This window comes from Amblyomma americanum, chromosome 5 (assembly GCF_052857255.1).
Source record: "Amblyomma americanum isolate KBUSLIRL-KWMA chromosome 5, ASM5285725v1, whole genome shotgun sequence".
Classification (NCBI taxonomy): Eukaryota; Metazoa; Arthropoda; class Arachnida; order Ixodida; family Ixodidae; genus Amblyomma; species Amblyomma americanum.
The window spans coordinates 86,289,825-86,578,182 of record NC_135501.1 but is presented as its reverse complement, the minus strand read 5'-3'; the positions used below and the strand labels follow the sequence as shown (position 1 = coordinate 86,578,182).

Here is a 288,358-nt window from a genome sequence, read left to right as displayed (position 1 = left end):
GCGCATTCGACAACGTCAAACATGCAGTAATCCTGGACCACCTCAGTAACACCAACTGTGGCCACAAAACATTCCATTACATAAGTCAATTTCTTACAGACCGTCAAGCCTATATACGCATACAAGATGCGGAACTCGGGCCATACACCATCGGCTCGAGGGGAACACCTCAAGGCGCGGTCCTGTCTCCCCTGCTCTTCAATTTGGCAATGCTTCGCCTTCCCTCCAAATTGTCTTCTCTGCCCGGGATACATCACGATACATGACATTACAATCTGGGCCACGCAAGGCAACATGGGCCACATGCAGTCCTGCCTGCAAGCAGCAGCGACCCTAGTCGACGACTACGCGGCCTACTGCGGACTCCAGTGCGCCCCAGCTAAATCAGAATTTGTGCACTTACGTCCCTCCCCCCTGGACACAACTCCGCTTCGCATCGGTCTCCCCTCGGGACCGATCCGGGAGGCCAAGGAGATCCGCGTCCTTGGCCTCTTCATACACCACCAACGCAGAGTCGACACCACCATAGCCAAACTTCGCACGGTGGGTGACCAGGTGGGCCCAATGGTCCGCCGGGTCTCAAACAAGCGGGGCGGATTACGAAGCAAGGATGCACTGCGGCTTGCCCATGCTTTCGTAACGAGTAGAATCCTCTACTCAACTCCCTACTTGCACCTGCGCAAACATGATGATGAACAACTGGAGGTCATCCTGCGGAAAGTCATCAAGCGGGCTCTCGATCTTCCGATCACCACGTCCAACCAGAGGCTTCTGGCCTTGGGCGTGGTGAACACATTTCGGGAGCTTCGAGAGGCCCACTTATGCAACCAATACACGCGTCTTGCACAGACCACGTCCGGTCGCCGCCTCTTGTACCGGCTACACATCAAACACGACTACCAAATTGAGGAAAGGGAGAGAGTGCCAGAACCCTGGAGACGCGCCCTTCGGGTCCGACCCCTTCCCCGCAACATGTCCAGTGAAGACCATAGCGGTCGTCGCCAGGCGCGCGCGGAAGCGTTGGCGCGATACTATGGTAACCAAGAACATGTGTATTACGTAGACGTTGCCGGCCCACACCACGGGGGGTGGTACACGGCCGCAGTCGTACACAAACACAAACACAGTTAACGGGCTCACTTTCAAAGCCTACAGCGCAACACACGCGGAGGAGATTGCCATTGCTCTGGCTCTCACGAATCCCAAGTCAAAACACATCATCACCGACTCGCGAGGGGCCTGTCGGAACTACGAGTTGGGCTGGGCTCCCCCGCTTGCCTGGCGCATACTGGAATATAGCTGTCGATCTGAAGATCCAACTCCACGCAACCTGATTCGGGCCCCCGGTCACCAGGGCCTCCAGGGAAACGAACAGGCCGATCAGGCCGCCCGCGCACTCCCTCCCCGGGCTATCTCCCTGTCCTTGGAAGGGTACTTCCAATCAGACAATCTGGCCATTACATTCAAACAAATCACCGATTACTACAAGGAGGAGCACCGGCGCTACCCGGCCCCTTGTAAGGGTCTGGATCGCGCGGACGAGCGCCTCCTCATCAAAATTCTCACTAACACTGTACTGTGCCCGGCGGTGCTTAACCACTTCAATACATCCTTTGATGGCACGTGCCAGTTCTGCGGGGAGGTGTCTGACACCTTCCACATGGTTTGGGCGTGTCAATCTAACCCATCTATCCCCCCCAACCCCAACCCCACCAGAGAGGACTGGGAGGCGGCCCTGCTCGGCTGTCAAGACCTGAAGAGCCAAAAGGCCTTGGTTCAACGGACGCGGGCGGCGTTGCTTGCCAATGGGGCCCCGGAATAGGGGCTCCACCTAGTACTGTGAGGGGAAAGGGCCAATAGGGTCCTACCCCAATCACCTTTCTGTAAAAATTTAATTGCTTATAAATGTTTTTCACCACCATCTCTTCGCTTGCCAGAAAGGACTTCGAACTTTGCTCTGCTCTGAAGTTACCAGCTGCGGGTGGCGACAAATGATGCATTCTGCTAGCGTGAGAGCGCAATTATTGCCGCAGAAACGGGAGCCGGCTTTCTTTTATCTGCTTCCCGAACCCACTGGCGCTTATGGTGGAACCAACCACAACGCTAAGCTCTGTCGTGTGCACCACGAAAGGCGCGAAGCGAGCGATGTTTTTTACCATGCACGAATGAGGGCGCTGTAGCAGTGGCACGTTCGGGTGTGCGGAGTGCGCTGTCACGTGGTATGTTTAAAACTCCGGGGCTTGCGTTTTTCCCGAATTAAAACGGCCACGCTAAATCTGTCCCATTGGAAATGTCCGGGTCGAACAATATTCGTGGAGATTCACAAATTTACTACTGAGGCCTGAACGTTGTAAGCTATTTTTCAAAAATTCATTTATCTCGACGAATTATTCAAGTAGAGGCGATCAAGAAAATGATAATGCCACTTGAAAAAAAAAGATGGAGATAAACCTTAACGCCACCAACGCGATTTCAGTTCTGAAGAACGCAGTTTTTTTTTTGAAGTTTTGGTCCAAGTTAGCTGGGGCACCCAGCATATATGTAATTGGTTTCTGGAGAAGGGAAATGGCGCACTATCTGTCTCATATATATGCGGACACCAAAACCGCGCCATAAAGGAAGAGATAAAGAAGGGAGTGAAAGATGAAAGGAAGAAAGGGGTGCCGTAGTAGAGGGCTCCGGAATAATTTTGACCACCTGAGGATCTTAACGTGCACTGACACTACCTGCAAGTTGGGCTCTCGCTTCATACGCGGCTGCCATGAGCAGTCTGTACTCGCCGCCGGAGACGCAGCGCATTTGTGCGACATGAGACGCGTGATAAGAAGGAAACGCTCGGCCGTTTCTGATCCAAGTGGCGTTGGCGGAGCTCTTCGTTTAGAAGTCGTTCGTAAGTGGGTATGATCTCCGCGCTGCAATGTCTACGCTGTCACCTTCTGATGCTGCGGACGTTGCTCAGGCGAGTGGTGCGCGCCTGACTCGCTTTGCTCCGCGATGTTTCTTGCTTGTCATGCATGAAATGTGTGCCGAGAATAATGTTTGCAAGTGAGCAGCGGGTCAGTTCGTATCGAGCCTAGCGCTGCAGTACCAATCTAGCAGCCGCTGCAATGGCGGGCACGTGGAATAATTAGGAATAATGTGCGCTCCCATGCGGCGCCTTCCTATTACTGTATTGCGCCGCAGGTTCTGCGCACACCGACCAGCTGAAGTTGGTGGGATGAAATCGGGCGCATACGGTGGCTGCGTTGCTTCACGCTAGAATTAATTCCGATGTGTCTTTGCTTTGTGGTCGAAGTCACAGAAAGGAATCGCCTCTAGGCGGGGGGGGGGGGGGGGGGGGGAACTTAGTCACTAACTGCATGTGACAACGCGGTATCATAGTCGCTCCCAACAGACACCCATGCTATAAGACACTCATAGTGAGACCCGTTTTCATAGACACTCTTCCTTGTGTTTGTTCATTGTTCGACTTCTTACCGATGGCTGGCGCAAGTTTCCAATAGGAACTCTGTGTTTGGCCTCTCGCACATTCGATTGTCTTTAGGGTACTAGTGTGATCAATAGCGGCCCACATTCTCAGCCCCTGAATCCCCAAACCCCTAACCGAGTGTGACAGCGGCACATCGCCGGGAAAACTCCTAAACCTGCTCGCTTCGCTATCGTATAATAATAAAACTGGTCCCTACGAATGAATAGAAGCAGTAATCATCTCGATTCTCGGTGCGCACCTCAGTTTCGATCTGAGAGAAGGGATTAATGTAGAATGTGAAAGGAGCAAGAGAGAAAAGGCTCCGGATTGTAGGGCCCCGTGTTAGTTTCGACCATGGTAACGTACACTGACATCGCGCAACGCACTGATCTGTTATCCGCTTCGCTTCCATGGAAATGAAGCCGCCGTTAATAATAATAATAATAATAATAATATAATAATAATAATAATAATAATAATAATAATAATAATAATAATAATAATAATAATAATAATAATAATAATAATAATAGGTTTTGGGGAAGGAAATGGCGCAGTTTCTGTCTCATATATCGTTGGACACCTGAACCGCGCCGTAAGGGAAGGGATAAAGGAGGGTGTGAAAGAAGAAAGGAAGAAAGAGGTGCCGTACTGGAGGGCTCCGAAATAATTTCGACCACCTGGAGATCTTTAACGTGCACTGACATCGCACAGTACACAGGCGTCTTAGCGATTCTCATCCATAAAAACGCAGCCGCCGCGGTCGGGTTCGAAGAAGCCGCCGTTGCCGGGGTGGTAACCGGCCTCCTCGTGCCTACGCTCTCAGTGCCCACTCTCCAAGGCACTCATACGCTGCTTGTGGCGTACACGGGCATCCTCCAACATTACCGGCTCGAGCGTTGTCCATACCCTCCAGAACAGCGGGAGACGCCGTCAACTGGCGCCGAATGCAAACAGGAACCTTCCTGAACCCATGGCTAGCACAGACTTTTCACCAATCTTACTGCACCTGCGTGCGAACACTGCTCACAACCGGTCATATTCTGTCACATGTTGTAGACGAATGTGCGCAAAAGAACGCTGAATATTCAACTACTGAAGAAGCGTGGGAGTCCCTCCTGGACACCACTGATCTGGCCCAACAGCTCCAGATAATTTCCAACGCATTGAAGGCCGCAGAGACCTAAGAGATTCACACCGACCGCCTTTACTGCAGCGCAACCCGACCTCGGGCTGGTCTCCCTATTTTTGTGAGTAAATAAGATCTATATCAGCATTATCAGCCGCCGCCGGTTTTTAATGCGAAAGCGTTACTGGGGCTTCGTCGGCAGCTAATGTGTCCACATAAAGTGGATGCAAATTGTGAAACCAAAATTGGTCGCACATTATGACGTCATCAGCTAGTATATAGTAGCCATTATTAGATGTGTATTACAATTGGTATATTGTGTCATATAATTGTCATGGTCATGTGAGTCATTGTAATTGAGTCGAGATTCCGTTGTCATAATGTGGTCATGGCCGGAGTCATTGTATGAGGAAGGAATTGAGTCGTGGTTATCAAAGTCAGGATCATAAGTCATGGACAACGATGGGTCATGAAAAGCGCCGAGTCATGGGTCAAACAAAGCGTAAGGTGGGGTTGAGGTGTCCACCAAGATGTACAGAGCTGCTGTAAGTATTCCTTTACTCAAAAATGTTTCCTTTCCTCAAAACACATGCTATTCCTCCGCATAAGCAGACCTAAGTGCACTCAGAATTTTCTGGCCCACAGAACTCGGGATGCACGTTTTTTCTGTTGGCCAAAATGCATCCCGAGCACAATCCAGTTATGAGAGAAGCCCGAGCTAGAGCTGCAGATAAGTATAATAGCAGAAAAATGGCACGTATTATCTAGACGCGGCGAGCCTTACGCAAGGGGGCATCTGCACCGTCGCGTTGATACACGAGGAAAAGCAGGTGGATGGACACTTGGTGAAAACTGGTAAAGTTACGCTAGCCGAGGGAGTAGCGATAGCGCTGGCAGCCACTCACTCCCATGCCACGAGCATTATTTCTGATTCTCAACACGCCTGTCGAAATTATATAATGGGAATAGCGCCATTTGACAGAAAAAATTTTAGCAAACGCGCAAGACAGCTCAATGCAGAGAATAAAACAATTGGCATGGGTGCCAGGACACCAGGGAATAGAAGGAAACGAGGCTCCTCACACAGCCGCCCGAGCGTCTCTCCCCGGGAGTTCCACTGAATTCCCACACCCTGTCGGGACTCCTGTACTGAATCCGCTTACGACGTATGCCGACATTACAGCATATTTGCGCCTCAGTAGGCAGACGTTCCCACAGCCAGCCAAGGGCCTGGATAGAACTGAGGAACAACACCTCAGAAGACTGCTAACGGAGTCTTTTGTAAGCCCTGCGATTCTAAAACATATGACCGAACTTTTTCAGGGGTACTGTAAATTTTGTGAGAAGTGGGCAGACGCATATCATATGGTATTGGCCTACCAGAAAAATTTGCAAATAAAGAGAGTAAATCAGCTAACGAGGAAGGACTGGGAGGCGACCTTGTCCAGCAGCTTGGACCTGGGGTCCCAGAAGGCTGTGGTCCAGAGAGCGCGGACAGCGGCTACCGCCAGTGATTTCCCGGAATGAGGGCTGCCACCCAAGCAAGCGAGCGGTGAAATCCTCCACTCTCTTCTAAAACCCGCCCCAGTGCATCCAATAAAGGTTTACTACCACTACCACCACCAACAGAAAGAACACACGCGAACCACCTAAGTTCAACATATACGTGATGCTCCGCTCGCTGCGTTGAACTTTTCAACCTACGGGGCACGTTATACGTGCCAAGACAAATGGTCAAGCCCGCTGAAACACAATCATCACTCGTGCGCACCCGAAAGCGGCTTTTGGTCGTACGCACGGCGTTCACTTCTAGGCGTTCAGCCAGTCAAGCTGTTGACAAGCTAATAGCGCTTTCTAACGGCAGCGTGGGCTTAGATTGGCGGACGCAGGCTGACGCCTACGCGCTTTAATTTGCTGTCGCTGGGGTGACGGGAAGTGTGTACGGCTCTATTGGTTGGCGTCAGTTTTCTCTCAACTAACTCAAGAACAGAACCAGATGGACTTGCTCCGGAGATGTTTTCTTTACGCCTCGACTTCGTCCACCTGACAGCACAGTTGGCCGAACGCTTTGTCACCTGCTCCCGCACTATGACTATTTACAAGACCCACCTGACTTTAGTGGACTGCGCCACGTGCTAAGAAAGGGAGAGCGAAGGCAGCAACCCGCTGCTGCAGGCCCACTTTAGTCACCCCTGAAGAAGGGACCGATTTGGTCCGGAAGCGTTGGCTAAAGCTAAAAATATGGGTTGGCGTCAGTTCTCTCTCAACTATCTGTCACTTGTAGAGATGCCGCATAATGCACTGAGCACGCTAGATTTTGATAACTGTTAGAGCTTCACTTTTATCGCACTCATACGAAGGAAGCGTATACCTAATAAAAAATAGCTGGGGTTCAATTAGTGCTGAAGCTGGTTAGAGAGCGAAAGCTGTGGTGTATCGAGCAATTAGACGCGGCTTGGCGTCTGAGTGCATGCTTTCCGCACGCGGTATATGCAGCGCGCTCAACCTGCCGCCCTGGCAGGTGGCAGTGATTGGTCGCGAAAGGTTACTCACCCAATGAACGCTACGACCCGGCCTATTGCTGCAGTGCCGCGTGCGTGCCACAATGTTGTCAGCACTAATTTATGCAGTCCACATCTCTTACCACCGCCACGTATCTCAAAGCGCGATTGAAGCCTCCACTGACCCACGGAGCCAGTTATGCGTGCTTCCTTTCATCAAAATGGTCGAACAATTGATAGCTCACTCGTTGCGATGTTAATTCCTGCTCTTGCTCCTCGTCTGTTCTAGATAGTTTTTTTTCGCCTGTGTACCAACTGGCCCAGATTTAATCCTTTCTGGAGTTTAGAACGTAGTCAACGCCAACGCCATTGAACACAAAGAACGCCGACGGCCTATATAGAAACAGCCGAGCGCTCGGTTTAGGCAGCTGCGGCAGTGGTGGCGGCGGGTGAGTGACGTCATAGCTGTCACGTTGTCTTTCCTTGGTTCAAGTTCAAACTCGCGCACACGGAAAGAATCTGCAGAAGAGTAGTAAAGCTTTCGCTTTGAAAAAACACGTGGACATTAACGTGCGCTGCACTTCATCCGTGCATTCAAACGTGGAATTGCTGAAATAGCCGCTATTAACCGAGTCATATACGGCGCTGAAAAGCTCTAAAGGTGATGACAGAGACGCGCGCACGAGAGGGAGAAGGGATAACTCTATTTGCCACTTGAGGGTTGGGAGTTAGGGTAGGTGGGCTGAGTGTGGCCCCCAGGTGGGGGCGACGTCTTGAGCGCACGAGATGAGTGCAAGTTGTGCCTTCTTGTCTAGTCTTGCAGGAAGTGGGATCCAACCCTCCAAGGAGGGAACTGGCAGCAAAGTTTGTGGGGGCGGGTTACCCTCGCATCACCAGAGGATGTGTGCCTGAGTGGCAAACACTCCGTAGTCGCAATTAGGAATGACAGGGTCATATTCCCGTCAGAGATGAGATATAGGCGAGAATGACCGAGAATCGAACTGGTCTGCACTCTGCGAAGCACGGTGGCTTGCGCTCGATCGAGGTCGGGATGGGGAGGCGGACACACGCGTCTTGCCTCCTTGTAAAAGTTGGTGATTTCCGCATAGGATGGGGGGCCTCGACGACAGCATCCGGACTCGAGGGGCCCGCTGCCCGGTTGGTTAGGCCTGGGGCGAAATGGTCGACCCCTTCGTCCCCAGAGTTCCTAGCGTGCGTGGGTACCAACACTAAGCTTACAGTACGGTCGAGAGTGCAGTCGCGGAGGATGTGTGCGGCAGGTAGACAAATTGTTTCTGTCGAGAGATTTTGAATTTCTCGTTTAGAGTCACTGAGAATCGTGCGTGTTCGGGGATCTGCGACGTCCAGCGCGTTCGCGAACTCCGGCAGCGGTGGGGTAGTGTGTGCGCACTGTGGTAGCGTTGATGAGGGTCGTGGTTGGCGTGGCTACGCAGGCCACGTATGTTTTGGAGACACATTTCGCCGCGTCCACGCACATGGCGTGTTCGTCGGTAGAGTACGTGTCGTCCAGAGCCTGGGCCTTCGAGTTCGGCGACGCATATCGTGGCGGCCGGGCAACACGTTCTTGGCCATGGGTTTGACGATCAGCCGACTATAGACTCCAGTTGTAAGGGGAAGAGTGGGGTGGATATCACCTGCAGGGTTGATGTTAAAACGGTCGAGATTGTAACGAATGTGTGTGGTGCGAGAAAGGCGGTGTATCTGGCCAGTGTTGTGTGCTTCGATAAGTTCTGTGAGGGTGTTGTATACCCCGAGCTGGAGCAGACGCTGTGTGCTGGCGAACTGGGGCAGTCACACTGCCGCCTCGTACGCCGAGCGGATGGCACTGTTTACCACCTCTTTATCTTTGCGGCGCAGGTGGTAATAAGGAAATGAGTAAACAGCCCCACTAAGAAGGAAGGCTTGTGTGAGGGGGAAGAGGTCGGTCTCCCGCATGCTTCTGCGGCGAGTGGCGATGCGGCAGATTAGGCCGTTGATCTGGTGTGCGGTGGTACGGAGGCGTTGAATGGCTTCAGAATACTGCGTGTTGTTCTGCAACAGCATGCCTAACCCGCTGATGGTTTGCACGGGAGGTATGAGGTGGGTGTCGATGTGGAGTGTGATTGGCACTTGAAGTCGGGGATGGGTCGGCGAACCGGCCTATACCGGATGACTAACAGTTCAGATTGGGTGGGAGAGCAAACGAGTCTATTTGCCTGCAGGAAAGCGTGGAAGGTGTCGATTGCCTATTGAGTGAATCCTGTATCGCAGTTGGGCAAAAGGGTACTATCGTCGGCGTAGAATGAGTTTTTAATATAGGGTATGGTATCCAAAAGTGGGGGGAGGCCTCGCATAGTGATGTCAAAAAGGACCGGGGACAACACTGCTCCCTTTGGTGTCCCCCGTGTGCCCTTGGTGATTTTGGCTGTGGAGAGGCCTCCAATGTCGAGTTATGCAGTACGGTTGTGGTGAAAGTTGGCAAGATAGTTGTAGGTGAGGATGCCTACAATCATCTGGGAGAGGTTGGCCAGTATAGATACTTTCGACACGTTGTCGAACGGCTTACTGACGTCGAGGCTGAGAATGGCACGTGTGGCCCTGATAGAACCCGGGTCGAGTATGCCGTGTTGTATCTGCTACATGATGTGCTGGGTGGATATTCCAGCCCGGAAACGAATCATGGTGGGTGGAGGAGGTCCTCCTTACCTACGTCGGCGTGAAGTCAGTGAAGAATCATGTGCTTCATAATCTTCGCCAGGCAAGATGTGAAGGAGATGGGCCGCATGTTGCCTAGCTCGAGTCGTTTGCCTGGTATGAGTATGAAGATTGCCTTGGCATGCTTCCAGGAGTCTGGAAGGCGACCTTCGTGCCAGTGGTGGTTGAAAAAGTCCGCAAGTGTTTCGACTGAATGGTCGTCGAGGTTGCGTAGCACCTTATTGGTGATGCGGTTGTCGCCGGCGGCTGCGGTAGTCGATGTGGTTGAGGGCGGCGCGGGCTTCGGACGCCATGATTTCTCTGTCCATGTTTGGGTGCTTAGATCCCGTGTATTCCGAGGGGATGGGTTTGTCTGTTGAGATGTTGATGCATTTGTCTTTCAAGGTGACGAGGAGTTCCTCGTTCGTGCCTTGAAACGCATGCATGAAGCTGTTCAGATTCTTGTGAAATGCAGAATTGGTATGTGTCGCATCAAGCAAGTGCTTCAGCAGAAACCCCGTGTTCTTGCATCCCAACTGCCCGCTGAGGCGGTCGCAAGTCTGGTGCCATTGTTCTTGACTGACTTTGCAGAGTAGGCTTCAATCTCTGAGTACGAGGCGAGTGAGGCGAAACTTGAGAGGGCGGTTGTGTTTGCGTCGGAGGCAGCAAGCGTGGAGGCTGCGCTGGGCCTCCCACATGTGCATGAGTTTGGCGTCGGGGGTGGAGCCATCCTCCTTATGGGTGGCCATGGAGGTGGCGTTGGCGGCGTCGCGGAGCAATGTCTCTCTCCATGTGTCGAGGTCGTTTATGGGGCTCTGCGGAAACTGAGCTCACACGTACCGGAAAGCGTCCCAGTTGGTGTGTGCGATAGTGGGACGGGGGGCCTTGCTGTGTGTGGCAGTAAAGGTAGTGCTCAGAACATAGCGATCGCTACCTATGTTCATACTGAGATTTTCCCAGCGCGCGTATGGGATATTGCGAGTGAAAGTGAGGTCCGGAGAGATATCTTGCTTGACGCTTTTGCCTAAACAGGTGGGTCGTCCGGAGTCTAGGAGTAGCAGAGACCCAGTGTCCGGGCTGTTTCCCATACCTTGGCGCATTTACGACCACAGGCTTTGGGGGGGTAGCCCCACGGGGCCTGTGGTGCGTTAAAGGCGCCCACTATAAGTAGCATTTCGTCCCGCTCGGCTAGACAAGCCTTGCACAGGATAGTGGCTATCTTAGTGCTGTTGTCACTTGGGGGCCTATGTACATTTAAGATGTTGAGCGGGGATTAGGTTTGGCTGTTGAGAAGGACCTGCAACGAAAGTGTGCGGGACTTCGACGTAGTCAAGATCGAGCTGATTGGCTGTGAGGTTGCAGAGTACACGGATGGCGGTACTCGGGCGGAGATCCGGCGCCACCTTTTGGTTGTAGGCGGCATAGCCGGTGAGTTTGGTGTCAGTGTATGTTTCTTTGAGCGCGATAATTCATTTCATTCATTCATTTTTTTATTTGTTCTTCACAACATGACGTACACATTGTGAAAGGGGCCAAGAAGAAAAGCCGTTCCTTTACGGCTTGAAAAAAAATCTTGGTCCCCCCTGGCATTGACGGCAACGAAGCAACACAGTCCAGAAACAAATGTACAGAAAAAAAATATACAGAAATATACAGAGACAAACAAAATTATAACTTGGCATTTTTATGAAAGGTATGGCGACAAGCTCATGGAACGGTCGGGAAATGAAGACATGCAATCATAATGAAACAGTGGCTAAATATCTGTACAAGGTGTTTTGTTTATGAAATGTGTGGTGTGTATTAGGGACATGCAAATTAATAAAACAACGCCTTCAGGTTCCGGAAATTGAGTCCTAAAATATCTGTTCCCGCTTTAATATGTTCATTTAGTAATCTAGGCAGGTTATTCCTAAGACTCTGAAACCCATAGTTCGTACGGCATTTTGGCACTTTCCAACGGTCTGTTGTCCTCGTATTGTAGGCCGCGTTGCCTATTAATTCTAAGTTCGATATGTCCAAAAACAGCCTTTGATTTTCCTTGATGCTGAGTTTATATTCGCGTAGGAGTTTATAATGATACATTTTAGTTATTGGAATGACCTTAAGATTTCTGAAGATAAATTTACTTGAGTAAAACTTAGGCAAATTATTAATGATCCGTAAAATCTTTTTTTTGCATCCTTAAAAGACTACTAAGGTTTTTGTCGGTCGTTGTGCCCCAGACTAAATGAGAATAGTTCATGTAAGAAGAAAATAAGGCATAATAAATGGCTAGTTTTGCAGACATTGGAAAGACATAACGATTTCGACTGAGTATACCTGTTATGGAACTTAATTTCTGCAAAATATGGTTTACGTGGTCATCCCATTGCAACGTCTTGGAAAAGAAAACGCCCAATACCTTTATTATTTCGACGACCTCAGTCCTTATACCTCTAAACAGAAGATCGTAATCGGTAGATAGCTGCTTACCCTTAGGGTGAAAAATTACTGCTTTTGTTTTTTTTGTATTAATATTCAGTTGATTACTGTCTGTCCATGCTTCCAACTTTTTTAAGGCTATGTTTCCTTTAACGAACGCGTCAGCACAAGAGGATGAAGGCACAAATATACTAGTGTCGTCTGCATATATAACAAACTTCAGGTCAGATGATATACATACTATATCATTAATGTATAAATTAAAGAGTAAGGGACCAAGAATACTTCCTTGAGGTACGCCTGCGACTATTGCTTTTTGATTAGATATTAAATGGCTTACTTGAACAAATTGTTTTCTGTGAGAAAGATAACTAATTAACATATTAAGTGCATGTCCTCTGATACCGTAGTGATGTAATTTATCAAAAAGAATAGAGTGATTAATGTTGTCAAAAGCCTGCGTAAAGTCAACAAAAATCCCCAGAACGTAGTTTTTATCCTCGAAGTTTTGCAAAATGTATTCTTTTTGATCAAGAAGTGCCAGTTCTGTGGACCGATGTTTTTGGAAGCCATACTGCGATTTTGTGATTATATCATATTTGTGGCAGAAACGTGAAAGTTGTTTGAATAGGATTTTTTCCAGACCTTTAGAAAACACAGGAAATATTGATATGGGGCGGTAGTTCGAAACATCTCGGTTATCACCCTTTTTTTTGTATAGCGGAATCACTCGAGCCACTTGCATTTTTGTTGGATAAACTGCAGTTGAAAGGCAAAGATTATATATGTAGGTTAGTATGGGACTTATAACGTCAAGGACATATTTCACTGGACTAATTTGCACATCGTCAGCGTCGCAGCTACGCGAATTTTTCAAATTTGCAAACACAGAGCAAACTTCTTGAATGTCGGTTGGTTCTAAGAAAAAAGTATTGGTGTTAGCTGTACTTTGCATTGTGTTGTTTCCTGAAGGGCGTGCAGTCACATTCCTGTTAACAAAGAACTCGTTAATAGCATTAACCATTGCGTCCCCTCTCAGCGTTTTTCCGTCATGTATAATCTCTACTACGGAATCTTTTTCCTGCCCACGTCCCATAAGAGCATTCATTTTACTCCATAATTCACTCATTCGACCTGAACACATAGAAAAGTAACGAAAGTAGTAGGCGTCCCTGCACTTTTTCAGTTCTTTATTTAAAACATTACGGAAACGTTTAAAAGCTAGAAGGTCCGCCTCATTACGAGAATTCATAAATTTTTTGAAAAGTCGATCTTTTTTATGGATTTTTTTATGAAGTTCACGGGTCATCCAAGGTTTTTATAATTTTTGTTTTTTACACGTTCCTTACGAATGAAATGCTTTTTATAGATACATAAGAAACGACCCATAAACGCTTCATATGCAGCATTTGCATCAGCAATGTTCCGGATGTAGTCCCAGCTTGTAGTTTCTAACTCTGTACGGAAAGAGTCTAGTGTTTTCTGTGAAATCAACTGAGAAAACATCGCAGGGCTCTCTGTTGTATTAAACGGATTAGTGTCAACCTTACAACATATTGCCATATGGTCACTAATGGAACAGGGAAGAATAGCTGTAGTGATGGACCCTATATCATAATTAGCTAGGAACAAATCTATAGTAGTTTCTGAAGTAGGTGTCAACCGAGTAGCCATATTTATAAGGTTAGAGCAGGCATTGCTACTAAGCAGATTTTCAAATTCAACTTTTCTGGAGGTATTACATGACATGTCAATATTAAAGTCACCGCCAATAATGACATTATAATGATTTTCATTTACAAATGTTAACATATTGTCTAGGAACTCAAAAAAATCACACACATTGCCATCTGGAGGACGGTAGCATGCTGCAATAACGATATCTTTTGCCTGCACACGCACAATTTCATAACTATCTGTAACAGCAGAGAAGTCTGCCAATAAACGGGCTTGTAAGGAGTTTTCTACAAGAAGAGATACGCCCCCACCACGGCGCTTGGTTCTATGAACATAAAATGTTTTCATGGTAGGAAGGTAAAACGCATCCGTTTCATGAGCTTGCGAGGTCTCGGTAAACATAAGTACATTGAAGCAATTCTGTATTCTATTATATAAGCACTCAAGTTCAGCAGTTTTGTTTTGTAGAGACTGAACGTTTAAATGGAAACAACGCAGGAGAGTGTCTCTATTTCCATATTCTTTGGTTAGCTCATCCAAAGATATGTATCCCAAATGCGCCATTGAACTTGGAATTTAGACAGAACAAAGGCAACACAGCACAGACACAAGACTCAGGTGACCAGGTTTGAGAGATCACTTTCACATTTGATGACTACGGCGGAGTCCCCAGGCCTTCTGCGCACCAGGACCTTTCCGTTTGAGTGCCAGGCAAAGTCATAGTCATGCGATTTAGCCCATGCCTTGACAGCTACCAGGAGCGCTTTTGAACGCTTTGTCATGTTTTCTGTGATATACCTCTTTCCTTCGGAATCCCTCAGAGCTTTTCTTTTTTCCAACCATGCATCTCTTAGGTCCTGGCGCGCAAACCTCACGATCACGGCTTTTGTGTACCCGGGCTTCGCGGGCAGCCTATGAACAGCTAGAACGTCCTCCTTTACGAGTTGATGCATGTTCAACTCGTCCGCAAGTTCATTGACTTTAGCAAGGAGGTCTTCATCTTGAGATTCCGCTAGACCATGTATTTCAATGTTTAACCGCCTACTCCGCCACTCAAGCTCGTCAACATCCATTTGCAGTCGCGCCAGGCCCCCAATGTCTTCCTCTCTCTCAATTCGGTCAATTCGTGCCTTAATGTCTTTTATTTCCTTTCCCTGTTGCTTTAACTTTTCTTGCACTGCATCGAACTGGTTCGATAACATCTGGATCGATTGTTCAATGCCATCTACTTTGTCTGTTAGTGGGAGAAGGGATGACAATTTCCGGTTGATCTCTAATACGAGGGACTTTAGTTCAGCGTCCTCCTTTCCAAAAGCCACGGGACCGTCGTCCCGAGCGCCACTTGGCCTGCACATTGCACATTTCCAGGACTTTTTGCTTTTTTTAGAGTTGAACACTTCTTCAGTCATACCAGAACACTCAACAGCATGAAAATGAAATTTGCAGTCACAGCAAACTATTGAAGGCTCGTCATCACGAAGCGCCACGCGACAAGTACAGCACCGAGGCATGGCTCGCAGTTAAAGCACTGAACACTGTAGCAAGTTGGCAGCAACGGCAGCAAAAGCGCGTGATAACCGCGTGGTAAAGATAAGTGACGGTCACCAACCTGCATGTGCAGAAGAACGGCGTTACGGACGTGTTGCTCGAGCTGCCGTCGCTGCCAAAATGCGTGACGAAACACGCCCCCCTGTAGCAGTCCGGAACACAGATGTCTCTGCTGGTGGCGAAATGGTTGCCAGGAGCGGTCGCAGACGCGCCGCCGAATGGTCCGGAATGGTCCGGAACGTTGAGAACGGTGACTGGCAAACAAAATCACTGTCCAGTCTTCGGCAGAAAAGGCTTGCAAAAGCACGAAGGTGGGTAGGCAGCCGCAAGAATTTCCGGCTGGCACCGATCAACCTGCATGTGCAGAAGAACGGCGTTACGGACGTGTTGCTCGAGCTGCCGTCGCTGCCAAAATGCGTGACGAAACACGCCTCCCTGTAGCAGTCCGGAACACAGATGTCTCTGCTGGTGGCGAAATGGTTGCCAGGAGCGGTCGCAGACGCGCCGCCGAATGGTCCGGAATGGTCCGGAACGTTGAGAACGGTGACTGGCAAACAAAATCACTGTCCAGTCTTCGGCAGAAAAGGCTTGCAAAAGCACGAAGGTGGGTAGGCAGCCGCAAGAATTTCCGGCTGGCACCGATCAACCTGCATGTGCAGAAGAACGGCGTTACGGACGTGTTGCTCGAGCTGCCGTCGCTGCCAAAATGCGTGACGAAACACGCCCCCCTGTAGCAGTCCGGAACACAGATGTCTCTGCTGGTGGCGAAATGGTTGCCAGGAGCGGTCGCAGACGCGCCGCCGAATGGTCCGGAATGGTCCGGAACGTTGAGAACGGTGACTGGCAAACAAAATCACTGTCCAGTCTTCGGCAGAAAAGGCTTGCAAAAGCACGAAGGTGGGTAGGCAGCCGCAAGAATTTCCGGCTGGCACCGATCAACCTGCATGTGCAGAAGAACGGCGTTACGGACGTGTTGCTCGAGCTGCCGTCGCTGCCAAAATGCGGGGTGTGTATGTGGGGTGTGTATGGCTGGGCTTGCAGGGTATGCTCCAAGGCTCTCCGCTTTGCCTTGAAGCCCCTGCAGATCCACTGTCTTACCGTGCTAGCCATCGCGTTTCATGTAGGGTTCGGTGCGCTGTGGATGAGCTATGGCGGTTTTGAGAATACCACCAGGACACGCGCGTGCGGCTGCACTATCGAGTGCGGGAGTTGGACCAGGGAACTGAGTGCGCGGTGGGGTGGTGAGGACGTCCATTTCCGTGGGCCCGCAAGATGGTCGAGACGGATGGTGAGGGTGTGGATTTTAGCTGCCATGGCGGAACAGCCGTCAATGAGGCGGTCAATTGTGAGGGCCAGTCGTATCCCAAGAAAAAGAGCCCCTCTGACAAGAAACTGATCAGCTCCCTTCAAAGAGGAGCAAGTATTGTCCACAGAGCGCGGTGTCGAAAGCCACCAGCGACCGCGGTGCATCGATTGCGCCATAAACTAAAAAGACCTGCAACAATTAACAGGCGAGCAAAACAGCCGCTGTGGAAGGACCCACGACAAACAAAGTTCGAAACGCCCTGCCCATGGAATCCGCCATGAACCGCGCGCCAAACACGCCCTACCACGCAGGTGACCGTAGCTTGGCGATTAGATCCCAGAAGCGAGCAATTCGGACAGGTACTGGAGCGTAAAACACCCCACCGCTCTAGCCGATCACAAGTAGGCAGCACTGCCCAACCAAGTTAACAAACAAAGTTGTGTAGATGGCCTGGGAGAGGCGTCGACGCTATGCGCCCATTGAACGCGGCGCATCGGTGAGGGGTGAGCCGCCGGCAAAACAGGCGACAACAAAGAGCCCATAATGTCCACCACACGGTCTGCAACAATGTTGACATCAGGTGCTACTGCGCTCACATGTCTGAAAAAGACCACTGACGTAGCACAGAAAGTGGTAGGCTGCTCTGATTGAGGCCAATGATTAACAGGGGCCGAGGGATTCAATATGCGCAAAGGGCCTAAAAAGTACCACGCTAGCGTTCGCGATCGACTCCTGTTATTTTCCCCAGGAACCGCGGAACTTTTCGTGTGACCCCACCGAAACCGTCACTATCACCTCCCCAACATCGAGAGGAACCTGCTGGTCCTGGTCTTGAAAAGGTAGGCCCGAAACTGGCTGTTCTATGACAATGTTTCATCATTGCCACGCCGCGGAACGCTATGGTGACCACTACTCAACGCGGCTACGATCCCACTGCAATGGCGTGGGCTGAAGTCGACATTCAACAACCCGAAGACAGGACTCCACCCATTGAAGATGAAGGACTCTTCACGCTGATTTCCATGTGTAAGCGGACCCAGCGTTCCAAGACATCCAAGGACGGTACCACGATGGCTTCGCTCAAGCAAACACAGGCAGCTGGGCTCAACGGCAGCGATCGCGCTGCGCTGCCGCTGGATAACAAGGCTGCTTTATGGCGCCCGAAAGAGACGCCGAAAATGAGCTCAGAAGATATAATCGTGGTTCTCAAGCCAACGCAAACCATGAACCTCAATGAAATTTTCCAGCGCGGCGAGTTGGGAGCGGCTATTGCCCAGTACGTGGGAGGAGACGCTGGCGTCGCTCTTAGCATATGGCCCGTCTGGACCCAGAACCTCGTCGTTTGTGGGACCCAACACATCGAAGCAGCCAATAAGCTGACTAAAGACTTTGACCTTAATACCGGAGCGGACTCCCATCCATTTCAGCGCCACGTAAAGCTTAATGGTGAGGTGTGCCGGGGTGTGATCAGGGTTCGGGCTGATGAGACATCGGCTTCCCTCAAAATCCAAAATTTTCAGCGAAACTATTGAGGAAGAAAATCAGGATAACCCCCTCGCTACCATGAAGGGCACCAGCGCAGTGGGTGGGGTGAGCCAGCCAGCCTCTAGCCTTCATCATGGCTCAGGGCACTAAGAGGACACCTCGTAAAATAAAACAGGAACCTTTGGCCATCATACAATGGAATTGTAGAGGCTTTCGCGACCACGCGAAACGAGCACACCTACGCCTTTACCTTGAAACATTGGACTTTCATGCCGCCATTATCGCGCTTCAAGAACCTGGGGCATCGGCAAAAATTTCTGGATACAACACTTTTCAGAGGGACCCATCCACCTGTATTCTTGTACATAAGTCGTACACAGCACAGGAGGTAGACCTCGACATAGAGATAACATACTCTTACACTATGGTCACCGTGTTACCTCTGCGACGCTCTGACCCCCCTGTACACATATTGAACATATACTGTCCGCCCAAGCTCAAACATATTACTTTCTCAGATATCTTCAGCAGGGCACTGAAGATAGCCGGTCGGGACCCATTTTTGATTGTGGGAGATTTCAATGCCCCCAGCCAATTATGGGGCTACAAAAAGGGGGAGGCGCGAGGTAGAAAGCTATCGGAGCTTATCTCTACGCTAGGCATCACCCTCCAGATCGACCCAGCGCATCCCACACGAATGGGAAACTCTGTGACTCGGGACACGTGTCCTGACCTCACACTTTCCAAACACATCCAGGACGTGGAATGGAACAACACGGAAAACACACTAGGCAGTGACCACTGCATCATTAACACACTTATTCACACGCGGCCCCTCAAGAAACCCCTCACACAAGCTCGACTCCCAGACTGGCAGGCTTTCAGAAAGTCCCTGCCCTCAGTCAACCTGATTAAAGATGGATACGATCAGCGGGCCCAAACACTTATGACAACACTCAAGCAACACGAAACACAGATACAGACCACGGAAGACTGCCCGGCAGTGGACAACCATCTATTACATATCTGGGAAGCCCGCCGCAGCCTAACCAAACGTTGGAAAAGACAGAAGAATAACAGAATATTCAAGAAGCGCATCCTAGATCTCACTCACAGAGCAGCGCAGTATACCTCGCAGCTTGCTGACGCCAACTGGATAGATCGCTGTATTACGGCTGCCAGACAGATGTCCGGCAAGAACACTTGGAGGCTTTTCCGCAGCCTTATAGACCCCGCGCAGACCCGGGGCGAAACACAGCGCCAATTACAACGAGCACTCCATAATTTCAAGGGCAGCAAAACACAACTTGCAGAGACACTCAGGCACAAGTATCTCTGCTGCAAACAGGACCCTCGCGGTCAGGAGTATCTTTACGCAGGCAAAGATAATCCTGATTTGGACCATCCGTTCCAATTATTTGATCTCAAGGCAGCCGTGATCAAAATGAGGAGAGGCACTGCGCCTGGACGGGACAAGGCCACAGTTAAACTGCTGGCCAATCTCCCTGACCAGGCGTATGAGGCCCTTCTGAAATACATCAACACTATATGTTAGGGAGAGAACCCGCTCTCCCTTGATTGGAAAATAGCCCTAGTAATCTTCATCCCCAAGGCGGGAAAGGAAATCAACACAGACAACTTGAGGCCTATCTCGCCCATCTCGTGTGTCGGCAAGCTGATGGAAACCATGGTGCGGGATAGCCTCCGAATACTTGGAGCAACGAAACACATTTCCAGACACTATGTTCGGCTTTCGCCCACATAAGTCGGCACAGGACGTACTCCTCCAGCTCAACAGAGACATAATACAACCAGTCGAACACCCACACAATGACAAAGTCGTCCTGGCCTTGGACTTGAAAGGAGCCTTCGACATCAAACACAGCGTCATACTGAGACACCTCAATGAAACCAAGTGTGGTCGCAGCACTTTCAACTATATCAAAGAGTTCCTGACCGATCGAGCCGCACTAATCAGAATCCAAGAGGAAGAATTTGGTCCGTATCAAATGGGTACGCGGGGGACACCACAAGGCGCAGTGCTATCCCCCCCCTACTCTTTTATTTGGCGATGCTGCATCTCCCTGACAAGTTGAATGGTATCGAAGGCATCCGACATGCGCTTTATGCCGATGATATCACAATCTGGGCCACAGAGGGAAACTTAGGGCGCATGGAGGAATGGCTGCAAACAGCCGATCACGTAGTGGATCACTACGCAGGGCACTGTGGTCTCCAATGCGCACCCAACATGTCTGAATTTGTGCACCTTAGGGCATCCCCTAAGGACACTATCCAAATACATCTCTCCTTAACAAGTGGCCCCATACACGAGGCCAAAGAGATTCGAATACTCGGGCTCTTCATCCATAACCAAAGAAGAGTAGACAAAACATTGCACAAATTCCGCAAAGTCGGAGACCAAGTAGGCCTTATGGTCCGTCGCGTCTCCAACAAGAGAGGGGGTTTGCGAACCAGGGATGCCGTGCGGCTGGCCCATGCTTTCGTAATCAGCCGAATCCTCTATTCGGTCCCTTATCTACCCTTGCGGAAACACGACGAAGACAAAGTTGAGGTAATACTCCGCAAAATGATGAAGAGGGCACTTGACCTTCCTGTGTCCACCTCCAATGCGAGACTTCTTGCATTGGGAGTGGTGAACACTTTTCAGGAGCTCAAGGAAGCCCATCTCACAAATCAATACACGAGGCTAGCCCAAACGAAGTCGGGTCGGCACTTGCTAGCCCGCCTTCACATCCAACATGATTTTTACATTCAGGAGCGGGTCCGAGTGATAATAATTGGTTTTTGGGGGAAAGGAAATGGCGCAGTATCTGTCTCATATATCGTTGGACACCTGAACCGCGTCGCAAGGAAAGGGATAAGGAGGGAGAGAAAGAAGAAAGGAAGAATGAGGTGCCGTAGTGGAGGGTTCCGGAATAATTTCGACCACCTGGGGATCTTTAACGTGCACTGAAATCGCACAGCACACGGGCGCCTTAGCGTTTTTCCTCCATAAAAACGCAGCCGCCGCGGTCGGGTTCGAACCCGGGAACTCCGGATCAGTAGTCGAGCGCCCTAACCACTGAGCCACCGCGGCGGGGGGGTCCCAGTGCCCGAACTCTGGAAACGCGCCGTCAGAGTTCGACCCCTCCCCACTAAGACGGACAAGGAGGATAATAGTGGTCGTCGTCAGGCTAGGGCGGAAGCCTTAGCGCACCACTATGGCAACAAACATGGTTTCTTTTACGTAGATGTAGCTGGGCCTACCCACGAGGAGTGGTACACGGCCGCGGTCATACATCAAGAAATACAGGTGGATGGGCTTTCCTTTCGAGCCCCAGGCACAACACAAGCTGAAGAGGTTGCCATCGCCTTAGCTGCTTCTGATTTAAAATCCAAACACATAATAACAGACTCACGTTCGGCATCTGCAATTATGAGGCTGGCTGGATAACTCCACTAGCTGAACGTATACTAAAGAACTGCAGCCGGGATACTGATCCTACACCCCGCTGCCTGGTTTGGACTCCGGGCCATCAGGGCCTAGCAGGAAACGAAGCTGCAGACGTGGCGGCCCGAGCACTCATTCACCACCGGAGACGCGTTCCCCAGCAGAATACGCAAAATGCATTTCAAATCCAACAACAAGGACGGGATGGACAAAATTGGAAAGGCAAACCCGCCTCTCTCCCGTGGTTGTCCAAGAGCAGCACGAGCCACAAGCTCGGTCCTGCCTGACCAAAAAACGAAAAAGAACTGTAGTCTGCACCCACCTTATGAAGCACAGTGGTGGTTTAAAAATGTGGCAAAGGTACCAGAAGGCACAAAGAACGACCGAGAGAACCAGGTAGCGCCTCTCAAGCAGAGGCAGGTCAAATGTCTGCGCCCTCCGCACACGAGCTGTAATGACCTACACGACCGAAAACCACATACCATCCAATATTCCAGCACAGTCGTAGGTCACGCCTAAAATGCGGATCTGCGCACGGCACGGCAAAGGTATCACATATGTAATCCCTCCCTGAGGAGACCCCACTAAAGGTAAGGAAACTTCGAATAATTAAGAGCAGCCCCCGAGAAGAAGGCATACTCAAGAAAAACGTTTAAAGCTTTGAGCAGGCTGCGTTCATCAGCTCAGTAGAGTGTGATGTCATCTGCATAAGCAGTGACGGGTACTGCTTCACTGCCTGGCAACGCCAGACCTCTAATAAGAGAGTGGTGACTGACTGCCAGGAGGAAAGGCTCTAATGCTAAGACAAACAAAAAGGGGGAGAGCGGACAACCTTGACGGACGCCGCGGCCAACATCAAATGCGGTACTTTCCCAGCCATCGAGGAACAGAGTGCTTGAAATGTCTCTGTACATCTATTATTGTGAAGCACGAAAGAAGGTGGGAAACCGAATGCTCATGCTCTAAAAAGTCGAACGCCATCTCTTGATCGAGGCAAACAAGAAGACCCTGTGCGCGCCGCCGTAGAAGGTACTCCAGGATATCTCGCGCCACGGAAGATAAGCTATGTATTTCACGACCCGGGATGGAGGAAATCTGATGGCAGGAAATGAGGGACGGGAGTAGACACCCTAGAGAGTGAACAAATTGTTTTGGTAATACTTTATAATCTGAATTTAGTAAGGTAATAACCCACCAATCTGCCCGACATTTGAGAAAGAGGCCTCTTAAATGATTTGGGAAAGACATGCCGGTGAAATAGAGTTTTAGCACTTGCGAGAAAATGGGGCCTACAATATGCCAGACTTGTAAATAGAACTCCACAGGAAGACCACATGGTCCAGGTGTTGAGCCTCGCTTTATGAAACCTAACGCCTCCTTGATTTCACCTGGTGTTGGCGCAGCCATAAAGCCATCATGCAGTTCAGTGGCAACCTGCTGCAAGTCTGCAAAAAATGGGTGTTTGGAAACGTAATTGCGATCGACCAGGAGCGACTGAGCAATATCCGGAAATGAACAAAAAACGCACCAAAATTCCTGCCAACAGGCTGGGCCACAGCCCTGGCGGAAGATTTAAAAGCAGGGGCACCTTGAGGGCACAACAACTCCTGGCATGCAAACCGAAGCACCTTAGGATGAGCAGTTGGACAGCGTCGACAACGCAATGACGCCGCTGTCAAAAAGGATGATCGTAAAAGACGCTGAGACGCCCCGAGAGCTCCTCTTTCTATGCGCACATAAGCGGCCATGGCGACGGAGTGCGCTGAGCTACACGCAGCTTCGCCGTCGCTACACTAACCTCAGCTGAGACGCGAGCCCTAAGGCCTTGACCAGAAGCGACGCAATGGTGACGCCACTGCTCCTTCTTACGGTGCCAGTCACCAGGCACGGGCCCAACAACCGAAAAATGCAAGGCCCACGTCAGTATTTCTCTCGTGCTGGCGTTGTGAAAGATGCGCACATCCAAACGCCATGGTCTGTGAGGAGACACTGCAGCCGCCGAAACCCCGAGTGAGAAAGAAGAGGGGAGATAGGCGGCACAACTTGCATTCCATCCTGGTCTGCCCCTACAACTACCTGGGACCTGCACATCGGCGAAAGTATCGAGCACGCAGTTAAAATCGCCCAACATCACAACGTTATGTCCTCCAAGAAAATAAACATCTAGATGTTTAAAGAATGAGTTGACCAAAATATAATGCGCAAGTGCATATATGAAAATAATTGTTGCAGCACAGGACAGATGACCGCGGATGGATTAACAAACAATGCCCTATGCTACGCCTTGACTTCGCAGCCAGCGCCCAAATCTGCAGCGAATCAACTAGAAAGGCATGCTAAGCTAGTTGCAAAATATAATCGATGCTTAATACAGCTGCACGCATGACACAGAACTGAAAGAATGGCAGCTGTTTGTTAACTTTTAAATGGCAATTGCGCAGTCAACCTCAGGCAGTGGATTAGCTCAGATAATCCAGGATATACAGAGGGAAAGCAGTCGGCGTTCATTGTGTTCATTGGCGTTCGCTGTTACAACGTCCTCGACACGACACCGATGATTTTGAGGAAAGGAAGCGCGCATAACTATCTCTCTCGGTCAATGAAGGCCCCAATCGCGCTTTAAGCTATGTGGCTGTGGTTAGAGGGAAAGAGAGATGTGTCAGCGTTCATCGGGCCAGCAACCTCTAACCAACCATTAACTGCCACCTGCCAAGTTGGGCACGCTGTTAATTCAGTGTGGGGAACGCACTCTATGCTACAGACGCCATGCCATGTCGACTTTCCCGATACACCACAGCTTTCGCTCTCTAACCAGGTTCAGCACAAGTAAAACCAGATATAATTTTTACAGCGAAGCTGTAGACCTGTACCGTCCAAAGAAATTTTCGTGTCGTCGTCGTCGTCAGTGAAAAACCCCAGGGGTGGAAAAAGTGAGCTATAGTTTGTAAATCGTACATCATACTGACCATAAAGGAGTAATATAAAAATGTGAAATATAAATAAATATAAAAATTAGAAATAAATAATAAATAAATAAATAAAAATAAACAATAAAAATACAGCCCAGAAATCGTGCATCATACTTATCTTAAAGCAGCCGTGATAAAAAAGGAAAATAACTATATTCAATATGATGAAAAATTGGCAGCGGCTCAGCTCGGCTATGCCAGTATATACGAAGCGAAAGCTAAGGCATAGCATGGTTAGCCTTCGTTAATCTTGATTGCAAGTGCAGGTTAACCTGGTTCTTTAGCTATGTTGTTGTCGCATTAATGACTACAGAACTACGGTTGCGGCGCGCGCGAGCTCTCTTTTTTATACCTTCGACATATTATCAGGCTTGCGACGCAGCTGGCGAAGAGTGCGGAGGCGATTGCAACGACGAGGAACGCGGTGTGACATCATACTAAACGGCGGCGACGGCGAGCCGTGCAATGTGATGTCATGCAAGATGGCGCGGCGAGCGCAAAAAGCACAGTAACCATCTGACATATCTTGGTGGACACCGGAACCGCGCAGTAAAGGAACGGATAAAGGAGGGAGCGAAAGAATAATTGGTTTTTGGGAAAATGAAATGGCGCAGTATCTGTCTCATATATCGTTGGACACCTGAGCCGCGCCGTAAAGGAAGCGATAAAGGAGGGAGTAAAAGAAGAAAGGAAGAGAGAGGTGCCGAGCGCAGGGCTCCGGAATAATTTCAATTACTTGGGTATCATTAACGTGCACTGACATTGCACAGCGCACGGACGCCTTAGAGTTTTGCTTCCATAAAACGCAGCCGTCGCTGTCGGGTTCGAACCCGAAAACTGCGGATCAGTAGCCGAGCGTCCTAACCACTGAGCCACCGCGGCGGGTGGAAAGAAAACTGAAAATTGAAAGTTGCATTTTGAGAAACGCTCGGCGCTGTGCAGCGGCGGAGCACCCGTAAGTCGGTGCTACTAGTGGTGCATGCGCAGTTGTGACTAGGGAGCGAGAGAGAGAGAAATGAGCCGTGTGTCGTCACTTCTCCTCGCGCATGCGCAGCACGGCTCTCCAGGAACCACGCGAAACTGCTGAACCTGCGGCCAGTAAAGCCGTTGCTTTAAAATAAACAAACTTCAGCTGCCAAACCGGGAGGCGACCGCGTATTGCAGCGTTGCCAAGGGGTCCACGGAACGCCACCGCCGTTCGGCGCGATGTTTTGTTCGCTGGACAATTTAAGGAAATGACGCCTGTCGCACAAAGATTGGTGGACACTAGAACTGCGCCGTAAGGGATGGAAAAAGAAATGAACATTGATTTTAAGTTAGGAAAATTACGCTTTCTCACATATCTTGGTAGACACCCAGATGTCGCCGCAAGGGAACGAATATTTCCGACGCGCGGCGCCGACAATTACAAGGGCAAGAGAGAGAACTTTATTTGCACAGGTGTCAGCAATTAGGGCATGTAGGTCCTGTGTGGCCCCTAGGTGAGGACGACGTCCTGTCGCGATGTCCTGAGCCCACGTGCGATTGACTGCAATTTGAGTGGCCTTGTCTGGCTGGGTGAGGAGGTGGTCCCAGCTTTAAGCAGAGGGAGCTGGCAGGACGGCCTGTGAGGTGGTTTATTTTCGCATCCACGGAGGATGTGCGCCTAAGCGGTGGGTTCTCCATGCTTGCAATTTGAGCATGTCAGGTCATAGTCATCGCTCGTAATTAGTGATAACCTGGAGTGGCTGAAAATTGAGTGCGACTGCAATCTGCGCTGCAGTGTGGCTTGCGGTCTACCGAGATCCGGGTAGGAAGGTGGGAAAGTGGCGTCTCGTCTCTTTATGAAAACTGGTGATATCGGTAAAATTCTGGGGGGCTTCAGCAAGGGCTCCTGGATGCGTGGAGCCGGCCGCAAGGATTGTTAATCCTCGGGCAAGTCGGTCGGTCCCTTCGTTTCCAGAGTTTCCCGCATGGGTGGGTCTCCAGATTAGGTTAATTTTGCATTCGGGCGCGCAGCCGTCCAGGATGCGTGCGGCAGGAAGACAGATGCAGCCTGCCGAGTAATTTGGGATTTCTCGTTTCAAATCACTAAGGGCTGTTCGCGTACGGCAGTCAGCGATAGCCAGCGCTATGACTGTCTCTTCCTCTGCGATGGGGAGGGGCCGCGCACCATGGGGGCGTAGATAAGAGTAGATTGTGGTGTGGTTACACAGACCACGTAGGTTGTTGAATCTTGCCTTGCCGCGTCCACGTATGTTGAGTGTTCGTCGGCAGGATAGATATCGTCCAGTGCTCGAGCTTTGTGCTGAGGGCACTCGTCGTGTCGTACCACGGAGCATGTTCCTTGGTAGCGATTTGAAAGCGAGGCAGCTATGTAGGCCTTTAGGGAGGGGGCTGTGGGGTGGGGATCGCCGAACTGGGTTCACGTTCAGCCGGTCGAGTATAAGACGGTCGTGCTTGGTCCTGGAGAGGCGATGAATTTGGGCTCTCTTGTGTGCCTTTGGAAATTTCGTAAGAGTGTGGCAGATATCAAGTTGGAGGAAGTGTTTTGCGCTGTCGTATTGCGGACACCCTAGGACAGCTTTGTACACCGAAGGGATAATGCTGTTTACTGCCTCATCATCTTTTCGGCGAAGGTGGTAGTAAAGGTTGGGGTATACTACAAGGCAGGGCAAAGTGGGCGTCAATCATCGTCTGCTGCAGGCGCACTTTTCGCGCTGTCAAATTGACGGGCCATTGAAAAAACATTCTCAGCAGCGCTATTCTTGGCGCCCGGCTGGTGAATATAAGTGATCGTGACGGGCATAAGAATGTACAGGTGGTACGTATGACAACAAAAGCGCTCGACTTGCGAGTTTAGAGGAAATAGATGCATACTAGGAAGGAATGACCGATTCCTGAAATCTGCTTGGGTGGAACAATGGAACGATGGAACGGTGGAACAATGTCACGTGTAACACGTCACATGCACACATTTTGGAGTGAAGTTAAATTGAAGTTTCATAACTTTTACGATGTACCGTCATTGCTAATAATGGCTGCATTTTGCGGCCATAATTTCGCCCGGCCAAAGATACCCGAATTATGCAAAGGAGTGAATGCAACGCTGTTTATACGACATTATGTCGCCGCAGTTGAACAGGTATTTGTTTGAAGCCAAAACTAAGCTTATAAAGGTCTTGTTTTGTTTGCAGGATGCAATGAAACGGCGTGATAAGGGCACATGTGAAATAAGCAACGGACCAGAGCGTTATTAGCCACAGCTTAACTGTGCGGCCGCATCGGGGCGCTAACTGCTCTCCTGTTGCAAGCCCTTCGCTCGCCGTGAGAAATCATCGATCCGTGCTGTTAATGTAGCGTGGTAATGGCGGCGCCGGTGGTGGGTTTTCATGGTTTTGATGAATTTTGCTGATCGTTGAATATATAGGTCGTTTGTTAAACCCTGAAGCTGCGAGAGGGGAGCGACTTTCGATAGCACCACGAAGCTTTTGAGTTTTCTCTGACTAGACAGCTCTTCTGTGTAATCATCTGACGAGGCGTATGATGTGGTGGCTATGCAAGAATGCATTGCGGTAAGAGGAAGTGCCGAACTGTCAAGCTGTGAGGTGCGATCGCCAGCAGTGAAAGCCGCTGAACGAAAGGGCTTTGCGCTCGTGATGAGTGGAGCACTTGATAGGTGTTCGCGCGGCCCAGCAACAAACCCCTGGAATGTGTCGGGCTTCTCGACGAGACATCCATTTGCACTGGCGCACTATATAATCACAGCGGTGTCAGCAAGACAGCGTAAACGTCTGTCAGAAAAGGTACAACAAGAGGCCTCCAGCATCACTGAGTTAAAGAAAACGAAAGCTATAGCGGTGACAGCTTGTGCAGCATCATTATCATTCCTTTTGCATGCAGGCTGAGAATGACTTCAAAGCAGGCAAATGAGTATGTGCAGCACCAGTCGTAAGTGTGAAAAAAAATTGTGTGAAAGCTTAAGCGAATACTATAGCCTGGCTGAAGCATTACTAACGGAGCATATAAAGGTAATTTCGCTACTCAAGCTGATTTTTTCATAGCAATGTTACAGTATCAGTTAAATAGCAGTCACGTGGAAATGACCGCAGGAGGGCGAAAAATATTTTTGTGTAATTATTTCTGTAATTACACGCGGAAAACAAAAATATATGGGTCTTGTACATTTTTTTACAGGTGTGCTGTTGCTGCCGGCGAAGGTGCCAGAACACAAGATGTCTGTGTGGGATCCATCTATGACCCATTTGTGTAGAAAATCTCATTATGCTGTACTGCCCGCATGGAAATAATCAAACTGATGAGCACGTGATTGTGTGTTGTGGTAGGCATGAAGGGTTAATGTGTTTACTAGGAGTAAGATTGCATACAGCTAGTGATATCTGACAGCATTTATGCATAGTTTATTGAGCAAAGAAGGACAGTGTAAATAGAACTGCATATCAAAATAACGTAAAGGAATCATGGCTATGGTTTTCACATGACAGCAGAGAGCTGTGGGTGAAACACAGTACTGTTCTGTGGCTTTGTATTTCTGCTAGGGACCACAATGCCACAAAGCAGCCTCCTTTTGATCGGTGCAAAATGCAAAAGGATGCATATACTAAAAGACTGAAGGTTGTCATAAACACTTCAACTTGTGCCCTTCCCTGCAACATATTTTGTAGTGGTTTCTTTTACTAAGTATAAAAAGACTCTAATATGAATTTATCTGTGGCCATAAGTTGGATAATCTGCAACCAAATATCTGTAGTAATTATGGAAACAGTTCATTTTGCTACTAATGATTGGTTTTGCACTGAGCATATATCACAATCATACGTGAAACTAGACTGCAGCTGGACTTGCAGCTTCAACAATTTCACATATTTGGAAACGCAATGTCTAGCTTGTTCGAAGATTTCACTTTACAACATTAACTTGTAGGTGATGGTGTACGTCAAATGCAGATGTGGCGGACAACTCTCACCATGGGATCTCGTGCTCGAAAGCCGTGATGCCAGATCCATCTTCGCTCACGTTTCGGCTGGACTGGTTACCTAGCTGGGTGGCCATACCAGGCTCCTGAATGATTACATGAGCTGTCTGCAAAGATGGCAAGTGCTGCACAGCATGGTCAAGAGCTCTCTTCGAATATCAACACAACTTGCATTGTGTAATCGAAAGATTTCATGCACACTCATCTGCAGGATCATGACACCACCGGCGAGTGGTGATAATAGCAGGAGCATCAACATCTACAAGGAGGAGGACACAGCACTATTTAGTTTCTACCTGGCAGACAGGAAGTATATGATCAGTTGCGCGTGGGAATCACACTCACTGCATCGCTTTCACATGTAGCTATGCCACAAGCAATCAATGAGCATTTTTCCTCTTTTAAGTTTGACAGTATACTGCTAAGAAGCTGGTGAAGTCTTCTTCATTTTGGTTCTCTTCTATAAACGCGACTCTATTTTTGGCTTTCAATTCATTAGTGGTATACGCATGACAACATAGATTGGTTTCAAGGCGAAAGCTATTTTATGCTCATGACGCGCCAGCAGGGATATTCGCAGAAAAGTGTCACTCTATAGCTGTCGGTCAAACGTGGTATAGGTGTCCACCAAGATTTCGAGGTGTGGTCTCGGTCCTTCCCTCAAAAACCTTTCCTTTCCTCAAAACACATGCTTTCACATTCCTCCACGCAAGCAGGAAAGTGTCCGCACAGTTAAATAATGTTTAGGTAATTAGCAAAACAAGTGCTTAGTACCTGCGCTTAAGCCTACTGCGCATGCATGTTACGTCATTGAGTGGCGCCACCATCGTTCGGGATTGCGCTTCCCAGGCAATCTTGCCAGACGCCTCCTGAATGCCGATCTGGAAGGATGCCGCCTAAACGCTCTCCTGTGTCTCCAGCAATCAAGCGTGCGCGTGCTAATGGGAAGGTGCTGTGAAGCGAATAATTGTGTAGTCTTTAATTAACATCTTCACCACACATCAGCGACACAAGCAGCAACACTGTACTAAAGGTTTTCGCCTCACCTCACTTTAGGTCGCAAAGTGCCCCCCTGGGTTTTTCTCGGGGGCTGCAGTTTTTCCTTGTGTCAGGGAGTGTCCCAAGTGCCTTTCGCCTACCGTCGGCCAACTTGCTGAGTGTGTAATTCAACACACGCTTTGGTGATTTTGAAGCAATGTCGTTCCTTGTAGTGCTTCCTTACGAGTTTTGCTTGTACACAACGCATATTTTATTTGGTGCTTCTGTGAAAGACAGGAAGGCACGAAAATGTTTTCCTTCCAGCATCATAGTGCAAACTGGACGTGCTTTAACTAGTGCTTTTCTTTTTGCTTTGGTGTTTGTGGAGAGCCAGCACTTCACAACATGCTCAACATACAGCATGATCGCTGCATCTGCAGTCATTCGCACCATCTCTTCATGGCGCAACACAGCTTGTGTTGCACCGTTTGTGTAGTAATATTGCAACATGCTTTGCTTCATGGCATTTGGTTGCCTTTGTGTGCTTGCTTTCGACTGCCTCTTTCACATGCTGCATGTGCTTATCTAGCAATGACCTGTTCTTCTTGAGGAAAAAGCCAGGCCATTGGTTCATGGGGATCTTCGAGATGAAAATGCAAGGCTTGTTCAGAGTTTCGGCAGGCTACCCATTGCCATCTTCGGAGTGAAATTTGTACCCCTGACGAAAACCTACCAATTTTACATTGATGCAGTTGAACGTAACTGGAAGTGTAAATTATGCAGCTGGACGTAACTTCAATAGTAAAGCTCCAAATGGAATGTCCCAGCTGGAAGGATATAATCCAGTTCAGTAATCCAGCTGGAAATTGACAGTAATAGCAGTAGAAGTAAATTTCGTTATTGATCTTTCTGGGTTATTCGGGCGGTCTTCCGATGTCTGGGATCTTTTTCACTTTCTGGGGTTCGAGGTCCGAGATAATTTTGTGTGCTGGACTATCAAACTCCCAGACAAACTGCGTCAGATCCTATTTGCATTTACTCAGCAATTTGCACTTTGCTTCATGCAAATTGGGGATGTTGTTCGGTGGCTTTAAGAAAAATCTGAGACCTGTCTACCCTCTACGCCCTTAGTGTGACTGGACCGTCAGTGCACGTGCTTCCACTTTTTGTTTAGCAAAGGTGACAACTGGGTATTCCTCTTTGCAAATTGGGCAGCAATAATTTGCATGTACACAACTGTCGAACGTTTATGAAAGGCGGGTCTGCCCAAAAAAATTCTTATCTTTGTACACGAGGCATATTTATTTATTTATTTATTTATTTATTTATTTATTTTACAATACTGCCACTCTCAGCCGAGAGCCTTGCAGAAGGGCATAAAAATGATTTCTAGTACGCGTACAAGTATACGTGTGAGTGACACAAATCACGAAGAAACAACATATTTCATCCAAATACAAGCGACAAGGTAATAGAATTGTTCAATATGTAATGTTGCACTAGGTAATGATTCGCAATTAAGTCGCATAAAGAATTCTAGGAATCATAATGGACAGTGATGAAAATATATTATTTTGGCAACACAGGCTTACACTAACTTTTTACTGTACATATGTATGTAAAGCATAGCTTACTCAGACGAGTTGAAACACCTAAAAGGCATAGAAACTTCTCTCACTCGCCAATATAGTAGGAGGACACTTAAGCTCAGCATTTGAGGGCATTACGCGACAGTGTTAATGGCGCCCTGTGCGCCTTTAACACTGTGCGCATTCTTGTCTTTGAACTCTTGCAAACTGCAGTTTAAATACATGATGTTACTGTAACTGGTTCCTCAATGATTACTCGATCTTTAGTTTTTGCAGTAATTACATAATTAAGCTTCAACAGCACGTACACACATCACCCCCCCCCCCCCCCCTTTCTACCTCAGTTTAGTTTTGTTTACGAAGCTTTAACGTCCCAAAGCGACTCAGGCTATGAGAGCCGCCGTAATGAAGGGCTGCGGAAATTTCGACCACCGGAGGTTCTTTAACATGCACTGACGTCGCACAGTGCATGCGCCGCTAGAATTTCGCCTTCACTGAAATTCGACATCCGCGGCCGGGCCAGTAGCCGAGCGCAATAACAACGCAGCGCGTGCATTTATCTCTCTCTGCTGTAGGGATGGTCGCTGCGCTGTGGGAGGAGGGGGTGGAAGTGGGAGAGAAAGGAAGAGAAGTGCTCGCTACGCGCCGCACGCGGCGGAGAGGAGGTTAGAGTGAGTGAAGGAGCACGCTATCTGTTGGGCAGTGGCGTACATTGCGAGGAGGAAGATTTTTCGCTCACGGCCAACGCCGCCGACGCCGACACCAGCTTTTCTGCTACACGAGCCCCTTAACGTTTTCGCGTTAAAATTCCATCTCCTCCTCCTCGTAATGTGCGCCACTTCCCCAACACATACCGCGCCACGGCAGCGACTCCCGCTTGTTTCTTTCGGGCGCAATGGGGCCGTGTGGGCACGCAAGAATCACGCGGTGAGCTGCGAACAACGTAGCGTACATTCAAAACGCGTTCACCATGAAGCTTGTGGCTTGCTTCCCTGTTTGTTCTGAGCGGAAGCTATGCTGGCGTTTGTAGCTTCGGGTTTGTCGAGAACGATCTGCCGACGAACTACAACTGCAACTTGAGTCGCGGCGTTTCGGCAAGGCACTTGGCAGCGCTTCAACGTGGTTTGCCCCTCCACGCGTCCGTTTCACTGTATGCAGCAGAGCGATTTGTCTAGCGGGCAAGGCGTCGCGCCGAACGGGCGATGGCGTTCCGTGGACACCCTGGCAGTGCTGCAACACGCTGTCGCGTTCCACTCTTAAAGGCGAAGCTTAATTGTTTTCCAATGTTTTTTCGCTCCTCTCTGCGCCCGAACAAAACAAGCGGCAGGCGCTGCCTTCGCGCGCTATCTGTTGGGGCAGTGAGGTACATTGCGAAGAGGGTTTTTCGCTCACGGCCAAAGCCGCTGACCCCGTCGACGCCGTCTTTTCTGCGACGCGAGCTCCTTAACGCTGTCACGTTAATAACGCTACTCGCTAGCAAAATTTTAGCAAACGCGCTACACTGCTCAATGCAGAGATAAAAAAATTAATGTGGATTAGCTCAGCTAACCCGGATATACAAAGCGAAAGATGTCGGCGCTCACTGTTTTCATTGGTGTTGGCGTTGACAATGTTCTAAACGGCGATGACTTTGAGCTAACGAAGGGCGCCTAACTGCCTCCCTGGATATGCGGACGCCTTATTCGTGCTTTGATATATGTGGCGGTGGCGAGAGAAAGATGTGACCTGAATGCATTAGCTCTTACATCGTTGTGGCTGACATGCGGCACTACAGCAATAGCTAGGCCGCAGCGTTCGTTTCGTGATCAATCTCTCTCGAGCAACCATTAACTTCATGCCACCTGCCAGGGTGGCAGGGGGGCACGCTGCCTATCCAGTGGGCAGAACACAATAAAAGCAGGCTTTTTCAGTTGGACACCAACGCCACGTACATGAAAGCGAGATTGAGGTCTGCGTTGACCCACGGAGCCGGTTGTGCGCCTTTCCTTTTGTGAAAGTGAACGGCCTTTGCAAAGTTAACGCCAATGAACTCAATGAACGCCGTCGGCTCACTTGTTTGATTTTCCAGGATAGTAAATGGCGCAGGAAACGTCTCACTTATCTCGGTGGACACCCGAACCGCGGCGTAAAGGAAGAGATAAAGGAGGGAGCAAAAGAGGAAAGAGGTGCCGTAGTGGAGGGCTGCGGAATAATTTCGACCACCTGGTATTTTTAACGTGCACTGTAATCGCACAGCACATGGGCGCCTTAGCGCTTCGCCTTCAACGAAACGCAGCCGCCGCGGTCGGGTTCGAACCCGGGAACTCTGGATCAGTAGCCGAGCGCCCTACCCACTGAGCCATCGCGGCGTTGAAAGAGAAAACTTAAAATACAAAGTTGGATTTTGAGGAAAGGCGCGGCGCTGCGCAGCGGCGGAACAGCTGTGGCTCGCTGCTACTAGTGGCGCATGCGCAGTAGTGACTAGGGAGCGAGAGAGAGAGAGAAATATCCGTGGGGAGGCGCGCGTTGTGACGTCATGTGCCTCCCTGGTGCAGCGCTACGGAGAAATCGCAAGCTCGCGGCCAGTAAAGCTGTCATTTGAAATGAGCGGTGCACTGCATCAGAGTGAGACCACCGAAAAATCGTTTCCTGTTGAGTAGCGCTCCTGAGGGTATATTTAATTCCGGAATCAGGGCGTAGAAGAGCGCTATGTTAAAATGCTGCAAGACAAATATAGCAACTGCACAGCTACAATAGTCTTCCACAAACTCAGCAATAAAATTCCAATAAGGAAGGGCGTCAAGCAGCGAGACATGATCTCACCAATGCTGTTCGCCGCCTGCTTCCAAGAGGTACTCCGATGCCTGAATTGGGAACAGTTGAGGATATGAAATAATGAAACATGCCTAAATAATCTGGGATTCGGCTATGACATTACCTTGCTGAGTATGTCAGGAGACGAATTACGAACCATGATCAAGGATTTAGAGAGACAGAGCAAAACGGTGGGTCTAGAAATTAACATGCAGAAAACCAAATTAATGTTCAACACCTAGGAAGGAAGCAGAAGGCTACAATTGGAAGCGAGGTGCTGTAAGGGGTGAAGGAAACGCCTATTTAAGGTAGGTAGTGGCAGCTGACCCGGGTCATGAGAGGGAAATAACTCGAAAGTTTATAAGGCAGAGCGCATATGGCAGGCTCCCTCAGATCATGAATGGCAGTCTAGCAATATTACTCGAGAGAAAAGTATACAACAGCTGTATTTTACCGGCACTCACCTACAGGGCAGAAAGGTGGAGGCTAACGAAAAGGGTTCAGCTTCAGGTTAAGACAACGCGGTGAGCCACGGAAAGAAAAATGATAGGTGTAAGGTTAAGAGACCGTAAGCGGGCAGAGTGGGTGAGGGAACAAACGTGGGACAATGACGCCCTAGTCGAAATCAAGTGGAAGAATTGGGCATGGGTCGGGGATGTAATGCGAAGGCAAGATAACCGCTGGTCCTTAAGCGTAACGGAGTGGATTCCAAGAGAAGGCAAGCGTAGCAGGAGAAGGCAGAAGGTTAGGTGGACGAATGAGAATAAGATGTTTGCACGCGTAGCGTAGCCGCGGATCGCAAAGAAAAAGGTTAATTGGAGAGAAATGGGAGAAGCAATTCATCTCCTCAGAGTCTCAGCAAGACAATGCCGTCAGCAAATCGCAGATTATTTAGGTATTCTCCATCAACTCTAATCCGCACCTGTTCCCAATTCAGGGCTTCGAATACATCCTGTAAACAGACGGTGAATAGCATTGGCGAAATCGTGTCTCCTTGCTCACGCCCTTCATTATTGGAATTTTATTGCTGACTTTATGGAGGACTATGGCAGCTGTGCAGTTGCTGTACATATCTTCCAGCATTTTGACATAAGGCTATTCTACACTCTTCTCCCGCAATGCCTGTATGACCGCTGAGGTTTCCACTGAGTCGAATGCTTTCTAGTAATCAATGAAGGCTCTATATATGGGGTGAGTAATATTATGCGCTTTTCTGTATAACATGACTGATAGTGTGATATGATCTATTAGTGTCATATGATCACTGATAGTGTGATATGATGTATTGTGGAATATCCTTGAAGAAAGCCTGCCTGATCATTTGCCTAACTGAAGTCTAAGGTTGTCCTGACTGTATTAGCGATTAACTTATTAAATACCTTGTAGGCAACGCACAGTAAGCTGATCGGTCTTTCGTTACTGGCGGGATGACGCATTGCTCTGCGCTACTCGCTCTCATGAACGCTCCGATTACATTGGCTACTGTATAGATTTGTGCAGAAATTTTAGGCTACTTTAACTATCATATCGATATTAGTAATAACATTGCCCTCCTTATCGCTTAACGCCCCCATCCGGCTTTTGCCTATACCTAAAACCCTCTTCACCGCTTTCAGGCTGCCTCCATCTCTGAATCGACAGTAGTCTCGTCGGTCTGTCATCTTTCAAGTCCTCCGCATCTCTACTCTTATAAATTAAGATAATATTTGCATTCTTTCAAGCTTCTCGTACGTTCGCTGTCATAAGGCACTGCGTATAAAGAATGGCTTGGTTTTCTAGCTCAAAATCTCCTCCGTCCTTCAATACATCTGCTGTTGTCTGATCCTCACCAGCTGCTTTTTATTTGTTGTTGTTGTTGTTGACCTCACACAATGACACATACCCACAAGAGGGATTGGCCATAACCAGGCGGTGACTATTTAAATGACCAGTTGCATGTAGCAAGCATGGGATGACCTACCAAAATTTGGATCGCAGTTTCCGTAGCCGAGGTGGTTGCAGGAGTTTAGGGGGTCATACAAGCTAAAATTTAGGCAAAGAAGGGGTAGGGATTACTATAAGTGGTTGTAAAAACCGAAATACAGAAGCTGATAATTGGATGGGCAGGACGAAAGCTCATGATGGTAGACGTTTTGATTCTAGGAGATAATTTTGAACGGCAGAGCAAACATTCCCATTGGTATGGCCAAGCATAGAAGCGCCAAGAGACAGAAAAACCGCAGAAGACAGGCGCAAACTGAGATTCTGTATTGGAACTTCTAATAGTCGCCTCCTAATCGATGAGTAGCGACGGCAAAAAAGAAGAAAGTGCTCTATTGTTTCCAGCTCCGCACAATACGGACACAATGGGGAGATCGCCAGGCCAGGCCTGTAGAGGTAAAAATTTAGTTGCGGCCCCCGGCAACGAAGCCTCGTGAAGGAAACTTCAAGATTGCGCGATCGCCAGACTGAGCTTCTCCAAGAGAACAGTAGGTGCTGGAAGTCGTCCAAGGAAGTAAGCGCTAATGCGCCCAATTCTTTAATTACAGTGTACCGTCGAAAGCGTGCCGCCGTGATGTAAGCAGTTGTTGGAAGCGGGTCAACAATCGGTCCACTCAGGGCTGCCTTCGCTAAAGCATCAGCTGATTCATTTAATAGAAGACCCCTGTGCCCAAGAACCCAAAGAAATCGAATTGATGTGATGTGTGGAGGGATCAGGAATTTTAGTATCCGAAAGAGCTGCGATTCAGTGGACGCCGAGAGGGAAGTGCATAAAGATAACGAGTCTGTAATTATTATTACTGCTGATAAAGAAATTGGTACCTTGCGCAGAGCGAGAACCACTGCTAGAAATTCAGCCAGATAGATAGGAGTGAAATCTTGGAGACGGAGAGAAAAAGACCAGTCAAACGACTGGGAGTAAATACCTACACCTGCCTTTTCTGCACACACCGAGCCATCAGTCGCAATTACAACATGTGAGCTGAAGGTCGACAAATAACCCTGCAACATACCAATAACCAATAACCGCTGGACTGTGTATGCGTCATCTTCTTTCAATCTCGGTAGAGAGGTGCTAAAGCTAATGAAAGGGGTTCTAACGGACAGCAGGAAGACGCCAGCGGCTTCTCAGCACGAGCTTAATACGCACCGCAGCTGGGCGCTAAGATGAAGTCTTAGGCAAGGCTTGCCGTAACTTCAACACTGATAGGGTACAGCGGAAAGCGTAGTACGACCGCTCACATGGGGAAATTCACTACGAAGTGGGCGACCTCATGCTTCGGCTGCAAACACTGTCAGCGACGCTGGCAAATATTTTGCGTCCTCGTTGGTGCCGAAATGGATCAGGCCGTTCTGCGCGCGATAAAGACATTCCTCGCTCGTCTATAGGGTCGAAGACTTGCGGTCGAAGCCGACAGGCGGAACGGTGCACGCATGCGACATGTAAACGTACGTGCAGCCAGATCAGTGGGTAGAGGCCACAGCCCGAGCGAGTAGAGGATGAGTGGTTATTGTACACAGTCGGACAAGGAGAGCTGCGATCAGGCAGTGAGCACCGCGTTCCGCTATAACTTGCACCCTTTTACCCTTTTGTTTGTCCTCTCAGAAAAAAAAAGCGTCAATGGAAGAGAGAGAGAGCCCGGACTAGCGGGCTTAAAGCCAATACAAGAAAGGAAAGGAGCTAAACGTTAAAAAAAAGCTTAATTTAAAGGAAAAAGCAGGGAAGTAAGGAAAACAAACAAACAAAATAACGTGAAAACCAAGGTCACAGAACATTCAGAGGCACAGATAGGATGTCAAAGTACAGAACAGCAAACAGAGAAAACCACAGGCAGAGCACAGTGAAGGTCACTGTTAAAGTCAGGCAGTAAGGGCGCAGTGATTACGGCACAACGAAAAGCAGGGAAGTTAAAAAATCGGCGGTGGTTTAGCTCTGGTTAAACCTGGAGTGATGCGATAGCTACAGCTGGCCGAGTGGAACTTGCTCAGTTGAATTGCAGTCAGTCTTTCGCCGCTCCGTTTCGCTGGGCGTTCCTTCATCTTCGGCCCACTTGACACGGCGCATGCGCACAGCTGTGGCAGCTTGGTTTCGCCGGAGCGCCGTGCCGCCTCCGGTAGCAGCAGCTGCTCCGCACCACGTGGCTGGTCACGCGACCAACACGTAACGAACCACGGGATTAGCCCAGGCCCCCTCGCTGCCGGCAGCTGCTCCACACCACGTGGCATCGTGGCGGTGCCGCCACGCTGTAGGCTCGAAATGCTACCGTAAAGTAGCTATCGCTACAAAAAAAAATGAACAAGAAAAACTGCATTCACTGTCACAGTCAGGCAAGACAGAGTGTGCAGACCACAACGAGAGGCACCGAAGCCCTACAAAGGAGCACAGAGCCCTCTTGCCTGTGCAAAGGTGGTGACACAGCACAACCCACCTCACAGTCACAGTGAATCAAATAATAGTTACATGTGACAACGAGAGGCACCCATGCCGCACAGAGGAACACGGAGCCCGCCTCCCTGAGCAGAGATAAGTCACAGCACAAATAATCTCACAAGCACAGCTATTCCAAGCACACTGCCAGGCAACAGCGAGAGGCATCCATGGCACGCAAAGGAACACAGAGCGCTTATCTGTGCAGAGCTTGTGCAGGAGAAATGAGAGAGACAAAAAAAAAATCATCGGGTATATGTAGGAATTCTGCTGCTTATGAGGTGGACCTTTTAAATCAGAACAGCATAAGCAGCAAGGTTTTTCAGAAGAGAGGGGTAAGTAGATCGTGTAATGTCGGATGAGCAAAGAGACTTTAAACGGGAAGTGAAAGGAGCAGTAAGGGAACAATTCCAAAATAATGACTAATATCTTCGCACAACATACCACATGAACAAGTTGAAAATGTAAAAGTTCCTTTTTGTTTACAAAGAATAAAGGGAGTCTACCATGTCCAGTGAGTAAAGTAATAAGAGGATTCCTAGGTAGATGGATGTAGGGAATATTGAGCTTATCAGGGATCCAGTTAAATAATTCTGTGCCGCCATTATTCTCCTGCCAATACGTTCGTCATAATAGAAATTAAAAATGGCGTAAACAAGAACACACGCAACGGCGTGAAAGGGTAGAAGTGTGCAAATGGCCATATTGCCCAGCACTACCAGCAGCCTGGTCGTCTAACTCATTTCGAAAAATTCCGGAATGGCCCCGGATATGAAATAAAAGAAATGGCGCAAGAGAAGACAAATGACAGAGATATTTCTTAATGGGGAATAACTGTCGAGTGAAACGAACTCACAGAAGACAAGGAAGATAGCAGAGATAGAGAAACAGTGTAGAAATGAACGGGCATAGACGGAGGGTTATTAATAGCAGACGCAACAGCAGAATGGACTGCTACAAGCTCCGCGGCCTAAGTACTAAAGTGTGGTTCTAAGGATCTGTGATGAACGTATAAAATATTTTGTGTGGAGCTAAGCACAACCAAAGCAGCACCGGCACAGTGATGAGCCTAATGACCGTCAGTGTAAATATGCACTGCGCGTTGACAAGAAAATGCCAAGGATTCCTGATAACCAAGTTGAGGAATAGAAAATTTCAATTTATATGAGCGATGATCAGACCAGGGATTAAGTAGAGGCTGAATTTCAGATGGGTTATAAAATGTCCTACCGTATACAACGGGTTGCTGTCATGCAAAAAACATGAACTCTGCACATAATAGGTCAAGATAAATAGGCAATGGAAGAACATTGGCAAGGACGTGAAGAGAAACAGTTCTCGTAGTAATGTAGGCACCAGTAAGAGCAAGAAACGGAACGCGTTGAAACGATAAGGCACGATCTCTGAGTCTGAAAGGCGGACAATGAAACCACCCCGCTGGGGCGGCATAGGTGATTGTAGGAAGGATAGCCTGATGATACACTTGGCGCAAATGCGAAAGAGAAACACGAAAATAGTAATAGAACCAGTTAAGGAGCTTGGTCGTAGATGCAGTAATTCGCGCTTGCAAATGATTAACACGAGGAATAAAACTTTGTTAGGAGTCAGAAACAACTCCTATTAATTTAATATTGGGTTCAAACTTGAGACTAATTGTGTGGGCGTATTGTTGGCTTACGTTTGCGCTCCGCCTGGACTCCATTAAAAATAAAACATTAGAACAATGCTGAGGGTTTAAGTAAACACCGTACTTGGCACACCAGTTTTGGATTAGTGTCAAAACATCTGAACCCAATGTTGACCCCTCGCGGCTAGTCTTTCCAGGGACAAGGATGATGGTGTCATCAGCATATGCCTGAATGTGGGTAGGTGAGGGAACAGGAAGATTTAAGAGGTCATAAAGTAAAATGTTCCAAAGTAAAGGTGAAAGAGGTGAAACTTTACGGACTGCCGACAAAAGAAGGCAGTCCGGTACACGCTTGAAGACTCGGGCCGCTCATGCCGATCATTGTTACGTAAGACTGACTTGCGGTAGGACACAGCACTGTCATGAGGGTCGAACCGCTACATAGCACTCTGTGCGGGATTTGGCTAAATCTGTGTTGAAATTTTTCAGCCAGATGGAGGAGAAGCAGGGCACATCCGAACGACATCGTTCACCACTATCGACTATCAGCCACTATCCCGCTTCAGCAGTGCGCAGCGCCCAAAGCCTGACGCAACGCCCCGCCCGCGGCCTGCAGTCCCTACCTGCCAGACCGCCCCGGCTAGCTGCCACACCGCATAGGAGTTGCCCACCCACCACCTACTGGGCGCCGCCGCCTTATTTGAGCGCATCTGGTTGCTTTTCACAGACGCCGCCGCATCCCCCTACATCGAAGCAAGCTGGCCAAATCCATCCAGACAGTGCAGCCGATGCCCTATTGTCACGGCAGCCCTCGGCCCTTCCCAGCTGACCAACTATGCCAGGGCAGCCCAACCACCTCCTTGACCATAGTAATGCCGCACCATGTCAATAGAACCACTTCATCAAGTCTCTCAGGGGCGGCGTCTGTCTGTCTGTCTGTCTGTCTGTCTGTCTGTCTGTCTGTCTGTCTGTCTGTCTGTCTGTCTGTCTGTCTGTCTGTCTGTCTGTCTGTCTGTGTGTCTGTCTGTCTGTCTGTCTGTCTGTCTGTCTGTCTGTCTGTCTGTCTGTCTGTCTGTCTGTCTGTCTGTCTGTCTGTCTGTCTGTCTGTCTGTCTGTCGTTGCCAGGAAGAAAGAAAAGGAAAGTGCACAGGCCTGCTCACTGGCTCTAGCCGTGCCGCAATCGCTATCACGTGCAGATAGTAGGATAGTTGAAAGATGGGATAGAAAGACAGGATAGTAAAGACGCGCAAAAGACAAGGCCGATCCCGGAGGTTATGCAACACCGGGTCAACCGATGGCGGGAGTGAAGCATCATTCAAACTCTCCGCCACATTTCCAAAAATAAGTCCAATTGGACCCCTAACAGATACTCTACGGGAGCCGGACATTCGCCTCAGGGCGGCGCAGCCACGGAATTCCCCTTAATTTAACCGCAGCCGGCACCAAGGAGCCAGTCAGCCAAGCCTACCGGAGCGCTGCAGCTGCCCGTATTTGGGATACCGAGACCAGAACAATCCCTATCGACATTGTCGTGACGCATTCGGGAAGCTTTTGGAGCGATAGCTACATAACGGTACCATTTCGAGCCTTCAGCGTGGCGGCGCCGCCGCCCTGTGGTTGCGCACCACCCTGTGGCTGCGCCGCCACGCTGTCACGTGGTTGGTCACGTGGTGCGGAGCAGCTGCCGGCGGCGCGGCGCCGTGGCTAATCACGTGGTTCGTCACGTGGTTGGTCACGTGGACAAGTTTCACTCAGCCAGCTGTAGCTATCGCGTCACTCCAGGTTCACCCAGTGCTAAACCACAGCCAATTTTTTTAAGGACAGGAGGATGTCAGATACAAGCGTGACCTAGGGCGCATGAAGGAACGCTAAAATAACCTGAATTCTTAAGAGAGTAGACGTCACGGGCTTGCAAAATTACCAACCACTTAGGTTACTGCGGATCGCCTATAGACCTAATGCATGTTTGCAAACAAACGAGGTGGCACTGCAGTCATTAAATGGCTTGCGGTAGGCAAAAAGCCTGAGAGTGGCGTCGCGGACAGACAGACAGAAAAACTTTATTTCTGCAAGTGAGCAGAGGTGTTAAGCGCGGGTTTTCAAGGCTTGTAGACACGTTTTCAGATTTTGGGAATCACAGCAATGTTCGATGCTTTTAACTTAGTAATTTATCGAAGTACACGCGCTCGCATCAGCCACGTGGGAGTATTCAGAGAAATAGTTCGCCCCTGTGTATTGTATATATGGTTAATACCGCGTTTCTGCTGTTGATTTCAAAGCTAGACATTGAACAAAATACGTTTTTGACACAATGCACTTGCTAGAATGATTTTACATTGGGCCAGTAGTGAAGGGAAGCGCTGGCGTTGTTTCGGCGGAGCAGATTGTCAACACTTCACGCACTTCTGCGTGCGCTCCCAGACACCCTTAGAGCTTGTGGCGGTAGCGGTCTCAATCACAGTGGAGATTCCCTCGACTCAGCGTGGCAAGCTCAGCCGGAGACCAGCTACCAGATGACAAGGGCGTTGGTCGTTTGGTGCCCAGCTTTCGCCGGTCGCAAGCCAGAAAATGAGTCGCAGCCAAAGGTTCACAAAACAAAGTTTATACAGCAAACAGACGATACAGAGAAAGTTACAATCACTCGAACGAGCAGATACGAAGTGATTTACAAATACAAAGCAACTCATGCAATGTAACAATCGAGAGAGGTTACAATTTAACAGAACCTTTGCACCTAAAGTGCACTAACACATAGAGAAACAAAAAAAAAACAAAATACGATTTGTTCACCGGGCACTGCGACAGTCCGACGACATGAGGAGCTCGACGGGGTCGTCCCGCAGACTGGCGCACGTTGCCTTGCTGGTCCTTAGCTGGTCTAGTGGTGTTCTCGCGGGAGTCGAGCGGGCGCGCTTCTCGGAAGCTTAAACGGCGGCTCAGGCTAACAGACAGCGGTTGCAGGCCCTGATTTATAGGCGCAGTCTGCGTCTGTTTGTTCTTCGCGCCAAGGCAGGCGCGCACATACACGCAGCTTCAACTGCACAAACTCCTCATTCTCGCGCCGGGCGCGCGACCCGATTGGTCGAGCGAGGAGACCACCGTCCAGAAAAATCTAGGTCATTCGCGGCACGCTGAGTCATCGGCGCAGGGGCGAAGGGAAGAGGGTATCACTTTAGTGCGCACAAGGTTACCCACTTTCCGTCGACAACGAGCAGAAACGACTCCGACATTCCAGAAAAAATCGACGCCTCGCGCGGCCATGCCTCCCTCGGCGCCGCGCCGTAGAGCTGAGTGGAAAGTTACGCAACCCCCGAAGTTCTTTCCCCACTGTTTTTTTTGTTTTATTTTACCGCGCGCGGGCGCGATTGCTTGCGCGCAGCGGCGGGTTTTTCGAAGGCGCACCGAATTTTGTGACACTGCCCCTTCCTTTAAAGGGACACTGAGCAGAACCCTATCAAAATTTCTGTTAGCAATATCTGATAGTTCGGCATTTCATGGCTTTGTTGACGCTTGTCCGGGAGCGAAAGATGCATTTATTTCAAAAAAATTTGGACTCGATGTTGAAAAAGTTTTCTCGCCGCTCCGATTCAAACCCGAGAACTCTTATGGCGACACGGAGAACTCTTATGACGACACAGCACGTAGTGACGTGAAACGTGACGTAAACGGAGACTCCGTGATTTCTGGCGGCTAGCGGTGCGGTCTAGGAGCTGCCGAAATGAAAGCTACCGCCGCCGCACGTTGAAGGCATCTATAGGGGGTCGCCACCATCGCTTCGTTTACGTTTGCACCGCCGTCTTGCCAGCGTAACGATGGATCCCGTTCCCGAACCCGACTACGTAGTTCTCGCAAAAACTCTGGCCTGCATTTCAGCGACCTCAGCCCCACAGAGCGTGCGATACTTTTGAGGGAGCACGGTTAGGTTAGGCGCCGGCGGGTGGTTTCCCCCCTCCTCAGAGAGCAGCCGTTGCAAACTAAATATCATAACCCCAGTGCGAGGAGTCGCGAGGGGTGCGTTGCGCCCATCGGAGGCTGGCCGGGGCTTTGGGGCCAACGGATTGTGATTCCTTGAACGGAGCGGTTGCACGGCGCAGCAGGCAGCGTCGAGGTCTCCCACGGTTGCAAGGGCCAAGTTATTTATTTTTTGCCACAAAAAACAAATGGGTGCTCGACGGCGGTCGCGTTTAAAGTCGGCGGCTTGAAACTAAAGCCGGCGCACAACGCTTCAACGGCTTCCGCTAGATCCAACGGGCCCACCGGATCTGGCTCTCTCGCCAACTTGCATGTACCTTCAGATATGTACTGTGAACGGATTAAAATAACCGAGCTCGAAAAGAACATCTCCGCCGAACTGCCGCAGCTATTTAATATAACGCGCACCTCGCCGCGGAGCCAAATCAGTCTGGCCGGGCCGGTGGCGGCTGGCGCACTCGGCGCGAAATGATACATGCTCCGATCTCCCCGCCAATGAGGTCAGAGTGCGCCGAAGCCGCCGAACGCGTCGGCGGTCAACGCTTTGACCGACGTAACTTCGCCATGCAGGGCGCGCGCGCGAGCGCGCCTCGCCGCAGCATAAACGCGTTTTAAGAGAGCCTGCGCTTAACCGCTAACCAACATATTCAGCGGCGGCATCCATGGGAGCCACTGAAACCCCCCGCCCACTCACTAAATAAAAGAAAAGAAGTCCGGTGCCGAGGTTCGGAATCGAACCAGGGCCTTCGGCGTTTGAGGCGGAGACGCTGCCGATCCGCCACGACGGCTCAAGTTACAGCCGTCAATAAAGGCGCATCTAGTGAATGCACTCTTCTGATGCAGAAATCTCCGCGCTTTCGCTAGGTATATCCCGGCCTAACAGAGCTAGGGCATCAGCAATTTTTCTGAACTGCCTTGTACCTTGTCTACCGTCCCTAATAAACGATTTCCGTTAAGTAGTTTGAAGTTGACTGGCACAGCCAGGAATGTTTCGCCGGGCAAGCGTGCGAATACACAAGTGCTGCCTTGTACGGTCACCGACCATCGTGCCATCATAGCTTTTCATTGACCGTGGCAATCATCTGACAAGCCTTAACAGGCTCCTTCAAAGGTTAACTAGCACTTGAAGCGGCACTTTGAGTTTGTAGGCTTAACGCCTGAGGAGCGAAGGAAACGAGACCCACTGCTACGAGCCGACACCAGAACAGAACTGCCAGCCGTGGGTGCACGAGCCACGACCAGGTGCCGTCCTTATTCTCTTCGCAGGGTGGCGCGCGCTAGCCGGGTTGTCGGCGCCGCACAAGAGAGGGTGCTACAGGGCCCCCCGCCTAGACTGGAAGTCGAAACGGACGGAGGGCCGGCGATGGTACTCGAGCACTAGGGCAGGCGGCGCTGGGAGTCGTTCCAGGGCGGTCTCCATGTACGCCGGTTTAAGGCGGTCTAGACTGACGGTTTTTGGAGGATGGTGGCGGTTTTCGGTGGGCGGCGGAGAACGCGGAAAGTTCCGTCGTAAGCCGGTGTGAGTGGAGCTCGGACAGCGTCGCGGCGCACAAAAACGTGGGTCGAAGTGGCCAGGTCGGGGTGTACGAAAATGGTATGGTGGCGGGACGGACGTGGGGTAGTAGGCCGGAGGTTTTAAACGCAGTCCAGCAGGCGTTGGAGGGATTCTTGGGGCTGGGCTGGAAGCTGCTGGGATGTAAAGAAGTCGCCTGGAAGACGCAAAGCACTTCCATACACGAGCTCTGCAGCTGAGCACTGTAAGTCTTCTCGGATGACGGCCCTTAGACCAAGCAGCACAAGGGGCAAGGAGTCGACCCAGGAGGCGCAATTGAGGCGGGCAGCGAGGGCGGCCTTCAATTAGCGGTGAAGGCGTTCCACCATGCCGTCAGCACACGGGTGATATGCAGTGGTACGGAAATGCCTGGCGCCGAGAATATTATTAAGGGAAACAAACGGGGAGGACTCAAACTGGCGTCCACGGTCGGTTGTTACAGTGCCAGGACACCCAAATCGAGATACCCACGCAGAAATGAAGGCGCGCGAAACAGTCTCTGCGGTGATGTCAGGAATGGGGACTGCCTCCGGCCAGCGAGTGAATCGGTCGACTATGGTCAAGATATAGCGGTAGCCTCGAGAGATGGGTAGAGGGCCCACGATGTCGAGATGAATATGGTCGAAACGACGGCTAGGGGGTAGAAAGGCTTGGGAAGGTGTCTTGGTATGTCGACAGATCTTGGTCGACTGACAGGGTAGGCACCGGCGCGTCCAAGCACGCACATCAGCGTTGATTCCGGGCCAAACATAGGGCTGGGTGAGAAGGCGCTGAGTAGCCCGAATGCCTGGATGGCATATGTCATGGAGAGAATGGAAGATAGGGTGACGTAGTGAAGCCGGAACAAAAGGGCGAGGAAAGTCCGTTGAAACATCGCACCACAAGGGCTCAGGCGAGCAAGGATAGGGCACAAGCCGTAATCGGAGAGAACGAGGGTTCGCTCGAAAAGCGGCGAGCTCATCGTCATTCTGCTGGGCAGAAGAGAATGCGGCCCAGTCGACGGTGGGAGATAAAGCGTCTACCGCGACTATACGAGAGAGGGCGTCAGCGGCGGTGTTGGCTGCACCTTTCACATGCCGGATGTCGGTAGTAGACTCCGAGATATAAGCGAGCTGAGGGAGTTCACGTGACACGTACTTCGATGAGTTGGATGTGGGGTAGCGGATAGCTGTCGTGGACAGTGTTGGCATTCAACGCCCGATAGTCGCCGCAGGGACGCCAGTCACCGGGATCACGCTTGGACACTAGATGCAGCGGAGACGCCCACGCGCTGGACGACGGGCGTATAATGTCGAGCTGCAGCATGTGGTCAAACTCACGTTTGGCGATAACTAGGCGGTCTCCCAACAAGCGGCGCGGTCGAGCAGCTGCGGGTGGACCCCGGGTGACGATGTGGTGTGTCACAGTGTGTTTAGGCGCCTGAGTGAGGTTGCATGACATAGTGAGCTCCGGGAAATCCGCCAACACTTTTTCGAACTGAGAGGAAGGTATCAGCGTGCGAATGCCCATGAGAGCAAGGTCGGACGAGACTCCCGAGATGGAGGGATGAGTCAGACCGTCGGTAAGGCGACGATGCCGCACGCTGACGTCTAAGTCGAAGTAGGAGAGGAAGTCTGAGCCGATGATCGGGCGAACCACGTCTGCGATGACGAAGAGCCATCGAAAAGTGCGGCGTAGGCCGAAGTCGAGGGTGAGAGATCGTAGCCCATACGTGGGTATAGACGAGGCGTTGGCAGCGCGGAGCGACAGGCCTGATGGCTTGGAACGATCTGCCTTAGTCGGTGGAACCACGCTGATTTCCGCGCCCGTGTCGATAAGAAACCGGGTGCCGGAGAACTTGTCAGTGACCATGAACAGGCTGCTCGAATGACTGGGGGAACCACACACCGCCGTTAGTGATCCCGGCGGGCGTTTCCCGGCCACGAACAGGGCGGTGTACACCTCGTGGCCCGGTGGCGAAAACGCCTGTGGTACCAGCAGAGAGATGTAGGGCTGGGACTCCGAGCTTGACGTGAGCGCGAAAGAGCGTGATGATCAAGACGAGACGGACGGGTCTCCAGGGGTCGGCTCCGGAGTGCGGCGACTGAGGCGGCAAGCTCCTCGAGACGGGCCTCAAGGCGCGAAATCGCTGGGTCTCTTGGTGGCAAAACAGCAGTGACGGACGGGGAGGTGGCCTCATGAACGTTATCTGCGAGCTCAGCCAGGCGGTCGAGGGTGACGTCACCGGCCGCCGCAAGGACGAGGCGGATAGGCTGGGGAAGGAGTTGGAGGAAAAGCTCTCGAAGCAACGCTGAGTGGTTGGGGATGTCACGCTCCCCGAGAAGCTGTTGCATGCGGCGCAGAAGCTGGGAGGGGCGCCGGTCGCCAAGGTCTTCCCCGGTAACGAGCTGCTGGAGGCGGGTGCGGTCCGACGGCATAAATCTCTCCAGCACCTTGGTTTTCAGGTGCTGATATGGGGGCGGAGAGAACGTCGAAGAGCTCACCGGCAACGTCAGGAGGCAGGCTTGAGGCAACATGGTAGTAGCGCGTTGTCTCCGACGTGATGCGGGCTAGGCAAAATTGCGCCTCAGCGTGGTGGAACCAAACTTGCGGGTTCTGGGGCCAGAAAGGTGGAAGGCGAACCTGCAGCGACGAGACGTCCTGCGGACGCGAATCCTGCTGCGTGGATGTTGCGGGATCGGTCATTGCTCGTCCTTGGTCACCAATATAGGCTTAACGCCTCAGGAGCGAAGGAAACGAGACAACTGCTACGAGCCGACACCAGAACAGAACTGCCAGCCGTGGCTGCACGAGCCACGACCAGGTGCCGTCTTTATTCTCTTCGCGGGGTGGCGCGCACTAGCCGGGTTGTCGGCGCCTCCAAAGAAGGGGTGCTACAAGTTCTTCTTCTGTTCGGCGCTTGTAAATCGAAGCGCGTCAAAAACAAAACCACTGGGCACGCAAAGCTCATAGACGCGAAGCGCCATAACAAATCGAAACTCTCCTGGCCGCCTGTGGAGCCGCCAAGCATCCGTTTTCTTTGCTTCCAACATTCAGGTTGTCTTTTGCCTGCCTTGCTTGTGTGATGAAAGTGCACTATTGGTTTTAAAACAAAACGTACTTTAATATTGATCAGCGCAACCTACCTTTGTCAGCCTCAGAGATTCGCGAAACGAAGTAGGATGGAATATTCCTCCAAGGTGGCGTCTCTTGTCCTATGGCGTCACCACGCTTGTACTTGCGAGATTGGCCTGTGGTGGCGGTACCTGTATTTTGGTTCTTGCTATTTTTTACCTTACAAGAGCTTTGTTTTCAGTAAGAGCGGCGTTTTTGTGATCAGGAACTGGTATTCTATCGATACAAGCCAACTGCATTTTCTCCTCAGTGTCCCTTTAAGAATATTGTGCAACAATATTCACAAAACACAAAATTCGTGCGCACATGCTTGCGCTCACAAACTCAGTGGCGAATGCCAAAATACACACATCAATACAATGATGGCTGCACGTACATGACACTTGTCAACTGTCAAAATTTACTTCATGCCGCAACTCGGCAACACACTAGCACAACTTTACACAGGCAGCACACAAGTACAATGATATTTTAGCAGATACTTCCAAATACATTTCCTACTTGCGCTTCCGTAATGCGCACGTGAGGACCTTCACGGTTGCCTTTCGTCGCAATAAGAGTCTCTTCGACTCGCGGGTCTTTTTTCTCGGTCAACATAGGCTTCTGTTTCGCCCCACCTGAATCCTCCAGATAAATTTTCCGTCTCGGAAAAGAATTGTGCGCTTAGGTGTGCACACACTAACCAGGCAATCGATGGATTCCAGGGCACCTGCGTCAAAGCACACATGCTCACAATATTGAGTGGTGTGCATACCCTCTTGGTCACCTTCAGAAATTTTCCTGTGTGATCGAAAGGCAGCTGAAGTAATGTGCGCAACAGCACGATGAACATGTCCACAACCTGCGCTAAGCTGAACCTAGCCGGAGTTTCAGACACCTTGTCCTCTTGAGCTGTCTTTCTTTCGCGTTTCGCTGCTTCCTTGTGACCATTTTGTGGCCTTTATTTCGGCTTCGCACGGCTTTCTACTGCAGTGCTCGTCCTTTCCTGCGAAAACGTTTTTTCTTCCTCGGGGCGTTCATACGCGGGACTCTACCGTTCTTAATGCTTGATTGTCGGGTTCACTACTCCTTTGCTTGAGCTAGCTCGCTCGCGCTTCCTTCGCCACTTACTTTTCACTTGGCGATTACTGCGCCGTTCCGAAGAGCAGGATTCGGATTTCTCCGTCTCGTGGCTACTTTCTTGGCCCTTTAGAAATTTTACCCCCTTTATGTTGCCCAATACGAGGTCGTATATGGGGCACTCCGTGCACAGTGCAGTTAGTTTCCCGCTGTAGTAGGGAGTCCACACATGTACTTCAGCATCCGGCAAGCGCTGAAACGAGCCGTCCACTAACCGCACAAGGCTCTTCGTTCCAGTGAGATCATTATCTCTCACTAACCTTCGTTTTATGATTACAGCGCTGCTTCCCGTGTCCCGCAACACTGTAATTGTTTTTTCTCCTACCTTCCCATTCAGGACAGGCATTCTGTTCATTTCGGCTTCCGGCAGCGCGTTCACTACGGCGTTCACGACTGGTAGCTTCTTGCTGTTCTTTAGCTCTACAAACCCGTTTTCATCTTCTTCCTCCAGGTGGTCATCTGAGGAGGCCCGTACGCACGGTACATGGGGGATGGGCTTGCTTGGGTTCGGACAAACCGCGGCTCTGTGCCCCTTCTGGCCACACTTAAAACAAGCTGTTTGGCTACTACTGTTCGTAGGGCTGTTGCGGCAGTTAGATGCGTAATGGCCTAACTTGTTGCACAGGTAGCACTTTGGTGGAGCCTTTGGGCTATATCGGGCATCGCGGAGGTCGGTTGTTTGCGCGCTCTCCGAATTCGTGTTCTTAATTTTGCTGAGATTCGTTCCTCCTTGATCTTCCAGAAATTGGTCTGCAAGGCCTAACATTTCGGAGAGAGTCTTGGCTCTTCTTTCCTTCAGGTACAGCGACAAGCTCTGGTGACAGCTACTCAGGAACTGTTCCTTGATGAGTAGCTCACGAAGTGTACTCCATTCCTGAGCAATTTCTGAAAGTTCCATCCACCGATCAAAGTAGTGGTTTAATATTGCCGCATACTGGGTTGCCGTTTCGCCATCTGTGGGCTTCCCTGTTCTGAATTTATCTCGGAATCCCTCGGCGGTGAGTCGGAATCGCTTAAGCAAGGCGGCCTTTACCTTGATGTAGCTTGCAGCATCGTCCGGAAAAAGTCGCCCGAATACGCTTAGAGCTTCCCCGCTGAGACATGTGCTAAGAACGGTAGCACATTCAATGTCTGACCAATTCTGACTTCCCGCGATCCCTTCAAATCGCCTGAGGAACGCGTCGAGCTCATTCCTTTTTTCATCAAATCTGGGAAGTAATCTTCTGGCATCTATCCGCAGGCCCCTGCCTTCTTCTCTAGTGCTATGGACTTCCGCTGAGTGGTTCCGAGCACGTTGGAGCTCAAGCTTCATGACAAGCAGTTGTTTTTCGCGTTCGAATTCTCTCCCTCTTCCTTTCTCAGCTCTCTCTCTTTCCTCTTTTTCTCTCTGGTTCACCCATTTCCGTAGTTCAGCCCCGGACATCCTCATCCGGGTGCCAACCTCAACTAGTTCCTTCAAGCTCATATTTGGAGAAAGAACTCCTCAAGACAAATGCTACCTCTATACGGTGAACCTCAATAACCGCTTCAGCACGCACCTCACAATATTGATCTGCTGCTAAACACTCGTTTACGACCTCTTCGTAAACTCTTTACGACTCTTTCTCCTTTGTCTAAGCTCACAATGCACCACACATCCTGTCGCGTACGCCAGAATATGTCACCAGACACCCTTAGAGCGTGTGGGGGTAGCGGTCTCGGTCACAGAGGAGATGCCCTCAACTCAGCGTGGCAAGCTCAGCCGGAGACCAGCTACCAAGTGACAAGGGGGTTGGTCGTTTGGTGCCCGGCTTTCGCCGGTCGCAAGACAGAGAATGGGTCGGAGCCAAAGGTTCACAAAACAAAACAGTTTATGCAGCTACGAGACGATACAAAGGATGTCACTATCACTCGTACGAGCACATACAAAGTGATTTACAAATACAATGCAATCGTGCAAAGTAACAATAGAGAGAGATAACAATTCAACGAAATCTTTGCACCTAATCTGCACTAACACATAGAGAGATAAACAACCAAAACACGATTTGTTCACAGGGCACTGCGACAGTCCGACGACCTGAGGAGCTCGACGGGGTTGTCCCGCAGACTGGCGCACGTTGCCTCGCTGGTCCTTGGCTGGTCGAGTGGTGTTCTCGCGGGAGTCGAGCGGGCGCGCTTCTCGGAAGCTTAAACGGCGGCTCAGGCTAACAGACAGCGGTTGCAGGCCCTGATTTATAGGCGCAGTCTGCGTCTGTTTGTTCTTCGCGCCAAGGCAGGCGCGCACATACACGCAGCTTCAACTGCACAAACTCCTCATTCTCGCGCCGGGCGCGCGACCCGATTGGTCGAGCGAGGAGACCACCGTCCAGAAAAATCTAGGTCATTCGCGGCACGCTGAGTGATCGGCGCAGGGTGGAAGGGGAGAGGATATCACTTTAGTGCGCACAAGGTACCCCCATTCCGTCGACAACGAGCAGAAACTATTCCGACATTCTAGAAAAAATCGACGCCTCGCGCGGCCATGCCTCCCTCGGCGCCGCGCAAAAGAACTGAGTTGAAAGTTACTCAACCCCCAGGGTTCCTTCCCCGCTGTTTTTTTGTTTTATTTTACCGCGCGTGGGCGCCAATGCTTACGCGCAGCGCCGGGTTTTTTGAAGATGCGCAGAATTTCGGGACACGGATCGACGTGCGCTCACCGTCTGTTGACACACTTGTCGCGCTGTGCGAAAAGTGGGGACAGCGTCGCGTCCCAATCTCCTCTGTCACACTTAAGCGCTGTTTTTAGCCGCAGGATCACGCACCAGCCAGGCTGACTTCGCCCCTTGTTAAACTGATCGATTTCATGAAAAAGTTTTGTTTCTGTAATTATTTTCTTCTCTGGCCCTGGGGCTTCTGTTTGGTGACAAAAAATTACAGCATGATATTCAGTAGAAATATATAAACTATTGTTTTTAGATTTTCGGTCGTCAAAAATTATTAGGCAATTTCCTAGGTTTATTTGAGGTTTTCTTTGTTTTCCGTGCCGCATTTCTTTCATCAAAGCGAAAGCGAAGAGGCCATAAATGAGTGAAAAAATTTTAAAATTCGTTTCCTGGCCTTTCACAGTTTCTGCGATTGGCATCACTCACACTTTCGTAACGCATGAAAACAGAATGATTCTGCTTGTCGCCATACAAATTTACGCATGAAAGGGCACACAGTAATTGTCTTCAGTTGCTTGACCAGCCAGGCTGACTTCTCCCCTTGTTAAACTGATCGATTTCGTGAAAAAGTTTTGTTTCTGTAATTATTTTCTTCTCTGGCCCTGGGGCTTCTGTTTGGTGACAAAAAATTACAGCATGATATTCAGTAAAAATATATAAACTACTGTTTTTAGATGTTCGGTCGTCGAAAATTATTAGGCAATTTCCTAGGTTTATTTGAGGTTTTCTTTGATTTCAGTGCCGCATTTCTTTCACCAAAGCGAAAGCGAAGAGGCCATAAATGAGTAAATAAATTTTAAAATTCGTTTCCTGGCCTTTCACAATTTCTGCGATTGGCATCACTCACACATTCGTAACGCATGAAACGAGAATGATTCTGCTTGTCGCCACACAAATTTACGCATGAAAGGGCACACAGTAATTGTCTTCAGTTTCTTGATCTGCAACTTTCCTTCGCCTACAAGTACGTGTGTTGGATGTGTCAGCCACGATCGAAAAAGTCACTTTTGGCCAGTGATAGTTCCCACTCCAAGTTGGTTAAGCGTGGCATATTGTCCCTCTGCATAAAATCAGCCCTAGACAAATCTTGTCCGCATAAGATAGGTGAAAGTTTCCAGCGCCAGACTGGAAGAATTCTGTCAGCAGGATACCCAGCGCATTTGATTACCAGCGTGTCTGAAGGCCTTCTTCAAAAAATGAAGAAACCAGGTAACAAACGAGAGTTTCGAAAGAAACCTTTGCAAGGGGGTGCCGCCGCGGTGGCTGAGTGGTTATGGCGCTCGGCTGCTGGCCCGAAAGACGCGGGTTCGATCCCGGCCGCGGCTGTCCAATTTCGACGGAGGCGAAATTCTAGAGGCCCGTGTACTGTGAGATGTCAGTGCACGTTAAAGAACCCCAGGTGGTCGAAATTTCCGGAGCCCTTCTCTACGGCCTTTCTCATAGCCTGAGTCGCTTTGGGACGTTAAACCCCCCCTAAACCAAACCTTTGCAAGTAGTACCATACCTGTATGGTTTTTCGCACAATTTGAAAAAAGTTGCTTCCAGACACGGGGTGCAGCTGGTTATTTTAGTGCCCTGCAAGTTCGCAAAACTATGCCCTATGGTTTCCAGTAAGCGAGTTAAGAAGTCCTGTCCCATCAAGCATCAAAAAAAGTTCAGAGAGTGTACTGCCAATGTGGTTTACGAGATCGCTTTGACGTGCGGCAGAGTTTATGTGGGACAAACAAGAATATGTTTTAATCAGCGCGCCCGAAAGCACAATGTGACCTTGAATAGTAAGACGGGAGGTAACCTTCCTTACACTGTAGCCAATGTAAAGATTGCCTTTCGAAGTTCCACGAAACAAGGTTCCTAGGCAAGGCACCGGACAAGACTGAAAGAGAAATCATTGAGGCCTTTTCCATTGACCAAAGAAAAGACAAGTGCGTTAGCTCGCCTTCTATTCTTCTTTTTAGAAAGGAACCATCATTTTTAGATTGTTTCGTCTAGGTTCCTTTCTTATGTATTTAGTAGTATACTTTTTACTCTGCATTCCCCTACGTTGTTCTTTTTTACTGTTGTTAGGCGCCTTTTACACGCCGCTTTATGTGCCTTTCTAAGTTTTATCCTTTACATTTGCATCGTGCTGTTCCTTAAGTTTTATTTGCCCATGTTGCCGTACATCATATCAACCGTTATCACTTTTTGGCCACCTGTTGTTACATCCCGCCTTTTGGACTGCATGATGAGCCCTGTTACGCCACGTGTTTTATTTTGCTTTATTCGTTTGCTTCTGTTAATCATATCGTACACCCTCACAGCCCAGCAGCTATAAAAGAGCGTCTGGCATCTTTTTCCGGTTATTAAAGTTGATAGTTGCGCTTCTTTTGTCTTCTCCAAGTTTCCTGTGTTCGTCCTGTTCGCGCACGCTATTCAATTGAAAAGAGAAAGCAACAAAGCGCCTCGACGATTTCTGCGTGCCTTTCTTGTGAAATACTTGAGCAATGATTGCTACGAACACAGTTAATAACCGTATAACCTTCTCCACAAATAATTCTTTTCCAGTATCTTCGTATATGTTCATTCTTCTGCTCATACCTTTGTAGTTAGCTTGGTAACTTTCATTGTGTCCAACATACTTTTAGTAATTCTGTGCCGGCTGTCGGATGTGTTCTGTACGTCCGGAGCGAAGGCCTCAGCAGGCGACACACTTTGGCCTTACCTCGTGGGCACATTTCACATCGTGTATTGATGTCCGAAATCAATTGAAATTGAAATAGTTGTATAAGTTGATGAACAATACGATGTGGAATGCATAGCGCCAGAGTGTGTTACTGTTTAACACGAGGCGTGTTCCACTGCAGCAATGCCTCTCGCGCAGTGGCCAGCGTGCAGCGAGCAGCGAAACTGATCTGTTCGCGCCGCCGCGGGTTCGAGTCTGAGTCGCGGATATCCATTTCCTTTATTTATATTTATTCATTTCACTTGGCACAAACACACAAATGCCCCAAGACCTTGCTCCTCCGGGCTTTAGCCATCACAACAGTGCTTTCGCAGTAACACATGACTATCGTTACCATGCAGTTTACAATCAATCTTGTCGTGGTCGCTTGGCTTCAGGGGCTGACGAGTGAGGTCTTGCCGCCCACCCTATCCATTTCTCGCAGCCGGCTGATGGTAACCTGACGTATGTCTGCCACAGACATGGAGATTTCGTAGTCTCGCTCCAAGATCTGCTGCACCTCGATGCCCATTAGTGAATCCATGCCCAGTTCTCCTAGGCTCGTGTTCGGGTTTAGGTTCGACGGTTCTCTCACGCCTAGGCGGGATAACAAGAACACCATAGTTAGCGATTTCCTCCACTAAATTCTGTATAAAGTATCTAGAAAAAAAACTGAGAAAAAGAGGATGGTGGAATGTCGGAATAAATGCAGTGAGAACCCCATGAATGTTTCGTTTAGAATATTGTACAAAGCAAAGGGCGAAGCGTACGTCACGTTTTGCGTTGTATGCTGTAGCGAAGCGTTGTGTACTGACTGTAATCACAACAGGTCAGTTTGACAACAATACCTGCTCAACGCAAATAGCATTTTACGGCAATAGGCATGCCCAGCTGCGAAAGACTGGACTGCAATCTCATCCGTTTAATATAGATGACGCGTGGTTAAAACAAGATTCGTGAATGCCATCAAAGCACAGTAGCACGCCGTTCTAAAAGTCGCAATAGGTGCTTACCAAAGATGTGAGCGATAGTCTCCATAAGATCCCTATGTCCTTTCTCTGTACTCCTGGTAGAGCTATCCGCCTTCACCCAGCTTGACACAATGGGCTTCCTCTGGCTCAGGAATTGGTCCAGCAAGTTCAAGCACGAACTGATTCTTTGTGATTCGAAGCCGGCGGATTCAACGGCGCCGCCGACTGCCTTGTACATAACGCCTACATCAGCGATAGGGCCCCATTGAATCGCCAGTCCTTAAAGAAAGAGAAAGAGAGAGAGAGAGAAAAGTCAAACGGAAAAGCAGGGAGGTAAACTAGGCAACGCTCGGTATGCTATCCTAGACATGGGAAGGAGAACGGAGGGAGTGATAGAAAGAGGAGAGAGCAATGAGAGATCACATTTCCACGTGTCCGTTGGCCATTACTTGTAGGGTACACAGGACACACACTGATAGGTCACAACCTTGCACTCAGTCCTGAGTCCTTCAAGAACTTGGAAAGTACCTTCAAAGCTATCCTCTGCAATGAAGGCTTATTCCAAGGACACAGAATCTTGGCTTCTGTAAGGGGCCGCGGATCTAAGCGGCAGAGTGTTGCAGCCAGGAGGACACGCTCACGCTGAAACCGTGGGCAGTCACAAAGTAGGCGTTCTATTGTTTCGTCGCTCCCACAGTTCTCACACGCCGGAGAGTCTGCGGTTGTAATTAAGTGGGAGTAGGCATTTGTAAACGCCACCCCCAGCCACAGGCGACACGACAGCATGTATCATCGCAGCGGGAGAGGCAGGATGGAGGACTGAGTTGAAATAAGGGTTTGAGGCGGTACAGACGGCATGTCGTGTTTCTAGCAGAAGACCATGACGCTAAAGTCTCATTTCGGCCGAGCATTCACAGATGTTTTGCTTAAAGAAAGCATTTTGAACCTCAAAGTACCGCTCAAACTCTGGTTTTCCGGACGATTGCTCATCGTTTGAATGAAGCCCTTCAAGCAGCTGTAGTCAAAGCCGATATGTTTTTATTGCGAAAGCAATGCTACGCCAGGTCTACCCGCCCGTCGCGTATGCCGTGCTCCCCCCAGAGCCAGCGCTGCGCTTGGCAGGTGGTGTGACGTCAGCTCTCTCCGTTGCTATGACGACGCGTGTGTCGTCACTCCCGGCGCCGCGCCTAGCAGGTGGTCTCTCCGTTGATATGACGACCTCCTCGCCTTGCGCTCGCTCCGTGGCGGCTTCGCTGGGATATATAGCGGTGCGGTACGCGTTGGTTGATCAGTCGCCCCACGGAAGTTACCGACGAAGAGTCTATATCTGAATCTAGTTGCTCTATTGCTTCGGGACAGTTAAATTCTAAGGCGAAAGCTAAGCAAGTTTTCGCAATTTAACCAGGTTTAACCAGATCTAAACCACAGCCAATTTTTTCTTTGCTTCTTGATCTTTCCCTACACTATCAGCAGTTCTGATATGCTATAAAGTGAAAGAGGAAGAGTCGTTGCAGTGCAGACAATGTCCTTTATATTCGGTCCGTAGCATAAAATTCCCTGCATTTTTACTACCATGGCATAGTCATGCAAGTAGGCAGCTGGTGCGTCTGTATTTTGATAATGTTACGGGTGCCCGGTTAGCGCCATGGCATATGCAAGGGCTGAATAAAGGATAGAAACAGTGAGGTAAGGGCTGCTAAGAAATCATTTAGCTCTTATAATTACTCTCTAATAAAAATGAACCCTGTCTAAACGTAATTTAGCAGCCACTAGGATGATGAAGAGTACAGTGCGCAATGAAATTTCAGCGCCATAATTTCGAAAGTAATGCTTCTAGCGTTATATGGCCGTCTATATAGTATTATTCGGTGTCTCACACAGAAATGTCCAAAGTAGCAGTGCACTAGATATTAGGGTCATACTTTTTCAGCACCTTAAGAAAGAGTTGCGCAATGCTATTGAAACGATCGCAGTGGTATCAAAGCATGGGAAAAGCTTAGATGCAGCCTTTGATCCGCACAACAGCAAGAAACCTCTGCTTTGGAACAACAGCGAGCTCGACATCACCAGAATGGTGCGCTGGCTTCTACGGCCGACTAATCAACGCCTTCCTACGGATCTTCTTCCTTCATTTCCACGACGAACACTTGTGTTGGGTGATAATTCTTGAAACCCGATAGCGATGCAGCCCGACCCATTTCAGGATCCTGACTCAACCTCGGCCGTTTCGACAAAAGTGAAGGCAACTGCCCGCTTGTGCATGGTTCATTATTTAATTTCCTGCTCCTTCTGCAGTTCAATTTGAACAGAGCGCCTTCCCTTTTTACTATTTATTTATTTACATACCTACAGCGCCCTTGCGGGCATTAGTGTAGGGGGAAAAGAAACAAAAACAATATGAGTACGCAGATGATATATATACAAATTCACCAGCAAATTGAAAGGCAGGAAACAAGCAGTGAAAAATAAAACGGTACGTATACACGTAGTTGTCTTGATATTTCGTCACTTAATCACACTGTGTCATGGTAAGTCGAAAAACAGGCATAAGAAGTTAAAAGCAGTGCTAGAACCCATTAAAAAAGAATATTTTTCAGATCATGGATAGAAGACGAAGGGGTGCCGGAAACAATTTCTCCAGGCAAACCATTCTACTCATGTATCGTCTTAGGGACGAACCTGTTCTTAAATAGCTTTATCCGGCAAGCATATTCACGCACTTTTCGGGAATGGTGCATTCGTGCAGATACATATGTTGGCTTCTTTAGATATCTGTCTTTGTCGATGCCTGTTCTAGAGTAAAAGATATAAAATAGCGACAAGCGCAAGTATTTTCTTCTGGTTTCAAGCAGCGGCCACCCCAGGTTTTTGGAAAGATCGCGAGATCTTTTCGAAAAGTCATAATTACCTGACACAAAGTGAGCAACACGTTCCTGTACGCGTTCAAGTTTTGCAGTGTTGCACTTTTGAAGTAAGCATGGTACAGGTTTATGTAGAGGTAAAAGGACTGTCCAAAGCTAACATGAGGGCCTAAAGAGGTCCTGTGTTCTATCAAAAATTCTCTCTTAGTTAACTCGAGCAAAACAATAGCTGTATTTTTCAGAGCCAAAAACACGAATTGTAATCTAGAAAATGCTCTGAGATTAGGGGGTGAATGAAACACAAATAGCTAAGGCAGTAAAATTCCTGAGTGTTTCCTTTAATAAATACATGCTGCAGGATGCTCATATTGAGCATCTACAGACAAAGCTGTCTCGCAGAGTCGGAATTTTTAGAAACCTGCAATATATGTTACCTGTGAGAACTAAACTTCTTTTGGAAATCGCCCTTTTTGAATCCAATATAAGGTATTGTAAATTAGTCTGGGGGCAGCACTACAGCCACCAATAGTAACAAACTCTTAAGGCTAAAAAAAAAGCGCGCTGAAAGCAATAGCAAATGTGCCTTCTTTTTCGTATTGTTGTTTTTTGTGCTCAAGATAATTAAACTTTTCTCGTTTTATAATTTCCACCTCTTCCAACTGTACAAATCCTTGTCCGAACGTCAAATGCTGTTCATAGAAGAAACTATCAACTTGCGTGAAAATACACACGCCCATCAATCTCGCCATCATGACCTCTAGTTTGTTCCACGTCCTCGCACTAATTACGAATTTAAAACACTAAATTATGCTTTGCTTACCTTGCTTAACCGATTTGGCCGACCCATTTCTTCCATTCGTTTGCCTTCGTACGAATAGATAAAAACTTAATTTTTATAATAGCATTTTTCACCATATATGTAATATTTCTATTTGTGATCATTAATATGCCTCTGTACCCGCTAGCCTTGCATTGTGATGCCTTGATTGCTCTTTTGTGTTGGACTGTTTCTCTTTGTGTGTGTGATGTAGAATATATCAGGTTAATTATACTTGTTTCGGTTGCTCATAAGCTGTGTATTCATATTGTTCGATTATTTTTCTCTTTTGATCAAATTGTGAACTAAGTGCTCTCTATGAAGCCGCATACCTCTTCATTATGCCTGCCGCCGGTGTAGTTTAGGGAAAGGGAGGGTCGCCAAGCTGATATATTGCGGCTTTTTTCCCCTTCTCCTCAGCCATGTGATGTCTACATGCCTTAAATAAAGCTGGTTTGACCTGACATAACCTCACCGGGTAGACCATCGGCCATCCTACGCTCACAGATCCGCTCCATAGCGGAGTTGGCATAACAGTAGTTGGTCAGTCCGTGAGCTCCCCGGCCGCTCAAATTGGACGAGAAGACAACGAAGTGGTCCAGCTCTGGACACAGCTTGAGAGACAGCTCGTCCAGTCTGCGAGTGCCCTCCCCCTTGGGTTCGAAAACACGTTGGAAGGACTCGGGCGTTTGGCTTTCAATCAGGCCATCGCTGAGAACCTGCGAATATTGTAGAGAACCTTGCTTGAGGATGTGCGTTGGTGCATATTGACATAAATAAAAGATTTAGCGCAACAAGCCAGCGGTGTCCTGCGGTGTCATTATGAGTCGTTCTGCAGTGCCAAAATTATTCTACAGTGCTAGCGGTGTAAGGTAAGGCACGCCGGCTATAATTCTGACGTAATACCTCTGAGAGATGATGTCGGACGTTATTAATCGGAGATCACAGCGTTAAGGCATGCGCGGCGGGTGTCACGAGGAGCGTGACTCGGGAGCCCATCATCAGTCGGTAGCACGCCACAGTGGCACAGGTAACGCTTCCCTAGAAGAAGTACTGAAATAAACTTCGCGATCGTCACGCGAACGGGAGGAAGAGACTTCGGAAAAGCAGAGCGAAATAGTCAACAAGTAGCAGCATCTTCAAGTGCAAGCTCGAGAACCTCGGAAGATCTGCGAACGGTGCCAGAAGTCGGAAGGTGCGCAGCTGCGAGCCAGATGCCACAAAACTAATTGCCACGTGCGCTACCATGCTGCCAATCGAGTTTCTCAGCGTCAATTTAACGCCAGCTCGTTCGGTTGGGTCCTGTCGGTCTGTGACAGGTCCTCAGATTTTCTTTGGTAGCTGCATGCTTAGCTGCCTAATTCTTTGATGCCAAAACACTTTAAAATAAAAACAATGGCTCCAACGAGACTGCACGTGCCTTTTGGTAGGTTGCATTTTAAAGTTGCATATGTATACATATTCACTTCTTTTATTATTTTCAATTTTTCATTTTAAAAATTTGAGACCTACGTCGATGGGGTCATTTCAGATGGATTCTAGAGCAAGGTGGATTTTACCAACTTGCAATTAATCAACAATCTCACGATCAATAACCTAATCAAACGCGAATATTTTAATTTTGTCTTCAGGAGCAACGTTATATTCCGAAACTGATCGCCGTAAACATGGACGGTGGCGTCGCTGCTCAAGGTACAGTCACCGAAATAAAATTAACTTCTTCTCATATATAAAAACTCCTACTGCGCCTGTATTTTCTGTCCAAGAACAGCGCGAAGCACAATTTTATAAATATGCAATGCGGGAAAATAAATTCAACGAGTTTTTTAATGCGTATTTTCGACGTTCGACATTTCGAAACGCATTACTCACTAAGGAAATTTAAAAGTGGGCTCATCGCCAAACGTTGACGGCCATCAGTTTCGCGCAATAACCTTGGCCCTGAGATCAGATATAAGAAAATGTTTTACATTTTTGCAGTTAATTAACCGTTTGATTACTGATCTACATGAGGTACATATTATCCGCCTTTAAGTACAATCCACCTCAACAGGTCGAAACCACTTATCTCTCACAGCTAGTTCATAAAATAAAAATCGAACTAGACGTTACACCTATCATTTTTCTTTCCATAGTTGGCTGCGCTGTCCTTAACTTGAGCAGTACCCTTTTGGCTAGACTCTACGTTTCTGCTCCACATGTGAATAGAGTAAGATACAGCTGTTGTATACTTTCCTCTTGAGAGGAATTGGTAGACTGCCATTCGTGATCTGAGAGAACTGGCCATACGCGCTCCACCTCATTCCTATTCTTCCGGTTAGTTCCCTCTCATGATAAGGATCAACAGACACTACCTGCCCTAACTCCTAACTATAGACGTATTTCCTTACCCCTTCCAGCTCCTCGTTGCCAATTGTGAACTGCTGTTTCCTTGCGAGAGTGTTGAACATTACTTTAGTTTTCTGCATCATAATTTTTAGACCTACTGTTCTGATCTGCCTGTCGAACTCATTGATCATAATTTGCAGTCCATCTCTTGAGTTACTTAGCAAGGCAATGTCATCAGCAAGTCGCAAATTACTTAGGTAATCTCTATTAGCTGTTATCTCTAACTATTCGCTATCCAGGCCTCGCAACACCTTTTGTAAACAGGCGGTGTTTAGCCTTGGCTAAATGGTGTCTTCCTGCCTGACACACTTGCTCTTTGGAATTTTATTGCGCACTGTAAGGGATCGGTCGATGCCCGCGGCGATGTCAGGATCGTCCGTCCTTTCGTTGCTGTCCCGGCGCCCCGAAGCGGCGACCTCCTCGTTAACCCTCGTTGTTTGTGTCGGCACGAAGCGAAAAAGCAGGCAGACGTTGACCCACCAAGGCCGCGAAAGAGTTAAGGGGAAGGATGGGGGCACGTTTTCCCTGAACCGCCTGAGGTCCCGCGTGCGGGAAAGATGCGGCTGCGCGCGGAGACGCGGGTAGGATCGCACGGTTTGCTAATTGCCCTCAACGGAGTTGCTTCGTGCCAGATGCGCCAAGAGTGGTGAGGCGCTTGCCCCGCCGAAGCCGCCATAGGCAATTATGCGTGAGGTACGGTCAGTAAGGACGCGGCTAGCAGGCTCCAACGCCCGAGGACGTTGTACGTCAACGGCTCTCGGGAAAAGAGCTGGCCTAACGAAACGCAGCCGGACAAAAGGAATGCCGCCACACACAACGAGAGGGTTTTCGCCACTTCTCTGATTTCAGGGGATGCCTGTCAACAGTGGTTGTGAAGACGAGCAGCGTGGGAACGAGGTTCAGCGCTTCCGTTCGTTACTCGCGGCGGCAGAGGCTCGTTTGAGGCCGATAATTGCTCTAAAGGTGGGAGCCGCCAAGGTCACGAGTCTTCAGGAAGCCGGCGACACGTGGAACTGTTTTTGATGTATTTTTATGTGTTTTTCTTTTTGTTTCATACGGAAAAGAGTTTGGGTAATACTGCGGAATTATTGGGCGTGGAACGCAACCTAGCGGACCAATAATTTTAGGTTCCTTTCCCAGAATGCCGATTTTTTTAAAAGCAATATTGATGTTCTTTTCGCACTGTGTATTTCAGGGAGAGGGTTTTGAACCTTGTGGAGATTGGAAGGCGTGCCATGCAATTTTTAAACCAATTTCACGTTAAGTTTGCTGTGTTTTGGTGATGCAAAATGTGGGTCAGGCTCCTAGGTCATTAAAACCGGACCACGGAGCCTGGAAAATTGTTCTGAGCTAGATATAGACCCCTTGCATCTTCGGTGATGCCAAGGAAGGAAGATTTTCCCTTAGCCAGAGCTATGTTGATGTGCTCGCTGCTCAATCTGTTGTAAATATGTAAATTCCTGTACAAAGCTTCAGTACACATTTAGCCAAGACAGGTGTTGCCTGATCTCCTCTGTTATACGGTCTCGGGGAGGTGGGGAACCTTTGGCGGAGCCCGAACAACTAGCTTCGAATATTAAATCTTACTTTATGAAGAACTATGATAGCTGTGCAGTCGTTACAGATATCTTGCAGTACTTTCCAATAAGGCTTGTCTCCACCCTGATTCCACAATGTCTGCATGACTACTGAGGTTTCCGCTAAGCCAAATGATTTCTCTTAATCAATGAAGGCTATATATATAGGGGTTGGCTATATTCTGTGCGTTTCGATATGTGTGAATAAGGTCTATTATTAAGTATCATTTACAAAAGATTGCCTGATCGTTTGGTTGATTGAAGTCTAAGGTTGTCCTTATTCTATTAGTGATTACGTTACTAAATACATTTTAGGCAACGTACAGTAAGCTGATCGGTGTGTAATTTATCAAGTTCTAGACGTCGCCTATTTTATGATTTAAAATATTCTTAGCGTTCTTCTAAGCTTCTGGTACGGCCGAGGTCATAAGGCAATGCTTATACAGGGGGGCTAGTTTTTCTAGCACAACTCTCCTGCGTTCATGGACAGATCTCTGTGGCCTGATCCTTATCTGCTGCTTTCCCCTTTTGCATTGCTCCTAAGTCTTTCTTTGCATCCTATTTCTTTACTGACGAGATGACGCACTGCTGTTGGCTACTGCCTCTCCCATTAACGTTCTCATTATTTTCACTACTGTATAAGTTTGTGCAGAACTGCGATTAATCAAATACAAATTCCCCAGGTGCACTATGAATTTTTAGTTTGATCTGTGCCTGAGAGGAAGTATATTCGGCGATTCACGGTACATATTAGGTGGTCGGGTCTGTATTCGGGTGCGCATGTTGGCCGTCGCCGGCGGGTAGAGATGAGGTTACAGAGGTTGTGTCGGCGAATTAATAGCTTTAGAGATGTGTAAAGTTTTCTATGTTTCTGCAGTGAGGCGGGACATGTTAATGAGATGACGACAGCGATGTCAACTATGGGAAACTGGGAGAACCAGGCTGACGCAGCTGGCGCCATTAAACTTTTCGCACGGGCTCCCGGATCTGCAAGAGGTGTGGCTCCATGAACGAATCGTTCTCACAGCGAACAAAGCTGCGCCGAAACTTGTTTGCTATGCAGCATCTAAGCAGTGCTGAAGGCGCGGTTCTTTTTCAATGATGCTGATTAGAGTTCATGGAAATACATGTATTTTTCACTTGCCATGGCGAGGTTGAAAATTCCGCCGACTGGTCCCATGGCCAAGGCTTCTTCGAGAATCTGAAGAGCTCCATGCTCAGTCGCGACATCCGCCTTGCATACCTGGACCTCGGCACCGGCATGCTTCCATCGCCGAAGACACAGCTTCTGATATCCGTTCTGCACTCCTGAACGGGAGCCGAGGAGGAGCCTTCGGCACCCCCTGCCCACCATCCAGTCGGCCAGCTCCAGGCCGATTCCGCCCAGCCCTCCAACGATGACGTAAGACTTGTGCTCGTAGAAGTAGGTGCGTGCCACCACTTCCACAGTGAGAGGTGAAGCGGGGCACGTCTTGTGTGGGCTTTCTTCTGGCCGAAGCTGCGCACAGAATCAGTGACTAAGTTGTCATCATTGACAGGCAGTCAATTAAGCCTTGGTTAGACCAGCGGTTACAAAAAACTGAGCTAATATTCGCGTCTACATACACTGCTACATGCTGTTTCTTTAGTAAGTGCTCCAGCGAACTGCCCGCTTTCCGGATCTCAATAGAAGTACCAGTGCTACGAAGTCAATTGAACGCGAAATCACTATCAAAATCATTCAAAACAAGTTGTAGTATTAACAAAAACATAAATCACTGACCCACCACAGGTATATAGGATAGGAAGCTTCTTTTATCAGACATTGTTTATTCTGTTAAATTAATTTCATATTCAATGACAAGCTTGTGGTGGCAAATCTAAGAATAGATAGTATACTAGGTCCTTATTCAATTGCTTCGGATTCATCGTTTATTCAACAATGCGGAGCCCTAGTTTAGAATCTTTTTCGAGTGAAACAACACCTCCGTCTACTATTTAATCATGCATTACGTGCTGATCGTGTGCTTTGTACCAATCCTTGAGAATGTTCCCCAAGGCAGCATACATTCAAACTCTTCTAGAATGTTACCAATCAATGCATGTTACCATGAACCAGAGATATCGGCCTTAGCGTCGTCCAGTGCTGGGCAGCATACTTAATGCGACGTGTATTCGTAATTCTGCGTAATAACTGGTACCCACAAAGAAGGGTACGCGGGAACCTGCTTTTTATTGTTAAAAATAACGACCGTGCCTGTATTAGGCCCCTTTACACATAAAGCCTGCTACATTGGGGAGGTTACGCATGGAGTGCGCCCTCAAAGGCATGTCACTCCGCCGCGTATCACTCCTACTTCAGGAATTCTGGGCCAGGGTTTCGACGGAAACCTAGAGAGGGCAATGCGACATGCTTGATATTGCAAATCATGCACAAGACAGTGAGGTGCTCAGCTTTTAAGCCCCCTGAAGAGCGTTTTCACACATGATGAACATCGTTCTGGGTACGGATGGAGCCGGAACGAGTAGGTATGCCAGCCTTAGATGACATCGCTGCATGTGAGTATAAATTCTTAGGCAATTCTTTAAAGGGAGGTATTTCGTTATCCATGTTAACATAGGGGTGCGCTAACCTCAGTGCATAATCTACGGTATGCAAACACGTCGAACACAAGACGGGATACAGCACAGAATTTCAGCTGAATTTATTTTCCATTGCCTGCATTATAATACGCTTCTTATCAACGGGTACACAAAGCAAGAAAGCAAAAAAAAAACATGCAAGCATAAAAACCCGACGTGAATCTTCGAATCTACGCGCTCAAATAAATTTCGCTTATTTCCTGTGCAGCTAACTACTTAGGGCGAAAGGCTTACTTGCCTCATTTAGCGAAAGCGCGTCTGTGCGTATGATAACATTCGATGTTACCCATAAAAGTTGGCGTCCTGATGCAGAAAGGGTGCAGCGGCGCGGCAGAGGCGGCTTCGAACGGCCATGTAGAGGTAGGACACTGCCGTTTGCGGAGCAACGCGATTCCCTCTGCCACGTCAGTTCTACGCAAGTAGCCATAGCGGCCGGTTGTGTGTGATTTGGTGCTATGTACAGCGAACGATTGCATTGACGAAGTGAGCGGGCTGGCTTTGACCTTCTCACACGTAAGGCCCGTTTCATATGCATGCGATTTTCGCCTGCGACACTGCGAATTCAGTCAGTCTGCGACCGGGGAGGGCCGTCTGTATAGTCGCCGACTATACCGACGGCCCCCCTCAGTCGCAGACGGCTTGTGATCCAGTTCCGTCTGGTTGGCATTCAGTCGCAGCGTCTGTGTGTTCGCTCTGCGACTGACCAATGGTGAGTGCCGAGATGGCGGGCGACGCGGGGTCACGTGGGAGGAGCTTCAGCGGCGGAAGAAGAAATTTTGTTCTAATCAAAACATAAGAAATATTGCCTTCAATATAAAAAATACGCTGGTCACAACATCATCAACATATTTATTATAGCGTTTCTGTCACGTTTAATCATGGGTTGATTATGCAAGCATCAAGCAACCTTGCCTGCCCCTCCGACCGAATTCACTGGGTACGCGTTGCATGTAAAAACACTGGCCGAAAATCGTGCTGCGGCGACACCGACTAGGCCGACTATTTTCGTTCTAGTCGCAGCATGTGAAACGAGCCTAAGCAGTCTTAAGTGTCTGCACCGAATTTTTTTTTTCAGTTTATGCTACAGACCGGTCTCTTCTACCCCCCCCCCCCCCCCCACACACACACACACCTCCGCTGTCTGTAAACAAAGCCATATAAAAAGCCTCGCGCAGCTCACTTGCTCCTCCCTTCTAAATGTCTGGGTGAGGAGCAGGGCACAAGTGCAAGAGATAACAAGGCGTCCAGGAAGTTGCGACTGCCGCTACATAATTTTATAACGCCGAAAGTTGCTTGTCTGTAATTCCGACTTGCGATACTCCTTTCGGGGAGCTGACGTAGCTAGGTTTGATAGCGTTGCATGTTTAGGAAACGTAGTAGTAATCCTCTAATTAGCTTACTCGTGTATGATTGTGTAAGGTGCAACTAACGTCCCTGTCTTACGTGAGTAAAGATGTACACTTAAAAGAGTCTAAAAGTAATCTCGTAATTACTAGTGCTACTCGTTCTACTGAGTGTAAAATAATGCGCATATAATTGTGACTGATGCTGATATAGTGCTGTCAAGAATAAGCAGAATTGCGGACAGTGAAGCAGAGGCGAGCTTAAGAGAATTCAGTTTATTTCACAGCCGGGTCAGTCAGGATAGCATGTCCCGCGCCCGTGTCTGCTTTGTTTTGTTTGTGGAGCACACATGTGGCCGCGCGGGGAGAGGCATGTAGATTATTCTTCCGGGAAAAACAAATGAAACGTACTGATACTTATTAACGCAACTGAAGAGCAAAAAAGAAAAACGGCTAGCGATGGTAGAGGGATCGCTTGAAGGCGTTACCATTTTCTGTTGCTGCTGATTCTGTTGAAGTTAATGCTAATATATGCGCAACTGACATTTCTCTACGTCCATGGATCGCTGGGAGTTCTTTAGCCTTCCTGGCGCTGTACTGCATTGGTAAAGCGACGCGCCACTGCCCCGCCAAGCAGCCGTTTCAAACACAGCCACAGGTGGGGCTTGTGAGACACAGGCTGCCCCTGCCGAGCAACCTATCCCGAACAATAATTAAAATTCGCTACGCAGGTTATGATGACAATGTTCCCCTCGTCACGAGTGACGGTGGTGACCATTTCCGCTTCCATAGACCCTTCTAAAGCTAACTATAATAAGATAGGAAAGAAAAGTTAAACGGTATAAAAGTCCATGCCTGATGGAAGAGTATAAGAAAATGGCGGACACTTACGTGGTTAGGCAAAATTCGAATTGCGTTAGCATTTCGCTTTCGGTTCGAAGAAGGGTTTTAAAGGTGAAGCAGGCTTCAGACAAAGGCGAAATCGTACTGAAGCTCCGCCCTAACGGTATTATCTGAAATCATTGATAGGGTAATGCCCATGAATGCGCAATTGGTAATTCTCTACTTAACATTCATTCATCGCTGGCAGTCTCCGTACCACTTTTGACACAGTGGTGCAGTGGTTAACCGAAGCGCAACTGCACTGCGATGGCAGGTGCTGCCGTCGGTTGGACAAGTGAGACAGGTTGCTGTTCCTGAGCAACCTCGCACGACCTGTCGCTAATCGAACAGCCACCTGCCACGGCTGGGAATATGCTAACAATCCGGTGGGCAAGTTGTGCTGACGTCACAAGGCCACGTCACCTAGACTGCCCACCTGCCTACTGGACTGGCCATCTGCCACCTTGACTGGCCACCTTGGGCAGGCTGACCACAGTCCGCTGAGCAGAGGGACCTCACAAACAACGGCTAAGTGGCGAAATGTAACACCTACTGCTAACGCACTAAATCACATAAAACAAAACAAGAAAATGATAGCGAGAATAATGCCGGAGTCCAAAACACATCGGAAGAGAGTTGTGGCCATGTAAAAAGAGGCTTCTCACGTACCACATCAGCGATTTAATTGTGCGGTCGGGGCAGCCGGCTGTCACGATTATTACCGTGACATTTTCTCAACTGACTTTGCCGAGTCGACCGGGGATTTGATGTGGTAGCGAAATACCCACGCAGTAATTTCTCGCATAAGCCTTTGCACGTGATGAGAGTTCTTACCCACATATGGTGACCTCTCTAGTAGCTCAAATAATAGTGACGATGTTTATAGTGTCTGAAATCTGCGCGTGGTTGCTGCTTAATGTGCAAGAGGGCTGTCTGATGCGTTTCTTCCGCTTGGTGAATGAAGTCGCCCACAATCTATGTCACATCGACATCTCCGCCTAAGAACATCATTTCTAACACGATCCATGCTTGTCTGTTATAGTAAAAAAGAAAAGGGCATGTCGTTTCTTGCGTCGTGGTGTTGTACTCGAATATCAAGTAGAGTATTATTGCGTGCCATTTTTCATGTTCGACGTTACCTGTACTGAAAAAACGTCCGACAATGCTTTATGTTCTATTTCTGCGAGCGCATTTGTCGGTGCGGGGTGTAGTATTGCCGTTCTATGGCTACTCATCTGGAGTTCTATGAGCGAGTTTATACTGAACCATGCGTATTGTTCTGGACCTTTTGAGAAGAAAAACAATATTTCTAAGTATATGACGTTAAATAACGCGACTGCCAGGCCTTACCTCTAGTACGACTTTTCCTATGTGCTTGCCCGAGGCCATGAAACGGAATGCCTGCTCGGCTTGGTCCCACTTGAAACGGTTTACGTCCAGTGGCCGCACTACGCCAGAGGTGATCCCCTGTCGGAGGAGTTCTCCAACGCGACGTTTGTCTTTCGCAGCAGAGGGAGTGTCCTCGTGCAGTGAGTCAAGATGGATGCCATGGAAGGAGATATTCTTGAGGAACACGGACATACCCAGGGAGGAGTCGTTGCAGAGGTCAGCCTTGCCGATCTCCAGGAAGCGGCCGTGCTTCGCCAGGCAGCGTACACTGGCGTGGAGCTTCTCTTCAGAGAGGGAGTTGAGGACGACATCTACACCTGGTGCGAAAATTATTGTGCGAGGCGACTTAAGAGAGGAATATTGATTGTCTAAAGATGGCTAGAATTAGCTATAACCGTCATGAGATAGAACGCCTAAGGAGCAGTAAATGACAGGTTAATCAAATTCCAACCTGCCACTACTGTCACTTTAAGGATGCGTTGTGAACAGCTGTCTGGTTTTCTCAATAAGAAGCTATGGGCGTGTCCACAACGCGCTCTTCGCGTGATGTCGGCAAAAACACCTGACTCTGCCCCAATGATAGTTTCAACTTAGCTTCTTCAAAAATATTGTTGTTGCACTCTGAAATCGAAGTGACAGCCGATAAGGAGCCGACATGGATTCGGCCTTTGTAAGCAGCCCACTGGACTCCTATTTTGGATCCTTGAGCGCTGTGTGCGTGGCTTTTGCAAGTCGGGATATCAGATTATGCTTGTCATCGGTGTCATAGCTTGCTCTCGCCGACTATGGGGGTAGCTGTATTTTCAATATGAGCGCGTGCTTAGTGTAGATGAGTATCTATACTTAGTATCTGCTGCCATTTTGCGCTCCATCTGAACGAAGATATGCACTAGCCTGCACCGCAATGTGTTTTACGAGCACGTGCACCCGATCACTCCCTAAAAAACTGCATGATAGAAGCAATCCAAACTACGGCCTTGTATAGGTCCCCATACCGGCCAGTGACGGTAGCCTGTGCCTTATCTACTGTTGGGCGGAGACAGCCCAGCATCTCCTATGCGGGTGCCCTGCCTTTGTGCCCGCAAGGACAATCATGGAGGCGGGCTACCGTTCCTTGGGCCACCCCTGCAGCTCAATGAACCACCTTCTGTTCCCCTGCGGCCACTATCCTGCCAAGGCCTTCCGGCACCTCCTCTCCTTCCTGGAGGCCACCGGCTTCTCTGGCCGCCTCTAGGCCTGAGAGGGCAGCCCATGTCACCTGGCATGATCATTGCGGCTGCGCGCCTACCCTGTCCTTTCAACCTTTTTTCCCTCCCCCACCTCCTTCTACGACACGCAGGAAGTGGGCGTGGAGGCTAGCCCTCCAGTAGACAAGCCCGTGTCTTCCCATTTTTCATCCTTCCTACAACCACAGAAGAAAAAAGAAGAAAAAGATCTGGAAGGCCCCTTTGAGTTCTTAGAAATTAGTAGGTCGAATGTAGGCAGCACAATCCCAGGTCGGGCCTACTGCATTAGGTCACAGGTATATGAAGAAGGCATTGCACTTGTAAGCTAGTGCATTGCAGTTCGATGCTCTGAGCATTTCCAGAATGTGCTGGATATTCTGCGCGCTGCATATGACTGTACGAACGAAGCGATTTTTTTGTATGCATTGGAGTGACTTAATTATCATGCATGCACTAGAAGTTCCTGATGCGCATATCAAAGGAGATTTTTGATACTAAATAATGTCTGCGCTAAACGACGCCAGCATGCCGAATTGTTTGCCCCTTCAACGACCGATGTAGGATAAAGTGGGGATTTGCGTCTACGTACGTGCCCCAATTCAAGTTTTTCTTGCCTGCATATAGTAATATGTGAAATGAATGTGTTCCTCAACTGCCTGACGGAGACTAATGCTGACAGCAATGCAGAGTTACCTTCAGGATGGACCACGGAGCGGCGGCGTCGGCAGCATGATTTAGTCTTGCGGGGGCTTTTACTGCACACAGCCCAGTTCTGTCCTAGCTGCGGCCGCTAAAAGATATTAGGGAGCCTAGTGCAATTTGGATGCTGCAGTCCGAACCAGGATAGCCCTTTCAGAGGTGACACAAACCCATTAAGAATAGACACGTGCTCGATGTATTTTAGCTTCGGCATATACTCTCAACAGGAGGTCAAAAGTGTCATTACAGCGCTTGCCCCAGCCATGACGTAAAGAGCCTAGAAACATGTCCTGCTTAGAAATGTTGCCCCTTTCATATATCTGATTTCTACTACGAAAACATGCTCACCTCTGCCTTTGGTTTCTTCAAGCACAATTTCCTCGAAGGACAATTCCCGCGATCTTAAAATGTTCCGATCCTCCAGCTGCTGAAACCGTCGCTTGAGAAATTCGCGCTTCTTTTCAGAACCTGTTGCATTGAAGAAAAAATAACAAAAGGAGACCTGAGTATATTTCGCCTCCTCGAATGTCAGTTTTGCGTGTGACTGCACGGGAATCTAAAAAACTGTTCTAACCAACGCTTCAGCTGCTCGCTTTCCCAGGTGCAAAAGGCTTTTCCCACAGATCACATAAGTGGCGTTTTAAAACTGAGCTCCTCTAATAGCCTCCGTGACATAATAGGAGATAAATGCAGGCATTTAAGAACGGTATGGCTGTATACTCGTGACCTACACGCTGGCGGCCTTGTTTCAAATGCAGGACTGATGCTTCAGGACGTCCACAAAAAGAACGCGAAGTACGCAGCAAACTTATTAAGGCGTAAGCCTTTAAGGGCTCATACTCGCGGTGACCGTCCGTCCGGTCACGGGACCTCGCGGTGTCCGTCCGTTACATCCTGGGTGACGTGATCGTGTCCGTCCGTTACATCCTAGGTCATGTAACTCTGTCCATCCGTTACATGCTAGGTCACGTGACTTTGTCACGTGATCAGAACCTGCCAACTGCACTGTGAGCAAACAGCCTACTGTGGCGGGTGGTGTGGTCCGCCGCCAAGCAACAACTACACAGCGTGACGTCACCGCTCAAATTCAAATCAGTGCAATGAGCCACAAACGGCTTTCGCCTTCCCGTAGTTAGGAGACATCTAAGTGCCTCTTACAAATTTTTCCTTCCTTTCAGCACATTGCAGAGGAAGGACGGTGGATGCCACTCTGAAAAATTCATCATCATTATCAGCCTGACTACGCCCACTGCAGGGCAAAGGCCTCTCCCAAATCTCTGCAATTAACCCTGCCATTTGCCAGCTCTGGCAACCGTACTCCCCCCCCCCCCCCCCGCGAAACTTCTTAATCTCATCTGGCCACCTAACTTTTTGCCGTCCCCTGCCACGCTTGCCTTCTGTTGGAACCCACTCCGTTACCGTTAAGGACCAGATGATATCTTGCGTTCGCTTTACATGCCCCGCCCAAGCCCCTTTCTTCCACTTGATTTCGACCAGGATGTCACTAATCCGCGTGTGTTCCCTCATACACTCTGCCCTCTTCTGGTAGTTCAACACTACACCTAGAATTTTCCTTTCCACAGCTCACTGCGTTGTCGTTAACTTACGCTGAACCTTTTTCGTTGTCCTCCACGTTTCTGCCCCATGGATGAGTACCGGTAAGATAGAGCTGTTGCACTCGTATATTTTTCTCTTATGGAATGTTGGAAAACGCGTTCATAATCTGAGAGAATTCTGTGATATGGCCGGTTAACCGGCCACATCTGCTCCACCCAATTCCTATTCTTCTAGTTATTTCCCTCTCATGATCCGGATCAGCGGTCACTATCTGCCCTAAGTAAGAGTATAACCTTTAACACTTCCAGCGCCTCGCTGCCATGTTGTGAACTGCTCTTCCCATGCGAGACTCTTCTACATTACTTTGGTTTTATGCATGTTAATTTTCAGACCTAGCGTTCTGGTCTGCTTGTGTAACATCGATCATGCTTTGCAGTTCAACTCCTGAAAGACTTAGCAAGGCAATATCATCAGCGAATCGCAAATCGCTTAGGCATTCTCCATTAACTCTTATCACAAACTGTTGCCATTAAAGACAGCGGCATACCTCTAATTAACAGGCGGCGAATGGCAATGGCGAGGTCGTTTCTCCTTGCCTGACCCTCTTCCTTATTGGAATTTTGTTGCTGGCTTTCTGGAGGACCACCGTAGCTTGCAGACGTTATAGATATCTTTCAGTATTTTCACATAATACTCTTCTACACCCTGATTTTTCAATGCCTGCATGACTGCTGTAGTTTTCACAGAGTCAAATGCATTCTCGTAATCATTGCAGGCTATATAGAGAGGTTGGTCGTACTCTGCGCGTTTCTCTATAACCTTATTTATAGTGTGAATATGTTCTATTGTCGAGTATCGTTTACGAAAGCCGGCCTGCTCATTTGGTTGACTAAGTATAACTTTGTCCTGATTCTATTTGCGACTACTTTAGTAAATACCTTATAGGCAATAGTTGAGAGAAAACTGACGCCAACCAATATTTTCTTTTTGCCCAGCGTTTTGGAACCTACTCTGTCCCTTCTTCAGGGGCGACTAAAATGTGTGCCAGCAGCAGCGGGGGGCTGCATTTGCTCTCCCTTTGTTAGCACGTGGCGCAGTCCACTAACCTACGTGGGAGAGTGTTCCTGGAGTCCTATTTATCACCGCCTTTGTAAGCCGGATGTGCCATGACTCAACATGTCGGCTGTTGAACAGGATTGGCTCCACGGCTAAGACGCTCACCTCCCCGAAAGCTATCTCGTGGTCGGCGCGCTCGCAGTGTTCGGCGAGGGGGTTGCCTTCTGAATTTCTAATTTCATCGCGTGTTGGCACTGCGGTAGTATTCGAAGCTGTTGATGTCGGTCCCGGAAGAGAGTCGTGGGCTTGTGAGACCCAGGATGCTCATCCCGTACATCACCTGTCACAGTTTGCAGGTGGAAGCTTCACTCAAAAACCTGTTATGTGACGTCACTGCCGGACTGCTGATGTCAAGTTCCCCCCGTCAACTTGATTTCTCCGCTTTGGTATTGCTGCCACTAAAATCTCTGCCTGTCAGCCAATCAGGGTTGTTGGAGACAACGCCGGAGGCTCACTGTTGGCTTTTTGATAGAGGGGGCTTCTATCGTACCAAATAAAAATGGCTGATCGACCTATACTCGGTGTCGCTTTGTGCATTGACCACACTGTATCAGGTTTACAACCGGGGTCCCACGTTAGCCAATAATGATGATTTAGTGTAGTTCAGCGTCCGTTTCAGCTTTCACAAACTCGATACTCTCAGTGGCGAGCTTAGTATTTGGCATTTACCGACGGTGGTGAATACCGTGCATCCCATGGAAAGGGCGATGGAGATGGCTGCCTGTCCGACGCCTCCGCTGCCAGAGTGAATCAGAAGTATTTCTCCCGGTTGCATGTTGCCTCGCACCAGGAGCGCGTAGAACGCGGTCGAGTACGCTACTGGAACAGTGGATGCCTCTTCGAGGCTCCAAGCATCGGGAACCAGCCAGGTCAAGTCTGGATCGGCAGCAACTGCTGTAGCCATGCCCTCGGCGCGAACCCAGCCCATGACCCGGTGTCCGTGAGGGTCACGACCCGAGAACTCCAGGCCAAGAAGGGACTCACGGGATGCCACAAAATCTGCGTGTTGTGCGTTGAAAGAAAGCAGCCGCTAATTACTTTGCGAACTTGCTGCAGATAGGCAAAGCTCGGATACTTGGAAATGCGCAGTTGCGACAATGGCGCAAGTCTAAATTTTCAAGCGGTCTCAATATTGATTTGTAATACATTTGTGTCTAATCCATGTCTCGCGCTTTCTTCCTCTTTACTGAAATGTTTGTTGTGGGAGTAGAAAAAACATTCGAGCCCTTTCATCGCATACAAACACAATCCCCGTTATAAGTACATCTGAATTTCGTTCGAGTTAATTCCTAGACGAATAAGCATATCCTAATTTTGATTCATAGCAACGTGCGTGAGCGGCAGCGGCGAGGTCGTTAGTACTTGGCACACCCAACACAATAGCCTCGAGGTAATGTCCTTCGAGGAGTTGGAAATTCGCTGCAGCGATAGGTGTACGGGAGATGTCCTCTGGAATAACGTCGCTGTACGTGGTGCCGGCAATGACATCATCGGCACGACACGCCACCTCTCTCCCTATCTGCACAGGCCTAATCGTTTCGTTCTCAATGCCGCCCCGGGTAAACACATGGTCAATCTAGATATTGAAACCCACTTGTGCTCCATAACGACACAGCAACAAACCCAACCCTATACTACCAGGAGCATACCAGTGGCGTTATTTCGAGCGTAGTGGCACAAACGCTACCAACTTCCTCGATTGAGACTCACTAAGCACTTCGACAAGCATCAGTATTTTGAATTACCTGAACTGCAGCCGTTAATTGCATAACCATAAAACCAAACATCGGGGAATTTTTTCTCGCAGTTCTTAATTCATAATAGTTCCTGCGGTGACACGCGCCAAATAATCTCTAGCTGTTGTGCGCTCACAAATTGTATGACCATTTCTCAGAATCTGTATACCCTTGCAGCGTCGCCCTTATATGGATACGCTGTGTAGCCTGCGTAAATTTCCACCTGATCATCAATGGCTTTGTTTTGACCTTGCTCTCTTTCAACGTTGCTCATGGTGTGACATTCCTTGTGTGCTACGAGGTACATTCCTTGTGTGTGCTGCGAGGTGCATTCCTTGTGTGTGCTGCGAGGTTCCGCGTTCCACGGCGCGGCGTAGACGGAGACCCAGATGACAGCGGCATCATCAATTACCCAGCCATGCACTTTGAGTGACGACCAGAACGAAGGGACCCGCCGCCGTGACAGCGGCATCATCAATTACCCAGCCATGCTCTTTGAGTGACGACCAGAACAACCGGACCCGCCGCCGCCACCGCGGGGAAACAGGCTTTATCCTCCCCAATTTGCGTGGCCGTTCCAGGTGCGGCCCTCCCGGGCACATTCCAGGACAAGGGAGCTGTCAGCGGGCCAGAGCGCGCCGTACCACAGCCGACGCTATGCGCTACCGCGAAGACAACATTCTTTCCCTCCTTCCCCTTTCGACGTGGGCTATCGCCGGGAAGGCACCCACAGCTTCCCGCCGTGCCTCGTGAACAAAAGCGCATTCCCAGAAGGGCCGTGACGGACACCTGTCATGGCGGACAGGCAGTACTCGCCAAGAATGTGGAAAGACAGGCGCTAGTGAATTAGCTCCGAAGAGAGAGCCTGTGTATACTCTCACTTGAGAGAGAGTGGTGGCGTTTTTGTTGTTTATTTAGTTTGTATTGTTAACAGACTCTGGGTTCGAGGCTAAGCCCAACCCAAGGGGTTGTCCCCATCTCACATGTTATTTTGGATTGGAGAATTGATGCTTTGGGCGGGCCACTGGAAATGACCGCCCTTAGTCCTTTGTTAATCAAGTGCTTAAAAGCACATGTAAACGGATGCAGTCCAGTCTGAGCTGGGGCTCCATGCTTAGCATGTAATGTGATGCTACTTAGGCACTAACCTGCCCGGTCGATGAGTAAAGTAGTGCAAAGTTTGTTCTTTTGAAAATTCAGTTCTGCTTTTTCCAGTTTAACTCTCTGTATATGTATGTTGTAAAATTATGCTCTGCTGTCATCATCTACAAGCTCGCCTCCTGTTCATCTTCCAAGCCGAACGACACTAGAGGAAGGGTTTGTGAACCATCCTCGAAGAAACGGACGACTATTGAAATTCTACTGCATACACGCTCAGGACGACATCGTTCGCCAAGAGGGCCTTCAGCGCCGAAGCCCGACGGCGTGCAGCTTCTGCCAGCAACCGCTCGAGCCCAACTCCGGAGCCACTCCATCGCCCCCATGAAGTCGTCGGCACGTAAGCTCGGACGCCCCAGCCTCTGATGTATAATCTTAAACATGTGTAATTATTGAATATACCTGTTTGTTTAAACTGAGCCATACGGTGTCTCTTTGCCTCTCCGTCCCGTGTGGACCTGCGCATTATGGGGGTCATCACACTGGTGTCAGGAGTGGGGTCTCAAAAGCAAATGTCCTCTGAACGCTGTGACATTCATGACTTCAAAATTGTAATCAAAAGGGAATCACGGGACTGATTGTGGGACTTTTACCCCCATTTGAGAGGCTTGAGGCACCGGAGGGCTTGAAAAAAAAAATGTCTTTATCTGAGGGAGCTCCCACTCCACAGCCGTCGCTCGGAGCAAGCATGCTGGCATTAGGAAGCGTCATTCCGACGTTTACGGGAGATAAGACAGGGGTTCCAATCTGCGATTTCTTTTCCATGCTAGAAGAGATTGGGAAAATGGGGGGATCGTCCGATGCTCAAATGCTGGGAATGGCGAGGTGTAAAATGGCAGGAGCTGCTCATGATTTTGCATGGCGAGACGAAAAAGTAAAATCCACAAAATCATTTGCGGAATTTAAGAAGCTCGCGTTTGAGCATTTCGACACTGAACCACGTCACGTGCGGGTACAGAGGTTCCGTGACGCCGTACAGATGGTAGGGGAGGACATGCGAACGTTTGCGTCGCGGCTTCAGCGCTTAGCGCGCGATACGTTAAGCAGGGAGGAGGAAGGAGACCAGCTAAAGAAGAAATACGCGGAGGATATACTTAAAGAGGAAATGACCGGTTTGTTCGTGGCTGGTCTGCAAGACCCCGTGCGCCGGTTCGTGCTCTCGCGCAAGCCGAGCAATTTCGACCAAGCCGTGGAGGCCGCATTGGATGAGGAACGAAATGAGGCGTTAACGACAGCCGCAGCGAGAGTGCGCGTCATAGAGAGAGCGGTGCTCGACCCTCAGGTTGCTCTCTTGACAGAGCGATTAGATCGCTTAGAACAGCTGCTATCTCAGCAGGTAGAACGCCAGGTTGAAGCGCGCGCTCAACAGCGCTCATTCGCTGGAAACCGGAGACCGCCACAAAGCTACAGGCGCGGTATGCGAGATTTTGAAGAAATCGTATGCTTCGCTTGCCAGGGTCGCGGACACATCGCCAGGTTCTGCCAAAACGTGCGCCGTGGGGAGCCACAAAGAGAAGCAGGCGAGACACGCCCTAAGCAAGCCTACAGCGGGGCTCCAGATACCGAGACAAAAAACTAGTTATTCCTCCCCAGCCTGAGGAGCGTGGGGAGGGAGCAGTGGATGATGAGGTGGTGGTAGTTTGTGTGGCCGACGAGGCATGCCCTGTTGTGCGTTGCAAGTTAAATGGTTGTTGCATGGAATTGTTGATAGATACGGGGTCAAAGGTGACATTGCTTAAGGAGAGCAGTTTTAACACGCTTCGAAGCAAGGGGGACCGCGAGGTGTTGGAAGCGTCTGGTGGTATGGCAACCAAATTTGTAGGCATAACGGGGGATCCTCTTGGCATAAGTGGACTCTACCGGTTACACTTCTCTCTCGGCGGAATTGCATTGGAGCACCCCTGCTACGTATGCCCGGACACGGTGTCTCTGCCAAACGGAGTGTCAGGTATATTAGGGCAGGATTTTTTGAGAAAAGGGAAGGTAGTAGTCTCATTCTCTGAGGAAGAGGTTAATGCGGGCGGCTCAAAAGTTCCGTTTTTGAACAGGAGAGGGGCTGAGATTCGCATTACCGATATTGACACCCGTCAAACAGTGGGATCATTGGAGAAGGTATATTCGCGGGTTGCCGTCCGGCTGGTCGAGGAGGCGGTCGTCCTTCCTTGGTCGGAGCACATTTTGTACGCGTTTGTGCCTTCAGATGTAGAGAGCGGCGCCGTGGGAGTGCTTGAGCCGGTCGACTCTCTCAGCAATGGCCTGAAGGCAGCCGCGTGCCTCGTGACAGTTAATGACGCCCACAGAGTGCCCCTACGGGTGGTTAACTGTAGCCAGCAGCCACTGAGCCTTCCCAAGAACAAAACATTGGCTTTCTTCACCTCTGCGATAGAGCAACGTGAGCCCACCGATACGGTACTCGCAACTGTAGAGCATGCTAGTCCTTCGGCTGCTCCAAAGGTGTCGTTCGATCTTTCTCACGTAAAATCCAGGGAGAGGGAGGCTCTGGCTGGTTTGCTGAACGACTACTCCGAGGTATTCGCCGCGTCCAACCTGGATTTGGGCTGCTGTGGCGTTATAAAGCACAGGATAGAAACCGGCACTTCATCGCCCGTTTACCAGCGTGCGTACAGGATTCCTTACTCCCAACGTGAGGAGATGGAGCGGCAGGTGCAGGACCTGATTGATCGCGGCATTGTCGAACACTCAAAGTCACCCTGGGGAGCACCAGCATTATTGGTGGAAAAGCCAGATGGCTCGTATCGATTGGTAGTGGACTACCGCAAACTAAATGCCGTAACTCGCATCGATCCATACCCCATCCCCAATATACAGGAGACGCTTTCTCAGCTGGGCTCTGCCAGGTACTTCACGGTAGTGGACATGGCGGCGGGATTCTGGCAGATAGCAATGGATCCGGCAGATGCCGAGAAAACGGCATTCAACACACCCTCAGGGCACTATGAATGGAAAAGAATGCCGATGGGTCTGGCCAACAGCCCTGCTGTCTGGCAGAGAACCGCTGATGTTATCCTGGCAGGTCTTCTGGGGAGGCTGTGCTTCGTGTATATGGATGACATTACCATATACAGTGACAGTTTTGAGAACCATTTGCGCGATATTGAGCAGGTTTTGGTGCGACTAAGAGGAGCGGGTCTCAAGCTGAAGCCCTCTAAGTGCCAATTCCTCAAAAACGAGGTGAAATACCTCGGGCACGTTGTTTCAGCTGACGGCGTGCGACCGGACCCTGAGAAACTAAGGTGTGTCTCGGATTTTCCATCCCCGACTAGCGTCCGCCAGGTCCGGCAGTTTCTCGGCCTGATCGGTTACTACCGAAGGCACATAGAGGAGTTCGCCAAGCTCGCTAAGCCGCTCACCGCCTTAACAGCCAAAAATGTCGCCTTTCGCTGGGACGAAAACGCGGAGAATGCTTTTGGGGCCCTGAAAAGGAAGCTAATGAGTGCACCGCTGTTGCGCCACCCGGATTTTAATTTGCCCTTCGTTATGGCCACAGATGCGTCAAAGTTCGCAGTGGGTGCCGTGCTATCTCAGGTTATCGAGGGCAAAGAACATCCCGTTGCTTTTGCTAGCCGACAGCTGAGCCCCACAGAGCAAAAGTACGGAGCTACGGAAAGGGAGTGCCTCGCCGTTGTCTGGGCAGTAAAGCACTTCAGATGCTACCTTTACGGCCGCAAATTCAAGCTAGTCACAGACTGCCATCCTCTGAAATGGGTGATGAGTGTCAGGGACCCTAGCTCGCGACTCGCTAGATGGAATCTACACCTGCAGGAATACTGCTTTGAAGTTGAGCACAAGTCAGGAAAGACGCATCTGAATGCTGATGCACTCAGCCGCACAGCTGCCGTGGCAGCTATAGATGAGTTTGTCCCCGTAGTCGACCCCGCCGAATTACGCACAGAGCAGTGCAAAGATCCGGACCTGAAGCGAATAATCGAAAGCTTAGAGGACGCACCGTCTCACCCCGAACAGCTAGGTTATTTCATTGGCAAAGACGGCACCCTGTGTCGGCGCACGAGGCCAACCAGGAAAGGGAGACCAGAGAAAACCGCTTGGGAGAGAGTCTTCATACCTCGGTCGTGGACAGAAAGGGTTCTTCGCGCGTTTCACGATGCGCCATGCGCCGGTCATTTTGGCGTAGCGAAGACACGCAGGTGTGTGGAGCGTTTGTACTTTTGGAGTGGCATGCGACAGGATGTTAGAGACTACTGTGCGAAGTGTCATTCCTGTCTCGAAAGAAAAACACCCAAGGGACGAAGACCAGCTCCAATTCAGCCGTTCCCTGAGGTTTCGGCTCCCTTCGAGCGGACAGGTATGGACATAATGGGCCCATTGCCCACGACCACTTCCGGAAACAAGTACATTTTAGTATTTGTCGATCACCTTTCAAAATACGCGGAAGCGGTAGCACTCCCAGATCAGAAGGCAGACACGGTTGCAAGAGCATTTGTCGAACAGATCGTGCTCCGACATGGACCCCCGAGGCAACTCTTGACAGATCGGGGAACGAACTTCGTGTCGCAGCTAATGAGGAGAGTTTGCGAGCTGCTTAAGATCGCTAAGAAGCAGACAACACCGTACCATCCGGCTTGCAACGGCGCGGTGGAGCGACTGAACCAAACCGTGGCCGGGTTCCTGTCGCATTTTGTTTCGCGCGACCAGCGGGACTGGGACTTGTGGCTCCCGTATGCAATGTTTGCCTACAATTCCGCAGCACACGAGAGCACGGGCGAATCGCCATTCTTTCTTCTCTACGGCCGAGACCCGGACCAGCCTAGTGAAGTGCCAGAGGGCCCCCGTCGTGTCCCATACGCTTCACTGGACGACTATAAGGTTGAGCTAGAATCGCGCTTGCAAGTGGCGAGGGACATCGCAAAGGAGTCCTTAAAGAAAGCGGCGAAGCGCAGGAAGGAGGTGCACGATCGCAGTGCTAGAGACGCGCCGTTTGATGTGGGGGACAGCGTGTACATTGAAAAGTGCCAAAGGCAGATTGGGCTAGCTCGTAAGTTCCAGACGAAGTGGAGAGGACCGTGCGAGGTTGTCGAGAAGCTTTCTCCGGTAAACTTCAGAGTCCGAGACGTGAACCGGCGTTTGATAAGGATACACGCAAATCGCCTCAAGTCGGCACCGGTTCAGTATTCACGAAATGAGGAAAGGGAAAGCGCGGATTTTGATGGGGACAGAAGTGAAGCGGAGCGCGCAGATAGTTCGCAAGAAACGCCCTCTCCTGCATTTGTTCGGCAGGCGCCCGAGGTGACGGCCGGAATGCCACCGGATTTACTTCATGCATTGCTAGAAGAAGCGCGCGAGGTTGCCGCGCAGATAACGCCAGGAGAGGCTCCTGCCACGAGCCCTCGCGAGTCCCAAAGCAGACAAAGGGGCACAGACTTACTTAGTATGACTCATGAAGGCCGATATCCGCTGCGAAATCGGAAAGCTAAGTCGGACTAATGGCGTAAACAGAGCGGAGTTGTGAACTGGTTAGAATTGTGTAATGCCGCAGCTCATAACATTGCTATATGCGTATGTGTTAAGTTATCGGAGTTAATAGTTAAACCTTTCTGTCATTAAGTAACACCTTCACAGGAGAGCATGCGGAGCGCATGCAGAACCTGCCCTACTTCCTTTCGTTATCTATATTTTTGTCTGTGCCGTGATCGTGCTAGAAGTGGGAGCTCCTTTGTAACTGTGGTAAATTTATTTCGTCCAGTTTGGATTAGAAAGGAGAGGCTTGGGTGCTGAGTTTCATGTTTATCTGTAAAAGAAGATCAGTGCTGCCCCTGGAGACGCCAGTTATGACAGCGGAGGCATTGGTGTTGTGCAGTGGTGTTGAGTGCAGCGAAAAGTGTTTTGTCGGACGCACTGTGCGAGGCGATTCAGAAAGACAAGGGGCGCTGCAGGGACTCAAATGTTCGGAGAACATTCTTCTGGAGGGTGAGCGAGTGTGACATTCCTTGTGTGCTACGAGGTACATTCCTTGTGTGTGCTGCGAGGTGCATTCCTTGTGTGTGCTGCGAGGTTCCGCGTTCCACGGCGCGGCGTAGACGGAGACCCAGATGACAGCGGCATCATCAATTACCCAGCCATGCACTTTGAGTGACGACCAGAACGAAGGGACCCGCCGCCGTGACAGCGGCATCATCAATTACCCAGCCATGCTCTTTGAGTGACGACCAGAGCAACCGGACCCGCCGCCGCCACCGCGGGGAAACAGGCTTTATCCTCCCCAATTTGCGTGGCCGTTCCAGGTGCGGCCCTCCCGGGCACATTCCAGGACAAGGGAGCTGTCAGCGGGCCAGAGCGCGCCGTACCACAGCCGACGCTATGCGCTACCGCGAAGACAACATTCTTTCCCTCCTTCCCCTTTCGACGTGGGCTATCGCCGGGAAGGCACCCACAGCTTCCCGCCGTGCCTCGTGAACAAAAGCGCATTCCCAGAAGGGCCGTGACGGACACCTGTCATGGCGGACAGGCAGTACTCGCCAAGAATGTGGAAAGACAGGCGCTAGTGAATTAGCTCCGAAGAGAGAGCCTGTGTATACTCTCACTTGAGAGAGAGTGGTGGCGTTTTTGTTGTTTATTTAGTTTGTATTGTTAACAGACTCTGGGTTCGAGGCTAAGCCCAACCCAAGGGGTTGTCCCCATCTCACATGTTATTTTGGATTGGAGAATTGATGCTTTGGGCGGGCCACTGGAAATGACCGCCCTTAGTCCTTTGTTAATCAAGTGCTTAAAAGCACATGTAAACGGATGCAGTCCAGTCTGAGCTGGGGCTCCATGCTTAGCATGTAATGTGATGCTACTTAGGCACTAACCTGCCCGGTCGATGAGTAAAGTAGTGCAAAGTTTGTTCTTTTGAAAATTCAGTTCTGCTTTTTCCAGTTTAACTCTCTGTATATGTATGTTGTAAAATTATGCTCTGCTGTCATCATCTACAAGCTCGCCTCCTGTTCATCTTCCAAGCCGAACGACACTAGAGGAAGGGTTTGTGAACCATCCTCGAAGAAACGGACGACTATTGAAATTCTACTGCATACACGCTCAGGACGACATCGTTCGCCAAGAGGGCCTTCAGCGCCGAAGCCCGACGGCGTGCAGCTTCTGCCAGCAACCGCTCGAGCCCAACTCCGGAGCCACTCCATCGCCCCCATGAAGTCGTCGGCACGTAAGCTCGGACGCCCCAGCCTCTGATGTATAATCTTAAACATGTGTAATTATTGAATATACCTGTTTGTTTAAACTGAGCCATACGGTGTCTCTTTGCCTCTCCGTCCCGTGTGGACCTGCGCATTATGGGGGTCATCACAATGGTGCTAACAGAAACCTGGGAGCGCCCACCACGTTTTCGTTGCAAGTAGTGAAATTGTTGTTGTTGTTGTTGTTAGCCTATCAAAAGATGGCACATACCCACACTGGGGGATCGGCCAAGAATCGGGTGGCTATTCACCTGAACGCAGTTAACAAAAAGGAAAAGCACGTGGGAGCATAACACTGGTGAATTTTTCGTCATGAACAGAAAAGGGATGAGTGTTTTGATTTTAAAATTTTAAGAATAATAATAAGTAGAGTGATTAAATATTAATGATTTAGTCAAAAATGTAATAATTGATAGAAAAGAAAAGGTTGAAACACTTAGCAAGGCAGTCGGTGAGATTCTATCAGGAAATTTTGAACAGCGGTGCAAACCGATCTGTGGCTGAACCCAAACGTGGTGGCGCCAAATGATAGCAAGAGCGGGCTGCTCAAACTAAGGCCAAGATGCTGCAAGGGCTCCTCCAGCAACCTTTTTCTCAGTGAGTTGAATCGGCGACAATACAGCCAAAAATGTTCAGTAGATTCTGGCTCACGGCAAAATGCACAAAGGGGAGAGAGCGCCAAACCCGACTTGTGTAAATAGAAATTTAGAGGGGGGATGCGGCAGCGTAGCCTCGTCAGTGATACTTCAAGCTGCCGAGAGCAACAAATTTTCCTGTTCCAATAATATTTAAGGTGCTCATAATCCGCCGATGTTAAAAGTGATGTGTCTTGCTTGCTTAAAAACGCACGTCGCCGAAATCTAGATGCTGTAATGTAGGCTGTAGCCGGGATGATTGGCAACACGGGGCCGCTGAGGGAAGCCTTTGCGAGATTATCAGCAATCTCATTTACTGTCACACTGCTGTGGCCGGGAACCCATAATAAATGAACAAGGCTCAAATGCGGAGGAAGTAGGGATAAGAAAGTTGATAAAATGGGACCGTCAACCTGTGCAGCGAGGGACGAACACAAAGATAAAGAATCAGTAATTCCTGCAACTGCTGTAATAGAGGGGTCTAGCTTGCGTAGAGCAAGTACAACTGCTAGAAACTCTGCTTGAAAAATAGGGGTGAAATCTGGAAGGCGCAGAGAAAAGGACCAGTCTAAATGGGAGCAAAATATTCCCACACCTGCTTTTTCATTGCATTGCGATGCATCAGTGGCTATTGCTATATCGGTTGGTAGGGTCCTCAGATGATCTTCTAGAAGGCCATTTAGAATACTCGGTGGCAAAAGTTTTGCATTTTTTGGGAATATGTCGTCGAAAACAATGTGTATAGTGGGCCCATTCTGAAGCGCAGGAAGGATATCATAAATGTTTACATCTAAAGGCTGAAGTAATCTTTGCACAAACACTACCTGAGGGGAATTGAAACGAGACCAGGGGACACCAAAAAAGGAGGTCGGCTGAGAACAGAAAATGCTTTGGGAACGGTGGAAATGGGATTCATAGATCCGGAGGTAAGTTTGCACAGTTAAAAATTGAAGTCGTGATAAGAGAGATGGAATGCGGGCTTCAAGGTACAGCACATTGATAGCCACAAATTTTGGAAGGCCGAGGCACATGCGAAGTGCTTCCCTCTCTAAAAGGACGAGAGGGCGAAGTTTATATGTAGCCGAGCCTGAAAACAACACTGATCCAAATTCTAAAATTGGCCTGACATACATTATGTAGATCATTAATAGCGCATCTCTGCGCATGCCGTACCGGTGATGACATAATCTCCGTAACAAGCCCACGGCACGAGCCCCTTTCGCCGCGACATGGTCAATGTGAGGTCGCCAGGTGAGTTTGTTGTCATAAATGACCCCTAGGTATTTTAGGGATTGAACCTGCGGTATTATTTTTAACTGGCAAGTGAGAGAGACCACTACAGGAGTGAATAGAGGGAAAACAAGAGTAGCGCACTTGCCAACATTTAACTTCAGGTGTAATGAGCTCAACCAGTGCTCAAGTGTATTCAAATATGACTGCAACAGACCATACAGAGAATGTATATCCGGCGCAGCAGCAAAAAACGCAATGTCGTCCTCATAGACGTAAGTGCGTACATGGCGGTGGAGAGGAATTGAGCTTAACAGAATATTAAAGAGCACAGGAGAAAGAGCAGCTCCTTGCGGTACACCTCGCGTTTGTCTATACCTCTCTGAATGAACACCATTATGGACGCAAAAGAATTCCCTGTTATGAAGAAATGCAGATATCCATGCAACTATATAATCTGGAAATTGAAGAGACTGTAGCCTATGTATCAGGATGGAGTGTTCTACACTGTCGTAAGCTTTGGCGACATCTAACGTAACCAAAGCCGCGACCAGGCGTTGACGACGGGCAAGGAGAATTCTGTTCTCAAGATCAGCATGTACATTCCATATCGAACACCGTGGCCGGAAACCGAGTTGGCACGGGCTGAGTATACTTTTGCGGTCCACAATGGCTGACACCCGAATTAGTAACAACCTTTCTATCAATTTTACCACGTTTGATGTTAAAGAAATTGGCATAATATTATCCAATTCATAGCCTCCACCCTGATTTTTAAGTAAAGGGATCACCTTGGACAGCTTCCACTCAGAAGGTATCCAAGCGTGTTTGAGAGAGTAGTTTATTAGGTGCAATAAGGAGTTGGGAGACTCTTCAAATAGAATCTTGAGCATCTTTGTGGTAACACCATCAGGGCCAGGAGCAGCAGCTGGCAATCTCTGGACAACTTGTGAAAGCTCTGATAGATTTACTTGTGAGGCATTATCATTTGGTACGACTGGTGCAAACAACAATGGTCGCATAGGTAGTAAAGACGAGAACCGCTTTTGCAGGCCTGTGGCTATTAATTCAACCGCCTGGATAGCTTCTACAGGTGACATAACTAATGACTGAAAATTATGAGAGGACATGAGCTGTTTCCTAGACCGTAGAAACCCGAATAGTGCACGTCGGTTGCCCGCCTTTGAAAGATAATCTAAGTGTTCTGAGTCATATTTTTTCTTTGCGCGAGAAACTGTGCGTTTAAAGGTGGCTGCAATAAATTTATAATCACTCCAGTTATTCGGACATTGGTTATGAAGAAGCTTTTTCCATGCTGCCTTCCTCCGCCTGTAATCTCTTGTACAGTCCGCATTCCACCAGTTAGAAGAATTACCTTTTATTGGCCTCACCAGGAACTCCGACTTTTTACGGCTTTCCTCAATAGCCAGACATATGCTTGCTGACTGGTGGACCTCGGCGATGTTAGACACTGGAGCAAGGGCAGAGCGCAGCGCCGTCTGAAATCTGTCATAATTGACATGGACCGCAACTGAGAAGACGCCGGAGTAACACGACATATGATATCAAAATGAATAGGTATATGATCACTTGAAGTGCCGCTATCAACTGTCTACCAATTCGTTACGCCAATTCCAGGACTAATGAACGTGAGATCTAAAACAGATTGAGTGTGTGAGCGAAGATAAGTGGCCGATCCTGAATTTAAGCACATCAGGTTGTGATCAGAAACCCAGTCCCAAAGGCGCTTGCCGCATGAATTAGTCCTAAAACCCCAAGACACATGGTGAGAATTGAAGTCCCCAGCCACGAGAATTGGGTTTTTACAGTTTACGAGTAAAAAATCCAGAGGTCTAACATCCTGGACTTCATTGGGGAAATAACAATTTGCTATTGAAAATGAAGAGCACCCAGGAAGTACAAAGTCTATTGCCAAAATCTCACAGTCAGGAGACATTTGTTGAAAAGATACCACAGCCCTGTGGCAAAATTTTGAAGAGACTAAAGTTAGTAAACCCCCGCCTCTTGACTGGCGGTCTAGGCGAAATGACCGATAATTTTTGATATGAAAATGTTTGTCGGTTGAAAGCCACGTTTCTTGCAGAAATATGACATCCGGATTAAGCTGAGTAGAAAGGCAGTGTAAATCTGTGGAAGCGGAAAGAATAGAGTGACAGTTCCACTGCAGAACTCGCAACGACGCTATGGTTGCGAAAGTCTAGCAGCAGCAACTGCCTGCTCCAAAATGATATCCTTGGGTTTAGTGCCAAGCTGCTGCTTCTTTGATTTGGGCTGGGTGCCCTGAGAAGACAACGAATGAGACATGGGGGACCCACTGCGCTTAAGAAGCCGCGCATCAGGCTCCACCATCTCGGAATCATACATTATATCAACATCCCTCGAAGTACCCGAGGTAGGTACAGCGGAAGTGACAGAAGTTTGTTCCTGGGGTTGTGATGCTACTGGAATTTGGGACCGGATAAGAGGAGAGGGAATTGTTGTTGAAAGAGGTGCCAAACTAGCCTGCACGGCATGTGTAATCTGAGTCGCTAGAACATTTGTAAAGCACTCCGACACACTTGCGACAATCTTTTCTACCATTTTAGACATCGAAGCCTCCACAGCAGCCGCAATTGCCTGTGACAGCGTTGAGTCTAGCATGACACCTTGCCGAGTGGTCACACCGGCATAACCGCGGGCACGTTCTTTGACCTCTGAAATAGCGTCACGGCGCGAACAGCGTTTCCTGTCAATTATTTCCAGAATTTGAATTTCCTGAGCTCGACAGGGACAATTTGAGTAGTTTGCAGAGTGCGCACCACCGCAAAGGCAACACTTCTCATTCTTCTCAGTGCAGGTGCTTGTTGCATGACCATCCCCACAGTTGCAACACCTCAAGTTGGATTTGCAACCGCCACAACCGCCAGCGCTATGTCCATAACGCCAGCAGTTGTTACACTGCAGAGGCCGAGATGATAATGGGTCTACCCGAAAAATTAGAGGCCATGCCTTGATTTCAGAGGGGCAGGAAGTGCCGGCAAAGGTTGCAATCACTGATTCAGTGGGCATCCGCACGTTGTTTACATCCCGGCTACAGCGGTGCACAGCAACAACACCTGCAGCCGACAGAAGCTCAAGAGTCTCTGCCGGAGACAGGGAAGAGTCTACACCTCGTACAATACCTTTCGTGCACGCCAGATGAGAAGGGATGAAAGAACTTACCCGAAGTGAGGCAAAGGATGAGGAGTTTAGTAAATCTCTTACACAGGCGAGGTCTGGCGATCTGCACAGAATCCCACCGCGTCCAAACTGGCGAACCTCTTAGATTGACTCATAATGAGAAGTCGTCGACTGGAGAGCAGCCCGAACAGCACCAGGGTTGTTCATCCTGATAGCACCACCATCCTTAGGCACCAGCGCGACAGGGATACTGCCGACACCACTGCGCAAAAAAGCTTCCAACGGTAGGAGATCAGTTGACAGAGAAGCCGACCAGAGGGAACTCCCCTGGCCGGGAGACTGGGTGGACATAGTCCGGGCTTACTGCCTTAGCGCGCAAAGACGCAGAGAGACAATGCCACAATCAGCCACCCGAAACTTAGCCGATCGTTCCCAGCAGAGCAGAGCCGTCGGGGCAGTGATGAACAGGACGAACGCCACTGGGTCGAACGATGTCCTCCTAACAGAGCCAAGCTGGCGAGCTGTAACCACGGCTCCGTGGCCGCGTGCAGCTTCTTCGTTGTCTGAGGCACGACGTCAGATGGCGGCAGACAATTCTAAATTGAATCAATACAAAGAGGGACAGCGTCTACAATATGCATGCAGGGAAGGCTAGAGCGGGTTGATAAACCATCGCCCTGACGACTTCTCCCCCTTTCCTCTGAAAAAATGCTCTACCATACAAATAGAGGTCACCGAATAAGCCAGCGCGGCGCGAAAACAAGCGCGCCACCGTTCACTGCGGAATAAAAATCTCCGGCGATCCTCGGTGAAAGCGAAATGTTTGTTATATGCGCGACCCGCCCCCGTGGCTCAGTGGTTAGGGCGCTCTGCTACTGAACCGGAGTACCCGGGTTCAAACCCGACCACGGCGCCCGCGTTTCGATGGAGGCGAAACGCAAAGGTGCGCGTGTGCTGTGCGATATCAGTGCACGTTGAAGTTCCCCAGGCGGTTGAAATTATTCCGGAGCCTTCCACTACGGCAACTCTCGCTTCCTTTTTTCTCTCAATCTCTCCTTTATCCCTTCCATTGCGGCGCGCTTCAGGTGTCCGCCGAGATGTGAGACAGGTACTGTGCCATTTCCTATCTTCAAAAACCAATTTTCAATTTTTTTTTCAATTTTATACCCGATACGGTACCCACACAATCAATCATGTGAGAGAAATGCGCACAGTATAACCGACCCGTATCATCATCATCATCGTAATCACCCGGACTACGCCCACTGCAGGGCAAAGGCCTCTCCATGTCTGTCCAATTAACCCGGTCCTTTGCCAGCTGCACCCACCGTATACCCGTGAAATTCTTAATCTCAACCGCCCGCCTAACTTTGTCGCCCCTGCTAGGTTTGCCTTCTATTTGAATGCAATCTGTTACCCTTGAGGAGCAGTGGTTGTCTTGCGTTCGCTTTACATGCCCTACAAAAGCCCATTTCTTTCTCTTGATTTCGACTAGGATCTCACTAACTTGCGTTTCTTTGTCACCCACCTCGCCCGCTTCCCGGTGTCTTTTACGTTACACCTATCATTTTTCTTTCCATAGATCGTTGCGTTCTCCTTCACTTAAGCTGGTCCCTTTTCGTTATCATCCACGTTTCTGCCATGTGGAGGCAGAAGGTAGGTGAGTACTGGCAAGATGCCGGACAGGCCGCCTTTGGAATCTGAACCTCGCAACGTTTAACGCTACAACGTTATCCTGTGAGGATATCTTAGCGGTGCTTTTCGAACAACCACCTCCTATATACAGATCTTGTAGGTTAGGACAAGGCATTTGACTCAGCTGAAACCTCAGCAGTCATGTAGGCATTGCGGAATCAGGGTGTAGAAGAAACCTGATTTAAAAATACAGGAATATATCTATAGCGGGCGCGAAGGTACTATCGTCTTCCACAATGACAGCAATAAAATTCCAATAGTAGTAGTAGTAAAGACTTTTATTCGACCATAATTTATAGGCCGAGCATGTCGACCGCCTGGGCGACCAGAAGCCGCTGTTCTTCTTCCCCTTCAGCGCCAAGCCAGTCGAGCCAGGTGGTGATGGATAGAAAGGGTGGGGGGAAGGAACCCGACTGTTGAGCAGCCGGGCAATAGAAGAGGCAATGGGCCAGGTCCGCATAGATGCAGGGGCAGTTGGGACAGGAAGGGTCCGATCGATAGCGATAGAGGAAGAGGCGGGACGGGGTGATAACTGCATTCATCTGAATGTGCCGAAGAAGGCGAGACTCCGGCACCGTGAGTGATGGATGAGGAGGAGGGTAAAGGCGTTTGTCGAGGCGGAGCTCAAGGTAGACCTCTTTTATGGTGCGGTGAAGGGTGAGCCTCCCACCGTCCTCCGAGGGCTTGGGCCAGGGGATCAACGGTGCCCGGAAAAGAGTGTCGCGGGCGAGCTGATGGGCCAGCTCATTGCCGTCAATCCCTGAATGCCCAGGGACCCAGCGGAGGAAAACGATGGAAGGCTGCAGTGCGGAGACCGCTCGTTCGACCTTCTGTTGGAGAGAAGGGGTCAGGGTGCGTTTCTGTATGTGGTGTATAGCGGCTTGTGAGTCTGAATAGACTGTGTACTCTTGGAGAGAGGGAAGGAGGGCAAATGACTGGAGGGCATGCGCAATGGCGAGGACCTCGAGGGACAATGCGTCTGGAGGGTGTAGATACGGCCCGCTGGTGTGGGTTTCAGGAGATGGGAGGTGTGGATGGTACAGGGCGTAGCCGCAGGAACCTCGAGGAGCCACGAAGGAGGCATCCGTGTAAGCTACACCCTGGGTATCAAAGAGAGGGGAATGGTGCTGTGCGGCCGCATGACGACGTCCGGCGTGCAGGACGGGGGACATGTTGGTCGGGAGGGGAAGGATACGAAGATTGGGAGCGGGGGTGGGAATAGGAGAGGTAAACGGGGAGATTGGAATGGGCGAGATACCCGCTTGAGTCAATAACCACTGACCCTGACGGGTAAGGGAAAGCCGGGCAAGTTGCGAGTCACGATGGAGACTGAGAAGAGAACGAAGAGGATGGAAGAGGCCTGTGGCAAAGAGCTTAGTGGTAGAGGTAGTGATAGGGAGGTTGAGAGCTGCCTTGTAGAGGCCCACAAGGGCAGTCTCGAGAGCGTTAAGTTGAGTCTGATTGAAGGAAGCGTAGGGTGCAAAGTACAAGACTTTGTTGAGGGCCAGCGCGTGGGCAACGCGGCACGCGTGAGCCTCGTGGAGACCTGAGCGTCGAGTGACCACGCGCCGCAGGAGGTGAGTTACAGAGTGGCAGGTGGTGACAGCGCGGTGGAGGGCTTGCACATTCTTAGCCGCATGCAAAGGGAAGCCAAGAACTTTGCACTGTGTGACGACAGGAATGGGAGAGCCAGAAAGGTGGAGAGAGACGAAGTGGTTGTGTGAGCGCTGGTAGGAGGAACGGTTGAGAAGGAGAAGCTCGGATTTCTCAGGAGCAGGAGAGAGGCCAGCGGTGGTGAGAAAGGAGTCGATGAGATCTAGGCCACGTTGCAGGGTGTCCTGTACGTGACCGGGAGAGCCAGATGAACACCAGAGAGTGATGTCATCGGCGTAAAATATATGATGCAGGTCGGGAATTTCAGCTAGCTGGGAGGCGAGAGGGGCCATAGCGAGATTGAAAAGGGTAGGAGAGAGAACAGCACCTTGAGGAGTGCCACGGGTGAGGTGGTGTGGGTTAGACAAGTGGGTATCTACTCGAAAGCGAGCCACACGTTTAGAGAGGAATGAGCGGATATAGGAGTACATGCGGGAGCCACAATCCAAAGAGGCGAGTTGAGAAAGGATGTGATCGTGGCAAACACCGTCAAAGGCCTTGCGAACATTGACAGTCACAAGTGCGTAAATTTGAGTGGGTGTAGGGGACAGGAACGTTTGCTGGAGAATCAGAAACATGTCCTGTGCACAGACGCGGCGTCGGAAGCCAATGAGAGAATGGGGGAAGAACTCCCGTGCCTCAAGAAAATCAGAGAGGCGAGTCAGAGCCATTCGCTCAAGGGTCTTACCAATGCACGACGTCAGGGAGATTGGGCGGAGGTTAGAGAGAGAGGGAGGTTTGCCCGGATTTGGAATCATAGAAATAAGGGAGGATGTCCAGGAGCTCGGCAAGCAGCCGCTCTCCCAGGCCTCATTGTAGGTTTGAAGGAGGAATTCTTTGGCGCAGTCAGGAAGGTTACGAAGTGTGGTGTATGTAATGGCATCCTCACCGGGAGCCGAGCGTGTAGAATTAGCAGCCAGAGCAGATTCGAGCTCCCGGAGAGTGAAGCATTGGTCCAGATCGGGGTTAGGTCCACCTGAGTACACCGGGTAGGAGGGTGCCAGAGGGGGCGGGAGGTAGAGAGAGGCGAGTTGATCAAAAACTTCGGAGGGAGTCCCCTGAGTGAGGGCTTTAGCTAGAGTGGGAGCAAGGGCAGGCTTATTGCCAAGGAGGGATTTAAAGAGAGACCATGCGGATCGCGAGTGCAATGCAGAATCAAGGCCATCACAAAGAGCACTCCAACGAGAATGCTCGAGGGAGGCGCAGTGGGCGACGATCTCAGCCCGCAGAGCAGTGATCCGGGAGGAAAGTTGGGCATTGTGTGGTTGGGAGCGAAAGGAGCGTTGAAGACGTTTACGGCGGCGCCATAAACGGATAAGGTCTGGATCTGGGTCCTGGATTGGGTAACGAGAGCGAACGCGACGGCTACTGGACGTGAGCGCTGCAGAGATGCGCGACGTCCAGTCGTCGTAGGATTGAAAGGAGTCGGAGGCGAGATTAGTGCGAAAAGCATGCCAGTCAGTGTGAATAACCGGATGACAGCGAGGGATGTGGGAAAGAGAGGTGGTGATATGGATGAGAAAGTGGTCACTTAGAAGAGTTTCGGGTGTCACCTGCCAGTGAAAGGAAAGTGAACCCCGAGAGAAAGTGAGGTCGGGTGTCGTGGGGCGCTGTGAGGCAATGCCCGCTCGAGTAGGAGAGCCAGGAGTATTAAGAAGGGTGAGGTGGCGTTCCTGGGCCAGACAATGCAGGAGGCGGCCGGGTTTGAGGGTTTGTGGGTAGCCCCAGAGTGTGTGAGGGGCATTAAAGTCACCACCAAAGAGGAGATGGAAGGTAGAAGGAAGAGAGTGAAGGAATTTGCCCAGAGCAGAGAATAAACAGGAAGTGACAGGGGGGTTGTAAAAAGACAAAAGGACGAGTGAGATGCGGGAAGAAGGGTGGTAATAAACCACACAAACTAAATATTTAAGGAGGGTGGATGGGATGTCAATTTGCTCTACGAGCACGTCACTGCGTACATAAATAGACGCAAGTGGCGTGGCCGTAGTGGCTTGGTAGGCGCGGTAGCCTGGGACATTGCGGGCCGTCCGGGTCTCCTGGAGAAGGAGAAAATGAGGCAGAGAGGGGCGGGTGAGTAGGTACTGGTGGAGGGGGGTCTTATTGTGGCAAAGATTTCGGCAGTTCCACTGCACAATTTCGAGGTCCTCGCCAAACGCCATTTTGAGAGTGGAGAGGAACGCGATGGTACGCGTTCCTTCTTTTTTGCCGGGGGCAGTGACTCATGGACGGATTGGAGCATAGATGTGAAAGATTCCAATTGCTTTGATTGTGCTTGGAGGGTGGTAAGAATCTGGAGAACCGAAGTTTCCAGCTGAACCAAGCGAGTGTGATGTGCCTGTGTGGTGGTTTCGACAAGGTTAGCCAAAGGGGCGACCTGGGCGCTGGAGGAGGGAGTGGGGAACGTGGCAAGGTGCTCATTTAGCTTGCTAAGCTGGGAGGTAAGAGAGGAGGTGGTTGCCTGGAGGGTTTGAGTCAAGGCATGTACCTGCTGTTGTAGATCGTGGGAAATGCGCTGCTGCTCTCGCTGCTGGCGTTCCAGCATTGCGAGCCGGAGGTCGAAGGAGCGGCTCGCGTCAGTCAAGGATGGAGAGGGTGGTGTAGTGGAAGAGAGGGACGCCGGCACCGAGGATCCTTTAACTATGGCGGCGAAGGAGCCTGGTGGTGACGTGATCGGAGCTGATGGATATTCATGATTAGAGGAGGAGGACGAGGAGGAGGAGGAGGGGGTGGTGGGTTGAGTGGCCCGGCGCAAAGCTAGGCGTCGGAGGTATGCAGCTTTAGCACACTCGCGTTGTTTAGCAAGGAGGAAGGGGCAAGTGGGGTCGAGGGAGGGGTGGGTATTCACCTGGCAATGAACGCACCAGGGCTGGGCACACACATGAGCGGAAGGGTCAGCGGGTAGAGGAGCAGCACAGCGACGGCACTTTGCCGGAACGCTGTGCTGGGGGCATTGGTGGGCGCGGTAGCCTAGAGTGAGACAACGGGTGCAGGTGGGAGGCTTAGGTTTATGAGGACGGCACCGGAAGGCAACGCGTTTGAAATATACAAAGTGGGGGATGACGGTACCAGCGAACGTTATGAGCACTGATTGAGTGGATCCCATCATGCGAGCAGCGAGAATATCTGTTTTGAAAGATTCTAGTTCATGCATGAGCTCATCAGGAGTGAAGTGGCCACCGGCGTTATGGATGACGCCGAGGCATGAGATGGGAGGATGGGGGGAAAATTCCAATAGAAACGTGTCAGACAAGGAGGCACGATGTCGCCAGTGCTATTCGCCGCCTGTTTACAGGAGGTATTGAGAAGCCTGGATTCCGGAAAGTTGGGTATAAGAGTTAACGGAGGATACCTAAGAAATCTGCGATTCGCAGATGACATTGCCTTGCTAAGTCGATCAATAGACTAACCGCAAAACAGGATTATTGAGTTAGACAGGCAGATCAGTACTGTGGGTCTAAAAATTAATATGCAGAAAACCAAAGTAAAGTTCAAAGGTCTAAGAAGTGAACAGCTGTTTAGAATTGGTAGCGATGCTATGTAAGGGGTAAGGGAATACGTCTGCTTAGGGCAGGTAGTGATTGCAGATCCGGATCATGAGATGGAAATAAATAGAAGAATAAGAATGGGGTGGAGCGCATATGGTAGGTTCTCTGAGATCTTGAATAGCAGTTTACCAATATCACTGAAGAGAAAACGGTACAACAGCTGTATCTTGCCGGTACTCACCTACGGGGCAGAAACTTGGAGGCTAACCAAAAGGGTCCAGCTTAAGTTAAGGGCAACGCAGCGAGCTATGGAAAGAAAAATGATAGGTGTAACATTAAGCGACCGGAAGCGGGCAGAGTGGGGGAGGGAAGGAACAAGGGTTAATGACACCCTAGTCGAAATTAAGAGAAAGAAATGGGCTTGGACAGGGCTTGTAATGCATAAGAAAGAAAACCGCTGGCCCTTAAGGGTAAGGAAGTCGATTCCAGGAGTAGGCAAGTGTAGCAGGGGGCGGCAATAAGCTAGGTGGGCGGATGGGATTAAGAAGCTTGTCGGAATAGAGTCGCCGCAGCTGGCAGAAGGACAGGGTTAATGGAGGCACATGGAAGAGGCCTTCGCCCTGCAGTGGGCGTAGTCAGCCTGATGATGACGAAGATGATGATGATACTTGGGTTTTTATATCGGACGTTAACACAAGATTGGGTGCTATATCAGAGGTTTCAGGTTGTAGTCTTTCTGCTGGCTACTGCCAGACGGCAGTCGCCATTTTCCGATTGCTAACAGACACTTCTACGTCTAACGCATTACCAATAGAACAAATGTGAAAGATTCTCGCGTTTAGCCCCTGGGGTGGCTCACTGGTTGTGGTGCACGGCAGATGACCCGAAAGACGCGGGTTCGATCCCGACTTTGGCGGTCCGATTTCGATGGAGGCGAAATTCTAGAGGCCCGTGTATTATGCGGTGTCAGTGCGCGTCAAAGCACCCCTGGTGGCCGATATTTACGCAGCCCTTCACTACGGCGTCCCTCATAGGCGGAGTCATTTTGGGACGTTAAACGGCCATAAACCAAGCCATTCTAGCATTGCGGAAGTTCGTAGCTTTGTGCATTTTAAGTGCTCTCTCCACATCACTCTGAACCTGTTGCGCGGACGCAGAAGAGAAAACTCATCCTTCGGAAAAATTCCTCGTCGCCCGGCCAATGGCGCCGCGTGCCCCGGCAGGAGGCTGAGAGAGGACTTGTACTCGCACCCCGTCAAGGTAGAAAGTAAATATGTGGCGCGGCACGTCTATAAGAGAAGGACGACTAGTGTAAGAGGCCAGTGCGTGTCGTAGAGATGCCACTTGCGGCTTCTTAGGAGTAAGTGCTTCCGCACATTTCATGGGGTGAACACCTCTGTTGGCCAGGCGGCGGACTACGAAGGAAGTGCGCGGTACCAGCCGAAACGGCAACTTCCGTGATCATCCTGTCATCGCAGAGCTCAGTGAACAATTTGTGCGCCTTTATTAGTGCACAGCTGTTTTCAGATCCCTTTGTGTACCGGAGCCTCTCTCAAGTTTAGCTGCATGCAGGCGTTTGTATCAGCGATTTTTATTTTTTTTTGTCATCTTTCTGCCATGTAAACTGCTGCTCAGTAAGCCTTTATTCCGGAGTCATTGCCTGCACATTTTGCACAAAACCCCCCCTTTTCACTTATAATTTGGGTACTGCTGAAGATGCCACGCTAAATCGATGAAATGTAGACGGTGAAACCGGAAAACCTGCCCCCACGCGTTCTAAGCGCGTCGTTAACCTCTACTTTGTCTGTGTGCGCAGTGCCCTTTGTCGTGTAGACCCCTCGCGTGCATCTAGAACGGCTATTGCTTAGAATACTCACCGGGCAGCGCATCTGGCTGAAGCTTCCCCGTGGCAATCATGACGTCGCGGAAGTTCAGAGGGGCATAATACACACTGCAGATGACTTTGCCGGAGGTACCGGAAGGTGTCGTGTAGCGCAGAGAAGACTCGTACCACTGGAGGCTCGACAGGTCGCCACGGTTCGCTACGTGTAGGAAGGCGTACTCCGTTGCCTTCACTGTGGCGCCACCTGCAGAGAACGCATGCATTTTAAGGATGCTTATATGCCAAGCTAAGTGGAGCGAGATAAAAAAAAGAAAACAGGGCGACGAGACGGGAAGAAAAGTAGGCGACACCGCACAAGGCGTTGTACAATGTTGTTGTAACATAAAATTTGACGCTCTTGTGAACGTAACTTCGCCTGAAAAAAAAGGGGGGGGGGGGGGGCAGACTAAGCAACATGTAGCACAGGAAGAACTCTATATCGCTTCAGACAGGTTCCTCTTCCTGTTCAGTTTCGGACCATATCCAAGCTCTTGGAACGCATACCCTACAATACATGCTGTCTTCAAACATAGGGAGCGAGAATACCAATGAAACCAGAGAACTTTTGAAAGAACGCAACATTACACGGCGAGAAGTGCGCGCCAAGTCATATTTCGGAACGTCGCATCCTTGTCGTTTTCTGTGTGATCTTCGCCCTTTTTATAAGGAATCTTTTAGAAAAAGAACATCCGTGGCGCTCGTTTAACAAGTATTGTGCTCTGGCTTACTACGTGCGTAGATAAGAACGTACGCAGATAAGAAAATAGTTGTACGCAGGAATCATATGCAACTCCGTGTCATGACTTTCCTTTTTTCTTCCCAATACCGATTCTGGCTCTGATATCGCATCAACAAAAAGCGAGATTTCTCTGCAACACCCTCGTAATCGTCTTGAATGCTTTGTACAGTCGAACCAGAAAATATCGAGGTCGGAGGACGACGAGAAACAATTTGACATATCAATTATTATAACGTTGGACTGTCGCGATAATGTTGGTGACGTTGCAGCTGGTGCGCTGTGGTGGCCTCGTTTTTGAGTGCTCCCTGTCTGCGGCCTGTCGCGCCGGCTGCATAGTTAACTGATTTAACGACAGTATATGTGTATTCCTGCGAACGCAGTGCCCAGCGACCTAGACAGCTTGAACCGATTCAGTCATGCCTTTAGGCCCAACGCTACCTAACAACGCATGATGGACTTGCTCCTGCGTAGCTTCAGATGCATGACGACGTGCTTTTGTGCCACTTAGATGACGTCGTTGTGAACGTAACAGACCACCTACACCTTCTTTCTACTATAGTTTCCGTCTTCCACCGCGCAGGTCTCCAAGTGAACTCCAAGAAGTGTACGTCCGGCCAGCGCCAAATTAAGGTCTTCGGCCACTAGGCTGATGCTTCTGGCGTATGCCCCGACCCTAACAAAGTTCCTGCCATCCGCGACTTCACCACCCCAGTTCCTCAAGCGATATGCGCTGTTTGCCCACGCTCTGTTTGTATTTTCGCCGCTTTATGAATAACTTCGCCGACTTGTACTGTCCCCTTACCACCCTACTGAAGAAGGATGCACCTTTCTCTTGTAGCACTGACCAAGCTCATGCCTTCGCAGCACTTGTTGTTGCGCTCTCACCACTCCACCTGTACTGGCCCATTTCAGCCCCACAGTGCCTACGGAACTTCGCAAAGATGCCAGTGCTCATGGAATTGGCACCATCCTTGAGAAGCGGCAGCACGGCACTATAGTATGATTGACAACGCCAGCCGACTACCCTCTCCCGCCGAACGTAGCTATTCAATTACGGAGCGGGGCACCTTCCACTTGTTTGGCGTCTACGTAATTCTGCCCTTATTTGACTGGACGACCCATGCGCGTCGTTAACGACCATAACGCTTTGTGTTGGCTGTCCTCTCTTAAAGCACTATATATATTTAATTTTGTTGCGCGTTTTCATCTGTCAAACGATGCGATAGACAATACAATACATGAATTACCGGGAAGTGTTTGTCTACAACCGCTAAATAATTTTTAATTGAATTTCTTCTCTCATGATACTTCAGTTTCGGTTTCATCAAGCGACGGATGACCCTGACGTCAACTTGATGCTTTGGTCAAGTGATCCACTAGAAGAACTGTAATATAATCGTTTATATGTACTTTTAATTCACTACGACATTTATTCCAGCCTTTTCCAAGGCCTGGAATGACAGAAAATGACCTCTCAGCAATTACATTAAAGTTTCCCTAGTGAATCACGTGACCAAAACATCAACTTGACGTCACAGTCATCGTTCGGTCGATGAAACCGAAACAGCGTCAAGAAGGAATTCAATAATAAATTATTTTGTGGTCGTTCACGAATACCATAGGGTGCTCATGTATATGAATGTCGAACGCACCGAAGAAGTCGCGCAAGCAATAATTTGGTGCCTATAGTCCTTTAAAGACCCCACAGACCGTCTATGTCACTGGGCGTTGCACTTGCGGGAATCCGCAATTACCGTCGTATGGAAGTCCGGCCGACTGCACCAAGACGCTCACGCTTTGTTCCGTCATTCCGTTGATCCTCCCGATTCCCACAAACGCGAAGCCGACGATTAAATTTTGTTCGTATCGGACTTTCTGCACATTGGCGACGAGCAGCACCGTGATCCATGTCTGCGCCGCATAATCGACCGCCTCCGCAGCGAAAATTCCGGTCCTTTTCTCAAACTTTCTGGTGCTCCAATACGATGCTCTATACAGAGGCAATATATTACCCGGATAACGCCTACTTCTTGCTCGTCGTCTCCACCAATCCTCGTTCCACTTTGCCCGCCCAACTTCATAGTGCCGCTACTGCAGGGCACCTCGCCTTGTCACACACGTACGACAACCTGCGAATGCGGTTCTTCTGGCCTAACATTTACTGCTCTCCGCGGCTACGTTGCTGCTTGCGAGCAGTGACAACGACGGAGAAAGTCCCAACCTCCGCCCAGTGGCCAGCTTCAGCCCATCGACATTCCAAGTGACCCATCTTGCCATCTTGGTCTCAACCTGCTTGGGCCTTTTCCCTTATCAACTTCCGGGAACAAGTGGATTGCAGTCGCAACTGATTACACTACCCGGTATTCGATAGGGTGAACTATCCCAACCCACTGTGCCTCCGATGTAGCCTACTTTTTTCTCCATGACATCATCGTGCTTCATGGCGCTCCTTGTCAACTGCTCACGAATCGACGCCGCTGCTTTCTTGCTAGAGCGGTTCATGGCCTTTTACGCTCATGCTCCACCCGTCACAAGTTGACGACGGCCTACCGTCCCCAAACAAACGGCTTTACTGGGCGCCTAAACAGCACTTTGAGGGACATGCTGTCAATGTATGTTTCGGACCGCCATCATTTCTCGGACATCAGTCTGCCTTTTGTGTTGTACGCCTACAATTCAATCAATCATGCAAAGGAAGCTTTATTTCATAATTCAAAAAAAAATTGTACAAAATATTTGGACCGATAGCCTACATGGCTAGTGTCCGGTCCAATACAAATCAAGTCATTTATGCATTTAGGCAACCACATAAATATGTAAAGTGAGAAAAAAATGAAAACAGCGAATTAACACAGCAAAAGCATCCAGTGTCCGATCGCATGCAAAAACAAGGCATTTTGGCAAACGTACAAGGAAGGTATACACCGGCATTTTAAGAAACACAGAAACACAAAAAGGAAATCACATGATTACTTGATTATGCAAGAAATATAATTTAGAAGATAGTTTAAAATTTCTGGCAAGCTTTATTTCCAATGGCAATGTATTCCAGACTTTCGTCCCAATGAACTCAATTAATCTCTCACCGTATGTGTTGTGATGGATCGGAAGATTAAAATTACCATTGGCAGCATGTCTTGTGTTGCGAACAGGCAAAGTGAATAAGCACATCGGCAGTGGAGAGTTAGTTGTTAACATGCAGTTTACTAGAAGGGAGATTTTGTAGTCGCGTAGGGCGGAAAATTTTAGTACTCGAACTTCTTCAAACAGATTGTTACTTGGATGATGCAATGGAGAATATGTTATAATCCTTAGTGCTCGCTTCTGTAACCGTTGCAGAGGTGTGAGATAAGTTGAGTATGTGTGGCCCCATGATTCGCAGCAATAACTCATATGACAATGAACGAATGAGAAGTACAAGCTTCGTAATATGTTGCGAGGAAAGTATTGTTTAGCCTTAATAAGGACGTAGCAACCAAACGCAGCTTTATTACAAACGCTGTTCACTTGATTCTTCCAGTTAAGGTTATTGTCAAAGATAACACCAAGATATTTAAATGAAGGAACTGATTCGATTACACAATTGTTCAAGGAAATCCTAATATGGTTAAAATCAACGTTTCTTCTTCTTGTATGGAAGACGACATATTTAGTTTTCGCAACGTTCAATGTTAATCTATTGTTACTGAACCAGTTGGAAACAGTCATTAAATCCTGCTTCATGTCGTCTTGCATCGCAGAAACCGATTTACCTGTGAATATGAGGGCCGTGTCGTCTGCATACATGAGAACCTGCGAAAGCGAGACTGAACCTGGAAGATCATTTATATAAATGGAAAACAGTAGAGGCCCCAGGACAGATCCTTGGGGTACTCCGCATTTTATATAGCTATATGTAGATTCAAGGTTGTTAATTACCACTTTCTGTTGTCGACCTGATAAGTAACTGGTGAAAAATTGCAGTGTGTCATCAACAATCCCATAGGCGGCTAGTTTCTTCAGTAATATTGGATGTGATACAGTGTCGAACGCCTTCTTCAGGTCTAAAAATATACCAATTGCGATTTCGTTTTTATTAAGAGCTGAATTTATCAACTGGGAAAGCGTTAGAACGGCTGTAGAGGTCGACCTGTTTGGGACGAAACCGTGCTGCTGGTGACAGATGATGTTATACAGACTAAGAAATATTTTTAGTTGAATGGCAATTAGTTTCTCAAAAAGAGTATTTAGAATGCTTAGTACAGATATTGGACGATAACTACTTGGGTTGTTTTCGTCTCCAGATTTATAAATAGGCACAACGTTCGCGATTTTTAGAATGTTTGGGTAGCAACTAGTCTCTATAGCATGGTTAAATATATGGCATAGTGGGTTGGACAGAATGTCGATATTATGCTTTAAAACTGCAGTCTGAATACTGTCGTGCCCAGCCGCTTTATTAACTGGCAGTGCGAAAAGAGAACTGGTTTGCAAGAGATTCACCAACATTGGAGAAGTAGCTATTAAAGTCATTGACTACCTGTATGGAGGGGTCGTTACGGGTAACGCGTTTCTTCGGTCCAAGTCCTGTGACGTCCTTAACAATTTTCCAAACTTGTTTCGAGTCAAGGCCAGGTTTCGTGACTAAATTACTGTAATACATTTTTTTCGCTCTCCTCATCATCGTAACAGACTTATTCCTATAAAGCTTGAATTGACCGTGATAATAATTGTTTGTTTTGTTTTGCTTCCATTTGTGATAGAAGGAGTCTTTTTTCTTTAGAACCGCAAGTATATGATCAGTTATCCACGGGCACACAGCTTCTTCGTAGTTACGACGTGTGCATTCGCGCTTGGATTTCATTACGGCATTTGATACGCAGCGGATAAAATTTTCACACTCTATATTCACATCACTGTCGTACAATTTCACAAAATCAATGCTCTGCAAGAAGTTTCGAACGCAGGCGTAATTTACTCGAGTTCTTTTGTCTCTAGAATCCGTTTTGCAATGCGGATATAAGTAAGTGCGTGGTAAACACATGAAAGTCGGACAGTGATCAGCAATAGCTATATCACAAACGCCAGCGCGTACAGTCATTTCATTGTTGCAGAACATATGATCAATAAGGGATGCAGATGTCTGTGTTATACGAGTAGGTGAGGAAATAACGTTTTTAAGGTTAAATGACTGCATGAGAAGCAGGTAGTCGCACTCGGAACATCCATGTTTTAAAAGATCGATGTTGAAATCACCGCATATAACAAGTGGAGTATTGGTTGTCATTAGTGGGTTGAAGATAGTTTCCATATCCGAGAGAAAGTTCTTTACGCTTGCGTTGGGAGGCCGGTATACCACACCAATGTTAAGTCCACAGCCGAGGTGTACAAAAAGAGATTCGACAGACTGCTTACTACATGAGCTATCTTTTACAACCTGGTAATCAACACTATTCTTTATGAAAAGCGATACACCCCCACCGCGTGATTGGAGGCACCTTGGTAAAGATATCATGGCATATCCGGGTATTTCAGCGGTTTCATTTTCCTTTAACCATGTTTCTGTAATTGCAATAATGTCGTAATGAAAGGAGAATTGTGATAAATAGGAAAGAAGAAGGTCTAAGTTTTTATGTATGCTGCGGATATTAAAATGCAAAATAGATATGTTTTCCCTTTCTATCCAGGTTTGCTCGATTTGCTTTACACAAACAGCCATTGTGTTAGAGAACTTGTCGCAAGTCTTCTGCACTTGTCACGTGAAGAACATGTGAGTTTTCAACTTTGCGCATCAAAATTTTTCCGTCTGACACCCACGTGAACTTCCATTTTTTCTCTTTCTTTGCTTTCACCGCCATTCCCAGCAATACTTTATTAGCAGGACATAAGTGCTCATTCACAAAAACGGGCGTATTGCCTTCAAAACCCAACTGAGAAACATTAAGCCTTTGCTTCTTTGCAGCTTTCAGAATTTTATCCCGCACTGTATGGGAAAAAAACTTCACAATTATGTTCTGTTCATCTTTTTTCTTTGTAGGTACACGATGAATAACTTCAATGTCAGACTCGATCACTTCAGTGTTCAGGCATCCAGAAATCGTTTTCATGGTGGAGATGAGGTTCTCGTCCGCAACCACAGGAACACCCTTTATCACCAGGTTATTCGGCGACTGTATTGTTGCATATCAGTCAACTCTCTCCGGACTTTCTTTAATTCTGATGTCAAATTCCCCACACCATGATACCACCGGACACTCCCCGTTCTATCATATCTACTTTTTGGCCGCGACCCTTTGCTACCCTTTTCTGCTTACTTCCTCATCGCGTTTTTCCCAGTAGCTACGCTTCTCACGCGATTGGCTGGGCTGACGCCGCCCATCAAATCGCTCGGGATCGTCTCCATGCTTCTCAGACCGCTCAAATGGGCCGTTTCGACCTTCGCCACCGTGACGCCCTCCTGTCTTCCTTTTCCTCGCTCTTGCTTTCTGCGCGTCGTGTGGCCTCTATAAGAAACTTCTGCCCCGTTACGTGGGTCTTTACCACGTCTTGCGGCAACCGAACAATGTTACCTAAGAAATCCCGACCCTGCACCCCAACTCTCCTCTCCCATCCACCGAGCTCGTGGATGTCGCCCGTCTTGAGCCCTACCAATCGAACTCCCCGATTGAGGACGCAGAGGGACTGTGCTTCGCCTGCCGGGCGTTGGAGGGCAATGTTACGGTACACAACCGCGAGATGAAGAGGACGCTTGACTGTCGGGGTGCTGTTGACGACGTGGACGTTGCATCTGGTGCACTGAGGTGACCTGCTTTTTGTGTGCCTGCTGTTTGCGGCCTCTCGCTCTTGCTGGTGATTTAACTCCCTTAGTATTATATATACAAAATCAGAATGGATAAACTAATCTGCAAAACAGAAAAAAGAAAACACGCTAGTAAGGTTCACTTGCAGCGGTACGCCGCCCTATCGACGTGCTGCCCGCCAGCGCACTGCTTGCTAGGCGTCGAAGCCTGCTTCACGTCGAAATAGCTATGGCTAATGCTTTGGAACTAAACTGCGTTCCAAAAGATGTCTTGCTCTGATACCTGTACACTGTAAATGTAATCAGCTCTGATTAAAAATAAGCTACAGTCGGTTTCCACATCGGCTTCTGCACCGAAGCGAGCGACGCACGCTAGGCAAGAGCAACCGCTAAGCTTTGGTTGTTAAAATAGCCGTCGCTTAATGACTGTGGCCTGAAAACTGAGGGCCAGAGGCCAAAGGCAGCTGCATGCACACCACGCGTTCACCTCGTAACGCGGTTTCGCAGCGCTATGGCTACCAAAAGGTGCGAAAGGCCGCGCAGCTAACCTGTTTTTGTGTGCGAAAAGTGATCGAGCATTGGATCCCTTTAGGAGAACCTTCACTTGCAGGTGCGTGGAACGCAGTCTGATATGTCGAATGTTCCGCTCGACGCGAGCGCAGTAACTGAGAAAACAGCGCTGCACTTTCATACGTGATTTTCAAGCTGATGTAGTGAATGTTCAATTAAAAAATAATTAATATATCCGGGTTGTATAAGTCCATGCAAAAATTTAGCTGCAAATCAATTTCCTGCAACGATTTAAGTTCTAAACCCTCTAGTTAGGGCAGTGCTAAGCAGTTTTTGTTTAAGCATGTTCAGAATGTGGCTAGCAATACACGGACCTTAGCATCGGCAAATGCGCGAATCCGAACTCACATGAGTACATGGTGAGGTAGCGAAATGAGCCCCACTGTCCATCACGGTGGACGTTCATCACAAGATTTCTTTCCAGCAAGTCCTTCCACATAGTATCTCCCAGTGTGCCGTGATAGACTGCCGTCTTCTTCAGGCTTGCGTCGAAAACGCACCTAGCGAGGAGGAGTAAAAACACGAAGTTTGCTTGCTCGTAGGCCTCCTTCGTCATCGCATATCTTCGACACCTTACTTCTCATGACAGATTCTGATTTCTTAGCATTATTTTGAAAGGCGTAATGGTTTCGCCTGTATATACAAGAGGAGCAACTTGGGATAGAAGCATACGGTGGGCTATTCATGTCCGCAAAAATCCTTGCTTGCAAAACCTTTATATGGCCCAAGCCAGAATATGCATGCTCAGTTTGGGACCCTCGTCAGACTAATCTTTCTAACTCCATTGAATCTCTCTAAAACCGGGCAGCTCGATTTATTTTTCATGACTATTCTTCTTATACTAGTGCCACAGGTCTAAAATCTAACGCAAATGTTCGCAATCTAGAAACTCGAGGTAAAATAGCCAGGCTTGTTCTATACCACAAGTTATATCATTCTCCAATTGATAACAGCGTTATTCTTCGCTCACCGCCATTTATCCCGGACTAGTCACTCCAAGTCTGTATACCGGCCGCACGCGCGCACATCATCTCACCTTCGCTCATTTTTTCCGCAAACAGCGAAAGACTGGGATGATCAGGCTGAAGAAGTGGTTCACCACTCCAGTGCCACAAATTTCAGGACAGCCATTGAAAATTTTATGTGGTGAAGCCACCCATCCTTGAATTCATCTGTGAAGCCGCCCGCCCCTAATGTGAAACCACGGTCCAAGAGGCATTTGGGGACTAAATAAATAAATAAATTATGTCTGCACTGAAAGGTGAAAATTACTTAGGAAAATAAACTGCCTATCAATGTAAGCAATTAGCCACCATGAAAGAGCACCTATCTGCAAACAAGTAAAGTCATTGTGCGTGCCAGTCTTTAAAATGTGGCAGGGAAGCACGCGTTCATTGCTATTTGCCACATTTCAGGAATTTGAAACATGAACTCTCGAATGACTGGCACCAGTCCCTCCCACTCCACCTGCTATCATGTAAAAGGACCCAGACTCTACCACCACCACACGGCATCACCCGGACCCGCTTTCGACGGATCCGAAAGGAATCCACTACTGCTACGTCTGTGAAGATACGAGTGCACTTCCAGTAGCAGTTCATGGTACCGGTAACGCAAAATGTGTGCTTTGTTTAAGAAAATCTAAAATTGAGCAGGTTGTAGGCGCTTTCAATTTTCTTAGCTTCGCACGGCAAACGGGTGATGAAAAATTGAATTCACTAAAATACTTTTGACCTGAAAAGTGCCAATCTTATTTTGACTTTTACCTCAGACGGCTGCAGCCAGTCTCCGTTCTTAGGCAGTTTATCAGACCAACGACACCACTGACGCCGGCGTCCTTTGCAATCAGCCAGAAATCCTCGCCCTCGACAATCTTGTCCTTCAGCGTCTCGACCCAGCTGAATGTAGTGTTCTCTAATCCCAGCAATTTTTCTTTTGCAGCTTGAGGAAGCGTTGCCTTTTTTCTCAGTAAAAATAGCGTGGACCAGTTGTTGGACCTCAGCCCCACAAGCAGAAACCCATATGCACGAAGCAGTGACAAAGCTGTATCCTTTGTGTGAAGAGTGGTCGAAGTACCGCTGAATTTCGATACGAATACTTCGGCCGAAGCAAAGGCTGTACGGAGACAAAGAAGTACAAAAGACTGCTCCTTGCAGAGCGTGGATAGTTGTACAGCCAAGGTTTCAAGATGGTTTGGGATGCTGGGGACAACGCATGCAACGAGCAGTTCGGCATCGGGCAGTGCGTTTACCAAGGTTGAGCCTGGATGCCACAAATTCCTCATTGCTCCCTCCGGTAATTGCTGTGATGAGAAGTCATCTGGGCGCGGATGGGCAACATTGTACTCAGTCTTCAGCAAAGCGTTGGACAGCGGAAGCAATTCGGATACGCGGGGCGTTAAAAGACAATCGCTTTCTTCGACAGCCAGCTCTAATACACAGATCTTCCTGGTGCTCGTATTTTCCACTACGACGTCCAGAAGGGGCCTTAACGAATCTTCGTTTAGAAGGTCGGTGCAGAGAATGTCATTTTGAAGGTAATTTTTGTGTGCGGTCAGCGCCCATCCAACGGCCGTGACTAGAGACGTAGCAGACTGCTGCAGTTTCATCCGGATAGCCATGAGAACACGCAACAGGCCGCTGTAATCCGCCGTGCTTGTGAGGTATTGGTTCAGGATGTCCTCGGGTACCTCGCAGTAATCCTGTATTAGCCCCAGGTACTCTGCCGCTTCCTCACCGCTCGCCTCGAGCAAGCTTCGGGCGACGGCACTACACACGTCTACGTATTCCCGTAGGCGAGCCTCCCGTTCTTCTATGGCGGCATCGTCGTCGACATAAGGAACGAACTGGTACTCTTGAATGAACGGAGTCTGCCGCGCACCGCGTCGTGGAGCGATGGTACTCTTCAGACCTCTGATTGCAACGCCACCGGCACAGCATGTGTTGAGGCAGCCATTGTAATGCACGTGTATACCTGCAAAACAGAGAATTTAGGAATCTACAAATTGTGGCAGACGGAAACTCTAGGTGTTAATGTGGTGATTGGGGAGAGGATCGAGTTTGTCGCAGTTTGGAACACGTGATAGTTATTTTATTTATGCCTTAGCTTACATGAGAGAAAGCAAAAAATCCTACGGCGCAAGTAATTGTATAAAATATGGCTTGACTGCAAAAATGCATGCACTTATCAGCAATTTAGGTCAATCCCTTTCTAAACACTAGCTGATATCCGCTGTTTTCCGAGGCGAGCCGTTAATAGGACCTTGCCCTTCGCGGCTGTCTAAGCAAGGCTTGTTGCAGTTGTGGTAGAAATACGCGAGCTAAGGCAAGCCAAGCGAACAAAAAAAAGAAGAAAATGAAAATTGCAAATTGGTGTTTTGGGGAAAGGAAATGGCGCAATACATGTTCTACATCTAGGCGGACACCTGAACCGCACCGCAAGGGAAATAATAAAGGATAGACTGAAAGACGAAAGGAAGAAAAAGGTGCCGTAGTGGAGGGCTCCAGAAAAATTTCGACCACCTGGATGTCTTTAAATGTTCCCTAAATATGACTTTTGGCCTGGATTTCGTTGGCGCCGAAATGGATCGTAGCCAAGCCAAGGCAAGGCATACAAAGACCCAAGCCTAGCCAGGAGAGGCAAAAAAAAGAGAGAGAATAGAATAGAAACAAGCTGAGGAAGGGAAGAGGAAGAGGGGACGAAAGAAACTCACAGGACGGTTATTATTGTGTGGCATTACATGGGGATGGAGAGAGAAAGCTGTTCAGGTGTTTATATTTCTGGACATACTGAGGTCGGCAATCTGAGAACAGCATGCATAATAGTTACAGACCTTTCGTGTCATTTTCCTGAGCCTCTCCTCGGTCGGTGCGCTTCACAGCAGCCGCCGTAAAAAGGACGTGCAGCATTCTTCCGCTATCACCATCCTCATTCCCGTGGCGACCATTCTACTTTAGTACATTTCTCTGATTTCGCCATACCCTCATTTTTCGACGATAAGCATCCTCCGAAATGTTCCGTGGCAGCCACATGTCAGTTACGCACTACTACGCAGGAAAGTAACAATTTTCTACCCTCCTTCCGCGGTAGGTCTCCTCCTCTTCCTCTTTCTATGGTAGCCTCCTTCCATTTACGCACTCCTATGCGCTTTATATACTCGCTTAGGAGGGCAACCCTCATTTTTATTACGGCGACCACCACGAGGTTATCGTCGCAACCGCCCATTCCTCCGTGGCGCATTCCTCCGTTCCAGCCATACCCTCGTCCTTCTAAAGAAATTCTCCTCTGCATCGTTCCATCTTAACCATCTTCAGGTTTCGCATTCCTCCGCTCTCCACACACCCTCCTGTTTAGAGGGTAACCATTCTTGTCTTCCTTCCTGGTGGTTACCTCCCTTCGGTTACGCCGATTTCAACAGCTACTAGAGTACTACGACCCCGGGAACCAGCCTTTAACAGCTCTCACTGAGCAGAGAAAAAGAATATGAAGAATAGCAGAAAAAGAAGAAGAGAAACCAAATGACAAAGCGAAAGGGATGAAGAGACGAAAAAGAACAGAAAGAAGACGCTGAGAACAAGGCTGAAGGTTATTCCCTATCGTGGGTGTGTGCCATCGCTTCTGAGGCAACAGCGACAACAGCCAGTTCAAGAGAGATGACGAAGAGAAACTAGTACGAAGCAGAATACGAATAATAAGAAGAGAAAGAGATGAAGACTGAAAAGAAGCAGAAAATAAAGAGAACAGAAAAATAAAGAGAAAAAAAATTAATGAGAACCGAAAGAAGAACATGAGAAAAATAAGAACAAATGTGTTAACCGAAGCCAAGAGAAAGAAAATTATTTTAAAAGGAAAAAAGTGCGCTAGCTGTCTCACTTCCCGTTGGAAACTTAAACCACACTTTGTTGGACAAGGGATGCGGACGGAGTGAAAGGAGGAACAGAGAAAAAGGGCTCCATTGAAACGAAATCGGCGCGACTGGGCTAAAACCTTAGGAGGAGATGAGAAAATATCAGTAAAGAAATAGCAAAGAAGATGAAACAAGACAAGAAGAAGAGAAACAGGGGAGGATGAAGAGAATATGGAGGGGCATCACGGCTGTCGCAGAACGTTTTTAACTGACAATGACAAGGCCTTCAATCCCATCTAGAATAATGACCTGCGCCCGAAGGATTCTACAGTGGAACTGTCGCAGCCTCAATCAAACTGTGAACGCTCTCCGGACTCGCCTGGATACTATGAAAGCAGCCGACCTTCCGGTTGCTCTCCTGCTGCAAGAAATACGTGGCGCAACACCGAAGATCAACGGTTTCAAAATTCACACTCAACCTTCTATTCTACACAAGAAGGAGGAAGTGCCCAAAGGTCAGGCAGCGGTTTACCTAAGAAAAGGGATAACCCACGCACCGATCCGAACCGACACCGCCAGTGACGATTCCTGCGAAGCGGTGGCAGTACGAATCGCTGACAGCCGATTGAAACATAAGATTATCATCTGCTCCGTGTACATACGCCCGGACACTGGAAGAAGCAGGAACCAAGGATTCCAGTGGATACGATGCATTAGAAGTGAGTACCCAGCTGACCATGTGATTATCGGAGGAGACTTTAACGCTCGGCACACGCTCTGGGGCTACCACAACAACACCGCGAGAGGCCTGGAACTACTGAGGACAGCTGAAGACGCCGGTCTGGAACTCCTCAACGACACGAGCCAGTGCACGAGAGTGGGCCTACACAAAAGTCAGGTTCGTACTAACCCGGACTTGACTTGGGTGAGCAAGGGCTCCACCGCCTCGTGGATGATGGAAACAGACACTTGGGGCAGCGATCACTTCCCCATCTGGATATCACTTAAAGGAACGAAACCCGTCGGCACCAAGAAGGTGGTCACGATCTTCGACTGCGGCAAGACACGAGAAAAGGACTCACCAGTGGAACCTATGAGCCCCTCCGAACGCGGCAGCTCGCTCGCAAACAAAGCAGAAAACTGCGCTGAGAAAACAGGAAAGCAGCATAAGTACCCGTCATCGAATCGCCAACTGTTGACCCTGTAAAACAGGCTTAAACACCTGGCACTCAAATCAAAGAATAAGAAGCGTTTGACGCTTACACCCGCAAGGGTATTTCCAAATAAGAAGCCAGAGAAAACACTGACCAGCCTATGGAGTTTAGACTTAGTGCTCAAGCTCCCTTTCTCAACATGAGCGAATCGATGCTCGGATCTCGAACGATGCCAATGAACAAGGTCTCATCGAATCCCGTTTCTTTTCCCCAATAGCCACGCAATGGCCCATGGGCCCCGCTTTAGTTATTAAACTTATTCGTTATTTCAACTAAGCTGGCCCTTATATTGCTCAGTCTTCATTTTCCGATAGATATTAATATTCTTGCTACTATTTTCTCATTTGCTGAGGCACAGTTGAAAACGCTTTTTAAGTATCTTCTCGCCGCAGGGCAAATTCGTTTTCACAATAGATGTAGTGGGAAATTGTTTCAATTTCTAGTTGTTTGTATTCAGAAAACAAACATGCTTAATGTGCCCAGATAACTGTTCTTAGTAGAAATTGACTCTGACATTTCTGGTTATGTTTTTTGTACCTATGGCAGCAAAAGGTGCAATTTTGCCTTGAAATTTTATTTAGGTTTTTCCACCATTAGGCTGGAACTCCCTACAGCCATACCTTTAGGCCTACGTGGTCACTGTTTGCAAGTGAATGAAGGTGTTACTAGGCTTACAGATCAGCGACCAAAAGCTCTCTCACACTCCGCAGTTTTCATGAGAAAGCATCCACTTCTGGCGACACCTACATGAATTTTTAAAATACTGGCTACCTTCTTCAAACCCCATTTTAAGCGATGTCAGCCTCTTTTTCGCTAGAACCTGGTATATTTCTGATACAGTCCAACTTAATTTCTTCTTGGTATTTTTAGGAAAAATGCCTAAATAATGTTCTAATCTCTCACAGCGATCACGTGAATCGATTAACTATCGAGCTTCCACCTAACCTTTTGTCGTCCTGTAGCGAGAAAATGCGGATTTTGAGCACTAACCTTGCTCTCCAAACTTCTGGATGACGTCAGCTTGAACACGGGGATCTATGCGGCAAGACGAAATCCTTGCCGGAAGCTTGAACTCAAGCAACGGGTCTAGCAAGACACAGAATTGAAGCATGCCATCGATGAATGCCACCCAGTTGTTAGCCCACTTAAGTATGCCACGTGGCTCTGAAAAACACAAGAACAAAAAAAGAAGCGCATTAAGCAGCATCGTATTGGGTTTAAGAAAATACCCCCGGACAGCACTGGCGAAAAAGCGCATGCGTTGTAGTGTTTGATTCGTGGTCACCTGTATCACACTTTTTTCTAAATGATGTTAATTTTTAATCGATTGTGAGAGCAAATACTTTCGAAAAGCTAACGCTGATGTTTAATTTGGTTACTGTGACCTTCGTACAGTTGGGTATTAAAAATGCAGTATATTTCGTCATTTTTTTAAAGCAACCAACGCGTTTGCAGAGGGCACGCCGCCCTGTGCTGTGTGCCTCACCTTGAGTTGTGTGCCAGCGGTTTTTTTTTTCTTATCATAATCTCTAATCCGCACCAACTAGCCCAAACACGTATTGCCGAAATGTACTTGCACTTCAGACTTAACGCTCACTATCGTGTCTTCGTAAAACCGCCCGAAGAGCGCACAATGTGGCAAAGTGTCCCAGTTACTAACTGTGCAAGTCCGCTTTGAGGACACTCTGGAAGCCTCCGCTATACTCGTAGCCACGAAGCCTGAGGTCCTTGTAGATGTCATCTGCGTCGAGCTCATAGACTACGGTCTCCGCTGGCGGGCCTGGCGGGTCCATGCCGAGGACTTTCTCTTCTTGAGCGGGGACGCGGATGCGACCGCTCGCCGCTAGAGACCCGTTCTGGCTGACCTCGAATTTCCCAGAGACTGGCATCACGTGGACCTGCAAGCGCACCGTACCTGCGTCCAAACGATTAGGGGAGTGTGGAGCAAAACACGACAAAGAACGCAACAAGAAATCTTGTTACTTAGAGCGAACTAACCTTAAACCGTGCAAATAAATTGATGATATTTAGCTAAGGGACCATCCCCATTTTGATTGCAGTGCAGCTTAAGGCAGACATCAATGTTTTTTCCGATGAACGAAAAAAATCACCAGATAAGTTTGGCAGGCTACACAGCGTTTATAAAGGAGCTAATTTTAGTAGGCCATCTTTTTCGGTAGTTGTCAGCACAACCGGAGCTGCGTCCTTGTTCAACGTGGTAATTTATTTATGTCGATTAGTCATTTATCTTTACATATGAAAAACTGAAGACGATTTTTCTGCTTGTATTTAAGGAGACACTATTTTAACAGCTGGATACATGTGGAGTCAATGCTATGTCACTGCATTCTTGAGGGTTTAACATAAAAATAATCATTTTCTCGCATCTGGGAAGCTGTGCCTTTTTTCTCGCTTTCCAGTATAATCGAAAACTACAAGAGGAAAAGTGCGAATGCCAATAGGAGCTAAAAAGGCATGGGAAAAGCTTTTAGGATAATCAAGATAAGAGAAGATAAGATAAAAGACGCCCTTGGTAAGCAGAAAAAAACGAAGGAAGGCGGAGAGCAGGAAATTCTCTGCTGACTAGCAACAGTGGCTAGAACACGGTGAGAGCTCTGTTCGGCCTGACCTGCAATTGGGACGAAAGGCTCAAATCACGCAATGAAAATCGGGCAATGCCACACAATTATCATTTATGGTGGGAAGCGAAAACAAAGAAGGTACCAAAATTGCGAAGAACGGGCAGAATCAAAAGGACCTTATAGCCAACAACACGCACACTCTCGTAGAACTACCTACTTTAGAGCTGGCAATAAAAGAAAATAGAGCTGGACTTTGTCTGGATAGGGTATTTCTCATTTGAACAGGCTGAGAAGAACGTGTTTGATACTCCTGGAGCGAACTTCGTCTGGAGTCACCGCAGGAAAGAGGAACGCGCTTATTTTGAGGCTTCACCTCAATTTACCGAGTGAGCTGTCTCAGTTTGCTGTTAGGGTTGCGGGAAAATGTGGCATTTAGAAATTCTGAATACTACAATTTTTGTCTGCTCAGCTTAACTTGGTGCTCTCATATTCACTATTATATGTTTTTTGATAGTTGTAAACGATAAAAAAGGCCTTGTTTTGAAAATGTGTGTCACATTAGCCCCGCTGTCTTTTGCTTTGTGAGCTACAAATTCATGTGCAGTTGCTTTTTATAGAATCTGCAAAATTTTTCATCATAGCCCGGAGATACTTTTACACCAGGAAGTAGCATGAAGTATAAAATATTGTGAGCACGAACTTGAGTAAGAGCCCCACGAATGCCACTCCTCTGAATTTCACGAATATTGTCGTTTCCAACGATAAAGTGTCCGCAGGATATTTGAATGCACTGTTTACATGTATGGGCGGCGGGCTACAGTGGACAAAGTGGACTATAAAAATAAATTGTAGGGGTCACTTAATTCAGCCTTACGAGTATGGCCTTAATGGACTCGTGCCCATAGACGCGGAATTGGTCATTCTCGACATTGCACTCATAGATCCCTGAGAGTCCTCGTATCACTCTTGGTGCAGTGGTGCAGCGGTTAAGAGATGCGCCACTGACCTGCAATGGCAGGTGCTACCACCGGTGGGGCTTGAGGGTCCAAGGTTGCTATTGACGAGAAACCTCTCATGGTAAGTCAATAAAAATTGGAGGGAACTCAAAACTCTTAAGCTCCACATTAGCGGCATGACGCGATAGCGTATTGTGTCAATTCCCCTGGTCATTATATGTTATACGTTCATAGGTCCCTGGAAATCCTCATACCCTTCCTGGCGCAGTGCTGCAGCGGTTGGGCGATGCGCCACTGCCCTGAGATGGGCCTTGTGCGTCCCAGTTTGAATTATTAATTTAACTGCCTCCTCCTGAAGTGGGCCGTTTTCTAACTATCCAGCGGCCAGGTTGTGTTGACGCTGCAAGGTAACATAACCTAGTTTCCCACCTGCCTCCTAGATTGCTATCTGGGCACCGCCTGACAGTGTCACGTTCGCGATTTTTCGCTCACAACGCCAACGCCTGATTCTGTGGACACCGGAACCTTTAACGTTATAGCATTAATAATTTCTCTGCTACCTCGCACAACGGTCAGTTTGCATACAATCTGATGGGCAGGATGTGATGACGCCACAAAGTCACGTGACCTAGGTAGCCCAGCTAGGTTGCTTCTCTGGGGATTTTAACGCGATAGCGCTAACAAGCTCATATCGCCGAAAATCCGGCGTCGAGAAAAATCTAGGAAAAATCCCCGGAGAAGCAACCTGGGAGGCAGGTGGGTGACCTAGGTCACGTGAACTTGCGGCACCATCCCAACCTGCCCACCGGGTTGGGAGTAAACTGCCCACCGTGGCAGGTATACCTGTTATATTAATGATTTGTCGCTCAGGAAGAGCAACATGGTTCGCACAAGGCCCACCGGTGGCAGAATCTGCCATCACAGGGCAGTGGCGCATCGCTTAACCGCTGCAACATTGCGCTAGGGCTGGTATGCGGGCTCCTAGAGATCTGTGACTGTAAAGTACACACTGACCAAGTCTGCATATATGGAAATCAACCCATCACGCTGTCACGTCATATCCTTAAAACGTAGCTTGAGTGCTCTCTCCAATTTTTTTCACTCACAACGTCGATGCTGATGACCCTGTTGCGATGGCGCAGGATTTTCTGCAGAACGGGCGCTTTAACGCTTTCGCATTAACAAAACAATGTGCGAAGCGGCTGTATCTCACAATTTGCGGGTAGGGGAGCGCAAGCTACGGGCGGTGGATGAATTGAATACAAGGTAAAGTGCTCTCTTCTGCAAGCTAGAAATTGGCGCAAGAGGGAAATAGCGCGGCCGTGGAGCGCAGGTGAGCAGACGCCATGAACGCAAGTGCCTCATAAATAAGAATGATGGTGCAGTGAAATACTATGGCCCTTTTTCCTTGCAGGCTCAGCCGTGCCGTCACCGATGTCGATGAAAAAATTAGCCTGCTCAACAGCAAACGCAAGCAGTTCTTGATTCCAATTCGTACCGTGAATGGCGTTGTCCATGGCTCGATTGTTTTGAAAAATGAACATACCCGCCTGGCCTGCGGGCAGCGCTTGTTTCTTTAAAATGTCCAAGCTTGGTTACGGGCTTTTGTCGACAACACTATTACCTTTATTCAAGCAATGACTCCCTCCTCCCGGTCGCAAGATCGCAAGAAAGACGCATGAGGGGAAGGCCCCTTGAGAAAACTGCTGGGATGCTAACCGGTCTTTGGCAGTATTGTGGCCCGATGGAAGGTAACATCTTCGAACATCACAGGCATCTGGTCGAACGACTTGCCGGAGAGCTTGGTCAGGCACTTCCAGGCCAGGACCATGTAGCCGGCAGCGGGATAGAGGACGCGGCCATCGAGCTGATGGCCAGCCAGGTAGGCGTCTCCCACGTTGGAGTCGAGGTCTATTTCGACAACATCTTCGGAAAACTGCGAATAAAAGCGGTGCCGTGTATGTGAACGCAAACCTTCATGCTACTAAATACAGGTCGCTTTCAACCCAGCCCGTAGAAGAGATTGCCAGGTGTCGTACTACCTGTAGTCAGGCACTGCATGCCTCTGGCGTTGGGGAAGTCTCCTTGAAGGTAAAATTCACTGGTGCGATCAAAGGCAGGCAATTGAAAATTACATTGTAAACAAAAACGAACTTTCACTAATCGAGAAGTTAAATTCAAGTTGATTTCATCGGCACCCATCGTAGTTCAAGACCTCGGTTATAAGTGGAAGCTTAGCGTAGCAGTATGTTGGAGAAGATCGTTGGACGTGCTAAAAGCATACTATTATAAGTTGTGTAGTAGTTGCATGGCTTAAAAGCCTAAACGTAAGAAATGAAATGTCAGTTTTTTTTAAAACGAGCAGCTTTTCTAGGGCACATATAAAGAGCAACATTATAGGCGGCAAGTTGCACTAGCTTGAACATCGAGAACGCTTGTGCTGTGCTCAGCATCTGTAGTGGTATGCAAGGCTCCCAGCGAGAAGCTACAGACATCATGAAATCTAGCTATTCGTTTAAACGGTGATGATGCTGCGGCGAGAACACTTAGGCTACATGAGTGGTACCACCTTGTGCAGTGGGAAGGTCACTTTTGCGCATTTTACGGGGCAGGATTCCTTTACACATATGGGAGGTCTAACGTATAACAATCGGCAGCTATTGGAACCAGGGTATTTTTTTCCCCGTGACGACCAGCCTCCGTTCAACTTTTTATCGCGTGTTTAATCTTGCCAGTTTAGAGCTGGTAAGCAACCGGCTCCACGCTGGTGACGAGCTTTCTTCAAGGCTCTCTTTACCCACCTTACTCGAGGTTGCAAAGTCGTTCCATTTGGCCACAGTCCACTGATGCGAATGGTCCCAGCTGACAAGGTGCCCTATGCTTGGAGTGCCCCGTGGCACAGGGAATGGCACCGGTGGGTATAGCACAGACAGGTCGAGCTGCACTCCAAGCGTGTGTAGCTTGCCCAGTGAGCTCAGGAAGTAAGTCAGGCTGTCCTGATCACGCTTCATCAGTCCTAGGATGCTGGCGTCGGGCCCGACTGCGCGCCGTAGTATCGGCTGCGAACAGATCAATAAATTGTCTTTTGACACTGAATGATGCCAGCCTCCAAGGAGTGGAAATGCGATGTCACCTGGCAATGTGCTCCAGGCATACCAGCAAAGAGGGTGAACTTGAAACGAAGTGCAAGGACTTCCATTACAACTCACCCTCAGTTGGTAGAGAACACTCTCAGTGTTTTAGTATAGGGACACATGGATGTTTTGGACATGCTTTTGCTTCCTTCGGTTAATTTGGCGCAGTCGTTTTCGCGGAAATGACGTACAAACGCAGAATGAAATTGAGTGCGGGTTCATTTCTCTAGAGCCTACTCACGTAGAAATTGAGTTCAGCGACTTCTGGGGCGACACTGCGGGCTTTTTTCAAAAAAGCTGGGCGTCACATGGATAGTGTGGTAAATAAGCTACCCGCTGCTGACAACGCCCACCATTTTGCCGCAGTATAAAGAATTTTGCATCAGAAAGTTAAGTTTTGCTGCGACGCCACCAGCACAACGTCATTCACGGCAATAAAATATAGCAATCAAGAGTTGGACGAAAACTCGTCTGGTCAGGGTGAATCATAAAACGTGACATTGAAGACGCCAACCACAACAAAGAAAGCAACACACAAAAGATGTTTCGGCTCCCATAAGAGAGCGTTGTTCACAGTAAAAAACGAGAAGCGGGTGCGCGAGCTTATGTATGCCTGAAAAGGGGCGCAGAGAGCGTGCCTAAGCAGTTGTCAGATTTGCGCAATTTCGGTTCAAGGTGTGACGGGCCGTTTGTATAATCAAAGATTCCAGGTGCAGGCGAGGGAATTTCCTCTTTTCTGCCGCAAGAACTTGTGCCTTACCACAGTCCATAATGTGCTGTTTCGATATGCAGTGTTCAGCGATAGCACTGCAATCCATTTTCCTCTCTTTAACGCAGTTTTAGTGATCATTTGGGGGCCTATCGAAGTTACCAGTTTCGCCGATGTAGACGCAGTCGCATTCGGAGCGGGGTATGCTGTAAACCACGCCAGGATATTTTGTTTCGGAAGACCGTCCTTTACGTTGACCAAAGCATGTCGCAGTTTTCTGGTCGGAACGTGGGCAATGTCAACATTGAAGGTGCGCAGAATGCGAGCCAACGCCTCGCTGATTCCAGGGGTGCAAGGAACAGCGGCATGTTTCAGGGAAGAAGACACAGAAGTTTCACGTTCTGGTCGTTACAGCTGTTTTTAGACTGATGCCACGAAAGATGTTGGGTAGTCATTGCGTGAAAGTTCTTGCCGCACCATATCAAAGTCGTTTGCCCTGCCTTCGAAAGAACTGAAAATGCGTTGGCTCCTTTTTGATAAGGTGGCAGCAACCGATCTCTTATGTGAGGCTGCGTGGACGGATCTAAATTTGTGATAACGTCCCGTGTGGGCAGGTTTCCTAAAAACGCTGATTGATAGTTTGCCACTATCGCGTTTCAACAGGACGTCTAGAAAGGGCAATGCACCGTTCGCCTCGACCTCTGTGGTGAACTCAATGGGGTCCTCTATGGAGTTCAAATGTGATGAAAAGGCAGGCAAAGCGTCTTTTTGAATCATGCAGAAACAGTCGTCAACATATCTGAGGAAACCTTTTGGCGGGTGAACAAATGTTGCAAGGGCCCGGCGTTCGACAAACTCAATGGTGAGGTTCGCGACGGTAACGGAGATAGAGGCTCCCATAGGAGTTCCTTGCAGTTGACGGTAAAACAGGCCTTGGAATGCAAAATACGTGTTGCCGAGGAAGAACTGTAGGAGTCTGCAGAGGTCAGGAACGTCAATAGGAGTCCTTTCAGGTAAGGATCTGCCAGAGTCGAGGGGAGAAGAGCAGGCTTGTACGGCAAGGTCAACAGGGACGCACGTGAAAAACGACTTGACGTCAAACGACACTATCAGCTCGTTGTCGGCCGGTGATATGTCGCTTACCTTCTGGATGAAGTGAGTCGAATTTCGTACGTGTGCCGAGCCACAACCCAAAGGAGGCGAGATGATGCGATGAAGGTAACCAGATAAGCTGTGGAGTGGGAAACGACTGTAGTCCACGATGGGACGCATCGGCATACCAGTCTTGTGCACTTTGGGAAGGCCGTAGAGGGCGGGGGCCGAACCGTTGGTGAACAGGAGTTTGAAGTAAAGTGGTTTGTGGGTCGGAGGGACGAAAGTGAAAACGTTGGTGAGAATTTTCTGTAAATGTCTTCTGGCACCGGAGCGTGGCCTTGTGGTAGAGCATCCGCCTCGCATTCAGAAGGTGCTGGGTTCGATCCCCAGTGCCGTCGGGCACATACCGGTTTTTAATGGGTACAAGATTTCCCCTCGCTGGGTGCTCGGCTCTTCTAGGGTGATATATTTGGGAAAATGGTCTTGAGCACAGTTGCCTTGATGGATCAGAGATAAGTTCCGCCATGAAGCAACTCTAAGGGCGCATTCACACTTGTCCAAAAATCCGGCGAGCGAAGCGTATTCGGGAAAACTAGGACCTGTTCCCATCTGTTGACGCCCGGGCAAGGCGGAACCGCCGCGCCGCTGCTGTTTCTCGCTTTTCCACACACTTGCCGGCCACCACGTGACCGCTCGCGGCGCACACAGATATGGTTAGAAAAGATCGATGCTGTCTGTGTACCATAACCGTTTGCACGCTTGAGTACGTAAACGCAGGCACATTCCCATCTTTAGTTCAGCGTATGCAAACAGACTCGAAACTAAACGCCCAGCCTAGTGGCGCCATCTGCTTGTCAGGACGGTAACTAGTACTGTCAACAAAAGCGGCGCTCCTCGTAGGCCTAGTAGCGGCAGGATCGTCACTCAAAATAAAAAAATAAAGCATTGGCTTATACTTTTGCTTATAGGTGAGGCACGTGAGACGAAGCGATGTACCGGTGTCCGATTTATAGCCAGTGAACGCGCTGAACAAGGTCGCAACAACGACGAATTCATTCCGAGGCGAGGGGCACTGCGTCGAAGGGCGCCGCCATGTTTTTCGCCGCGGTGGCGAACGCGGAAAATTTGGGCTCAGCCCGATCGCCCTCGCCGCGCCGCTTTCCGCCTCGCTCGGCGTCGAAAGCGGCCGAATTCGCTTCGCTCGCCGGATTTTTGGACAGGTGTGAACGGGCCCTAAATCAGCCTCGTGCGGTAGAAGCCCATTTGTGGCCCTTTTTTTAAACCGCTAGCCATGGCATCGTGGTAAAGCACCCGCCTCGGTTTCAGAGGTGGTGGGTTCGACTCCCGTTGCCGGCCTGTTATTTACTGGTTTTCTCAAAATGGGTACAAGCTATGCCCCGGCCTGGCGCTCGGCTTGCTAGGTTTGCATGGCTTGGCAAAGGAGCCTCCGCCTTCAAATCCCGTCATTGTGGGCTTTCCCTACACCCCTGGAATCAGCGAGGTGTTGGCACGCATTCTGCGCACCTTCAATGTTGACATTGCTCATGTTCTGACCAGAAAACTGCGACATGCTTGGTCAACGTAAAGGACGTTCTTCCGAAAGAAAAATATCCGGGCGTTGTTTACAGCATTCACAGCTCCGACTGCGACTGCGTCTACATTGGTGAAACTGGTAACTTCGAAAGGCCCCTAAATGATCACTAAAACTGCGTTAAAGAGAGGAAAATGAATTGCAGTGCTATCGCTGAACACTGCATATCGAGACAGCAAATTATCGACTGGGGCGAGGCACAAGTTCTTGCGGCAGAAAATAGAAAATTCCGTTCCCTTCACCTGGAATCCTTGATTATACAAACGACCTGTCGCACCTTGAACCGAAACTGCGGAAATCTGTCAACTGCTTACGTACGGTCTCTGCGCCCCCTTTTCAAGCATACGTAAGCTCGCGCACCCGCTCCACGTTTGTTACTGTGGACAAGGCTCCCGTATGAGAGCCGTAACTTCTTTTGGGTGTTCTTTTCTTTGTTGTGGTTGGCGTCATCAATGTCACTTTTTATGATTCACCTCGACCAATCGAGTTTTCGTCCAACTCTTGATTTCATTAGCCTTCGCCGGGCGTACGGCCATCCCATCGTCACAAGCATCCGTCAGTACGTGTCGCTAACAAATCGCGTGGCATCGTTCAAAGGCCGCCTTCAGTTCAATCTCACCTGCAAGTCTCTAGCCCTTATTCCTCGCTCGGTTCACCTGATTCGCCCTGTCTGCACAATCTTCGGACGCAGTGTTACTGCCAAAGCTGAACGTTCCCTTCTTCAAGCAAGGATAATTGAGTGCAAAGAAAAGCTGAGAGCCTTAGAAAATGAAGCCTTTTTCGCTTGTCGTCGATTGCAGTCGCTCTACCCGGATGAGTTTCCAGCATTCAACTGCATGCTAATGATAAGACTGCAATGAATTCGCGTTCCGCAGAAGTCTCGCACAAAAACAAGTTGCAGCGACTCCTTTCGTCCCCGTCAACTACCTCCAAAGCTGCTCCTGCAACAGTTGATAACAACGTTTCGTCATATAGCCCAAACAACGCTGAACTCTCCGTTTTAAACCTTGGCCTCAATTTCGACGTTGAACCCACCCTGGACGCTAAAAATCTGGTGTGTGCTGTGGAGAACGCTGTTAATCAAGTGGATGCGGCACGTCAAGATGAAGCCAGGACTCGTGCTATCAGCGTGCTCTCCAAATACCGCCCGGGGCGATTCCTGTCCCCTCTTACTACGGAACAGCGCCAAGCTCTTAACAGCGTTCGCAAGAATAAGGAACTAGTCCTATTTCCCGCCGACAAAGGCAACACCACTGTCTTTTTCGACCGGAAAGACTATGTAAGCCAGGGTGCAGAATCTACTTGAAGATGACACCACCTACTGCCGATTGGACAAGGACCGAACAGCTAAGGTGCAGCGCGATTTACAGAAAATTCTCAGCAACGTTTTCACTTTCGTCCCTCCGACCCACAAACCACTTTACTTCAAACTCCTGTGCACCAACGGTTCCGCCCCCGCCCTCTACGGCCTTCCCAAAGTGCACAAGACTGGTATGCCGATGCGTCCCATCGTGGACTACAGTCGTTCCCCACTCCACAGCTCATCTGGTTACCTTCATCGCATCATCTCGCCTCCTGTGGGTTGTGGCTCGGCACACGTACGAAATTCGACTCACTTCATCCAGAAGGTAAGCGACATATCACCGGCCGACAACGAGCTGATAGTGTCGTTTGACGTCAAGTCGTTTTTCACGTGCGTCCCTGTTGACCTTGCCGTACAAGCCTGCTCTTCTCCCCTCGACTCTGGCAGATCCTTACCTGAAAGGACTCCTATTGACGTTCCTGACCTCTGCAGACTCCTACAGTTCTGCCTCGGCAACACGTATTTTGCATTCCAAGGCCTGTTTTACCGTCAACTGCAAGGTACTCCTATGGGAGCCTCTCTCTCCGTTACCGTCGCGAACCTCACCATTGAGTCTGTCGAACGCCGGGCCCTTGCAACATTTGTTCACCCGCCAAAAGGTTTCCTCAGATATGTTGACGACTGTTTCTGCATGATTCAAAAAGACGCTTTGTCTGCCTTTTCATCACATTTGAACTCCATAGAGAACCCCATTGAGTTCACCACAGGTCGAGGCGAACGGTGCATTGCCCTTTCTAGACGTCCTGTTGAAACGCGATAGTGGCAAACTATCAATCAGCGCTTTTAGGAAACCGGCCAACACGGGACGTTATCTCAACTTTAGATCCGTCCACGCAGCCTCACATAAGAGATCGGTTGCTGCCACCTTATCAAAAAGGAGCCAACGCATTTGCAGTTCTTTCGAAGGCAGGGCAAACGACTGTGATATGATGCGGCAAGAACTTTCACGCAATGACTACCCAACATCTTTCGTGGCATCAGTCGAAAAACAGCTTTGTTGTCCAGAACGTGTAACTGCTGTGCCTTCTTTCCTGAAACGTGCCGCTGTTACCTACACCCCTGGAATCAGCGAGGCGTTGGCACGCATTTTGCGCGCCTTCAATGTTGGCATTGCCCACATTCCGACCAGAAAACTGCGACATGCTTGGTCAACGTAAAGGAAGTTCTTCCGAAAGAAAAATATTCGGGCGTTGTTTACACCATTCACTGCTCCGACTGCGACTGCGTCTACATCGGCGAAACTGGTAACTTCGAAAGGCCCCTAAATGATCACTAAAACTGCGTTAAAGAGAGGAAAATGGATTGCGGTGCTATCGCTGAACACTGCATATCGAGACAGTTCTTGCGGCAGAAAATAGGAAATTCCGTTGCCTTCACCTGAAATCCTTGATTATACGAACGACCTGTCGCACCTTGAACCGAAACTGCGGAAATCTGTCAACCAAATCTGTCAACTGCTTACGCACGGTCCCCGCCGCGGTGGCTCAGTGGTTAGGGCGCTCGACTACTGATCCGGAGTTCCCGGGCTCGAACCCGACCGCGGCGGCTGCGTTTTTATGGAGGAAAAACGCTAAGGCGCCCGTGTGCTGTGCGATGTCTGTGCACGTTAATGATCCCCAGGTGGTCGAAATTATTCCGGAGCCCTCCACTACGGGACCTCTTTCTTCCTTTCTTCTTTCACTCCCTCCTTTCCCCCTTCCCTTACGGCGCAGTTCAGGTGTCCAACGATATATGAGACAGATACTGCGCCATTTGCTTTCCCCAAAAACCAATTATTATTATTAATATTATTATTATTACTACGCACGGTCTCTGCGCCCCCTTTTCAGGCATACATAAGTTCGCGCATCCGCTTCTCGTTTTTTAATGTGAACAAGGCTCCCGTATGGGAGCCGAAACGTCTTTTCTTTTCTTTTTTTGTGGTCGGAGTCTTCAATGTCATGTTTTATAAAATATAGCAGCGTTGATAAAACAAATTTTTCCGATGAATTAGAATATCTGGAGTTGGATCCCCATTGTTGCTGTCTTTGTTGCGCGAGCATGTCGCTTTAGCACAGCTTCAAATGCCTTTCCGTCCTTAGCCGACAAATGTGGGCAATTGCAGGCTAATACAGTGTCTTCTTCAAGCTCACTTGTGGCCCTTATTATATACGTGGGCTACACGCCTATCAGTAATTAAGGACCCTAACAGTAATAGTTAAAAATTTAACTATTAAATATTAGTAAACCGACCTGCTAATTAGCAACTTTTGGTTGTACTCTGATGTACTACACCACTGACAATGTTATGCCGAAAAACATGTCCTTCTAACTCTTAAATGCCCGTTTTTTAAATTTTCTAATATCTTAGGTTAAACACCTTGTATATATACCTACCTCTCGAAAAGCCTTAAAACGTGGATTGCTTGGTCGTTATCTAAGGTCCGTCTTCGCCTTCATGCTGATACCAACCGTCATCAAGGCTATATGAGCTCGCCTGGTCAAACACGCCAGCCACAAGCTGGTCTTTATTCTCTTTTTTTGGTTTTTGAAGAAAGAAAATGGCACAGTAACTGTCTCACATACCTCGATGGACACCCGAAGCGCGCCGTAATGGAAGGATTAAAGGAGGGAGTGAAAGAAAAAAAAGGGGTGCCATAGTGGATGGCTCCGCAACAATTTCGACAACCTGGGGATCTTCAACGTGCACAGCACACGGGCGCCTTTTGCGTTTCGCCTCCATCGAAACGCCGCCGGCGCGGCGGGGTTCGAACTCGGGAACTCCGGCTGAGTAGCCGAGCGCCCTTGCCACTGAGCCACCACGGCGGGTCAGCCAGAAGTTCTCCGCGGTGTTTTACCACCACCAATATAAGCGCTCCGAACTCTTAAACACGCACCCGTACGGACGTTGCTTTCTCAAAACCGACTATGGAACGGCCTCCTAAAGTTTGAAGGGAGGTGAATGTACTCACCTGTAAGAGGCAGTGGGGCCCGACCTCTACGAAGACAGCATTCTTGGGAGCATGTTTGAGGGCATCGTTGAAGAGCACGGGAGAAATGAGGTTCTCGACGAGGTAGTCCACCGAGCAGCTTTGGCCTACGGGGTCATGCCATCGACTTTCCCGCACCGAGGTGCTGACCCAGCGTTTGCTACGTGGCTTCGGCTCTTTCAGTACCTGCGCAGTAAGAGCGCGCTGCAACGGCGGAACCCACCAAAGATACGCTCTATCACGACAACGACCACACAGTCGGCTATTCAAAGAGATGACCGAAAGGGGTAAAACCTTTAGGGCACATGACCGGCTGTTAGCGCGTGAGTGGACGCAAAATGGACGCTTTGCGCGAATTTAATGAGGCTCTTAGGACAAAGAGAAGGTGTCTCTATCAACAAGATACAGAGTTCTAATCAAAATAACACGCCTGTCATCGAAAACAGGAGATGTTACAGGGTAGTAAAAAAAAAAAAACGAAACACAGATGTCACCAACGCCGGATGATTTCAGTATTGGAAGGCGTGCGTCGACGCCCATACTTTGGCGCGAATCTAGAAAGCAACGATGCTCGGTCGTCCAGTGCATAACGCCGGCAGCCGACCCTTGTCGACGGAGCCGTCACGAGCTTGGGCCAACAGGATGGAAGATTTTATGCAAGTTTTTCTCGATGATTAATGCGTATTTCTCTACTGTGAAAACATCACAGTTGGCAGAGAGAGCAGGAGAAAAATTTTTCGTTAGAACAACAATCATATGGAAGCGTCCTCAGCATGCGCTGCAAACAATAATTACGCTTATCGTGAATAAACCTGACATTGATTCTAAGAGGGTGCACAAAATTTCTTCCCGCTTTTTAAAACCTTTACACGCTTAATAAGCACTCAGGAGGCGGTGAATCGCTTGACCGGTAGACTATTTCGTCCCAAAAAGCAAGACAGGTCAATCGTGCCGAGTGCTTGTATATTTCATAACAGTTCTTCTTTCTGGGAGGTTATGAAACCTTTCCAGTGATTTTTTGTCACATTATGGCATCAAGGAATACACCTGTGCCGAAAAGTTTTTTCCTTTTTGTACAGGAGGAAAAGAAGAACTATAGAGAATAAATTACACCTCATCTTACGCTTGTCTGAAAGCACTGGTAGGCACAAAAATCAGCTTCAAGGAGCTTCTTCCATTGATATGACAATACATGCCACCAGTAGTGATGAAACTGTTCCTGGTGCTTGGAAAATTAATATTCCGAGGCATTCGACGCTAATAAGTGAGCATTTTTCCGAGTAAGAATGAAAGGCTAAGTTTTGTCGGGTTGCAGCTGCGCGAACAGCCATTCTTTTATTGGTGTAGATTGTTTTGAATGAGCCCAAGTGTAAATATCAGGTTTCGCCCTGCAATAAGTAAGGGTCCTTCGGTTAGCAGTACACGTTCAAAAAGTCAAGATATACATGGTCACCTGCCGCAAGCAATCCCGAAACGCTGGTGCGACGATCTTAATATGCTGGGAGTGAAAGGCCACACTCATGCTTTCGACCTCTCGGACGAAAATGCCTTCCGCTTTGAGCTCTTCAACCAACTCAGCTACGGCGTCAGCAGGCCCCGACACGGTCACCGAGTCTTCGGCATTATGGCACGCCGGGACCACGCCATCACGACAGCGCTTTTCCGCCTCGTCCCACGTTAGGCCTGAACAAATCCGGCACCACGTTCGTTAGCAAAGGATGTGTTGCTAGGTGATATCGTGCTGTTCGAACTCTGGCTTTGGCATACGTTCTGGAAAAAAAAAAGAAACTGACCGGCTCTTCAAGGTCTCTCGAAGGCGTTATAAATGCTTGACATTATTAGTGCTTTTGAGAGATACCTTAATAAAAGAAACATAAGGTGGTAGGATAAACAGGCCGATAAAGTTAGGAAAACTTACCTCAGGATTATTTAAAATTTAATCGAAATAATGAGTCCGCCTTCGGCTCAGCGGACGTCGTGCAAGCACGTAAGACGAGTTACGCGCCTGGACATGCTTGCCATGAACGGATACGGCAAAAAGCTGGAGGGGCGGAGTTATGAATAGCGTTTCAATCCTACAGTTCGTTTGTAGCGTTCCAGCAAATCGTAGAACATTCATAATTGCGTGAACTTAGGCCAAAACAAGGGCTGCTTATAAATATGCACACATCATGAAATGCTTTTCTCATGAAGACTTTCTGGGCTAAACCCCACAGCGCTAGATACATCTTGCTAAAAATCGCGTGTGCCTCAAACACTCCATGTAATCATCATTCCACGAGTTTCAATCGGAGGTGGGTAAAATATTTTGTTTTTAACCCTAAATTTCTTAGCAGTATATACAAATTTATTGATTTGTTTAACAATGTTACTGCACAGCACAAAACAAAAGAAACAATACATGTCATGTAATCGAATTGTGCTTTGAAGAAAAGTAACTGGAGATTCTCTGAGGGTTCCGTTTAGTTAAAAAAAAGTTGGCCTGGCACCTACCCACTGCTGCCATAGCTCCCTTAGACAGGCTTCCCAGGTCAATGCAGCGCCCTCGCCAGTACGCGCACAGCACAGCCTCTTCATCCGTCAAGCAGCCGTCGGCGTAGGCGCAGCCAATTTCTCCTACAGAGTGGCCAACCATGCCATCTGGCTTCACGCCGACAGCGGCCAGCGTCTTCACGAGCGCCACCTGTGACCGCAAAAGAGCATCACGGGTCACGTAGAGGCACGCGCTATTTGAAATGAAGCGCTGAAAGCCACGAATGGAATTGATTTTACGTTATCACTGCAAGCGGTAAAATCACTGAAAATTCATTGAAAAAGGAATCTTGTATTCCGTGGAACACTCGTTCAAATAATATAGTAGTCTTCATGCTGAGAGTAGGATATTTTAATTAGGGCTGCGTGTTAACGAGGCGTTTTCAGTGATATTGTTCACGCCGGTACATCGCATCCTTCAGATAGATATTTCTCCATGATGCGGAAGAGAGTATTTGTGCTGTGTACAATATTCTACAAGATGATACGGCGAACAATTAGGATCGCTTACGCGAAGGATACGACGAGTGGTGAGCACTAGCTGGTTCGAGAGATGATTAGAGATGTGCAGGTGAAAATTCTTGTAGCGCTTCCGTTCCTAGTAATAATCCGCACCCCTCAGGTAAAGCACCCCTCATGTAAATCCCTCAAGGGCCCTTGAGGTATATAATAAAAAAATATTAATCGCTATGCAGAATCCGGCTACACAAACTGAGGCAATTTTTATTTAACTTTTTCTCTACTATTCTTCCGTCGGTTACAGCTTCAAGAGCTCATTTGTGGCAATGACACGAAATAGGACTTCACACCGTCTCCAGTGGCATATTAAGGGGGGGGGGGGGGGGTACAGAGGGCCACGGGCGGCAGGTGCCAGTTACAGGAGGGGGTTTCATATATGTCTGCAGATCCCGCCCACTGCCGGCTCGGCTAGGCATGAATGGCAAAGAATACTCCAATAACACGCAGCCTCTGCAAATATTATTAGTGCTTTCTTGAGGGGCTTTCCTGAGAGCGTGATTTCAGCCTCCTTTCGAGACCATACGGGAAACGCGAGCCTGCGATTCTCATTCTGGCAGAAATGAATTAGATTCCCTTGTGCGTTCCTTGGTGTTCCGGGAGGGGCCAAGCGCTGTAGATGGATAGGAGTGAGGGAATCTCTCGCTCGTTTTAGGAACGCCAGCCAGCACTCCATCGCAACCGCTGATTCTGGCACCGATGTGGAGGCACTTCAGACAAGTTCCAACGCGCCCAAGAGACCAGAGCCATTCATGCGGCCACACGACTGCAACGCTGAAATGATAGGCGTTGAGCACTTGAACTTATTTGCGATGTGTTCCATGGGTTGTGCACAGAGATGTAGACTGGGCAGGCCCTAGAAAGGTAAGAGGAGCACGGGGATGCTTAGAAATCAAGGACCATTGAAAGCACGAGTTTATTTGAAATTCGCATTCAGCTTCGAAACTACCAATTTGGTGCAATTATGTCAGGTGGGTGTCTTTGTCACAGAGCGACGTGCGCGCCTTGCATTTCTTTGTATCCATTGCAAGAGATTGTGTCGCCCTCCTAGATCCCGCGCGAAAAGCGCAGAAAGTGCCAAACCGATAACAAAAAACAACAAAAGGAGCTCAACAGTGCACGCCAAGAAAAGGTGTCAGACTGATCTCGATAACAAAAGAACTGTAGCGCGAACTGTCCTGTGTGCCTCTATTCTTGTGTTCGTCTTGGTCGCGCTCCAGTTCTTTTGTTACAGTATGTACCATCTAGCCCAACAAAAAGTTCTTCTAAACTGATCTCGATGCTTCCGAGAAGAGGACGATTCAGCTCCGCCTTTAAGAGTAGAACGCCATAGCGTTATCAAGCCGCTGCCTATAATAGGCAGCCCTTATCGGCACCGCGACCTCGACCGCGCGGTGACTGCCTGGAACGCTGGCAAATCATCTGCTCACCACGACGGCGATTTCGTATCGATCCTGATTTCCAGATCAGACGCAGCGGGCGGGCTTCGCACTTGCGCAGGACATCACGCTTGCCGCGTGGAATTAGGGCCAATTTTCTAATTCACGTTCAAAATGCTTGAACCCACACCTGAAGCTCCGGTTTCCATCCGACCAACCACGACGTGAAGCAACTTTGCTGTGTCGCCTGTGACTTGTAGCTTTCACTAACCCTCACTCTTTCTTAATCGGTACGGCTTTACCGAACGCTTGCTGTCTATGCATAGTGACTTCAGTTTCCTTCTACTCTCTTTTCTCCTTCGTCTTCTTATTTTAGCTCCCTTTCCCCCGTGCAAGGTAGGAAACCGGTTATTCTTCCGTTTAACCTCCCTGCCTTTCCTCTTCCTCCTCCTCCTCTCTACCGGCAGCCACGCGGGGGCAGGGTACGCTTTCTCCGCGGACGAACGGGATCGCAGCGCCCGTCGGCGGAATCCACGACGGAAGGAAACTTTCCACCAGACAGACGACGCCTAACGTCAGCGCAACAGCGCATCACCAAGCAGCGGAGAGTTTATACGTCATGTGGTTTTTATGGTTCATCATTTATGACGTCATTTATGGCTACCAACAAGCTGGTAGTGGTGGGAGACATGAACGATTGACACGGCCTGGGGCAAGCAACAGGGCAGAAATCTGAGCTAGTTGGTATACGTTCATTATGATAAATCGAGGCGCTCACAAACAACGACACAGAGGGGACACAACGCTGTGTCGTTCTTTGTGAGCGCCTGGATTTATCATAATGGGGCAAGCAGCAAGACACGCCTAAAAGGAGATAACTCGTCGACGCGATTGCCCAAACGGGGCCTCGAATTGATAACCGACCTCCTCCAACCAACCCGAACACCGAACAACCAACCCGAACAACCGAACAGGAAACAGCGTCAGACGAGACACGTTTCCGGACCTGTCCTTTGTGAGAAAGGTGAGAGAAAGCTCTTCGGCTCACCTCTACGAAAACACTGGGCAGTGATCAGTACATCGTCAGCATCTCGGCATCCAGCCCGAAACTGAAGAGAACAACCTACGAAATAAGACTCACGGGCTGGGAGGAGCATAGGCAGACCCTTCACCCGAGAACAGTATAATGGACATTGTGGAATCGATGCAGCGCCTCCGGAACGCCCGCAACCAAACCACCGAAACCATCCTGCGCACGGTCAAGAGGTCCGAAGTAAACCACAGGCTCATACATATCCTCAAACGGTGGAAGAGACAGCGGTTGAACCGGAAGCTCCGTCTACAAATCGAGCGGATAACAGATGGAGCCAGACATTCCGTGGTCGAGCGTCATGACACAACAAAATTGGGTCAAGTTTTACCTCGCTAAAGGGCACCCTGATTATGACACAGAGGTGGGCCATCCTGCATTGCCTGATCGAGCGTGACAATGCAAGGCGGTAAGCAGTCGCACGCTTCAATAAATAGCTAAAATTCACCGGAAACGATCACGGCCTCTTAGACGCTCTAAAAACCCAGATACATAGGTAGTACCACATTGCCTTCTAAAATACGAAGGCGAACAATGACGAGAACCAGACGCTCCGACCAAGAAGGAAGAAGTGTACGCCACGGCGCGATCCTCACAGCGCAACACCGCATTTTTTTCTACAAATCTTAGTCTAAGACACACAATTATATGAATGCTCCACTCCTTGTACATATGTGCGTTTGTATCCGCAGTGCACCCTGGCCAATCCAGCGCAGGGGGATGTGCCATTAGGTCTGATGACATCACATCATCATCACCGCTCCCAGGGACGTTAAGATAATGCGGGGTCGTGGATGCACAATCATGACCTTAACGAATACCTGAATGAAGAACTGTGAAGCAAGGGCAACATCCCAGTGGAGTGGAAACGTATGAAAATCGTGACCATCTCCAAGCCCGGCAAGAAGCCCGCGATCGACGTTTTAAGTCCGATCTCGTTAACTTCGGGCCTCGATAAGCTGTTCGATAAGGTCATCCTCGCCCGCCTTTCAATCTACACCGAGGATAGCGAATTTTTACCGCACCCCATGCTGGGCTTCAGACCGGGGCTCTCTGCGCAAGACACTTTTCTAATCCTAAGGGAAGAAGTCTTAAAGGGTATTCAAACGAGGAGAGAAACATCGGCTCGCACTGGACCTGAAAGGGGTCTTCGACAACATCTCTGGACGTGGCAGCGTACCCCGGAGGGGGCCTCTTTGCGGTTGCAGCAGTGAACTGAAGAGACAACTCTTTGACCGTCGCGCCCTCCGTTAGGACAGAGAGCCCAGCTGCGGCTAAACCATAGCCGCAGTGGTAGTCACCAAGCACTACGACAGAGTGGGCATGGAAGTTCACGTTGTCACCGACTCGCAACAGGTCTGCCGCAATTTTACCAACGGGTGAACACCGCTGCCGGCGGCTCCGATCCTGGGCCCAAAACTGGAAGTCAAATCACGTGGACGCGGCGCCACACGGGACTGGAGGGGAAGAAAAGAGCGAACGCCTTAGCCCGAGCGTTAACAAACTGAGCGGGGCGAAACCAATCGTCCGATCAATCCCCACCCTTTACATTCATGCCCCTGCCATTCAATTACGGCGAACGCCACGAGATCCAGCGGCTTAACCGCAGAATTTATCCTCCACCTCACAAAAAGCTCAGTACGGAAGACGCCGTAGCTCTCAGAATTATTCAAACACATTCCCAAGCCTACACAGACCCAGCAAGATGTACCCACTAACATATCGTGGCGTCTGTCCCTGGTGCGCCGACAAAGGTCCGACACTCTTCAACACCTCAGAGGGTGTGGGTGCCAACTTAGACGCCCAGAACATCGTTTGAACGGTGGGTGGTACAGCTGTCCGGCTATACCGTGGCGGGACAAGAAGCGCCGTGACCGGTAGAGTCCTGGAATAAGGAAGCTACCCACTCGACCACTTGAACGACATCAATAATCAAGGTTCGTCCTAAGAAATGCTTCTCATCCACCTCCTCCTTCGACACCGGTTTTTCTACGACAAGAAGTGTTTAATGCCCTGGTGTTAAAAACGGCAAAGGTGCGGCGCCGCGGACGGCCCATGAGACGAAGAGAAGGCTCCGAATCGAGGTGGGTCCTTCGAGTGCTGGAGGGAGGGAAAGAGGGGACACAAGCGACGCCCACGCTCCATGGACGCCAGCAGCCGGCCGCACAATTTCGATACCCCTCTGGGGCTCCGCCGGGTTTAAGATATCCGGCCGACCTCGCCACTCTTCGGTCTTCTCTGACAAGAGCGGAACCTACGACCGACTGCATGGGCTTCAAAGGAGTGCACGCAAAGCTTTTTGGCTTGTCATCTGAAAACGAAACGAATATGGAATATCGCTTTATTTGCGCAGACCAACGGTAGCTGAGCTCTCGTTAGAACTGGCTTCACCGCGGCCTACCCTTTTTATTCGTACTGACGAAATTGGCGCGGGGAAAACGAAGACAAGTGAGACAAACAAAGACGAGCACTACTGACAACTGAAGCTTTATTCCATACATATGCTCGAATAAATAGGAAAACCAACAAGAACGAAACATTAACGCCATGAACATCACTTGTTACCCCCTGAATCTCAATGATTTGGTCGAGAACAGACAGTCTCCATCAGGGAAGCGGACGGAAGTCCGACTAACGCACTTATCTCCACTGATGCCCATATGGAAGGCTTCCATGAGCTCACGCGTGAGTTGATCCCTGTTTTCTTCAGTATGCATATAAACCAACTAACCCAACTTTCCGCTCTTTTTTTATTCCCATGGGGACGCCACAAAGGAAAACGAAGCGTGCTGTATTTTATCCTGCGCCTAGTGGCTGGATTAAAGCTCGCATATTGATATATTTCAATAGCAACAAAATAAATAAAAACAATTTGGTTCAGAATGAAGAAAACACTTAGTTGTGATAGCATTCGCACCGCGCAGCAGGCAGGCTGGTGAGTTTACTAACGGAGTGGGGGGATAGGGGCTATCAACGTAGCCAAATATTGCCTGCCGAAACACCTATGGCAATTATTGTAAAGCTGCTGTTGTATTATAACGTATGGTAATCGGGCTTCAAGTTTGCAAATGCAATAACGCGTATAAAAGCGGTAACTAAACTTTATTTAAACATTGATAACAGCCATAATTTGTACGATGCAGCGTTTGTAGCAGCTGTCAAGCCTTATATCCTGAAGACCTATGCGAAAATGCGCTTATGCACCATCATTACTTTTAAAATTTGGTGCAGAAAAAAAACAACCTTTTTAACTGCTAACTTCGCGATCTCTGTGAACGAACAGAGACCCCCCCCCCCCCCCTCCCCCCCTTTGTCTCAAATTAGAGGTACTAGCTTTAAGCTCCGCAGGTTTCTGGGAACACTTCTTTTACGATTCTTGTAAGAAAACTAACAGAAAGGACTTCTTCGGTGCACCCATTAAGGAAAGCGCGTAGGAAAGAGGTGGCTGGTGACCTGATGGCTCCGGACTCCTTATGGCCTAGATATTCAACTGTCCACAAAGGGCAGAAGAAAGCAGCGCTAAAACAGCTGCTTCTCTGTTCGTTATCATTCATTCCTACTCTTGGGACAGGCCGACTTAAAATTAGAGTGGATTACATCCACAAAGCACTCACGGAATCTGAAATTCGTTAGCGCCTGAAAGAACCTGCAGTGGATTTCCATGAAATATCCGCTGTTCGTTTGTAAAAAACAAAAAGGGAACATCATGCTAAAGGAGTAAATGAAACAATAGGTTGTTTATCGTAGGTAACTGAAACTGTCGTTTAAACTCTTGAAAAAGCCAGTGACATTTTCTAGCTCTTCTCCTTAGCTTTTAGCCAGTGGCGAAATCTGAACATGTATGTATGTCTCAGAATAAAGCTTTAGAGTACATACTAACATATCACGCAACGCTCAAGGAAAGAAAACACGCGACCAAAATTTCCTGTTTGTATTCCTTTAAATCCAGTGCACGACGATGCACGACGGTAGTTGATGGCGCCTATTATTGTCACGGGAGGGTTACAGTCAGTGCTTTGAGCTCTCATCACAGTGGCAGCACGGAGTGGCGTAACACCTCTCATAAATTGTTTGCGAGCAGAGTCCCGAGTGAATTCTTGCTTTGCTTGATCCACAGCAATGTTACGGACTTTTCCTTTTAACATCCAGCGTCCCCAACATGACACCCCGCCTCGGCATTGGCGGCCCCCATGTCATTCATAGCAACGCCGCGGCTTTGCCCCACTCGCATTGGAGGTTTGGGGACGTATATTAGGTTGGGGCAAACTAAAAATATTTAAAAATAATGAGCCCTAGCCTGCACTTTTGACGCATAACAGGCTTAATCCAATTTGAAGATAAATGAAAAGGCCCGAGGGCAATGCTATAATTTTACCACCCGAAGGTGGGGAAAATAAAGCAAAATGAGGGAGAGGGGGAAGCTACATAGCGATACACAGCCGGGGCAGCGGTCCCAGGGAGACTCTTCTGATCTCCACTGGGACGTAGCGGTCAGGATGGGTGAAATGGATAGGCTGTATGGTTGTCGGAAAAGGAGTTGTGGGCAAACGGATGGGAATGGGGACAGCGAGTTTTTTGCTCTTATTTTTCGGTTGTCGTGAGTCCATTGCCGGCCTGCTGGAGAGGACAGGGAGGGCGTCAAGATTGTCCAATGGTGCGGCCCCACTCACGGGATGCCCGACCACCAACCAAGCGCAACGGGCTCCGACCGCAGGGGACAGGAGAACCTAACCTTGGGTCAGCTACCTCGGGCCCTTCCACGACTTTCAGGGTTTGTTTCCAACCTGGCAGCTACTAACCGTGAAGTGCTTCTCGCGGTTTTTCAGACACCGGAAGTATGTGTGGTGTGATCCGTCCAGTAGAGGCTTAGGTCGTCAGCCTATCGGCCCTCCAGCCGTCGGCACCGTGACCTAACACCTCCGGGGGGACCCACCCGTGCTTCCAACAATGCACTTATTTTCTGCCCTAGCTTGCTTCGCGCCTACTGCGGAGGGAGGGTTCCGGGCTTGGCTGACCGGGCCACAAACCAAGAATGTGGCTTAGGGTGAGATGACCCGGACCTGCTCCACCGGTACTCCACAACATCGACGGTTTTCGCACTAGTTGTACTACGCCCCCCTAAATCGGCGTCCCGCAATGACCAAAATGGCCACGCGGTCAGCCGTGAAGCTGCTTCCCAAAGGAATCGCTTCCGAAGAGCCTGGCTGCCGTGAACCGCCGCGCGGACCAGGTTTCCCCGTAACCAGAAACCGGAACGTCCGCCGCCAGAAGTGCACACCCCCGGGTGCGGGAGGAAGTTGCATATATTTGAAATCCTTTTGACCGTGTATATGTCTTCCGTGCCAGATTTCGTGGGTCCAGCTTGGTGTGCCTCCAGTCCTGTCTCCGCTCAGGCATCAGACCGCACGTGCGCGACCGGCCTTCAAAGTCGCTTGGGAGCCGCTGCCACTCCCATAGGGTTTCGCAACCCCAGAGGATGGGCCCCGGCCAACCAATCCCCATCGCTTCCATTGCGCTGGAACAAAGCCTAGTAGACGAAACTACATCAGCTCGTACCAGGTGGCGGGGGAGCACGAGCAGGCCCCACAGTGGGGAGAAAAATTATTGTGGGACCATAACCAGATCTGGGGTGCGGCCTGATCTCGGTGACCAGAGCCGACAGCGCACTCTATCAGTAGAAAAATATTTGGCCCCCTGGTGTAGTACTTGGCCATAACCTTCTATGAAGAAACCAATTAACCATCAGCCCTCAGTCCCCAGCGGCTGCGGGGCAACTGATCATGGCGGCGGTCAGACCTGTGACACTGCACTGCGGAGGGTGCTAAGAATTTCTGGCTCCGGACAGGCAGCGATTGGAATTTGAACCTGGCAATGTTTAACGCTAGAACCTTATATAGTGAGGCTAGCCTATCAGCGCTGCTTGAGGAACTAGCGGGAATGAAATTGGATGTCATGGGGCTTAGTGAACTTAGGAGGACAGTTGAGGCGTATACAGTAATAAAAGATGCACACATAGTGTGCTATCGCAGATTAGCGGATACACGAAAACTAGGCGTGGAATTGCTCATATCAGGATATAGCTGGCAACATATAGAAGAGTTCTATAGGATTAACGAGAGGGTGGCAGCTATCGTAATTATGTTCAGTAGGAGGCACAGGCTGAAAGTGGTGCAGGCCTGCGCACGTGGAATCGGTGATGAGTAAATATCACTCTGTACTGTGCTGATGGGCGACTATAATGCGAAGGTAGGAAAAGAAGCAGGCCAGGGACCAGGAGATAAGCGACTATGCGATAGGCTCTAGAAATAGCAGGGGAGGGTTGTTAGTCGAATTCGCGGATAGAAATAATTTGCGGATCATGAATACATCATCATCATCATCATCATCATCATCATCATCATCATCAGCCTTACTACACCCACTGTAGGGCAAAGGCCTCTCCCATGTCTCTCCAATTAACCCTATCCTTTGTCAGCTGCATCCACCATTTGCCTGCAAACTTCTTAATCTCATCCGCCCACCTAACCTTCTGCCGCCCCCTGCTGCGCTTACTTTCTCTTGGAATGCACTCCGTTACTCTTAGGGACCAGCGGTTATCTTGCCTTCGCATTACATGCCCTGCCCAAGCCCATTTCTTTCTCTTGATTTCGACTAGGATGTGATTAACCCGTGTTTGTTCCCTCACCCACTCTGCCCGCTTCCGGTCTCTTAACGTTACACCTATCATTTTTCTTTCCATGGCTCGCTGCGTTGTACTTAACTTAAGCTGAACTCTTTTCGTTAGCCTCCACGTTTCTGCCCCGTAGGTGAGTACCGGTAATATTAAGCTGTTGTACACTTTCCTCTTGAGGGAAATTGGTAAACTGCCACTCATGATGTTCGAGAATTTGCCATATGCGCTCCACCCCATTCTCATCCTTCTAGTTATCTCCCTCTCATGATCCGGATCAGCTGTCACTACCTGCCCTAAGTAGACGTATTCCGTCACAACTTCTAGGCTCTCGCTGCCAACTGTGAACTGTTGTTCCCTTGCTAGGCTGTTGAACATTACCTTGGTTTTCTGCATGTTAATTTTCAGACCCATCGATCTGCTCTGCTTGTCTAACTCATTGATCATGATTTGCAGTTCACCTCCTGAGTGACTCAGCAAGGCAATGTCATCAGCAAATCGCAGATTATTTAGGTATTCTTCATTTATTCTTATTCCCAACTGATCCCAATTCAGGCCTCGAAATACCTCCTGTAAACATGCGGTGAACAGCGTTGGCGAGATCGTGTCTCCTTGCCTGACGCCCTTCCTTATTGGAATTTTATTGCTGACTTTATGGAGGACTATAGTAGCTGTGCAGTTGCTATATATATCTTCCAGTATTTTGACATAAGGCTCTTCTACCCCCTGATTACGCAATGCCTGTATGACTGCTGAGGTTTCTACTTAGTCGAATGTTTTCTCGTAACCAATGAAAGCTACATATAGAGGTTGGTTATATTCTGCGCATTTCTCTATCACCTGATTGATAGCGTGAATATGATCTATTGTGGAATATCCTTTACGAAAGCCTGCCTGATCATTTGGTTGATTAAAGTCCAACGTTGCCCTGACTCTATTAGCGATTTCCTTAGTAAATACTTTGTAGGCAACGGATAGTAAGCTGATCGGCCTGTAATTTTTCAAGTCCTTGGCGTCTCCCTTCTTATGACTTAAGATAATATTTGCATTCTTCAGAGCTTCTGGTACAGTCGAGGTCAGAATGCAGTGCGTATACAGGGTGGCTAGTTTTTCAAGCACGATGTCCCCTCCATCCTTCAACAGATCTGCTGTTACCTGATCCTCCCCAGCTGCTTTTCCCTTTTCATTGCTTCTAAGGCTTTCTTTACTTCATCTTTCGTTACTGGTAGGATGACTCATTGCTGTGGACTGCTGTCTTTCTCATTTACGCCCTGATTACATTGGCTACTGTACAGGCCTGTGTAGAACTCTTCGGCTACGTTAACTATCTTATCCATATGGCTAATGACATTGCCCTGCTTGTCTCTTAATGCATACATCTGGTTTTTACCTACGCCTAGTTTCCTCTTCACTGCTTTTAGGCTTCTTCCGTTCTTTAGAGCATGCTCGATTCTCTCCATATTAAACTTCCTTATGTCGGCTACCTTGCGCTTATTTATTAACTTTGATAGCTCTGTTAGTTCTATTCTATCGGTAGGGTTAGACGCCCTCATGCTTTGGCGCTTCTTAATCAGATCATTCGTCACCTGAGATAGCTTCCCGGTATCCTTTCGAACTGTCCTACCGCCTACTTCTACTGCGCACTCCGTAATTATTGATGTCAGATTATCGTGCATTGAATGAACATCAAGATCGTCTTCCTCAGTTAAAGCCGAATATCTGTTTTGCAGCGCTATTCTAAGCTCCTGTGCTTTCCCTCTAACAGCTAACTCCTTAATGGTCTTCTTCTTCACTAGCTTCTTCCGTTCCCTCTTCAAGTCTAAGCTTATTCTAGACCTTACCATTCTGTGGTCGCTACAACGCACCTTTCCGAGGACGGCCACATCCTGAATGATGCCAGGTTTAGCGCATAGTATGAAGTCGATTTCATTTTTAGTATCACCATTGGGGCTCTTCCAGGTCCGCTTCCTGTTTTTTCGTTTGCAGAAGAAGGTATTCATGATCCGTAAATTATTTCTCTCCGCGAATTCGACTAATAACTTCCCCTGCTATTTCTAGAGCCTATCCCATAGTCGCCTACCGCGTGGTCGTCAGCCTGCTTCTTGCCCACCTTCGCATTGAAGTCGCCCATCAGTACAGCGTACTGCGATTTTACTTTATCCATGGCCGATTCTATGTCCTCATAGAAACTTTCAACGGTCTGGTCATCATGGCTGGATGTGGGTGCGTAGGCCTGCACTACTTTCAGCTTGTACCTCCTGTTCAGCCTAATTACTATAGATGCTACCCTCTCGTTAATACTATAGAACTCCTCTACGTTGCCAGCTATATCCTTATTATTGAGGAATCCCACACCTAGTTCTCGTCTATCCTCTAATCCGCGATAGCACAGTATGTGTCCATCCGTTACTACTCTATACGCCTCACCTGTCCTCCTAACTTCGCTAAGCCCTATCACATCCCATTTAATTCCCGCTAGTTCCTCGAACAGCACTGTTAGGCTAGCCTCACTAGATAAAGATCTAGCGTTAAACGTTGCCAGGTTCAGATTCCAATGGCGGCCTGTCCGCAGCCAGAAATTCTTAGCACCCTCCGCTGCGTCACAGGTCTGACCACCGCCGTGGTCAGTTGCTCCGCAGCCGCTGGGGACTGAGGGCCGAGGGTTAATTGGTTTGATCATAGAAGGTTGTGGCCAAGCACTACACCAGGGTGGCCAAATCCTGCTCTGGTGAGAGAGTGCGTTGTTGGTTCTGGTCACCGAGATCAGGCCGCACTCCAGGCCTGGTTATGCAATTCCATCGACACGCGGAATTTTTTTTTTTGAAACCCGGTGGAGAATTGCGCGGCACCAGGATTTGAACCCCTGTCCTCTTGCACGCGAGGCGGATGTTCTACCTATACGCCATTGCTGCAGGTTATATCATGAATACCTTCTTCCGCAAACGTGAGAACTGGAAGTGGACCTGGAGGAGCGCTAATGGTGAGACTAATATTGAAATCGACTTCATACTGTGCGCCCAACCTGGCATCGTACAGGATATGGCCGTCCTCAGAAAGGTGCACTGTAGCGACCACAGAACGGTAAGGTCTCAAATTAGCTTAGACTTGAAGAGGGAACGGAGAAAGATAGTGAAGAGGAATACCATTAACGAGCTAGCAGTAAGAGGGAAAGTACAGGAATTTAGGATAGCACTGCAAAACAGATATTCTGTTTTAAGTGAGGAAGACGACCTTGATGTTCATACAAACAACGATGATCTGACAGCCATCATTACGGAGTGAGCAGTAGAAGTAGGCGGTAGGACAGTTCGACAGGATACCGGACAGCTATCTCAGGTGACGAAAGATCTGATTAAGACGCGCCAAAGCACGAGGGCATCTAACCTTACAGACAGAACAAAAATAGCAGAGCTAGCGATGCTAATAAGCGCAAGGGGGGCAGGGGGGTTAGCCGACGTGAGTAAGTTTAATATGGAGAGAATCGAGCATGCTCTAATGAACGGAGGTAGCCTAAATGCGGTGAAGAGGAAACTAGTCATAGGTAAAAAGCCAGATGTATGCGTTAGGACACAAGGAGGGCAACATCATCAGCAATATGGATAAGATAGTTAAAGTACTCGAAGAGTTCACACAACTCTGTAAAGTAGCCAATGTAATCAGAGCGTTATTGAGAGAGACATTAGCGCACAGCAATGCGTCATCCCGCCAGTAACGAAAGAGGCCTTAAGAGCAATGGAAAGGGGAAAAGCAGCTGGTGAGGGTCAGGTAACCTCAGATCTCTTGTAGGACGGAGGGGAGATAGTGCTAGAAAATCTAGCCACCCTGTATAGACAATGCCTTATAACCTCTACTGTACCAGAAGCTTGGAAGAATGCAAGCATTATCTTACCTCCTAAGGAAGGAGACGCCAAGGACTTGAAAAATTACAGGCAGATCAGATTACTATACATTGCCTACAAGATATTTACTAAGGTAACCGCTAATAAAGTCAGGGCAACCTTAGACTTTAATTAACCAAATGATCAGGCTGGCTTTCGTAAAGGATATTCCGCAATATATAACATTAACGCTGTCAATCTGATAGTAGAGAAATGAGCAGAATATAACCAACCTCTGTATATAGCCTTCACTGATTACGAGAAAGCATTCGACTCAGTGGAAACCTCAGAAGTCAACCAGGAATTGCGCAATCAGGGTGTAGAAGAGCCTTATGTAAAATAACTGGAAAATATATATAGCTACTAGACAGCTACGATAATCCTCCATAAAGTCAGCAATAAGATTCCATTAAGGAACTGCGTCAGGCAAGGAGACACGATCTCGCCAATGCTGTTCACCACCTGTTTACTGGAGGTATTCCGAGGCCTGAAGTGGGAAAAGTTGGGGTTAGGAGTTGACAGAGGATACCTAAATAATTTGCGTTTCGCTGATGACATTGCCTTGCTCAGTCATTCAGGAGATGAACTACAAAGCATGATCAATGATTCAGACGCGCTGAGCAGAACGGTGGGTGTAAAAATTAACATGCAGAAAACCAAAGTAGTGTTTAAGAGCCCAGCAAGGGAAACAGTTCACAATTGGAAGCGAGGTGCTGGAAATGGTAAAGAAATACGTTTACTTCGGGCAGGTAGGGACAGCTTATACGGATCATGAGAGGTAAATAACTAGAAGGATAAGAATAGGGTGGAGCGCATATGGCAGGTTCTCTCACATCATGAATAGCAGTTTAACAATAACCCTCAAGAGAAAAGTGCACGACAGCTGCATCTTATTGGTAGTCACCTACAGGGCAGAAACGTGGAGGCAAACGAAAAGGGTTCAGCTTAAGTTAAGGCCAACGCAGCGAGTCATGGAAAGAAAAATGACAGGTGTAACGTTATGAGTCCGGGTGCGGGCAGAGTGGGCGAGGGAACAAACGCGGGTTAATGACATACTAGTCGAAATCAACATGAAGAAATGGGCTTGGGCAGCGCATGTAGTTTGAAGACAAGATAACCGCTGATCCTTAAGGGTGACAGAGTGGATTCCGATTCGGCGTAGTAGGGGGCGGCATTTCATTTATTCAATACTGTCAGCCTTGGTAGGCACGGGGAGGAGGGGCAACACAACGAGATACAAGGCATGGTAACATTCAGTACTCAAATTAAAAGATATACAATCTAAAGACAACGCATGCATGATTCGAATAAAAAATTAGAAGTTTAGGTGGCCGGATGACATTAAAAACTTTGCAGGCATAGGGTGGGCGCAACTGACAAAGGACAGGGTTAATAATAGAAACCTTGGAGAAGCCTTTGCACTGCAGTGGGGGTAGTAAGGCTGATGATGATAAAAAAGAACGAAAATAAAGTGTCCCTGCCCATTCCACTGCAGTAACCAGTAATGCGAGAGCCAAATTATGTGCGTCACGGCTACGCACCCAACGCTGCAGTTGCGAGAGAAAGGTGAAAGGGCTGACATCGCACGGCCGGATCCTGTCTTAACGCACACCTTCTCTCGTTACTTCTTCCTCTCTCCGGACGACCTAAGAGTACCGGTAAACTGCGATGTCCTGTCATGTGACACTAAAAGCTCTCGCTGTAAGACAATAAGAATCGAGGGAAGCTTGGTTGACTAGACTACAACTACCAAGAACAGCGTGGATTGATATCCTGATGCTAATAAATTCTTGAACTGAAGTAAAGAAAAAAATGTACTCCTTTGTATAAACAGCTACAAAATAAGATAGATGATAATCTACTTCAAGAGAGCAAAGTTTGACCTCTTCTTCACAAAATATACTGCACTTCATACAAAAGGCGGTTCCAAGTTTACCAACACGCAGCCTTTGCACATCATGGCTTCGCTATTACAACAGACAATTTTATGACATGTCAGCCTGTTCATTGAATAATCAGCCTTAAGAACTCGTTAGCGAAAATATCGCACTCCCTATTTGAAGTTCTGAATAGGTTTACGCATAACTAATAAAGGCACACCCTTCGATGCTGAGCTCCATTTCTAAGCGAAATTTCGCGCCCAGTCCCAAGCGACGGCGGCACGTGACGGCGTCGCACAAATTGTTTAGCAATGCAGCTAGCAATGTCGTTCAGTTCTTCGTTCCCAAAAACATTCGCTCATTGGTCGGAACTGGCCCGCCAATTATCAAATCAACCCCGTGCTGGCTGTACACGCTTTTGTTTAGTGACATTGCTCCACCCCAGTGACGACATCGGCTGCATCAGCAGCGCCGGCTCAGTGACCGCCACTGCCGCTTCGCTGCCATAGAGGAAATATTCATTTTTTGCTGTTGTAAGACAGCACAGGTAAATTAAAAAGAGAAAGATTATTCTGCTTCCTGGTAACAGAGAGCAAACAACATTTGTAGCGACCTACGGGCAGGGGCATTGCAAAGGAGCCATACATGGAGTGGAGCTGAGTACGGGCACACAGTCCCATGTAGCACTATGCTTCAGCGTTCAGTGTAGAATCACTCGCGGCGCAAGTGATCATTTGCGCAGTTTTATAACTTACAAGAATATTTAAAGTGACAGACTGCCGGAGTGTTCACTAAGCTGCAGTGCTTTGGCACAGAAAGGAAGCCCATTTCCCCCGGTACGAGTCGCGCCTGTCACCCTTGCCTGGATGAAGTCTCCAACAATGTGATGAAGTGAGCGACCGCGTGCCTCGTGGATCTCTTTTTCTAGCAGTTTACTGCGGCACAGAAGGGTGCTGTATTCTGGATGTATCACTTTGTTTTTTTCTTTACAGTCTGTAACACATAGTGAAGTAAGCCGGACCATTAGTAGTATGGACGCTGATAAGGTGACCGACGAATCAACCACAATCGTATTCTCTCTCACGTGCTTTTAAGAACAACAGAGATTAGGCGACCAGGTAAAACGCACCTGAATAGCCGCGACGGATGCCTGCACTGACGCCATGCTTGGGTCCCGTGCCGTCTTTTTGGTCACCAGGTCAATGAGATCAATGCCGAACTCCTTCAACACCTCGTGAGACTTGTGGATGGAGCTGGAGAACACGTCGAACTGCATCATCTTGTGGGCCATCCCTTTCCACTGGCACCCCATACCGGTGAAGACCAACCACAGAGGGCGCTTCTCGAATGGCGCGTGTTCCGCGACTTTGACAACCTCCCGGTCGGAGCTGTCCACCGGAATCAGAGCGAAGCCCCGGTACGGAAACTGCTTCACGCTTGGTTGCCCGACCCGGTTGAGTAGCGAGTATGCGGAGTCAGGGTACAGCCCCTCCTCTTCCAGCCTCTCCAGAGTGCGCTAGAATCGGCGTACATATCTTAATTTGGACATCATATACTCTGCATCACGAACGCGCTAAGCTGATTTGTGGCTTCGCAGGGACAGGGTACAGTGTTCATAACAACAGCAAGTGGTAAATGTGGGCACCTGTGTAGTTAAATAAAGTAATATGCAGCGCTTTTCACTAAGTGCACGCAGACTTATCCTGAGCACTGTCGCTCAAAGTGCGCCACTAACAACGCCAGTGATTTCGAGTTTTGTTTAAAGGAACATGCACTGTTTATGACCACAAGGCTTATCGTCACAGGTCAACTGCGTTCAACAGAATTTGTGAGATAAGAGCGTCATCTGGCTTTAAACACGGAGGCTCGCCTTGAAACCTGTCTACGGCAGAAAACCCCATTTACGACACATTCAAAGCAAAACAAGGCATTGTGTGCACTAAGCAGCAGATAGGGTCAACACAACACACGCTGATCTTCTTTATTGACAACGCCAGAGTAGGCTATGGCGACTTTATTTTCCATTGCTCATAATTGATGTCTATAACTGCTATTCAGGCAAAGTTTTAAAATCCTTATAGTAGCGAATTCAGCAAAGTTGATCTTACGATATAAGAATAACGCATCAAAGCGTGAACATTTGTGTTGCCTCGTACACACGACAAAGTACTGCAGAGGGGGGAATGAAGATTTCCATTCAGACATACAAGTGGCCTTAGCCTTGCAAAGCCCAGTAATCGACTGCTCAGGCTGAACACTAATTTTTCGTTACTATTTGAGGTATATGATAGCGACGGAAGAAAATTAGACAGTTATAGCATATCGTTGCCGTGTTTGCGTTACCGTTTATCATGTGACCGGGCGCAGGGCTTTCAGGTTTGCGATGCGCAAGCACGAATACGTTTTATCATGCCATCTGTCCCGTAACGAGTTATCGCAAAGCGAAAAGGAGCGATGATTTTTGGTTCCCTAGCATTTATTGCACATAAAATTACGTATGCAAGGCAAGCATTCCTATCGGGTGAGATGGAATACATGAATTTCAATAATCTTTTCCTCTGCATATAAAGGCGCGCACCCTACTTTCCAGCTAACAGCCGGCTAAGCTGGTTTTCTGAATGCGCGTTTAAAGCTGTCCACCTTGCCTACCTAGGCGATTAGACAATTTTACTGCGAAGAACGCAGTAAGCTTGCGTACGCTGGGCACTTTCCGTTCCGAACGCTGCAAAAAGAGCAACTACGACACGTTCAGTTTGCCGTTCCGCAGCGTCGCTTCTTTGATGTTTCGTGGATGGATGGATAAGGCTGAACCCTTTAAATCGGGCGGTGGCTCAATCCACCTAGTCATGACTCGTAAAATTTTACTCTTGTCTTGATTTTAGCCACCAATCAGAAAACCTTCACTTGGTTACTTCTACCCGCTTAAAATCTACTTTCCCTTCACTGTCCTTAAACCCCAATGTCTTGGATAAATCAGCCCCGCTGCTATCCACTGTAGGTTGAATCCCTTTAGAGAAAAGTATCAAGTGTTCAGCCGTTTCCTCCGCCTCTCCGCACACAACGCACAACGTGTCTATCTAGTGGTACTTGACTCTATATGTCTTAGTCCGCAAAAATCCCGTCCTGGCCTCACGCAACAAAGAGCTTCCCCTACAATTATCATAGATACTTTCTTTTCAATTTCCTGCTTTAAAGTCCTGTTCAGGCCGCAGGCCGCCGCGGTGGCCGAGTGGTTATGGCGCTCGGCTGCTGGCCCGAAAGACGCGGGTTCGATTCCGGCCTCGCCGGTGTAATTTCGATGGAGGCGAAATTCTATAAGCCCGTGTACTGTGCGGTGTCAGTGAACGTTAAAGAGCCCCAGGTGGTCGAAATTTCCGGAGGTCTTTACTACGGCGTCTCTCATAGCCTGAGGCGTTTGGGACGTTAAACCACCCATAACCCAAACCAAAATCCTGTATGTTCCCAGTGCTCATTTCGTCAACACTGCTGTTCTCCACAAAACCCTCTCTGTTTCTTTAACCTTTTTCTTGACCGATAAATGCTGATTCCCCTCCCCCCCTTAAAACTGCCCAAAGTGCTGTCCATATATTTGTATCTAGACGCAATGGTGCGTCTAGGGACAGTAATTGAAAGCGCTAACACCCTGGGCTGGAGATACTTTTTTCTGGACTTAGTGATAAATTTAATAAGGGCATTACCAGTCTCTCTTTTTTCTTTTCAAGGAACGAAACTATGAAAATAGAGGAAAATATTAAAGCTGACACAAAGCTTAATATTCGCAGGGTTGTCCTTGCAATTTTGGTTACGTACAGACCTTCCTCCATGCGTACAGGTTACAGCACTATATACACGGCATGCAGTTAGGCTTATTGGTCGGAAATCGCCAAATTTTATGCCAAATTATATCCGAAACATGGACCATTTATGTGTTAAACGTCGACGAATTAGTGGGTGTATGCAAATTAAAAGGGAATGCCGTCTTTTAGAGCGAGAAAACGCGCGGAAGAATCCAGTGGCAATGCTGTATTTGGTACGAAGTGGCCGTGCAGTGCGCCGCCATGTTTGTTCAAGAGCGAGCACTAACTTCCCGCAACGCTAAAATAAATCCCGTAAAGTGCTAGCGGCCCGGTAATGGCCGTGCGTGCGCATATGTGGCTAGCCGTACCTGGTAAACGGAAACGTAACGTAAACACGGTAACGATATGCTATCACTGTTTATTATAAAATTGAATCGGTAATAAAGAGGAATCTCAACTCATCTTTTTACCACGGGAACTCGATCTACACTTTCCGAGCATTCTTAGAAACCTGAAATTATTTTCCTGTGCGGACGATTTTCCCAATTTAAATCGAATTAAACGTCCCGGCTTGCGCCTTTTTTCTTGAACTAAACGGCCAAGGTAGGAGGAGCCAACCAAAGCGAGGAGTACCTTTCAGCCAATTTTGTGGTGGCTTCGCTTATGATCTTATTTTGTGTATTAGGTTTCTGTGAATGAATAGCTTCAGTCGCAGCAAACATAGCCGCGAATTAGGCCAACGGAAATAAAATATGCATGGACTCTTCAATTTATCTCTCCGGCGATGGCAGAGCGGCAATCCACCACGGGCTGGCTGAGGCACATCACGCGTTGGTTGATTCCACCTACATTCAGCGTTGAGGTAAAAAAAAGGCGGGAGCTTTGACGTTTAACCAGAGATAAATTAGGAATATCGGTGTCACAAAATGCGGCGCATATACGAAAAACGAAACGGTGCAGCACGGAAGGAATCGCACCCGCGCAAAACATAAGTAAAACTGAATCAACGGAGAAGGATCCCCGTAGAGCGCATAGCCTTGCGTGTGCTGCTGCGCTTTCCACTTTGCTCGCCGGCGCGGTTCAAACGGGAACACGGCCGCGTGAGCCGTCGATTCATCGAGAATGAGTACTTTCTACTCAGGAATGTCGACGGAAAAGGCCTTACCTTGGCCGTGCTAAGTGATGCCCTCTCCCCTTCGCTCTCGCGTCGATGACGGCGCAAGACGAGAAGGCCGTTTAAGCTGGAAAACCGGTTTCCGCGCTTGACCAATGGGGTCGCGCGCCGGAGCGAGAAAGAGAAGGAAATTGTGTAGTTGATACTGCGTGTATGTGCGCGCCTGTCTTGGCGCGAAGAACAGACAGACTACGTCCGCGCATGTAAATGAGGGGCGTTGACCGCTGCCTGTCAGCCCGAGCCGCCGTTTAAGCTTCAGAGAAGTGCGCCCTCTCGACTCCCGGGAGAACACTACTCGCCCAGCCTCGGACCAGCGAGGTGACATGCGTCAACCTGCGGGACCGCTCCGTCGTGCCCTCAGGTCGTCGGACTCTCGCAGTACAAGGTTAACAATTTGTGTTTTCTTTGTCTCCTTCTGTGTTAGTGTATTTTGGGTGCAAAGATTTTGTTGTATTCTCTCTCAAGTGTTACTTTGCACGAGTAGCATTGTATTTGTAAATCACTTTGTATGTGCTCGTACGAGTGTGGCGAAATCCTCTGTATCGTCTCTTTGCTATATAAACTTTGTTTTGTTTTGCGAACCTTTTGCTCCGACCCATTCTCTGGCTTGCGACCGGCGAAAGCTGGGCACCAAACGACCACCCTTCTTGTCACTTGGTAGCTGGTTTACGGCTGAGCTTGCCATGCCGAGTCGGGCGGATCTCCTTTGTGACTGAGGCCGCTACACCCACACATTCTAAAGCGCCAACTCCAAGTGCTCTTCCTGGGCGTACGCGCTTAGCGTCGGCGCTCGTGGCATACGCCAGAACGGGCGTCGAAAAGGGGCATACAACTCCATGTTCCTGGTGTTGGCTCGCTTCCCCTCTCGAGCCGAGGGGAGAGAATTTCAAGGCGTCGAGAGAAGGGGTTGGGGGGCGATGAAAGGACAACTTAAACCGCGAAGGAAAGTTTGGGGAACCGGAAAGAGCTTCAAGCGATGAAGAAAAGAGCCTCCCAGAGCCCCGCGATCCTCCCATTGTTATAAACCGGACCCCTCTTCCGACGCGTACGCGAGCGCCTGAGCGCGGACGCGGATATCTAGCACGGACAGATATCGGCGCCTCACCGTGGCTCGCTGGCGACTCCTGCAGTGCGAATGCGCCGACCGGTTTTGGCGTACGCCAAGAGCGCCGACGATGAACGCGTACGCCCCGGAAGGGCTCTTGGAATTGGCGCTTAAGGGTGTCTGGGAGTGCACGCAAAAGTGCGCGAAGTGGTGACAATCGGCCGCACAGGACAACAATCCGAAGATTCCAAGAATGCCCGGAACGTGTAGATCGAGTTCCCACAGTAAAAAGACGAGTTCAGATTCCTCTTCAGTGCACCTTTAAGACCCATCCCAGCGACGGACAAAATCGCCTTTTACGGGAGTTCGGGGACACTACGTGACCTGTCGTCACTGGCTGCGCCTCGTCCATGGAAGGCATAGGCAGCCGCACGCATGAACACGGCTGGCCGCGGCGCCAGTGACGCCGGGTAGCGTGGCGCTCGGCCCGCATCGGGACTCCGCGATTGCGCCCGTCCTCTGGATGGAACATCACACGCGTCCCGCGAAGCTAGCACGGGGAAAGTAGTCAGCAGGATTCCCAGGTTGTCGTCGAGTTTAGCGGAAGCAATTGAAGGTTGCCTTAAGGTGACCTCCAACACCCCGATGACCTCAGACTAATTAGACCAATGAGTTATTGCTACCGATGATTTGCAAATATTTCTCCGGGGTTAAGGTGAAGAAATAATTTCCCGGCAGCCCGTTTTAGTGCATGCGCGCTCAGACATGCCAAGCCAAGTAGGTTATACATGCTCCATATGCTTCAGACCTTCCTTTCTGTACGCTGGAACATTTCTTCCTTTTTAGTGCGAGTCTTCTGCTTAATTTTCCAGCTATTTTCACATCAAGAAAACGCAGGTGACACCGTTAAGGCGACCGTTCGAAGCAAAATTCAGTCCTCAAAATTATTTCTGTGCTTAAATAGAAAATACAGAGCAGTCTTGCAACCACTCCCTGCGTAAGTTTGTGTCCTTGTGAAAAACTCTGTCGACCAATTTTTTCAGAATAGCAAACTCACCGCAAGAGAGTCTTGGCTCCGTCCAGCCACCAAAATTAACCTAGGAATGTCTTCCTTATCCCGCACAACATCGTCCACGTGTGGTCCTTCTGTCGACTCAAGAATGACATGGGCACTGGTACCTCCCAGGCCGAATGAACTTATGCCAACTGGGCCGCCTGAGAAAGGGATCCCCCTGTCCACAACTTCGATGCTGCCATCATGCAGAGACGGAATGTCGAGATTGGGTTTTCTGAAGTGTAGATTGCCAGCGATGATTCCAGTCTCCATGGCCAGGATCACCTTGGCTACCGAGCTGACAGCTGGAAAAAGGCGATAATCAGCATTAATTTTTGTGGCGCACAGTTCATAGGTAGCCATGAATTCAAACTTCTTAACACCTGGAGGACGAGAACTGAACGCTTTGAAAGTGAATAACTTAAGGAACGTTGCCAGATTCGCAAGCGCGTTTAGATTCGGCGCCTTTAAGTGCGCTGTGAAAGTGTGTTCTTACATTTGAGTTCACTTGCCGAGAGTGCATTATACATATATAGGGTAATCTTGAAAACAAAAAAAGCAGTCTCTCTTTAGAAAAAAAAACAACGAAGATATACAAAAAAAGCCAGTGAGTAACCCTGTTGTAGCGGCACTACCATCATCAGCAGTGCTGCGCCGCCTCGGCTCGTGACATGCGCTCGCGCTGGCTACGTGGGGCCTCGTGCGGAGTAGAATAAAAGCAGTTGATTTTTTATAGTGGGGGTCCTTGGAACCAAGATAATAATTGGTTTTTGGTGGAAAGGAAATGGCGCAGTATCTGTCTCATATATCGTTGGACACCTGAACCGCGCCGTAAGGGAAGGGATAAAGGAGGGAGTGAAAGAAGAGAGGAACAAATAGGTCCGTAGTGGAGGGCTCCGGAATAATTTCGACCACCTGGGGATCTTTAACGTGCACTGACATCGCACAGCACACGGGCGCCTTAGCGTTTTTCCTCCATAAAAACGCAGCCGCCGCGGTCGGGTTCGAACCCGGGAACTCCGGATCAGTAGTCGAGCGCCCTAACCACTGAGCCACCGCGGCGGGGCAAAGATTAAACTTATTTTTGGAATATGGTGAAGTGCTTGCCTTGAAGCACTCTGGCACGGGTCGTCCTGGTATTGCACTGCCTCCGGGATCGGCCCGGGGCATATTAGCGCGCGCCCTTTCTTTCTAGCTTTGCTCTCCAATCCTTTTACTCCACTACTTTCAGCACACGACAGCGAGCGTCGCTCGGCTTGAGCCAGTGGGCAGGCCCGTGCACTTTCCTTTTATTTCTTCCTATCAGCAGCAGCAGCAGCAGCAGCAGCAGTTCCAGGCCTGTTCGCTTCGTTCGCGCACCGTTGCGTTAATTCGTAGGGGACTAAGTCTGTCCCTCTGCCCATTGGTGAACCCGGACGTGATGGACGCGGATAACGCAGACATGGTTGCGGCGCCCAGGTTCTCGCTCATACACCGGCTGCGGAGGACATCGCCAGCGTCCACGTTCAGCTGTCGTCATTTCGGCCTCAGAATCCTGCCGTACGGTTCGCGCAAGTCGAGGCTGTGTTCGACCTCGGCGCACCACTTCACAACGCGTGAAGTATCTCCACGTCGTGTCGACTCTCTCTCCTGAAAAAATGGACGAGTTTGACGACGTTTTGAAGACGCCCGACCCTTTCTCCACATATGATCACTTCAAGGCTACGGTCTTGGCCCGGAATACCATCTCGGAGCGCAGCCGCCAGCCGTAGTGGCCCAGCACTGAGGACCTTGGCGACCGTTGACCATCTCAGCTCCTCCATCGCATGCGGCAGCTGCTCGGCGACCGCCCACAGGACGTCATCAGCCCGCTACTCCATGAGCTGTTCCTTCAGCGCCTGCCTCAGGACCTCGTGATCGTCCTGGCTGCAGCAGGTGGTGGTGTTAGCTTGTACAAGCTCGCGGAGTTGGCTGACCGTGTCTCGGACTACTCTGGCCCGCGTTCTGTGGCTGCAATTACTTCCGCCGTGTCGTCCACTCTCGTCGACTGGCAGTCAAGCGTCGAGGCTAAAATCGACCACCTCACGAGCCCGTTGTCACAATGCGAGCGTCGATTCCTCGTCGCTACCAGCGTTCCTCTCACCAACGTCGCGCCATCGTTCCAGTTCCAGTCATCGATCGAGCCCAACCCGTAATGGGTTCTGCTGGTACCACCGCAAGTTCGGCGCCGCTGCCCAACTTTTTTTTTCTTTATTGCCTGGCTTTGACACAGAAAATTGCACATAACAAACAATCAACAAAAGACAAACGCTATGTACACCCGACTCGAAGTCAGCCAGCAGGAGTCTGGCTTCGTCAACTTAAAATTCACGCAGTGTACAGAGTGGCTCTAGTCTTGAGAGCCACTCCGGAGGCTCCGCTGCGGCCTTCTGAATGGCCAGAAACATGTCCGACAGTGCCAGCAGCCTTGTCAATGGTCGGGAAACGCGCCGTCGAGTCACCGACGGCAGCCGGTGATTCTGGCTCTACATCCAGCCACCTGCTATACGTCATCGACAGGATCTCGGGATGCTGCTCCCTTGTGGGCACCGGTGCATAGGTTAGCGTGGTGCCTGCCCCCGCTTCGAACTGCAACGCGCTGTGCAAGGAGCGCCTTTGCAGGCGGTCACCACCGAGATGGCTACCTACGGGCAGCGCTCAGTCACCCCCGATCACATTCCGAGTCACATTCCGATGGATTTTCATTATCGCAGACGTGCGGTCTGCCATCCTCGGAGCGGACTTTCTCGACATTTTTGACCTGGCTGACGACTTACGATCTTGTCGACTGGTGGACAACACTACTCACTTGTCTGTGAACGGCGTCCTCGTCCTGGTGGCTACTCCCATCCTCCAAGCCGCTCCGCTGCTGCCGTCCCACAATTGCTGCGGTTCTGGCCGATTTTCCTGCCAGCACACCGCCCAGCAACCTTGAGCTTCCCGTCCGTCATACCGTCAACCACCACATAGTCACTACGGGCCCCCCAATGTTCTGCCGTCCGCACCGCCTTGCTGGCGACCGCCTCGTCATTGTCCGTTACGAATTCGACCTTATGCTGCAATTGGGCATCATTCGGCCGTCGTACAGCAGTTGGTCTTCGGCGCTGCATATGGTGCCGGAATGTGACCCCGGCGATTGGCGCCCCTGCGGCGACTATAGTGCCCTCAACGCCCGCACTGTCCCGGATCGATATCCTCTCCCTCATATTCATGACTTTGCGGCCGTTCTGCATGGTATGACCATATTTTGCAAGATTGACCTGGCGAAGGCCTACCATCAGGTACCAGTGGAGACTGCAGACATCCCTAAAACTGCAATTGTAGCACCGTATGGCCTCTTCGAGTACGTCCGTATGAACTTTGATCTGCGAAACGCTGCTCAGACATTCCAACGCTTCATCAACGAGGGCACTCGTGGCCTGCGTTTTGTGTTCGCGTATCTCGGTGATCTGCTGGTTGCCAGTACCTCGCTAGAGAAACACGCTGAACACCTGCGCCTGCTCTATTCACGCCTCGAACAGTGCGGTCTCGTCATCAATCCGGCGAAGTGCGTTTTCAGCGTCGACGCCATCGATTTCCTTGGCCATCATGTCGCAGCGCAGGGAATTCGCCCTTTGGAGAGCACGGTGCGCGCCATCCGCGACTTTCCTCGCTCCAAGTCGCTTCGCAAGTGTCGCGAGTTTCTCGGCCTCCTGAACTTCCACCGACGTTTCTTGCCCCGAATTGCTCGCATTACCCTTCCCCTACCCGATCTCTTAAAGTCATCGCATGGTCCTCACACTCCTCTCGAGTAGACATCAGCTGCCGAAACCGCCTTCCAAGCCGCCAAGGACACCCTTGCCGACGCTACTCTGCTCATGCACCATCTGGCCGACGCCCCGTTGCGTCTCATCACCGGCGCCTCTGGTGCAGCTGTAGGCGCCGTCCTGCAACAGCTTCAGGACGACTTCTGGTGCCCGCTGGGTTTCTTCACCCAGAAATTCAAGCCCGCTGAAACGCGCTACAGTACTTTCGGCCGTGAGTTGCGAGCTGTCTATCTCGCTATTCGACACTTTCGTCACATCTCGGAAGCAGCCGTTTTCTATGTGCTATGCGCTCACGGACCACAAGCCCTTAACTTTTGCTTTTCGTGTGAATCAGTGCTCATACACTGCACGAGAGAAGTGGCACTTGAGTTTTATTTCTGAATTTACGGTGGATATAAGACACATCGAAGGACCCGTGAACAGTGCCACCGATGCGCTCTCCCCTGTCGCTGTTCTTGCATCAGGCCCGCTTCATTTCGCAGCGCTTGCTGCCACACATGCGTTAGACAAAAAAGTATGGTGGGGCAGCCAGAAAAAGAAGTTAGAGAGTGAGCTTCAAGCCCTAGAGGCCAACCCCGGCTCTCTGACCTCGTCGCCAATGCCCCAGCCATTCTGCTCGGAAACCATCGTGTGCGACGTTTCCAGTGGTTCTCCACGGCCTTTTGTACCCACCGCGTTCCGCCGCCAAGTCTTCGAACAGCCGCACAACGCAAGATATCCCTGCATTCATGCTACGCAGCGGCTCGTGACGGCTAGGTTCGTCTGGTGAAACGTCAATCGAGATGTGCGTCGCTGGACTCGTGAGTGCTTGCAATGTCAGCGTGCCAAAACAACGCGTCACACGCGGTCGCCTCACCACCCTTTCCGCACCCCCCTCCTCCCGACTGTCGTTTCGACCATGTCCACGCCGACATTGTTGGCTCTCTTCCTCCATCCCGAGGTTTCCAATACATACTTACGTGTGTTGACCGCTACACACGGTGGCCCGAAGCCTTTCCGCTGCCCTATTATCACGGCGTCTACAGTGGCGTCCACTTTTTTCAGTGGATGGATTTCCCATTTCGGCTGCCCCACTGTAGTGCTGACGGATCGTGGCCGCCAATTTGAGTGCGTCTTGTTTCGCGTCCTGACATCTCTGCTTGGCGTGCGCCATGTTCACACCACTGCGTACCATTCCTCCGCGAACGGTGTGTTTGAACGCTTGCACCGGCAGCTGAAGGCTGCCCTTGTCGCACGCGAAGTTCGCACCTCTTGGCCCGATTCTCTTCCTTTGTCCTCCTCGGCCTTCGATCAGCCTTTAAAGAAGATATTCAGTGCACAGCGGCCGAAATGGTCTACGGGAATACCGTCCGTTGGCCAGGCGAATTCTTCGCTTCGGCCCGCAGCGAGGACATCTCGCCACCTGCCTACGTTGAAAAACTACGCCTGCTCTTCACGCGCCTGCAACCCGTCCCCACACGTCCATAGTAAAGACCTTGCAACGTCCACCCATGTCTTTGTGCGCCGAGATTTCATCCAGCCTTTGCTCGCGCCTTCCTACGATGTTCCTTATGCCGTCCTGCAGCGGGGTGAGAAAACGCCGATGCTGTCCATCGATGGACGAGAAGAAGTCGTTGCCATCGACCGCGTGAAACCCGCCTGCATCACGCACGTTTCTCTTTCCACTCGGCACCACGAAATTTCAAGCCCCACTTCTTCCACTGACTCAATCTGCGCCGTCAGCACGCATGCCTCCTGGGAGCCCTGCTGTTGACTGCCATTCTGCTTCCTCTCCGCGGGGGGAGCGGGGGGGGGGAAGCCCTCGAGCGGCGCAATCACATCAGCAGTGCTGCGCCGCCTCGGCTTGTGACATGCGCTCGCGCTGGCTACGTGGGGCCTCGTGCGGAGTAGAATAAATGCAGTTGATTCCTGGTTCCCAGCCTGTTCGCTTTGTCCGCGTCGCGCTCCGTTGACTTGTAGGGGACGAAGTCTCTGCCCCTCTACACCTCTCTTACGCTTATGATTTATATGGAGGCGTAGAAGCGGCACTCTAAAATAAGTTAGCAGAACAGGCTGTGATAACTACTAGGCATAAATAACGCAGTGCGTCGAAACGCACTATCCAGAGCAGGCGCAGATAGCCCCAATCCCTGCCTACTTCACCGTGCACGTAGAAGGACTTGTGCTACGTGTAGATACCGTGCAGCCATCATCATCATCATCAGCCTGACTACACCCACTGCAGGGCAAAGGCCTCTCATATGTCTCTCCAATTGACCCAGTCCTTTGCGTGCTGCGCCCACCCTATGCCTGCAAGCTTCTCTGTCTCATCCGCCCACCTTACCTTCTGCCGTCCCATGCTACGCTTGCCTTCTCTACGAATCCACTACGTTAACCCTAATTACCACCAGTTATCTTGCTTTCGCGTTACATGACCTGCCCAAGCCCATTTCTTTCTCTTGATTTTGACTAAGATGTCATTACCCGCGTTTGGTCAATCACCAACTCTGCCCGCTTGCGGTCTCTTAACGTTACACCTATAATTTTTCTTTCCATGGCTCGCTGTGTTGTCCTTAACTTAAGCTGAACTTTTTTGGCTACCCTCCACGTTTCCACCCCCTAGTTGAGTACCAGTAAGATACAGCTGTTGTACACTTTTCTCTTGAGGGATATTAGTAAAGTGCTATTCATGATCTGAGAGAACCTACCATATGCGCTCAAGCCCATTCTTATCGTTCTCGTTATTTGCTTCTCATGACCCGTATCAGCTGTCACTACCTGCCCAAAGCAGACGTATTCCTTTACCACTTCCATCACTTCGCTGCAAATTGTGAACTGCTGTTCCTTTGCTAGGCTGTTGAACACTACTTTTGTTTCCGGAATGTAAATTTTTGGACCCACCGTTCTACTGTGCCTGTCTATACGATTGATCATGCTTTGCAGTTCATTTCCTGAGTGAGTCAGCGAGGCAATGTCACTTGCAAGGGTGGTCAAACGGTCTAGTTCGTAGTTCATATTTGGAAAAAACAGCGAACCTTAACACACGGACAGCGGCAGATATAACGACACAGCGCTTTATTGCAGAGTGACGCAATATATATAGGAAAAGTGGGCGGGAAAAATGGGGAGAAGCTGCTTCGTTTGTACGCGACAGAAAGATAACTGAGGTGAAAAGACCGAGATAAAAATGCGGACCCGGGAGGGAATAAAAGCTAAGGGCTGGTAAAGGTTGGCGCCGAAAGGCAGCAACAGAGTGACAAATGACAATGTGCTATAACAACATGAAAAAATGGAGTAAAATTCACAAGGGTGTTAAGAGCAGAATGAAGATAAAATGCATTAAAAGGTCCAAAAAAGGTTGTTGAAAGCAGAAGACAATTAAAATCCATTAAAAGATCCAAAAAGGCCATTAAAACCGGATTAAAAACCGATGCCAAAATTACAAATAAGAGCTAAAGGCTGAATTCAGAACCCATCCAATAAAACATCTAGGCTAGGATAGACCAACCTTCCTCAAACGGCCCGTGGGACCAAAAACGACGAACGCCGCCCCGGCCGCGAACGACAGGAATGAACCATCGGTGTAGACGTGAAACGCGGGCGACGGCGCCTGCGTTTCACGTCTACACCGATTAATGTGCACTTGAGTGAGCGTTTGGCTCAGGTATGTCGCTGACCTCCCCGGGCGGATGGTCGGCAGCCTGGTTTGCCAGCCTGCCCACCCAAAGCTTGCAGCTGGACCTTTTTTAGGAAAAATGGAATTGACGTCATCCCTGTGGCGCTCGTACCGATCGGTGACGAAATAATCAAGATCAAAACCTCTAAGGTTATTCAGGAGGAGCTAAGGTCTCTCAATACCCACTACCTCCAGATCTCTGAGGTGCGACCGTTTGGCCGTAGAGGCAATATTTTCAAGTCCTCTGACATTGCTTGCATCACAGACCTGCTCCAGTGCAAAATATTTCAGTCATTAGCGGTGAAAGCATTCTTCCCTGAACAGCTCGCATGCTCCAAAGGAATTGTTCATGGAGTGGACCCAGCATCTTCTCCACAGGAAATACTGGAGGACTTTCAGGATGCAGGTGTGGGGGTTCTTTCTGTCTACCAGTGCAGTAGAGAATTAAGTGGCGTGTGTGTAGCGACAGAATCAGTCATAACTACTTTCGCTCGCTCCTCCTGTCCTGAGCTCAAGGTATGGCCGATAGTGTATTGTGTGGGCCCTTTGTAACCCCGTCCACTTCAATGCATCAACTGTTGGCGGTTCGGTCACAGTGGCAAAGCCTGCAAATCGGCGTCCCGCTGCCATGTTTGTGGAGAAGGGCATTCGGTTGACAGCTGCTCCTCTGATCAGCCCCATTGTTGCCTCTGCAAGTGTAACCACTCAGCTGATGATGCCAACTGCTCGAAGCGAGCTGACGAACAAAGCCTGCTAGATATAATTCAAGCGAAGCGATGCTCGAGAGCAGATGCGTATGCAATTCTGGATCGGAAGAATAATACATATGCCGGCCGTGCGCGAAGCTCTGTTGCAGATATAGAGTCAAGTTTGACCACTTCGATAGTGTCCTCAGTAGAACAGGCTCTTTCTGTGGTGGTCGAGCGAATGCTGTGCAACTTCACCGAGGCTTTATCTCAACTTGTTGCAGGCCTGTCTCTGCCTTAATCATCTGTTTCGGCGGCGACGCCTGCATCGCTCCTAAATTGTGCTGCTAGTAAGAGTGACTCCATGTCGCCTCCTGACGCATCCCAAGTCCCGCCTGCCAACAGCGCTCCTGGCAGTGTCTATCACGTAGATATCTGTAACACGGATGTTGAAATGCTCTGTCCTTACCAGAAGCGTCGAGCTTCTTCCTCACCCTCGAAGTAAGCTTTTCCGCAAATCAAAGAAAAGAAAGGACCCCCCAAACTAATCCTCCAGACTGATGTGCTGAATGAGGCTGTTGGTGCCTCTTTTATCAGTCAATAATCATGGCTGGTCTAAAAGTTCTGCAATGGAATTGTCGTTCCATAATTTCTTCTCTCACGGATCTTGAAATACTTCTTCATAAACATAATCCACATATTGTGACTTTGAAAGAAACGTGGCTCTCTCCAGTTAAATCATTTTTAATGAAAAAGTCAGCGTTTTCAGGATAGACCGCAACAATGACAGGGGTGGAGGGTTAATAACTATGATCTCTACAAAAATATGTCGCCAGGCATCAATCTCGCAGAAAGTTATGCTCCCTGACTGTGAGTTGTTGGCGGTTGAAATCTCCCTTCCACAGTGCTCCAAAGTAACTATTGCTAACGTCTACTTTCCTGTAGGTGTTCACAGCACAGACTGTTTGGATACCTTACTGAGCGAAGCAAACCACACAGTCATCGCAGGGGATTTTAATTCGCACCACAGTGTCTGGGGTTGTCGCTCTGACTCCTGCGGCCAGCTTCTCTGGTCATGGATGTCTATGAATGCAGCGCGCTGCTGCAATTCCGGAGCAGTAACCTTTATGCGTGGAGTTTCTCGCTCAGTCATAGATTTAACATTAGCATCTCCTGGGGTTGGAATATCTGCATGGTCAACAGTAGACTCAGGTACATCTAGTGACCACTTTCCAATAACCTTTACTATTATGTCCTCTCCTATCAAAAAAGGAGGTGCTACCAAGAAATTTGTAAATCACATTACGTACAAAAATTTGCTATCTGCCTCGCTTTCCTCCATAGCTCAGGTGGAGCAGAAAGAGCTCAGCGGGCGATTTTATTTCTGCAAGACGCTGCTGAGAGCTTTGTATTCTCTGTGTGCGCTACTGTCCCTGCCAGACAGCCGTCTCCTTGGTGGACGGAGTATTGTGAGAAAGCTTATCGCCTTAGAAAAGCAGCATGGAAAAGCCTTTCCTATAATCAAAGCCAAGCTAATTTGATAAATTATAAGTTCTACTCTGCATCTTTCAAAACAACTGTTAAAAAAGCAAAGGAGGATTATAATCAAAATTTAAACACGTATCTCTCTACACCTCAGAATAAGAAGGCTCTATATAGATTCATGGCGCAGAATAACAACTCTCCGGCCTCCAACCGCATAAATTCAATGGTATTGTCTCCGCAGGAAGCTAAGCAACACCTTGAACGTATAGCTCAGGGGCTGGCTTTACGTTTCCAAGTGCAAAAAACAGAACCTTTGCACACTCTCACCCCCAGCTCGGACTATACCGAGGTAGACGTGCCGGAACTCCTCCCAATTGTTTACTAGATGCAGTCTGCTGCCCCGGGATCTGATGGGGTTACTGTGGGCATGTTAAAGATTTTAGCGCAAGACTTTCCAACTCACCCTCCGGATATTGTAAATGCGTCATTGGAAAACTCTTCGATTCCTTACAGTTGGAAAATTGCGAAAATAATTATACTTTTGAAAAATGCAGAGAACGGATTTCATTTAGACAATATTCGGCCAATTGCTTTACCCTCAAATTTAGTAAAGCTAATAAAAAGAGTAGTACACAGTAGCCTCACAGAGCATGCTCATCCCGTTAACGGCCTCAGCTCCGCACAGATTGGCTTTCGTCGCGGTTGTTCCATATGGTCCGCGCATGTGGATCTCGAGAGCCGAATACGACTCTCAATGCGCAAAAGAAGAGTTGCGGCCTTGGTGACACTTGATGTTGCTAAAGCCTATGACAGCGTTGAAAACGCGGTCCTTATTAACAGTCTTGCTCAGCTACATCCACCGCACTACATCTATGCTTGGATTTGTGAATTTTTAAAAGATAATTTATCTTCTGTACAGACGGATCTTTCTGTTCTAATACCTATGTTCAATCAAGAGGTGTGCCGCAAGGATCTATTTTGTCTCCACAGCTTTTCAACATATTGTTTCGGGACATACCCATTCATCCAAACATTGCAGTTTATGTATACGCAGATTATCTAGCTTTTTCGCATCAGCAAAGGATATTCATGCACTATACCAGTGTTTGCAGGCATACCTAAATGCTATTGAAGTCTTGTTGAACCAAATTAATTTAGCACTTAATGTCAGCAAATGTGGCGTGCTGGTATTTCCGCCCGACACTCCTTTGTACATCTCGCTAGTCTGCCGCTCCACTGCAATTGCGCTGGTGGAGTCGGTTAAATGCCTAGGCGTTACTTATGATCAAAGCTTCGACTGGCGACACCATATTAAGAATAATGTTATTAAAGGGGAAGGTGCTTTGGGCCGGTTTACACGAGTTGGCCATAAAAAGTTTGGCATGCGTCGTGACATGTTACTGTTGCTCTATAAGGCTTATATGAGACCGATTCTGGAATTTGGTTGTGTCTTGTTCTCTGGTAGCGCAAACTACAAGCTGCAGCCATTAGCTTTACTGGAAAGGCGTGCCCTACGGCTATGCCTCTGGCTCCCAAAATCAGCTTCAAACGCTGTCCTTTATCTAGAAGCCCGTATCCCCGATCTCTTTTCCCGCTTCCAACTTCTAACAGTGCGTACTTTCCTCAGGTCCTTTTGACCCGGCCCCCGGCGTTCGTAGTCCCATTTTACTATCTCAACCACACCTGTTTTTCACTAATCATTGGCCCCGCTATCAGCTTCCGCAAGTTAGGTTCACGAATAATCTGTTAGCCCCGCTTCAGGTTAATCGGATCTCCTTGCAATAAATTGCAGATACACAGGCTGACTCCGTCTTCTTTAATGACCATATTTTCCCGTCCCATGCGAAACATATGCCCGCAAATATCCTAAATGGTCTCCTTTCTGAAGACCTACAGAATTTTCCTCTTCATACTGTTATCTCCACTGATGCCTCCGGCAGCTGTGAGAAGGTGGCGGTTGGGATATATTCGCAGGAGCTGGCTTGGAGCTATTCCGTTCGTATCCCAGATTATACTCCCATATTCTTCGCAGAGTTTCCGGCCATTGGTTTGGCTCTTCTCAAACTTCCTAGGCATGTAGCACGGGTTGTGATTCTTGCAGACTGCCTTGCAGTTTTAGTCTCTCTCCAAAATTCGGGAAAATCTTTATTGAATCGTTCGCTTAGGTTTTCTGTTCCGAGCACAGTGCGCGAGATCCGTTTGGTCTGGGTACCTGGGCATTCAGGCGTCTATTTTAACGAGGTGGCTGATTTATTGGCAAGGTCAGCTCTCAGCGCTCCTGTAATCTATCCCATCCCTCACCTCATTCTGTTAGAAACTTCACGTTTCGTGCGCTTCCAAGATATTTCAGCCAACCTCAGTGAATAATTGCTCAATACCGTGGATTTTAGCCACTTAATGTTCCCATTGAATATCCGGTGGTGTAAATCAAGGCTTTGCGAGGTGTCAATGACGCTTCTGCGATGCAGAATCCCTCACTTAAATTTGTACTATTGCAGATGTGGGTTCGCTGCGACAAACCTTTGTGTAGCATGTGGGCAAGTTGAAACAATAGGTCATTTTCTCCTCTCTTGCCGGCGGTTCGCAGTTAAGAGAAAAAAGTATTTGGAGATCCCTCTTACGAGGTTAGGACTCCCACTGTCTCTTCCAGTTATTCTTTCGTTCTGTGCGAGCGCAAAGGGATTCCCGTTAAGCAGTGTCTGCGGCTACCTTCATGATTACATAAGTGCAACTGATTGATTACCTTGTTAGCTGTATACAAAATTTTGTCGGAAGTCCAAACATGGTCGATTCTATTCCTGGTAATTCATATTTAATTCATTTTACTCTTCCAGTTTTAATATTGATTGTCTTCTCACGCCTATCTTTCCCCGCGCAAATACCTCATTAGGATTATCTACTTAAAATTGGCCAATCCCCCTGCGTGGATATGTGCCATGCTTACTAAGGAAAAGAAGAAGACTACCTAATTACTCCAACGAAACCTGGATCAAATATCATAATTCCCGTTTTGTTAGAGCTATCGAAGGTGTGCCCACACAATCTTCTCCTAGCTTTAGATGTAGGCGGCTTCTAAAATTTCACGTGTGAGTTGATGTGCATTCTTCGCGATGACAGTCCATTGATGGCAAAAAGGACACACAGGAACGGGAGGGGCTTTCCATGTTTTCCCGCCCACCTTTCCTATATATATTGTGTCACTCTGCAATAAAGAACTAGTTGAAGTCAGCGCTGCGTCGTCATATCTGCCTCTGTCCGTGTCTTAAAGTGCGCATTTTTTTTTCCAAATGAGGTAATGTCATCAGCGAGTCGCGGATTATGTAGGTATTCTCCATTAACTCTTATTGCCAACTGTTCCCAATGCAGAGATCTGAATACCTCCTGTGAATAGGCGGTATTGGCGAGATAGCTTTGCCGAGTTAGCATTAGCATTGGCAATATCTCCTTGCCTGGCACCCTTCCTTATTGGAATTTTATTGCTGTATTAATGGAGGACTATGGTAGCTCTGCAGTTTCTATACATTACTTCCAGTATTTGGACTCAAGGTTGTTTTACACCCTGATTCCGCAATGCCTGTATGACAGCTGAGGTTTTCACTGAGTGGAATGCTTTCTCGTAATCAATGAAGGCTATATATAAGGGTTGGTTATATTCTGCGCATTTCTCTATCACCTGATTGATAGTGTGAATATGATCTATTGTGGAATATCCTTTAAGAAAGACTGCCTGATCATTTGGTTAATTAAAGTCTAAGGTTTCCCCGACTCTATCAGCGATTGCCTTAGTAAATACCTTGTAGGCAACGGACAGTAAGCTGATCGGCCTGTAATTTTTCAAGTCTTTGGTGTCTCCTTACTTATGATTTAAGATAATATTTGCGTTCTTCCTAGCTTCTGGTACGGTCGAGGTCATAAGGCATTGCGTATACAGGGTGGCTAGTTTTTCTAGCACAATTTTCCCTCCGTCCTTTAACAGATGTTCTGTTACGTGATCCTTACCAGCTGCTTTTTCCTTTTGCATTTCTCCTAAGGCTTTATTTACTTCCTCCTTCTTTACTGGCGGGATGACGCATTGCTGTGCGCTACTGTCTCTCTCCTTAACGCTCTGATTACATTGGCTGCATTGGACAATTTTTACAAAGTTTAACCATCAGCAGGAATATTGAAAAGTGCATACTGCACTACTCTAAAGAGACCCAACGCTCACTGGCGAAAATGTGTCGGACCCGAGCCAACTTACTTAAACACAATCATCATGGAAAAATGCCACACATTCAACTAAAATATGCTCTGAATAAAACATGGTGAGGCATGAGAGAAAAATCCTAGTTAGTTCACCTCAGTTTTTAATAATTCGTTAGCATAAGAAGGGTCTGGGCAAGGGGAGATAGTGACCGCCGCCAAGAGTGGCGTGGTGCGTGGAGGTTGTCACCCTCGCATATAAAAACTCTCCTCCTGCCCTCTATTCCTGTCCCCTCACCTCTTTCATTTCATTTCTCCATTCTGCCTGCTGTCCTTTATTTCCGCTGCCCCAGCTCAGGTGCTTCAGTCTCGATGGCAGATGCCGGGGCTAGCAAAAATCTTTTCCTTCCTTTTTACTATTATTTTTAATAAAACCACTACCACCACCACCATATAAAAACTCGTGTGATGCCTCGGATATAACAAAACTAAGTTAGCCACATCAGATGCAACTAAGGGCCGTGTGTTAACCTTGGAAATCACGAACTTTCGTGTGTTACCTCTGAAGTATGCCACCTAGGAAATAGCGAACTTTAGCGTGCTCACATCAGATATAACGAACCTAATTGTACACTTCGGATATAACCAACTTTAGCGAGTTAGCCTCGGATATAACCAACCTGGGTACACCGCGAACACCAAATATTAACGCACTCAAACGGCGCTGGTTTTACGATTCAATTTGTATCGTTTTGAGTGCTGCAAACGGTCTCGCTTCTTTTGCATGTTTTCGTTTTGCTAAGCGCTCTATGTTTCTGGACCTTATCTTTACCGCTTTTTGATTTTGAGGTGTTCCTTTTATGCCCTAGCAAAAATTTTATAAGAAAGAGTTGAGTCTGATCTTGTTCTGTCTTTACCTACCGTTAGAGAAATCGCATTCTATGCGAGGGCGTTTTTCGCTCTGTACTGGTCCTGTAGAACTAGCTTGTGCGCGTGCGTACCTCGTTTTTAATCATGGGAGCTGATTTAAGTTCTCACTTTTCGCGTAAAAACCGCCTAAAGAATTTTACGTTTTTACTCATCTGGAAACGTTGTAAAGCTTTGCTGCGTGTAAATGTGCGGCTTTCTTAATAAAATGATATAGGCGGCAGTTCAGCGCCAGTCGCGGCCTTGCTCCGCTTTTCATTACAGTATTTTCTTCCGCACTGATTGTATTCATGCACCGGTTAATAAAGAAGCCTAGCAAAGCTTTCGTTTCAGGTGATCTTTGAGTGGTCATATGTTAAGGGCAATCCCGCAGGGTGGACCAGATTTTTCTAATAATGGAGTAATTTTTTTTTTGTATTCGAGAAATAACGGATCTGACGAGGAAGAAATTTTCTTTAACTTGGAAGTTTCAGTGAAAGCTGTTAAGCGTTCTCTTGTACGCGTTTGCTTGAGGTAGGGTGAATGCCAGTAATAATAGAGTAATTACTGACATTCACCTATGCTCAGGCAAACGCCTATAAGGGAACGCTTAACAGCTTTCACTGAAACTTCCAAGTTAAAGAAAATTCTTCCTGCTCAGGACTTCGAACTCGGGACCATCATGCGTGAAGGCGCAAGGACACATGCGACTTGAGAGAGGTCGCTCGAAAGAGTCCGGCTAATACCCCTGTTACACGGGCACCGCAAAGGCCTTCGAGAATCAGGTGCTTATATCCAAAGCCGTAAGGAGTGCAGCTACTCGGCACAAATGTTGCACCTTTGTCACTAAGGGCCTTGGAGGCGAAGGCGCCCGTCAGAGACCTTTGGAGCCCAAAGGCGCGGCCTTCGCGAACCTGCGATGGCAGTGCCATCCAACGCCAAAAAGTAAAAGCAATAAAAAATAGATGTAGCCAACAATGTTTGAAACAATCTTTTAAACATACGGCTTTGCTTTTTGAATGGTGCTTATATTTTATTTCCAGATTTCAAGACAGTAAAAAGTGTCGCAGCAACACCGAGTGCCCCTGGTGGCCAAGGCAATGCACAATACCTGCCGCTGCTGATGAGAGTAGCTTCTGCAGTTCTTTTAAGGAAGCAATCAGAACAAAAAAATCTCTGAGCTCCACGAGTAAGCAGAATTTCCCACTTCAGCCTGTTCGAGCACAGCAGCGGGTGCTGAGCCTCAACGACGGTTTCACCTTTGGGCTGCACCGTGTAGCTGCGTCGCTGCTCCTTTAAGCTTTCGCTCCTTTGGGGAAAAAAGGTGCCTTTGCTGGAAAGAACTTCGAGGAATGCCGTGTGACAGGGGTATAACCCTACCAAAGATCGTGGAAGAATCTTCTGCGCTTCATCGCTTCATAAAGCATTTTTTTTTGCCTTCAAGCGCCCGCGATGAAGATGTAGGCCGTGATTCTAGTATCCTTACCAGCTGCAGGTTCACCATGTCCCATGTTGCTTTTGACGGCTCCAACCTTTAGCGGTGTTTCGCGCCCGGGCTGGCAGAACACGTTGCTGATGGCCTTCATTTCCTGCCGGTCACCGGTAGGGGTTCCCGTACCATGTGCCTCCACGTAGGAAACTTTCCGTGGATCTAGCCTAGCCTCGGCGTAGACATCCCTAAGCAGCCGTTCCTGAGCCTCGTTGGACGGACAAGTGAATCCTGGAATATCGCACACCAGTCACTTGTCGCAGACACACTGGCCAGCGAAATGCCCGTAGAGCATCGAACATCAGGGCTACACTATACAGAATCTTTTATACTGGAGCTTGTGATGCAGAAAGAGAAATAATAGAAACATTATGTAATGTTAAAATGAACGCAAGGACCGAAAAGTCCTTGGCTGGATCTCTATGGCCAAGCCAAGCTGTCCAAGAGGCAGCTTTCACTTGGGCATCCTGCAAACATGTACCGCTGCGGATACAAGTTTCCGTGATCCGAGTTCTAGGGAAAACATTTATTGTAGCTCCACCTAGCTCTTTTTCCTCTCATTTAGTGTCCTAACATTCAAGTTACCATTTTCTTTTCAGCCTCTGGCTGGCTGTGAGTTTTCAAGCTTCTTCAGTAGCCGCTAAGACTCCGCTCCGTATGTGTGTGCTAGCAGAATACGCGGATGTACTCTTTTTTTTTTTTAGTGACGTTAAACAGCAGGGCTGTGACCATGATGCTTCTCTACACACATCTTCGCAATCGTAGTCTCACTTTCAAGCTAGTTTATTTCCGAAGGTGGCAATCGGGAAAGGCATTTCACAAATATTTGTACTCACCCGGTAAATACGAATTCTATATCATTAACTATCGGTTCCTCATCGACTGCAATACTGGATCGATGCGCAATGCGGACACCTAAAAAGAACAATGCGAGGAAAAAACACACGGCGCAGCTTTCAGTGATGCAAAACGACTGCTAACTTTCTTTTTCACGCCTTGGTCAGTTTTATGGCAGCGAATCTTTGTAGGCTTTGTTCGTTCATTCTCTAAAGCTGCCGGCACGCCACTTTATCGTTTTGTTTGCGATGCAAGGCGCGACCAGATTTATCTCGATTGATCGCTTCCCGGCGGAGACGATTCTAGTTGTTCCAGAATATTGTAGTAACTTTGCATGCTTTATCTCGAAAGTTCGCTATCAGCTTTAAATCGAGCACGGCCGATAGCCGAGCACGCTTGTCGCTTCGCCACCGCCGAGTGATTCAGTCAATTGTGGGCCAAAGTCAGGCCCTATAGAGCTTTATTTGCACGCCATTTTCTCTGTCGTTCTGCCCTCCGGATTGCAGTCACCACTTCGTGACACTATAATGCCGCAATTTTTAGTGTTCAATGCGCTGGCGCTCATATGTGCTTTCCCTGTTTAGGTCCTGAATAATTTCTGTAAGGTAACACAGCGCAGCCTATATTTACTTAACTGTAGGTTTAAAATTATTTCAGCATTTACTGCTTGCTTACTTTTTCTCAAACAAGCCTTTGGGTGTGCCTCTTTTATTGGCGCATCGTACATTACAAGAACGCGCTGAGAGTATGAATAAATCGGCAAACAGTTTGCACAATTCCGCCATGATGGATTTTTTGCAAAAGTCCTGCCACACTAAGACTTCAGAGGTGTCAACCGCAAGAGCATCAACTTTTCTCGCCAATAGCTCGCGCTCACTTCGTTGGTACGGCGCCTGAAAACCCGTACAACAACCAGTAACAGCTGCATCAAAGCTAGACGGTGTGACGTTTGATGCGAGATGTCCTTCCGTAGATTTAAAACTTCAACGCATGTGAACAAAGGCCCACAACAAAGAGCAAACAATTGATCATCTCTAGCAACTGTCGGTCGGGGAAATCAATAGCGGTGAACGCACTAATGAAACGTGCAAGCAAGCTTCAGGCAAAATATTTCTATAGTAGCAGCGACAGTTCTTTTATAAATATCAGTTATTTGTTTTACAAACGAGGCGATGTGCATTCTCTATGGCAAAACCAGTATTGTGCTTTATTCAAACTTCACGATACATGACACATTTTAAATTGTCTTGCTGAGGTAAGAGTGCTCTCAAATGTAAACGAATGGCAATATTCGCGAAAAAAATCAGATTATCGCCCTCATTCTGTGCATTTTTGAATAGCTCAATGCAACCTAATTGTGATTACGTGAATTACACAGTGCAGTGGTAATCTTTCGCCAGTGCGCTTTTTGGATTCAAAGAAATTTGTTTCGTCAACAGAATCGCCTTCCATTTTCCTTCGACGGCGAATATGCATGACATCCCCGAAGTGCGGTGGCCAGCGTGCTGTTAAATACCAAATACAACGTCAGAGCACAGGTCTGTACTTTTCGTTTTACCGAAACCGATAAACCAAACATACTTCCAGCGACACACCCACCTTCGCTCCTGTAACCGTCCGAGTAAACCTTGATGTGGGTGACCTTGGCGTAGATTCGAAGAGCCTCCGATGCACGTTGAAGAAAAAATACCCCCACAGTTTCACTTCGGACGTAGCCGTTGCCTGAAAAGGCCAACGCTGAGTGATAATCTGCGCCCTCTCCTACACTTCTGCAGAGCAGGCAGAATGAAACACTGCTGCTTCTGGAGACAAATTAAAAAAAAATGTTCTTTTTCCTGTCCATTGCTCTGTGCCTATTTGTTGATTCTGCGACATGACGTAAGAAGCGCAGCCGGAATGTTGGTGGCGAGAAAGAATGTGTGTGTCCACAGAATATTCGTTACGAAATACTGCATCTGGCACCAGTCAGCGTCCCCTCCCCGTCCCTTTCTGAACACTTCGCCACATTGAAGGCGTGTCGCTGCCGCCAAGATATCTGTTGTCATAAGAAAAATCGCAGTTTTTCTTGTTCCTCCTGCAGTTTTCCAGCGCAGAGCCTGGACGAGGCCCCGTCTAGATCACTAGCGCATCATGGTCGGCAATGGGGGATCATAGGCCCTTTATGTACCCATATGGCTTACTGTTATAGATCTTAAGTGCGATTATAACGACACGCCTACGACATCACCAGGAGAAGACGATTAACTCACTGCGGGAATCGAAGGTCATGCAGGCTCCGTCGGGCGACAGTATTCCCAGGCGGAGCAAGCCCACCGACTTGCTGGCGTTCAGGCACACCGAGCTACCACCCACGATGGCCGCCTCGCACTGTCGGGAACGAAGCGCCAACACGGCCTCATTCAGCGCCGTCAGCGTCGAGGAGCACACTGTGTCTATGGCCATGCTCTGTCCTGGAAGAAATGTAGGAAGGCCGAATATACGCTGCGACCAGTGGAACGTTTCGGGTGACGGTTACCATACATCTGCGTGTGTTCTGTGTGGCTACTTTGCAATTCCGTATAGAAATGGCGTGATTAGCGCATGACGCACAATAAAAGTACGGAATGTATGGACCATACAAAAACCACAATAAAACATTGCAATACATACAGGCTCCTTATCACGGCACGCTAATCATGCGGAAGTGATGAAAAACACACACTCAGAGGCTCTCCAAAGGACAAGGAAAGCACATCTGATTATATCCTACATCACAAAAAGTCTGTATTTGATTCATACTGTATGCATGGCTTATTAATAAGTTTCAGCACGGATGGCATCGTCCTTGTATCTTATTTCTTTAATGCTTTAAAGAAAAATAAAGCAAGCTGGAATGAAGACGCATAAGAAGTACGTCTGCATCTGCTATGAAGTTGCGACTATTGAACCCTCATTCTCGGTAGCAGGTCGAAGAATGCGTAGACACTTCTTTTCCTCATTCTAACGTTTCGCGGAAGCTGCCAAGCATTAGACCGCAGTTAGGAGACACAAACTAGACTGACAGCATAGCATACAATAATGATTTAAGTAATATTGGTGCGGGGTGGCAAGCCGAGCAACAGGATGACATTAGGACAGAATAACTATTATTTTAATGGCTGCTGGCTTAGCGCAAGCACTCAAATTCCGCGCCACGTCTCACTTCTTCACAGTCTTCTTCGTAACATTACCCAGGGCCACCGAGTGATTGTCTCGCCTGATTAGTTGAGCTCTGAAGGATGAGTTGACGGTGAGCATGGTAAGAAAGAGTAGAAGAAGATGAAAGACTTTTCTCCACGATGAATGAGATGATCTGATGAACGGTCTATGATCTATTTTGATCTATGATCAAAATTTTGTTCAATGAATCTCCAGCAGAGCTGTTGGCTCTAGTTAACCATTCTTTTAAAGGTCCTTGCGTCTTGCTGAAATAGTTCCATTGCTTAAAAACCAAGGGGAGGGCTTAACTTTAGATAACACAAACCCTATTTCATCAACATCGAACCTAGTGAAATTGGTGGAAAGAGTCCTTCTCAGCCGTGTCATGTCATTCATTTCTAAAAATGCTCTCTTGAATCCATGTCAAATTGGCTACAGGCCGGGTTGTTCAATTTGGTGTGCTCATACTAACCCCGAGAGTCGTATTAAGTTAGCTCGCAAAAGAAAACAGTTCGCTGCGCTTGTCACCTTGGATGCCAGTAAAGCATACGACAGCGTTGAGCACTCAACTCTGTTACTAAGATTACAGGAACTGAACTTCCCAAGCTATTTTGTAGCCTGGATTTCTGTTTTTATGGAAAATAGAGAATTTTACTGCTGCAAAATTGGTGTTTGCTCAAGGAGATTTCCACAGACAAGATGTGTACCGCATGGACCAGTTTCGCTCACCTGTTCTTTTTAACATTTTTCTAAGCTCAATTACATGCATTCAAAATTTGAAAACTTCTGTGTACGCCGACGATATTGCATTTTTTGCATCAGCAGGTGACATTCGCACTCTTTATCGAACCCTGCAAAATTACCTCAATGCTCTTGACAAGTGGTCAGGAAGAACTCATCTGCCCCTCAATGTGAAGAAATGCGCATTGTTAGTATTTCCGGCTTCTGTTCCTGTTAATATCGGCCTGGTCTATAGAAATAACATATTACCTCAAGTTCACACGGTGAAGTATCTCGGAGTAATATACGACTCTATCCTGGCGGCCACACATTGAGCAAGTTCCTGCAAAAGGAGTTCGGGCCATTGGCATCCTGCGCAGGCTTTGTAGTGCTAGGTTAGGCATGAGAAGGCATACACTTCTGATGATTTATAAAATTTACGTCCGTTAAATTTTGGAGTTCGGGTGCGTTTAATTCTCAGGAGCTCCTGCCTATAAACTTCGCCCTCTTGTGCTCTTGGAGCGTGAGGCGTTGCGCCTTTGTCTGGGGCTTCCAAAATATGTCGCCAATGCTGCTGAGCACCTTGAGGCGCGAATCCAATCGTTATCAGCTAGGTTTCGCCTTTTAACAAGTCAAACATTTTTTTTTAAATTGGGCGACTCACCTCTTCACTCTTCCATTATAATATTTCTTAGTCAACCTTCCGCCTTTGTTAGTGCAGATATGTTACGTGCAGTCCCTCCTTGATCTCATAAATATTCATTTCACAGATGTCCGCAAAATGTATAACAGCTCACCATCTGTCGAGATTGAATTCGATGACATTTTTCCATCGAATGCAAAGCTGCCTCCCTTCCCGCTTCTTCAGGGTCTGTTGCAGGAGCACCTAAGATCCTTTCCCTCTCATGTTCTTATTGCTACCGATGCCTCGCAGGAACGCGAAAAGGCAGGCGTTGGAAATTTTTCGCCTTCACTGGATTGGTCTTTTCTCTCCGTCTTTCTGACTTCACTGCAACTTTCCTGGCTGAATTATTAGCAGTAATCTTAGCCTTACGAAAATTAGAAACTACCGTTTCCCAGGTCGTGGTTCTGACAGACTCTCTGTCCATTTGCTCTTCATTATCCTCACACACTGAGTCTCGGACATAACGCATCTTTAAGTTCCTGATTCCGCTCCATCTAAATTCGGTAAGGTTGCTTTGGGTACCAGATCACATGGGCTTTTACTTAAATGAGGTTGCAGATTCCTTAGCAAGAGCCTCTCTCTGCGGCCCAATTGTTGCTGTCCTGCCAACGTGTGCATATACAGCTGCGGTGAGGTTTCGCAGCTACACAATATTTCAGGAATTTGCTGCCTCGGCTTTTAATCATCTCTCGAATATCAGTATGTTCTGCATCCTTGGAGCAGCAGACTGGCGCTCACTCAAACTAGAGGTCTCTTTCACGCGCTTGCGTTGCCGGGTTCCCCTTCTAAATTTCTACCTCCACAAATCTGGCCTGACGGCTTTCCCACTGTGTCCTTTTTGTGCCGAACCTGAGACAATAGATCATTACCTGCTGTTCGGGAACCGCTTCTCTCATTTGTGGAAACGTCTTCTGCAAATTTCATTTCATCAACTGGGCTTGCCTGTGTCCTCCGCGGTTGTTCTTTCCATTGGCGCATCTTTGCTTGGACGAAGCGACAGGAGTGTGCGCTTTGCTGTGCAAAATTTTCTTCAAGAAATGCAGCGTCTCCCATTCTAATTTCTTTTTCCCGCTCTCAGTCAGTACGACATTGAAACATTACAGGCATTGTATACTATTATGCACATTAAGCCATTGTCCCGTCTTCGATCTGCAAGTTAACAGGACCCTTGTCCTTCCGTCTTCCAATCTATAAGACTACATACTATTACCACTCCTTTTCCCGTCAAAACATTCCTGTATCCAGCAATTAACCGCCTGTGTCTTGGCCACTCCCCCGTAGTAGGTATGTGCCAGCAACGTCTAAGGCCTTCCTTCCTTCCTTCCTTCCTTCCTTCCTTCCTTCCTTCCTTCCTTCCTTCCTTCCTTCCTTCCTTCCTTCCTTCCTTCCTTCCTTCCTTCCTTCCTTCCTTCCTTCCTTCCTTCGTTCGTTCGTTCGTTCGTTCGTTCGTACGTTCGTTCGTTCGTTCCTTCCTTCCTTCCTTCCTTCCTTCCTTCCTTCCTTCCTTCCTTCCTTCCTTCCTTCCTTCCTTCCTTCCTTCCTTCCTTCCTTCCTTCCTTCCTTCCTGATGAACGGTTGCCCCCGGAGCTCCGGTTCCAGCGGTCGGTCGCCCAAAGCTAAAGGCCAAGGTTTATGGGACGCTGCCTTGATTCTTGTCGTCGGGTAAGTAAGGATCGTGGTATAGCGCGTCTGCTCCGGGTCGTCATGTCTTGCGGTGAGGGTAAAGCAGGTGGTCGGATCTTATCAAGTCAAGCTGGGGTTGAGCTGGGGGGCGGAGTTCAAGTGGCCTCGGTCGAAAACCAAGGAGAGCAGAGGGCGTGGATGCTCCATTTACCAGGATGATGATTTCATCCAGCATCTCACAACAAGTGACACGGGGTGGCAGGCCAAAGAAGAGGAGGAGATGATGACAGATGAAATATGATTTAATAGCTGCGGGCCTAGCGGGAGCGCTCTGATCGACGCCACTGACTGCTTCTTCGTCTTCTTCGTAACAATATCGCTTCCTCACTCAGCCAGCTTCTTTAAAGAAGTGCGGCAAAATCGAAGTGCATAAAAGAATACGCATTCATTTTCCACTTTCTTTCAAGGATCGTCCAAGGCCTACGGCAAAATCAGAGGCTTCTGTAGAAGCAGTTCTTTTTGCGATCAAAATCTTTACGGGGGGCTAGAAAATATCTTGCAGCGAGATGTGATCCGAATGATCAAAACTCAACAACAGCTGCCTTATTTTTGTGCAATAAAGTTAGAGCAAAGGAAGTGAATAAACACTTTCGCGTTCTTCCTGAGAATACCACCTACCCCCTCCATCGAGATCGCCTGAACACAGACAACACAATTTTCTCAACATCTACGAACTGAGCTTCATGAACAAACCTACTTTTACAAAAATTATTGCACGTCATTTAATCCCAGTTTTTATTTTTGATATACTCTGCTTATGTTCCCGGCCGCGGCGGTCGAATTTCGATGGAGGCGAAATTCTAGAAGTCCGTGTACTGTGCGATGTCAGTGTACGTTAAAGAACCCAAGGTGGTCAAAATTCCCGGAGCCCTTCACTACGGCGTCTCTCACAGCCTGACTCGCTTTGGGACGTTAAACCCCCATAAACCAAACCAAACTCTGCTTATGACAACCATGGCAACAGCATTGCCAACGATGTAAACTTCCTAGACATACATGTTGGTGTGAAGAACTTTTCCGGAACTAATTAAAGCAGCGCACGCAAAGCTGTGCGTGGAGCACATTAAATCCGTTATACACCGGAAGCTGCAACTAAAGAATTCTAGTAGAGAGAGACAGCGCACCGACTCCGCTGAGCTGGCGAGCAGGAGTGCAACTGCGCACGCCCGAAGCGCTCAGCCGAAAACGCTCGAGTGCTTCGGCGCCTTCATTCCACGCACGGCTGGGCGGCGCTGCGAACCAGCTCATGCAGCGTTGCAGAAGGTACTGTGCACTTTTCGTTAAGAATGTACGATAAAAATAGAACGTGACTTGTGCTATTCTACGTTACAAGTTATTTAGGAATAAACGATTTCTTTTGTAGCGCAAGACGTATAGTCCTCTTTTGTCGAAAGCGCCGTGTGCGTGTGGGCGGGGGTATGTGCGTGCGTGTGCGTGCGTGTGGGTAGGTGGGTGCGCGTGCGTGCATGTGTGGGTGGGTGTGCGTGTGTGTGTGTGTGTGTGAGTGTGTGTGCGTGTGTGTGTGTGGGTGATTGTGGGCGCCCGCGCGCGTGTGTGTGGGTGTGTGTGCGTGCACGTGTGGGTGGATGTGCGTGCGTGTGGGTGGGTGTGCGCGTGTGTGTGTGTGCGTGCGTGCGTGCGTGTGTGTGGGTGAGTGTGTGAACGCGCGTGTGTGTGAGTGGATGTGTGTGTGTGTGTGCGTGGGTGTGGGTGATTGTGTGCACGCGCGCGTTGTGTGTGCGTGCGTGCGTGTGTGTGGGTGGGTGTGCGCGCGTATGTGTGTGAGTGGATGTGTGTGTGTGCGTGTGTGTGTGTGCATGTGTGGGTGGGTGGGTGTGCACGTGTGTGTGTACATGCATGTGCAGGTGGTGGTGCGTGTGTGTGTGCGGGTGGTTGGGTGTGCGCGTGTGCGTTTGTGTATGTGTGGGTGTGTGTGTGTGGATGAGTGTGTGCGTGTGTGTGTGGGTGTGTGTGTGGTTGAATGTGTGCGTGAATGTGCGTGGGTGGGTGTGTGTGTGTGTGCGTGAGTTTGTACGCGCGCGTGTGTGTGTGGGTGCGCGTGCGTGTGGGTGGGTAGGTGCGCGTGTGTGTGTGTAGGTGGGTGTGTGTGTGCATGCGTGTAGGTGGGTGTGTGTGCGCGCGCGCGTGTGTGTGTGAGTGTGTGTGGGTGAGTGTGTGCGTGTGCGTGTGTGTAGGTGTGCGTGTGCGCTTGCATGTGTGTGTGTGTGTGTGTGTGAGTGTGTGTGCGTGTGTGTGTGTGGGTGATTGTGGGCGCGCGCGCGCGTGTGTGTGGGTGTGTGTGTGTGTGCGTGCACGTGTGGGTGGATGTGCGTGCGTGTGGGTGGGTGTGCGCGTGTGTGTGTGTGTGTGTGTGTGCGTGCGTGTGTGTGGGTGAGTGTGTGAGCGCGCGTGTGTGTGAGTGGATGTGTGTGTGTGTGCGTGGGTGTGGGTGATTGTGTGCACGCGCGCGTTGTGTGTGCGTGCGTGCGTGTGTGTGGGTGGGTGTGCGCGCGTATGTGTGTGAGTGGATGTGTGTGTGTGTGTGCGTGTGTGTGTGTGCATGTGTGGGTGGGTGGGTGTGCACGTGTGTGTGTACATGCATGTGCAGGTGGTGGTGCGCGTGTGTGTGGGTGGTTGGGTGTGCGCGTGTGCGTTTGTGTATGTGTGGGTGTGTGTGTGTGGATGAGTGTGTGCGTGTGTGTGTGGGTGTGTGTGTGGTTGAATGTGTGCGTGAATGTGTGTGGGTGTGTGCGTGGGTGGGTGTGTGTGTGTGTGCGTGAGTTTGTACGCGCGCATGTGTGTGTGGGTGCGCGTGCGTGTGGGTGGGTAGGTGCGCGTGTGTGTGTGTAGGTGGGTGTGTGTGTGCATGCGTGTAGGTGGGTGTGTGTGCGCGCGCGCGTGTGTGTGTGAGTGTTTGTGGGTGAGTGTGTGCGTGTGCGTGTGTGTGGGTGTGCGTGTGTGCTTGCATGTGTGGGTGTGTGTGTGGGTGAGTGTGTGCGCGCGCGTGTGGTTGTGTACGTGCGTGTGGGTGTGTGGGTATGTGGGTGAGAGTTTGTGCGTGCGTGCGTGTGTGTGTGTTGAAGCCCCAGCGGCCCCAGCTGCCCGATGGGAGTTGGTGGGCTCGCATTTCCTACCTCTGAGCTTCCACCCGCCCACCCATCCCGATCCACCTACCTCCACCGCACAGAAAGCTTCCATCCACTAACCACTCCCCACTCTAATTCCATTCAAGTGTTCCATGCAACAGTGGAATGAAAAGCGACAGAGAGATATAATTCAAAGACACGATGGCAAAACCGATCGGTATAGAAGCAAAATGTCGACTCAGTGCTGAACGCAGTTTAGTGGCATCACAAGTGATGATTGCATGCGTGTTTCTTACAACGATATAATTAAAAGCCTCATCAGAAAGGAAATGTGCAGTCGGAAGCTGATTTGCCTGACTGGCTTTAAGGAAGTGGCATCACCAGACCCGAATATTTCTATTGCCTCATTGGCGGGAGGGAACTGACGTCATCAGTCTTTGGAATGCCCACTAAATGGGGGCAAGGCGACGTCACTTCCGATAAGGGCATCGGCCGCAGCTTATCCTATCGCATCGCAAAACACACAATGCAATTAGTTGTCCCTCTGGTTTTTTCTGTAGCGGATGATAAATTATATATAATTTTTAAGAATATAGTTTCACTTTTGTTTGACCTGGGCGGTTTTGGTGGTCCGCCTGTTTTCACTGATCTCAATTCTGGCCCAACAGGCGTCGCTCCGATAGGATTCATCGTTTCGCAGGAGTGCAGCTTAGTGCACTCAAATTTGTCCTTAAATATTTCAAATATTTTGCCTGTGTTCGTAGGCGCCCGTTATTTTTCTTTGCGATTTGCCGACGAAACAGCACTTACTGTCGTCTGCTCGACACACCGCAAAATATTTTTGTCAGAACAAACTCTTCATTCTCTTATCATACCTGGTTTTAACATACGGTTGTCGCTTCCCGCCAGACTTTTTGAAATTACGTGCGTAGGTATCAGTGTTTTTAAATCATTCGCGGCAAACAGCATTCCACACTCTTGAACTATGAGTGCCATGCCCTCTGCCGTCAGGACAGTCTTCGCTGCCTCCGTAGGCAATACAGCCAAGGCACCACGGCCATGTGTTTGGATGCGGCTTCGTAGTCGCACCCCCACAGAAATGCTTGCGCAGCTGTCAATCACCCCGGCACCCCGTATTTCTTAGCGTCTTTCACGGCTCCGGGGCGTACGGGCGCAGAAGCCATCGCTATAGCCATCGCCATCAAAATGAGTGAAGCGCAACACCACAGCCTTCACAATTTCCCAAGCCACCTGCACAGCCTACACGAGCACAGCCTACACAGCCTATCCCACGCACGGCTCTGCGTTTCGGGCCTTCACCTCCAACATGATCACGTCATCACCTTGGTCCTAAGACATGCAGGCCTCGATGGCAATATTAGGGCCGACCGATGCCCCAGCTCGAGAATATACCTGCCGAGCAGGGCAAACGGACTCTCACCCCATTTTTCTACTCGCCTAGAGACCCTCCGCCTAAATCAGCGTCTCTGCCCTCTGCCACATAAGCAACTTTCCCTGGCGGGCTCCTACCAGCTACGACACATCCCAACACTCACTTTCCCCAATCTCCCCCATGAACACTGCATTCACGCAACGTTATACGCAGGTACATGTCTCTGGTGCGGTGATATTCCTATATTCACACACATAACACGGTCATGCACAGCTAAACCAAGCCATTTAGAGGCGCGTTTAACGCGGCGCTGAGGCAGTGAGAGGTGACTGTGGCCAGCCGCACCCTTGGAGACCAGGAGGCGCTAGTTGCCATCGCCAAAGCGTCGGCGGAAGCTACTGGAGTCTTGGACTGAAGGCCACACCCACAATCCGCTCCTGTCTTCCATTTTGCAGTAAAAGTTTACGCTCTGCCCCTCTTTTTCAGGCAATTTACAATTCATACCGTAACCCGAGAGCCTTTTCTTTTGTTTAAAGAAAGCAGTCAACAGGATTTGTCAAAAACTGGACATTATAGCGAGTCCTATGACAAAACCTGACAAAGTCTGCGCACGCACTATTGTCATATTATTTCGAGTTTCTATTGTCACCTGCAACGTCGAAAAAAAAGGAGTCGGTTGTCGGACGGTACCTCTCTTGCATGTTGGATAAATTCTCGTGTTATGATATTGCAATATCGAACGCCTGAGATGCTTTGTAAAAACCTTCGAACACCAATAAAACTTGTCTCTCAGCTAGTTGGTGTATTTCACAGGATGAATCCAGCTCTGCACAACACACAAAAAATTAGGAGGATGCTGAACCCTGGCCTTAAGTGACAGCTCCTCTTCCTCCTTTTTTGCTGTTTTTGTTCCTATTCTTTCTAATTTCGCAACAATAATCAATCCACAATCACATTACCAATCGCAGTCATCGATTACAATCACAGTTACCGATGAACATACCGAATACCAATCCAGTCACAATTACCGATCACCAATCGCCAACCCCTATCGGCACGACAGGCTACGCCACTACGCACTCATACACATAAACACCTTTTGGTTCACTACAGTGAAGAACTATAAAGCCGATTTTTCTTTCCGTGCAATTCCTGACGCCTAACTAGCATATTTATATTTGATTTTTTTTATTCAATACCATGAGTACACATCTACAACACATGTTACTACTTCATACACGCCAGAACGCATTATCTAGTTGCCCCTCTTACACGCTTTATCCAAAGACCCTTCGTGGCTTACAGGTGCTCCTACCAATGTGCTTTCCTACTGATCGGCTGAAGCAATGCTAGTTTTATTTCAAGGTAATATAGCGACAGCTCTGCATGGCATGTTCGCCGAGTTCATGTCGTATTCGTAGCCGTCGGTGTCTTATGCAGTCTGCGCCTTTTCTTCCCTTTCTGTCTGGCTCCTCTCTCTTTACCCTGTCGTTCTCCGGCTTCCTCGCTTCTCTAGGCGTGCGTGTATGTCCGCACGTATAGGCTAGGTGCATGTTTGAGGAACCACGCGTGACACAATATCGAACACTTGTCACACGCCAGCCCCATACCCTTAGCCCTAGTACATTACCCTACACCCGCTAACCACACACCCTTAAGCAATGCTACTAAATACTGCCGCCTGCATTTGTACCAAGGAGGCTTCCGCTGAAACTCGCGTAGAAACATGAGTAACCGTCAGGCGAATTTTTGACGTAGCATTGATTCCATATCCCTAATACGGGCGACGAGAGGCAAAAATACCACAGTATCTAAGGAATACCGCGTTTGCACTGCGTGCAGTTAAGTCACTGCACCTGTATAAAAATCTGTGGTGCGTTGACAACCGGATTCACTGGCATTAGCTCCACACACGATATATAAGAGTCATGGCTGGAGAATGGAATGGCGAAAAGAGATGTGCCGTTTAGTCGAAAACTCTGGGTGGCCTCTGGCAATTTACGCGCAGGTTTCTCGGTCAGTCGAAAGGCCAATCAAATCGATACGGAGTCTACACCGCAGCCGGCACATTATATACTTTTAATGCTTTAGGAGTTTTTTACCATTAAATACTCAGGAAACCGAACTACCACAATTGCGCTGAAGCAAAAATTAAAAGTAAACAGTGCAAGGCACAATCATATAACTCAACCATCTAATAGACGATCATGTGGCGCGTGTTATACATGTGATTACATGCATGTGCACAATTTTCAGTTCACGCTACGCAAGGCAAACCTAACAGCTTTTCTTGGTGCCTGCATAGACTTTTTAGGCGTAAAAAATCTATGAAGGTAAGTTAGAAATGGTCCATCAAAAACTAAGATACCGCGGCACAGTGTTATCGAATGGAAGACACTGTGAGCATGAAATATGTTCATACCGTGGAAGTCGAATGAGTTCGCTATTCGATTGGCGAACATAGCTTGCGAGCTGCCGATCATGCTGTATCCATCGATGTTGTCCACGTTGAAGTTGAATGCCTCGCCCGATTCACAGTTGTAGGAACCAATGAAAACCCCCACCTTGCGGCCCCGCAGTGTCACCGGGTCATAGCCGGCGTCTACAATGGCCTCGTGTGATGTCTCGAGCAGGAGCCGCATCTGTGGGTCCATCATATGTGCCTGCTTCGGGGGCACGCCAAAGAACTCCGCGTCGAATAGGGACAGGTCTCGGATCTTGCCCATGCGCTCCGGCAGGCCCAGGTGACCTTCAATCCACAGGGGCACAGTCAGAAAAAGGCATTTTGCTACTGTAAACCATCATATTTGTCCTTTTCAATATTGTCCGCGCAGAAAACCACTTACAGGTCGAGACAATAGGTACAGATTGAGACAGATAGACAGACAGGCCTACCTCAGGCGTGCAAGCAGGTAGGTTCATATTTAACTTCCGGCTTCAGACCAAGTGTACAGATGTATTCGTTGCCAGAAGTGCCACGTTATTCAGGCACGCACTTACTACACCTATACCGAGAGTGACTCCATCAATTACAGATAAAGCGTTTCATTAGGGCACTGTTCTTAGCTTACGGTTACATCATCTTCACCGGTTGTCTTGAAGTCTTGGTTGTTAACCCCATCTAAGAATATCCTTTTTATCATCAAAACAGGTTTTAAAACGTCATAAAGCCTTCTTTGCGAGTAGTATGCTGAGAAGCATATCGTTATCCTCTTCTTTGAAATTTGTGCACCACGTCACGAGGCTTCCTTAATAAACCATCCAAAATCCGGACTTGTTTCTGCAGTGCTGTGTTTATTAGCGTGCTACAGAAGAAAGGACAACTTGAAACCCCAATCACAAGTGTCAGGGACAGCTACAGTACTGGTATACGATTTCTGACACTAGAGACCGCTAAAAGGATGCGATGATGTTTGGTTTTATTTGATTTTTCGGGGCTTAGCGTAGCAAAGCGACTCAGGCTATGAGATTTGCCGTAGTGGAGGGCAGCGGATAATTTCGACCACCTGGGGTTATTTAACGTGCACTGACGTCGCACAGCACACGGGCCTCTAGAATTTCGCCTCCATCGAAATGCGACCGCTGCGGTTGGGATGGAACCGTCGTCTTTCGGGTCAGCAGCCAAGCGCCATAGGCACTGAGCGACAGCGGCAGCGGCAGCAGAATGATGTTTATCAGATCAGGCGCCTTTGCGGTAGGAAAGAAGTAGGCATGTTTGTGTCTGTTTTGTTGCCGTGACAAAAACACCATACAGAACTTCATTCCAAAGTCACATATGACATTTCGACCAGAAACAATCAAGAAGCAGGTAAATGGATGGGGAAGACGCCTAGTGCAAGTAATTCAGAACCAAAAGCAGCCTACGTATTGTTTTATAAAAGTAGGTTGTCGTTGTTATATACGCTGCTGGACTGGAGTAGCACATTCTTTGGCAGGTGACAATTACTGCCAGCCACACGCTTTTACTCAGCATGGACTAGGTTTTACGCTTGCATAAGGCTCAGTTCACGGGTTTCTCAGATTTTCTCAAAGCGGCACGTGTGGCTATCTAAATGTCCCGTTTCGTAGCAAGCGAGCAGTTCACTCCTGCGGCGTCAATCCTGTGTAGCTTTCTATGACACGCAGAGGCTTCCCTGGGTTAAGTATTGCAAGCGCGTTTTGTAGTTATGCCCCTGTAAGGAGCCCCCGCGAATGGCATTGACCGATTGTCCCTCTCGATCGCATCTTCCCCTCGCCCACTTGCTCGATCCCTTTGGACCTCCTAGCGTGAAGTCGCAGTTCGTTGCAGACGAAAGGGGAGAAACCAAGGCTTATTCGGATTAACCGCGGCGTAATGAAAATCGGCGGACGCCATTGGCTGAGGGCCTCCTTTGAGGGGCATCTGCTTCGTTCTTGGGCTGTATCCAATTATTGCATTTCCTTCCGTAGCATCTTTATCATTGAGAGTGCCCGCGTATGACGCCAGATCTAACACCCTACAAGTTGTCTAGCTTGCAGGCTCAGTTCTCAAAGCTGGGTCTGTCACAAAAAAAAGAAGAGAAGGAGATTTAAGGAAAAAAAATTAAAAATCAAGAACTCTGATTCTGTAATCATGCATTACTGACAGTCGGCATCAGCACTACTATCATTATCATCAGTCTCACTGGACTCGAAGGCCTCTCCCATATTATAATTAAGTCTGTCCTGTAGTAGCTGCGGCCACCTGGTCACGCAAACTTCATAATCTCCTCAGCCCGCCAACTTTCTGCCGCCCCCTGCTATGCTTCCCTTCCCTCGGTATCCATTCCGTTACCCTTAACGGCCTTCGCATTGTATGCCCTGCCCAATGTCGATTTTTCTCTCTTATTTTGTCTAGGATGTCAATAGCACGTGTTTGTGCCCTGACGCACTGTGGTGGCGCCGGTGTAAATGTAGAGGCGGGATTACCCTTAAAGAGACCCGTCGGCAGTTGCTCCGCCTGAGTCACTGACTTAAGTGATTGTGTCTCTGCCACTCCTACATAAGGGCGGTGTCAGAGACGGGGTAAATAAGTTATCTCTTAACAAAGAAAGGGACTCCGGCGATTGCCTTAGCCTGCACTCTTCTCTCTTTCAGTATGTTAACGTTACACCTACCGTTTTTTTCCCCAAAGCTTGCAGAGTTGTCATCAAAGAAAGTTAGACGCTCTTCATTCCCCTTCATTCCTGTTTCTTCATCATACAAAGATATGATAAACTTTTCTCTAGAGGGATACGGGCAAACTGCATGTCATCATCTGCGGTCCTGACAAATGTACTCCATCCCATTCTTTGTATTCTGGTAATTTCACTGGCAGCTTCTTGATCAGCAGTCACTACCTGCCTGACTTAGACGCATTACCTTGCTTCTTCCAACGCTCCATTACCTAATACAAAGTGCTCTTTCGTTCTGAGACTATTGAACATTGCTTTAGTTTACTGCATAATAATTTCTAGACCTAGAGCTCTGCTTTGCCTGTATAGGTCATTGATAATGCTTTGCAAACCGTCTCTTTTCTTATTTAGCGCGGCATGTCATAGGCGATTTCCAGATTACAAGGTATTCTCATTTATCTCTTCTCCCCAGCTCTTCATAATCCAGGCCAGTGAATACGTCATGCAAACATGCGATGAATATCACTGGACAAATTGTGCCTCTTTGCCTTACGTCCTTTTTTTTATTATAATGTCACTAATTCTTCTGTTGGTGACTATAGCGGCTGCGCAGCCACTGTAAATTTTCTTTCAGTACTTATATATATGCCTCTTCTGCACCTTGGTACCCCAATTCGTACATGACTCCTGGGACATTTACTACGTCAAATGTTTTCTCGTAATCTGTCAGGGCTATATTAGAGGCAGGTTATATTCTTCAAATTTCTCTGTCAACTGACTGTTAGTGTGAATATGGTGTATCTTTGCGCATCGTTTACGAAGGCCAGACTGGTCCTTTGGTGGCCAAGAGTCGAACATTGGCGACTGACTTAGGAAATACTTTGTACGTGATGGACAGTAAGCTAATCGGTCTTTACTTTAATGGCGAAAGCACTACTTAATGGGGTCAAACACAACCAAGATTCTTGTGTGAAGCCTCGGAGTGGCTCGGGTAAGCTCAGGCTGTTCGGAGGAGCGTCGCGCAAGCTCCAGGACGAGACGTTCACCAGCTACATTGAAGATGTAATTGACCTCTGCAAGCGTGTTTATACGGCTATGTCTGAGGCTGACAAGATCAAGCACATCATGAAAGGCATCGGCGACGATGCTTTTCAGATGTTGTTGGCGAAGAGTCCCACCTCCATTGCCTCGGTGTATACCGTGTGCCAAAGTTTGGACAAAATGCGCAAGCAACGCCTTTGCGCTCGTCGCCCTCCCCCGCCATCCGACTCCATTTCCGGCCTGGCCATCAACCACGACTTACTCGTTAACATCAAACACTTCGTACAGGACGAGGTCACCCGGCAGCTCTCGCTCCTATCTCGCCAACACCCGCCACCGCCCGTCCTCAGTCCTGGGATCCGGAACGCCATCACGCAGGAGGCCGCCGATGCACTTCCTAGTTTAAGCAACCGGCTCCCTTGGCTCCCCAGGTCGGACTTCTCAGCCCACCCCTGTTGCCGCCCCGTTGAGCTACGGTTCTCGAGTTGCCGTGCCGCCTGCCCCCTCACCCGTGCCTCTCACGTATGCCGAAGCTGTCACACGACCACCGCGACCGCAGGCTTATGCACACGTTCCTCCAGTGGTGCCTGCGCCTTTTGCTACCCGACACCGCCTCAGGCCCGCTACCTACAACCCTTGGCGCACAGCTGACAACGGACCTATTGTTCCGCCTGTGGTCTTCCAGGCCGAGTCGCGCGCCTCTGTCGAGGTACTGGGCACCATCTGCCGGACTACCCCAATACAGACCGCACCTTTCGCCCTCTTTTCGGACCACCACCTCAGGGGACCTCTCCTGACCACGCGCTCGGTCGCCAGCCCTACGTTTTCCACCGCTCGCCACTGCTCTATCCTGCGCCCTCTTCGCCGATATCCGATTCTCTACTCGCAGCGCTCACTACCATGGACATGCCCCTTTAACAACGCCAAGATCCATGAATTTCATCCTTGCTCGATATCCTCCATGGAGGCTCTACGGCCTGCTTCCCTCGGGCCCTTCGTCGCCAAGCTTCCCATTTTGCCCTCCGCGACGATCTTCTGTACCGCCCCAACTATCGTCCAGACGGCCGAAAGTGCTTCTTGTGGTTCCCCGACATATCCGGTCTGAGATTTCTGACCACCACCATGCCGACCCTGAGAGCGCTCATGCTGGCTCGCTGAAAACATACGAGCGACTACGACAGAGGTACTATTGGCAAGGCATGTACAACTTCGTTCGTCGCTACGTTCGCTCCTGCATTGCCTGTGAGCAGCGGAAGTCGACAGCTCGCCCCATGACTGCCCCGTTACAGCCATTACCTTGCCCGGCTCGCCCTTTCGATCGTGTGGGCATCGACCTGTATGGGCCGCTTCCCTTAACGACCGCTGGGAATCGATGGATCATAGTCGCCGTGGACCACCTCACTCGGCATGCTGAGACCGCTGCCCTACTTGCGGCTACTGCTCCCGACGTCGCCTTCTTCCTTATTCATGACTTTGTCCTGCGTCACAGCGCTCCTCAAGAACTTCTCAGTGACCGCGGCCGCGTTTTCTTGTCTGAAGTTGTTCACGGGCTTATCGATGCGTGCCGCACAGTCAATCGCATCACTACTGCTTACCACCCCCAAACCAACGGCCTCAGCGAACGCTTCAGCCGGACTCTTGGGGACATGATCGCCATGTACATTCGCTCCGACAGCTCTAATTGGGATCAGGTTCTTCCTTTCGTAACCTATGCATATAACACCGCATCTCAAGAAAGCACTGGCTTTTGCGTGCGTATTCTTTCTTTTATTCGGGTGCGAGCCTGTTTGATAAAATCCTTTCCTACAATCCCGACAGCTCGTAATGCACTTCCCTTTCTGACATTACCCACCATGCTGAGCAGTGCCGCCATTTGGCTGCCTCCTTCACCGCCGAACGTTAAGGCCTCCGCAAACATGGCTCCGATCAGGACACGCGCGCTGTTCACTTCTCCACTGGCTCATTGGTCTGCCTCTCTGCTCTGGCTCCATCCAAATTTTCGGCCAAGCACATCGGTCCTTACCGTATCTTAGAGCGTACGCCGACTGCGAACTACATCATCAAACCAGGGACACCTTTTTCGGGTCATCGCCGCCGTGGCCGCGCCGTCGTTCACGTCAGCCGCTTGAAGACCTATTACAGCCCCTCAACGTGCCAATAAACCGCCCTATACAGACGTGAAATAGAGGCACTTGTTATCAATGGGCCGACCTAACTGACCGCGGGTAGCAAGTCCTAGAACACGAAGGTGAGTTTCAAAAACTACTGCAATTTTTTCGGAGAGGAAAGAAGGCATGAGAACAGAAAATAGGGGCAATGCGAGCTTATGTGAGGCGTTGAAATGTTTTCTTGCTGTGTAGTAAAGAGTGAATGAAGATACTTGGAACTGTTCTAGTTTTTTTCGAACCTCATGCGCTCCTAACAGCAAATTCATACAATAACAACTTTGTTTCTAGTTAGTTTCAGATTAAAGTCTCTGTTGTTTTGGAGGATGCTAAAAATAAATAGAGCAGACTCTCAGCCAGAAGCGTCTCGTGCTTTCCTTAATCCTCGCAGTGGCCTAGGGTGCACATATAAGCCCTGAAGTTTTAAGCTCAATTCAAGTGCATATGGCAAGACAATCCGCTGAGTTCCTTCTTTAGTTACACGATAACTTATCCATTACTTCTGTGTTTTAGCCTGCGGTCAGGATAGAATATTAGTCTTCAAGGGGAGCGTTGTTAAGTAGACATATTAAAGCTGTGCTCGACTACTAAATGTCACACTTGTGCATGCAAAACGCGAACATTTATCTTTTGCTTTCTGCTCGCATTTATTTATTTCTTTGCTCTCCAGACTGAAGCACTACAGAGAGGAGTGGGTAAAAGAAAATAACAAGAACAGGGTAAGTACAGCATCACCACGTTATGCATTTCTAACGGCATTCTTAAACAGATAGGCGCCTGTAATGAAGGCGATGGAAGCGGGAAGGCGCCTCCATTGTTTAGATGTCTTGTGCATGAAAGATGCGAAATGCAGGTTGGTGCGACTGCTGGGCGTCTCAACCTTGAACTGTTCATCGCTTCGTGACGAGACATATGGTGGAGGCATATCTACCGAATCTGTGATATGAGGGATTGATTTTGTGGTAGATTTTGTGAAAACGATATACATGTGCAATTGTATGACGAATTGAAAGATCAGGCAAATTTATATTTGACTTCATTTGAGTTACACTTGCGGTTCGATGATAGAAAATATGACTTGAAGGCCCCGATATTGAATGGATTTGATCTTTGCAATTAGCGAGTTAAAGTGAGGGTCCCATACTGATGATGTGTATTCAAGTTTATGCCTGACTAGAGTTTTGTAGACTAGAAGTTTATTTTTAGTTGGCGCCACAAAAAAAAAACGGCGTTGTAAGTAAGCGAGTGTGCGATTAGCGTTGCTAGTTATGTCGTCCACACGAGTGTGCTTTCTTCTTGGGCAGACCGAATAGGAGAGGGTACGTCAGTGCATATGGAGCACATACCTCGAGGCCAGCGTGTTTCATCATCCGTGACGAAGTCGACACCCGCGTAGAGTTTTTCCTTGAACTCCGCTAAGCTGTCCGCTTGGGGAAATCGAGCTGCGAAGCCGGTGATGACAATGTCGTCTTCTGCCACAGCCATCTGGAATTGCTAGGGAAAACAGCAGACACTTTACAGAAGAGCCTTGGGCCGATTCCGTTGTTCACAAAAGCTGCGGTATTTTAGGCAGATTTTAGGTGAAATCTGCTCTTTTGAAGTGGCCAGGGATGGAAGGCTGACGTAGCTAATTGAGTGTGTCGTGCACCTGTCTCACTGGATATAGTAACTCAGGTCCCCTTTACATCACCCTCGTACCGCCGTATGACAGAATGTCAAACGATGCTTCGTTTTTTGAAGGGTTTGAAAAGTAGTTTGTCTACGACTACAGTTGGGTTTCTTTGCGTTTTTTTTGCAAACAAACCCCACGCCTGCATTCCACGATGTGCCTATGAGATCTGAGACGTTGTGTCTTCTAGCTTCGTAGCTCTATTTGCCCTCTTTTTTGGTTTTTCCAAACATTTTCTAGGTCAGTGATATGAGCGCGCAGCAGCACTGTTAGCTATAAGACATATTTAGTGCCGTATTTTCAACCACGCGAGCAGAGAGCGTACGTGTTTACATCCTCTAGTACAAAACTCGACCTTTCCCGGCTTTGACTGGCACCGCCGTTCGAAAGCGGCGATTATTAATTCAGATGTCAATTGACTCTCGTCGGACAGGGCTGCACACTTTGGCATCGTGGCGGGCTTTTGCAGCAGTGCCTGTACATTTAATTTGATCCGGGGTCGACGGCATAGGCTCCGCGGTATGTTCTAATCAAAAGGTGTCCGCATTCCGCTGTCATCTAAACACGCTTTCTCCTAAGCGGACTTTAGGCGGGCTGTTCCGGTAGTGGTGTATGTTTACACTGCAGTGACAGGTCATTTTTCTCGTTCATTTTTTAATCACACTGGAAAGTTTCAAAAATTAGTTTTCATTAAAACTGATCCAGCAATCCCTTAGCAAAAAATGCTGCACTAAAATGTATTTCGAAAACATTGTAGTAGTTTGACGTTGATGGATTTTTATGCCGCAGGGGCATCTGTGGCCAAAGAGCACCATGACACAAGGTATTCCCGATCACTCAGGGTGGGGTCAAAGACCCATGTCCCAAGCATTTCACCCTAAATAAGCCGAGCACCAGGCCAGGTGAAAGCTTGTACCCATTGTATCACCGGTGGGTATCCGGCGGATCTAACCCCGCACCTCCTGCTTGAGAGGCGGATGCTCAACCACTTGGCCACCGCTGCGGTGTATTAATTTCATAAGAATTTTGTTTTTTTTGCCCCTATGCGTAAATTGCAATACGAATGCTTTCTAAGTATGCTATAAGTAATATTTTGAAAAATCTTTGAAATGCGGCAAAAATGCATTTTATGTGCACTAAGTGTGTTTCTTATATGTTAAACATATACTAATAATATACAGTAAATACATTAAAAATAGAGTAAAAATATACAGTTAATACATTAAAAATATACAAAATATACATTAAATGCATTAAAACTACACTAAAAATATACAGTAGATACATTACACTAAATTAAAAATACACTAATGATGTACAATTTGTACATTGAAATATATTCCCTTCGGCTCGACTTAAAAAAAGGTGTACTAGTTGGATTCAGCGGATAATACTGATCAATGTTGTAACCGGCAGAAGTAATGACAGAACTGGTTATAAGCATCAGGAGAGAGACATTGCCAGAGAAAACGAGTTTTCAAAGAGAAGTTTATGACAATGGAAGGTCACAGGAAAGCTCGTGTGCCACACAGGAAATGCCGAAGGAAAGGGACGTCAGCAAACAGGAATTGCTCCAACAAGCGTGATACTTGGCTTGGCTTATATATACCCCCGAGAGGAGACCCATTATCTTGCCCGGAGAGGTGCATTTTGCGCAGACTGTGGGCCCCCAAATGGTCGCACAAGTGTCGTAGGGGTCGCTTTCAAATCTGCGGTCTATATAGAACCGAACTGCTAGTCGTAGCATGCGTCAGGCATCGGTCAGGAGTCGAAATGTCAACCAACAAATACATGGCCGTCTATCGGAGCAGGTGGGGCCGCGTCCTTTTCGCTGGCATGTTCGGGCCTGAAGGCACGCATGGCGTCGATACCGGTACAATGCTACCACGCTGTCCACTAGAAGGTACCATAAACGAATGAACGATGGAAAAGGGAGAGTTTTCACTGTTAAAGAACGAAACAGCGCAACAAAAACGAAGGAACAGAAAAAAAGATACACGGACACGCGCTAATTTACAACTGACCGTCTTAATCGGAAACCCACATATACATAGTCTCTAATCGCTTCCTCACAGCCTCGCGTCATCATCACAAAGTTACTAACCTAAAATGAAAAGAAAAACAACAATTGCTGAATCTTAAGCACCTGCAGGCACCCACGTTGTTCCAAAAGCCGTTTCTTGCGCTTATACAAGGCCATCGAAGTGCTGCTCACACACGAGTCAACTTCTGTCAAGATATGATAAACCTCTACTACTTCCCATACTAGTTTCTCTTTATGACTATACAGAACAAGAATGGTGTCAAAGTACGGAGTGCACAAGCAGGATTTGCAATGTGAAACCCAGTTTGACGAACAAGAGTCTCCCAAGGAATTAGCGTGTTGCAAAAGGCGTTCATTGAGACACCTGCCTGTTTGGTCCACGTAGAAATGACCACACGAGAACGGAATGCTGTGCACCACTCCAACTCTGCACTGCACAAATTGAGTGCCGTGACGAACTTGACACCCTTCTGTGGCGTTACCATTTTCTTTCTTGCGTTTCACTGACACCGGAACCTTGCTCAATTTATTTTGCGTAGAAAACAGGACCTTACCACCAAACTTCTCCGCTATCTCTGATATCTTTCTTGTTTTCCGATTAAAACACTCAGTTGTAAGTCAGCGCGTGTCCGTGTATCTCTTTTTCTGGTCCTTCGTTTTAGTTGCGCTGTTTCGTTCCTCAAGATGCAATACGTACTCGCCCCCATTGCTATGTTGCTACAAGTAATTTTCACTGCTCCCTGAAACGTGATTTCGAGCACCAGGTTCTTCCACGGCAGCTTGAAGTGTGCTGCAAATATGCTGACTCGGGCTACTCAGTTGTTAGAACTTAAGTATACTTTGGATGAATTAATTTCGTATCTACAAAGGCACACTTAAAATGCAATGCCAACTTCAGCATTCGGTTTCTCGAAACGCGATTTATAGCGCCACTTTGTTCAACGGCAGCTTGCAGTGTGCTGCAAACATGTTTATGCGGACAGCCCATTCTTTAGAATTAAAGTATACTTTGGACGAATTAATTTCGTATTAACGAAAGTACACTTTAAACACATTGCCAACGTGTAATTTCCTGACACGAGATTTCGAGCACGAACTGTTCAACGGCAGCTTGAAGTGTGCTGCAAATATGTTTACGTGGACAGCTTGTTCGTTAGAATTGAATTATACTTTGGACGAATTAATGTCGTATTTGCGAAAGGGCACTTTCAATACATTGCTGAAATGCAAAGGCCATTTCGCGAAACGCGATTTCGAGCACTGGATTGTTCCGCGGCAGCTAAAAGTGTGCTTCAAATATGTTCAAAATGACTGCCCGTTTGTTAAAGTTGAAGTATACCTCAGACGAATTAATTAATAATTACGAAAGTACAGTTTTAATACATTGACAAGATACTAAAACCGCATACATATTTTCCACGTATTTGAAAGCTGTTCGAAGGATGCTTTAAGTAACGTATGTTTGGACAATTTTAAAAATATATTTCGAATACCAAGCATAACATTTTAGGGAGCTATTTCCGGCATATTTTTAGTACATTCATGAATACAAGATGTGTTTAAAATACATTAAAATATCCCGCCATATATTCCAAACGTATTCCACTAATGGCTAATGGTTTTACCTCGTCTTCTGTCCCTGTAACATCTGGAATCACCGAGGGCATTGTACTTGGTCCTGTGCTTTATTTTATTTTCATTAGCAATCTACCCAAGTGTGTATCGTCGTAAATTAGGTTAGTCGCGGATAATTGTGCTATATATCGTAATGTTACTAATGAAACCTACCACCATCCCCTTCAAACTGATCTTGACGCTGTAACGGCTTGGTGTTCGTCCCGGCTAATGTCTCTGAATGAATCTAAAAAAAAGTTAATTACGTTTACTAACCGCTCTACTCGAATTTCTACAGCCTACTTCCTCCACACAAGCGTAGAACTTAAAACAACTTACATGTACCTAGGCGTCCACTTTCAGTCTGACCTAACTTGACATTACCATATTAACACACCGCGCACTCGGCATTCTTAGGCGTAATCTCAAAGACGCGCCTTCACAGTTAAAAAAAACTTTCTTACATGACGCTAAGCCGCCTGAAAGTTCAGTACGCATCTGCCATATGGTATCCTCAACAAGCATACGTCATAAACAACATTAAGTTCCTGCAAAACCGAGCTGTTCACTTCATCTATTCAGATTGTTCACGCTTCACCAGTGTCACAGCATTAAAACAACGTGCCGAGTTGGAACCAGTATTGTCGACGCCATTTCGATCGCCTAACCTTACTTCACAAATTGTATCAACAACCCACCCTCCACGATGACTTTTTTCCACCACCTGCACCCTTTCCTCGTCGTGACCACGAAAACAAAATAAAACGCATAGCGTGCCACTCATCGCTTTACGCGGAATCGTTCATTCCTCGCACCACAATAGACTGGAAAAACCTGCCATCACACATAGCTACTGAGGTTAACTTCCAATCCTTTCATCATTCGTTATAGCAAACCATGGACTAACAGATTTCGAATGTTGGGTGTATTATGTGCATTATGGAATTACTGAGTATTTTATTTTGCGTTGTTGATTTGTTTGTGTACTTTACTAGCTTTATTTCATACTTCGTCATTACATGCGTCATTTGTTTTATTTCGAGTGCCTGCGCCTACTTTTATGCTTGTATCGCCCCCCCCCCCCCTCCCCCTATGTAATACCCTCGCACGACGGCCCTTAGAGATGCTGTACATAAATAAATAGATATATAAATAAATAAAAAAAAATCAGTTTTCGCTAAGAGATCGCTAGTCATAATTATATTTATCTGCAAGCGGAAAATACAGAAATAAGAAAACTTTGAGGCCACTTTCCCCGACCGTACGAATTCGAACAAGGTGCCTGGGATACAGAAGCTGCAGTAGTTTTGGGTGAAGCGTATGCATCCAAACGCAGCTGCTGGGGCAGCCGCAAGCGCCGAGTCTAGAGCTGTTCGACGTGGATACAAGCTGCTTTGAAGCAATTAAGGAGACATAGCCGGGGAGAGCGCGAAAAATGCGAGTGTCAGAGATAGCAGTGAACGTTTGAGTATGACAAGGAAAAAACACTTTGTTTTCGTAATATAAACGCGTCGTGCACACTGTCTAGTATATTGGAAAGAAGTAATAGAAAGCAAGGCGCTCATCTCCATGAAACAAATGCCCGTATCTGAGCGGCCATTTTACTCCTCGTGGAGCAAATAAGCGGGTAATATTTTTTCTAGAAATTTACGCCAGTGGCTGCCAAATCTTTACTTTCAACCATCATTAAGATTTGACCCGACAAGTGCTGCCAGGCCTGGCAAGCTAATACAGCGCCATATAGAAAAATGCTTGCATTGAAAAAGGAAATAAACCAGCAATCATAAACCGAGTGTTTCAGGGAACCCTGCCCTAATGTTTACAAATAGGCCTTTTTAGGTAAATGTATACGGCATTTGAGACATAATAATATTAGTGTTGACGGACCCAAGAAAACCGGTGAACCCACCTTACGTGCGCTTATGTGCTCCGCTGGTCTGCCCAGTTACGCACACCAGCGAACCGTCGCTTATGCGAGCTGGATTCAAACTGCATATTCGTGTGAATAAAACTTTATTATTATTATGGTATTAAGTAGAAAGCTGGTTAACCGATTGAAACAGTTACATTTAAATATTAGAGCTAGCCGCGTGGTTGCAGTTAGAGATGTGTAGACGGCTGTTAGTAATAGCCATATAAGTTTTCGAATTGCGGAAACGCGACTACCCTGATTGCTGGGGCTAAACAAATTTTGGCCTTTCCTAGAGAAATTTGAAACTAGAATGTTGTCGGGGAGCGCTCAGAGATGCCGATCAATTCGTGTCACTCCCCAGCGCATGTGCCGCGTCATCGTTTTTGGGCTCCTGCTCACATGGACCTTGAGGGAAATGAGGAAGCTTATGCGCCGCCGCCCGCGCACTCTCTCACCGGGCATTCCCCTCCGACGCTGACAATGAGGACCTCGAATTCACTCTTGCTTACTCCTTCACAGACATCGTTTTGCTCTATAAATCTGGCCACGGCCTTTATCCCCGTCTGTCTATAGGCCTCTCAAAGGCGGAGTAGCGGCTTCTGCTCCGCCTGTGGCTGTGCCCGGCTGTTGCTTTGCCCGGCAGCTCTAAAACACTTTGACCCCTCTTTCCAGGGCAGCTGTCCGCATTGTGCGGAGAAGTTTCCGGAAGTCTAATACATAGTGTGGGCCTGCCCCTCCAACCCTGCTATACCCCCTCACCCTAACCCCACCCGTTGGCACGGGGAGGCGACCGTGCTCGGCTGCTCTAACATAAAAGCCCAGAAGGCCATGGTTTGGCGCACCCAGGCAGCGGCCGACGCTATTGGAGTCCCGTACGGGGGACCTCACCCTAGTGTTCGTGAGGGCCGGCCCCTTAAGAGTTGTTCCAATCATACCTCCCGTACGTACTTTTCGTGCCAGTATATGTCTTTCACAATCACCGCCAGCCCCTTCTCTGCCAAACCTCGGCTACCTCGTTGGCACGGAGAGAGTAGCGAACAACGGTGAGCACCGATCCGCCACGTGGCACGTGCTCCACAGAATGGCGAGATTTGGTGCTCGTATTATTACTCAGTAAAAGCCGTACTGAACAGCCGTACCTCAAAAGGCCTACTTGAAAAAATTTTATGCCGGGCTTCACAGATACACCCAGATTAAAAGTAAACTCCTTCCTATACGAACTTTCATTCATTCATAGCGCAAAGACAAACACGGACAAGAGGGGAGACACCACAAAGCACGGCACTTTGTGGTGTCTCCCTTCTTGTCCGTGTTCGTCTTGGCGCTGTGTGAATGAAAGCATAGAGTACCAACTTGCACAGAAACTGATTTTTATATGAACTTTGTCTCTAACAAGCAATTCAAATACCAGCACAACACAAACCAGACGCAGCCATAGTGCGCTGACGAAAATTACAGAGGGAAGCTTAAGTCTGCAGAGGATTTGCAGTCCGGGGCATCACTGCAGGTCCGACAGCTGCATCGGCTAGTTTCCCGAGAAGCGGGAGTCGCACAGTGGGGAGGAGGAGAACGAGAACGGCGGGCTTTTGGGGAAGGTGTGGAAGCGAAGCGGTCTGTTGTCGGCATGACGCTCAGCATAGGAAATGAGGCGTGGAGTAGGGATTAACGGCTGTCGCAGTGGCAAGACATGTGGCCGACGCGTGAGCACGGGAAACAGATTTGCCGATAATCAGGTGTACCGCACTCCGCAGGGCTGCGGTATCGGTAGCGAGTCTTGAAGACGACCACTGGACGGAAGGAACTGGAACTCGGGTTTTCCAGTGTGCGCCTAGAGGGCATGCTCATGTTTGGAGCCTCCAGGCGACAACGACTTGAATAAAAGTGTTAATGGTCAGAGCGAAGTCTGACAGGGCGGGAAGGAGTCAGTGTGTTTCAGGGCCTCTCGTTCACGGCGCACGATCCGAGTCAAGTTTTCAGGGTTCGCAGGCTGCCGCAGGGTCGGCGGATCCTCGCACGAGATGTCAGCTGTGCTAGGTAGAGGGCGCACAATTCTCTGTTGTTTGGCCTGTTCGAAACCTCGGCACACCTGCACACCTGCAAAACAACGGCACAATCAGTGGAAGGACGAATGGCAGCGTCTGTGTTATGTGTTTTTCCTTGCTGCGTCGTGTGCTTGCGTTGTTTTTTAATTATTTCCTTGTTCGTAAAGCGAGGCTCCAGCTCAGTTCGCTGAACTCACGCCACTGTCGCCGCCAGCTGGCCAAGCACTTCACTACATCTCTGTCAACGGAGGATACCGAAACCTTCGTTGGGCTTAATTTGTGCTTTCGCCTTTTCGTTAAATATTCCGCCGACATTGCTTGTTCAATTACAAAACTATCCAGGAAGCACGTTCCTTCACCTGATATGTTGTCCAATATACTGGGCAAGCTTGACCTCAGCTGATGACCCTGCTACTTATAATTTAGGCAGTTCTGACACGTAATTTAATCCTTTAGCTCGCACTCACGTCGGCAGTCGTGGGTAAGGGTTCTGCTACCCGACGATGAGCAAAACCATGCACGCACTTAAGCCAGCCGCCGTCTATCTGTCGGCGAATGAAATTACTTAATAACCGGAAGCAAGTGCTGCAATGAACGCTTTTGCGGGCTGCTGCCGAATGTCCTACTTAACTTTTCAATCTACATTCCACAGTCGTGGCCGATCATCATGCTCTATGCTGCGCACTAAAAGTCCGAACTACTACTTTTAACGCACTCTGCCTATCACCGAGCTCACAACTGATTGATCTCCCTTACCCTGGCCGGCCCCCAGTCTCCGAAGTTTCTCAGTGTCGCGTTCTTGACATGCCTCTGCTTGCCGCCTAGAACATCCGAGTAGTCCCTAGGGCGGTTTATAGCTATCACTCTGTCGCTCAATTACTTCGCCGCTTCAGGAGGCGGTGTTTCAGCCTGCTGGAAGCGTACGCCTGTCGATTGCCTCACGCGCTGGCTCTTAACAAATTACATTATTACTATATGCCTCACTCAGACAACCCAAATGAACACTTGGCACCGCACTGCACGGCTTCTGTAAAGCTGCTTTTCGCCTCCCCTTACCCACCTCCACTGGTGAACTTTATGCCACTGGCCTCTTCCATCTTCTTGGCACTCTCCTTCCTCTTTTTTTCTTCACCGCGATATACAAGTGGTTCGCCTCTCCGGAACAGCTCATGTGAGCCAGCTTCACAACCACGCTACTATTACTCCCCGCCAGACGGCCCTCTTCCTATTCCCTCCTCACCGGAGGCTTCTAACCACCGTATGCTTCATCTTCGCTTCAATAAGTATCCAGTCGTCCATGCTGGCCACCTACATGCTGCTGCCTCATCCTATTCATGCCTTCGATACTCATGGAGTGGCACACACGAATGCCTCTTACGCAGGTCCTCGCGGCTCCAGTAGCCAGGCCCTCTTTCATCCTCTTCTTTCTAACCCTGTCACTCACACGAGCGTGCCGTTCCTGCACCCACCAAACATTCTCTTGCTTGAGGTCTTCTCTGTGATTCACGCCACTCAACATTTTAATTCGCTTCCACCAGTGCCTAACTATACACTAGGCAGCCATTCGTGGCATTCAATCAAAAGAACTCTCGCCAAATTTGTCCACAGAACACAAGGCCACACTTTTGTCTCTGCAGCCTTGCCCCGCCTTCGTTAATTGGATCCCTGGGCACTCTGAGATTGGAGGCAATGAGCTGGCTAACCAGATCGTCCGTGAAAATGTTATCTGGGCACCGTCCTGGCAGACCTTCGGAGGGCGGGTAGAGACTCCTTCTCGTCACCATCATTACGACGCTCCCCGCCTTGATTGTAAACTCTGCTTTGACTCTCATCCTAGTCTTTCTGTATGGGAGGCTTAAATCCTTCGACAGACACAACTGAGCACCCCTGTCGAACCTACACGACTTTGTGTGCAAATTCCGTCTCCATCCTTCATGTGCCAGCTGCTCTTCCTTTCATGCCAACCTCTCGCTATGCTTAATGTACTGCTTGGTTGCTCTGCTATCGAGTTTCACATCCCCTCCCTCACTGTCGGGACTTCGCTGGACTGGCTTTGGGTTGAAGAACGTCAGAGGAACACCGCCTGCTCGTAGAGCCGGCCATAGCCGCCTTAGGCTACTAAATGTTCTGCACGAATGAAGTCACATCCTACTACTACTACTACTACTACTCTCCTGGCTTCGCTAAAAGGCCCCATGGGCCGAAAGAGCCGTATGGCTTTCGGCGTGCAAAATTATCAGCTCACCTTCAGGTTAATGTTCGGGAGTCTGCAACACGACGCGGAAAGATTTTAGTGACACCGCTATTGTCCTTGGCTCTTTGCCATTACGACTTCCTTAACATCGCCGATGAGCAGTGCCATGAGTCCACATTTAACGCTTGAAAATTTCAATCTGCATTCATCCTTACTACTACATTTGTTCTCCGTGATGGCGGTCTGTAAGATGTTCCTAATTTGCTGCTTGTGGTCCGCAACCGCTCCACACAGCTGCCCTGAAGTTACTCCCTGGCCTGCCACCGCTGGCCACTTTTGCACGTCCGCGAGCATGGCTAAAATCCGCCTTTCGGCCTAGTTTGTACCCAACTGTACGCCACCACGTAGCCTGCTGCGTTTTCTGAGGCCACACAAAAAAGCCACCTACGTTGTCTGCTGGTCCTCTTAAACATATTGAAGTTCCGCTCTGAGAGCTTCTGGTTGTTATATCTTTTGTTCAGTAGCAACCGTGCATTGTAGTTAGACACATAGCTACCACCAGTTGCCAACTCGTTTATACAGTACGTTATACTGTACGCGCGAGAATGCCGACCTGGTGCTAACTGCGTGCGCCCGCCTCTCCATGCCACATCTAACCAAAGCCTGCTTATCAACGCCGGCATAAAAAAAGGGCACACTACGCCCAGTGACGCCATTTGAAAATATGCATTGTGGGAAGCCAACTTTACGAGCTAAAGAATGTTTTTGACATTAAATATAGGAAAATGCATTGCCGATAAAGGAAATTTAAAACTGAACTCGGCTTCTATGTTGACAGCCTTCAATTTCTTAATATAATGCTGGCCATTGAAATCAAAATTAAAAAAGTTTGTAAGTTAATTTTAGTTAATTAGCCATTTAATCACAGAGTTCTATCACGTACATAATGTCCGCCCTGCTATACAAGCCACCCTGCATAGACCGCACCAACGTATCTCTCACAGGGCTTAAAATAACGATGTGTAAAAAGTTAAAAAAAAGCACCCGGTATGTTTATGAGCGTTTAACTTCCCCAACCGACTGAGGTACTGACATCAGACAATACACGGGCCTTTATAATTTCTCCTAAATCGAAATTTGACCGCCGCGGCCGGAATCGAACCCGCGTCTTCCAGGTCAGCTGCCAAGCGCCTTAACAACTGAGCAACCGCGGCGGCCCCGGTGTGTGTGTGTGTGTTGGCTTCCGTCATGTATTTACCCTCCGGATTTTGAGCAATCTGTCCACCGTCGCGCGTTGCAGTTTTGCTGAGTGGCCGCGATAGGTTGCTCTAAAGCCTCACCGAGGGCAGCATCTGACATCGCTGTGCAGTGGCGCATCGCTTAAGCGCTGCACCACTGCTATATGAGGGGTACGAGGGTTCCCAGGGATCTATAAATGTTAATCAGTGAATGACTCGCACCGAATATATGGGCATTAATTCGTTATCTCAATCTGAGCAACTTCCATCGGTTACCAATGAACACGAACACAGGAACTGATGTGGAAATCGAAGTGAAAGAGCATCTAACTCGCATTTGGCCTAACTACGTAAGATTCTACTGTCTAGTTCAAGTTCTACAACAAATTCTACTCTCTCTTCATAGAGACAGAAAAGAAAAATAGTACAAAATTTGTTACAGTACTACAGGAAAATACTTCAATACTACAGAAAAACCAATTGTTAGGACAGAACGACAAAAGATTTCCAGCAACCGCGGTGGCACAGTGATTATGGCCTATGCTACTGACCCAAAAGACACGGGTTCGATCATGGCCCGACAGACGCATTTCGAGAGAGACGAAATGTTATTTGTCTGCCTACAGTGCGTTTTCATCATCATCATCAGCCTAAGCCCACTCCACTTAACCTTGTCCTTTCCCAGCTGCGGCCGGCGTATCCCCGCAAAGTTCATAATCTCATCCGCCCACGTAACTTTCTGCCGCCCCCTGCTTCGCTTGCCTTCTCTTGGAATCCATTTCGTTTCCCTTAAGGACCAGTGGATCTCTTGCCTTCGCATTACGTGCACTGCCCAAGCCTGTTTCTTATTGATTTCGACTCGGATGTCATTAAAACGCGTTTGCTCTCTCACCGACTCTGCCCGCTTCCGGTCTCTTAACTTTACACCTATAATTATTCTTTCCATGGCCCTCTGCGTTGCCCTTAACTTAAACTGAACCCTTTTCGTTAGCCTCCACTGTTCTGCCCCGTGGGTGAGTACCGGTAAGATACAGCTGTTGTACACTTTTCGCTTGAAAGAAACTGGTAAACTGCTATTCATGATCATAGAGAACATGCCATAAGCGCTCCACCTCATTCTTATCCTTCTAGTTTTTTCCCTGTCATGATACGGATCAGTTGTCACTACCTGCCCTAAGTAGATGTATTCCTTTACCACTTCCAGCACCTCGCGGTCAATTGCGAACTGCTGTTCCCTTGCTAGAATGTTGAATGTTATCTTGGCTTTCTTCATGTTAATTTGTAGACCCATCGTTCTGCTGTGTCTCTAACTCATTGATTATGCTTTGCAGTTCATTCATTATGAAAAATCTAGGCGCTAACAAACAACGACACAGAAGGGACACAGCGTTTGTTAGTTAGCGCCTGGATTTTTCATAATTTACGTATACCAACTAGATCAGTGTTCTGCCCTGTGGCAGTTAATCTCCCGAGTGACTGAGCAAGGCAATGCCATCAGCGAATCGCAGATTATTTAGGTATTCTCCATTTACTCTTATTCCCAACTGTTCCCAATTCAGGGCTCGGAATACCTCCTGTAAACAGCCGGTGAATAGCTTTGGTGAGATCGTGTCTCCTTGCCTGACGCCCATCTTTAATGGAATCTTATTGTTGACTTAATGGAGGACTATCGTAGCTGTGCAGTAGGTATATATATATCTTCCAGTATTTTGACATAAGGCTCTTCTACACCCTGATTCCGCAATGCGTGTATGACTGCTGAGGTTTCCACTGAGTCAAATGCTTTCTCGCAATCAACGTAGGCAACGGACAGTAAGATGATCGGTCTGTAATTTTTCAAGTCCTTGGCGTCTCATTTCTTATGAATTGAGATTATAATTGCGTTCTTACAAGCTTCATGCACTGTCGAGGTCATAAGACATTGTGTATATAGGGTGGCTGGTTTTTCTAGCACAATCTCTCCTCCTTTCTTTCAACAGATCGGCTTTTACCTGATCCTCACCAGCTGCTTTTCCACTTTACACTGCTCTTAAGGCTTTCTTTACTTCCTCTTTTGTTACTGGCGGGATGACGCATTGCTGGGCGCTACTGTCTCTATCATTAACGCTGTGATTACATTTGCTACTGGACAGATTTGTGTTTAACTCTTCAGCTAGTTTAACTATATATCTTATCCATATTTCTAATGACATTGGCCTCCTTTTCTCACCGCATAGATCTGGTTTTTGCCCATGCTTAGTTTCATCTTCAGCGCTCTTACAGTACCTCCGTTCTTTGGATAATGCTCTATTCTCTCCATATAAAACTTCTTTATGTCGGCTATCCCCCTTGCGCTTATTTACTCACTTCGATAGCTCTGCCCCTTAGGGGAGTACCAGTAAGATACAGCTGTTGTATACTTTTCTCTTGAGGGATATTCGAAAACTGCAATTCATGATCTGAGAGAACCTGCCATATTGCCACACAGCCATTTACTGGAACCGCCAGGCGGTGCGACAGCACCCGATGGTCTTCCTTGTCTTCCCCGGCTCATGCGTTGGCTTGATATACTAGCGGCACCCGGCCTGACGCCCGGCTTTCTTTAGGGGTGTTCGCTTGGGAGAAGCTCCGTAAACTCCGCTGCGCCCCACGCGGGCCAAGCCCCACTTTCAAATGACCTCGCAGCCCGCTATAGGCGGTACCCCTTCGGCCAACGTGGTTCGAACGCGAGCAAAGCCTCGATGCGCTGTCCCTGGGCGCGCGAAAGCCCTAGCACAGCGGCCTCTCCTCCTCCGTGAGCACAAAGTAGACCTTCCGCAGAGAAGGCCGCTCCCTCAGCGCCACGGTGTCTCCACGACACCTCTCCTCTCGCGAGACGCGTACACCGTCGCCCGCAGTTCTCTCGACAGAACGCACAACTCGCCGAACCTTGATCAGCTGGCACACAGCAGCTGCATCAGCGGCAGCAGTTATAAAAAAAAGGGCCACAAATGAGATCCTACCGCACGGGGCGGATTTAAGGTTGCTTGACGGCGGAACTTATCTCTCATCCATCAAGGCAACAGTGGCCAAGACCCTTTTCCCAAGCATCTCACCCCATAAAAGCCGAGCACCAGGCCGTGGGGCGCCTTTGGGTTTTTTTTGTTTGTTCGTTCTTTCTATTTTCCTGCTTTTCTCTTTAAATTAAGTTTTTTTTGAGCGTTTAGCTCCTTCTCGTTTTTATTGGCTTTAAGCCCGGTAAAGCATTGCTGGTCCGGGCTTCCTCTCTCTTTCATTTATGTTTTTTTTTATTTTTCTGGGAGGACCAATAAAAGGGTAAAAGGGGGAAACCTCGTACCCAATAGAAAACCGGTGGGTACCCTGCGGTTTGCCTGGTCTGCATTTCTGCCCTCGCTGCCAGCTTTAGTGGAGGTGCTGGAGGTGGATTTTAGTGGAGGTGCTGGGTTATTCCCGATGAACGAAGAGCTCTCGGGATCCTCCGACGACGCCCAGCTACATCCCGTGGACATGAAACCTGTCCACGCTTGCCGCTTGCGGGGTTTGGATCCTGAGTTTTGACCCCTGACGGCACCACCCCGCGTAATGATGTCCACTGCGGCAAGCCAAACCACCCAGAATGCCGTCAGTTCCCCACCGCTGCTTCTTCTTGCGCCTCACACTCCCGCGTCGTATCATGGCGACAAGTTCTAATATGTGGAAGACTGGTTGGCCAGCTACGACGGGGTCGCTACGTTTAATCTGTGGGACAAACGACCGCAAGCTACGCAATGTCTATTTTCTCCGGAAGACGTTGTTTGAAAACCACGAGCACGCTGTTCCCACCCATCGAGACTTCCGGCGACAGTTGGTCGACACCTTCGGCAGCAACGAACGGAAGGAGCGAGCTGAAGTTGCCCTGCTGTCCCTAGCACAGCGGCCAAATGAGAGCGTCGCCATGTTCGTAGAAGACATGACGCAGCTCTTTAGCCGCGAAGATCCTACCATCTGTGAAGCAAGAAGGTACGTCATCTTATGCAGGGGGTCAAAGAGCAGCTTTTCGCAGGACTTGTGCGCTGCCCTCTGAACAGTGGTTGATTTTGCTCGGGAGGCGACTATCATGGAGCGCGCCTTGCACCAGAGGTTCGCGCATTACGGCCGTCCGGCGACTATAACTGCTGTAGACGCCAACATGCCGCATCCCAGCACCGAGAGTGAGGCCCTCCGTGAGCTTGTCACGATGTCACATATAATAGTGAGTATGAAATAGAAGTATGAAAGAAAGATGTTTGAAGAGGGCGCCGAGGATGGCGATAAGGATGATGTGCGTTAACCGAAGAATAAAGAAGATGAAGAAGTATCCGGTGAGGTGGAAAGAGATGGTTGGTGGAGAAGAGATGAAGGAGAGGACGACAAGGATGACGTGGACCAACGCCAAGGTTTTAAATGCGCGACGGAGAGCGAGGCACGAGGGGAAAAACAGAAGCGGAGGTTCCGGCAGGTCAGGAACACCTCGGCTGGAAAAGACCAACGCTGGCTACTGCTCCTATGATCTCGAGTTCTACCGTGTCGCACCGTGGATTTTCTGCCATTCCTGAGCCCGTTCCGAGGAGTCAACGAATGACGAAACCACCTGCCACGGGCAGGGGTGCCTCCTGCGCTGTTGCCACCCATCCGGGTGGTGCCCACAACGCCAACATCGCCAGCATCACCTCCACAGGCGCTGGGACCGGGAGCTTGCACGACGCAGCCAACGACGCTGCGAGCGACGCCAGCCTAAGCACTTCGAATGCCACCTCGACGCTGTCTACTGGACCCACGCAACGCTGCATCAGCACTGAACCGTGAGCACGAACGCCGACCGCTAATAGTAGAATGCTCGTAGTCCACGCCAGTAGCAGTGTTCCCGGGTCGTGTGTATTGGTAGCCTTTGTGTTTCGTTAGTTTTATGTGCTAATGTTTGTGTCACGTAGGGTGTATTAAATGTGCGCCTGTGTGGGTACATCTGTCACCTAGGCCATTCTTTCGGCCCGAGCGTTCTCCGCGGATCCGTGACAAAGTTAAGTGGCGAGCCTGTACCTGGATTCATTTCCTTGTTTCTTTTTGCTTTTTCTCATATCTTTCCGATATCTCGACTGCAGAATGTATGGATTTGGGAAAAATGTTGGAACTGGCGCTCAAGCTAGGGTTAAGCAAGGAAGAGGCGATGCGTTTCTATGACTAGGAGGCAAAAAGACAGAGAGAGGAGGCAGATAGGCAGAGAGAGGAAAGGGCGCCGGCACGCGCAGACGCTCGCGAAGCAGAAGAGGGGGATGATAAAAGAGCTCGCGAGGCAGAAGAACGAGAGGTTAAAAGAATCGCGAAACAGAAGAGCGGGAGGATAAAAGATCTCGCGAGGCAGAAGAGCGAGAGTTTAAAAGAGCTCACGACGCAGAAGAGTGGGAGGCTAGGCGAGCTCGCGATGCAGAACAGGAGAAAAGGATAGAACGGGAGAAGGAATTTCTTTTGTGGAAACAGGCGTATGTCGCAGGAGGTTATGAGGAGGTCACGCACAATGATCAGCGTTCTTTAGCGGGAACAGAAGCTCCCAGCCCGGCCAAAGTTTGTCCAAGAAAGCTTAAGGCTCCTTTTGATGAAAAAAGAGATGATTTGGACGCATATCTGCAACAATTCGAGGTGATAGTTTTGCGGCAAGGCTGGGACCGCAGTGAATGGGGCACGGCATTTAGGATGTGTTTAGTCGGGGAAGCGCTGAATGTGTTTGGGAGGAGGCCTGCTGCTGGTTCCATGGACCACGAGAAAGTCAAAAAGGCACTCCTTCAAAGATTCAGGTTTACGCCAGAGGGTTTTCGCGAGAGATTTCGCACCGCGAAACCTGAGGATTCCGAAGCCGCTAAGCAGTTTCCCTGCAGGCTGACCGACTATTTCGAAAGGTGGCTTAATATTTGAAGTCAAACACAGAAAAGAGTATTGAAGGGATGGGTGACAAGCTGGTGACAGAGTATATTTAGCAAGTTGCAGCTCAAAGCTGGCGCTATTCCTGAAAGAAAGAAAGTTGTGTTTATTGAAACAGTTTGCCGACACTGCCAACCGCTCGTGTGCTGTGCGATGTCAGTGCACGTTAAATATCCCCAGGTGGTCGAAATTATTCCGGAGTCCTCCACTACGGCACCTGTTTCTTCCTTTCTTCTTTCACTCCCTCCTTTCCACTTTCCCATTACGGTGCGGTTCAGGTGTCCAACGTTATATGAGACAGATACTGCGCCATTTCCTTTCCCCAAAAACCAATTATTATTATTAACCGATTCCTCGAGGCTCAATGGCTGAGAAATATGATTTAGGTAAAGGAGGAAACTCAAAAGCTCATACAGAAAGATGCGACAAAACCAAGAGCCTATGGCGGTGCGTCTAAGTCGCCAGTAAGGTGTTTCCTCTTTGGCAAGGTGGGAAACCGTGCAGTTGACTGTCGGACTAGTAGCATTGCCCAATAGACACAAGTTGTGTGTCAAGGATGTAAGAGGATAGGACACGCTGTGGATAAGTGCCGATATGGAACGCAGGACCAAGCTGCATGCGTTTTCGAATCTCGGGCAGAACTTGTTACACCACCTGGAGTTCCACAGCTCAAAGGAGAGCAAACGCCGCTGGAAAATGACGCGGTGAGTGGAACACCGAATTCGAAAGCAGCAATGCCGGTGGTGGTTGGGCAAATAGGGGACCGTCCTATATTGGTGCTAGAAGCAGCGCAGCCAACACAGTTTGGGTTCGGAGAAGCCTGGTGAAGGACGAGGATATTACAGGTACCTTCCTGAAGCCAGGAGTCTAGTGGCCATGACATATTATACTGAACAGGCAGGGGCAAAATGCGTAGAGCAACCAATCTATGATCTCATCTTGGGAAACATTTCGGGTGCAAGAAGTGTCGAGGACCTCTATCCCGAGTGGAGGATGCTCGACGTTGAAGAGCGCCCAAAGGAGGAAAGGCTCACGACAGCTCCGACGGGTGATAGGGCTGTCAGTTTCTCGTCGGCAGTGGAGTCAAAAGCTCAAGTGACAGCCCGAACAACGCAGCGTCCGCTCTCTACTCCCGTTACGATGTGTCTGAACATAACACCCGGCGAAATTGTAATTAGACAAAGCGAAGACCCAAGCTTGAGAGACTGATTCAAAGTAGATGGGGAAAAGGTGAAAATAAAGGAGTCGTACGTCATTAGAATATCAAAAGGTAAACGGTCTTCTGCACAGGGAATGCATATTTAGCTCAGGAAGGCGAGTCCAGCAGCTGGTGCTACCGAAAGATATCAGAGAGACAGTGTTACGCTTAGGACATGACACCATTATGGCTGGACACTAGGGTGTTCAAAAAACGGGGTCTACAATCACCGAGGAGTTCTGGCCAGGCGTCCACAGTGACGTTAAACGCTTTGTTCGCTCGTGTGTCGTGTGCCAGCGCTTGTTTCCAAAGGAAAGGGATGGTCCCGTACTTCTGGGCGAGATGCAGCCATCGACCTCCCGTTTCAAAGAGTGGCTATTGATATTGTGGGGGAGGGATAAGGTACTAATAAACCACAATTCGAATGAAGACAGGTCATATTGTTTTGAAAGGCAAAGAAGAGGTTGCAGCGGACTTGATCAGTAGAGCCAATTAAACTGATTTAGCTATCTCTGGGATGTATCTTTTTGTTGTTGTTGTTGTTGTATTAATATACAAAGAAGCGTGTTGTAAACATTAACATGTGTATTAAGGACACCGTACGAACAACGGCAGTGGTGTGTTAATGTTCCGTAAGTGAAATTTGGTGTGCTGTGTAAGTGGTGTGCTTTTGGTGTGTGCTTGACATCTACGGTGTGTTGTGTGCTGGGTCCAGAATCGCCACAGAAGATAGTCGGTTAGCTGGAAGGCTGGAAGATAAGGATAATGGGAGCAGTTTTTTATGAAAAAAACTCTCGAGAGAAGAGCCCTTGTCACATATAGTAGGTGTTTGAAATAGAAGTATCAGCGAAAGATGTTTGAAGAAGACGACGAGGATGGCGATAAGTATGACGTGTATTAACCGACGAATAAAGAAGGTGAAGTGTCCGGTAAGGTGGGTAGAGATGATTGATGGAGAAGAGAAGAAGAGGAGGAGGACGACAAGGATGACGGGGACCAACACCTAGGTTATAAAAGCGCTAGGGAGAGCGAGGCACGGGCGGAAGAACAGAGAAGCGGAGGTTCCGGCAAGTCAAGAACACCTCGGCTGGAAGAGAGCAAAGTCGGCTACTGCTCCGGTGATCTCGAGTACTCCGGTGTCGCACCGGGGATTTCCTGCTATTGCTGAGCCCGTTCCGAGGAGTCAATGAATGACGCAACCACCTGCTACAGCCAGGGGTGCCACCAGCGCTGTTGCCATCCATCCGAGTGGTGCCCCCAACACCAACGTCACCGAAATCAACTCCGCGGGCGCTTAGACCGGGAGCTTGTACGACACAGCCAACGACGCCGCCAGCGACGACGGCCTGACCACTTCGAACGCCACCCGGATGCCGGCTACTGGACCCATGCAACGCTGCATCAGCACCGACCCGTGAGCAAGAACGCCGACCGCTAATAGTAGAACGCTAGTAGTAGACGCTAGTAGCAGTGTTCCCGGGTCGTGTGCATTGGTAGTCTGTGTTTTGAGTTAGTTTTATTAATTAGTTTTGAGTGCTAGTGCCTGTCACGTAGGGTGTATTAAATGTGCGTTTGTGTGGCTACATCTGTCGCATAGTCCATTCTTTCGCCCCGAGCGTTCTCCAGGGATCCGTGACACAGGAGCATTGTGCTCGAAGAGCTGCAGAAACTTCGCCCAGTCGAGGAACACCCGGGTGTCGGAGCCATCTCGGATGTCATTCGTGACGAAGTCCATCGACCGTTGCAGCCAATGGCCTGTCCCCAGCTGCCAGTTGAGCCGTATGTCATGACTTACAGTGAAGCGTTGCGCAGCTCTGCGCGAGCAGCACCGGCGTTTTACTGCCCTGCTCCTTCTGGGCCGCATCAACGCTTTTCGACTTCGCCTGCCTTCTCCAACACACATATACCCCTCAGCAAAGCACACGCGTGGCGCACATCGAACAACCGGCCTTCGTGCTTCCACTGCGGTGAAGCCGGCCACACATTGCGCCACTGCCAGTATCGTCAGATGGGCTTCGAGTGTTTTCACCAGACGCACTTCGGCCACGCTATCGTGAGCGAACGCGTGACATCGAGCAGTATCTGACGGCCAGCGTCTCCCTGTGCCTTCGCGACAGCGCCCGTTCAGGTCGCCGTCGCCCCGTCGGTTCTTTTCGCCAGGTCGCCAGCCGTCCATCCTGCAGCTGTATGCCGGGTTGTATGAATTTAAGGTGCTCCCCTTCGGCTTTTGTTCCGCTCCTGCCACCTTTCAAAAAATGATGGCTACTGTCTTCGTTGGCCTGAAATGGTAGTTTTGCCTCGTTTACCTTGAAGATGTCATTTTTTCTGCCAACTAAGACGTGCGTCTCAAGCGCTTGAATGCAGTACTGGAGGCCATACGATCGGCCGGCCTCTCGCTCAAACCAGAAAAATACCACTTTGCGTTCGAACTGCTGAAGTTTCTGTGCCATGTCTTGAGCGCTGAAGGTGTTAGCCCTGACCCCGACAAGACGGCTGCCGTCGCTGCGTTTCCAACCCCAACTGATAAGCATGTTGTGCGCCGTTTTTCGGGACTCTGCGCCTATTACGGATGTTTTGTGCGAGACTTCACCCTACTAGTTGAGCCTCCAACTCGCTTGACAAAGGACGAGCAACCTTTCTTCTGGGTCCTAGCACAGTAAGAGGCCTTCGACGACCTCAGGACCCGCCTCCAAACTATTCCCATTATTGGTCACTTTGACGAAGAGGCGGACACGGAACTACACACCGATGCCAAGAACGTCGGTCTGGGTGCCGTCCTCGTTCAATGGCAAGATGGTGTTAAGTGCGTGATTGCGTATGCAAGCCGTCTCTGTCGCGATATTAAGCGAATTATTTTTCCACGGAAAAGGAGTGCCTTGCTGTCGTTTGGACGGTAGCGAAATTTCGCCCATACATGAATGGTTGCCCATTTAGAGTCGTGAGCGATCACCACTCGCTTTGTTGGCCCGCGAACCTTAAAGACCCATCGGGGAGGCTAGGAGCCTCCGGTTGCAAGAATTCGATGTTACCATCGTGTACAAGCTGGCAACAGACACAGCGACGCAGATTGCCTGTCCCGTGCTCCTCTCCCGTACACCATTGATAACACGGAAGACGCTCCCGCTTTAACCACATCCATCCTTGCTCAACAACACCGAGATCACGCCGAGCTACGACCCCTCATCGAGTACCTCAAAGGCCGCACCTCGTCGCCGCCCCGCTTCTTCACATGCGGGCTATCGTCGTTCTCCTTGATGGGTGGCATCTTCTACAAGAGAAACAACGACCCCACGGACACTCCGTACCTGCTCGTGGTTCCAACAGTGCTTCGAGATGAAGTTTTGCGCGCATGCCACGACGATTTTTCTTCCGGCCACATCGGCGTTTCTCGCACGTTGGCGCGGATACGTAAGAAGTATTACTGGCGCCGGCATTCTACAGTTGTCCAGCACTATGTTAGGTCTCGCCGGGAGTGCCAACGTCGAAAACACCACCTGTGAAGCCGGTGGGCCTATTGAAGCCCATTGATCCGCCTCGAATTCCTTTCCACCAGGTCGGCATGGACTTGCCGGGACCATTTTCGACATCATCATTGGGCAACAGGTTCATTATAGTCGCCACAGACTACCTCACCTGGTATTGGGAGACGAAAGCCCTTCCCTGCGGCACCGCTGCCGAAATTGGGAACTTTTTAACCTTTAACATGGTCCTCCGTAACAGTGCCACTGCGGTCGTTTTAACTGATAGAGGCACGGATTTTACATCAGCCCTTACTAAGGAAGTTATGCTTCTCAGTGGCACCAGTCACCGTCGAACCACTGCCTACCATCCTCAAACAAATGGACTGACTGAGCGACACAATAAGACCATTGCCGACATGCTTCCGATGTACGTCGACACCGACCATAAGAACTGGGACCAGATCTTGTCTTACGTCACGTTCGCCTATAACACTGCTTTTCAAGAGACGACGCGCTTCACACCATTCCGTTTGGTGCACGGTCGCGAAGCCATGACTACGCTGGACGCAATGTTACTGCAAGACGTTGCACGTCCCTGCGTCGCTGGGGCTGAAGAGTTCGTTCGGCACGCTGAAGCCGCCCGCCAGCTAGCTAGACAGCGAACCCGTACCCAGCAGGAAAGCGATGCTCAACGTTACAGCCTTCATCACTGGGGGGTGCTTTACCATCGTGGCGATAAAGTTTGGGCTTTGACCCTAATCCGTCTGCGGGGTCGCCCCGAGAAACTTCTGCGCCGCTACTTCGGTCCCTACGAGGTACTGCGCTAACTTAGTGACATTAATTACGAAGTGCTCCCGCAAGAGTCTGTTCGCTCCTCCAGGCGGCAGGCGGCATCTGAAATCGTCCACGTTGCTAGGATGAAGCCCTACCACGCCCGCTAGGACTTATTCTGCCAAGTCCGGCGCCACAGACTTTATTCCAGATTTCCGTGATTCCGCGGCATCGCAGCGATGCCCTTTCCAAGAGGAGGGGCAATGCCACAGTGTTAGCCATTTACTGGCGCCGCCATGCGGTGGGACAGCACCCGCTGGTCTTCTTTGTCTTCCCCGACTCGTGCGTTGGCTCGCTGAGTGTGTCTGCTTTACTAGTCCTCGTTTGCCCTTCTGCCCTTGCTGCCAGCTTTCGGTGACAATATGTGCTGTACCTTGAGGTGGTCGAAATTATTCAGAGCCCCCCCCCTCCCCCCCCCCCCCACGGCGCGCCTGACAGCCTTAGTCGTTTTGGAAGGGTAAAACCCAAAACCATGAAACATTTTATAGTATTCTGGGTTCGATTCAGTCGTTTTTTCGACTGGGAACAAATTTAGTACTCTTTCTCTTCCACATCCCGGTAATTAGTGTCGTATGATTTGGACCAAGGGACAAAAAAAATAATTTTAGTGGAGTGCTATTGATGATGATGTATTCCAATGACCCAAGAGCAACTTGGGCTGAAGAGCTCAATAGCGCAAAGTATTTCCGTTTACTCAGGCGGGGCCTGAGTACTATTTCCCAAGGATTCCATCATAAAGAAGCAGAGCACCAGGCCAGGGGAAATGTTCTACCCGTTGTAACATCGCTGGGTACCGGGTGGCAGTGGGTAGTGAACCACGCACCTCCCACATGCGAGGCGCATCCTCAAACCATTACGCCACCTTTGCTATGCTACTGCATTACTATTAGGTTATGAAAGGAGAAAATGCCCAAGGCACCGAAAACATCGCGTAATTGCGCTGAACTGTCCGTTCACCGTTGATTGGTCAATAAGCCCGCGTCATCCAGAAGTACCCTCGATAGCGTGCGACTGCTACAGGGTCAGTAAACGATAGGGTTATGCGGCGCTGATGGCTCCGCCTGTTGGCACTGCCCACTTCTTCCGCATCTCTTGCGCCAGAATTTCCGATGTGGGCGATTCGGGCTGCCCTGTTTCTCCGTATAACGCCGGCGGCGGAAGCTCAACGGTCAGACGCAACATAAAAAATTGCTCTGTACCTTAAAACTGATCTCTTTTTAGTTTTTCTTTAAAGTTAGACGACTCTCAATATTCTGGCAATAGCGGCTTAGAATAGGGTGTGAGATAGTGTAGGCTTCTATGAGGGTGACGTGATAGTTCACGCCCTGCTACTGGTAATTCCGGCAAGTGAAAGCAGAATAATAATAAAGCGTCAGCTTAGGTATAGCCTGAGTGTAACGGTAAATTTTTCTTTTTACGTATCTACTTGACTGGCTTTGTATTTGAAGTTTTACAATCTCACTGCAGGTGCTTTGACACCTACTTCGAACGATTAACAGGCTTTTGTTTCCGGCAGGTAAAAGCCGCAAGGATTGATTTCAGCATCGCTCTTAAAGCAGCCATTGCGGAAAAGTAGTGCATATGTGGAATGATCGATAGAACCATCGGTTAACCGTTTGTCGGCTCGAACCGGAATGAGATTTTATTATAGCTTCAAACTGGCGCGCAACTAACTGCTTAGCTAGGACCCCTCGGTAATTTTAAATCATAACGCGGCTAGGAGCGCTATGCTTAAATATTACGACTCCTAAAGTTTCCTTCGGAACACGTCTACGGAGCGGATTTTAGGCCGCGAATAGGATTGCCGCCAATATTCGAGGCATAGTAACTAGACAAATCAGCAATCAATTTTTCTGAGAATATAGAAAGCTTCACTACAATAACTACTACCGGGGCTGTAAGCAATTGCCAGATGTCACTTCTGCAGGGCACAACATCGCATGCAGAATGGCGCAGTTACCTCATCTACTCTTAAGGTCAGCCACACTAAGCACTTGCCATTTCGTTAGAACAGCAATCTTTGTTTCTTTGCGGTGTTTTCACCAACGTTTGTTGCGTGTGATAGGATTGCTCGATAGAAGAGCAGAACGATGCCTTCGTAACCCGTTCTTGATTTCCTGTGGAGAGGTAGAGACAAACCCCAGTCCTCAGTTTGGAACAAAGAATAGAAGCAGGTCAAATACATCAGAAATTAACTGAAGACGCTGATGCATGGGAAGGTCCTTGTTGACTTCCAGCTGATGCAGCTGTCAGAATGATTCGTGTGGTTGAAGCAGATGTTGCAGAATCTAAGATAAAGCAGGCTTCGCATCCTAGCCCGGACAATACTTCAGATCGATTGAGGTGCTAATACACCGAAAGCAGGGTTAGGCGATCGAACTTGGTATTTTTTAGTGTTTTGGACGAGTCCTCTGAAACATGGACACTGGTTGGGCTCAGAAAAAGAAGTGTTCGAGCTCTGTTCTTTGTAGGTAAGTTTCACACTGGGAAATTCCAGCGAATAATGCGAAATTTTACGTTTTTTAAAGACAAACACATTCTAGAAAACGGAAAGAAGTTTAGAGACGTCAATTATGCAGTACGTTAGGGCTTGTCTTTACAAATACAGCTGGCCAGAACAAAGCTCATGAACTTTTTCAAAGTTAAAAAACACGGCTACAAACTTAGCGTAGATGCACTGCTCATGGATGGTTTCTTTTACGCACACCACTATGACTCCGTCCCAGGAACAGAAGATTCAGGATAGGTAAGACGGATAACTTAAGGTGTTATAAAAAAACACAGCGCAGTCAACTAGGGATAGCATTCCATACTCAACGCTCCGTTTGCATTAATTAACATAAGCAGCCTTCTTCCTAAACGCACCGAGCTCTTCTCATATTGCCCCGAATCTTTGGAGTGTTTGTTTATTCTTCAAAGCTGCCGCCACGCCGACCAGATTATCTCGATTGATCGCATCCAGATTCTACGTTATTCCGGAATGTTCTAGTAACTTCGCACGCTTTATCTCGAAAGTTCGCTAGCAGCTTTAAATCGAGCACGGCCGACAGCGGCGGGCATTCTGTTCGACGACCGCGGAGCACGCTTGCTGCTACGCCGCCGCCGAGTGATTCAGTCCATTGTGGGCGCAAGTCAGCCCCGACAAAGTTTTATTTAGACGTAATGTTCGCTACCTTTCTGCTCTCTGGATTTCAGTCACCACTACGTGACAATATCATTATAATTGGCGCTGAGACGTAGTGCTACTAACAGAAACATGGTTCGTCTTCACATCGCTGAAGAGGAATTTCTCCGGAGTAGCAATAAACTTCATCATCATAATCAGCCTTACTTCGCCCACTGCCGGGAAAATTAACCCTGTAATTTCTGGATGAGGCCACCGTATTCACCGCAACTTTTTCATGTCATCCGCCCACCTACCTTTCTTCCGCCCCTGGTACGCTTGCCTTCTCTGGGAATTAAGGACCAGTGGTTACCTTGCCTTCGCATTGCATGCCCTGCCCAAACGCATTTCTTCCTCTTGACTTTCACTACGATGTCATTAACACGCATTTGTTCCCTCACACACTCTACTCGCTTCCGGTCTCTTAACGTTACACCTAGCGTTTTTCGTCCCTTATCTCGCTGCGTTGTGCTTAAGCTGAGCCAATTTCGTTAGCCTCCAGGTTTTTGCCCCAAAGGTGAGCAACGGTAATATGCGGCTTTTTTATACTTTTCGGTTGAGAGAGATTGGTAAACTACCATTCATGATATGAGAGTACCTGCCATTCGCGCTCCACCCCATTTTATATTCTTCTAGTTATTTCCCTCTCATGGACCGGATCAGCGGCCATTATCTGCCTTGAGTAGACGTATTCTCTTACCGCTTCCAGCCCCTCACTACCAATTAATTGTGAACTGCTGTTCCCTTGCGAGACTATTGAACATTACTTTTGTTTTTTGCATGATAATTTTTAGACCAATTGTTGTGCTCTGCCTGTCTAACTCATTGACCATGCTTTGCAGTTCATCTCCTGAGCGACCTAACAAGGAAATGTCTTCAGCGAATCGCAAATTACTTATGTATTCACTTTTGAACTCATATCCCCAACTGTTCTCAACCCAGGCCGCGGAACACCTACAGTAGGCAGGATTACCGGAACTATAAAAAAATTGAAAAGGGAGGTGGAGGTGGTCATAATAACGTAACACACAACTAATAAAATTTACTACTGACGTGGATGAACTTAAACATATTGAACAGCATGCATGAAAACTACGAAACTGATACATGTTAATTCATTTCTAGGGCATTTGATTGTGTTGTTCATTGCCAGCATATTGACAAATTGTCATCACCTTATTGAGGCCCTCTAACTCTTTCCTGGATCCGGAAGTTTATATCATTTAGCAAGGAGTTCACGTTCATCAACAACTTCAATCACCCGTTAGTGAAGTCACACCTGGCCTTCTTCAGGCAAGCGTTGTCGATTTTTATTAGTTTGAATGATGATCTGCTATCTCTTATTAGATCATCTGTCCCATTGTTCGCCGATGACTGCATAATTTATTGTAAAATCTTTTCAACCGCTTACTTTGTCACCCCTCATGTCGACCTTGAATGCGAAACAAACTAGTGCATATCATGCAAATGACTCTTATTACTGACAAATGCAAAATCATGACAGCTATCCGAAATCACTTCAAGTCGCCATTCAATTGTTCGTTAACAGCATTGCGCTAAACATCGTAGAATTATTTTGGTCTCCATCTCACTTCTTATTTCTCTCGAGCGACACACATTAAAAAGTCTACTGCCAGAGCATCGCGCACGCTTGGCTACCTGAAACGAAATGTTCACAGTGCCCAGATTTCTACACGCCCGCTCACATGCTTAACTTTAGTCTGCCCTCAACTAGTATATACTTCTAATATCTGGTTACCCTATCAGGCACATCTAAGCAATCCCTAGAAGCAGATTAGGACCGAGCACCACGTTTTATTTCTCACGATTACAACCACCATTCCCATGTAACTACGTACCATCGAGTTATCCTTATCGGTAACCAGTTTACAGACACGTAAGGATATACCGCTTCTTTGGTTGCTGCAAAAACGAATCGAGAGTCATAATGCGTAAACACTGCCGCTTACATGACCAGTTGGCTCTTCAAGTCGCCTACACAACAATCTTAACTTTTTGGCCTAACACGCACTTTTAACTTCCCTGCATTGCCCCGGGCTGTAAAAAGTTATTCCGTCAATAGATAGCACACCAAATAACTTTTTCATCTAGAAACACGGATCTGTGACGTAAGTAGGCTTCGGTGGTGCTGCTATCGTTGGGTGCGGGTAACGTCTTGGTGTGCGGCCCTTAGGAATCCGTGTAAAGAAGAGTTGTAATATAATTTTCTGACTGCACAATGCACCTCTGGTGCCACACGTATCCCCAGGGCTTCGTTTCTCAAGGCGCATCGTTTATAATTTGCTTTTCTCATCCGCTCTTGATTTAAATACACATATCGCTTTCATTTTTAACTTTTTTTATTGGTTTAAGCCTGTGATATATATCCTGGGCCATGCATTACCTAAACTTATTTCCTATTTCCTTTAAGCTTTTTCCTATCTTTAGACACTCCAAATTGAGTAAATCAGGTCCTCATTCGTTAACCAAAGACGATAAGAGTCTAGAACAGAATGTGGATCAGTAAAACGACTGTGGCAAGCGCATATTTTGATGTTTTGAAATTACATCGCCTTTGCAATGACGTTTCACAGTGGAGAATTCTGTTTTGTGATGTCGCGTGGTTTTTATTGAAAAACCTCATAGGTGCGCAGTGAACTCAGAAAATTACATTGAAAGCTTTCATTTACATACATTCCTAAGGGCCGCGCTATCAGTTGTTACTCGCACTCTGCAATATCGGCGCCACCAAATCTTGTTTACGTCAGAGATCGGTGTTTGTCCGTAAAATAATTAGGTATGCTCTGTCTTGACGGAATACCGTCTTAGTCGTGGCATTTGTGGAAACTTTAGAGCAGCAGAAGTCGTGTTTACTGCTTCCACCACTTCATTTATGCGCTCCTGACGATGCTTGAGAAGCTGCAGATTTCAGCCTGCATAATATTGTTGGAAACAACGGACTGCAACTTTTATTTCGTCTTTATCGCCTCCTTCTGGAGACTTGTTTGATAAGTTTTAGGAAAAATTTGAGAACGGTTTTTGAAAAAACACTACTATATTAAAAACTGCCACATTTAGGCAAATTTTCCTTGAGCTTCCCTGTACTATATAACAATTAAAGTGAGTAAACATTTTTAGCACCTATAAGCTTATCTATTGTGCGAATTTGAAGCAGATACTGGTGTAAATTGAGGGCGCTGCATAGTTTTACTACAGTCTTAAGCAACGAATTAGCCCAAACACAAACTATACTTGAACGACATGTGCTTTTATAATCGCGGAGAAAAAATCTTCAAGAAACCGTCGTTTGAGACTTATGGTGCTTTCGAAATTTTTAAAGGAAGCAGTAACTTCTCCAGAATATCGAAATTAAGTCTGGCATATTCTTTCTCACCTTTACTTTCAGCTAGCAAAGTTGCGAAAGGGCGCTCTTCACAAAAAGGCTGGCTCTGCCGCGATGCCGTTGATAATTTTTTCTTCCGAAATGTTGGCATCATTATTTTAAAAAACAAAATACAATATTGGCCTGCTGAATAATGAGTGCATAATATATAAAAATGAAGAAAATTAAAAATATAATATTCAAGCAGCTTGGCCTCTCGTGAAATTACCAAGTCATAATACCTGATACTGCCGTCAGTATGTGGAAGTTGATGCCTTGCAATGCCGGTACTGTATAATGTGTAATAAGGTAGTAATTACTCACTGGAACGCACCGAAGCGCCGCCATATGGCTACAAAGGAAAGCGTCGGGCATGCGCAGAGGCTACTTTGCACCTGGAGACGAGGAAGCTGGTCTCCCTTTTGTACTGCCTGCCCCTGGACGCTACGCTGCAATAGCCGTTCAAGCGGATCGGTCTTTCTGAACAGCCGAATTACATGCATGCCTACAATTGGTACAGGTGCTGGGTACTTTGCCAACCGCCCTGGAATTAAGAAACCGTACTCTGCCCCCTGCGCCCACCTAACCGCTTGGACGCCCACATCCAATGACGCCTTCCAGACTTTGGGCCAATTTTTGTTTTTGGCTGCAATCCCTCGCCGCTTTGACCCGCCTGTGCCATCTGTGATTCAGACTGACGCCAGCGATATTGGCCTCGATGCATTTCTCACCCAACGGAAACCGGGTTTCCGCGAGTCTGTAGTTGTGCACGCCAGTCAGGCCCTGACCACGGCTGAGTGTAAACGACAAAGTTTCAGATTTATTTGCGCCATCGTTAAATGCCTCCTTTACGTTTACGAACGATCGTTGTATGTAGCCAACGATCACCATGGTCTGTGCTGGCTGTCCACTCTGAAAGACCTGTCAAGCTGCCTCGCTCGCTTTTAGCGGCGTCTACAGGAGTATAAAATTCTTGCCATTTATTCCTCCAGCCTCAGGCATACTGACGCGGACGCTTTTTCCATCTTGCCGCCACCTTGTGCTTCACCGTCTAAAGCGGTCTGTGCCTAAGATTTGTCCTCGCTTGCCACTACCGACACGTCTACCGAGCAGCGAAGGGACCCTTGGACTGCCACCCTGTCAGACATTCTTTCGAGTCCGTGGAGTGGTGGCTCAGTGATTGTGGTGCTGGGCTGCTGACTTGAGAGACGCGGTTCCAGCCGTGGCGGACTCATTTCGATGGAGGCGAAAAATTAAGAGGCCCGTGTACTCCGCGATGTCAGTGCACGTTAAAGAACCCTTGTTGGGGGAAATTATGCGGGACCTTCCACTACGGCATACCTTGATAGCGTGAGTCGCTTTGAGACTTTAACTTTAATAAAGATAACTCGTCCCGAATACTCAGTCACCAAGCTCGCCACATCTTCATTTCGTACGACCTGCTATATGGTCGCAATTACCTTATCAACAGACACATAGCTTCTGGTAATCTCCGGCTATCTACGCACCATCATCGAGGCTGCTTTCTACGCGGACCCTCCGCGTGCTGCGGCGTCTGCGGTTCCAGTGGCGTAGAATGCACTTATTTCATCGGCACCTTTCGCGCTGTTTCCTGTCCTGCCAACGCCGTAAAACTTTCCTCACACTTGACGTGCCTCATTGCCGCCGTTACACTGTCCTCGGCCCCCGTTTGGAAGTGTTGGCGTAGGCCTATGCATGTCCTGGAGAAGCACACAAGAGGTGAGGCGACCTCCATGAAACATCGTATTGATCAGTTCTTGTTTAGGTGCAGGAGCACGCCAACGGGGGCCACACAGGAATCAGCGTCCAAGACAGCGGTTCCTGTCGTGGAAGCCTCGAACCCGACTGAGCTTGCTCCACTTAGACATGGGGCAAAGAATGGGAAGCAAATTAGATCGTATAAAGCAGTGGGCAAACCGAACCGAGGTTCATGGAGAAAATTCGAAGAAGGTGCCTGCTTCCTGGTAAAAGCCTCCTGCCTTTCGATGGCAAATGCATAGCAGGGACCATCTGCAGGCGGGTGCGCGCCGGGACGTCCTTGGTTCGTACGCGGAAGGAAGGACGGTGCATTCACACTCATCGCCACCGACCGTGTACATTTCAGGAGAGGGCGATGCCTCACCGCCCTACCATCTCGGATGTGTATGATTCAAGCAGCGACCTTGATATGACTTCGCACGAGGGTACTGGACTGCGCACCTCGGACGACACGGGCGCAGTAACAGGAGACAGCACTTAGGCACCCATCCAGATCCTTCTCCCCGGCCTTGCCAAGTCGGGCTCTATGCTTGCACTTCAGATTGACCCTCAACTTCAACCTGACCCTCACCCGCCGCTCCGACGCAGCACTGGTAAAACGAATGCCCCAGTCCACTACCGGCCCTCGTACAAACCCTGTGTATAAGGGTACATTTGTTGTGTCATCACTATCAAAACCTACTTGTATAATGCCACATGAGAGGCTATTGCAGCTATAAAAAGTAGCTGCATTTCACCTCCCTTGTTCATTTGTTTAGCTAGTGGCTGAATAAACACCGGCGTATGAAGCGCTATCTTGTTTTGTGCTACTCTGTAAAGACGCAACAGTTGTCATGGAAGATATCGACACTTAAAAAAGAAGCTCTTCTCCCCCCAACTCATTCACGTCGACAAACCAGAAAAGGAAAACAAAGAAACAGATAGGGACTGCACACCCTCCGAGCACCATCCCACCCACGCCGGTTGGGCACGCCCAATAAAAAAGCTGGCCTAGATTGCCCACCCCCACAGCGATGGCACAGAGGTACAGCATCCGCCTTGCGTGCAAAAGAACCTGGGTTCGAATCCCAGTGCCGTGCAATTCTCCACCGGGTTTTGAGAAAAAAACTACGCGTGTCAATGCAATTGCACAAACAGGCCTGGGGTGCGGCCTGATCTGGGTGACCAGGACCGAAAACGCACTCTCTCACCAGAACAGGATTTGGCCACCCGTGTGTAGTACTGGTCACAATTCTCTGTAAACAAACCAATTAACTCAATAGAGCAAATTGCTGGTCTAGTTGGTTCATAATGCGCAATGGTGGAACCAGCGATACAGACGCATGATAAGAACAAGGAGGCACACACACAACACCGATGGACTTACAGCTGCTTTATTGCGAAGAATTCAGCCACATTTTCTCCACAGTTTCCCTAACCAAGTACAAAGTGTACGCTTCTGCAGGAAGTATATATGAATGTGGCTGAATTCCCCGCAATAAATTAGTTGTGAGTCCAGCGGTGTTGTGTGTGTGCCTCGTTGTTTTCCTGCGTCTGTTTCGCTGGTTCCACAATTGCACAAACCACTTAACCCTCGGCCCCCAGTCCCCAGCGGCTGCGGAGCAACTGACTAAGGCGACAGTCAAACCTGTGACGCAGCGGAGGGTGCTAAGAATCTCTGGCTCCGGAGAGACCGCCATTGAAATGCGAACTTGGCAACTTAGCAATAGTGAAACTAGCCCAACAGTGCTGTTCGAGGAAGTAGCAGACATTAAATGGGATACCTTAGGGGTGAGTGAAGTTAGGAAGACAGGTGAGGCATATACAATGCAAAAGTACCGGCACATGCTGTGCTATCGCGAATTAGCGGCTAGACGACAACTAGGTGTGGGATTCATCATTAATCGGGATTTAGCAGCAACGTAGAGGAGTTCTATAGTATTAACGAAAGGGTTGCAGCTATAGTGATTAGGCTTACTAAGAGTTACAAGTTGAAGGTGGTGCAGACCTACGCGCCTGCATACAGTCATGATGACCAGACCATTGCAAGCTTCTATGAAGACCTGGAATAGGCAATGAGCAAAGTGAAATCACAGTACACGCTACTGATGAGCGACTTCAATGCGAAGGTGGGGAAGAAGCAGCCTGGCGATGAAGCGGTAGGTGACTGTGGGATAGGTTCTATGAATAGCATGGGGAGAGTTATTAGCACAGTCAGCAGATAGAAATAATTTACGGATCATGAATACCTACTTCCGTAAACAGGAGAGCAGGAATTAGAACTGGAAGAGCTCAATGGTGAGATCGAAAAGGAAATCGACTTCATACTATGCACTCAACCTGACATCGTTCAGGATGTGAACGTGCTCGCAAAGGTGCGTTTAGTGACCACAGAATGGTAAGGTTACGAATTAGCCTAGGCTTGAAGAGGGAACGGAAGAAGCTAGTTAAGAGGAAGTTCATTCTAAGTAAGAAAATCGAAGAATTCAGGATAACGCTGCAGAACAGAATTTTCACAGAGGAAGACAATCATAATCTTCATACAATGAACGATAATCTGGCAGCTTACGGAGTCCGCATTAGAAGTAGGCGATAGGACAGTTCGTCAGGATACCGGCAAGCTACCTCAGGAGACGAAACATCTGATCAACAAACGCCAAAGCATGAGGGCGTACAGAGAGAACAAAACTAAAAGACCGGTCGAAGATAATGAATAAGCGCAATGTAGCCGATATAAGAAAGTTTAATATAAAGAGCATCGAGCATGTTCTAATGAACGGAGGTAGCCTAAAATCGAAGAGAAAGGTAGGCATATGTAAAAGTCAGATATACGCATCAAGACACAAGAAGCCCAATGTAATTAGCAATATGGATACGACAGTTAAAGTAGCCTAAGAGTTCTGTACAAATCTAAGCAGTACACAAGGTAATCAGAACGTTAATTATAGAGACAGTAGCGAGCAGCAATGCGTCATCCCACCAGTAACGAAAGAGGAAGTAAATAAAGCCTTAGGATCAATTTAAAAGGAAAAAAACTGCTGGTGAGGATCAGGTAACAGCAGATCTGTTGAAGGACGGAGGGTCGCTAGAAAAACTAGCCAGCCTGTATAAGCAATGCGTCATGACCTCGACCATACCAGAAGTTTGGAAGAACGCAAACATAATCTTAATTCTGAAGAAAAGTGACGCCAAGGACTTGAAAAATTACAGACCGATCAGCTTACTGTCCGTTGCCTACAAGGTATTTACTAAGGTAATCGATAATATAGTAAGTGCAACATAAGACTTTACTCAACGAAACGATCAGGCAGGCCTTCGTAAAAGATATTGTACAACAGATCATATTCACACTATCATTCAGGTGATAAGAAATGCGCCGAATCTAACGAACCCTTATATAAAGCCTTCATTGATTGCGAGAAAGCATTTGAGTCAGTGGAAACCTCAGCAGTCATATAGCCATTGCGGGATCAGGGTGTAGAAGAACCTCAAGTCAAAATATTGGAAGATATATATAGGAACTGCACAGATATCATAGTCATCCATAAAGTCAGCAACAAAATTCTAATAAGGAAGGGCGTCAGGCAAGGAGACACAATCTCGCCAATGCTATTCACCGCCTGTTTGCACTAGGTATTCCGAGGCCTGAAGCTAGAACAGTGGGGGTTACGAGTTAATGGAGAATACCTAAATAGCCTTCGATTCGCTGATGACATTTTCTTTGCTGAGTGTGCACCACATGGTGGTGTGATGTGCACCACATGGTGGTGTGATGCACACTCTGTATCCTGTGACCCATAAATACTGTTGGGGCAGCGCTCACCATCCTTGCTCATAGAGTTGCATCCTGATGCCCAGCGTAGCCGTAAGCGCTGTTGTCATGTCACAGATTGAGACTTGTTCAGGACAGCACTCAACGACTTCCTGCTGTCAGCTCCATCGGACCTGTAGGAAGCTTTGTGTCGAGCGCTTTAAAGTGCCACTCAATAAAGTTGGGTGCAGGAAAGCCGGCCGGGTCCCGATCTGCATCTTCTTTGACTCTGGGCAGCTAGTCGTCGGGCAGAACTAGCAGTCACTCGAGAGCCATCTGCAACGCCCAAACACATTACATCGTTTAACAGCTACAGCACGCCGACAGGAGAAGCGCCTTTCTCGCCAGCGATTGCAGGACTGGTGCGCGCCTCTTGGCTCATCGTCAACGACTGCCTCAATATGGCGCACCTTTCGCCTCATAGAAAAAGGCAAGCGTTCAAAAGGACCCGCAAGTTCAGCATGTCTTGCTTCGGTACAGACGCCAAGTCATTTCGCTTCAGAGGTCGTCAGAACTTTATTTCCAGCTTTGGACAAACCACCACCGCCGTTCATCTGTCCGAATACTCTTCCTTCAGAAGAGTTCTCTCCTCCGAGCAAAGACGACCTTGAAGGTATGGAGACGCAGTTCACCATGGCTGAGTTTCTTGCAGCCATATAGCAAACGAAACTGCGTAAAGCTCCTGGCCCGGATTTACTTACGGATGAGGTTTTCAAAAATATCGAAGGCCCGGCACTGGAGTGGTGACTTGAAGCCCTGAACACAAGGTGGATATCCGGAAACGTCCCAACATAATTGAAACATGCTGGAGGTGTGCCGATCGCTAAGCCCGGAAAGGATCCTAGCAGGTTATGCAACCTTCACCCGATAGCGCTCAAGTCCATTCTCTGTAAGCTCCTAGAACGAATGATAGCTACGCGGCTGTCATGGTGGCTACAACGGTATGAATGGTACCACCCGGCTGAGATTGGCTTTCGCCCTCACTTCGGCACAGGGGACGAACTGGACCGTCTATCAAGCATGGTGCTGCTCGGAGGCAGATCTCGCAAAATCCTAACGCTTTTAACCGTGGAGGTTCATATAAGCGTATGATAACGTCAGCCACTCAGCGATCTTGGCCATTCTACGTTGGCTTCATCTCCCTCCTAGAGTACGCAACTTTGTGGCTTCGCTCTTGGAAGACCGTTCCATCGTTATACGCATCGGCAAAGAACGTGTTGGCCACTTCATCGTAACGAGGGGTGTACCTCAAGGATTCGTGTTGGCCCCGATATTATTTAACATCGCTCTGCTTCCTTTGATGTATGCGGATGATATAACGGATTGGTCAGTACACGCGGACATTTCCCGCCAAGAAGTAGGCCATCAGACCGCTGTGGACAAGACCTCTCAGTGGTGCAACAAGATTGGGCTTGGCGTTGTGGGTTGAAAAGGCAAAGTTTATGGCTATCGCAAACCGGTGGGGTAGACGCCTTCTGCTCCCACCTATACAGCTGTCCTTGAACAGCCAATTTGTCACCACGGCCTCGTCGATGCGGATGTTAGCTGTCGACCTGGAAAGCTCTGGATCTGCAGCACCGTGTGCTCGATCTGCCTGACAGAAGACCGCCAGTACGCTACACCTATTTCGCCGAAGTGCCCAGAAAACAGGTGGTGCATGCTTTAATATGGCCAGAACTTTAGTCCACTGTGTGTTGCAGTCTCGGCTCGTTTATCAAGCACAGTTCCAACGCCTTATCCTAAGAGATTGGGACCGATTAGAAAGTGTCAACAGAGAGGCCATGCGAGTTATCAATGGTCTTCCTAGCTTGACACCTATTCATACGCTGCAAGCGGAAGCCCAGCTGAATACCATTGATGAGCTCGTGGAGCAGCGCCGTAATGCGCGCAACCTGAAAATATCAGCAACCACTGCGGCATCTGCGCTAGCAACTTACTTTTGATCACACTCATCTGCTTCTTCACGCAACGCCTTTCGAACCTCCTCTTTGGTAGCCTGCCCAGGTAACCGACAACCGACCACTACGTGTTATGGACAACACTCACCGTGGAGTGCGAGAAACAGAGCCTTCTCTCCCAGCAGACTCCATAGGTGCACTTAAAGCTCACGTGGACGCAAGCACCAAAGATAATATGTTGCACACCAGTCTTCTCTGTCCGGCTGTACCTACTGCACAACAGACATATTCCTACTTCACAGAGGTGCCGCTTCCCTCTGTGACAGCAGAGTTCAATGCTATTCGTGACGGCTTGTACCCTTTAAAGTACCTCCACTGTACTCCACCGAAGTCCTATCCAATATACTGACTCAAAACAAGCAGTAGGAGCTCTACGGCGCGTAGCCTTTCCACTGGGCATTGTTGCTAATGTGTGCTCCATCGTGGAGTCGTATCCATTCGCTATCCGAGTTCTAAGGGCTCAGCGCAATACGCAATACCTTAGGGGAGCGTATAGTGCGTGCCATCAACTGCAAGTGCTATACCTGCTTCCTCGTAATTATCTGCAGAAGACGCCGTACTACCTAAAAGGGAATTTCTCCGGCGCTCCACGCGTGCTTTAATTCCACCGCGTGGATCCAAGCTTCCCGTGGTTTAACTCGCCGTGAGGAGAATCCGGGTGGATGCTGCGCTGCCGTCTGCGGTCAGAGCCTTCTGGACATTACATACCCCGCTTCTGAACTGCCTCTTCTGCCTTGCTTCGGCTGGTGTGAGGCGACATTACCTCATTTTGTGCTTATTTGCCCTGGACTTCGGGAGCCCCGCAAACGACACCCCGGCGTTCAGGGTTACCGCCCCAGCCGACCACCAGACACTCGAATCTGGACGCAGGGGCCAAAATACCGGGCCTTGTTGGCATTTATAGCCGACACCGGCCTGCACATGTACAGTCGGGGACAAAAGTCTCTGGACCACGTGTTCCTGAAACGTAGCCCATAGCTGTGCTATTACACTGTGGCTGGAGACCATACTTGTGGAGGTGAAATTCAATATTTTGTTCTTTCATCTACACAAGTGTGGTCTCCAGCCGCCGGCTATTAATAGAGCCATTGAATTTGTTAAGGAAACATGTGGTCCAGAGACTTTCGTCTCCGACTGTACATATAACAGTCTTATGCCGAAAGGCATATTTGCGCAATAAAAAAAGCAAAGTATTGTTCAACAGTCTAGCAAAGGAACAGCAGTTCACAGTTTGCAGCGAAGGGCTGGAAGTGGTAAAGAAATACGTCTACTTGGGGCAGGTAGTGACAGCTGATCCTGATCACGAGAGGGAAATAACTAGAAGGATAAGAATGGAGTGGAGCGCATATGGCAGGTTCTCTCAGGTCATAAATGGCAAGTTACCAACCCCCCTCCAGAGAAAAATGTTCAACAGCTGTATCTTAGCCGTGCTCACCTACGGGGCAGAAACGTGGAGGCTAACGAAAAGACTTCGGCTTAAGTTAAGGACCACACAGCGAGCCATGGAAATAAAAATGATAGGTGTAACGTTAAGAGACCGCAAGCGGGCAGAGTGGGTAAGTGAACAAACGCGTTTTAACGACATCCTTGTCGAAATTAAGAGGAAGAAATGGGCTTGGGCAGGGCATGTAATGCGAATGCAAGATAACTGTTGGTCTTTAAGGGTAACGGAGTGGATTCCAAGAGCAGCCAGGGAAGTGTAACAGGGGGCGGCAGAAGGTTAGGTGGGCTGATGAGATTAGCAAGTTTGCAGGCACAGGGTGGGCGCAGCAGGCAAAGGACAGGGTTAATTGGAGAGAAATAGAGAGGCCTTTGCACTGCAGTGGGTGTATTCAGGCTGAAGAAGAAGAAGAAGATGATGATGATGATGATGATGATGAGATTGCCAACTGGCGTCAACAGGGTCAATGGGTAATCAAGAAGGCTCGGTGAGGTGTGGCCCATATCGGCTTCGAGCTACTGCAAAGGCCAATTTTAAAAAGTTACTTATAAATTATAAGGTCCCCGCAGAGCTTTTAAATTTGGCTTCAATAATCACAAAGATTAAGTCTACAGATCTGTTTCACTAGAATATAGCCATCAGAATCACTTCAGGGTCACTTCAAAGCTACCAACGTTTCGTAGATGCACAGTGCTGGTGACAACAAAAGTTAAACTCGGGCATGTGTACTTACATGAAAACGTTTATTACCCACATAACGTTAATTACTACTGCGCGTAGCCATACGAACATTGACGGCTTATTTGCACTCTTAAACGTCTCACAATTCATTAGCAAAAACGGATGAAATCTACCGCCTTGGATGAGTGAGGCCTTCCCTACACTGTAAAAAAATTCGCACCTTTAAAGGGAACGCACCGAGTAACTCACCCTCGCTCCCGACAAATTAGGAGCGTTTATTGCACGTGCACCCGTCGTGCATCCTAGAATTATAGGGGCGGGTGTGCATATGGCCAAAATATCCGACCGGTTTACGTAAGGGTGTTCCTTTCAAAAATGTAAAGCTGGCTTCACCTCAGTACTGCATGCCCGAATAAATCAAGAAGAAATAACGTAAACTTTAAAAAAAAACTGGAAATATAGCCCTAGCTCATGTGTTTTATGGAACGAAAATGTTAGCGTAATTCCTCTAACAACAACACGTGCACATGTGAAGCAGTAACCTGCATGTTCGGCATTTTATCCACGTTTTACTGATGCATCGACACGATCGTTACAGAAACATTCCACATGACGATACGAACTTAAGTAATTACGAAAGCAGTACAAACACTCTGACGGTGGCGATAGTATGCGCTATTGAGGATTGCACTTTGAGGCGTTGCTTAAATCTTTAGCAGCCGAGAACATACATGCACCGGCGAGAAAAAATGCTCGTTTACTTGCAGCTGAAAAAAATATACTACGAGTCATTATTTTGGTACAAACTGGAATAAAAATTTTTTTTCGAGTAATACATATGTCCTGAATGTGGGCGCTCATTGCTTGTTTTGATAATAACGAGCTCCTGTGCTGAATCCGTATCAAGGTAAAGCAGCAATTACGACCGCATCGCTGTGAATAGAGAAGGCATTACGTTGATATCTTGCGACAATATGTTCCAATCGGAGTACTGTCTGCACGAAATCATTCGGCTTTGCGCACTAAATAATGCACAAGAAGCACGACCAAAATAAGATATTTCTTGAGGCAACCACTGTGTGAACTGAAAGGTAACTGTGGGGACCTAATGTCAAGGAGCTCCCCAGAAGAGAAAAGAGAAAAAGAATAATTGAACGAGTAGCAGAAGGTGCCTCTGCAACCCATTACAAAAAAGTAAGTGCTTTGGTATGCAGCGTTTAATGTCTGAAAGCTAAACGTGAGCTATAGGAGACGCCGTGGTGGAGAGCTCCGCAGTCCGGGGTGCTTTACGTGAACTGACACAGGCGGTTTAGGCATTCAGTGCTCACAGCTCCCGTTCTGGGCAAACTCGCGAACATCGTCTATGCACTGCAGCGAACCGGGCAAAGAAGATAAGCTAAAGCTGTTAGAACCTGAAGGAAAGATTTCCGTCCGTCCGCTAAATTCGAAACCGGCTCGCTGCGAGTGGAAGCACGCTGAGCGGGCCGTAAGGGCACCAAGGGGAAGGTCTGCTGGACCGCAGAAACATGTCGAGCGTCTCGATGGTTTCGATCCGACCCTGCAGTCCGCATTCTGCCCTCTCTTCGGTATGTGTTGCTCTTAATCACGGCTGCGTTTTGTTGATTCATTTAATTTTTTGAAGAGCAATGCTGCCGACCTAGGGGCATTATGCCTATCCAACATATAACCATCCAGCCCCTCTCCCGCCTCTCTGAACCACCTCACCACGAATGCCCTGCGACCATCCCTGTAGTGGCCTTCGAAGGTGTCGCTTGGCGGTGAAGCAAAGATTGTTCCGGTTACATACCAGCGCAGTGCCTAAGCCGAGCGGTGGAATCGCTGGAAAGCCGCGGCGCCAGGACGAAGCGCGTCCAGACGGGAGGCTGAGAAGGCGAGCGCCCCAGCTTGCGGGTAAACAGGAAACAGATGCATGAAAGAGTAACTAACACCGCCATTGAGACCATGCCGCAGATCCGTGTTACACGCGCTCGCACAAACGCTACCGTACGACCACACGACTCCTGTCCTTTCTCAACAACACTCCCGCCGAATGCGTCGAACTAGAAAGGAACCACACCCGAAGGCAACGTCCCAACTTCTTCGGGAGCATTCCGGGAGACCAGTTCGAGAGGGGGCCGTCCTAAAATGTGCTGCGCCCTGCTAGCTATACATTTCATGCTCCCTTCCATTTCGACGACGACATAGGCTCCAATTTTTTTATATTTCTCCACCATCAAAATACAGCCGCTGGAGTGAAAGTAAAAACTAAAAAAAATCGGTAAGGGGGCCAGTTCATGGTAACTTTTCAGTCCGAAGAAATATATCATTTAATCACTTCTAATTTTTCATAACTGGAAACTGTTGGCAATCGCTGTGTATGCTGCTGCGATGCTGCAAATATATTCCAGCTTCCGTACAGATTGTAATAAGCAAGCCCTACGTAAAAACCACAATAAGCTGAACTGAAAACTGAAAGCCAAACTACATTTCTGTAGCTGGGCGGTCAGCGGTACCCTCAGGCCTTAGTTGAATTTTTCCCGCTTGCAGTGTGTGTGAGCGGTTCTGCGGTTGACGTGAACTGTGTTTTTGACTGCGTTTTGTCGAGGTACCGTGGTGAGCTGAAGTGTTTTTAGAACATACATACTGCTGGAAGAGTGCGTAGGTTTATTTACTGCTGTCCAAGTACCGTATGTGACGTATCGGGGCAGAAGCAGTCTTCGGATGCTCTACCGAAAGCGTTTCTTCATTCTAGATTGGCAGAAAGGCCGGCGCTAGGTCATACAAAAGCGTGCAGCGCGATTTGTGTCCTCAAATTATAATTTCACCCAAGGCTCATCTGACATAATGATCAATCTGGGCTTGCCCCTTCTGCAAGAAAGAAGGAAATACATCCGACTAAAGCTATTCCATAAAATTTATTTAGGTGCAACGGATATACGGAAAGAAACATGTATACTTGATCCTACCTACAGATCAGCCAGAATAGATCACTCATTAAAGGTTCGTGAATGCAAGTGTCGAATCAACATATTCAAATATGCGCTTTTCTCAAAAACATTTCATGATTGCAATGGCTTACTGCAGCATATTGTGTCACCGCTGTCCTCTAGCTTTGACAGTGTTCTTGCCGAATTTTTGTTTACTTAGTGTGTAAAATTATTTTCGTGTGCTTTTATACACAACTGTAGTTTTTTATCTATTTCTTGAATTTACGTTGTTTCGAACATTTTTTTTTCTTGTTTGAATACATTGTGTATCTTGCGTTATCTTTTGAACATAGCGTTACATTTTTTGTTGCTGAATTGTGCTACCTGTACCATTTTTGTTTTCTCCCCTACAATAATGCCCGTTGGGCGTTGTAGGTATATGAATAAAGAAATAAATAAATATTTTAGGGATTAGAAGTCAGGAAGCACGGGAAGAAGTTATGTTCACGTGTTCATGCGCCAGAATGTATTTGAATGTAGCAATCGTTGTCCTGAAGTCGGCGTAAATGAAAAAGACCGTTGCCGTGACGTGGAGGCGTAGAGCAGCTCGGCACTACCATGCACCTGCCTCGAATGGTCAGCAATCTTATTTCTTCATGCATGTTGGTTCCCATTTTACAAAGAATATCTAATGAAAAAGTGATCTCAGGGCTTGCCGTTTCTAAGTACCTAAGTGTCAAGATCTGCAGTGCGACAGTCCGCTCTTTCCTTGAATCCTAGGAAGAGAAGCAGCGCTGAACAGAGTTCGCCGAGAATCATTCTGCACACAGATGTTTTTGTTTTGACGAGACGAATGTTGCCGAGTACTGCCGCATGCTGCTTAAGAACTGTAGTATGTGCGTTCTGTTAAATTTAAACCGTTTAACGCTATTTCGTCAGAAACCTTGTCGTACGGTTTATTCGCGCGCGGTAATTCTTGCTGCTGTGCGTAGGGCCTGTACATTATCTTTGCGCAATATTCATTGCGTAAGCGTAACGACTGAGCTAAACTTTCAATTTTGTCTGCTGAACAGGCGGCGACCGCTGGGAAATATTCATCAACAGTATGGAAGCAAAGGTGCGTTTTAGTTCTTGCGGCAAGCTTCGTTTTATGTTGTACGTTGGGTTCTCTTTTGGGCCACTATCCCTTCTTTTCTTCATCAAGCTGCTTCATGAAACAGGGTACATAGCCTAACCATGCCCTCATTTCTTTCTACATCCTTACTAGTTCGTTGTGAGCATATTATTACTGCAAACCAATTTGAGTGTTGTGAAACGTAGTTTTCTGAAACCCTGCACTAAACGAATGAAGTGCAAAATCTACATATGGGATTGTTTTTATGATGTGAATGTGATTGCGACAAAAAAATGAAGCTTCCCGCTGCATATTTATTTATGTGTCACGAAGTTGGCAATTTCTAAAGATAGCCCTTATCAATTGTCGATAGTGGAAAGCGGGTTGTTACATAAAGTGGTGTAAAATAAAACCCTGTGCTAAAAAAAACCCAACTCACTTGGTGCTCATTTTAAGACCTGTTTTTGTAACTAAATATATTTGGGCAGATGTAAGGGCCTCAGTATTAAAAATATAATGCACTTACAGTCATTTATATAAGGCAGTCAGAAGGGCGCAATGCGGAAGCATGAATACTTAGACAGTCAAGGGTGGTAATTAAAAAAAAAACCTAGACCCTTACTGCAGCATCTGCATTCGAGCTAGTTGGCTGCAGCTAGGATAAAATGAAAGGCATTGATAAAGGTGACAAAGTCTAGAGCGTTAGTTTGTGTGACATGTGGCACCATGAGCCCACATACAGATGTAGGCAAGAGCAAGCGGAACAGTATTTGGCTTTAGTACACCTTCCATTTCCTGTACAACCTCTTATGCCAATCCAGACTATATTGAAGTAGAATAGCCAGCTGTGCGGCTCATAACTGTACAGATTTTTTTGACGATGTAAATATTCATTGACCTTTTGGTAGCGGTAGCTGGCATCAGAATTATTTGAGAGCCCAGAGCATAGGCTGCACTGTAATCAATAGCAGTTACCTGCTGCTCCTAATCCAGCATGTCTGTGGCTTGCAACCAGAGTTTGTATATTTCGGCTCACCACTTCTTGCAGTGTATTATAAGTTGTCAGGGAAAGGCGACGGCTTCCACATATGTGCTGTTCCAACGTGGCTAGCCACAGAGTTGTGGAAGCTGTCGCCTCACAAGCACAGGTTCGACTCCCCTCTGCGAAGTTGTTAAATTGAGCATACTAGAAGTGTAGCTTAAGTGCCAGGCTAAGTCTTTAAGGTAAGTGTTTTCTCTCAGGTACAAGCATGCATTTAGTAGCTGCCTATCTGAGCAATGTAATGGTGGCCACTGCTGTAAAGTTTTATTATTGAATCAATGCTGTTTGCTGTTTTTTGTTTCTTGTGTCTGTGTACAAAGCATGCAATATGTGGTTGTGATTATAGCATTTGTGTTCTCAATGCATTTCTGTTACACACGTTGACAATAAAGTACGTGGCTCACATGGATCATTACCAAGCAACAGGTGCAAGTGAACAAACTGTCCCTGATCACTTTTGGGAACCTCACTTGCTAATATTTGCATCTAAGTTTTCTTTAGGGCCTTTGGCATGCAATGAATATTCTTTCTGTAATTGGTTTCCTGCATAACAGCATTAATTCACATTCTAGTACACTCTCATCTATGATCCCTTAAGGATTATTGATGTTAGTTTTAAGCGAAGTATTAACAAAAATGTTTCATTACATAACGAAGCCATCAGGTAACGGCACAGCGCTGAGTCACGACCGATGATCTTTATTTCTGTCAAGCAATAAATGCATGTAACACGAGCACAAACAACACGTGGCACTGCAACAGAAATTTACTGCGTTGGGCAAAAACGTTGCTGAATAAAACAAAATAAAAGAATGAAATGCATATAATCAACACTCTATCGCCTAAGCTGCTGAGATACAGTTATTTTTGTGTGAGCGCAACAGAAGGCTTGCTGACGCACTTGTCTTGCTTCCGATGAATCTTAAACGCTTCAACTGTTTCCCGCAGGCGCTGGTCCTTATGCCGGTACAGCATGGATGTCCGACTAAAAGCAGAGGTGCAGTTTTCACACGACAGCATATATATGACCAGATTGCTTTTGGGAGGTAGTTTTAAGGGGCTCTCGTGTTCGCTCAGGCGGTCATTTAGGCATCCCCTGTTTGGCTGATACAGCCCGTTACACGGGACAGCTCACTTCTGTGCGCCACATTTTGGGGAACATGTACATAAGAGAATTCTTCGCTCTGTTCGCATATTCTTCGCTCTGGTGGCGACCCTTCACGGGTAACACTGTTGCAGAGACGTTGCAGTTGGTTTGGTGCACAGTATACTGCTCGCACAGCGGCCCTAGCTCCTCTTAAGTAGAAAGCCTTTAGTGGCCCATACTGTCGTCCGTTCGCCGAGGCTGTCACACGTATAACTCGGGAACTAAAAAAGATAGCAGAAAAAATGATTGCTTCAGATAGAGAAGGAAAAATTGAACCTAGAAGCCAAGTTTGGTGACTATAGAGTGATTAGTTAATTAAATATAGGCAAAAGTGACGAAATTGTGTCGAAATAGCGCGGACGTCGATATAGCGACGGCAACGGTCTGACGTCACATTTACCGGAAGTCGTCACCGCATAGAGATAATAGGTGGTGTCCAATCTGAACGAGCCGCAAAGCATACTGGGTACTCCGACTTCAGGGCCGTTCGGCGAGATGCGTGTGGCGTGTACAGCGCTTGTCTTGAAATAAGGAATTGACAAGCATGAATTCGGCTTGAAAGCTTGAAAACGCTGTTCGATCAGAACATGACTTGCAGAAATCTCTCCATTTTCTTGCTCAGTTAGACGTCAGACACTCAGCAAGCAGCACACTTTTCTAAGCAGTTTGGTCTGACCAGATGTATGAGCAGGCTAGCCAGTTTGTTAATATTCTGTTTACTGTTGCACAAATTACAACAATGCCTGTTGTGAAGGTACACAGATTGGACCGTAGAATAAAAAAAGTGCCATGTATTAATAACTAAAAAGTATTCAGGAAATAGGCACTCCAAATAATATAATGCCACACTGCTCACATTCTGCGGGCACCGCCATGCGGCCGGGCGGCATGACTTGGCTCGTGACGGAGCGAGGAAGACGACGTTTCTGCTCCGGTGCGCACGGCTGTGCTATTTATATTGAAATCAAAACACTTATCCCTTTTCTGTTCACTAGGAAGAATCTACCGGTGTAGCGTTCCAGCGTTCTTTTCTTTTTATCAACTGAGTACAGTTGAATAGCTACCCGATTCTTGGCCGATCCCCCAATGTGGGTATGTGCCACCTTTTGATAGGCTAACAAAAACAACAACTACTTGACTGTTCAATTAAAAGGCCCCTTTTGAGCCGTGCTACGTTTGTCGGCGATATTTTGGTGGAGCCGCTGGGTTCCTCCCTATGAACGCTCACCCCGAAGACAATTCTGACGCTCATCCACGACGCTTGGAAAAAACACCCGTCCACAAAGCGAACTGCCGCCTGCGAGGCCTGGAACCTGAGTGTCAGCCACTAACGACGTTGGTGCGTGCCATGACGTCCATTACTGGCAGTCAGACAGGTCAGCCTTGCGGCACTGTCGCGCCAGTTGTCCTTACGCCTCGCTCGCCGCCATCCTTGCACGGCGATCCGTTCGAGGATGTCAAAGAGTGGTTGGCCATCTTTGACAGTGTTGGCCACTTTTAACCAGTGAGACGATGACCGAAAGCTAGAAAACGTGTATTCCGCGTTCCAAGGCTCGGAAAAGACATGGTTCGAGAACCATGAGACATCCTTTACCTACTGGGAAGCGTTCCGTCGTGAGCTGCTCGCCACCTTCAGCACAAGCGCACGAAAAGAAAACGCCGAAATCGCCCTTCCCACTAAGTCACAGCAGTTGAACGAAAGCGTGACCATGTTTATCGAAGATATGGCGCGTCTCTTCAGTCTGGCGGACCCTGCCATGCCCGAGGCTACGAAGGTGCGCCAGCTCATGCGTGGTGTGAAGGAGCAGCTCTTCGCTGGCCTCATACGCGACCCTCCAAGAACCGTCGTTGACTTCGCCAAAGAAGCCACGGCCATGGAACGTTCCTTGCAGGAACGCAGTGCGCAGTACGGTCGTATGGGCAGTGTTGCGGCCACCAACTATTGTGCGTCACTGCCAGTCGCCAAAGACGAGGCGCTTCGAGAGCTTGTGCGGAGTGTGGTTCGAGAAGAACTGCGCAACCTCCGCTTAGATGCTCCACCTGCCAGTGTTGCAGCTGTAGCCGATGCCGCCCGTGACGGAATTCGGCGAGCGGTCCAGCCACCACTGGCACCAAAGCTGGAGCCGTACGTCATGTTCCAGTTTTCTTAGTTTATAATGCTGGTTTGGCTGAAAAACGTCGTCGAACACAACAGTTCAGTTTTTAATGCATTACAGCCAATGGACTTGAGTTGTTTAAATGGGCCCTTATGAATCAAAATTGGTCATCTGTATTGACTAAAACAAATTTAAACGATGCTTATATTGCTTTCATTGAAAGTTTTGCGAGGATTTATTCCCTATTTTTTTCGATAAGAACAAAGAAGGCTTCGAAGAGAACGAGAAAACCATGGGTTACCTGTGGACATACAAGATTTATCAAAGCAATGAACCGTTTGTATCAATCATTTTTACGAACGAGCTCTGAAATAGCGTTAAAAGAGTTTAAGAAACTGCGAAATAAAGAAATGGTGAACTCAAGCGGGCAAAACACGCCTACTACAAACATTTGTTTCCTGATATTCTTTCTCGGCGCCCCGACAAAACTTGGAAAGTGATAAAAAATATTCTAGGACGAGAAAGCAAAAAGTGTATGCCAGATTCTCTGACGCTGAATGACGAAGAATTACATGGCAAGGCACTTGCGGGTTATTTAAACGATCATTTTGTAAACATTGCCGCTCCAAAAAATGATCTTCCTTTTGTATTAGACTTTAAGAGCATCGTTAACGAGACCATTTTTTTGCACCCAACAGATCAATTCGAAGTACATAGCACTTTCTTGAGCTTGAGCAATAGTAAAACATTTGATATAGATAACATACAGATTAACCCAGTTAAGTACGTTTTACTACTCAACACCACGGTACTTACATATATTTTTAATCTCAATCTAGATTCGGGCACTTTTCCTGATGTAATGAAAAAGGCCGAAGTCTCCGTCATCTTTAAAGGCGGTGACCTAAACTCCGTCAACAATTATCGACCGATATCAGTGCTTCCAGTTTTCTCAAAGGGCATAGAAAAGATAATTTTTTCTCGCATATATAAGTTCCTCGAAGATAGAAACATTATCACAAATTCACAGTTTGGTTTTCGGAAAGACAGATCAACGGTCCACCTCTGTTGACTCTCAAAGAAATCATTCTAGAAAATATTGAAAAACAGATGCTTACACTTGCAATGTTTATTGATTACAGTAAGGCTTTCCACTCCCTCAATCAACATTCTTCTCACTAAGTAGCAGGCTTATGGAATTCGTGGAAACTGCTTAACGCTTCTGAAATCTTACCTGCATGAAAGGCAACAGTGCGTACATGTAACGGGTAACATGTGTCATTCTTGCCCATTTCATGTGGTGATCAACAAGGCAGTGTATTTTGTCCTCTTATATTTAATTTATATGTGAACGATGTAGTAAGCATAAATAATACAGTTCAGTTCATTTTGTATGCCGACGACAGCAAAATGTTGATCTCTGGTTCCAATATTCAACATATGATAATAAAATGTAATCAGATGCTTGACAGTAGTCTCCTTGGTCAAAGCTAAACCGAATAAAGATAAACCCATCTAAGACAAAAACTGTTATGTTACATTCTAAAAATAAACTAGTTTTATCGAGTGAAGTTATTATGTTAGAAGGTCAGGTAGTTGATATTGTCGATCATCATAAAATTGTCGGAGTTCATTTCTATCGACATGAAGCTTGGACGGGCACTTAAATAACCTTGACATAAATCTCATCCATCGCTGGTGTAGTATCATGTTGCCGTAGGTTGCTTCCATTATCAGCCAAGCTTCAAATATATAATGCCCTCTTTAACTCTCCCTTAACATATTGTTCTTTAGTTTGGAGCACGACCACGAGATCGAATTTAAACAAGCTTGCAGTTAATCAGAAGAATATTGTCCGTTGCATCGCAAATATTGCACCTATGTCATCTTGTAAAGAATCCTTTTCCTCCCTTAACATTATTCCCATTGATAACCTATACGACTTTTGTTTATTACAGGCAGCCTGCTATTCCTCCCAACAACTAAAAAGCACTACATCTTTGTTGGCGTCTTTAAAAGATCGCATTAAAAATTCAAACATAAACACAAGAAAGACATACAAATGGGCGATCCCGCGCTTTTGTACTTTCTATAAACATCAGTCCCTGACCCATAAACTTCCTGTTGCCCTGAACAAATACTATTCTATTCATGAATACAGTGTCAAGCAGCTGCATTCCTATTTTGCTAATATGTGATTTCTAGTGCTATTTTTGTTTTTGCTAGCGACATTTCATATTAAATTCCAGATTGATGTAATTACTCTTTTGTTGTTGCTTTTCTTTGCGTGAGATCTCTTTTTGTGATATGCATCATGTATGCTAAATGTTGTGTGTATGCCATGGAAATAGTATAGATCAGTTTCGTTTGTGAACTTTTTGGGTGAACGTTTGTTTATCTATTTATTGTAAACACACGTTATAGCCATGTATTGGGTCTCCTGGGTCTGGTCAAGCTCATAGCTTTGGCTCACAAAGACCTTTTCAATTTCTCGAAAAATAAAATAGGTGTGTATGTATGTATCTTTGGTTTGACAGGGTTTAACGTCCAAAAGTGACTGAGGTTATGAGGGACGCCGTAGTGAAGGGCTCCGGAAATTTCGACCACCTGGGGTTCTAAAACGTGCACTGACACTACACAGCACACGGTCCTCTAGAATTTCGCCTCCACCGAAATTCGACCGCCGCGGCCGGGATCGAACCCGCGTCTTTCGGGGTCAACAGCTGAGCGCCGTAACCAATGAGCCACCGCGGCGACTTTGCATGTATGTATGTATGTATGTATGTATGTATGTATGTATGTATGTATGTATGTATGTATGTATGTATGTATGTATGTATGTATGTATGTATGTATGTATGTATGTATGTATGTATGTATGTATGTATGTATGTATGTATGTATGTATGTATGTATGTATGTATGTATGTATGTATGTATGTATGTATGTATGTATGTATGTATGTATGTATGTATGTATGTATGTATGTATGTATGTATGTATGTATGTATGTATGTATGTATGTATGTATGTATGTATGTATGTATGTATGTATGTATGTATGTATGTATGTATGTATGTATGTATGTATGTATGTATGTATACATACATGCAACCAACGCAGGGGTACCTTCTCCCCGTCTAGCTGCATGAACCGCGCATTTGTCGAAAAGCGGACGTGTGGCGCACACCCAACAACCGGCCACTATTCTACTACTGCGGCGAGCCAGGTCATGTCCCTCGTAACTGCCCCTACATGAGGATGGGCTTAAGAGGATTTCCGCCGGGCGCACCTCGACCGCGGTATGGTGAGAGAGCATCTTTAGTAAAACAGCGCGAACAACGTAGGACAAGATGAAGGAGGACACAGGACGGGCGCTGACTCTCAACTAAAGTTTATTATGCAACACCTGGTGTTTATAAAGAAAAAAACACATAGACAAAGTACATGACATGTCACACTAAAAGCGATAAAACAAGAGGCAGAGATGCATACGACGCTCGACCCGATACATACTCCTGCCTTCTGTGAATACACGCGTCCCCCCGGTCCTTAGCGAAATATTTTTGATGTACGTGGATAGGGACCTCGAGAGGGAACTATCGGGAATGCACCTAAAGACCGTTAGGTATGTGGACGACTACCTGGTGTTTACTGAACGCGATCGCTTAACAACGCGCATGGCTGACATTTTGAAGGTTTTCAGAAAATGGGGAGCAGGGCTGGAATTCACCTTCGAGGCACCTTCCGAGGAAGAGTTGCAGTTCTTACATTTGCGCCTGCGATTCAGTCCCGATCATGTCTGCTGGAAGTATAACCCCAGATCTACAAAACCGCTCGTTAGTTCCCACTCAGGTCATTCCAAAATTGTAAAAAATGGTATTATTAGTTCCTGCCTCCGTAATTCCTTGACAAAATCCTGTCACCATTCTCTCAGCGACCGTTTTCAATCTAAGCTATCCAGAATTAGGCTTGCCGGGTACCTAAGTTTTACGGTAAGCGACGCCTGCGCTCGTTTGCTTAAGTGGGTGAAACAGCAGGACACTCAGCATACACGTAACAACCAACAAGAAAAAAAGAAAAAAGTTGCTATACTTCCTTATCTACATCGTATCACCCATGGGCTAAAAAATGTGGAAAATAGATATAAGGTTAATGTAGCAATATCAGCTGCCAACAAACTAAAACAGTTGTGTCCGGCGATCCAAAGGGAGAAGGAACGGTCGAGAAAAAGAAAAGGTTGTGGCACCGAGCACAGGAACAAGCTCGTCGCTTGTCGCAAAGGAGTTGTGTACAAAATTCCACTCTCCTGCGGAGCCCAGCACATTGGGCAGACAGGACGATGCCTAAATAAAAGGTTACAGGAGCACAAACAGATAATCTGGAAAATGATAAGGAACTTTCTTACTTGGTCAGGCACTGCAAAAAGTGTGAGGTAATGAAAAAGAAAAAGAAAGAATGCACGGCCATCTGGCGTAGCACGAAGGTGCTTTATACGCACAGTGAACCGACCACGCGGGAATTAATGGAAGCCTTTTATATCAGTCAAGAGGCCAGTTGTGTCAGCAAAACGTCAGTCATTCTTTGTGACAAAGAGATAGCCTTTCTTGGTGGCATTTGAGCGTCGTATGCATCTCTGCCTCTTGTTTTATCGCTTTTAGTGTGACATGTCATGTACTTTGTCTATGTGTTTTTTTCTTTATAAACACCAGGTGTTGCCTAATAAACTTTAGTTGAGAGTCAGCGCCCGTCCTGTGTCCTCCTTCATCTTGTCCTACGTTGTTCGCGCTGTTTTACTAATGATGCATCTATACCAACTCGTCCAAATGAACGTTCTACTTAGCCATATGGTGAGAGAGCACGGGACATTGAGCAGTACCTGGCCGATCACGTGCTGCCCTCGACACTGCCACGGCGGCAGTCTAGGTCGCCGTCTACAAGACGGGGTGCTTCGCCCAGTCGCGCATCATCCTCCGGATAATTCAGAGGCACATTTCCCCGCCAGAAAAACTGAAGACGGCATCTTTCGGGGGTAGTACCGCCGCTGCCGCAGCGAGTGAACAGCCTCCATCCGACGATTTGATGCGACGACTCGAACGCCGAATACCTCTCCCGCTGACCTAAAAGACGATTTCAAGGGCGACCCCACCGACGCCCACATCGACGACCTCCACGACTACCTCAATGGTGACGCCACCGAAGACCACACCGACTAGTTGTAAAAGAATGGTTTCCGCCGCCGAAATTCTAGTTTCCGTCGACAGCTATGGTGTGACAGCATTCGTGGATACAGGAGCCGACTTTTCTGTTATGAGCAGCCAGCTAGCGACGACCCTCCGAAAGGTTCTAACACCTAGGTCTGGGCCGGAGATACGTACAGCTGGTTGCCATGTGGTAACGACGTTGGCGTCTGCACCTGCGGTGTACAGATCAGCGGTGCCACTTTCATTGGCTCCTTTGCCGTGCTACGAGGTTGCTCAAAACAACTGATTCTCGGCATAGACTTCCTTAAAGAATATGGGGCGGTCATCAACCTGCAGGAGCAGTTGGTATCATTTTCGACACAGCAAGCCGTTGATACTGATCCCGAACCGCGCAGAGCAGCACTCTGCGTCTCTGACGACCCCATATAGCAAGAAAGCTTGTGATGGTGCAGTGGGATACCAGCCTTTGCTACTCAGGGCATTGCCAAAGCGAACATATCGCTGCTACTGTATTAGCAAGTTTGCGTTTCTCGTGCCCTTGTCGCGGGCGTACCGAGCTCTTAGTCACCAACTTTAGTTGCCAACACCAACGTTTGACGAAACAAACAGTGATTTCCCATTTTGAAGAACTTAGCCAGCATGCCGGCCAATGTTCCTTATCCACAACGGACCCCGGAACAAAGGTAGAGGGCACGGCAACATCCATTAAGACCGACGTGAACCCGGTCCTTCTGACCAATCAGAAACGCCGCGCGGAAAGTCTTATTGACTCTTTCCGCGACTGTTTTGCGTCAACTTCCAATGTTCGCCAGACGCCAATAACTATGCACCGCATTATCGCCGATAGTAAACAAAGACCGCTATAACAACCTCCTTATCGGATTTCGTCGAAAGAACGTGATGCCATCCGCCGCCAAGTTGCCGAAATGCTCCGCGACGACGTCATACAACCATCGACGAGCCCCTGGGCCTCAGTTGTTATTCTCATCGCAAAGAAAGACCGCAGCCTACGGTTCTGCGCAGATCACAGACGTCTCAACAACGTTATCAAAAAGAATGTCTATCCGCTGCCGCACATTGATGACTCCTTGGACGACCTCCGCCACGCCACCATCTTTTCGTCACTAGACGTGTAGCGGTTATTGGCAAATCGAGGTCGACGAACGTGACCGCGAAAAGACCGCCTTCGTTAGTCCTGACGGATTATATGAATTTAAGGTGCTTCCGTTCGGCTTGTGTTCAGCCCCTACAACGTTTCAACGCATGATGAACACCGTTCTCTCTGATCTTAAGTGGCAGTCCGGCCTTGTGTACCTCGACGCCGTCGTGATTTTCTCTGACACGTTCGAGGAGCGCCTAAAGCGCTTGCGCACTGTTTTCGAGGCAGTTCGTTCCGCGGGCCCGACTCTCAAGCCTGAAAACTGCCACTTCGAATTTAGGGAGCTCAAGTTTCTTGGCCTCATCTTGAGAGCTCATGGCGTTAGCCCCAACTCCGAAAAGACAGCTGCCGTTGCTGCATTTCTCCAGCCAACAGATTAACGAAGCTCGCGGCGTTTTCTGGGGCTTTGTGGCTATTATCGGAGATTTGTTCAAAACTTCTCCAAGCTCGCAAAGCCGCTGACTCGCCTGACAAAAGACTCCGAACCCTTCTTCTGGGGCCAGGATTAGGAAAAAGCTTTCACAGAACTTAAGGCCCACCTCCAATCTACGCCTATCCTTGGCCACTTCGACGAGGAAGCCGACACGGAACTGCACACAAAGGCCAGCAATGTTGGCCTCGGTGAGGTGATTTTGCAGTGGCAAGAGGGTGTGGAACGCGTGCTCGCATACGCAAGTCGCACTTTGTTCCATTCCGAAGTGAATAATTCCATCACGGAAAAGAAGTGTCTCGCTAGTGTGTGGACAATCACGAAATTTCGTCCGTACCTAAACGGCCGCCCTTTCCGAGTCGTCAGCGATCATCACTCCTTGTGTTGGCTTGCGAACCTGAAAGATCCATCAAGGCGGCTTGCAGGGTGAAGCGTTCGGTTGCAAGAGTTCGACGTCAGCATCGTGTATAAGACGGGTCAGAAACATAGCGATGCTGTCTCTCCCGAGCTTCTCCTCCGTGCCCACCGGATAAGTCCAACGACGATTCTGCTTTCCTCGGCACTGTCACAACATCCGACCTTGCCCACCACCAGAGGGCCGACTGCGAACTGCTGCCTCTAATCGACTACCTCGAAGGAACCGCTCCATCTCCGCCCCAACTCTTCTCGCGCAGACTTTCGTCCTTTTGCTTAAGAGATGGAGTCCTCTACAAGAAAAACTACGGACCAACCGAAACTTCGTCAGGAAGTTTTCGATGCATGCCACGACGACCTTTCTTCTGGCCACCTTGGTTTTTCCAGAACATTGGGAGGCCTCGGCCAAAATTACTACTGGCCTCGGCTTGCTGAGGTTGTCCAACGCTACGTTAGAACCTGTCGTGAGTGTCAACGACGGAAGATACCGCCGACAAAACCGGGCGGGTTTGTGAAGCCAATCGATCCACCGCAAATCCCATTTCAGCAATTCGGTATGGACATACTAGGTCCGTTTCCAGGGTCCTCCATGGGTAACTAGTACAGTATTTCTTGCTTACATTCACAGCGCAAAGACGAACACGGACACGAGGGGAGACACCACAATGCACCACAACGAACACGGACACGAGGGGAGACACCACAATGCGCCTTGTGTCGCATTGTGGTGTCTCCCCTCATGTCCGTGTCCACCATGCGCCTTGTGTCGCATTGTGGTGTCTCCCCTCATGTCCGTGTTACCAACTCGCCCAGCAACTGATTTTAAGCTAGTACAGTATTGTGCGTTTTTATCGTGAAGACGTTAAAAAGTTTCCCCGCCTCAACCGCTGGCTCATTCGCTGTGAAACTGCACACAGAGCATGCGTATTATGTTAGCTTTTGTATCGTGTGAAGTTTTACAACAATATTTTTACTTAGTTGAGCCGCGCATGATGCTAAAACATAAACGGCTGCGTAGAGATCGGCGAACCAAAACCCTAAAGAGATGTTTTTTCGCTGAAGTAGGGCAGTGGCGCCATCTTTTTTTGCAGTGGAAAACGTCACGACGAGGCGCCGAGGCAAGCGTTGCAAACAATACTCTTTGAAGAGTAAAGCCTCGTTAAATCAGTTAATCTGATATTATTTTCCTCTCAATTAGCTGAAAAAGTTGTAAGCGCTTGACTTGAAGCAGACGAAACGGCCGCAACGGCATATTCAAAGGGCCCGAGCCTCTTTCACCGCTCGCTCGGCGGCCTTCTCGTGACGTTTTCTACTGCAAAAACAGATGACGCCACTGCCACCCTTCAGCGAAAAAATATCATTTGCGGGTTTTGGTTCCCCGATTTCTATGTAGACGATAACGTTTTCGCATTATGCACGGCTCAACTAAGTCAGTACCGTTGCCAAACTTGCTACGATACAAAATTTACGATAATGCGAAGCTCTGTGCGCGGTTTCACCGCAAATGAGCCAGTGATTGAGGCGGGGAAATTCTAAAAAAAAAAACGCACAATACTGTATATTGTTGTTTCCACGGCCTACCTCAGCCGCTGCTTTGAAACCGAGGCTCTTCCCCGTGGCACCGCGGCTGAAATTGCACAGTTCTTTGTTCACTACATTATGATTCGCCTCGGCGCCCCCGCGGTTGTATTAACTTACCGGGGAACCACGTATACGTAGGCTCTTACACATGAGCTCCTGTGTCTCAGTGGCACCAGTCATAGAAAAACGGCTGCTTACCATCCTCAAACGAATGGTTGGACTGAGAGGCTGAACAAGACCATCACAGATATGATGTCTATGTATGTCGACGCTAAGCATCGCGACAGGGACGACATACTTCCTTACATCACGTTTGCGTAGAACACCGCCCTCCAAGAAACGACGCACTTCGTTCAGTTTGGTGTGTGGCCGTGACGCCCTGACCATGCTGGACGCCATGCTGCTTCCGGATTGTGCCCCCTCCTCAGTCACAGGCGCTGACCAATTGGTTCACGCCGCAGAAGCCGCTCGCCACCTTGTTAGACACCGGATTCGACACCAGCAGAAAACTGACGCCCGGCGTTAAAACTATCGCCACAGGGAGGTGATGTACAAACCCGCCAAGCATGTCTGGGCATGGAGCGCAATACGTTTTCGCGGGCGCTCTGAAAAGCTTCTGCGTCGCTACTTCGGTCCCTACGAGGTGCTACGTCAGTTCAGCGAGGTAAGCTATGAAGTGTTCCCGCAAGGCGTGGTCCGCTCTTCTCGACCGCCCAAATCAGAAGTCGTCCACGTGTCGCGCATGAAACCGTATTGCGCCCGTTAGCCCCTGCCGGGGTCCACATTTAGCGCCGACGCCGCACGCGCCTTCGCACTTTCGATGCCTTCATACTGTTTTCCCGCTTGCCGGAGGCATCGAGGCGATGCCTCTTGAAAGGAGGGGAGCAATACCACACTGCTCACATTCTGCGGGCGCCGCCATGCGGCCGAGCGGCATGAATTCGCTTGTGACGGAGCGAGGAAGACGACGCTTCTGCTCCGGTGCGCGCGGCTGTGCTACTTCGCCGTTCGATTAAAAAGCCGCTTTTGAGCTGCGCTACGTTTCTCGGCGACAATATTTACACCTCAGAAAATGCAAAGGAAAACCTTTGCTATGTGGTGAAACGCTTGCAGTCTTATCGTTGTGCATTAAACATATTTTCTACTTGCTGAATGCACATAAATGCATGACATTATGCTTTATAAGACGTGATGAAGTAATGTTAATGGTTAGTTACATATGACAATGTGTTGTAAAATAGTTCGTTCAGCGACAATATAAGAGGCATAAAATTTTCTGGAAGTTTTGTGCTGTTCTGATACAAAAATGTGTCCGTATTTGAAAAGTAGGTATTCTTCTGAGCACGAGTGTGGTGTGTTTGTATGCCCCATTTACCTTTATCTTGATTAAGTGTCACCGATGCAGAGGGAATGATGTGCAAGGCCGTAAAAATTTGTCATCTTGGAAAAGAGACCTATATGTACTCATATCACAGAAAAGAATGGAATGTCAATTCAAGGAAATTTTAGGCTGGAGCGACTTACTGAGAGTGCTGTTTTGGCCACGCTTAGGTCTGAAACAGTGTAGCAGCTGCTGAGTATAGGGTGTGGCCCCAGACTTGGTTTCCAGAGCAAGTCACCTTTTATGCATAGCCCTACCTGTGTAGTTACCACGCGTTAACCCTTTGCAATTGGACAGACATATTTGTGCACATAAATTCCAAGACTTTTGTGGCTTTCCCTGCATATGATGCCTCAACAGGTCTTTCTTATGGATGGTAAGAGGTTTGAGGGGAACCCGTTTGAGAAATACTTGAGAGAACTTCCCCTGCATGAAAGAATATTTGTTGTGCGTGAAGCAGCACGGCCTAGTGAGGCGAAGCCTCATCGTCTTTAACGTGTAACGAAATTTGTTTTGCGTAGTATTCTTGTCCGCACACTGCTAGTGCAGCAAAAGGTCCAGCTCTATAACAATAATATACACGTCTAGCAGTCTTATGAAAAAAGTTGCATGCACGGTTACAATTGCTAGGTTAAGATTAAGACTACTGTTTACTGTTATTTATATAGCATAGCTTCCTTTTGCTGTAATTTTCCACCCTCGCTCTCCTCTAAGTAGTTCATTTGCAGCGATGTGGGCCTTGTTGCAGTAAATTCCTTATTCTGTTTAGTGTCTGCTTAGCCCCAATAATGAACGTAGCATTTTCTGGCTGTGTAATGGCGTAGTTAAGAGAAGATGCTTTTTTGTTAAAGCATGTTACAAAAATTAGTTTTAAGTTGTACACAGGTCTGCTACAATCGTTTTAAATGTGTAATGATCTTTACTTATACGTAAAACACTTTACGTTTATCTGTGTGTGAGCTTGTATTATTTTTACACACGACAAAACGTCATGTGCACGAAAGAATGCTGCGGACGCTAACAACGCTGCAGCAGCAGTAAATGTAAAACCTTCCCTGGTGACTTCCAATGGGATAAGAATATTATAATAGTGATGTAGTGGCAACATAACGCCATTTTAATGATTGCCACACGCTAGGTGGGAGGTGGGTACTGAGATTGATTGCAAGGAGGATGCTGAGTATATATCTAGTCAGAGCATAGCAACAGCACCAAAGCAAGCAATCTAGAAAAATAAGGTTTTTGGAGTTACAAGGCTGTTAAAAACACGATAACAGTGTGACATTTGACCAAAATTGAGCTCTTGTGAGTAACATCGGCAAGGGCACTGCAGATCATTGCAAGCAGTACAGCTTCTTGTTGTACATGCATGTAAGGAACGTGGAACATTAAAACGAAACAAAAGATAAGAACTGTGCCTGCATGGTAGCAAGACTAAAGCTTGCACTTTAACCTTTTATAGACTGACGTGCTGTTGGAGGTGCTGGCCGACTCACAAAGACTAGACAGGAGAGCTGGATATCTCCCTTGGACACAAAATGTCTACCGCGGAATGTGCAAGAGTGCCTTGAATAGACACGTTGGCCCTCCTACTAAGAGAAAGGCGAGAACTGGGGCAACTGTTAGACCAGATGAAACGCCGGACATCTCAGGACCTTTTTAACAAATTTCCCAGCTCCCTAAAGGACATTGCTGCTGAAGGAAAGGTGCTTGGTAGATGATACGACTCCCTGTTCCAAAATATGCAGAGTTGGGTGGAGAATCTTCAACGTGGGCAGTCGAGTTCACTACCAGAGGCCCTTGGTATAGATTCGACAACTGAAGCCTCTGATTAATCCACAGGCAGCAAAAAAACACGGGACGAAAAAGAATTTTGGAAGAAGGAAGACCAGAATACATTAACAGATATTGACGTGCCATTGGAAATGGTTTACATGGAAGGAACGTATGCACTGCAAAGGCAGTTCATCAACAGTGACAGCTCCGTGCATACGACATCACCAGTAGAACAGCAATGACCTCAGCTGTTTCATAGGCTTTTCTTGTATAGGCACTCAGACAGCCTCCTAGGCAAAGATGTGCTGCTAATCTTTAGGCAACATGAATAATTTTTCAGTTCAACTTTGCAGTAATTGGTGGACACGAGACAGGCAAATATAACTATTAGTCAGGTTACGCATCTTTTGATAGCTTGATGTTAATTTTAACAGCTATGGTTCGGCTCCACCGGTCTAACTTATTGATCATGCTTTGCAGCTCATATCCTGAGAGACTTAACATTCGTAGCCTCACCATTGGGCTCTTCCACTTCCACTTTGTGCTGTTTCGTTTCCAGAAGAAGGTATTCATGAAACGTAAATTATTTCTCTCGGCGAACTCTACTAATAATTCCCCCCGCATATTCCTAGAGTTTATGCTATAGTCGCCTATCTTCTGGTTCCTGGCCTGCTTCTTGCCTACCTTCGTATTATAGCCGCCCTTCAGTACAGTACACTGTGATATTTACTCATCGCCGATTCCACGTCCTCATAGAAACTTTCGACGATCTGGTCATCATGTCTGGATGTAGGCGCGTAGCGCGTAGACCTGCACCACCTTAAGCTTGTACTTCCTACTGAGCTTAATTACGATAGCTGCCGCCCTCTCGTTAATACTATAGAACTCTTCTATGCTGCCAGCTATCTTCTGATTGATGAGGAATCCCACATATAGTTCTCGTCTGTCCGCTAATCCGCGATAGCACAGTATATGCCCGCCCCCTATACTGCATACGCCTGATATTTCTTCCTAACCTCACTTAGGCCTATTAGATCCCATTTAATACCCGCTAGTTTATCGAACAACACTGCTAGGGTAACCTCACTGGATAAGGCTCTAGCGTTAAACGTTGCCTGGTTCTGTTTCCAATGGCGGCCTGTCCAGAGGCAGAGATTCTTAGCACCCATTGCAGCGTCACCGGTCTGACCACCGCCTTGTTGAGTTGCTTCGCAGCCGCTGGGGACTGAGGGCCAAGGGTTAATTGGTTTGATCATAGAAGGTTGTGGCCAATTACTACACCAGGGTGGCCAAATCCTGCTCTGGAGGGGAAGTGCGTCTCTCGGTTCTGCTTACCGAGATCAGGCCGCACCACAGGCATGCTTATGCAATGCCATCGATACGAAGAGGTTTTTTTTTTTAACCCGGGGGAAAATTGCGGGGCATCTGGATTCGAGCCCCGGTCCTCTTGCAAGCAAGGCGAATGCTGTACCTCTTCACCATCGCAATAGAAGCAACACTGGAATAAGTGTGCCAGCTACCCAGAAGCATACATTCATACGAAGTGACGCATTATTACTCTGAGCTTCTAAACCCAAATACAACTTATTAAGAAGAAAAACCGCAAAAAGTTAAGGGATGGAGGCAGGTCGTGTGTTGTCGCCTGTCTCTCTTCCATCTCTTTTTGCGATTTTTTCTCTTTTTGGTGTCTCACCAAAAGGCGATAATTTAGGGGCGCTCAAAGAGAAAACCTGGATTACGTACTGAACAATCCCCATAAATTATAAAGAGTCACCAAACCATCAATGCCTAGACAAACACGTCGCCTTGCTTAGATTGCTTTTAGGAGTACGTACTGAATAATCCCCATGAATTATAGAGTCATCAAGCCATCAGTGCCAAGACAAACACGTCACATTTCTTAGATTGTTTTTATAAATCTGCGAAAGGCCTTCGAACTGTTAAGCGTTCAGTTCAGTGTTTGTTTAAATAAATTAAGGTCTGCAATATTGTATGTCAGGGGTAACAGTAGTTCTGCAGTCAGGAAGACAACGAAAAGGCTACCAAAAATTGACGGACAGTTAAGCTCCGCCTTTAAGGTCCGCCTTGCCAACGCTGACACGGAAACTGTTTCCTCTTTCACAATCACAACCAGTATATGAAAGATCACAGGACGTAAATATAAAAGCCCCGCTTAAACCGAGGCGTACGAATGTGCCAACGTGGCCTAGCTGTATTATCCTGCTCACAACCGAAGATAGCGGATTTGATTTGGGACTACTCATTTTTCTTTTAAGCGCAACTCATTTTCTTTATATAGACTCATGTCCTAATAACGTTTAAATTATGTTGCCAGCTTTTAATCACTGCTTTTCTAATGTTCTCATCACTTTTCAAATCCGCTGCTACAGGTCTGACATAGCCAGCGTTTAGCGCCATCCGGATTTCTCGGTAACAGCTACAAGGGCAACGACGAAGCCAGCTTTTCTGCAGAGCAAGACCTTTACGCTGGCACGTAAAAGAGACTCTTTATTCGACTGACTCGCTCCCACAAAGGACATAATTACTCGGCGGCATCGAGAGAAGCTAGGGGGCTCGGGGGCCGTTCGGTCCCGCCGCTCTCTGCCATGCTGAATTTGAAGCTGACAGAAGGCTTTCGAAATTGAGCATTCAAGGTGACCATAACAGTATCGAACAGCGTAAAATCTGTTCCGCAAGGTTGCTATCATTCGAGATAAATCTGGGCATACCTTGCCTCATAAACGGTTAAACCCACGTCCTGCCGGGATTTAGCATGAAAAAAATATTCGTCACGCCTTATCGCAGCATTGCCTCCTCTTTAAGAAAGATCGACTGTACGCTTTGCAATCAAATGAAAAACGAATTTGGTTTCTTGGCCGAACGAAAGCGATCTCTGGGTACCAGACATTAGGGTTGAGCTTCCTGTGCCAGGGCTCGCGCTCGGCGCTAGTAATTTTAGCTTTTTAGTTTCCCTTTTTGCTTTTTTAACCTCTTATGCCTTTATTTTTTTATTGAATTCTTTAGCTCTAATGTTTTATGGGCGCCCTGTCATATGGTGGTGTTTTATACTTCATCGCTAGCCGTTTTATTGTTGGCATTTCAAAATTCATGTTCATGTGTTGCCGCGTTAGTCTTCACGGTCATTTTCTTTTTTGCTGAAATTCTCTTAGTATTCAGGCAGAGTTCACGTCGTGTTTTGTGACTCACTGTTCTGTGAGCCCGATCGTCCTTGTTATTTTCCGTGTCATGCTGGTTCGTGATCGACGCTCGTTTTCTTTTATATTTTGTGGTTTATTTACAGTTGGGGGTGCGCCACGTGCTGCGTTTCACCTGTGAATGGCACAGATGTTTTAATGCTGATGCGCATTGTTCGATTTTGCGTGTCGTATCTGGCATCCACGAGCCGAGTTTGTTTACGTTTGCAGTATTGGAGGGGCGTGTTCGCGCCCATACAAATTCTACGTATACACAGCAATGTATTAAAGTTTAAAGCTGGCCCTTGAGTGTGTATTTGCTTTAATTCGTCCAGGCCTTTCCCTGCCACGCCATTCCTCCCATAGAATAGTAAAGTTAGGTAACTTTATGAGTTCGGCCTAGTTTTGTCAATTTCTTTTCCTCGCATATAACTCGCTAAGAAACTTTTTAAGGGAACGTTTGCAACAGTTTTCGCGGCACGCTCCCAAAATTGAGGACTACATGATTCCATAACGGCCGCGTTTGGGTTCTACATGATTTACACCGGGGCCTAGTGCTTGTTGATAATTTTCCTCACGCAGGACGACGAGAAATCTTTCAAAAACTTTCAGAATCTTTCTTCAAACAGTGTAGTCAGAAGGAAAAAAATAAACCACTTCAAATTCATCTAGAAGACAGTGACAGTTAAAGTTCTTGCTCGTAATGACATTATCGCGTTAAGTTTGATAAACTGGACTCAAGAGATGGCTATATACAAATCAATGGAAAACAGTGTCCAATGTATGATTCATTGTACATGAAAAACTGGACTTGGAGATCACTGACTGAATGCATATTTATTAGCGCTTTCAAGAGCCGAATACAAAACAGGCGCTGCTGCTAGGAGTTGTGTTTTCTTGGCAAAAACCGTATTTTTGCACCAGAAAAATGGATCTACACACGAGTCTGTCTAAACGATAGACTTTTCATGCAGACGCTTTATTGCTTTATTTCAACAGACTGCTGGGACGTGCACAGTACTAATATACAACGTGCCAAGTCTTCCCTATATTCACTAATATAAAATAATTGCACGCATGTGAGAGTTCAGAAGATATGCTGCATTGAAACAATCTGATGACAGAAAAGAATAAAGAAAACATCAAGCTTATTTCCGACGGAAGTAATGCTTTTGCAGCGTCAAAACCTGAGCCCAAAAGTAACGAAGGTTATGCAATAAGACTGACAGCTTCCGGCTCGCGTAACGGGAAATCCTCTTAAAAAGATGTCCATCACCTTTGTCCTTTTGTCTCTTTTTCGTAGACTTCGAAGCTCCGAGCAAAAGCATGAAGAGCATCGATTCTTGTTTAGAACATCCGCTGTCGTCATGAAGAATGGAGTGCCAGAACGGATATGCTTCTCATAAAAGCGAGAAAATGTACTTGCCTGCGCGCTTTATAAATTGGCTACCTTGGCAAGCCGCAGGCGCTACATGCTGATGATGATGACTTTTTTATAGTGCAGGGGCATCTGTGGTCAAAAGAGCGCCACTGGCGCAAGGTTGTTTTCTTCTAATCAAGGTAGGGTCGAAGACCCATTTCCCAAGCATTTCACCCTAAAGAAGCCGAGCACCAGGCAGGGGCAAACTTGTACCCATTGTATCACCGGTGGGTACCCGGCGGCACTGGGGATTGAACCCCGCATCTCCCGAATGCGAGGCGGATGCTGAGACGACTAGGCCACCGCTGCGGTTATTGTTATTTCCGCTTATGATCAATTCATACGACGAACCATTGGCCCATGTACCTGGCCTGACTTCATGTTTCACTTTCACTCCGTGGATTGCGCACCTGGCCCTTGGTACTGGTGAATGTGGTATGGAAAAGACCCTGTGCATACCTAATAAGCTTATCGCTAAGGTCAGAGGAATGGTGACAAGAAGGGTAGAAATGCGCGTGGCCTTTCTCCGTACGTCGGCCAGCCGCCGACATTATGCAGCTTAAGTAGGACCTCACGTTACGCTTGGCGTGCGCTCAATGGTAGGTCGTGTGAGTCCTGCTTTACCAAAACGATTGGTGTTACAGGAGACCGACATTCGGTCCAAAAGCCGTGGGCATGGAATCCTTTAGTAGGTAAAGCAATGCACATGGCCATAGGAGGGAGTAACGAAGAGTAGGCTGAGTCTTCCATGTTTGCACGGTCCTCAGACACCCTGCATTGCTGTGATAAGGCCACCATGCGAGCAATATTTTTGCAAACACCATTTCGATATTAGAGTCAGTTCCTAGGGGTCGGGAGTTCAAACGGCAGGTTGCGATCTTGGAACGTCTGGTGGCAAAGCCTGGACAGTCCCACAAAAAGTGGGATATGTCGCCGCGCGTTAACATCGTACATTCAGGGCACGTAATAATTTCCTGTGTGTAGCGATGCCAGCGAGCCTGAATACGGGGCGTGTAAGCCGCATGGGCGAGGAACTTAAAAGACCTACTAAGGTGGGTTACTTCTTACCCCACGTCTTACGTGAAAAAGCTGAGACGGACGCGGGCGCTTGCATACGACACTCGCTATGGCTGGGACGACAGGTCGGTGTGTAGTGCAACAGGGCAAGAGAAGCGCTGTGTTGCCCACCCAAGGTCAAGCAAAGATGAAGCATCGGTGGCGTAAAGGTAAACTTGTACATCCGGCCTGCCTAAAGAGCTGCGGTGCGCTTTGTCGCATTGCCCGCATACTCGTCCATGTGACGCGGGGTGCACTGAATGATGGTTTTAGTTGTGCGTTCATAGCATCGACAGATGCCCAGGATGGCCGTAGCATTTGCGTCTGCTGAACCCGGAGTCGCAATCTCGTTGCAGGCTTCACTGTTAATGGTGAGGATACGAATCAATTCAGTACCTGTGTAAAGCACACTTGACAGGACTACTCAGATCGCGAGTTCAGTATGAAGGTAGGTGGCAGGCATAAGCGCCTGAGAGAATGGGGTTCTCGTCACAATCCCGGGCCATAAAGGTCAAGTCGTTTGCGATTGCAGTGTCGGTGTATATGTCAAACGTACCAAGGACTCGCTCTCGTCGGTGATGTGCAGCGAACAGTTCCCGGGTAATGCCCAAGTCACAGGTTATGAGTCGGCGATAGAGGCATGTGGCCATGGCATCTCCAAAGGGTGCAGGGAGGCGTGTAGGGTTGAGGGGTTGAATGCTACAGGTGGGATTAGCCTTGCTTATTCTGCCGGCAATTGCTCCACCATAGCGTCACTTCTATGTTAATAATGTCCTAAAACCTGTCGGATCTACCCTGCTATGCGCAGTCACTTATAATAGCACATATTACACTCCCGCCGTAACCATCTATGCACACATTCACTCCACACAGTCCACAGCGCAGTCCACTCCAGGAGTGGATTCGCGCATATTCAGTCACAGAAGAACATAGTCCATTGCAGTGCTACAATCCGTACACACATTCACTCACTGTATAACATAGTCCACTCCAGAAGACACCATCTATGCACACATACAGATAGTAGATGAGTCCAAAGAGGTGGACTCCCCGTTCCACTGATGCACACATACAATCACAGTAGACTATATTTCGTTCCTGCTGTCAACATTTGGAAACAAGATCAGAGTCCTGCAGAAATATTAAAAGAAGGTTTTCAGCCTCCCTTCTGCATGTCTGGTTTCCACTCGGGTAGATAATGTCCTGAACTGTGCTGGGACGGGTTCCTGTCTTCTTGAAGGAAGCGAACATCACATGCCTTTCCGCATTGTACTTTGGGCAGTACGTAATATAATGTTCACTATCCCCGCACACACCACATAAAGAAAATAGTGGAGGCGCTGCAATGCCCGACTTGTGCATCCAAGCAGGAGTGCGAGCAGAGGCCGTGCTAATTCGATGTAGTAGTGTGGCCTGGAATCTTCTCAGTACCTTGGTCACACATGGCTTGTGGGGCGCACTCTACAGGGCACTGAAATGATCGAGCACCGTTTTTCTGTGAGACGTATTCCATCTTGAGGTACTTTTTTTGATGGATTCCTTGACAGAGCTTCATGGGCGAGACTGTCTGCCACCTCATTGCCTCTGACTCGTATGTGAGAGAGCGCCCATTGGAAATATAGAGTAAAGCCACTGCTGTGCAGATTCTGCACCAAGTGTAGAGAGCTCATAGGTGAGGCATCAGTAAGGAATCCGCGCTCTAACCTCCGAAGGGCATATTTTGAAGCAGGATGACAGCAGGTTGAGCCGGAAAATACCCCAACTTCCGCAAAGCCGCCTCAATAGGAACACTTTCGGCCGTTGTGGAGAATGCGACAGCAGTAAAGCGTACAGACCACTTAAAGACCAAAGAAAGAATGTAAAAAGCCGCTGCGCTAGCTGGTATCACCTTGTCCACAGAACCATCCGTGACAATTTGAAGATGGCGGCATACGCTGTTTCCAAATGTTCAAGTACGAGCGAACGCGTTGCTGCCAGAGAGCTGCGCTTTGCGCTCACATGGGGAATAGAGACCTTACAGTCATGGGTCGGAAAAGACCAGGGGGGTTTGGCTGTTTCCTTTGCCTTCGGACATTAAAGCCTAAAGAACTAAGAATATCAAGTGCAAGGTAGGCCTTTTTACTCATATCTCTTGCAAAGCCGCTGGATAAGATATCGCCAAGCTACCGTCTCTCCTAGGTGGTCAAGATGCATTAGTAGTCTCTGAGAAGCGACAAGGCTAAGAGGTTTCGATAGAGACTCATGAAGTACTGATTTATTCGCAGCCGCCTGAGGAACTCAAATGGCTTTTCTTAGACCTTTTTTGTGGACAACTTCGGGATATTCAAGCTCTGACACCGAGGGGGAATTTAAAGGTAATTGATACATTGTGCGACTAATAACTCTCCCCTGCTATTTATAGAGCCTATCCCATAGTCACCTACCACGTGGTCGTCAGCCTGCTTCTTGCCCACCTTCGCATTGAAGTCGCCCATCAGTACAGTGTACTGCGATTTTACTTTATTCATTGCCGATTCTACGTCCTCACAGAAAATTTCAACGTTCTGGTCATCATGGCTGGATGTGGGTGCGTAGGACTGCACCACTTTCAGCTTGTACCTCCTATTCAGCCTAATTACTATAGCTGCTACCCTCTCGTTAATACTATAGAGCTCATCTATGTTGCCAGCTATATCCTTATTAATGAGGAATCCCACACCTAGTTCTCGTCTAGCCTCTAACCGCGATAGCACAGTATGTGCCCGTCCTTTAGTACTGTATACGCCTCACCTGACCTCCTAACTTCGCTAAGCCCTATCACATCCCATTTAAATCCCGCTAGTTCCTCGAACAGCACTGCTAGGCTAGCCTCACTAGATAAAGTTCTAGCGTTAAACGTTGCCAGGTTCAGATTCCAATAGCGGCCTGTCCGGAGCTATGGCGGCCTGAGTTATTAGTCGAATTCGCGGATAGAAATAATTTACGGATCATGAATACCTTCTTCCGCAAACGAGAAAACAGGAAGTGGACCTGGAAGAGCCCCAATGGTGAAACTAAAAATGAAATCGACTTCATACTACGCGCTAAACCTGGCATCATTCAGGATGTGGGCATCCTCGGAAAGGTGCATTGTAGCTACCACAGAATGGTAAGGTCTAGAATTAGCTTAGACTTGAAGAGAGAACGGAAGAAGCTAGTGGAGAGGAAGTCCATTAACGAGTTAGCGGTAAGAGGGAAAGCACAGGAGTTTAGGATAGCGCTGAAAAACAGATATTCGGCTTTAACTGAGGATGACGATCTTAATGTTCATACAAAGAACGATAATATGACATCAATAATTACGGAGTGCGCAGTAGAAGTAGGCGACTGGACAGTGCGACAGGATACCGGAAAGCTATCTCAGGTGACGATAGATCTGATTCAGAAGCGCCAAAGCATGAGGGCGTCTAACCCTACCGAGAGAATAGAACTAAGAGAGCTATCAAAGTTCATAAATAAGCGCAAGGTAGGCGACATAAGGAAGTTTAATATGCAGAGAATCGATCATGCTCTAAAGAACGGAGGTAGCCGAAAAGCAGTGAAGAGGAAACTAGGCATAGGTAAAAACCAGATGTATGCATTAAGAGACAAGCAGGACAATGACATTAGTAATATGGATAAGATAGTTAACGTAGCCGAAGAGTGCTACACAGACCTGCACAGTAGCCAATGTAATGAGAGCGTTAATGAGAAAGACAGCAGTGCAAATCAATGCGTCATCCCGCCAGTAACGAAAGATGAAGAAAGCCTTACAAGCAATGAAAAGGGGAAAAACAGCTGGGGCGGATCAGGTAACAGCAGATCTGTTGAAGGATGGAGGGGACCTCGTGCTAGAAAAACTAGCCACTCTGTATACGCAATGCCTTACGACCTCGACTGTACCAGAAGCTTGGAAGAATGCAAACATTATCTGAATTCATAAGAAGGGAGACGCCAAGGACTTGAAAGTATTTACTAAGGTAATCGCTAATAGAGTCAAGGCAACGTTATACTTTAATCAATTAAGTGATCAGGCAAGCTTTCGTAAAGGGTATTCCACAATAGATCATATTCACACTATCAATCAGGTGATAGAGAAATGCGCAGAATATAACCAGCCTCTATATATAGGTTTCATTGATTACGAGAAAGCATTCGACTCAGTGGAAACCTCAGCAGTCATACAGGCATTGCGTAATCAAGGGGTAGAAGACCATTATGTGAAAATACTGGAAGTTATATATAGCAACTGCACAGCTTCTATAGTCCTTCATAAAGTCAGCAATAAAGTTCCAATAAGGAAGGGCGTCAGGCAAGGAGACATGATCTGGCCAATGCTGTTCACCGCATGTTTACAGGAGGTATTTCGAGGCCTGAATTGGGAACAGTTGGAAATAAGAATAACTGGAGAATACCTAAATAATCTGCGATTCGCTGATGACATTGCCTTGCTGGGTCACTCAGGAGGTGAACTGCAAATCATGATCAATGAGTTAGACGGGCAGAGCACATCGATGGGTCTAGAAATTAACAGGCAGAAAACCAAGGTAATGCTCAACAGCTTAGCAAGGGAACAACAGTTCACAATTGCCAGCGAGAGCCTAGAAGTTGACGGAATACGTCTACTTTGGGCAGGTAGTGACAGCTGATCCGGATCCTGAGAGGGAGATAACTAGAAGGATAAGAATGGGGTTGAGCGCATAGGGCAAATTCTCGAAGATCATGAGTGGCAGTTTACCAATTTTCCTCAAGAGGAAAGCGTACAACAGCTTTATCTTACCGGTACTCACCTACGGGGCAGAGACGTGGAGGCTAACGAAGAGTTCAGCTTAAGTTAAGGACCACGCAGCGAGCCATGGAAAGAAAAATGATATGTGTTACGTTATGAGACCGGAAGCGGGCAGAGTGGGTGAGGGAACAAACACGGGTTAATGACATCCTAGTCGAAATCAAGAGAAAGAAATGGGCTTGGGCAGGGCATATAATGCGAAGGCAAGATAACCGCTGATCCTTAAGGGTAACGGAGTAGATTCCAAGAGAAAGTAAGCGTAGCAGGGGGCGGCAGAAGATTAGGCGGGCGGATGAGACTAAGAAGTTTGCAGGCAAAGGGTGGATGCAGCTGGCAAAGGACAGGGTTGATTGGAGAGACATGGGAGAGGTCTTTGCCCTGCAGTGGGTGTGGTATGGCTGATGATGATGATGATGATGATGATGATACATTATGCGACTGACCACCGGCGCTTCATGAAGTTTGACCATTGAATAAGGATGGCTTCCCGATTGCTCACTGCAGTTGTACGGATCACACTAAGACGCGGAGATTGAGATGAAACAATCGAGTCGACTGCTTTTCGCAACTGTAGACAGGAGCAAATAATGACGCCCAGGAAACGCGTGTGATTGAATCGGCTGATGCAAGTGTGATCAAGGCCTATCTTCAACTGCGCTTGACGTCTTCCTTCACCCGGAAACAGCATAGAGTGGATTTTTACACTGATAGAAACAATCCCACACCTTGAAGGTAAGCTTGTACGCAAAGTAGAGCCTGTCAACCTATCAGGGCTAATCGGTTGTGTTGGTAGCCAGTAATCCAAATACAGATGTCGTGCCTGCAATTTTTTTGCTACGAATTCGGAAGGCCAGCTATTACGACGTTAAAGAGCGTGGGGGAAAGCATACTTCCTTGACGCACACCTCGTGATAGAACCCTTTCGGTGCTTAAGGTGCTGCCTAACTGTACACGAACCGCACAATCCTTTATAAACGTGTAAATGAATCTTACCATATGGCCCTGTATGCCCATGCCTTGCAAACTGTTCAGAATTGAGGTCTAAAGCACGTTGTCGTAAGCTCTTGTAACGTCATAAAAAATGGGTAAGGTTGTAAGGACAAAAGCTCTCTGGTGTTCAGTGTGACTCACCAAGTTTGAGACGCTGTCTTGGGTACTAAGACCTCGGGGGAATCTTGTCATACATGTTGGCAGTACCTTGCTGTCCTCAAGCCACCACGATAAGCGTTAATTTACCAGCTTCTCCACCAACTTAGCTACATTGGAGGTCAATGACCCCGGATGTTACGAGGCAAGGTCCGTCATGTCTTTGCCACGCTTCAGTACTCCAGCTATATATGCCCCCTTCCATGACGGAGGAACATCGCCACTCTTCCAAACTCGATTGATGAAGTTTAGTGTCTCCTTCCTGAGTTCTAGGGGCAGATTATGCAGCATTTTTTGGTGATGCCGTCGGGACCTGGTGCACACCGGGGCCGCGGGCCACTTCGCAGTCTGAAGCTCCCTAAGCGTGAACGGGACATCCATGATAGACCTGGAGGAAGCAGGTGGTGTATATATATCCATTCCAGAATTAGCACGTACAAGTGCGTCTGCTAATTCCTTTGCCAAGCACGCAATAGATTTTTCCTTGCGTATTGCAAAAGCTTCAAAAGGCTTCCAAGGGCGAGATTCTGCAGCAAGGCTGTCAATAACTCGCCATATTCTCGTCATCAGTGAGAACACAGTCAAACTAGCGCAGAATGAGACCCATTGCGATCTGTAGAACGTGTTCGTGCGCCGTCGAATGGCAGAATTGAGCCTGTTGAAGGTCGCCTTCAAGTCTCTGTCGTCCTTCTTCCGCATGTTTTGGCGCTCCGGCCTTCTCGCTGCGCAAAGGTTCCTGAGTTTAAAATCCGGGGCCGGAAAATTACCAGGTAACTGCCGTAGTCGCTGCCATCCTACTATAAATCAATTTGTCAATAACAACACCAGAAACACGTTCTAGGTGCTCTCGGTCCCAGTTGACCGCATTGCTGATTTTAGGACCACGCATACGAAAGTCGGCAGCAAACACAAACATCGTATAGTGATCACTTCCCATGCAGTGAGGCGCTGTTGAACACCTCACGCGAAAGTCAGGTGAATGCAGAGTAAGGTCTATAGCTCTAGCTGAGGCTGGAGGCCGGAAGAATGTGGGGCTTTCGTCATTGGCAACGCACAGACCCAAAGTGTCAATAACTTCTACGAGTTTGCGCCCACGGGAATACGTGTTCCTGTCACCCCAGACGCCATGATGGGTGTTGAAATCACCGCAGATGATTAGAGGAGCTAGGCAGTGGTCGCAGAGATGCTGAAGAAAACACTCCAACGCTATCTTCTTCTGCGGGGACACGTACATGAATGCAATAGAAAGGGTTCGAAAGCCGAGCTGTATTCTCACAGCCGCTACCTCAATGTCATCCGTACAAAAATCGGTAACGCTTAGAGAAACGTGTGGAATTTTCCTTATGTAAAGCGCGGCCCTTCCTGCAGGAAATGACTTTAAGCTGCAGTTTTTATGGGCGACATATCCAGTCAAACATCTCCCGCTTGGCAGGCCAGCTTCCGACAGGGCCAATACTGGTACACAAGTCTCTTTCAAGAATAGTTTTAGTTCAGCTAACCAACTTCAAATCTCAGCGCAGTTCCATTGCAATATAAACGGCACTTTTCGCTGGATATTAGATCCCTGAGGTTGAACATCCATATTAGATCGAAGGGAAGTTCGCTTCGAAGGCGGAAATTATGGACTCAACAGAAAGCACCAGCTAGAGGAAGTTCTTCAGGTTGCCAGGCGGCATCACTTGAACATGTTAACGCAGGGCCCCAAACAAAACAAGAATGTCAGACACACCTTGACTTTTGAGCTCCTTATTTTGCGCAACGCATTCACAACATCGAGAAAAGATACCGATGAGGACACACTCCTGGCCGCAGTAGCTGATTTTCTTGTCACTTGTGCACATGAGAGTCCTCCTTGACGTCGAGTCTCGCTGTGATCCGGTCGCTCAGGAACATGGAACCTTTTTGCTGGAGGGTCGAACAACCGACTCGCACGCAATGGACCTTGGCGTCTTGGGAAACAACATCAGACTGCAACACTGGGAACTCGTCTAATCCTGACACAGGCGTCTCAGTTGGCTGGGTTTTGGGACCAGCTATAAATGATATTCGACGGTGCAGAGCGCTCACACGGAAGGGCCAGCCTCCAAAACTTGCTGGATGATCACCACCGCAATTGGCACAAGTCGGTCTCGCAGGCTTTAAAGCCGTGGTCGCCACTGCACGGCTTACAGCGTCGATCCTTTGGGCAAACTTTGGCCACATGCCCAAACCGTTGGCAGCTAAAACACCGTGGAGGAGCTTCAGTGATATCGGCAACTGCATGTTTTGTGAATCCCAGGTCAATTTGTTCGGGGCGCCCTGAGTTGGGAGCGAATGTTATCACGATAGCGTTGGTAGGTTTCGCAGCCTATTCTTTTTCTTGAGACTCCAGACGACGCACGAGTCGTTTCACATGCGGAACACCTGGTGGTTTGTGGGAGTTTCGGAGTGCCGTACCCTTCCCTGGCCGGCAAGGCGCACCGTGGAGACGCAGGAAAGCGGACGCTTTCCTCCTTCCCCACGGGCGAGTAGCCAGAAGGTCTGCTTGAGAGCGCTGCGCCGCCTCCTTCCTCAAAAACCGGTCGCAAGCGCTCACCGGCAGGCGCCGCCGCAGCGGTCGCTGATTGGCCGAATGTGACAACGGGCAAGTGTGCCGAAATCGGCGGGCACCGGCCGTGGCCGGAAGAGACTTCAGCGAGCCGCGACAGCGAGAGGACGTCAGGTTATGACCTCCCTTCTTCCCTCTTTGTTGTCGCCATCTTCCCCCGTCATCCGCACGACCAAGCCAGACGGCAAGGGTCGCAGATCAAGATTAAAGCAGCGAGCGACTTGGGAGAACCCAATAAACGTTTGGCCCCGGACAAAGCGTCCTGTTCCGTGTTGTGTTTATTTCGCATTTCCGCTGCGCCGCCGTGAGAACGGCCGCGCGTGGTGTGCAATACCGGGAGCTTGGAGTTCACGGCCTAGACCTCAAAGGAGGCTCGACGGCTTAGTAAGAACCCCCACACGTTTCAAGTAATCAAGTAGGTCGATTTCTGAATACCAATTTGGTACGCCCTTAATAGCACAGGTGTTCTTCATGTAGAAATGGGGCAACCGCACGTTAACTTTGATGTCACCAGTCAGCTTGTCAACCTGCTCTTCCTTTGAGACATCCAGCTGAAGAGCCCCTTGCATGGTGAACTGACTACGAATCGGAGCTGATCCCAGCAGTGATTGAATGGCCGCGAAAAGCAAGATGGGATTACTCGCTCTTAAATCAACCCCTTTCACTGTGGGCACAACCACTACCGGGATCCTGACCGTTCGATGCTTGCGATGACTCACCAACCTGAAGCCCTCGTTGTCCACGCCAGCCATATCGGCCACTGACTCGTCACCGTCCACGATCGTTGACTCATCCCCTCTGAGCGATGATGTCTCGCTGGACGGGTGGTCGTCTCCATGTTCTGGTCGCTCCCCGGCCTGGGAAGCCATGGCCACCTCTTCCGAGCCAGCCTCCTTAGATTGGCTTGATCCCTTTAGACATGCCGGCGCCGGAGCAGCCGTACTCTTCTCACAGGGACAGTACTGCCTTGAAAATGCAGCCGTCCTCGAATATTCAAATAAAACTAGGTAAATTAGGAAAAATTAGGTAAATAAACAGAGCTGAGGCGACAGTAGGTCGAACAACGTCTTCCTCTTCCTCCCGGTCGCATATAGGACCAAGGGGTCGTCGTTGCGCTTTCGATCCCAGACGCCCTTGGATAGTGTTTCTTTGCCGTAAGCGATGACGCGTCTGGGATTAGGAAACAGTATTAAAGACTGGTGAAAGAGCTGCCAAACATTTAACTATTGGAGTGTGCTTGGGTAGACCAGTAATTGTGCGTAGTGTTCTGCAATGTAGGTGTTCGAGGTTAGCCAAGCCTTTCTCGAATAGATGGAGCACGGCCGTACCATACAGGATCATTCCGATCGCTGCCGCTCCGGCCAGCATACGACAGTCGTGCAGCGCCGTACCACCTCGACAGGTGACGAATAGCATAAAACAATGCCACCCAAATGCTTTGTAGCTAATAGACACATTTGTGGAGGCTGTTGCTGCTAACAATGGGCAGGCCGCGAATACGGATTTGCCCACTTGAGGAGGGAATTATATTGTCCTCGATATGAATATTGATCTGCAGATGGGGTTTTTTTTTTGTTTTCCATCTATGCCAATCAGTTCTGGTTCATGTGGGGACAGTTAGAGGCCGATTTCGGTTTGGTGGCTTTAGAAAGTTAGGTTTGCGGATGAGATTAAGAAGAATGCGGGAATGCGGTGGCCGCAGCTGGCAAAGGACAGCGTTAATTTTGGAGGCATGGGAATGCCTTTGCCCTGCTCTGGGCGTAGTCAGGCTGACGATGATGATGATGATATGATGATGTCTTCAAGACTAGAACGGTCGCCTTGAGTGCAGTCTGCATAGAATATTTGTAGACGTAATGCACTGCCTCATACAAAACAGTAACATCAGCATATATTGCGAATCGGGCGGTTGTGCCGCGTTCAAAGCTCTTAAGTAAGACTTTCTGAAGACTTTTTGTCACGTGACCTTTTTTAAAAGGCTGTGCGCTAAATAGACGTTCACAGCAAGGAAGTAGAGACGGCGCCTCTACTTTTTTCTGTCAACATCTATATTTAGCGGCCGCGTTGGCTCAGTGGTTATGGTGCTCGGCTGCTGACCCGGCCGAAAGACGCGGGTTCTACCCCGGCCGCGGCGGTCGCATTTCGATGGAGGCGAAATACTACAGGCACTTGTAGTGTGCGATGCCAGTGCACGTTAAAGAACCCCAGCTGGTCGAAATTTCGGGAGGCCTCCACTATGGCATCCCTCAAAGCCTCAGACGCTTTGAGATTTTAAAGCACATAAGCCAAACCAAACCCGTGAACGTCTATTTAGCGCACGGCGTTTCGAAAAAGTTCAAGGTTCTGGGCTAGGCGTATTATGGCCAAGTTGAGCAGCATACGTCCCGGAATATAGCCCTTGAACACATCACTTTCCAAGTAATAGGTTCTGGGAGGAAATCCGGGAGCCCTGCCGTATAGCTGAGTAGGCTTAGAGGCCAAGAAATCGTGGATGTAGACTTGTGTACGAGGACTAGGGGAGCGTTTGGCCAGTTCCTGTAGGATGACCTCATGGCGAATATTGTCATACATCTTGTGGATATCGACAGCCAGAAGATAGTGTTTTACTCTATGCTCTACTGATAACTCGCCGTAAAAACAAAAGGCAGTCACATCGCCCAGGTTAGCGAGGAAGCCAGTTTGGGCCGGATAATGATGATAATGATGATGATGAAAGCTAGGGTTTACATATTCAAGGAAGTGATTATTTTGAGTATTCAGCATACGCTAGATCACTTTAGAGAGGTGTGAATTGAAGGCATTAGAGCGCAGATTGCTGGGAAGCGAGGGATCTTTGCCGTATTTAGGGAAGGGGAAACAGAGAGCACTTCAAACTACCTATGTGCTGTGAATGCGAAAGCATTTGTATGATAAACTGGGCTACTAGATAACTATAACTGTTTGCTAGAAAATACTAGTTAGCAAGTAGAACTAAGGTGTGAAAAGTCTTTCCTGTCAACCCCTCTAGGAAAGACAACACAAAATTCAGGTATATAGCGTCACTTTAACCAAACCATCACGCCACTTTGGATTTAATTTACGATTTAGCTGTCGTCACTTCCGGGTTCATGACATAACTTCTGGTTTCATTTCCCCGTCTGCTTGCCTTCACTTCAGGTCTGATGACATCATTTCCTGTTCCGGGACCGAGGTGACATAACTCTGAAATTTCTTTATCACTTCTCCGGTAATCGCTTCGTTTCGTTGACTTTCGCTTTAATAAGAGACATCATGAGATCATCCGCTATAGTTACGTTCTCTTAGTAGGAATTAATCATGTAAAGATGGCAGGCTTGCGCCGCCAAGTCGAAATTGCCAATTTCCTGCCCACTAATCTGGTCCTTCCCGGGTGTAGTACGAGCAAGACTTGTTCTGAGAGCGACGTGCAAAGCAGTTTTCCTTTACTGAATGGGCGATTCAGTTCTGGATCAGGGTTGCTCATTGGATAAGTGGGAACTGCTGATGGCTTCGTTAGGCACGCATGTAGGAAAAACGTGCGCATAAGTTCATATTCAACATCGGCAAGCTCTCCGGTGATGAACAGCTCGGCGAGGGGTGGGGTCCCACGAGCATCGTGATTTAGGCCACGAAAGGCGCCCCAAAGATTTGACAGGCCTGCTTTTTGTAGCTTACCGGCAGGAAAAATAGAACGCCGGGACAGATTCTACTTTCTAGTTTAAAGTTATTAGTAATTTCATGATATGATGCTGGACCGTCCTTCGAAAAACTCTCAGTAACCACTGCGTCCTCTGCTCGGCTGACGAAACTCGAGCTTTGATGTGTGCCACTTCATTACCAGGTTTCTCCGAGTGAGCCTGCACCCATATGAACTCAGTAGTTCTGAATAAGTTATTTTGTTTGACTCAATATGTTCATTGCTGACTGAGAAATTCTGCCCCTTGCATAACTGCCTATGGCGAATTACGGGTCCCTTTGTGTATTAACAGTTTTGGTGTTAATGATTGAATTGAATCGAAGTTCATTTCGGAACATTTATACAAAGCACGTTTGAAACAACATCAGGAACTCTAGCTAAAAGGTAATTCAGATGCACGCAAAACCTGTAAAGTGAAACTAAGTGCAGGCGTCAGAACAAACTATTTACATTACACATGATGAAGGCTCTTGCATTAAAATAGAAATTTAAAATATCCTTAACCAACTAAGGTATAAACTAAACAAATATGTATGTACTTGCAAATACAAGATCACTACACAATCCAGCGTAGAAAGAAAAGCAAACTGCAGAGAAATTAGACTCGCCTCAGTCTGATTTGTAATATTTTTTAACAGGAGTGGAAAATTTCTCCTTTTCTTCACATCGTCTGTAAGGACATTCCACAGCTTCGTCCCTACATGAGCTATGGTCCTTTCTCCGTAGACATTTTTCGTCTTCGGAAGAAAGAAATTTCTATGCGTAGCGTTACGGATGCGATTAGATGGCAGAGTGAAAATGAATGTAATGGGTAATTGTCCACAAGACATTAATGTACCGTCAGTTTCGTCCTGTATTCAATAATCTATTTTAGTGGTAGAATATTCATGTGTTTAAAAAGGGGAGCCGTGTGCGTGTTGTAGTTCGACTGTGCTATAGACCGAATTGCCCTTTTATGCAAAACTCTGAGCGGCTCCGAATAAGACTGGTAGGTCTGACCCAAGGATTCAATGCAATATGACAACTGGCTTTGAAAAATGAAAAAAATAAATAATTCTGAATGTGCCTTTGCCTAAGTACTCGCGTCATTTATACAGTGCAAGGAACTCTGCACCCAACGTTTTAGAAAATGCCTGAATGTGGGCCTTCCGCTGCAAGTTTTCGTCCTGAATTACTCCGAGATAGGTCACCTTATTTACAGGTTAAATAGAATTAGCCAGTCATTGCACTGCAGGCAAATTTTCAGGAAATATTCTTCTTTGGTTCAGAAATATAATGCATTTTGTTCTATTGAAGTTTACAAGTCTGTAGGAGGCAAACTAATTACTAAATGTTTGAAATCCCGGTTAGCCGTGCTAATTATTTCAGATGCACATTCATGTGCTCATAAAAGAGCTGTGTCGTCAGCATACATAAAAATAGAGAACAGTGAGAAAGAAATCGGACAGAGGACTGAACCCTGAGGCACGCCTAAAGTAACTGCTTCAAAATCAGACCTTGTACCTCCCAGTTGGACCATTTGGCGCCTGTTATTAGGGTAACTTCGGAAGAATTCAATGCTAATCCCACTAAATCCATAATGCATTAGCTTCCTCAGTAAAATGTCATGATCGACAATGTCAAATGCTTTCTTCATAACCAAAAAATTTTTAGGACTGTATTATTGCTATTTAAGAAAGAGTTGATTGTATTTGTTAGAGATACTACTGCTGTTCCGATAGATCTATTAGTTCTAAATTCTTCTTGATGGCGAGACAGTAGGGTTTCGTGCTCGATAAAAGCCTTAACTCTGATAGAAATGAGTTTTTCAAACAATGTGTTGATGCAGCTTAAAATAGAGATGGGGCAATAATTCTCAACAAGGTTTTGCGCTCCATTCTTGAATATCGGCACAATTCTAGCTTACTTTGCGGGTGGTCCGGATAGGTAGCGCAATAGAAGGTGAGGTTGCAGACTTTTTCGAGGGGAACACATAAAATATATATGCATTGCTTTAGCACAAATGAGGCGATTCAATCACATACCACTGATAATTTGGACAAAAAATTATGAACTGTGGAGACTGCCTCATGCACTGTAATATCGTGGTAGACAAAGGTAGCTAAAATATTGCCACATTGCTGACTCCCAGCGCGTGGCTGAACGTCTTCTTTCTCTCGAATATGCGCGGCTGTTTAGCAAGCCTCGCCCGAGTAAACGGTTGCGCTTTCCGCGTCCTCTACGTTTGTCGGTGACATTTGGTGGAGCCGTGCTGGGTACCATCCCATGTACGCTGACCCCGTCGAAATCCTTGACGCTTCTTGTATCGTACGTCTAAAGGGAATAGGCACACATTGCAGCAAGGTGCTGTGCCGACGAAGAAAAAAGCCGCTCGGCAGTTTATTCCTCTCCTTTTTAAAGGCCACGAAACTAAAGAGGGGAAGGGGAACGAGGGAGGGAAAGATGCGGCCCGCCGTTCTCGGGCTGATAAGCTGCTATCTGATACATCTTCTCTTCTGTATAAAAAAACAAAGAAAACAAAAAGACAAACTACGATATTTGGCGGAAACTGCAGTCATAGTGAAGTCGAGGTTCCGCACGTTGCCTGGTTGATTTCCGCGGACCTGACGAGGTGAGATCGTTTTCATGCGTAGCTGTTTTTGGATCTTCGATGTTCTGTCTGTGCCGTGGAGATTGTTCTTGCGAGATGTCGACGTCCCGGCCTGTCTCCTGATCCGCGTGCGTCGGATGCACCATGTTTTGTCGGTCTGTATGTGCGTGTCCTCCCGGGCGGTCGATATCCTGGTCTTTGTCGCTGAGACACTGTTTTCCCAGGCTGTCGACGTCCTGATCTCTGTGCATACTTTCATCGCCTCCGGGAATGTGCAGCAAGTGTTGCCTGTTTCGCCTCAAGAGCCGCTGGTTCTCAGTCTTCACCAGGTACGACCTCGGTGCTGCTTTCTCGATTACTGTTGCTGTGCGTGACCAGTTGTCGCCGTGCACACGAACTGAACTGCCCTCTTTGAGAGGTGGCAGTACCTTTCCCCTCGAAGATTGGCAATGCTTTCGCTCTGGGACACTGGAATCCTCGTTGTATTCAGGCAGGGAAGTGCGGAGGCGTCGGCCTTGCAGCAGTTCGCCCGGAGAGCGGCCATCTTCTAAGGGAGAAGAACGATAGGCTAAGAGACCCAACCAAAAGTCACCGCGTGACTCATTCGTCTTCTTAAGGATGCGCTTAATTATCTGAACCCCCTTTTCCGCAAGCCCATTTGACCTTGGGAATTCTGGACTCGATGTGATGTGCTTGAAGTCGTACTTCTGCGCAAACAAACGAAATTCTCGCGATGAAAACTGGGGCCCGTTGTCAGTCCACACTTGCACCGGGATGCCGTACCGTGAGAAAATGGCCGATATCTTGGCTGTGACCTCTTTTGCCGCTGTGCCTCTTAGCTTCTCTACTTCAGGGAAATTTGAGTGGGCATCGTACACTACGACATAAGCGGCTCCCCCAAACTGGCAGAGGTCAATTCCTACGCGGTACCATGGCCTATACGGGGTGGGCTGCATGAACAAGGATTCCCTCTGCTGGTTGTACGCATACTTTTGGCAAGTACTGCACACTCGCACGAACTCGTCAATGGCACTGTTGAGCGCAGGCCAGAATACCAATCTCCGTGCTCTGGCTTTGCATTTATTTAGTCCAAGGTGCCCCTCGTGAATCCTCTGAAGAATTTCTGCTCTCATAGATTTAGGTATGACAACTTTAGAGCCCTTGAGCAGTATTCCTTCTACCACAGACAGCTCTCTGGCAAACGGCTTCAGTTCACCGTCGATGGCAGCCCCTTGTGAAATTCGCTGTCTCACCTCGCTTAAGTACGGGTCATCCCTGATTTCCTTTTCCAGACGCTCTTTCATTGGCGTGCTTACGATGCTGGAGACGACCTGTACGGCATGGATGTCGCAGTCTGCTTCCGATGAGGCACTCGACGCCTGCGTTGGCACCGGTGCACGTGACATGTCCGCCAGCAGCAAGTCTTTGCCAGGAACGAACTGCAACGTATAATCATATTGTAGCAGCCTAATAAAAAAACGCTGCAATCGCGGAGGCATGTCTGCAATGTTCTTTTGGGAAATTGCAAGCAAGGGCCTATGGTCAGTTTCGATCAGTACCCTGCGGCCATAAACAAAATGATGGAACTTTTCGCATGCGAACACTACCGCAAGCGTTTCCTTTTCAATTTGCGAATAGCGGGTTTCGCTATCTGTTAGGGTCCTTGATGCGTACGACACTGGTCGCCAGTCACTGCCATATCGCTGCAGTAGTGCAGCGCCCAAACCAGTCCCCGAAGCGTCCGCAGTGATCTTGGTTTCCTTTGCTTCATCACAAAGCGCGAGTAATGGAGGGTTTGTCAGTGCGTCGCAAATTTCTCTCCATTCACGCTGATGCGCCACCGTCCATTCAAACATGACGTTTTCTTTTAAGAGTGTCCGCAGTAAGACTGTCTTATCACTCAGTGACGGGACGTACTTGCGAAAGTAGTTAACAACGCCCATCATTCTGCGCACTGAATGCCTATCTTGCGGCGCCGGCAGCGAAAGGACGCTTTCAACTAAGTTGCGACCGGGACGAACGCCTTGCTCACCTATTACGTCGCCCAAGAACGCAATTTCTTTCAACCCAAACACGCATTTCTGCCTGTTAAACGTCAAGCCCGCCTGTGCTGCCCGCGTTAGCACGGCATGGAGGCGATCGTTATGCTGCTTCTCACTGTCACCCCACACTAGAATATCATCAATGTATATGCGGACGCCTTCCAGTCCCTCGAAGATTTTAGTTAGCGTTTTCTGGAAAACTTCGCTCGCTGATAAAATTCCAAAAGGAAGACGCAAAAATCGGTAACGCCCAAATGGTGTCGCAAAAGTACACACCCGCGATGTAGCTTCGTCTAATGGGATTTGATGGAAACCTGCATTTGCGTCTAGCCGGGAAAAAAACTTTGCACCCGACAGCTCTGCCTCAATCTCTTCCTTTGTTGGCATTGGATAGTGCTCGCGTTTGATGTTCTTGTTGATTTCCCTTGGATCCATGCAGACACGAAGCGCTCCATCTTTCTTACGCGCTATCACCAAAGGGCTTACCCATTCTGTGGGCTCATCCACCTTTTTGATAATGGCAGCCTTTTCCATGCGCTCCAGTTCTTGTCGAAGAGGGTCCCGGAGGGCCAAAGGTACTCTTCGTGCTGGATGCACTACTGGGACAGCATCCGCCCGCAGGACCATCCGGTACTGCCGTCCAACACACCCCGTACCCTGGAACAAGTCTGAAGAGGCTTTCTCCGGTGCTGTCTCATTCCATTCCACCGAATCCACAGCTTTCGGCACTAGCCCAAACTGCTGACATGTCTGCAGCCCTAGTATGGCCTGCCGACCCCTCTTGACCACGAAGAAGGTCACAACGTGTGCCACACCGTTGAGAACAAGGATCTCTCTATCCACTCCGACATGCTTGATAGCACTGCCGTTGTACGCCTTCAGCACTGCAGTGCTTTTCTGGAGGCTCGCGGTGTTTTTCAAACGACGGTAAAGAGTTACAGGAACTATGTTTGCTTGTGAGCCTGTGTCAACTTTGAATCTAATTTCTTTGCCGCGTATGTTTCCGCTGACCGTCCAGTCTGCACCGGCCCCGTCGCTGATTCCGCACACTCCGATATCTAAAATATCGAACCCGTCCTCCATCTTATCTTCTTTTACTTCATCTACCTGTCTGCTCTGGCGGCGCCTGCAGCATACCGCAAAATGATTCGGCTTCTTGCAAGCATAACATATCTTTCCATACGCCGGGTCGCTATCTATCTGATCGGGTCGCTATCTACCGGGTCGCTATCTAGCTGCTATCTGATACACTTCTCCCCGACGCGCGGGCGCCACACGTGTCCACAAAGCCAGCCGTCGCCTGCGAGGCCTGCAACCCGAGCTTGAGCCAATGAAAAGGCCTGTGCGAGCTATGACTTCCACCAATGGCAGCCAGACAGGTCTGTACTTCGGCAGTGCCCAGCCGTTCGTCCTTCTCGCACCTCGGTCGCCACCATCCTTCCACGGAAACCGGTTCGAGGATGTTGAAGGTTGTTTGGCCAGTTTTGACCGTGTTGCTGCGTTCAACCAATGGGACGACGAGCGGAAGCTGATGAATGTTTATTTCGCACTGCAAGACTCGGCAAAAACGTGGTTCGAGAATTACGAGGCATCCTTTTCTAACTGGACAGCTTTTCGCCGTGAGCTGCTCGCCACGTTCAGCTGGAACGAGCGAAAGGAAAATGCTGAAATTGCTCTTCGCTCCAGGTCACAGCAGTCCAACGAGAGCGTGCCCATGTTTATTGAGGGCATGACCCGCCTCTTCAATCGGGCCGACCCAGCCATGCCCGAAGCTACAAAGGTGTGGCACCTTATGCGTGGGGTAAAGGAGCAGCTGTTTGCTGGCCTCATGCGCGACCCTCCGAGAACCGTCGCCGCCTTCACCAAGGAAGCTACGAGCATGGAACGTTCATTGCAGGAACGGAGTGCCCAATACGGCCGTGTGGTAAATCTAGCTCACTATTGCACGCTCTTGCCAGGTCCCGGGGATGAGGCGCTGCGAGAGCTTGTGCGGAGCATTGTTCGCGAAGAACTGCGATACCTCCACTTGTATGCTCCGTCGGAAAGCATACCTTCTACAGGTGATGTCCTCCGTGACAAAATTCGGCGAGTGGTGCAGCCACCACCAGTACCACTATCAGGGCCGCACGTGACGTCCTACTGCGATTTCCTGCGCCGACCTGCCCCAGCGCCGCAAGCGTTTCGCCCCGTTACCGAACCACGACCACCCCATCGTTACCTGTGTCCCGTCGAGCAGCAGCAGGACCTGTGACCTCCTTTCAGCAAAGCGCACGTATGGCGAACATCCAACAATCGCCCGCTCTGCTGCCACTGCGGGGAGCCCGGCCATATTCTGCGGAATTGCCCGTACCGGTAGATGCGTTTGAGAGGATTCCCACCGGACGCACCTCGACCGCGCTATGGTGAAAGACCGCAGGACATAGAAGAGTACCTGGCCACTCAGGTGCTGCCCCCGACCTCTCAGCGGCGCCAATCGCGATCGCCGTCCCCGAGGCGCTTTGCTTCGCCCAGTCGGCCCTCATCCTATGGTCAGTTCAGAAGCACGTCCCCTCGCCGGGAAAACTGAAGACGGCGTCCTCCGGGGGTAGGGCCGCCACCACTGCACAGAGTCAACAGCCTCGACGCGACGATTTGACGCGACGGCCTGAGCGGCGACTATCCGATACGACGTGCTGCGAACGATTAGTTGCTGCTGAAAGTTCAGTAACCGCCGACAGTCATGAAGTTACCGCACTCGTCGATAACGGCGCTGATTTTTCTGTGATGAGCAAGCAGCTCGCCACAACCCTCCGTAAGGTAAGGACCCGCACTGCCGGTGGCCATGTAGTGATGCCGATCGGCGTCTGCACCTCTTGCATCCAGATCCGCGCTGTTACTTTCACTGGTTCTTTTGCCGTATTACGTGACTGTTCGAAAGATCTCATTCTGGGCATAGATTTCCTTCAAGAGTATGGTGCGGTCATCGACCTTCGGGAGCTTATGGTATCTTTTTCCGCCCAGCGAGACGTTGACACCAACACCAAGCCCAGCAGAGTAATGTTGCGCGTATGTGACGACCACATAACAATTCCTCCGCGAGCCAGCAAGTTCGTCACAGTCGAGTGTAATGAAAGCACCGGCACTCTTGGCATCGCTGAAGCGAACGTGTCGCTGCTACTCGCTCGGCAAGTCTGTGTCGCTCGAGGCCTAGTAGAACTCACCAACGGTCGCACGGACATCTTAGTCACCAACTTTACCCGTGAACCCCAACATTTAAAGAAGACAGTGGTGATCGCGTATTTTGACGAGCTTGTAAAGTGTTCCAGACAGTGCTCTTTGTCCACCACGTCACACATCGACGATGAAACGGTTACAGTCATTCCGACCGATGTAAACCCGCACCTCTTGGCCAGTCAGAAACGCTGCTTTGAAAACGTCATCTCTTCCTTCCGCGACTGTTTTGCATCAACTTCCAAGGTGCGACAGACGCCGCTTACCAAGCACCGAATTATCGTTACTTGCGACCAAAGGCCACTATGCCAGCGCCCTTATCTCGTGTCTTCTAATGAACCTGACGCAATCCGCCATCAAGTTACAGAAATGCTCCAGGACGACGTCATACAACCGTCCACGAGCCCCTGGGCATCGCTTGTTGTCCTCTTCACGAATAAAGATGGCACCCTCAGGTTCTGCGTGGATTACAGACGCCTCAATAACGTCACGAAAAAGGATGTGTATCCTCTTCCACGCATTGATGACTCCCTAGACCGCATGCGCCATGCCACCTACTATTCATCCCTAGACCTCCGCAGGGGGTATTGGCAAATAGAGGTCGACGAGCGCGACCGAGAGAAGACCGCCTTTATTACTCCTGACGGTTTGTACGAGTTGAAGGTGCTCCATTTTGGCTTGTGCTCGGCCCTTGCCACATTTCAACGAATGATGGATACCATGCTGTCTCTCCTGAAGTGGCAGTCGTGCCTCGTATATCTCGAAGATGTCGTGAACTTCTGCGACACGTTCGATGAGCACATGAAACCTTTGCGTGCTGTTTTCGAGGCCATACGTTCCGCTGGTCTCTCTCTCAAGCCAGAAAAATGTCACTTTGCGTTTCACGAGTTAAAGTTTCTTGGTCACATTGTCAGCGCACGAGGTGTTAGTCCGGACCCCGAAAAGACGGCCGCCGTAGCTGCGTTCCCCGAGCCAACAGACAAACGGAGCCTGCGTCGTTTCTTGGGCCTCTGCGCGTACTATCGCCGGTTTGTTCGCAATTTCTTTAAGCTAGCAGAGCCTCTGACCCGCCTGACGAAAGACGCGAAACCCTTTTTCTGGGGCCAGGATGAGGAAAGAGCCTTCATGGAACTGGAGTCCCGTCTCCAATTTGTGCCTGTGCTTGGCCACTTCGACGAAGAGGCCGGCACGGAACTGCACACTGATGCCAGTAACGTTGGTCTCGATGCGGTCTTTGTTCAGCGGCAGGATGGTCTAGAACGCGTGATTGCTTACGCCAGTCGCACTTTATCCCGTTCTGAAGTCAATTATTCCACCACGGAAAAGGAATGTCTGGCTGTGCTGTGGGCAGTTACGAAATTTCGACCACACTTGTATGGCCGCCCGTTACTGGTCATGAGCGACCATCATTCCCTGTGTTGGCTGGCGATCCTGAAAGATCCCTCGGGGCGGCTTGCTCGATGGAGCCTTCGGTTACAAGAATTTGATGTCGCCATCGCGCACAAGTCCGGCCAGAAACACAGTGATGCTGACTGTCTCTCCCGCGCTCCTATTCCCTGCCGCACGGACGAGTCAGACTACGATTCCGCTTTTCTCGGTGCTGCCACCACATCCACCCTTGCCCGCCAACAGAGGGACGACTCCGAACTTCTGCCCCTCATCGAGTATCTCGAAGGAACCGCTCCATCACCACCTCGACCCTTCAAGCGCGGACTTTCATCGTTTTGCTTGCGTGATGGTGTCCTCTACAAAAAGAACTACGGCCCAACGGACACTTTCTACCTGCTTGTAGTGCCTACAACGCTTCGTGACGAAGTTCTGCGTGCGTGCCGCGACGACCTTCCCTCGGGCCACCTCGGGTTTTCCCACAAGCTAGCGCGCATACGCCACAAGTACTACTGGCCAAGGCTTGCTGCTGTTGTACACCGTTACGTGCGAACCTGTCGTTAGTGTCAGCGCACGAAGATGCCGCCGACTAAACCAGCCGGGCTCCTGCAGCCTATCGATCCTCCGCGCCTCTCATTTCCACAGGTCTGCATGGACTTACTCGGCCCATTTCCGGCGTCTTCAATGGGTAGCCGGTATAATGCTGTTGCCACTATCTTAGCAGCTACTGTGAGACCAGTGAGACCAAGGCCCTTCCCCGTGGCACCGCCGCCGAAGTTGCACATTTTTTTCCTTCACAACATTGTGCTTCGTCAAGGAGCGCCAACAGTCAGTCGTATTAACTGACAGGGGAACCGCGTTTACGTCCGCACTTACGAGCGAGGTACTTCGACTCAGTGGCACCAGCCATCGCAAGACCACAGCTTACCATCCGCAAACAAACGGACTGACTGAGCGGCTTAACAAGACAATTGCCGATATGCTTTCTATGTATGTCGACGATGACCATGCGAACGGGGAACGGATACTGCCTTATATCACGTTCGCGTACAACACTGCGCTCCATGAAACGACGCCCTTCACTCCATTCCATTTGGTGCACGGTCGCGAAGCCTTGACCAGGCCGGACGCCATGCTTCTTCCGGATCCTACTCCCTCTTCTGTCGTGGACGCTGAACAATTTCTTCGTGACGCCGAAGCCGCTCGCCAAGTTGCTCGACAGCGAATCCGGTGCCAAACAACAACGCGACGTCGAGCGCTACAACCTCCGCCGCAGGGAGGTGATTTACACAGCCGGTGACCAAGTCTGTGTGCGGAGTCCGATCCGTTTGCGAGGGCGGTCTGAGAAGCTTCTTCGCCGTTACTTTGGCCCAAACCAGGTGTTACGACGCCTCAGCGCGGTGACCTACGAGGTGCTCCCTCAAGGAACTGTCCGGTCGTCTCGACAACCGAAGTCCGAAGTAGTGCACGTGGCGCGATTGAAGCCGTATTACTCCCGTTAGCCCCTTTCCACCAAGACACTCGTGCCGCTACATGGAAGTCTTACGTATGTTTTTCCCCCTCGCGTGCGGCATCGAGTCGATTTCTCTTGGAAAAGAGGGGGCAATGCCACATTGCTGACTCCCAGCGCGTGGCCGAACGTCTTCTTTCTCTCGAATGTGCGCGGTTGTTCGGCAAGCTTCGCCCGAGTAAACGGTTGTGCTTCCCGCGTCCTGTACGTTTGTCAGTGACAATATGTTGTGGTGGTGCGAGGTATTTTGTGGAAGGACAGCTATTTCGTTTTTGCAGCAGTAGAAAAATACACTGAATGTTTAACATTCAATGTATTTTTACTATTGTTGCAGTTATTTCAGATGCACACTCATGTGCGCATAAAAGGCTTTCAATAGATATCCCTGGGACTTTGATGTCAGGAATAATAAAATGGGTGGCTGCTGGTTTAATAACTCAGTTCATGATTTTCCACGTAACTTTTATATTATGGGAATTTTTCAGTACTAACTGTGAATAGTACTTTTTTTTTCGCGATCTTATAGCAATTGTAACCACGTTGCTTCCTTAGCAAAGCACGTTGTGGGGCTAGTTGGTGAAGCATGGTTTCTTGAAGTTATTGAGTGCTACGAAAACAAGGAGTCAGCGCCCGTCCTTGTACTTCTTTCTTTCTGTGTCCTCGTTTTTGTACCGCTGAAAAAACTTCTTCAAGAAACCCCGTTTCTTTCTGTCCGGAATTTTTCAAAGTAATATGAATCACCTCGATATTTTTTGTATTTGATATGCCATTGATCTTTTTCCTTTATAGGCTTCAAAATTACATGTGTCATCCACGGACAGATAGGGGTACTGTGGTATTTTTTGCTTCATTCCTTAGAAGGTTGCAAAATCGCCTTGGTCAGTCTACCATTAAATGAATGATAATAGTCATTCACACCAAGTGAGCTGCTGAAGTTAAAACCTGTCGATTGTAGACATTGTTTCAACTCATTGAGATCAATGTTGCTCTGGATATCGGATGTTTTGTTTGCGGCATCTAGTTCCAGAGGGAATAAAATCGGTACTGGGTAAGGGTCAGTGATGGTGTTTTATATACGTAACTCAAATTGAATTATGGGTCAAAATTGAATTGCAATGTATATGTGATGTAGTGATGTTGATGAAAAAGCAGTCACTTATGTATGGCCGGTAACCACGTTGCAAAAACGATATGGTTCTAACAGATTAGAATATATCATGCTTTTATCATTTTAAGATTCAATATTAATGTCGCCACAGAATAATACGTTCATATTTACGGTAGACAAGTTCATTAGTAACGATTCAAATTGGTACAGAAAGAACGTCCTTTTACTGTTTGGTGCCGGATATACAACAGCAATTGTAGCATTCAGACACTGAACAGCCAAGAAATCAATATCAGCACAAAATGAATTTGTCAACTTAAGAAGCAGAGAGCACGATAGCGAAGCTTTTACATATAAGCCAACTCCTCCACCTTCGTAGCAGTTTTTCTATTAGAGGAAAAAGATTTGTAGCCTTGAATGTTGTGAAATTCACCTGGTTGTAGCCAACTTTCTGCAAAGGCTATATAATAAAAGGTAAATAAATGTTCGGCAATTAGACAGCATATGTCAATGTTCTTATTCAGACTGCGAACATTACAGTGAAGCAGAGATGCACATGTATTTTCGTTGCAAATTTATCTGCTAACTGCACACTGTTCATGGCATATTTTCAGATTAGACTCAACAAATGAGAGTTATGTCTGCCTCGGTACGGATCTGAATCCCGTCAGAGTTTTCAGCCTTTCTAGCAAGGATTTTCCGCTGGTGGCCCAGGTCTACTTCCAGTTTTTCTCACGCTTCCGTGCAATATCATTTCCAAGTAGGATCTTTTATTCAGGACAAAGATGCTCATTAATATAGATGGTGCCATCGTAGCTTAAGTTCTCCGAAGACAACCTTAGTTTCTTAACCGCCGGCAGTATTCTATTGCGGACAGAGCGGGATGTGAGCCGCACAATTACGTTTGGCATTTTCTTGTCCTTTCCGTGCACGCGATTAATGACATCAATATCAGTACTCGATATTTGAACACCGCGCTTTTCTCCAAAGAGCTTGAGTGCATCGGCAAGGCTGACATCCGTACTGAGGGGGAGTCCTTTTATTTCAATGTTCTGCTGTCTTGAGTGCTGTTTTAGTTCCACTATCTCAGTTTTAGCACTTTTTAGAGCTGTTCTGAGGTCCCTGTTATCTTTTTTGAGTACTTGCTGTTCCCGCTTCATATCTTCAATGGCGGTCTTAAACTCCTCAAGCTTCTCAATTATGAATGATAGCGACTTCTTGATGTCATTGAATTTTTTACAAGGTTTATTTTGTGATCTTCACACTTAACGGAAAGTTCTGAGAGCTCCCTCGCGACTTCATTGATGGTTGATGCTTGTTGCTTTCCTATCTGAATGCAGAAAAAACCCGCAGGGCAGCTGAGGTACGCTTACAAGAAATGTACAAGGCACGTACCTGCGCAAAGAAATTGACTCGGTCAATGGTGTACGGCGTCGAAGTGCACGTGCCTGAGCTGCTCGCTGTTGTGGTGAGGTCCTGGAAACCAGCTTGCTTATATGGGCCTGTTCCAGAAGATCACGCCCACTTGTGCTGTCGTCCAGTTCTGCCTTCTTGGTAACGTTTCTCAGTCAGCTGATGTAATCGCAGGCCGAGTTTAAAGCAAAGAAGGTTATTGCCAGGCCATCCACGCTAAACGTTCGCATCCAGCAATGAGCGGCGATCTGCGCACAGCAATTGGCTTGTCAACGGTGTACGGCGTCGACGTGCACGTGCCTGAGCTGCCCGCAGTCGGCAAGGGGGACAGCCGCCTCTTCTGCCTTTCCTGTAGATCTCGTTCTAGTAGTGCCGAGGACAATCAGTCTGCTTGCGTGTCCATCACTGCTAGTGCGAAAGCTTGTTTCTGTGGGTATTCTGCGGCTTCTACATATACCGCTTGTTCACGTTGGCTGTACATTCTGTGTAGAGCTTTTGCCCTAGCTTTCCTTCTCCCATCATGGTGAGCAGGATGCATATTCGTAGGTAGTGGCGTCACTAGTATTGCCTGAGCGATGCGTTTGGGTATTTCCGTCTTGGTGTCTAGTGGTGGCAGTTCGATGCCTAGTTGTAGGCGATAAAGTATGACTTTTCCTGCTTTGATGCTGGAAAGCCGGCCTCGTTCCATTAAGTGTGTTTCCTTAAGCTAGTCTAGGGTGTTGTGTACTCCTATGCCCAGGAGTCTTTGGGTGGAGGTACAGTTCGGGAGCCGTAATGCAACCTTGTATGCGTGTCTAATTATAGCTTCTACTTTGGCTTTTTAAGCGCTGTCTAATTTTAGGTATGGGACTGCGTAGACCAGCCTGATTAGCAGAAATGCTTGTACCATTCTGCAGAGCTCTTCCTCTTTAACTTTCGTCCTTTTGTTCGGAATTCGTCTTAATAGTCTGTCTTGTTACAAGTTGTATAGAGACTTTCTAATGTCTCTTTGTCCTTTCTGTTTGACTGAAGGAAGGCTCCCAGGATTCTTGTAATTTGAACTTCCTTTACAGGTAGCCCTTCCACCCAGATGTTTAGTGGAGACAGAGGTTTATATATTTGGATCGACGGCCTCTTGGTGTCTTTCTGATTACGAATATATCAGACTTGGAGGCAGAACAGGTTAGCCCTGTGCTTTACCCGCCAAGTCTTCTATCATTTTTAGAGCTTTTCGCAGAGTGTCCTCTGTCTTACCATTGTTGCAAGTTGTGGTCCATGAAGTGATATGATCTGCATAGAACGTCTGTTGATTTAATTTTGATTAGTGAAAGTTTAAAATGATTGGCCACAGGACTGATCCATGAGGCTTCATAACACTATAATTAGCTGACGCAGCAGTTTTCAATTTTTGCAGTTTCATTAGTGACGCCCCCTTCCTAAACCGCTGTCAGGTCCGCGGATGTTTTACATATCTTTCTGTTCTGCTCGCTATACTTTAATTTTTTACTTTCTCTGCAGTGCATGCTCTCATAAAAGAAAAGCACCTGGCATCGTTGATTTCATGTGTTATGTTTATTTGTTGTCGCATGGAACTGCAGTATACGCTGCCACAATAAAGAGAACCGAGAAATTGCAACTAAGAACAGATGAAAATCGATTTTTAGGAAAAAAATGCGCAGTACCTTTTTCTCCTCATGGTGGGCACCTCAACAGCGCCGTGAGGGAAGGGCGCGCGTAAGTTTTCCAACTTTAGGGCTAAGGTAATGCGCTGGTGACCGGTCCGACGAAAGGTTGCGAGGAAGAAGAGAGTGAAATGAAGAAAAGACAACATGGACGCAGGCTGAGGGTTGAAGTCGTTACCTAGTGTTCGTGTTTATATTCATTTTCCGTGTCTCTCCGAGCGGATACAGGGAAGCTGAAAGAGAAGAAAGATGCGCTTCGCCTGGAAGCGATGTGGGCGGCTACTTCGAAGTAGTCGAAGTGGCTCATACAATTTTATGAGGATCGTGTCACGCATCTCTCCGAATAACACTCGGACCGAAAGAATGGACTAGTAGGCGACAGGTGTACACACACAGACGCACATTTAATACACCCTACGTGACACACACTAGAACACTAAACTAACAAAACTAACACAAATACTATAAATACACACGACCTGGGAACACTGCTGCCCGCGTCTACTACTAGTGTCCTACTGTTAGTGGTCGGCGTTCTTGCTCACGGTTGGTTCAATGTGGCTGCGGCGTTGTATGGATCCAGTAGACGGCGTCGAGGCGGCGTTCGACGTGCTTGGGCTGGCGCCGCTGGAGGCGTCGCTGTCTGCGTCGTACAAGCTCCCGGTCCAAGCGCCCGTGGAGGTGATGCCGGTGTTGGCGTTGGGGGCACCACCCGGATGGGTGGCAACAGCGCTGGAGACACCCCTGGCCGTAGCAGGTGGTAGCGTCCTCCGTTGACTCCCCGGAACGGGCTCAGGCACGGCAGAAAGTCCACGATACGTAGCCGCAGAACGCGAGCTCACCGGAGCAGTAGCCGGCGTCGCTCTCTTCCAGCCGATGAGTCCCTGACCCGCCGGAGCCTCCTCTTCTCTGCTGTTCGCCCGCGTGCATCGCTTTCACTCGCCGTTTTATAGCCTTGGCGTTAGCACACGTAAGCCTTGTCGTCGTCGTCTTCTCTTCTCCATCAATCATCTCTCTCCACCTCACCGAATGCTTCTCCACTAATCATCTCTCTCCACCTCACGGAACGCTTCTTTATCTTCTTTATTCTTCGGTTAATCCACGTCGTCTTCTTCACACCTCTTTCCTTTAAAATTTAATTTAGGCTCCTTAATATATGTGACAGATCGACAATGACGACGACGACGGCTGAGTACAAGAGGAACGCCGCCCGCGCCTGTTGCACTGTCTTTGAATAAAGGCTTGGATAAGAATTACGAAGTAGCTCGATAAGCAATTCATGCCGAAAGCACGTCTGGCGGCTGGTTCTAAGGTGAAATGCGAGTGAGGGCGCCAGGAACTCAAGGACCATGAAACAAAGCCTACATGCCATAAAAGCAACGATCAGAAAGGAGAAGGGTGTGCTCTTGGGCTAGTTGGCATTACATATTGGAAAGAAATTAGCACCATAAAAAGAAATGGCAAGAAAGGCGAGACATATGACGATTAGGAGACAAACATAGCGATGTGACAGGAGGGTTGCGTCCTCATGCTGCACAACAGGGCGGAGAAGCAAGGAACACATGCAGAATTTAGTGCCACGAAGCCTTCATAACGGCAATGGAGATTCTGTCGCAAAGGAAGTACGACCAGGCAACAAGGTTTCACTTCAAGTGGACGTTGATGGTTTCACTTGAAGTCGAGCAGTAAAGGGCAGCTAAGGCAGCGGAAAAGTGCGGTAGCGACTAGCATCAAATATTTTTCACGACGAACACCCAGGAGGTGGTCTTCCTAATTATGGATAGTCTGACGGAAGGCGGATCCTGGTTAATAATGTGAGCACCTTCCCTCAGGGTCACATGGGTACCCGGATGCCTGCCGACACGTCCGCCCACCAAAGCTTAAGATGCCTGGTGGAAGTGTATGTCTTTTTAGTTGAAATCTACCGTAGCCCACTTAAAGCGTTGCGTGTTTTTACAGAAGGAAGGGATATTTATTGGGTATAGAGTCGCATCCTCACTGTGTGGGATTTTCTCGGCTAAAATGACACCCTCCGCCCCTCAGTCCTCAGCGGCTGCAGAGGAACTGAGCAAGCCATATTCTCATGCGTTTTTACTCCCTCCCCCCTAATTAGGTATCTACCAAGTTACTCGCAAAGTGTGCTGTCAAATGGCCGGTGTAAATTTTCTCTCTGTGGCGCCGTCGCGAAGAATCGACTCGGGCTCCTAGTGCGCATTTAGGGGCGCTTGAACGCGGCTGTTGCATACAGTTATATGCTAGAATTCACGTTGGTGCCTTATATCTTGGACGACCCATCGACATACGGGCTGTACTCGGTGCAGCATGACCGCAATCCTGTACACACTGCTCGCATTGTGATGACCCTCTCAGACTCTCGTGGCGTGAACGGGCTGCAGTGGCCGCCAAATTGTGCTGACTTAAACTTAGGTGACGCCGTTAGGTGACGCCGAATGCAGTTTTGCCACGCTTTTCCACGTCCCGAAATATCGTGATCGCAACAGTATGCGATAGCGGTCATTGTTCAAACGAATAATTAACTTAAATTAATTAATCGACTATTAACTTCAGATTTCTAGGGTGAAAGTTATACTAATTGAAGCCTGTCAACAAAGGATTTGAGTCCAGTTTTTAAATTTTCTTTATCGGCCATGTATTTTGAAATATTTAACGTGAAATAGACGTAATTTCTAGCTCGTAAAGCTGGATTCCCGCAATTCACATTGTTAAAATGGCGTCGCTGGATGTAGTTCATTGTAGAGAGGGGTTGGCCAGATGATTCTTGGTAATCATAAAGTGAACATGAGAGGGAAATCCTCATGGTGCTTTCCAACGTTTCAAATAGAGGATTTGTCTGTCTGGGCAAAGCGTCGATCATTGGCGGGGTTTAAAGAGAGCCATCCCTCCGCGGAGGAAGGTTCTATGAGGGGGGGGGGGGGAGGAGGATGTGAAGGTAGAATGGTGCTAGGATGGGGAGGGTGATTTTGTACAGGCATGATGGCTGCTAAAGTTGATTGACCTGTTCACCTGCAACACTGTGAAAAGAAAAAGGCCAGATCAGCAGAAAGGAATCCGGGGTTGTGCGGAGCGTAAAGAGATGGCGAGCGTGAGTTTGAAACGCTGTGTGTCCAGCGGCGACAGGTGGGTTTCTATGACTGGATTCTCTGACCGGCTCTGACTGTGCACTAACGCAGCAAGCTATGGAAAGGAAAATGACAGGTGTAACCCGAATTTACAAGAAGTGGGCAGAGTTGTTCAGGGAAAAAACGCGGATTCATAATATCAGAGACGAAATCAAGAAGAAATGGGCTTGGGTAGGACATTTAATGCGAAGGCAAGGCAGCCCATGGTCGTTAAGGGTGACGGCAAGCGTCGCAGTGGGCGGCACGTAGTTAGGTGGGCGGATGAGATTAACAATTTTTCGGAGATAGGTTGACCGCAGCTGGCACAGGGCTTGATTATTTGGAGGGATATCGGAGAGGCCTTTGCCTTGTAATGGGCCTAGACAGGCTTATGATGGTCAAGAAATACTTCGGTTTGGGCAAGTTGGCTCATAGCCGTAGATGATGTTTGTGGGGGCGAACAGAGTGCAGCACACGGGTGTTTTAGTGCGTCAGCACGAAGTGACACGCCAGAGAAGAAGCCTACTTATCTGGGATGAAGGCTCGGAGTACAAATCAACTAAAGTAAACACTTAATGGCCACATGTGGGTTTCGAATCAGGGCCGGAGCGAATGGATCCGCTTTGTTGGCCACTGCATTAGACCACTGCGCCATAACCGCGAAGCACTCAGCTGCGCTGCCTCTTGACTATCTCCGCAGCTGTAAGTCCCGCATTCTAAACTGAAAGTCTTTCAAGCGGTGCTTTGCACCTCGTAATCTTCATCAACATCAGTCTTTGCGCAATGGATCTAATACCCAAACCGAAGTGAACAATGGAGCGCTCGCGCACTGAATTCGCATTTGAACAGAGCACCTAGCTAGCGAGAAAGCCGTCTTATCTGGGGCTTAGTTGACGGAAGATCCACCTGCCCCTGTTGATAGGTGGAAAAATGGAGAGATCGATATCTCCTCTTTTGTAGTGTAGGGGAGGAGTGCTAGAGACAAAATTCTCAGATATAACGAAAACTCCTATTAACGAAATGTTTGTATGTAACGAAAGTTTGGGATGTGTTCGTCATTACTAGTTAAGCGGAGCAGAAAAAAACATGCATTTCGACTTCCTACGCATCTATAGATTTGATCGACCTATATTTAAACCCCCAATTCAGCCCCAGCAGCACAGTCACCAAGATTAACGAAGATACACCAATAAAAGTGAATCTGCTGGCGCCCCTACGTCGCACTTATTTTAACGAGTAAATCGGGGGTTTTCTTTTTGCATTTTGCAGCCACCGAAACGGAGCCGCCAAAACCCGGATTTGATCCACCAACCATAGGCTCAGTAGCCGATTTCAAACGCTAGTGAGGCACTTCGCGTAGTCGACCATATAGTGTGTCCACAGAACAATAACTGTGAGAAATGCTACTCACTACTTAGCTTTCCGGTAATGCGCATTTTGTTTGAAAGCTCTTTTTAGTGTTAACCATTGACCTGACGCTTCATTTCACCAAAGCGAGATGGCGCATGCTGCAGAATAGCATCATGAGTGCTTCTTTATTTGCAGCCCTCGTAGATCTGGTACTTGGGCGAAGTGCCGCAGAGGAGGTCGAAGATGAAGTCGCAGCACGTGTGGTCCTCGTTGAGCGCATCCCCGGGCACCCAGAGCATGCACCCTGCTCCTGTGTTTGAATGGAACAGAAAAAAATTACACATTTTGAAAGATAGCTAACTGTGATAAAGAGGCGTTGCGACTTTTCTGCACGCATGTGGGCTTTTCTGTATAAGATGGTAAGTTTGTGTTCGCTCCTAAAGTTTGACTGGAGCCAGGGACTTATTTCCCCTTGACTGGTCAACTGATAATGTTTGGAGTTGACTAATATTTTTTGATTCTGCCTGAACGCTGCTATTCGCTTTTGTTTTCTCCTGTGCGTGCGTGTGTGTGTGTGTGTGCCTGTGTGTGTGTGTGTGTGTGTGTGTGTGTGTGTGTGTGTGTGTGTGTGTGTGTGTGTGTGTGTGTGTGTGTGTGTGTGTGTGTGTGTGTGTGTGTGTGTGTGTGTGTGTGTGTGTGTGTGTGTGTGTGTGTGTGTGTGTGTGTGTGTGTGTGTGTGTGTGTGTGTGTGTGTGTGTGTGTGTGTGTGTGTGTGTGTGTGTGTGTGTGTGTGTGTGTGTGTGTGTGTGTGTGTGTGTGTGTGTGTGTGTGTGTGTGTGTGTGTGTGTGTGTGTGTGTGTGTGTGTGTGTGTGTGTGTGTGTGTGTGTGTGTGTGTGTGTGTGTGTGTGTGTGTGTGTGTGTGTGTGTGTGTGTGTGTGTGTGTGTGTGTGTGTGTGTGTGTGTGTGTGTGTGTGTGTGTGTGTGTGTGTGTGTGTGTGTGTGTGTGTGTGTGTGTGTGTGTGTGTGTGTGTGTGTGTGTGTGTGTGTGTGTGTGTGTGTGTGTGTGTGTGTGTGTGTGTGTGTGTGTGTGTGTGTGTGTGTGTGTGTGTGTGTGTGTGTGTGTGTGTGTGTGTGTGTGTGTGTGTGTGTGTGTGTGTGTGTGTGTGTGTGTGTGTGTGTGTGTGTGTGTGTGTGTGTGTGTGTGTGTGTGTGTGTGTGTGTGTGTGTGTGTGTGTGTGTGTGTGTGTGTGTGTGTGTGTGTGTGTGTGTGTGTGTGTGTGTGTGTGTGTGTGTGTGTGTGTGTGTGTGTGTGTGTGTGTGTGTGTGTGTGTGTGTGTGTGT

General features: G+C 48.4%; 2 protein-coding genes across 2 annotated transcripts in view; one reads left to right on the top strand and one right to left on the bottom strand.

Moving 5' to 3' along the window:
- The window catches only part of LOC144134856 (uncharacterized), a 4,941-nt gene extending 3,027 nt beyond the window's left edge, over nt 1–1,914 (top strand). Inside the window, exon 2 of the mRNA XM_077667667.1 lies at nt 1,717–1,914. Coding sequence (XP_077523793.1) covers nt 1,717–1,860 — 144 coding nt within the window. The 3' untranslated portion in view covers nt 1,861–1,914. The remainder of the gene's footprint in view (nt 1–1,716) is intronic.
- A 54,648-nt stretch (nt 1,915–56,562) lies between these two features.
- Nucleotides 56,563–190,649, bottom strand: LOC144134031 (fatty acid synthase-like). Its single transcript, XM_077667039.1, has 24 exons — nt 190,511–190,649; nt 183,270–183,596; nt 172,353–172,553; nt 171,703–171,825; nt 169,264–169,497; nt 153,043–153,344; nt 147,099–147,485; nt 130,518–130,707; nt 129,478–129,707; nt 128,007–128,210; nt 119,965–120,222; nt 118,883–119,099; nt 115,286–115,540; nt 114,616–114,789; nt 109,332–110,538; nt 107,914–108,065; nt 99,474–99,683; nt 76,286–76,615; nt 73,292–73,411; nt 70,980–71,335; nt 65,927–66,280; nt 61,293–61,536; nt 57,182–57,418; nt 56,563–56,765 (listed from the first exon to the last, which is right to left on the bottom strand). Exons 1-24 carry the CDS (start codon nt 190,647–190,649, stop codon nt 56,563–56,565), a joined length of 6,654 nt encoding a protein of 2,217 aa, XP_077523165.1.
- Between the last annotated feature and the right edge of the window lie 97,709 nt (nt 190,650–288,358).

Excerpts from the sequence above, each read along its gene's own strand:
- LOC144134031 (XM_077667039.1), bottom strand. The coding sequence starts at position 190,649 with ATGGCTGTGGCAGAAGACGACATTGTCATCACCGGCTTCGCAGCTCGA. Across the intron at positions 119,100-119,964 it reads ACTTTGCAACCTCGAGTAAG|TTTTCCGAAGATGTTGTCGA; the intron begins GTGGGTAAAGAG and ends TTTTATTCGCAG. Across the intron at positions 56,766-57,181 it reads GACTATCGCTCACATCTTTG|GCGTGAGAGAACCGTCGAAC; the intron begins GTAAGCACCTAT and ends TATCCCGCCTAG.